The following is a 278,470-nucleotide window of genomic DNA, read 5'->3' as shown; positions in this document are numbered from 1 at the left end:
CGATTAATCCTGAATACTTTACACAGGTAATGTCCAAACAGGAATAACTGAAATCCTCTAGTCAGTAGAGGGGAACAATAGGAGATGCGACCACAGACTGCAGGTCGCTTCGGGTAGGCGCAGGCCGTAGCTGATAGAGACACCTGCTCACACGCAGCATCTGAAGAAGGCAAAAACACGACAGGACGGAACAAGGACACAGTACAGCAAACAAGGATCCGACAAGGACAGAAGCGGAAACAGAGGGAAGAAATAGGGACTCTAATCAGAGGGCAAAATAGGGGACAGGTGTGAAAGAGTAAACGAGGTAGTTAGGAGAATGAGGAACAGCTGGGAGCAGGAATGGAACGATAGAGAGAGAGAGAGAGAGAGAGAGAGGGAGAGAGATAGAGAGAGGGAAAGAACCTAATAAGACCAGCAGGGGGAAACGAATAGAAGAGAAAGCACAGGGACAAGACATGACAATCTATGACAAAACATGACAGTACCCCCCCACTCACCGAGCGCCTCCTGGCGCACTCGAGGAGGAACCCTGGCGGCAACGGAGGAAATCATCGATCAACGAACGGTCCAGCACGTCCCGAGATGGAACCCAACTCCTCTCCTCAGGACCGTACCCCTCCCAATCCACTAAGTACTGGTGACCACGTCCCTGAGAACGCATGTCCATGATCTTCCGTACCCTGTAAATAGGTGCGCCCTCGACAAGGACGGGGGGGGAGGCGAACGGGGCGCGAAGAAAAGGCTTGACACAGGAGACATGGAAGACTGGGTGGACGCGAATAAAATGTCGCGGAAGAAGAAAGTCGCACTGCGACAGGATTAACGACCTGAGAAATACGGAACGGACCAATGAACCGCGGAGTCAACTTGCGAGAAGCTGTCGTAAGGGGAAGGTTACGAGTGGAAAGCCACACTCTCTGACCGCGACAATACCTAGGACTCTTAATCCTACGTTTATTGGCGGCTCTCACAGTCTGCGCCCTATAACGGCAAAGTGCAGACCTGACCCTCCTCCAGGTGCGCTCACAACGTTGGACAAAAGCCTGAGCGGAGGGAACGCTGGACTCGGCGAGCTGGGACGAGAACAGAGGAGGCTGGTACCCAAGACTACTCTGAAAAAGATAGCCCGGTAGCAGACGAAGGAAGCGAGTTGTGAGCGTATTCTGCCCAGGGGAGCTGTTCTGCCCAAGACGCAGGGTTTCGAAAAGAAAGACTGCGTAGTATGCGACCAATCGTCTGATTGGCCCGTTCTGCTTGACCGTTAGACTGGGGATGAAAACCGGAAGAGAGACTGACGGAAGCACCAATCAAACGACAGAACTCCCTCCAAAACTGAGACGTGAATTGCGGACCTCTGTCCGAAACGGCGTCTAACGGGAGGCCATGAATTCTGAACACATTCTCAATGATGATTTGTGCCGTCTCCTTAGCGGAAGGAAGCTTAGCGAGGGGAATAAAATGAGCCGCCTTAGAGAACCTATCGACAACCGTTAGAATCACAGTCTTCCCCGCTGACGAAGGCAGACCAGTAATAAAGTCTAAGGCGATGTGAGACCATGGTCGAGAAGGAATGGGAAGCGGTCTGAGACGACCGGCAGAGGAGAGTTACCTGACTTAGTCTGCGCGCAGTCCGAACAAGCAGCCACGAAACGGCGCGTTTCACGCTCCTGAGTAGGCCACCAAAACCGCTGGCGAATAGAAGCAAGCGTACCCCGAACGCCGGGGTGGCCAGCTAACTTGGCAGAGTGAGCCCACTGAAGAACAGCCAGACGAGTAGAGACAGGAACGAAAAGAAGTTTACTAGGACAAGCGCGCGGCGACGGAGTGTGAGTGAGTGCTTGCTTTACCTGTCTCTCAATTCCCAGACAGTCAACCCGACAACACGCCCTTCAGGGAGAATCCCCTCGGGGTCGGTAGAAGCTACAGAAGAACTGAAGAGACGGGATAAAGCATCAGGCTTGGTGTTTTTAGTACCCGGGCGATAAGAAATCACGAACTTAAACGAGCGAAAAACAACGCCCAACGAGCTTGGACGCGCATTGAGTCGTTTGGCAGAACGGATGTACTCAAGGTTCTTATGGTCAGTCCAAACGACAAAGGAACGGTCGCCCCCTCCAACCACTGTCGCCATTCGCCTAGGGCTAAGCGGATGGTGAGCAGTTCGCGGTTACCCACATCATAGTTGCGTTCCGACGGCGACAGGCGATGAGAAAATACGCGCAAGGATGGACCTTATCGTCAGAATGGGAGCGCTGGGACAGAATGGCTCCCACGCCCACCTCTGAAGTGTCAACCTCGACAATGAATTGTTTAGTGACGTCAGGAGTAACAAGGATAGGAGCGGATGTAAAACGCTCTTGAGGAGATCAAAAGCTCCCTGGGCGGAACCGGACCACTTAAAGCACGTCTTGACAGAAGTAAGGGCTGTGAGAGGGGCTGCCACTTGACCGAAATTACGAATGAAACGCCGATAGAAATTCGCGAAACCGAGAAAGCGCTGCAACTCGACACGTGACTTAGGGACGGGCCAATCGCTGACAGCATGGACCTTAGCGGGATCCATCTGAATGCCTTCAGCGGAAATAACAGAACCGAGAAATGTGACGGAGGAGACATGAAAGGCGCACTTCTCAGCCTTCACATAGAGACAATTCTTTAAAAGGCGCTGGAGTACACGTCGAACATGCTGAACATGAATCTGGAGTGACGGTGAAAAAATCAGGATATCGTCAAGGTAAACGAAAACAAAGATGTTCAGCATGTCTCTCAGTACATCATCCACTAATGCCTGAAAGACAGCTGGAGCATTAGCGAGACCGAACGGCAGAACCCGGTATTCAAAATGCCCTAACGGAGTGTTAAACGCCGTTTTCCACTCGTCCCCCTCCCTGATGCGCACGAGATGGTAAGCGTTACGAAGGTCCAACTTAGTAAAGAACCTGGCTCCCTGCAGAATCTCGAAGGCTGACGACATAAGGGGAAGCGGATAACGATTCTTAACCGTTATGTCATTCAGCCCTCGATAATCCACGCAGGGGCGCAGGGTACCGTCCTTCTTCTTAACAAAAAAAAACCCCGCTCCGGCGGGAGAGGAAGAAGGCACAACGGTACCGGCGTCGAGAGAAACAGACAGATAATCTTCGAGAGCCTTACGTTCGGGAGCCGACAGAGAGTATAGTCTACCCCGGGGGGGAGTGGTCCCCGGAAGGAGATCAATACAACAATCATACGACCGGTGAGGAGGAAGGGAGTTGGCTCTGGACCGTGCGCAGATCATGATATTCATCCTGCAATCCTGTCAAATCACCAGGTTCCTCCTGAGAAGAGGGGACAGAAGAAACAGGAGGGATAGCAGACATTAAACACTTCACATGACAAGAAACGTTCCAGGATAGGATAGAATTACTAGACCAATTAATAGAAGGATTATGACATACTAGCCAGGATGACCCAAAACAACAGGTGTAAAAGGTGAACGAAAAAAAAAAGGAAATGGTCTCACTGTGGTTACCAGATACTGTGAGGGTTAAAGGTAGTGTCTCACATATGATACTGGGGAGAAGACTACCATCCAAGGCGAACATGGGCGTGGGCTCCCCTAACTGTCTGAGAGGAATGTCATGTTCCCGAGCCCATGCTTCGTCCATAAAACAACCCTCAGCCCCAGAGTCTATCAAGGCACTGCAGGAAGCTGCCGAACCGGTCCAGCGTAGATGGACCGACAAGGTAGTACAGGATCTTGATGGAGAGACCTGAGTAGTAGCGCTCACCAGTAGCCCTCCGCTTACTGATGAGCTCTGGCTTTTACTGGACATGAAATGACAAAATGTCCAGCAGAACCGCAATAGAAGCAGAGGCGGTTGGTGATTCTCCGTTCCCTCTCCTTAGTCGAGATGCGAATACCTCCCAGCTGCATGGGCTCAATACCTGAGCCAGTGGGAGGAGATGGTTGAGATGCGGAGAGGGGAACACCGTTAACGCGAGCTCTCTTCCACGAGCTCGGTGACGAAGATCTACCCATCGTTCTATGCGGATGGCGAGTGCAATCAAAGAATCCACGCTGGAAGGAACCTCCCGGGAGAGAATCTCATCCTTAACCTCAGCGTGGAGTCCCTCCAGAAAACGAGCGAGCAACGCCGGCTCGTTCCAGTCACTGGAGGCAGCAAGAGTGCGAAACTCTATAGAGTAATCCGTTATGGATCGATCACCTTGACATAGGGAAGCCAGGGCCCTGGAAGCCTCCTTCCCAAAACTGAACGATCAAAAACCCGTATCATCTCCTCTTTAAAGTTCTGATACTCGTTAGTACACTCAGCCCTTGCCTCCCAGATAGCTGTGCCCCACTCCCGAGCCCGTCCAGTAAGGAGTGATATGACGTAGGCGATCCGAGCTCTCTCTCTTGAGTATGTGTTGGGCTGGAGAGAGAACACAATATCACACTGGGTGAGAAAGGAGCGGCACTCAGTGGGCTGCCCAGAGTAACACGGTGGGTTATTAACTCTTGGTTCCGGAGACTCGGAAGACCAGGAAGTAGCTGGTGGCTCGAGACGGAGATTCTGAAACTGTCTTGAGAGGTCGGAGACCTGAGCGGCCAGGGTCTCAACGGCATGACGAGCAGCAGACAATTCCTGCTCGTGTCTGCCGAGCACGCTCCCTGGATCTCGACGGCTGAGTTGCGAGGATCCGTAGTCGCTGGGTCCATTCTTGGTCGGATCCTTCTGTTATGCAGGTGAATGAGGACCCAAAAGCGACTTAACAGAAACAGAGTTTATTCCAGTCTTAACAAAAAACGATTAATCCTGAATACTTTACACAGGTAATGTCCAAACAGGAATAACTGAAATCCTCTAGTCAGTAGAGGGGAACAACAGGAGATGCGACCACAGACTGCAGGTCGCTTCGGGTAGGCGCAGGCCGTAGCTGATAGAGACACCTGCTCACACGCAGCATCTGAAGAAGGCAAAAACACGACAGGACGGAACAAGGACACAGTACAGCAAACAAGGATCCGACAAGGACAGAAGCGGAAACAGAGGGAGAAATAGGGACTCTAATCAGAGGGCAAAATAGGGGACAGGTGTGAAAGAGTAAACGAGGTAGTTAGGAGAATGAGGAACAGCTGGGAGCTGGGAGCAGGAGAGAGAGAGAGAGAGAGAGAGAGAGAGAGAGAGAGAGAGAGAGAGAGAGAGAGAGAGAGAGAGAGAGAGAGAGGGAAAGAACCTAATAAGACCAGCAGGGGGAAACGAATAAAAGAGAAAGCACAGGGACAAGACATGACAATCTATGACAAAACATGACAGTTAGACTGTAAACTCTCCTTCCAGACTCACATTAAGCATCTCCAATCCAAAATTAAATCTAGAATTGGCTTCCTATATCGCAACAAAGCATACTTCACTCATACTGCCAAACATACCCTCGTAAAACTGACCATCCTACCGATCCTCGACTTCGGTGATGTCATCTAACAAATAGTCTCCAACACTCTACTCAACAAACTGGATGCAGTCTATCACAGTGCCATCCGTTTTGTCACCAAAGCCCCAAACACTACCCACCATTGCGACCTGTACGTTCTCGTTGGTTGGCCCTCGCTTCATACTCGTCGCCAAACCCACTGGCTACAGGTTATCTACAAGTCTCTGCTAGGGAAAGCCTCAACTTATCTCAGCTCACTGGTCACCATAGCACCACCCACTTGTAAGCACCCCCCATAAGCCAATTCCTCTTTTGGTCGTCTTTCCTTCCAGTTCTCTGCTGCCAATGACTGGAACGAACTGCAAAAATCTCTGAAGCTGGAGACTCATATCTCCCTCACTAGCTTTAAGCACCAGCTGTCAGAGCAGCTCACAGATCACTGCACCTGTACATAGCCCATGTGTAAACAGCCCATCTATCTACCTACCTCATCCCCATACAGTATTTATTTATTTATCTTGCCCCTTTGCACCCCAGTATCTCTACTTGCACATTCATCTTCTGCACATCTACCATTCCAGTGTTTAATTGCTATATTGTAATTACTCCCCCACCATGGCCTATTTATTGCCTTAACTCCCTTATCTTACCTCATTTGCACTCACTGTACATATGCTTATTGGTTTTCTTTTGTTCTGCTGTATTATGTACTGCTGTATGTTTTGTTTATTCCACGTGTAACTCTGTGTTGTTGTATGTGCCAAATTGCTATGCTTTATCTTGGCCAGGTCGCAGTTGCAAATGAGAACATGTTGTCAACTAGCCTACCTGATTAAATAAAGGTGAAAGAAAATGTAAAAGAATAATGGCCTCTCCTCGCCGCCAAAGCTTGGCTTCTCCTCTTTGCATTTCGGCCCAAAATTCCCCACAGGATGGAGCCAACCTTCTCCGCGCACTTGGCACAGAATGCCTTGACAAAATGATCAAGAACTTCCGGACATTTGACCCCATTCCAGGGGGGACAACGACACAGAGACGTTCTTAGCAGACATCGAGGACACCTTGGATGGCTACCTGAACGCTACGGGTACTGACAGGCTTTACCTGTTGAACCGAACGTCGAATAGACATGTGACAAGGTTCATCCATCTACAACAGCAACACATGCAAAACGACTACGCAAAACTCGCCACGGCTTTGAAAATGGAATTCAGTGGTTCTACAACTCGCAAACACAACAGTTCGCTGGCTAACACTGTCAAGGCTTCGTTTAGCTTACTTTGGCCTACTCACTGAAACAGGAATGGAATTACCATTCAAACAAACATTTCTGGCGAACATGTATCACAACTTCATGATCTACTTGGGTCCTACAGCCCACATTGGTTTGCCAATCTCAGAACTAAGAGAGCTTGCGTGCACAGCTTCTGAGGCATCAAGAGTGAGCCATGCAAAGAGCCCTGACATATCGGTTTTCAATACTTAACAGGAGCACCCACTCCAGTTAGAGGGAGCATAATCAGGGATAGTAGCGGTGAGAGATGATGCTCAACAGCGGCATCTAACACAAAACCACGATACGAATAACCACCGCGGTCAAAATAACTACAAAGAACGTTGCCGGCAAAAACGACTACCGCTACAATCAATCTGATCGCTACGTTCCTGCACCCAAACCACACAAAGGGTCAGGGCACAAGAGAGACAAAGGGTTCAATGACGACCAAAGCATAGACCGATGTTCTCTAGAAGTTCTGCTAGAGAGAAGAGAGAGAGGGAGGAAGAGAGAAAGAGGGGAACGAACCTAAAAAGACCAGCAGGGGGAAAACGAAAGAGGAAAAGCAAAATGACAAGACAAAATAAGACAAAACATGACACAATAAATTTGACAAAGAGGAAAAATATGATTTTCCATGACTAGGCGTTTTCCATGACAGACTTGATGGATCGTTTGGTCCCACTGATGGATTGGATAAACAACCCATTTTTGTCACAAGTAACCGTGCTGTTTCCACCGACCACACTGTCTTCTCCTAACGCTGGCTGCAACAAAGTCATCCACAAGGCGTATCTGTCGACAGGACCCCTTGGGATAAATACTTTTCGATACCTCTTCGTGCAGAACATGACTCAAGCAGATATTACGATATCTCGGCACATACAATCAACAAACATGGTAGATTATTATTGTCATGATTTTGAGTCTGTGAGTGAGCAACTTCCTCCTCCTTGGAGTCATGCAATACTGTAGCTAAGATTAAGTTGTCTTGTCCTTCAGACACTTCCACTAGCACCGCGGCCGTATCAGGAAACAAAGCATCACAGTTCAGAGTGGACTCTGCCTCTGATGATACATTTTCCGCTTTGAGGGGGACTGAAACACCTTGAAATGGAACTAATGGAGTCAGTCCCGCCACTGACCCGGTGACTCCAACTGGTGAAACACTGTGCGATATCGCCGAAACATATCCTCGTCTCAGTTTGCATGTACAGAAATGGTTGCCACACGCGCACGCTGTGGTTATGGCAGGCCACAACAGCCACTGAGCGTTTTGAAGCACGTACAGCTTTAGATTTGTTTGAAAGGTTACAACCAATCTACTAACAACACGGCTGCTGATAACTCGTACAAAGGGCACAATCTTTTAGTTTGTGTCTTGGACACAAACATCAACCGCGCTGGGAAAGGGGGGGAATCCTAGCCGAGACCCATGACAGCCTTGTCGAGGTCAGTGCGGGGGTCAAGGCTACGTGCAACACTGTATGAGGCTGCCCGATCAGGAAACAAATACATTTGTAAACCTCCCTACGAGAACAGAGAGGACAAGCTCCTCGATGGGGATAACCTTAGAATAAATCTTGAGGTGTCCCACACTGGTCGTAAAAGACGTCCAGTGGACCTTCCACCTACCCCCCCAAAAATAGTAACAATAATTATTTATTGCCATGTGTAGTCTCAACTACACTGCAACTAGTAAAATGCTCAGTCATGTGTTCCAGTAGGATAACATTTCGGCATAAATTGGTAGGGTAGCTGGTCTCCTTGGGTAACAGTACCAATGCCAGCAACTGTCAGTCCAGCGACAGTCAGCAAGAAGGTTAGAGACCTATAACAAGTCAAATTGTCCTTGATAACAGCGACAGAGAAGATGGTAGTCACTCAGATTGCAACAAGTGGAAGGGAATCTCCAAAACACTCTTCTGATGGTTAACACATGCCGCTAATAAATAGAACCCTCCATTCAGGAGTAAAGTTTTTAGAAGTCATGAACCATGATCTCACCGCATATGACTGGTTCAGTCCTTATTGAGTACTTCTGTGTAAGACACATTGACTTGTAGTAAAACCACTACAGGTCCCCTTGGCATATGGCTTGAGGTCAGCACCCATTCTTACTGACACACGGTCATTGACATGGAAATTATCTGATGATGTCAGACTCATTCTGCCCAGGTTGCAGCCTACCAGGATACTTGATTTTCTTGCCCTTGGCATGTACACTTGTGCAAGCATAAACACACGTGCACAATGGAACCTTTAATGAGGATTTATACTAGGATCAGAGCAAAATACAAAGGGTCAAAGCAAAATACCAGTATTGGTAAAGTTGAAAATAGACCCAGAAGCCCCTTTGACTCTACAGCTACGTTAATCACCCTTTTCTACCAAGAGGTCCATAGGTCATCCCTTTAGACTGTTTGAAGCTAGTGCCTTACAGCTGTAGACTCATCATATATTTATCAACTTAGGCCCTAAGCAACACACCGCTACAACCACCAGTTAGTACCAAAATGCCGCTAATTTGGGGAAGAAATGTAATGATGTATTGCATGAGTGTTGTCCGTTATTAACGTCTGTCTAAGTTACTGCGTAGATTGACCAGCCTGGACAACGGGTCTGGATTGACGATCCACAACCATGTCCATTCTTGTGGGGGTCTGCAGCTTGCAGAAATCCTGCCAGGTTTAACCATCAGAGGGGGGACTGTCATGATGATTCACAAACCAGGACACCCTGTGGTCATTGATGTGGTGGGTTGCAACTTGCAGACTCCTTCCAAGATTGAACCCACCAGAGGGGGACTGTCGTGAGTGTCCTGTGAGGATCCAAATAGGTCAGATCAGATTTGCAATGAATGACTTCAACCAGACCCCCTCTCACCTGCAGAGGGGGAAGGAGGGAACTGGTGGGGGTTAATAACTCACACCCTGTTGTAAATGAAGGACAGAACATTCAGCTCTCCCTCTCCAAATTCACTCAACAAATGTTCTTTGTTTCAAGAATACTTTTTCCCACCGAAACTCTAATTCGTTAAAAAGTAACTCCTGGAACAATATTTCTAACATAGAACGTGGGGAATGGTCAGAGGTGATCTATAGAACACTAATCTCATATTGTGTGTTATTTTGTTATGTCATGAAAGAGTTAATTGTCACATGATCAATTTAATCGGGTAACAATTTAACATATTTAGGTAATTAGATAAATAACAGTCTTCAGATTAATGTTAAAGTCAAGTCACAACAATGATCTAAATTGATATTGTTTCATGATGAAACCATCTATCTTTCCATATTTCTATCTCTCTCAGAATGACCTTCTTGATCCAAATCAGTCAGGTTTCAAGACTAGTCATTCAACTGAGACTGCTCTTCTCTGTATCACGGAGGCGCTCCGCACTGCTAAAGCTAACTCTCTCTCCTCTGCTCTCATCCTTCTAGACCTATCGGCTGCCTTCGATACTGTGAACCATCAGATCCTCCTCTCCACCCTCTCCGAGTTGGGCATCTCTGGCGCGGCCCACGCTTGGATTGCGTCCTACCTGACAGGTCGCTCCTACCAAGTGGCGTGGCGAGAATCTGTCTCCTCACCACGCGCTCTCACCACTGGTGTCCCCCAGGGCTCTGTTCTAGGCCCTCTCCTATTCTCGCTATACACCAAGTCACTTGGCTCTGTCATAACCTCACATGGTCTCTCCTATCATTGCTATGCAGACGACACACAATTAATCTTCTCCTTTCCCCCTTCTGATGACCAGGTGGCGAATCGCATCTCTGCATGTCTGGCAGACATATCAGTGTGGATGACGGATCACCATCTCAAGCTGAACTTCGGCAAGACGGAGCTGCTCTTCCTCCCGGGGAAGGACTGCCCGTTCCATGATCTCGCCATCATGGTTGACAACTCCATTGTGTCCTCCTCTCAGAGCGCTAAGAACCTTGGCGTGATCCTGGACAACACCCTGTCGTTCTCAACTAACATCAAGGCGGTGGCCCGTTCCTGTAGGTTCATGCTCTACAACATCCGCAGAGTACGACCCTGCCTCACACAGGAAGCGGCGCAGGTCCTAATCCAGGCACTTGTCATCTCCCGTCTGGATTACTGCAACTCGCTGTTGGCTGGGCTCCCTGCCTGTGCCATTAAACCCCTACAACTCATCCAGAACGCCGCAGCCCGTCTAGTGTTCAACCTTCCCAAGTTCTCTCACGTCACCCCGCTCCTCCGCTCTCTCCACTGGCTTCCAGTTGAAGCTCGCATCCGCTACAAGACCATGGTGCTTGCCTACGGAGCTGTGAGGGAACGGCACCTCAGTACCTCCAGGCTCTGATCAGGCCCTACACCCAAATAAGGGCACTGCGTTCATCCACCTCTGGCCTGCTCGTCTCCCTACCACTGAGGAAGTACAGTTCCCGCTCAGCCCAGTCAAAACTGTTCGCTGCTCTGGCTCCCCAATGGTGGAACAAACTCCCTCACGACGCCAGGACAGCGGAGTCAATCACCACCTTCTGGAGACACCTGAAACCCCACCTCTTTAAGGAATACTTAGGATAGGATAAAGTAATCCTTCTCACCCCCCCCCCCCTTAAAATATTTAGATGCACTATTGTAAAGTGGCAGTTCCACTGGATGTCATAAGGTGAATGCACCGCACCAATTTGTAAGTCGCTCTGGATAAGAGCGTCTGCTAAATGACTTAAATGTAAATGTAAATATTTGTGCAAATCTTTTTAAAACAGAAAATAGATACAATTCAATGGATATAAATCAACAAAGAGGTAAGAATATGTAGGCTAAGAATGTGTTGAAAGCTTGGGTGCAGAAGACTGAGCTGCTCACGTGTGTGTCTGTGTCTGCCGATATACAGACAAGGAGGCATTCAAAGATAAGTCAATTGGTATTGGTGTGCAGATTACATTTACCTCTTTCCTCATCAATGAATATGCCATAGGCCTCTACATTATGGACAAGATATGTGTATGAAAACCATTATCAGCAGTTTTTTATATATATCGACCGGCTGGGATGTTCTTGTCCCATTTTGCTCTAGTGACTGTTTTCCCTCCTTAGTTTCACTCCAGTGATTTGCAAACAGTGCTCATATTAAATTCACAGTGACACTCCAAGGGTCGTCTCCAGGCATAAGAACCATAAGCGGTCACTTAGGGCCCCCGGCTGCTTAATAATAATAATAATAATATATTTTTAGGAACTGAGTCAGAGTCTCAACTTACTGTTGAGTGTTAGAATAGTGCTACCCGAGTGGCGCAGCGGTCTAAGACACTGCATTGCAGTGGGGAGCAAAAGGGGAGAATAAAAAAATTGTGGGGAGAAAAAAATGAAGAATAGTAGAATAAGTTAGAAATTTGGTTGTGCATCAGCTGTTGTTCTCTTGTTTTGTCAGTCACTGACAGTGACTCAATTAGCCATGTCAGCTAACAAGTTTTAGATTGGTACTGTTAGTTAGCCCAGGCAGTTATCTAAACTTGTAGTAATCATGGCCGAATACCGACCGGGCACGGACCCACATGCCCAGGGGCCCTGACTTCCAGGGGGCCACCATTGATTTTGTTAGTCACTCTCAATCAGACACAGTATCATAAAAATGGCATAAGTCATAGCCAAATGTGTAGAATTGCAGAAAATGGGCTTTAAAATGTCAAAAAATGTATCTCTGTCCAATGGCAGAATGAGTAGAATCGCATGTAATTTGTTATAAAATTGCAAATGTTTCTCTCTACCCCATTGCAAAATGTGTAGAACTGCAGAAAACATATTTTAAAACGGCATGCTGAAAATACACTGTATGCAAAAGGAATGAGTAAGCCTTTTCCTGATTGTGCTGTTACTTTATATCCTCTAGTGTGCATGCATGTGTGCAATTCAATGTTGCTCAGATCATGGCACGTCTATGGTCCTGTCAGACACTGATGGTTGTTTGTGAATATTTTAGATGTTTTCCTAGGGAACCACTGGCTCAACAACAGGAAAGAGGAAAGTAATAGCGCTGCTGCTCTCCTCTACAATCTGAACACTGCATGAGGAGCTCTCAGGAATAATAAAAATACCGGTAAAAGCGTCTGCAAAAGGAACTAAATATAAATGCAAATGTAAAACTTAACAATTGCAAAGTATGCTGAGTATTATTCTAATGAGCTCCACCCCGAAACAATACCCAGTGTGCAATTCATTTTGGCATGTTAATTTTCAAATATTCATTTACATTTTGGTAATTTAGCAGACACTTATCCAGGGTGACTTGCGCAACTAAGGAAGTTAAATAACATATCACACTCATTTAAATACATGACAAAATACACCTTTGTCATTTATTTTGATACATTGATCTTTATGGTATCTTGTATCTGTATTTTGTCATTGTGGTTTGTCATTTTTGCCCATCCCTGCCTGATGTGCGGTTTTCAATCAATATAAGAACAGATTGATTTACATTGACAGCTTGGAGATTAACAGTATTCCAAATGTTCACACATAACAAGCCAAGCAGAGAGAGTCTTTATGTAGCACGAACCTCAAAGAGAGAATACACACAGATCTGAAAACGTATCTTGCTCCTGTTAGCATGTATTTTCATGCTTGAATAGAATGTGGTGTAATTTTTTTTGACAATATCTCTGTTTTCTTCCATTAGTTAACACACATAATACATACAGTACATAAACATAATACCATATTTTCACATTGTGGACATGTTTCTTATTTCTCTCCAGTATTGTCACGGTCGTCGTAGTGAGGACACCAAAGTGCAGCGTGATGTGAATAAATCTTTTAATGAAAGATTAAAAACATGAAGTACACTAAACAAACAAGCAAAATAACAAGACGAACGTGACCGCTATCAAAACTGAGTACAAACATGCAACATCACATAGACAATAACCCACCAAATACCCAAAGAAGATGGCTGCCTAAATATGGTTCCCAATCAGAGACAACGATAAACAGCTGCCTCTAATTGAGAACCAATCTAGGCAACCATAGATATACATAAACACCTAGATGGTAACCAAACCCATAAACTTACAAAACCCCTAGACAGTACAAAAACACATTATTCACCCATGTCACACCCTGACCTAACCAGAATATATAAAGAAAACAAAGAATACTCAGGTCAGGACGTGACAGTACCCCCCCACAAATGTGCGGACTCCGGCCGCAAAAACCTAATCTAAAGGGGAGGGTCTGGGTGGGCCTCTTTCACGGCGGCGGCTCGGTTGCGGGACATGGACCCAGCTCGACCTCAGTCTTGGCCCACTTAGGTGGCGCCTCAGGAGCGGGGACCCTCGCAGCGGGCCCCGGACTGTAGATCATCGTAGAGAGCTCCACTGGACGAAAAGGCACCTCTGGACTGAGGAGTGACTCTGCAGCTCCGGACAGGAGGGAGACTCTCGCGGCTCCGGACAGGAGGGCGACTCCAGCATTGCCGGCGTGACAGGCGGCTCTGGCAGCTCCTGGCTGACGACTCTGGCAGCTCCTGGCTGGCTGGCTGGCGGCTCTGGCAGCTCCTGGCTGACTGGTGGCTCTGGCGGTTCCTGGCTAACTGGCGGCTCCTGGCTGACTGCCGGCTCTGGTGGCTCCTGGCTGACTGGCGCCTCTGGAGGCTCCTGGCTGACTGACGGCTCAGGACAGACTGGCGGCTCTGACGGCTCAGGACAGACTGGCGGCTCTGACGGCTCAGGACAGACTGGCGGCTCTGACGGCTCAGGACAGACGGGAGACTCTGAAAGGTCAGGACAGACGGGAGACTCTGACAGCTCAGGACAGACGGGAGACTCAAGCAGTGCTGGGCAGGAGGAAGGCTCTGGCAGCGCTGGACAGGCTTGAGCACCTGTAGGGATGAGAAGGAGAGACAGCCTGGTGCGGGGGGCTGCCACCGGAGGGCTGGTGCGTGGAGGTGGTACTGGATATCAAATCAAATTTATTTATATAGCCCTTCGTACATCAGCTGATATCTCAAAGTGCTGTACAGAAACCTAGCCTAAAACCCCAAACAGCAAGCAATGCAGGTGTAGAAGCACGGTGGCTAGGAAAACCTCCCTAGAAAGGCCAAAACCTAGGAAGAAACCTAGAGAGGAACCAGGCTATGTGGGATGGCCAGTCCTCTTCTGGCTGTGCTGGGTGGAGATTATAACAGAACATGGCCAAGATGTTCAAATGTTCATAAATGACCAGCATGGTCGAATAAGAATGAGGCAGAACAGTTGAAACTGGAGCAGCAGCACAGTCAGGTGGACTGGGGACAGCAAGGAGTCATCATGTCAGGTAGTCCTGGAGCATGGTCCTAGGGCTCAGGTCCTCCGAGAGAGAGAAAGGAAGGAGAGAATTAGAGAACGCACACTTAGATTCACACAGGACACCGAATAGTACAGGAGAAGTACTCCAGATATAACAAACTGACCCTAGCCCCCCAACACATAAACTACTGCAGCATAAATACTGGAGGCTGAGACAGGAGGGGTCAGGAGACAGGATAGACCGGACCGTGCAGGCGCAGTGGAGCTCTTGAGCACCGAGCCTGCACAACCTTACCTGGTTGAATGCTCCCCGTAGCCAGGCCAGTGCGGAAAGGTGGAATAGCCCGCACTGGGCTGTCCTGGCGAACCGGGGCTGGAATGTACCGCACCGGGCTCCACCGCATAACACTGTGCCTGCCCGGTCCCTCTCTCTCTCCGGTAAGCACAGGAAGATGGCGCAGGTCTCCTACCTGGCTTAGCCACATACAGTGCCTTGCGAAAGTATTCGGCCCCCTTGAACTTTGCGACCTTTTGCCACATTTCAGGCTTCAAACATAAAGATATAAAACTGTATTTTTTTGTGAAGAATCAACAACAAGTGGGACACAATCATGAAGTGGAACGACATTTATTGGATATTTCAAACTTTTTTAACAAATCAAAAACTGAAAAATTGGGCGTGCAAACAATTGTTTACAGACAGATTATTTCACTTATAATTCACTGTATCACAATTCCACTGTTCCATAAGTTGACTGTGCCTTTAAACAACTTGGAAAATTAGAAGCTTTATAAGATTCTGATAGCCAAATTGACATCATTTGAGTCAATTGGAGGTGTACCTGTAGATGTATTTCAAGGCCTAACTTCAAATGCAGTGCCTCTTCGTTTGACATCATGGAAAAATCAAAAGAAATCAGCCAAGAACTATAAAATTGTAGACCTCCACAAGTCTGGTTCATCCTTGGGAGCAATTTCTAAACGCCTGAAGGTACCACGTTCATCTGTACAAACAATAGTACGCAAGTATATATACCATGGGACCATGCAGCCATCATACCGCTCAGGAAGGAGATGCGTTCTGTCTCCTAGATATGAACGTACTTTGGTGCGAAAATTGCAAATCAATCCCAGAAAAACAGCAAAAGACCTTGTGAAGATGCTGGAGGAAAGAGGTACAAAAGTATCTATATCCACAGTAAAACGAGTCCTATATTGACATAATCTAAAAAGTTGCTCAGCAAGGAAGAAGCCACTGCTCCAAAACCACCATAGAACAGCCAGACTACGGTTTGCAACTGCACATGGGGACATGGGGACATACCTTTTGGAGAAATGTCCTCTGGTCTGATGAAACAAAAATAGAACTGCTTGGCCATGATGACCATTATTATGTTTGGAGGAAAAAGGGGGAGGCTTGTAACCGGAATAACACCATCCCAACCATGAAGCACAGGGGTGGCAACATCATGTTGTGGGGGTGCATTGCTGCAGGAGGGACTGGTGCGCTTCACAAAATAGATGGCATCATGACGATGGAAAATTACGTGGATATATTGAAACAACATCTCAAGACATCCGTCAGGAAGTTAAAGCTTGGTCACAAATGGGTCTTCCAAATGGACAATGACCCCAAGCATACTTCCAAAGTTGTGTTAAAATGACTTAAGGACAACAAGATCAAGGTATTGGACTGGCCATCACAAAGCCCTGATCTTAATCCAATAGAAATTTGTGGGCAGAACTGAAAAGCGTGTGCGAGAAATACAAACCTGACTCACTTACACGAGCTCTGTCAGGAGGAATTGGCCAAAATTCACCCAACTTATTGTGGGAAGCTTGTGGAATGCTACCAGAAACGTTTGACCCAAGTTAAACAATTTAAAGGCAATGCTGCCAAATACTAATTGAGTGTATGTAAACTTCTGACCCACTGGGAATGTGATGAAAGAAATAAAAGCTGAAATAAATCACTCTCTACTATTATTCTGACATTTCACATTCTTAAAATAAAGTGGTGATCCTAACTGATCTAAGTCAGGGAATTTTTACTCTGATTAAATGTCAGGAATTGTGAAAAAACTGAGTTTAAATGTAGTTGACTAAAGTGTATGTAAACGTCCGACTACAACTGTATGTAGCATCACCCTTTTGCAGGAGAACTTTCCTGGAGTGTTTGACATTTTAAACGTGTGTATTTGAGGTTTAAAAAGGCTTCTGAAATGTGCAATTTCCACTTAGAAATTTCAGACTTAATTTTCCCTAATGAAAAATGTTTCAAGCCCTAAAAAAATGTCCATTCATTATAATCTACATAGTAATTTACATTTCCTGTTGCTGCAGGATTATTTTCCTGCGTAGGAAACTGTCTTAAATTAAGAGCCTACATCTGTATATTTAATCAGATATTCTCTGCTGCCACTGTCAACCTGGCAGGTTATATCTGCCAGACTGTCACCCACTCTGATAGAGCAGATCGGAAAGGTGTTGATGATGATTCTGTATCATAGCCTTATAGAGATATGGTCTTCCTACACACACCTCACAGGAGAAAAGCAGACACCCTGTCAAACAAGCTCTCTTCCTCTGTCTCCCCACCTTTCTCTCTTCTCTCACAAACACACATAAAGGTCTGTAGCTCAGTTGGTAGAGCATGGCGCTTGTAATGTCAGGGTAGTGGGTTCGATCCCCGGGACCACCCATACGTAGAATGTATGCACACATGACTGTAAGTCACTTTGGATAAAAGTGTCTTCTAAATGGCATATATATTATTATTATATATTACATACACACTCTCACTTTTGCTCTCTCTATCTTTCTTTCTTAATTTCTCAATGGAATAAAAACATACAAACAGGCATGCTTGTTTAACATTTCTGTCCCTGAGTGTTAGGTGAGTGGTGCAGGTACTGTTTAAATAATGATGAAGGGGAATGAGATAACTTCTGCCCATCTGTCCTGCTCCTCTACCCCAGGTCCCTCACCTCATACTGGGTAGAGAGAGGACCCCCTCCCCTTATGGGGAATACAAATGTAGGTTCCTTTGTGTGTGTGTGTGTGTGTGTGTGTGTGTGTGTGTGTGTGTGTGTGTGTGTGTGTGTGTGTGTGTGTGTGTGTGTGTGTGTGTGTGTGTGTGTGTGTGTGTGTGTGTGTGTTCGTGTGTGTGTGTTCGTATTCGTGTGTGTGTGTGTGTGTGTGTGTGTGTGTGTGTGTGTGTGTGTGTGTGTGTGTGTGTGTGTGTGTGTGTGTGTGTGTGTGTGTTCGTATTCGTGTGTGTGTGTTCGTATTCGTGTGTGTGTGTTCGTGTTCGTGTTGTGTGTGTGTGTGTGTGTGTGTGTGTGTGTGTGTGTGTGTGTGTGTGTGTGTGTGTGTGTGTGTGTGTGTGTGTGTGTGTGTGTGTGTGTGTGTGTGTGTGTGTGTGTGTGTGTGTGTGTACGGCCGGCTCAATGCCCCCTACCGTGCGGCAATACATTCTAATGCACAAATTTTCAGTGTTGCATTTCCAGTGCGGATTCAGGAGTTAAATTCACCCTGTAAGAATAAAATGAACACTCAGTGGTGTAAAATAACCAGTCCCATCAAACAGTCCCATCAAAACCACGCCCATCATTATCATGTTTCCCAGCTCTACTGAAGGTGAAATTTTTTAATTGTTTTTAAAATCTGTTTTTGCATGTACATTTGCCATGGTGCTGGAATGTTTCATGATAACTTTGACCTTTTCTAACGTTTGCTGTGGACTGTTTGCTGATCACTTATAATTTTTGCATGAAGACATTATGATTTGCAGTGGAATTGAAAGACTGACCTTTTAAAGGGTATTTATTCCTTACATTTGTTTTAGACAATTTGAGTATTCTATGAAGTTTGTATTTTTGCATGCTTCTGTTGTTGGGATACTCCCATGCAGATGACGACCTCTGAATTTACTTCCTGGGCTTCCCACTGGATTATCGACTCTGATGACCTAGACCCTGCCTGAATCTGAACTTTGGGTGCTGCCTGCATGTTTCCCACAGGATACATTGCATTCGGGAAGTATTGCAGGTTACAGTCTTATTCTAATGTATTAAACATGTTTTTTACCCACATCAATCTAAACACAATAACCCATCATGATAAAGCAAAAACATGTTTTAAACATTTTTGTAAATTTATTCAGGCCCTTTACTCAGGCCTTTACTCACTTATTATCCTTATAATTTATTATGGCGTAGCAGTCGGACGTATGTTTTGTCTTGTCCCGTGTAAATATAGTTTTCCACATTTTTTCCCGTATATATTTACGTGTTTTTTAATCTCACTTTCCATCTATGGACTGAATATACTCTCCTGCATCCCGCCTCACCCAATGTGGTACGGATCTGCATTTTTCTACTTTACAACCGGATCCCCCATCAGAAGCTAGCCAGCTAACTAGCTACTAGCTAGTAGTCAGTTAGCCACTGCTAGCGGCCTTCACCGTTAACTCGGACACCAGCCAGCCTCAGCTCTGTGAATACCTGCCAGTCTACACAGCGCGATATCAACCCAGAGCATATCGGGCTGCTTTTTCTCTATCACATCTCCGGATTTCTACAGCAAGCGTTGAACCTTCACACCGTAGCATTACAGCTAGCTGCATTCCTAGTGGCTACTCCTGGCTAACATCTCTGGCCTGAAGCAAGCGCCAGTTAACCTTGAGCAAGCATCGAGCTAGGTCATCTCCTGGCTAGACGAAGAGGTCCACCAGCTAATTTCTTGGGCTACTATACCTCTTTTGCCAATTGGCCTGAACCCTTTATTGCCGATTCGGAGCCCCGCCGGTCCTTCACGACTGGTCTGCCGACGTAATTGTCCGAGGTGGTTTCAACAGGCTTTTCCATTGCGAAGTCCCTGAAGGCCTATCTGCTAGCCCCGGCCCGCTAGCTGTCTGAATCGCTGTGTCTCCAGCTTGCCTAGCGTAGTAGCGACTACTGAATCGTCTCCCTGACTCACCTATTGCTACTCATTGGACCCTATGATCACTCGGCTACACGTGCATCTCCCTAATGTCAATATGCTTTGTCTATGGCTGTTTTGGTGATTATTGTTTTATTTCACTGTAGAGCCCCCAGCCCTGCCCATATGCCTTAGATAGCCCTTTTGCCCCCCCCCCACATGTGGTGACCTAGCTTAACTGGTGCCTCTAGAGACAAAACCTCTCTCATCGTCACTCAATGCCTAGGTTTGCCTCCACTGTACTCACATCCTACCATTCCCTTGTCTGTACATTATACCCTGAATCTATTCTTCCACGCCCAGAAATCTGCTCCTTTTACTCTCTGTTCCGAACGCACTAGACGACCAGTTCTTATAGCCTTTACCCGTACCCTTATTCTTCTCCTCCTCTGTTCCTTTGGTGATGTAGAGATTAACCCAGGCCCTGCAGCTCCCAGCACCACTCCTATTCCCCAGGAGCTCTCATTTGTTGACTTCTGTAACTGTAAAAGCCTTGGTTTTATGCATTTTAACATCAGAAGCCTCCTTCCTAAGTTTGTTTTATTCACTGCTTTAGCACACTCTGCCAACCCTGATGTAATAATAATAATATATGCCATTTAGCAGACGCTTTTATCCAAAGCGACTTACAGTCATGTGTGCATACATTCTACGTATGGGTGGTCCCGGGAATCGAACCCACTACCCTGTCGTTACAAGCGCCATGCTCTACCAACTGAGCTACAGATGTCCTAGGCGTGTCTGAATCCTGGCTTAGGAAGGCCACCAAAAATCATGACATTTCCATCCCCAACTACAATATTTTCCGACAATATAGAACTGCCAAAGGGGTCGGAGTTGCAATCTACTGCAGCGATAGCCTGCAGAGTTATGTCATACTATCCAGGTCTGTGCCCAAACAATTCAAGGTTCTAATTTTAAAAATCCAACTTTCCATAAACAAGTCTCTCACCATTGCTGCTTTCTATAGATCCCCCTCAGCTCCCAGCTGTGCCCTGGACACCATATGTTAATTGATTGCCCCCGATCTATCGTCACAGTTTGTACTGTTAGGTGACCTAAACTGGAATATGCTTAACACCCCGGCCGTCCTACAATCTTAGCTGGATGCCCTCAATCTCACACAAATTATCAAGGAACCTACCAGGTACAACACTAAATCCATAACCATGGGCACCCTCTTAGATATCATCCTGAACAACTAGCCCTCTAAATACACCTCTGCTGTCTTCAACCAGGATCTAAGTGATCACTGCCTCATTGCCTGCGTCTGTAATGGGTCCGCGGTCAAATGACCACCCCTCATCACTGTCAAACGCTCCCTAAAACACTTCAGCGAGGAGGCCTTTCTAATCAATCTGGCCCGCGTATCCTGGAAGGATATTGACCTCATCCTGTCAGTAGAGGATGCCTGGTTGCTCTTTAAAAGTGCTTTCCTCACCATCTTAAATAAGCATATAGAACTAAGAACAGGTATAGCCCTTGGTTCACCCCAGACTTGACTGCCCTTGACCAGCACAAAAACATACTGTGGCGTTCTGCATAAGCATCCACGATATGTAACTTTTCAGGGAAGTTAGGAACCAATATACACAGTCAGTTAGGAAAGCTAAGACTAGCTTTTTCAAACAGAAATTTGCATCCTGTAGTACTAATTCCAAAAAGTTTTGGGACAGTGTAAAGTCCATGGAGAATAAGAGCACCTCCTCCCAGTTGCCCACTGCACTGAGGCTAGGAAACACTGTCACCACCGATAAATCTACGATAATCGATCATTTCAATAAGCATTTTTCTATGGCTGGCCATGCTTTCCACCAGGTTACCTCTACCCCGGCCAACAGCTCTGCACCCCCTGCAGCAACTTGCACAAGCCCCCTGCCGCTTCTCCTTCACCCAAATCCTGAATGCTGATTTTCTGAAAAAGCTGCAAAATCTGGATCCCTGCAAATCAGCTGGGCTAGACAATCTGTACCCTCTCTTTCTAAAATTATCAGCTAAAATTGTTGCAACCCCTACTACTAGCCTGTTCAACCTCTCTTTCATATCGTCTGAGATCCCCAAAGATTGGAAGGCTGCTTCGGTCATCCCCCTCTTCAAAGGGGGAGACACTCTAGACCCAAACTGTTATAGACATATCCATCCTGCCCTGCCTTTCTAAAATCTTTCAACGCCAAGTTAACAAACAGATCACCAACCATTTTGAATCCCACCGTACCTTCTCCACTGTGCAATCTGGTTTCTGAGCTGGTCAAGGGTGAACCTCAGCCACACTCAAGGTCCTAAATGATATCACAACCGCCATCGATAAAAGACAGTACTGTGTAGCCATCTTCATCGACCTGACCAAGGCTTTCGACTCTGTCATCCACCGCATTCTTATCAGCAGACTCAATAGCCTTGGTTTCTCAAATGACTGCCTCGCCTGGTTCACCAACTACTTTTCAGATAGAGTTCAGTGTGTCAAATCGGAGGGTCTGTTGTCTGGACCTCTGGCAGTCTCAATGGGGGTGTCACAGGGTTCAATTCTTGTCCGACTCTTTTCTCTGTATATATCAATGATGTCGCTCTTGCTGCTGGTGATTCTCTGATCCGCCTCTACGCAGACGACACCATTATACATACATCTGGCCCTTCTTTGGACAACAAACCTCCAAATGAGCTTCAATGCCATACAACACTTCTTCCGTGGCCTCCAACTGCTTTTAAATGCTAGTAAAACTAAATGCATGCTCTTCAACCGATTGCTGCCCGCACCTGCCCGCCCGTCTAGCATCACTACGCTGGACGGTTCTGTTTTGGAATACGTGGACAACTACAAATACCTAAGTGTCTGGTTAGACTGTAAACTCTCCTTCCAGACTCACATTAAGCATCTATTTCGCAACAAAGCCTCATTCACTCATGCTGCCAAACATACCCTCGTAAAACTGACTATCCTACCGATCCTTGACTTCGACGATGTCATTTACAAAATAGCCTCCAACAGTCTACTCAGCAAATTGGATGCAGTCTATCACAGTGCAATTTGTTTGTCACCAATATACTACCCATATACTACCCACCACTGTGAACTGTATGCTCTCGTTGGCTGGCCCTCGCTACCTGTTCGGCACCAAACCCACTGGCTCCAGGTCATCTATAAGTCTTTGCTAGGTAAAGCCATGCCTTATCTCAGCTCACTGGTCACCATTGCAATACCCCCCTGTAGCAGGTATGTTTCACTGGTCATCTCCAAAGCCAACACCTCCTTTGGCCGCTGAAACTGCTGGAACGAGCCAGATTTCGGAGAGCCTGAAGCGGAACAGCATTGTATATCTAAAGGTGACTCACATCACACACTGGTCCAGTAGGCTGTAGACTGCGACCTGGGAAAATCGTATGTAACCTGGTCTGATTTAGAGTTAGAGACGCACAAAGAGTCATGTGGAGTGTTTTGTTTAGCATTGTTTGCACAGTTAACCTTTCAAACATTTGTGATTATTTTTAGTCCAGTTGTAGTTTTCAAACGCGGCCAAGCTATAGAGAGAACGTTTTCTGAGTATACGTTTGGAGTGCTGTGCGGAACGAGGCACTGACACTATATTCTCTTGTGTTTAGATCGCTAATCCGGCTCTGTGAATTTGGACTCGACTGTGGCACCATCTGGTGGAGTAAAACTGTCTTTTTAAAGTTACAATTTTTCTTGTGGAATTGTTTTTCTAAATTTTCTATATATTTTTTTGTAGACAGTGTTTTTAAGGGCACATACATTTTTTTAAATAAAAGTTATAATTGTGTACTCTACTTCAGCTTCTGCCTCCTTCTAGGTAATTGTTACACTGCCCCATCCCAAACCAATAACCTGTTATTTTATAGTTATTCCATTGAGAATAACTATATAAAAAAGATACATCTCTCAGATATAACACAAACTTCCTTTTGATAAAACATTTTAGTATCTGTTTTCCATGTATGAATCTAAGCTAATAGCTGTCACTTATACTACCTCTCTGTCGCTCAAGTTCGTCAGGCTGCTCATTATTACGCACACCCCTCATCGTTACGCGCATCAGCGCCTCATCAGACTCACCTGGACTCAATCACCTGCCTGATTACCTTCCCTATATATGTCACTCCCTTTGGTTCTTTCGCTAGGTGTTATTGACTCTGTTTGTGTTCCATGTCTGTACGCTACTCTTGTTTTGTTCTATGTTCATTTATTTATTCTACACATTTTGCCATGATTTATGCGATCTTCATATAATATCTGAGTGAGAATGACTAACAAACTCAATGTGGGCCCCTTAGAGATCAGGGCCCCTGGGCACGTGCCATGTGTGCCCGGTCGGTATTCGGCCATGATTAATTTAAGTTTAGATAGCTGGCTAGACTAACTACTACTCTAAAAATGTACATGGCTAATTGTCAGCTAATTAAGTGACTGACATAACAAGGGAAAAACTGATGATGCACAACAAAATTTCTAAATTGCATCTGGTATGTTCTACTATTCTTAATCTCAATAGTAAGTTAAAAAAATGTTACCCGACCGCTTATGTTGCTTATGCCGGGAGACGGCCATGTGTGTATGTGTGTGCATATTTACTGTTCTCTTCCCCACTGTAGCTGGAGGGAGGTCCTCACCTTGTGGCAGGCTCAATGGAGTGGAGCATTATTTAATTGCTGAACTGCATGCTGTATCTGTTCCGCTTGCCTACATTTTACAGTTGTTCCTTTTCAAGCTTCTCATTAAAATTATATCTCACCACCAGCCCCTGGTGAGTAAAAGGCATAAAGTAAGGGAAAATCAATGTTTGTGACGAAAAGCCAGCCATCTCTCAGTCATTAGACCTATCCAACAAAACAAGCCTTGTTGTGTACTAGCTAGCAGGGTACATTGTTGATTCATTTCACAGTTGCATTTTCCAATGGTTTGTCACTGTTTGTGTATCCCTCTTGGATACCAAGACATTCTAAGCCTTTATGTGCTGTAAGTCTACATCTGATTTTAATCTCACATCCATTTGGAGGGAAAAGCTCTCCCTTGTTTTGGTTTCATATCCCTGCATGCCAGTGAAAGGTCACTCTCTGAGTACAGGAGATGGGGGGGAATGAAAAACAAATACACACATCTCGTTGGGGGAAGTGTGATTTAGTAACGGTGAAAAATGGAAATGGTACTATGAAAAGGTGAAAATGCTTGGATTTTGTCTGATAATACGGTGCTTGTCGTCATGAAGATGTGCAAGAGGGTCTTCTTTGCACTTCAATGAGCAAGCCACCCTTCAAGAATGAAAATCACTCGAAATACATGTGTAGATCCATGGGGGTTGGCACTGTATGGTCTTTGCATCTATTTAAACAGGTATAGCTATCCGTAGAGCGATAGGATCATCTATAATGTCAAACATACACTGGAAAGATTAATCTTTAATTTTAAGGGTGTGCAATCTTTTGTTGCTAAGCCAGGCAGAGAAGACCATCCTTATCACCATTTAACCCAATGAGTACCATTAGTAGCAGGTGCGATTTGGACCTCTAACCCCCTTTAAGCACCCCTTTCAAACATTGACTTCTGGGTTGTACCATTGGATTTGTCTATTTCTTCTGCAGCCGTAGATACCATACATTAGTCTGTGTGATTAACGTGGGGGTAAGCTAGAGTGGTCTTTGTGAGACAAAGACGGATCCCAAAAGGTATTTTTACAAAAATGTGACAGACCACCTAGATTCGGGTCTTATGTAGCAAAATTTGAAATTGTTTATTTTTTTTTTACATTGGATAAAAGCAGAGACACAGAGCTACAAAATGGTATATCACTCTTGAGAAAATGGCCTTTGAATGTTTTGGTACCTACTTGATAGGTGAGAATTGTCTCTTATTTGAATTATTAGAATATTCCGCCCTGAAACATTTAATTGTATGGAATGTATTAGAATGTATAAAATCATAATCAATAAATGTGTAGTCCTAGTCAGAATTAGGTTAAAACAATATGTCTTTATGGTATTTTAAAGACAGACTGTCTGAGCTTGGTGCCAACCTGACTAGAGTTTTGGGAGAGAACAGGGAGTACGTCTCAAGAACAAGGTCACTATCTCTGTCGGCTGGGTAGTGAGACAGACAGTGTGTGCGTAGCAGGACATGTGTGTGCTTCTGTTTGTGTGCATGTGTGTGTGGGTATGTGTGTGTGTTTGTGTATGGCTGTGTGAATGTGTGGGCGTGAGAAGTCTGTATAAAATTAATTGTTTTGTATTCTTGATTTTAGAATGTTCCGTGAATAAACCTTTTTGTCCAGGATCTTACAAATTCTGGTTGGCAGACAGAGTAATATAAATTCAATTGGGTGATGTACCTGGAGAACATAATTCTCTTATCACTATTGAAGAGATCTTCTTTGTCTACACCCATTCAGCATCGTTCACACACTCTTAAGCTTTAGCCCCACCCATCTCTTTTTGTTGTTCCAAACGTTCTGCCCTAACAACTGCAGTCAAGCACCAAAGCTAACTGGCTAACGTTGGCTACCTTGCTAGCTACTTCCAGCCACAAATGAGAGAACAGCTCACTGACCATCTTACTCGTCCTAGCAGAGCTGGTTAGGCTGTTTTATGTTATCCAGAGTGTTGGTGACTGCAACTGTGCTGCTGGCAACAATTTCCACTTTTTTGGCAAAGTTTACTGACACTTGACATATTCAATAGGAGTTGAGTGTTCATTAATTCGTCAGTTATTCTGTGCTCTGGCACACACAGATGAAAGTGTTCTGAAATTGGAGTAGATAGCCAGAGCGAATTTACCAGCTACGTCTATCAACAGTTGTCGCAGTGACATTCTATTGAAATGGATACTACCATAGTGGAGTCTTTTGTTAAGACATGTAGCTAGCTAGCTAGCTAAACAATTAACCATAATCCCAACTCATGACATTACTACCCTGCATGAATCTGCAGGTAGCTAACCAACCTGGTTCAATGTTAGCTAGCTAACATTAGGCTATAACTAGCAAAGCAAATGGCTCTGTGATACGAATAATAAGATTGTTATTAAGGCACGTGAAAGTTCACATGTTCCAGAAGGTATTTCTGCCCAAAAACGAATTTTGATTAAAATTGCTCTCCTGTGAAGTAGTGACCCGCGACATATGCCTAGTTTCCTTAAACGAGTCACAAATGTCTGTAGAGTCTGAATAGTTTGAGCTATTTATGAAAAGCTGAGACTCTCACGAACATGTACATATTTTGCTCTATGATGCCCACAAGCGTCGTTAAAACGTAAGGAGTTCTTCTACATAGATCATAGGAAATCCTATGATACTGTAATAAGCTCACATAGTTTCTGTCACAAACTCCATACAGTTGTCACTGACTAGTTTGATATTAATTTCCCAGTGAGCAAACAATTTCTGTACTTCCAGCATTCATATAAATTCATTTTTAACATTTGTCAATAAAACTCATGAATGCAACTATTTATGTCAAGTTGTGTGTTCTACTTTTAGCCCTGGTTGTCAGGAAAAGAAAATGGGGAAACACTTCATTGGGAACCTAAATATAAGGGCTTGACATGCAGATTAATGAAAGTCAGATAAATGAATAGCCAATTATTGCTGGGGTATCAGGACTGATAGGGTTAATTAGTTTAAGGGTGTAGGACACATTGATGCTTAGTTATCTTGGAATATTTGAAAAACATGTGGGCTAACTAGCTAGCTCACAACCCTAACTCACAACTCTAACTAGCTAATGTTAGCTAGCTAACTTGAATAGCTAATTCTGTGAGACACAATAATAGCTAGCTACATCCAAATCAAATAACATTTTGTCACGTGATTGATACAACAGACTTTACTGTGAAATGCTTTACTTATGAGCACTTACCCAACAATGCAGAGTTAAAAACTAAGAAAACTTTGCTAAAAATAAAAAAGGAAAGTGTAACACAAAATAACAATAACGAGACTATATATACTGAACAAAAATATAAATGCAACAATTTAAACTATTTTACTGAGTTACGGTTCATATATGGAAATCAGTCCATTGAAATACATTCATTAGGCCCTAATTTTTGGATTTCACATGACTGGGCTGACTGGCCCACCCACTGGTGAGCAAAGCCCAGCCAAACATAATTCATTTTCCCCCACAAAAGGGCTTTATTACACACATAAATACTCCTCAGCTTAAAACTTCTTATGGATAGGTGGGACGGTAGCGTCCCACCTGGCCAACATCCGGTGAAATTGCAACGCTTCAAATTAAATTACTATAAATATTAAACTTTCATGAAATCACAAGTGCAATACCTCAAAATAAAGCTTAACTTGTTGTAAATCCAGCCAAGGTGTCAGATTTCAAAAAGGCTTTACGGCGAAAGCAAACCATGCGATTATCTGAGGACAGCGTCCAGCACACAAATGCATAACAAATCATTTTCAACCAGGGAGTTGCAACACGAAAGTCAGAGATTAGCAATGTATTATATGCCTTACCTTTGAAGATCTTGTTCTGTTGGCACTCCAAAATGTCCCAGTTACATTACAAATGGCCCTTTTGTTCGATAATGTTCTTCTTATTCTTCTTATTCTTATTCTTATTTTTTAAATGTTATATCCATAAAAACTCAGTTTAGCTGGCGCACTTCTGTCAATAATCCACTCGTTTTCCCTCCGTCAAAATGCATACAAAATGAATCCCAAACGTTACCAATAAACTTATCCAAACAAGTCAATCAACGTTTATAATCAAACATTAGGTACCCTAATAGGTAAATAAAAAATAACATTTAAGATGGCGAATCGTTATTGTCTTTACCAGAGATAAACAAAAAGAATGCACTCTCGGCCATGCGCTTGGAAACACTACAGCCAAAATGGGAGCCCTTAGAAAAACGACATCTTCTCCCTCATTTATCCAAAAACCAGCCTGAAACTCTTTCTAAAGACTGTTCACATCTAGTGGAAGCCCTAGGAACTGCAATTGAGGACAATTTCGCCCTATTATAAAAGTGCCAGCCATTGAAATCAGTGGTATGCTGAATTATCTTTTTTTATGGTTTGTCCTCAGGGTTTCGCGTGCCATTTCACTTCTGTAATACTCACAGACATTATTGGAACAGTTTTATAAACTTTAGAGTGTTTTCTACCAATTATATGCATATCCTAGCTTCTGGGCCTGAGTAGCAGGCAGTTTTCTATGCGTCAATATATGTGTGTGTGTGTGTGTGTTTTGTGTGTGTGTGTGTGAGCATATGTATTGTGTGTGTTGGAGTGTCAGTGTAGTATGTGTGAGTGTGTGTGTTTTGCGTGTGTGAGCATATGTATTGTGTGTGTTGGAGTGTCGGTGTAGTATGTGTGAGTGTGTGGGTAGTATCCAGTGAGTGTGTGGGTAGTATGTGTGAGTGTCAGTGTAGTATGTGTGAGTGTGTGGGTAGTATCCAGTGAGTGTGTGGGTAGTATGTGTGAGTGTCAGTGTTGTATGTGTGACTGTGTGGGTAGTATCCAGTGAGTGTGTGGGTAGTATGTGTGAGTGTCAGTGTAGTATGTGTGAGTGTGTGGGTAGTATCCAGTGAGTGTGTGGGTAGTATGTGTGAGTGTCAGTGTAGTATGTGTGAGTGTGTGGGTAGTATCCAGTGAGTGTGTGGGTAGTGTGTGTGAGTGACAGTGTAGTATGTGTGAGTGTGTGGGTAGTATCCAGTGAGTGTGTGGGTAGTATGTGTGAGTGTGTGGGTAGTATCCAGTGAGTGTGTGGGTAGTATCCAGTGAGTGTGTGGGTAGTATGTGTGAGTGTGTGGGTAGTATCCAGTGAGTGTGTGGGTAGTATCCAGTGAGTGTGTGGGTAGTATGTGTGAGTGTGTGGGTAGTATCCAGTGAGTGTGTGGGTAGTATCCAGTGAGTGTGCATTGAAACGGTGCAAGAGAGTCAGAGCAAATAAAAAAGGGGTCAATGCAAATAACCAGGGTAGACATTTGATTAACTTTTCAGCAGTCTTATTGTTTGTGGGTAGAAGCTGTTCAAGTGCCTTTTGGTTCCAGAGTTGGCGCCTTGTCGTGCAATAGCAGAGAGAACAGTCTATGACGTGGGTGGCTGGAGTCTTTTAACATTTTTAGGGCCTTCCTCTGACCCTATTTGGTATAGAGGCCCTAGGTGGCAGGGTGCTTTGCCCCAGTGATGTACTGGACCATGCACACTACTTTCTGTCGCGTCTTACGGTCGTATGCCACGCAATTGCCATACCAAGCAATTGCCATACCAAGCAGTAATGCAGCCAGTCAAGATGCTCTCAATGGTGTAGCTGTATAACTTTTTGAGGATCTGAGGGCCAATGCAAAATGTTTTCAGGCTCCTGAAACACCAATGCCAGCTTTCTCTTTCATGTTGTCTAAACGGTCTATGATTTTGTCATGATACAATACGTGCTTTTAGTTTTTGTTGTCCTAGGCTGATGGCTAAAATTAACATTAGACTACTACATCTAGCCTACATCTAGTCCAACAACAACATTGACGAATACGCTGATTCGGTGAGCGAGTTCATTAGAAAGTGCATCAGCGATATACCCACAGCAATGATTTAAACATTCCCAAACCAGAAACCGTGGATTGATGGCAGCATTCATGTGAAACTGAAAGCTGCAAACTGCTGCTTCTAACCAGGGCAAGGTGACCGGAAACATGACTGAATACAAACAGTGTAGCTATTCCCTCCGCAAGGCAATCAAACAAGCTAAGCGTCAGTATAGAGACAAAGTAGTCGCAATTCAACGGCTCAGACACAAGAGGTATGTGGCAGGGTCTACAGTCAATAACGGATTACAAAAAAAAACAGCCCCGTCGCGGACCAGGATGTCTTGCTCCCAGACAGACTAAATAACTTTTTTGCTCGCTTTGAGGACAATACAGTGCCACTGACACAGCCCACAACCAAAACCTGCAGACTCTCCTTCACTGCAGCCGATGTCAGGAAAACATTTAAACGTGTTAACCCTCGCAAGGCTGCAGGCCCAGACGGCATCCCCAGCCGCGTCCTCAGAGCAAGCGCAGAACAGCTGGCTGGTGTGTTTAGGGACATATTCTTTTAAAAATTATATTTAAATTTTACCCCTTTTTCTCCCCAATTTCATGGCATCCAATTGTTAGTAGCATGCGCAGACCATGCATATCTTGTCTCATCGCTGCAACTCTCAAACGGGCTCTGGAGAGACGAAGGTTGAAAGTCATGCGTCCTCCGATACACAACCCAACCAAGCTGCACTGCTTCTTAACACAGCGCGTATACAACCCGGAAGCCAGCCACACCAATGTGTCGGTTGGCGCGCACTGCGCCTGGCCTGCCACGGGAGTCGCTGGTGCGCGATGAGCAAGGATATCCCTACCGGCCAAGCCCTCCCTAACCCGGACGACGCTAGGCCAATTGCGTGTCGCCCCACGGACCTCCCGGTCGCGGCCGGTTACGATAGCGCTGCAGTACAGCGCCCTTAACCTCTGTGCCACCCGGGAGGCCATTTACGGACATATTCAATCAATCTTTATCCCAGTCTGCTGTTCCCACATGCTTCAAGAGGGCCACCATTGTTCCTGTTCCCAAGAAAGCTAAGGTAACTGAGATAAACTACTCACTTCCGTCATCATGAAGTGCTTTGAGAGACAAGTCAAAGACCATATCACCTCCACCCTACCTGACACCCTAGACCCACTCCAATTTGCTTACCGCCTCAATAGGTCCACAGACGATGCAATCGCAACCACACTGCACACTGCCCTAACCCATCTGGACAAGAGGAATACCTATGTGAGAATGCTGTTCATCGACTACAGCTCAGCATTTAACACCATTGTACCCTCCAAACTCGTCATCAATCTCGAAACTCTGGGTCTCGACCCCGCCCTGTGCAACTGGGTACTGGACTTCCTGACAGGCCGTCCCCAGGTGGTGAGGGTAGGTAACAACATCTCCTCCCCGCTGATCCTCAACACTGGGGCCCCACAAGGGTGCGTTCTGAGCCCTCTCCTGTACTCCCTGTTCACCCACGACTGCGTGGCCATGCACGCCTCCAACTCAATCATCAAGTTTGCAGACGACACTACAGTGGTAGGCTTGATTACCAACAACGACGAGACGGCCTACAGGGAGGAGGTGAGGGCCCTCGGAGTGTGGTGTCAGGAAAATAACCTCACACTCAACGTCAACAAAACAAATGATTGTGGACTTCAGGAAACAGCAGAGGGAGCACCCCCCTATCCACATCAACGAGACAGTAGTGGAGAGGGTAGTAAGTTTTAAGTTCCTCGGCATACACATCACGGTCAAGTATTTCGCTACACTCCCATTAACATCTGCTAACCATGTGTATGTGACAAATTAAATTTGATTTGATTCGATCTTGAACATCCATACTTTCAGGCCAGGGGCACAATGTATGAATTTATGGTTGGATCCGAATCACTGTTCTAATCATTGGACGGAACGGAGAATTACTTAAAACCACAAGTCCAAATCCCTATCTCCATCCATGGCTAATAAAGGAAAGGGACAAATAATCAAAGAGAAATGTGTCCCATAAACATTGTGCTGATATATTTCAACAAATGCCTGTGCAGGGAAGTCTAATGTATTATCCTTTTTTTTCCAGAGAATAAAGCTCGATGGCAGACATATTTTTCCTGAAGTACTATCTTGTGTTGTAAGGGCTGTCTATCCCTCTCTCAATGATCAATATGCTGTATAAAGACGTTGACTCCAAAGAGGAATTTCACATTTACTGAAATATAATATTTACCTTACCAGTCAAAGGTTTGGACGGACACACCTACTCAGTCAAGCGTTTTTCTTTATTTTTACTATTTTCTACATTGTAGAATAATAGTGAAGGCATGAAAATGATGAAATAACACATATGGAATCATGTAGTAACCAAAAAAGTGTTAAACAAGTCAAACTATATTTTATAGTTTAGATTCTTCAAAGTATTCACTCATTGCCTTGATATGTCCTTTATATACCTTAGTTTAGTGAACTGACTGTAAGTCACTCTGGATAAGATTGTCTGCTAAATAACCATGTCATATCAGGTAAAATGTTTCTGTAACTGTTCCTGAGCATGTTGTTGTAGTTAAAGATACACTGGTTTTCAAGGTATATTGTATTTGTTAGGAGATACCTTTTGCTGTATCTTTGCCCATCTCTGGTTAGTGCCAAGTACGTTACTGTAATATTCAGTAAATTGCTACCAGTTTCCTGTGACTGTAATATCAGAGCAATGATACAGCACAATACTGTAAAATGTACCTACTATACTGTGAGAAAGTAAATGCTACGGTCATTTAAATATTGGCATTTCACTGTACGTACATGTGATTGGTGCAAACAGGTTGGCTGCTAGTTATTTGTATGTTGCAGTACTACAACTACTGTATTTGGTGTTTATTTAATGTAGTAAATATAGTCACAATAAAGGCACTCCTCTAAATATATTAATGAGCCAGCGATTATTTCCCAGCCCACAACAAATGACCATAATTTATAGAACACTGCAGTAAATAAACAGAAAAACAGTAATACAGTACTTTATTGTTAAATTGTATGGTAATAAAATTACAGCAATTGCTAACAGTGAATATGTAATTATATATTACATTATACCAATTAATATTTGGGGTTTTATATCACTTGCAGTTGTAGAGGTCTTAACAAAGGCTTCTCAACTGGCAGTGGCAAAACAGTTCAAAAGGTTCAAAACATGGCTGAACACTCAACCATTAAAAGTTTGAGGCTAGCTGCCACTCTGATCAGTCCCCCAAACACATTCAATTGTTTGGGACCTACTTCCACATTTCAGTTACCGATGCAACAAATATAACCTCTTACAAGGCATGCCTCAAAATATATAAATGAGACAGAAAAAACACTACCATGGACCCATTAGTGTTCAAACGTTTTTTAGCACTCCAAAAAACTATATGTTACTGTATTCTGTGGGGTTGGTATGGAATTACAGTGAAGTACTGGCAGCACAGTAGCTAGTAAATTACTGTAGATTTACAGGAAAATTATTTTAGATTCCAAAAATACAGTATGTTATTGCATTACAGTAAATTACTGGCTGCACAGTAGTCAGTAAGTTACTTTAGTTTTACAGGACAAAGTTTTTAGATTCCAAACTTACGGTATGGTACTATTTTCTTTGGGGTGCAGCATTCTCACTAACGGATGCAACATGCCTCTTACACTGCATGCCTCAAAATGTGTTAATGAGCTACAGATATGTACCTCGCCCACAACATTTCCCACAATGCAACCTAATTCATAGTATGCTGCCATAAATATACAGCAAAACAGGTAATACAATGTTTTATTGTAAATTTACATTGTAAAATTACAGAAATTGCAATTTTATAGCATTGTAGAAGAATTTTAGTGGAATACCATTTAGCACTGATAATGCACTCCTCTTCACAGTACTGTACTGTAATATAGAATTATAATAGCAAAGGTAAGTGTTTTGCTGTAAATGTACAGCAATTTGTTTCAGTGTGGGTACAGTAAGCCATGAGATCATAACCTGCTTTGGTGCGCTCTGCCAGCTGTTGTTTGTCAAGTGTGCTAAGCTGTATCATGCAAACCCTGCTAATAAATAACATTACTCCAATTTGTATCATGATTATATAGCTTTACGTCTATTAATTGAGTAGCATTTAGATAACTGCTCAGTAACAACTAGATATCAGCCGAAATAAGACAGGGGAAATAAAAATCATGAAAAATACATCTTAATATGCTTGTGATCTGGTTATAAGAAGTCCCGACCATATTTCAACCAATAAAATACGTCTTCATCACGTAGTATGTCCACTGGGTACAACCATTTAGCAAGTAGGACATTTCTGAGTTTCGTAGTTCCGACTAGCACGTGAACGCTCCATAACGTTCCTGCGCTCCGGGATTTTCATTGGTCACGCCATATCGGGGGCAAGACTCGAGATCAGGAATTCCTCAGCGCTCCTCAAATTTCCTGAAATCACAGACCTCTCGCTCGCCTCGGTTACCGATACATTCTGCGCCCACCTCCTCCTCGCAACAGACGTCTGAACAGAGCCGCTTTTCAAAATGGTAATTTTCTAATATTGCTCTTTATTTATTTGACTATTTTACTTGACATTAACCAATAAGATGCGTTTTTTAACTTTCGTATATTTTCATATTTTTCTGTTCCTTGCCTCTGTCTTCCCAGATGTTGCAAAGTGTCCCCTTCCTCTTATTGCTGGCCATAGCGCTCTGTCAAACCGAGGTAAGTTGGACTTCAGATTGTTTCGTTAAATGGTAATCAATGCAAAGCCAAACAACATATTATGATTGACATAGGTTACTTCTATATTAAAAGTGAAAGGCTCTGCTCCCTTTACTGGCTTTATGTTTTTTTGGTGCTTTTAGGCAGGACCTGATATTGCAGGGGCTTACAGGGGCTGAAGCCCCAGGGCCTAAACCAGTAAGGGGGCCCTTGAAGCAGAGAAAACATTTTCACAGTTAAATTACGTGTTTAATATTAGGCTCATCAAAAAATATCTAAGCCCCTATATAATATCTAAGCCCCGGGGCCTATGATTTTTTAATGCAGCCCTGCTTTTCGTGGCACAGCTGGAGCGCTTAGAATGTAGACTAGTCTAGTTATATTTGTGACAAACATTGGGCCTAATAATTAAAAGCCTGGATTTATTCTAGATTTTTATTTTTCATGATGGAAGGAAGGTTTTCTTTTCAAGGGAGAAACGATTAACATGGCATTATCCAAGGGACATTGAGCACTAGACTTCATTATGGAGACAATTCGAAAATTGCATTTTAATTGGAAGATCTTCTTCCAAATCTGTTTGTAGATTATGATGGCCACACAGAATATTATTTTATCATCATGGTTTGTAGGACTATCCTAAAACAGCACAAATGTGAATGTGTCCTCTATATCTCTAGTGGGGGTGGCAGGGTAGCCTAGTGGTGAGAGCGTTGGACTAATAACTGGAAGGTTGCGAGTTCAAACCCCCGAGCTGACAAGGTACAAATCTGTTGTTCTGCCCCTGAGGCTGTCATTGAAAATAAGAATGTGTTCTTAACTGACTTGCCTGGTTAAATAAAGGTTAAAAAAAAAGTACAAAAATAGGGCAAAAATTGGTATTTTTGACAGTGTTTTGGACCACACAGATGGAACAGAAAAACACTCACACACACACAAACACACGCACACGCACACTCAAACACACACACACACACACACACACACAAACACACACTATCCTGTGAATTTCCTCTTTCAGTGTTTGTTAAGTTGATGAAGTGATATTGTTGCAAGCAAACGAGGATACTCTTTATTATCTTTGGCTCCATGGGTATCAAACAGAGTTAACTCTTTACACTCGTGGCAATTGGCCTAAATGGATAGGGATACATTTAAATGTATTTTGCAGAAGAGATATGGAAATGCATAACAATGGTAGCAATTACACTGAACAAAAATATAAACGCAACATGCAACAATTTCAAATATTTTACTGAGTTACAGTTCATATAAGGGAATCATGGAACATTTTCTCCATAATACAGGACAACCGAGGGTATGACGCCATGTCGTCTTGTAACTGGACATCCAGCATAGTGATCATAAACGTTGACATGGTATATTACATGAGTTTGATGATATGGAAATGTGCGGTGCACTTTTGGACTCTCGGGTGTTTGATTTGTTTGTATGACATCAAAGCGGTATTTATTATAATCCTCAATGTCTCATCTTTCAAAATATATCTAGTCCTCGTAATTTACAGCAATTCCCTAACTCAGAAAACAAAAAAGTTGCACAATTATCGGGAGGGATGGTGCAACTTCTTGTCGCGTGAGGGGCTCAAGTTCAGAATGACTATCAGTCAAAACTCATACAGACCTGTGGAGCAGACACCCTTATTATGTTACTATACAGCCACCTCATTCCAATTTAGGCACTTATCAGTGTCCAGATCTGCAACTTTCAACCGTATATGGGTATGAGTGTAGAGGGTTAATAGACAGCTGAGCTAACTATACAGGGATCAGGAAGACTTTTTGCTGTGCTGGGGTTGTGTTTGGGTGATCTGTGTGTGTGTGTGTGTGTGTGTGTGTGTGTGTGTGTGTGTGTGTGTGTGTGTGTGTGTGTGTGTGTGTGTGTGTGTGTGTGTGTGTGTGTGTGTGTGTGTGTGTGTGTGTGTGTGTGTGTGTGTGTGTGTGTGTGTGTGTGTGTGTGTGTGTGTGGGTCTCACACACTGTGGTGCTAAGTAATGCCTGAGTAAACACTGAACCTAAAGTGGTTGGAGGTGAGGTCTCTTGAAACCCCACAGTTAGAACTGTCACACACATACATACAGGTTGTCTATTTTCAATGAATTCTCAATAAATTCAAAATATATTTATTTATGTAAAAAATAACAAAAATATCTTCCTGAGTTGACACCAATTAGAATTGTCACCAACCCTGACACACACTTGTGGGCTTCGGGGCTAGATTGTGGAAAACACTTTGGAATTTCCAAATATGTTCAGGAATTACTGTGGACTTCCAATGATTTTCAGGAATTACTGTGGAATTCCAATGATTTTCAGGAATTAGGCTACTTTGGAATTACTTTGCTTTTCAGGATTACCCTCATTTCTGGATTAAGATTATAGGTCAAGGTTTGGGAGAGGTTAGCTTTTGGGTTGAGGTTTAGCATGGTTGTAGTTCTGTCTCTAGACTTGCGGGAGATTGCATGGTGAACTAAGTCAGCCTCTACTCATTGGCATTACATGTCCAGACAGTCATCACTATCAGTACCAGCGCTACTACCTCCAGGCCCTCTGCTGACCTCCGAGTGCAGCCCCTGTCATTGCCTGCTGAAAAAAGGCCCTTTGTGTGGGTCTTTATTGGATCTGTGACCTCTCTCATTGGTGACATCTGGCACTGAGAAGACTGAGTACAGGCCAGAGTTTGTGGAATGTGGCTGTGGAATATGTGGGAGAGGCATTATAAAGACATATATAATTTAAGGGTAATTACCCTGCTAATATACAGCCTATTGACAAACCCAGTAGGAATGTTAAAGTGGCCTGCTAGTACACCGTCTTAAGGCGGTCTTCGGGATTGTTTAGTTATACAATGTGTTGGTATTGTATATAGTTTAAAGTTCACTATAGACCAATTTATGCTTGATCCGAAAATGTGATCGGAGGCTCTGTATAGAGGGTGTGACACAATTGAAGCGTCTCCGGGGGCATGCAGAGGCCAAATTGAGCTCTGTACCGCATTGCCTTGCGCCTCCCAAATGTTTTAACAATGCAGAGGGCTCCGCATTGCTCCACATTGACATGATTAGTTGTTGGTAGGTGGGGGCGGTTTGTATAAACACACTCATTTCCTTGACAACTTCCTTGACAACAGCTCTCCTCAACAGCTATACGCTGCTTCGTGAAGCGCAATTAGTATGAATGCAGATGTCAGATTGACCATGCAGTGCCTTGAAGGCAGAATAAAATGTTGCACTGCATGGCGGTCTTCAGTGATTATTTCAAGTCTCAATCCCTATTGTTTAGTTAGTTTAGCTGCGGATACTGTACCTCAGGTGTATGTGTTTTGTGTGTGAGAGTGCGTGTGTGTTGCTGTTTGATGGCTCTTTATATTGCTGACATATGAATGCTAAGATATTAAAATGTGAAAGCTGGCTCCAGATTTATTATGAAGGAGAGAATGCCTCTGGGTACTTCCTAAGGCAAGAAATGGCTGTGTTTGCATATAGTATGGCTGGGCTCACGGCTATTCTCTCTGGCTGTGTGAAGACTGAGGAGAGAGATGCATCTGGTGAATATGATGTGGACGTTTCCACACACACACACACACACACACACTGTGAGAGTGAGATGCGAAGGCTGTGTGTGGGGGCACACACACGCTCACACTTTTCTGTTCTCCAGGCATCCTGTGTTATTGCATTACCCATGGTGGCCGGTGTAATAACACAGTAGATCATTCAGTTATTAGAAACACGGCTGGATCTGGCTTTGAAAATACAGGAAAGAAACCAAACAATGGCGCTCAACGCCACACACAGTATACAACCTCTCTACTCACACACAGTGGATAGACAACCTCTCTACTCACACACCGTAGATATACTACCTCCCTATACACACACAGTGGATAGACAACCTCCCTATACACATACATTGTGGATAGACAACCTCTCTACTCACACACCGTGGATATACTACCTCCCTATACACACACCGTGGATATACTACCACCCTATACACACACAGTGGATATACTACCTCTCTACCCACACACAGTGGATATACTACCTCCCTATACCCACACAGTGGATATACTACCTCCCTATACACATTCATTGTGGATATACTACCTCCCTATACCCACACCGTGGATAGACAACCTCTCTACTCACACACAGTGGATAGACAACCTCTCTACTCACACACAGTGGATAGACAACCTCCCTATACACACGCAGTGGATAGACAACCTCTCTACTCACACACAGTGGATAGACAACCTCTGTACTCACACAATGGATATACAACCTCTGTACTCACACACAGTGGATAGACAACCTCTCTATTCACACACAGTGGATATACTACCTCCCTATACACACAGTGGATAGACAACCTCCCTATACCCACACAGTGGATATACTACCTCCCTATACACACACAATGGATATACAACCTCTGTACTCACACACAGTGGATAGACAACCTCTCTACTCACACACAGTGGATAGACAACCTCTCTACTCACACACAGTGGATAGACAATCTCTCTATACACACACAGTGGATAGACAACCTCTCTACTCACACACAGTGGATAGACAACCTCTCTACTCACACACAGTTGATAGACAACCTCCCCATATACACACAGTGGATAGACAACCTCCCCATATACACACAGTGGATAGACAACCTCTCTACTCACACACAGTGGATATACTACCTCCCTATACACAGACAGTGGATTGACAACCTCTCTATACACACACAGTGGACAGACAACCTCTCTACTCACACACAGTGGATAGACAACCTCCCTATACACACACAGTGGATAGACAACCTCTCTAGTCACACACAGTGGATAGACAACCTCCCTATACCCACACAGTGGATATACTACCTCCCTATACACACAGTGGATAGACAACCTCCCTAAACCCACACAGTGGATATACTACCTCCCTATACCCACACAGTGGATCTACTACCTCCCTATACCCACACAGTGGATATACTACCTCCCTATACACACAGTGGATATACTACCTCCCTATACACACAGTGGATAGACAACTTCCCTATACCCACACGGTGGTAGACAACCTCCCTATACCCACACAGTGGATAGACAACCTCCCTATACACACACAGTGGATAGACAACCTCTCTACTCACACACAGTGGATAGACAACCTCCCTATACACACACAGTGGATAGACAACCTCTCTTCTCACACACAGTGGATAGACAACCTCTGTACTCACACAATGGATATACAACCTCTGTACTCACACACAGTGGATAGACAACCTCTCTACTCACACACAGTGGATAGACAACCTCCCTATACACACACAGTGGATAGACAACCTCTCTACTCACACACAGTGGATAGATAACCTCCCTATACACACACAGTGGATAGACAACCTCTCTATACACACACAGTGGATAGACAACCTCTCTTCTCACACACAGTGGATAGACAACCTCTGTACTCACACAATGGATATACAACCTCTGTACTCACACACAGTGGATAGACAACCTCTCTACTCACACACAGTGGATAGACAACCTCCCCATATACACACAGTGGATATACAACCTCTGTACTCACACACAGTGGATAGACAACCTCTCTACTCACACACAGTGGATAGACAATCTCTCTACTCACACACAGTGGATATACTACCTCCCTATACACACACAGTGGATAGACAACCTCTCCATACACACACAGTGGATAGACAACCTCTCTATACACACACAGTGGATAGACAACCTCTGTACTCACACAATGGATAGACAACCTCTGTGCTCACACACAGTGGATAGACAACCTCTGTACTCACACACAATGGATAGACAACCTATACACACACAGTGGATAGACAACCTCTCTATACACACACAGTGGATAGACAACCTCTCTTCTCACACACAGTGGATAGACAACCTCTGTACTCACACAATGGATATACAACCTCTGTACTCACACACAGTGGATAGACAACCTCTCTACTCACACACAGTGGATAGACAACCTCCCCATATACACACAGTGGATATACAACCTCTGTACTCACACACAGTGGATAGACAACCTCTCTACTCACACACAGTGGATAGACAATCTCTCTACTCACACACAGTGGATATACTACCTCCCTATACACACACAGTGGATATACAACCTCCCTATACACACACAGTGGATAGACAACCTCTCCATACACACACAGTGGATAGACAACCTCTCTATACACACACAGTGGATAGACAACCTCTGTACTCACACAATGGATAGACAACCTCTGTGCTCACACACAGTGGATAGACAACCTCTGTACTCACACACAATGGATAGACAACCTCTCTACTCACACACAATGGATAGACAACCTCTGTACTCACACACAATGGATAGACAACCTCTGTACTCACACAATGGATAGACAACCTCTGTACTCACACACAGTGGATAGACAACCTCTCTATACACACACAGTGGATTGACAACCTCTCTATACACACACAGTGGATAGACAACCTCTGTACTCACACACAGTGGATAGACAACCTCTCTACTCACACACAGTGGATAGACAACCTCTGTACTCACACACAATGGATAGACAACCTCTGTACTCACACACAGTCGATAGACAACCTCTGTACTCACACACAGTCGATATACAGTGCATTCGGAAAGTATTCAGACCCCTTGACTTTTTCCACATTACAGGCTTTATCTAAAATGTATGAAATAAAAGTTTTCCTCATCAATCTACACACAATAACCCATAATGACAAAGCGAAAACAAGTGTTTAGAAATGTTTGCAAATGTATTTCTAAAAATAACAAACAGATATAACTTATTTACATACGTATTCAGACCCTTTGCTATAAGACTCGAAATTGAGCTCAAGTGTATCCTGTTTCCATTGATCATCCTTGAGATGTTTCTACAGCTTGATTGGAGTCCACCTGTGGTAAATTCAATTGATTGGACATGATTTGGAAAGGCACACACCTGTCTATATAAGTTGACAGTGCTGTCAGAGCAAAAACCAAGCCATGAGGTCAAAGGAATTGTCCGTAGAGCTCAGAGACCGGATTGTGTTGAGGCACAGATCTGGGGAAGGATACTATCATTTGAATGTCCCCAAGAACATAGTGGCCTCCATCATTCTTAAATGGAAAGAAGTTTAGAACCACCAAGACTCTTCCTAGAGCTGGCCGACCGGCCAAACTGAGCAATCGGGGGAGAATGGTCTTGGTCAGGGAGGTGACCAAGATGTACACTGACAGAGTTCCAGATTTACTCTGTGGAGAAGGACACCCATCTTTGCAGCACTCCACCAATCAGACCTTTATGGCAGAGTGGCCAGACGGAAGCCACTCCTCAGTAAAAGGCACATGACAGCCCGCTTGGAGTTTGCCAAAAGGCACCTAAGGACTCTCAGAGCATGAGAAAAAAGATTCTCTGGTCTGATGAAACCAAGATTGAAATGAGGGAAAGATGAACGGAGCAAAGTGTAGAGAGATCCTTGATGAAAACCTGCTCCAGAGTGCTCAGGACCTCAGACTGGGGGCGAAGATTCACCTTCCAACAGGCCAACGACCCTAAGCACACAGACAAGACAACGCAGGAGTGGCTTTGGGACAAGTTTCTGGATGTCCTTGAGTGGCCCAGCCAGAGCCCGGACTTGAACCTGTAGAGACCTGAAAACAGTTGTGCAACAATGCTTCCCATCCAACCTGACAGAGCTTGAAAGGATATGCAGAGAAGAATGGAAGAAACTCCCCAAATACTGGTGTGCCGAGCTTGTAGCGTTATACCCCAAAATACTCGAGGCTGCCAAAGGTGCTCCAACAACTGAGGAAAGGGTCTGAATACTTATGTAAATGTGATATTTCAGTTTTTTCTTTTTTACATTTGCAACCATTTCAAAACAGTTTTTGCTTTGTCATTATGGGGTATTGTGTGTAGATTGATGAGGGGAAAAACAATTTAATCCATTTTTAGAATAAGGCTGTAACCCAACAAAGTGGAAAAAATAAATGGTTCTGTATAATGCCAAATAAGGGCTATTTGACTGGTAACCACAGTGAATCCCTTTTTGGTGCTATATATATAACATGTTTTTGAAGGTTATATAAATAACCAAGCTCATAAGGTTCTAAATGGAACAGGTATGGTGCTATAAAGAACCATTAAAAAAGGTCCTAAAAAATGAAACGTCCTCTCACTGTCAACTGCGTTTATTTTCAGCAAACGTAGAATGTGTTAATATTTGTATGAACATAACAAGATTCAACAACTGAGACATAAACTGAACAAGTTCCACAGACATGTGACTAACAGAAATTGAATAATGTGTCCCTGAACAAATGGGGGGACAAAATCAAAAGTAACAGTCAGTATCTGGTGTGGCCACCAGCTGCATTAAGTACTGCAGTGCATCTCCTCCTCATGGACTGCACCATATTTTCCATTTCTTTCTGTGAGATGTTACCCCACTCTTCCACCAAGGCACCTGCAAGTTCCCGGACATTTCTGAATGGCCCTAGCTCTCACCCTCCAATTCAGCAGGTCCCAGGCGTGCTCAATGGGATTGAGATCCGGGCTCTTTGCTGGCCATGGCAGAACACTGACATTCCTGTCTTGTAGGAAATCACACACAGAACGAGCAGTATGGCTGGTGGCATTGTCATGCTGGAGGGTCATGTCAGGATGTGCCTGCAGGAAGGGTACTACATGAGGGAGGAGGATATTTTCCCTGTAACGCACAGCATTGAGATTGCCTGCTATGACAACAAGCTCAGACCGATGATGCTGTGACACACCTCCCCAGACCATGATGGGCCCTCCAGCTCCAAATCGATCCCGCTCCAGAGTACAGGTCTCGGTGTAACGCTCATTCCTTCGACGATAAATGCAAATCCGACCATCACCCCAGGTGAGACAAGGCCGCGACTCATCAGCGAAGAGCACTTTTTGCCAATCCTGTCTGGTCCAGCGACAGTGGGTTTGTTTTTGCCAGTGATGACTGGTGAGGACCTGCCTTACAACAGTCTACAAGCCCTCAGTCCAGCCTCTCTCAGCCTATTGTGGACAGTCTGAGCACTGATGGAGGGATTGTGCGTTTCTGGTGTAGCTCGGGCAGATGTTCGGATGTACCAATCCTGTGGAGGTGTTGTCACACGTGGTCTGCCACTGCGAGGATGATCAGCTGTCCATCCTGTCTCCCTTTAGCGCCTAAGGCACATTCACTCAGATGATCAAGGATCCTGGGCATTTTTATTTTGGTGTTTTTCAGTCCGTAGAAAGGCCTCTTTAGTGTCCTAAGTTTTCATAACTGTGACCTTAATTGCCTACCATTTGTAAGCTGTTAGTGTCTTAATGACCGTTCCACAGGTGCATGTTCATTAATCGTTTATGGTTCATTGAACAAGCATGGGAAACAGTGTTTAAACCCTTTACAATGAAGAGCTGTGAAGTTATTTTGATTTTGACCAATTATCTTTGAAAGACAGGGTCCTGAAAAAGGGACATTTCTTTATTTGCTGAGTTTAAATATCACCAATAAGGGTTCCGCTATGGTTACAACCCCTTTAGGGTTCTTTAGCAAGAAAAGTTCTTTGTAGAACCATTCTCAATATCAAAGGTTCTTTATAGAACCATTCTCAATATCAAAGGTTCTTTATAGATCCTTTTGAAGATCCCACATTTTTTTGGACTGGTTATCCATATTATGTTGTTAAAATTCCATAGGTATTGTTATGGCAATGTACAAGTTCAATCAGGTGTGCTAAATCTTGAACTGCTGGAGATTCCCGAGGAGAGAATTGAGAACCATTGATATTGTCAACCATTCTCAATTAACACAAGGCCATTCATGAGTATTACCCAAGACACCATCTCTATATATTGTCATATATAGCATGCAATCATAACATAACAGATTAGATAAACTGGAATGACACTCGCAATCACGGTTGCACAAAAAGCTTTTTTAGCTTTGTGCTAAACACGACCCAAATTATTCCAATGAGCAGCCGTCCCTATATTTTAATTATCACTAAAAGAGCAAAGAACCCTTTTGTGAACTGCAAAGAACCATTGAAGGGCTCAAATTCCCAAAGAACCCTTGAGGAATCCTCTTTTTTTAGTGTGTACTCTCAAAGTTGAAGGACATGATGTAGGACATAGGATCAAAATGTTAGAATACTGATGGTTTGCAATTAGTTTTTCATTTGATCTACTGTATAAGCAAATACATGTTCTTGTGTTTATTGGTCATAGAATCACTTAACTAATGTTAGCGACTAGCAATGTGCAAAACTACATTTAGCAGGCCACTTTATAGTCGAAGTAGAGGAACTGCCTCCCAAGCTGTAATATCCTTACAAGAGCTGACGGTGACAGTCGCTTCCTCCATGTCACCATGCTGTGTAGCTGTTGATGACTGTTCTCTCATTGGAAGGTGCTGCCTGGGCTATAAATACCATGCCAAGGAGGAGTGAACAGAGCTGGAACATGGGGTACAGTACAGCCTGTCCTCTGTCATTTTTACTCAGGAATGCTCTAATTGTTCGAGTTCTACATTCACACACACACACCCACACACACACACACACACACACACACAAACACACGTAGGAAGGCATGCACGCAAAGACACACACATGGAGAGAGAGAGAGAGAGAGCTGCACTTCCTAACCTCCTGCCAAATCAAATGTATTGGTCACATACACATGTTTCGCAGATGTTATTGCGGGTGTAGGGAAATGCTTGTGCTTCAAGCTCTGACAGTGCAGTAAAATCTAACAAGTAATATCTAACAGTTTCACAACATATACCCAAAATACACGTAAATCTAAGTAAGGAATGGATTAAGAATATACAGTGGGGCAAAAAAGTATTTAGTCAGCCACCAATTGTGCAAGTTCTCCCACTTAAAAAGATGAGAGAGGCCTGTAATTTTCATCATAGGTACACTTCAACTATGACAGACAAAATGAGAAAAAAAATCTAGAAAATCACATTGTAGGATTTTTAATGAATTTATTTGCAAATTATGGTGGAAAATAAGTATTTGGTCACCTACAAACAAGCAAGATTTCTGTCTCTCACAGACCTGTAACTTCTTCTTTAAGAGGCTCCTCTGTCCTTCGCTCGTTATCTGTATTAATGGCACCTGTTTGAACTTGTTATCAGTATAAAAGACACCTGTCCATAACCTCAAACAGTCACACTCCAAACTCTACTATGGCCAAGACTAAAGAGCTGTCAAAGGACACCAGAAACAAAATTGTAGACCTGCACCAGGCTGGGAAGACTGAATCTGCAATAGGTAAGCAGCTTGGTTTGAAGAAATCAACTGTGGGAGCAATTATTAGGAAATGGAAGACATACAAGACCACTGATAATCTCCCTCGATCTGGGGCTCCACACAAGATCTCACCCCGTGGGGTCAAAATGATCACAAGAACGGTGAGCAAAAATCCCAGAACCACACGGGGGGCCTAGTGAATGACCTGCAGAGAGCTGGGACCAAAGTAACAAAGCCTACCATCAGTAACACACTACGCCGCCAGGGACTCAAATCCTGCAGTGCCAGACGTGTCCCCCTGCTTAAGCCAGTACATGTCCAGGCCATTCTGAAGTTTGCTAGAGAGCATTTGGATGATCCAGAAGAAGATTGGGAGAATGTCATATGGTCAGATGAAACCAAAATACAACTTTTTGGTAAAAACTCAACTCTTGTGTTTGGAGGACAAAGAATTCTGAGTTGCATCCAAAGAACACCATACCTACTGTGAAGCATGGGGCTGTTTTTCTGCAAAGGGACCAGGACGACTGATCCGTGTAAAGGAAAGAATGAATGGGGCCATGTATCGTGAGATGTTGAGTGAAAACCTCCTTCCATCAGCAAGGGCATTGAAGATGAAACGTGGCTGGGTCTTTCAGCATGACAATGATCCCAAACACACCGCCCGGGCAACGAAGGAGTGGCTTCGTAAGAAGTATTTCAAGGTCCTGGAGTGGCCTAGCCAGTCTCCAGATCTCAACCCCATAGAAAATCTTTGGAGGGAGTTGAAAGTCCGTGTTGCCCAGCAACAGCCCCAAAACATCACTGCTCTAGAGGAGATCTGCATGGAGGAATGGGCCAAAATACCAGCAACAGTGTGTGAAAACCTTGTGAAGACTTACAGAAAACATTTGACCTCTGTCATTGCCAACAAAGGGTATATAACAAAGTATTGAGATAAACTTTTGTTATTGACCAAATACTTATTTTCCACCATAATTTGCAAATAAATTCATAAAATCCTACAATGTGATTTTCTTGATTTTTTTTCTCATTTTGTCTGTCATAGTTGAAGTGTACCTATGATGAAAATGACAGGCCTCTCTCATCTTTTTAAGTGGAAGAACTTGCACAATTGGTGGTTGACTAAATACTTTTTTGCCCCACTGTGTGCATATGTCAGAGCGGCATTGGGCTAAGATACAGTGGCATAGTATAGAGTACAGTATATTCAGTTGAAGTCGAAAGTTTACATACACCTTAGCCAAATTCATTTAAACTCAGTTTTTCACAATTCCTGAAATTTAATCCTAAAATTCCCTGTTTTAGGTCAGTTAGGATCACCACTTTATTTTAAGCATGTGAAATGTCAGAATAATTGTAGAGAATGATTTATTTCAGCTTTTGTTTCTTTCATCACATTCCCAGTGGTTCAGAAGTTTACATACACTCAATTAGTATTTGGTATCATGTGGAAGTATGCTTGGGGTCATTGTCCATTTGGAAGACCCATTTGCGACCAAGCTTTAACTTCCTGACTGATGTCTTGAGATGTTTCTTCAATATATCCATGTAATTTTCCTGCCTCATTTTACCATCTATTTAAGTGCACCAGTCCCTCCTGCAGCAATGCACCCCCACAACATGATGCTGCCACCCCCATGCTTCACAGTTGGGATGTTGTTCTTCAGCTTGCAAGCCTCCCCCTTTTTCCTCCAAACAAAACAATGGTCATTATGGCCAAACAGTTCTAATTATGTTTCATCAGACCAGAGGACATTTCTCCAAAAAGTACGATCTTTGTCCCCATGTGCAGTTACAAACCGTAGTCTGGCTTTTATATGGTGGTTTTGGAGCAGGGGCTTCTTTCTTGCTTAGTGGTCGATGTAGGACTCGTTTTACTCTGGATAGGGATACTTTTGTACCTGTTTCCTCCAGCATCTTCACACGGTCCTTTGCTGTTGTTCTGGGATTAATTTGCACTTCTCCTACCAAAGTACATTCATCTCTAGGAGACAGAAAACATCTTCTTCCTGAGCAGTATGACAGCTGCGTGGTCTCATGGTGTTTATACTTGCATACTACTGTTTGTACAGATGATCGTGGTACCTTCAGGCATTTTGAAATTGCTCCCAAAGATGAACCAGACTTGTGGAGGCCTACAATTTTTGTTGATAGAATTTCAGGAGCCTTTTCCTCCTATTTGCTTTGTTTAAATCCCCAGGTACAATAAATGCAGCCTCAGGATATGTGATTTCCAATTTGCAAAAAGTCCAGTGAAGATCTTTGAGGGCCATTGTGGTATTGGCTTGAGGGGGGATATAGACCACTGTGGCTATTATTAACAAATTTAGGCTGTATGTTATCCAGAGCATAGTTACCTGCAACTGTGCTGTCAGATTGTCCATTTGTAAATTCAGAGCTTTTCACGTTCAGAGCCCACGCTGGACACTCTGGCCAATAAGTAGGGTTGTTTCCCGAAAGCTCTGACCTCACAACCACAGTCAATGAACAAAGCTAACTGGCTAACATTGGCTAGATACATCCAGACACATAATGAGTGAACACCCCACTCTGACCATTTTAGTTACCCTAGCAGAGCTGGTTAAACAGTTTTCATGTTATCCAGAGCATTGGTGACTGTAACAGTGCTGCTGGAAACAATTTAATTATACTTTGTTGCCGATGTTTACTGACACAGGAAATATTCGATTATGATGTTTCTAGAGACAATATTTCTCTCATCATCACTCAATGCATAGGTTTACCTCCACTGTATTCACATCTTACCATACCTTTGTCTGTACATTATACCTTGAAGCATTTTAATGTCCCCATAAAGCTCCTTTTACTCTCTGTTCCAGACGTTCTAGATGACCAATTCTCATAGCTTTTAGCTGTACCCTTATCCTACTCCTCCTCTGTTCCTCTGGTGATATAGAGGTGAATCTAGGCCCTGCAGTACCTAGTTCCACTCCGATTCCCCAGGCGCTCTCTTTTGATGACTTCTGTAACCATAATAGCCTTGGTTTCATGCATGTTAACATTAGAAGCCTCCTCCCTACCTGTGTTTTATTCACTGCTTTAGCACACTCTGCCAACCCAGATGATCTATCCGTGTCTGAATCCTGGCTCTGAAATGTTCATCCCTAACTACAACATTTTCAGACAAGATAGAACGGCCAAAGGGGGTGGTGTTGCAATCTACTGCAAAGATAGCCTGCAGAGTTCTGTCCTACTATCCAGGTCTGTACCCAAACAATTTGAACTTCTGCTTTTAAAAATCCACCTCTCTAAAAACAAGTCTCTCACCGTTGCCGCCTGCTATAGACCACCCTCTGCCCCCAGCTGTGCTCTGGACACCATATGTGAACTGATTGCCCCCCATCTATCTTCAGAGCTCATGCTGCTAGGCGACCTAAACTGGAACATGCTTAAAACCTCTTAGAACTACCCATCCCGGATCCGGGAGAATTGTCATCAACTACACTAATTAGCATAGCGCAACGGTCAAAAAATATTACTAGAAAATATTGATATTCATGAAATCACAAGTGAAATATAGTGAAACACAGTTTAGCCTTTTGTTAAATAAGCATGCCCCATTCAAGAAATTTAGAACCAGGAACAGATATAGCCCTTGATTCTCTCTTTTGTGTCGTCTGAGATTTTCAAAGATTGGAAAGCAGCTGCGGTCATCCACCTCTTCAAGGTTGGGGACACTCTTGACCCAAACTGCTACAGACCTATATCTATCCTACCCTGCCTTTCTAAGTTCCTCGAAAGCCAAGTCAACAAACAGATTACCAACCATTTCGAATCCCACCATACCTTCTCCACTATGCAATCTGGTTTCAGAGCTGGTCATGGGTGCACCTCAGCCACGCTCAAGGTTCTAAACGATATCTTAACCGCCATCGATAAGAAACAGTACTGTGCAGCCGTATTCATTGACCTGGCCAAGGCTTTCGACTCTGTCAATCACCACATCTTCATCGGCAGACTCAACAGCCTTGGTTTCTCAAATGATTGCCTCGCCTGGTTCACCAACTACTTATAATAATAATAATAATATATGCCATTTAGCAGACGCTTTTATCCAAAGCGACTTACAGTCATGTGTGCATACATTCTACGTATGGGTGGTCCCGGGGATCGAACCCACTACCCTGGCGTTACAAGCACCATGCTCTACCAACTGAGCTACAGAAGGACCACTTCTCTGATAGAGTTCAGTGTGTCAAATCGGAGGGTCTGTTGTACCCCATTATTTCTATCTCTACTTTGCACATTCTTCCACTGCAAATCTACCATTCCAGTGTTTTACTTGCTATATTGTATTTACTTCGCCACCATGGCCTTTTTTGCCTTTACCTCCCTTATCTCACCTCACTTGCTCACATTATATATAGACTTATTTTTCTAATGTATTATTGACTGTATGTTTGTTTTACTCCATGTGTAACTCTGTGTTGTTGTATGTGTCTTGGCCAGGTTGCAATTGTAAATGAGAACTTGTTCTCAACTTGCCTACCTGGTTAAATAAAGGTGAAATAAATAAGTAAAAATAAGTTTTCAACTGGTGTTGAGCGTTCATGTCTTTTGTTAAGACATGTAGCTAGCTAGCTAAACAATGGACCATAATCACAACTCTTGACGTTACTACCCTTTGATGTTACTACTCTACCTGAATCTGCAGGTAGGTTCTATGGCTATAACTAGTCAAGCAAATGTGTCTGAGATACGAAGAATAAGATCATACACAACATTACCAAGCGACCCAGCCAGCTAACGTTAGCTAGCTAACAGTACACTTGAAATTAGAAATGTGTCAAAATGTGTACACAGTCAAAATAGAAATGTGTAATATCTGAAACTAAACAAACTAGGCTCGTAATTTAACAATTGTATTTGTATTTACAGATGGAATACAAGTTTGATATTAAGGCACATGAACTTCGCATGTTCGAGAAGGCATTTCTGCCCAGAAACACATTTTGATCAAAATACATGTTTTATGTTTAAACAGCTCTCCTGTGAAGTCATGTATGCCTAGTTTCCTGAATCGGGTCACGTTAGCACATCGTTACAACACTGTACATAGACATAATATGACATTTGAAATGTCTCTATTCCTTTGAAACTTTTGTAAGTGTAATGTTTACAGTTATTTTTTTTAATTGTTTTTCTCTTTCGTTTGATATCTATTTCACTTGCTTTGGCAATGTAAACATATGTTTCCCATGCCAATAAAGCCCTAGAATTGAATTGAGAGAGACAGAGTGTGTGCCATTGTTTTATGGCCATGTTGTGTGATCTCTTCACTCTTGTCTAGTCATGAAAGGAATCCTCATTAACCAGCTGTACTGCTCTCTTATCCTCATCAGAGACACAGAACCACAGAAACACACGCTCACGCGGTACAAAGACGTCATGCCTCACTGCCTCCTATGGTTGCTTTATAACACCATCCTCTCTCTCTCTCTCTCTCTAGCCTCTCTTTTCTGTAGCTAGCTCCATCTCGTGTGTGTGTGTGTCGTGGGATAGGACCAGGCACAAAGATAGCACTTGGCAGCATGCCCAAACATCGGGCCCAAATTGGCGGGCAATTAATACCAAGCAGAACCCTGGGAGACACACACAGCCTAATTTCAGTGCAGTTTCAATATGAAATGGTTTATGACACAATACTTCAATGTAGAAAATGAACACGGACCTATCCGACTCGGCGGAACACTTGAATTGACACAGTGTATTGAACTTTGATGATAACCGTGGTCTCCAACATGCACCTGAACATTCCAGTCCCCAAAATGGCTGTCCATTCTACATATTCCAACCTATACTGTAGAGGTCTGCAAACAGGCCCACTTCCTTTGCCAAACACACTTTCAGCCATTAGCCCTGACTGTGGCCCCATGGAGGGAGTAGTGTCTGGGGCAGGGAAACTACCAATTCCTCCGGTCTGGGCCTGGGTCTGAGCCCTCCCACCCAGACAGACTGGAGGGCTGCCAAGAACAGGCAGGGAGAGAAGTGGGGTGGAGAGAGGGATTGAGAAGGGAGGATAAGGGAGAGAGGGGCAAGGTGGGGTGCTGGGAAGGAGAGAAAGGATAATTTACAACAAAAAGAAGAGATTTTCACATAAAGAGGGAGACAGGAAAGAAGGAAAGGTGAGGGTATGGATAATGAAAGTTCGACACAAAATCAGCACAAGAGAGATGGACAGAGAAAGAAAGAGAAGCCTCCTCCTTGGATTTAGCAATGGAAAGAGTGGTGGCACTCTGATTTTGTTTTTCTGCTCAATTTCGTGGTATCCAATTGGTAATTACAGTCTTGTCTCATCGCTGCAACTCCCGTACGGACTCGGGAGTCCGACCAAGCCACACTGCTTCTTGACACAATGCCCACTTAACCCGGAAGCCAGCCGCACCAATGTGTCGGAGGAAACACCATACAGCTGGCAACCGTGTCAGCATGCACTGCGCCTGGTCTGCCACAGGAGTCGCTGGTGCGAGATGGGACAAGGACATCCCTGCAGGCCAAACCCTCCCCTAACCCGGACGACGATGGGCCAATTGGTGGCACTCTGTTTTAGGGACTTTATTTTCTTGGTGACATTGTAACAGCCAGCAGATGTGCCTATAAGCTCAGGCCATGACAACTTCCTGACTAACAGCTTTCATTATTTTTTTTCTTTCACTCTTTCTTCTCAGTATTTCGTTTGCTATTTCTTTTTCTCTATTCCTTTCTACAGCTCTCTCTCCCTGCTTTTATCTCTCTCGCATTCTCTCTCCCTCCCTCTTTCTCTCTCTCCCTCCCTCTTTCTCTCTCTCGCTCTCTCACCCTACCTCTCACCCTTTCTCTCTCTCCCTCCCTCTTTCTCTCTCTCGCTCTCTCACCCTACCTCTCACCCTTTCTCTCTCTCCCTCCCTCTTTCTCTCTCTCGCTCTCTCACCCTACCTCTCACCCTTTCTCTCTTTCACCCTTGCTCTGTTTCTCTCTCTCAACCTATTTCTTTCCCTCTTTCCCCCTTCTCACCCTCTCTCTCCATGTGTCTTTGTTTTCTGTTCCTTTTTGACACGATCTTGAATCTCATGGACTTAAGGGATATGGAATGTGCAGCTTTATAATGACATCACACAGGATTCCATTCCAGATACGTGCATAAGAAAACAACATCTCCAAGAAACAAATAAAGATCAATACATGATGGTATTTTCTCTGGCTCCATTTGGCCAGAGAACCAGACACAAACACCGGTCTGTGGCCATGTCCGAAGTCTGTCTCGCCTACTACTTCCTAAAATTACATACTATGTACTAATCGTACTGCATACTATTTAGAATGTATTGTTTAGTAAAAATGAATGCAGTAAGCAAAAAAATGTCAACATACATACTGAGATGTGTAGTCAATTGTGCAATTGCGTTGATTCCTGGCATTCTGTTTTTTTAAAGATAATCAGATAATCAGCTGTCGTAAAACATGTGGGTCTGGAAAGACAATTCCCCTCCACAAAAATGTCCAGTGAATTCTACTAGCTGAAAAGCCTAAATGAGCATGACATCCTGGTATTTAAAGCGTATTGTAAAGAAGACGCTAAGAGTCGAAAAGCAGGTGGCACGTTTAATAAACCAACAAACATGGACCAAAACAACATCGTAGTGGCGTCTTAACCTAGACACAGACACAATACTGAATGGGGAGAGAACCTAAGGGTGTGCCAGATATAGGGAAGTTAATAAGTGAGGTAATGGAGTCCAGGTGTGCCTCATGATGACGTGCAGGTGCGCGTAATGATGGATGCCAGTACCGATGACCAGAGGGGAGGAGCGGGAGTAGACTTGACACATACTGAAAATATATGCATTTAATTTCAAATGTTTTATTTCAGATACCCAAAATGCCTGCTATTTAGAACGCAAGTACAAGTATTCAGACACGGCCAATGTGTATGGAACAAAGGCGACCAGAGAGCCTGTGTGTATGGATGTCATTTCTCTGTCATTTCTCTCTGTAACTGTTCCTTATATTACCCTGTTTCCTCATCACAGCTACATACTGGTCACTCCTCTCTCACTCCAATATAAATACATGGAATAGGAACTAGGCGTTTCATCTCAGAGGAGGATGAGAAATCCCTGTCATGCTGTAGTGTGGTGTCTAATGCACTGCAAGTCATTTCAGTTCACTACTGGTCGCTCAGCAGGGGTTCCCTCCATAACTCCTTTCAATTGAACTCAGTGGAGTAAAGGTATGATGAAAGCCTGATTAGTTGGAACTTAAGGTGTGAAGATCCATATGCAGTCTTTGTAGGATACAGGTCTGTTTCAGGATAATTAAAAGTAGACATTTAGAAATTAAGGAGCTGTCATTGAAAAAAAAATATTCCTCCAAATGATTCTAAAACGTTCTAATTAAAACTGCTGTAAAGTATTTTTTCCTCTGGGCTATCCTCCAATGTGTCCCTTAGCCGGGGAGAGAGGTCCTCTCCTCTCTTCTCTCTCTCTCTCTCTCTCTGGCCTGGTTTGGACTGGGTCTGAGTTGTGTGCATAGGCTAGGACAACCCTGGGGAGGCTGGGAGTTGTGTAGAGAAGCAGGGAGGGGAGGGATATAGGAAACGGGGACGGAGGAGGGAGTTTGGGGGAACGTCCCTCTTACCCAGATATTTATGAGATTTTGGCTCCGGAGAAACCCCAATAGACATTGACAGAGGCACAGTTGAGCACCCAACCAATCTCTACTTGTTCTCTCTTCCCCTCTTGGTCTGACTCTTTTCCTCCCTCCCTTCCTCTTTCTCCCTCTCTCTTCAGATGATTTTGCCACGCTCCCTTTTATTCATATTCTTACCCTCTCCTGTTCCCTACAGTATGTACAGTACCTTTCCCTTCATGCTCTGTTTTCCCTCGCTCTCCTTTCCACCCCCTCCCCCCTGTTTAATAAGAAACATGTGTCTGAGAGCTATGAATGTTTCATTGGGAGGGGTGTATAGGCATGATGTCATCCATGGTGAGCTGCAGAGAGTCTGTGAGCCATTATGTTTAAACTCCTCTTACACATTTCTGTAAAGGGGTGTATGTGTATGGGCATTGTTTTGTTAATTCAAATTATAAACTGGGTGGTTCGAGCACTGAATGCTTATTGCCTGACAGCCGTGGTATATCAGACCGTATACCATGGGTATGACAAAACATTTATTTTTACTGCTCTAATTACGATGGTAACCAGTTTATAATAGCAATAAGGCACCTTTGGGGGTTTGTGGTATATGGCCAATGTACAGTACCACGACTAACTGCTGTATCCAGGCACTCCGCGTTGCATTGTTCGTAAGAACGGCCTTTAGCCGTGGTATATTGGCCATATATACCACACCCCATCATGCCTTATTGCTTAAGTATAGCATTGATTAACACTAATCTCACTGGCCTTTTACTGTGGTTGCGGTTAGCAATACTGTTGTTTTAAAGGTAGTTACAGATTCTGTTGCAGGTGAAAAGAGAGAGAGCAGAGAAGGAGTCGGGGGATGGGTTTTATCCTTGCTTTAAACTGGCTAGCAATGTTCTGTATGCTAATGAGTGCAGTGGTGCATCCTGGGAAGGGACTAATGGAGGTGGGAAAGTGACCACACAACAGGAAGCATCAATCCAACTGCTGACTCAGTGGATCATTACACACAAATGTGCACACGTGGACGCACGTGTCCAACGAGAAAGTAAACCAGTCGCAGAAGTAATCCCATTTTATGAAATTAAACCCCCACTGTGAAGTGTGGGTGTACACTGGTTTCTTCTAACTATGTCACCTCCCATTCCATATGCGGTGCTATTATGGTGCTATGTTATATCATACTTCCTGCTCTAATGATCTGTGTTTGCAGGCTCGCAGGCCGCCAGGGTTTCCGTTAGCCGGCAATTGCTGGCTTTTAGAGAAAAACCTTTTTAAGCCGATAAATAAAACTGTTGCCGGCCAAAAAATGACCTGGTGAAAAATAAATCCCAATGCTAAACAATGCTTTTTATTCGTTGATGTAAATACCAGTCAATGTAAATACATTTGACCATTATGCTTATCGATCTATAGGTCAATTTGCATAATATATTGGAATAAAATTGGCCTGTGTGTATTTTCGTTAGTCATCATGTATCATTTATCCAACACAACTATCACATGTGCACAGCATACAGAGCCTATTTAAAGCTGGATTTCTCCTGCAGCTCCTCAGCTTGTTGCTGCTGGAATAAAACATGTGCATTTATAAGCCCATTCATTGGCAACAATTCTGAATGCAATTGTGTTAGAAAACTGTTTTGGTGCACGGTTAAAAAAAGCTAGGCCTACTATTGTTATTTCTCAACTGGTAATTGAAGCCTGGCTCGTTCACCATTCAAGTGCATGCAACAGACTATTAGCGCATTACCCACCACTTTACAATGTGAGCTTGAAGCCAAATGCATTTTGAAAACATACTTAATTGTTTGAAAACTGAATGGTTGTTTTTTTCATATTATTTTTAAATAGCTTACTGTGAGGAACTCTAATTATAATATATTATAATTAGCTATGGATGTTAAAAAACAAACATTTTCCGAGCAGTTGGCCAGGTACTGCTATGCGTGCTCAGGAGCGCGCTCCCTCAACTTCATCAGGACAGAGAAATCAGACACATGCTCAGGAGCGCGCTCCCTCAACTTCATCAGGACAGAGAAATCAGACACATGCTCAGGAGCGCGCTCCCTCAACTTCATCAGGACAGAGAAATCAGACACATGCTCAGGAGCGTGCTCCCTCAACTTCATCAGGACAGAGAAATCAGACACATGCTCAGGAGCGCGCTCCCTCAACTTCATCAGGACAGAGAAATCAGACACATGCTCAGGAGCGCGCTCCCTCAACTTCATCAGAACAGAGAAATCAGACACATGCTCAGGAGTGCGCTCCCTCAACATTATCAGTACAGAGAAATCAGACACATGCTCAGGAGCGCGCTCCCTCAACATTATCAGGACAGAGAAATCAGACACATGCTCAGGAGCGCGCTCCCTCAACTTCATCAGGACAGAGAAATCAGACACATGCTCAGGAGCGCGCTCCCTCAACTTCATCAGGACATAGAAATCAGACACATGCTCAGGAGCGCGCTCCCTCAACTTCATCAGGACAGAGAAATCAGACACATGCTCAGGAGCGCGCTCCCTCAACTTTATCAGGACAGAGACATCAGACACATGCTCAGGAGCGCGCTCCCTCAACTTCATCAGGACAGAGAAATCAGACACATGCTCAGGAGCATGCTCCCTCAACATTATCAGAGCAACCAGACAGAGTCTCATTGCTGACACTGAGCACTCCAAATATAAGACAATGAACATTTATTTATTTATTTATTCAATAAACCAAAACTTGTTTCTCACAAGTGTAGTAGGTTGTGAACTCTGCAAAAAAAGAAGAAAATCCACAACTGGAATGAGAACAGTAAATGTTAATATTCATTATTAATTCATACATGCATTAACATTACTACAGAGATGACCTCTTCACACATCAACACTTGCTATTCATGTGTTGCACGTTTCATCAATTAACATTATTATGAAGACTGATGCCCCACAAAGGGTGGGGCATCAGAAGAAGAATCTCAAATATAAAATATATTTAGATTTGTTTAACATTTTTTGGGTTGCTGCATGATTCCATATGTGTTATTTCATAGTTTTGATGTCTTCACTATTATTCTACAATGTAGAAAATAGTAAGACTAAAGAAAAACTCTGGAATGAGTAGGTGTTTCGAAACTTTGACTGGTACTGTATGTATATTACTTCTATGTTTTATATGGGCATACGGTGCCTTCAGAAAGTATTCATACCCCTCAACGTATTCCACATTTTATTACATGACCACCTGAATTCAAAATGTATTCGATATTTTTTATCTCACACATCTACACACAATAACCCATAATGACAAAGTGAAAACATGTTTTTAGACATTTCTGCAAATGTATTGAAAATGAAATAAAGCAAAATTAATTTACATAAGTTTTCACACCCCTGAGTACTTACATGTTAGAATTGGCTTTGGCAGTAAATACAGCTGGATAAGTCTCTAAGAGCTTTCCACACCTGGATTGTACAATATTAGCATATTATTCTTTTAAAAAATTCTTCAAGATCTGTCAAGTTGGTTGTTGATCATTGCTAGGCAGCCATTTTCAAGTCTTGCCATAGAGTTTCAGTATAAGTCAAAACTGTAACTAGGCCACTCAGGAACATTCAATGTTGTCTTGGTAAGTAACTCCAGTGTATATTCAGCCTTGTGTTTTAGGTTATTGCCCTGCTGAAAGGTGAATTTGTCTCTCAATGTCTGTTGAAAAGCCGACTGTACCAGGTTTTCCTCTAGGATTTTACCTGTGCTTAGCTCTATTCTGTTTCTTTTTATCCTAAAAAAAACTCCCTAGTCCTTGCCGATGACAAGCATGGGGTGGCAGGTAGCCTAGTGGTTAGAGTGTTGGACTAGTAAGCGAAAGGTTGCAAGATGAAATCCCTGAGTTGACAAGGTAAAAATCTGTCATTCTGCCCCTGAACAAGACAGTTAACCCACTGTCTCCCTCTCTGGCTGTCATTGAAAATAATAATTCTTAACTGACTTGCCTAGTTAAATTTAAAAAATACCCAATACATGATGCAGCCACCAAGAAGAGTGGTACTCTGTGACATATTGGATTTGCCCCAAACGTAACTCTTTGTGTTCAGGACATAAAGTAAAGTTCAGACCTCTCACCCATCCCCACTTTTTCTTCCAGTTTCTGACTCTTTTCTACGGCTCAATTCCTATCATTTCTCCCTCTCTGTCCTCTCCTTCTCCCATCAGTATTTTTCTTCCTATGAAGAGTGGCACTCAGTGATGTGTTGTGTTGGATTTGTCCTAAACATAACACTTTGTATTCTGTATTCAAGACATAAAGTACATTTCTTTGCTACATTTTTTTATAGTTTTACTTTGGTGTTAATTGTAAACAGGATGCATGTTTTGTAATATTCTTATTCTGTACAGTCGTCGTTTTTTTCACTCTGTCAATTAGATTAGTATTGTGAAGTAACTACAATGTTGTTGATCCATCCTCAGTTTTTGCCTATCACAAGCATTATATTTCTAAGTCACCATTGGCCTCATGGTGAAATCCCTGAGAGGTTTTCTTCCTCTCCGGCAACTTAGTTAGGAAGGATGCCTGTATCTTTGTAGTGACTGGGTGTATTGGTACACCATGCAAGGTGTAATTAATAACTTCACCATGTTCAAAGGAATATTCAATGTCTGATATTGTTTTATTTTTACCCATCCACCAATAGGTGCCCTTCTTTGTGAGGCATTGGAAAACCTCCATGGTCTTCGTGGTTGAAACTTTGTCCGATCTCGGGCAGTGTCACAATCAGTCATGACCGAGAGTCCCATAGGGCGGCACACAATTGGCCCAGCACCGTCCGGGTTAGGGTTTGGCTGTGGGGGCTTTACTTGGCTCATCGCGCTCTAGCAACTCCTTGTGGCGGGCCGGACGCCTGCAGCCTGATACCGGTCGTCAGTTGAACAGTGTTTCCTCTGACACATTGGTGCGGCTGGCTTCCGGGTTAAGCGGGCGGGTGTTCAAAAGAGCGGTTTGGTGTTTCGAGGAATGCTTGACTCAACCTTCGCCTCTCCTGAGCCCGTTGGGGAGTTGCAGCAATGAGAAAAGATCGTAATTGGATATCACGAAATTGGGGAGAAAGATATATTTAAAAATCCACTGCTCGACTGAGGGACCGTGTCAATATTTATGTGTAAATAAATGTACATGTTGGGTACAAAGATGAGGTAGTCAAAATAAAAAAATCAGGATAAATAGGTGTGAGTTATTATTTGACTTGTTAAGCAAATATTTAGTCCTGATTTGTTTTAGGCTTGCCATAACAAATGGGTTGAATACTTAATATACAGACATTTCAGCTTTTCATTTGTAATACAAATGTATTACATGGCTTATAGAGTGACAGAGAATGGTAGAGAAGAGCTGTGATGTCTGAATACACTTCCCTCACCTGGAGATAGAGAGAGATATGAAGGAAGGGACTAGTGAGATTGTAGTGCCTCAAAATGTTTAAAGGCTGATCAATATACATTCATAAGCAAATCATTAATCACACTCAGACAGCTCTGATTTCCGATTGGCTCAGTTGGGGTTTATTATTGGCCAATCATTAATCACCCAGACAGCTCTTGGCTGCTATTGGCTCAGATTGGACAGATTGTGTTTTACGTTATCAGTTCAAATAAACAAAGGCCATTACTTAACTCAATATTTTAAGAGCCTCAGTGTGTGTGTGCATGCATGCATGTGTACGCTAGTGTATATGAATGTATATCTTTCTGGTATGACTGTAATCCTAGGTGATGCTTGACCTTCTCCCTGTCAATAGGACAGTAAGACATGCGTCTCTCTGAGCCTCACATCCCCTGTCACCATAGAAACTCCACATTCAGAGCTGGTGGAACAAAAACTGCTCTCTCTTAGCTAAAATGAAAGGTGGTCCTGCAGGCGATATTTGGAGAGGTGTAGCTGGAGCTAGACTAAACTAAGCAACATCAGCACATCCATCACTCTGCTAGGGTCAGAGAGAGAGAGACTGCAGGTTTCAACAGGCTCCTCTCTCTGGTCTCTGGCCATCTATAGCTAACTGTCTGAATGGACCACTACTCCACCAACCCTCAGGGAGGCATTTGAAGAAGTATTATAGTATGACCTCAGCTGTGGTTTGTGTGGAAGGGGATGTGTGAGTGTGTTTGAACTTTTACACCAAACATGGTTGTGTGTGTGTGTGTGTGTGTGTATATACGCCTTTCCACCAAATGGTTCTCTCTCAGGTAAGGGTCAGTAGTTGGTACATTACAATAGGCTGTTTAGCCCCCTCCTCTCTCTCTCTCAGGTAAGGGTCAGTAGTTGGTACTTTACAATAGGCTGTTTAGCCCCCTTCTCTCTCTCTCAGGTAAGGGTCAGTAGTTGGTACTTTACAATAGGCTGTTTAGCCCCCTCCTCTCTCTCTCTCAGGTAAGGGTCAGTAGTTGGTACTTTACAATAGGCTGTTTAGCCCCCTCCTCTCTCTCTCTCAGGTAAGGGTCAGTAGTTGGTACATTACAATAGGCTGTTTAGCCCCCTCCTCTCTCTCTCTCAGGTAAGGGTCAGTAGTTGGTACATTACAATAGGCTGTTTAGCCCTCTCCTCTCTCTCTCAGGTAAGGCCTCAGTAGTTGGTACTTTACAATAGGCTGTTTAGCCCCCTCCTCTCTCTCTCAGGTAAGGGTCAGTAGTTGGTACATTACAATAGGCTGTTTAGCCCTCTCCTCTCTCTCTCAGGTAAGGCCTCAGTAGTTGGTACACTACAACAGGCTGTATTGCCCCCATATGACCTCCATGTTAGCCATTAGCTTCCTAAAGGCTGATTGGAGAGATGGCAGGTCACAGGAGCCTTCAGGGATTTCTCCCACATTCCATGACTCACCCACACGCACGCGCTAACACAACACACAGGGGAGGGAGGAGAGCGAAGAACAGGGGACCCGAGGAGGGGGTGGGGTAAGAATTACATAGACCATGGGAACGGGCCCAAAGGAAAACACAGCTCAGACTCCAGATGTGGATACACCCTGTTTTAAACACACACACACTCACACACACACAGTGAAAATGGGGAGGGAGGGGATAGTTGGGAGGGCTGTAAGGCTACTCCCAGAGCTGTGCTTGGCAGCTGGTGATTGGCTGGCCTGTTGCTCATAATGAACTGGACTTGGCAAGTATACTGCCCTTGTTTCAGGAGAGACAAAGGCACAGAAATAGCGAAACAACGGAAATAAAGAGCAATAGAAACATTTACAAGTATAAAGAGAATGAACAAAACCAAAGACTGTTAGTGTGTGTTCTGTATGAGGTCATATCTTCTCCACAGAACACATATATAGTTAGTATGTTCCTACTATTCACACACACACACAGCTCTTCTATCCTTGTGGTGACCTAGAATGTATTTACATTAAAGATCATATTGTCCCTAACCCCAAACCCCTAACCGTAACCCAAACCTAACCACTAACCCCTTACCCTTATGTTATTTCTAACCCTAATTGTAAACCTAAGCCTAACCCATCAGCTTCAAATTGCCTTTGTCCTCATGGGAATGTGGGAAATGTCCCCACAAGGGAGACATTTTCCTTGTTTAACTATCCTTGTGGGGACTTTTGGAGAATTTCGGTCCCCACAGCGATGCCATTACGAATCAGTACACTACACTCAAGTTGCGCAGCGGTCTTAGGCACTGCATCTCAGTGCTAGAGGCGTCACTACAGACACCCTGGTTCAAATCCAGGCTGTATCACAACCAGCTGTGATTGGGAGTCCCATAGGTTGGCAAACAATTGGTCCAGGTTTGGCTCTTGTAGGCTGTCATTGTAAATAAGAATTTGTTCTTAACTGACTTATTACTAATATAAGAATTGTCCCTATCGCCACATTGTGTTGGCTAAGGCTTTTACTACAGGCCACTTCCTGTTTACACTATGTCGTTTCTTGAGGTGAGCATGACGTAGTTGACATGGTAACTAACAGCTGCCATAAACAGGAATCAATGTGAGAGACCGTCACTCAGGTAGAGATAGAGAGAACTTGTCTGTGCTCTGTTGGAAGGGAACTGCTTTGGCCCCATTTAAGGACAATTACCCGTTGTCATGGCAATGAGATAGCCACCGTGTCTTCTGGGAGTTTGTAACAAAAATTGTGCCCCTCTAGTAAGGCAGTTATCAGCATGCATGTTTGTATATTTGTTTGCCCCTATTTGGCCAGTAATACCACATATCAGTTCAATTAGTACAGTATTCTCACTAACAGGTGCAACAAATATAGCCCCTTACAAGGCATGGCTCTAAATATGTTAAGGAGCCAGCGATTCTTTCCCTTCCAACAACATTTTACCATAATGCACCATAATTCACAGTATGTTGCTGTGAATATACAGCAGTGTGTGCTTTACTGTAAAATTGTATAGCAGTGTAGTGGAATGCCGTTGAGCCCCCATAATGTGTTGCTCTTTACAGTACTGTACGTTAATATATAATTACAGTAGATAGCTGTACATTTTTTGCTGTAAATTCACAAGCAATTTGTTACAGTTGTGTGCGTGTGTGTGCGTGTTTGTGTGCATGTTTTTGTGCGTGTTTGTGTGCGAGTGTGTGTGTGTTTGCTGAATGTTTTGTTGTGGTTCCTGAGGGGTTTTGAGTTATGCTGTTTCTTTCATGTGATTGCGTCAGCGAAACTGATAGTATTCTGATAGGGAGTGTGATAGGAGCCCACTGAAACTCACCCTACATGTGAAATCACTCATTCTATTCTGAAGAACTCTGGCTCTTCTGAGAATGGGGCAACAGTGACGCCTTGTGTCTGAGACATGTAAATGCTGTATTTTTCCTGTGTGTGTGTTTGTGGGTGTGTGTGCATGCATATACATTTACATTACATTTAAGTCATTTAGCAGACGCTCTTATCCAGAGCGACTTACAAATACAACAAAATACAACTGCAAATGCCCAAAAAGACCAATGTATCGAAATGAAATATAATATACTTTTGCAAAGTATTGTACTTAATTACTATACATGTATTTTGTAGAACAGCAACAACATTCTCATTAACGGTTTCAGAAACGTCTTACTTTCTATGACTGTGATATGTTGTTATTTATATACCTTAGTTGAATGAGTTTTCACTCTGGATAAGAGCATATGTTAAATTACCAAAATGTATATGTGAACATTAACAACTACAAAGCACACTGGGTATTGTCATTGGCCTTGTTTTGGGGTGGAGATCATTCGAGTAATACACAGCATTCTTTGAAATTATACATTTTTACAAATATATTTATATTTAGTTAGCTATAATGAAATAGGATACAAATTACAGCTTTCCAATGTATCTTCTTACAAAATACATTGGAATGTAAGTTCAGCCCAGTGCAATACAACATACAGAATACTCAGAAGTAATTATAATACCTATTTAAAATACATGTAACAGAAGTACTACCCATCTGTGTGTGTTTGTGCTGACAGTGTGCTCATGTGCCAAAGCTGTGTGTTTGTTTTCAGCACTAACAATGTGTGTTTTCTCTTTCCTCAGGAAGTGCAGAGTAAGAGTAAAGTGTGTGCCAATGTGTTTTGTGGAGCAGGAAGAGAGTGTGTCGTCACTGAGAAGGGAGAGCCCAGCTGCTTGTGTATAGAGGTGAGGCGTGTGTGTGTGAGTGTGTGTGTGTTCATTATCAGGACCACAAGTCACCAGAATGTCCCAACAAGGTAGGAAACCAAGAAAATGTTTGAAAAGTCAGGACCTTTTTCATGTTACTCACATCAACAGTGGCACTCAGCTCAACATTTTTTTAAAGGGTTAGATCAGCTTTAATATTGCAGATAGATTGTGGCTTCTATCAGTGTAATTGTCTGCATATTTTCCAATCCCCCATATATTATTTTAAATATAAACAGTAGCAGTCAAAAGTTTGGACACACCTACTCATTCAAGGGTTTTTCTTTATTTGACTATTTTCTACATTGTATAATAATAGTGAAGACATCACAACTATGAAATAACACATATGGAATCATGTAGTAACCAAAAAAGTGTTAAACAAATCCAAATATATTTTATATTTGAGATTCTTCAAAGTAGCCACCTTTTGCCTTGACAGCGTTGCACACTCTTGGCATTCTCTCAACCAGTTTCATGTGGTATTCAACTGGAATGCATTTCAATTAACAGGTGTGCCTGCCTTCTTGTTTGTGGAATTATTTTCTTTCTTAATGTGTTTGAGCCAATCAGTTGTGTTGTGACAAGGTAGGAATGGTATACAGAAGATAGCCCTATTATGGCAAGAACAACTCAAATAAGAGAAATGACAGTCCATCATTCAAATGAAGGTCAGTCAATCCAGAAAATTTCAAGAACTTTTAAAGTTTCTACAAGTGCAGTGGCAAATACCATAAAGCGCTATGATGAAACTGGCTCTCATGAGGACCGCCACAGAAAAGGAAGACCCAGAGTTACCTCTGCTACAGAGGATAAGTTCATGCCTTATTACTGAAAATAAACAAAAGGCAAGATGGCGGCGACAGAGAGGGCCTCCTCACTTCTAATCCTTAGGAAACTTTGCAGTATTGAGTTTTTTATGTATTATTTCTTACATTGTTAGCCTATAAAATCTTAAGTGTTATTACATACAGCCGGGAAGAACTATTGGATATCAAAGCGATGGCAACTTACCAACACTACGACCAGGAATACGACTTTCCCGAAGCGGATCCTTTGACCGAACCACCCAGGGCATTTGAACTGATTCCAGAGGCTGACCCAAAAAAACGTCGCCGCAGAAGAGCAGGATGGAGTGGCCTTCTTTATTTATTTATTTTTTATTTCACCTTTATTTAACCAGGTAGGCTAGTTGAGAATAAGTTCTCATTTGCAACTGCGACCTGGCCAAGATAAAGCAAAGCAGTTCGACACATACAACAACACAGAGTTACACATGGAATAAACAAACATACAATCAATAATACAGTAGAAAAATCTATATACAGCATGTGCAAATGAGGTAAGAGAGGTAAGGCAACAAATAGGCCATGGTGGCAAAGTAATTACTATATAGCAATTAAACACTGGAATGGTAGGATGTGCAGAAGATGAATGTGCAAGTTGAGGTACTGGGGTGCAAAGGAGCAAGATAAATGAATAAATACAGTATGGGGATGAGGTAGATTGGTTGGGCTGTTTACAGATGAGCTATGTACAGGTGCAGTGATCTTCTGGTCAGACTTCGGAGGCGCGAACACCACCCTCTGCTTAGGAGTATATTACTCGCTAATGTCCAGTCTCTAGATAACAAGGTAGATGAAATTAGGGCAAGGGTTGCTTTCCAGAGAGACATCAGGGATTATAACATACTCTGTTTCACGTAAACATGGCTCTCTCGGGATATGCTGTCGGAGTCAGTACAGACCCTGTGATTTTTTGTGCGTCTCGCCGACAGAAATAAACATCTCTCCAGGAAGAAGAAGGGCGGAGGTGTATGTTTCATGATTAACAACTCATGGTGTAATTGTAACAACAAAAAAGGAATTATACGTTTTTTGTTCACCTTACCTAGAATTCCTCACAATCAAATGCCGACTGTATTATCTCCCAAGAGAATTCTCGTTGGTTATTGTCACAGCCGTGTATATCCCACCTCAAGCCAATACCACGATAGCCCTCAAGGTATTTCACTGGACTTTATGCAAAATGGAAACCATATATCCTGAGGCTGCATGTATTGTAGCTGGGGATTTTAACAAAGCAAATGTGAGAACAAGGCTACCTAAATTCTATCAGCATATTGATTGGAGTACTCGAGCTGGCAAAACACTGGATCACTGCTACTCTGCTACTTTCACGATGCATACAAGGCCCTCCCTTGCTCTCCTTTCAGCAAATCTGACTAAGACTCCATTTTGCTTCCCCCTTCCTATTGGCAGAAACTCAAACAGGATGTACCCGTGATGAGGACTATTCAACGCTGGTCTGACCAATCGCTTCAAGATTGTTTTGATCACGCGGACTGGGACATGTTCCGGGTAGCCTCAGAGAATAATATTGATTTATATGCTGATTCAGTGAGTGAGTTTATAAGGAAGTGCACAGGAGATGTACCCACTGTGACTATTAAAACCTACCCTAACCAGAAACTGTGGATAGATGGCGGCATTCGAGCAAAACTGAAAATGCGAACCACCGCATTTAACCATGGAAAGGTGGCTGGGAATATGACCGAATACAAACAGTGTAGTTATTCCCTCCGCAAGGCAATCAAACAAGCAAAATGTCAGTATAGAGACAAAGTGGAGTCGCAATTCAATGGCTCAGACACAAGGCGTATGTGTTAGAGTCTACAGATCATCACGGACTACAAAAAAACAGCTATGTGACGGATACCGACGTCTTGCTTCCAGACAAACTAAACACCTTCTTTGCCCTCTTTGAGGATAATACAGTGCCACCGACTGTGGGCTCTCCTTTTCCGTGGCCGGCGTGAGTAAGACGCTTAAACGTGTTAACCCTCGCAGGGCAGCCGGCCCAGACGGCATCCCTAGCCACATCCTCAGAGCATGCGCAGACCAGCTGTCTGGTGTGTTTACATACATATTCAATCTCTCCCTATCTCAGTCTGCTGTCCCCACATGCTTCATGATGGCCACCATTGTTGCTGTACCCAAGAAGGCAAAGGTAACTGAACTTAATGACTATCGTCCCGTAGCACTCACTTCTGTCATCATAAAGTACTTTGAGAGACTAGTCAAGCATCATATCACCTCCACCTTACCTGTCACCCTAAACCCACTTCAATTTTCATACCACCCCAATGGGTCCACAGATCATGCAATCGCCTTCACAATGCACACTGCCCTATCCCATCTGGACAAGAGAAATACTTATGTAAGAATGCTGTTCATTGACGACAGCTCAGCATTCAACACCATAGTACCCTCCAAGCTCATCATTAAGCTTGAGGCCCTGGGTCTCAACCTCGCCCTGTGCAATTGGGTCCTGGACTTCCTGACGGGCCGCCCCCAGGTGGTGAAGGTAGGAAACAACATCTCCACTTTGCTGAACCTCAACACAGGGGGCCAAAAGTGCGTGCGCCCAGCCCCCTCCTGTACTCCCTGTTCACCCATGACTGCGTGGCCATGCTCGCCTCCAACTCGATCATCAAGTTTGCAGACAACACAACAGTAGTATGCTTCATTACCAACAACGATGAGACAGCCTACAGGTAGGAGGTGAGGGCTCTGGGAGTGTGGTGCAGGAAAATAACTTCTCACTCAAAGTCAACAAAACTAAGGCAATGATCGTAGACTTCAGGAAACAGCAGAGGGAGCACCCCCCTATCCACATTGATGGGACCGCAGTGGAGAAGGTGGAAAGTTTTAAGTTCCTTGGCGTACACATCACGGACAAACTGAAATGGTCCAACCACAGACAGCGTGGTGAAGAAAACTCAACAGCGCTCTTCAACCTCAGAATGCAGACGAAATGTGGCTTGTCACCTAAAACCCTCACAAACTTTTACAGATGCACAATTGGGAGCATCCTGTCAGGATGTATCACTGCCTGGTATGGCAACTGCACCACCCACAACCGCAGGGCTTTTCAGAGGGTGGTGCGGTCTGCACAACGCATCACCGGGGGCAAACTACCTGCCACTTCTTTGTTGTCTCCACAGAGGAACTCTAGAGCCCTGGCTGAGTCTTGGTGGTTCCAAACTGTTTTTGGGGAGCATCAACGCTGCAGAAATGTTTTGGTACGCTTCCCCAGATCTGTGCCTCGACACAATCCTGTATCAGAGCTCCACGGACAATTTCTTCGATCTCATGGCTTGGTTTTTGCGCTGACATTCACTGTCAACTGTGGAACCTTATATACAGTTGAAGTGGGAAGTTTACATACGCTTAGGTGGGAGTCATTAAAACTTGTTTTTCAACCACTCCACAAATTTCTTGTTAACAAACTATAGTTTTGGCAATTTTGTTAGGACATCTACTTTGTTCATGACACAAGTAATTTTCCAACAATTGTCTACAGACAGATTACTTAACTTACAATTCAATGTATCACAATTCCAGTTAGTCAGAAGTATACATACACTAAGTTGGCTGTGCCTTTAAACAGCTTGGAAAATTCCAGAAAATTATGTCATGGCTTTAGAAGCTTCTGTTAGGCTAATTGACATCATTTGAGTCAATTGGAGGTGTACCTGTGGATGTATTTCAAGGCCTACCTTCAAACTCGGTGCCTCTTTGCTTGACATCATGGGAAAATCAAAAGAAATCAGCCAAGACCTCAGAAAATAAATTGTAGACCTCCAAGAATCTGGTTAGTCCTTGGGAGCAATTTCCAAATGCCTGAAGGTACCATGTTCATCTGTACAAACAATAGTATACAAGTATAAACACCATGTGACCACGCAGCCGTCATACTACTCCAGTAGGAGATACATTCTGTCTTCTAGAGATGAACGTACTTTGGTGCAAAAAGCAAATCAATCCCAGAACAACAGCAAAGAATATTGTGAAGATGCTGGAGGAAACAGGTAAAAAAAGTCTCTATATCCACAGTAAAAATTAGTCCTATATCGACAAAACCTGAAAGGCCGCTCAGCAAGGAAGAAGCCACTGCTCTAAAATCGCCATAAAAAAAGCAAGACTACAGTTTGCAACTGCACATGGGGAAAATATTGTACTTTTTGGAGAAATGTCCTCTGGTCTGATGAAACAAAAATAGAACTGATTGGCCATAATGACCATCATTATGTTTGGAGGAAAAAGGGTGAGGGAGGCTTGCAAGCCGAAGAACACCGTCCCAACCGTTAAGCACAGGGGTGGCAGCATCATGTTGTGGGGGTGCTTTGCTGCAGGAGGGACTGGTGCACTTCACAAAATAGATGGCATCATGAGTCTGGAAAATTATGTGGATATATTGAAGCAACATCTCAAGACATCAGTCAGGAAGTTACAAAATGGGTCTTCCAAATGGACAATGACCCCAAGCATATTTCCAAAGTTGTGGCAGAATGGCTTTCTGTTGGAAAGTTCCTCGGCTCGTCTCTCCATCTGCTTCCAAGAAGTCTCTCGTGGTTAGAATGGATACGTCAGTCCCATTCAGAAATGTTCTTATAGAATAGTTGTTTCCGCAGTTGTTGGTCTTCGCATTCCAGGTCGACATAATTCCTAGCTGCAGACTAGTAATTAGTATAGAAGATTTGCTCTTATTCTGTCGGTATCGATAGTCTCAGAGTTTAACCATTTCCCGTCGTGTAGCCAATACTCCACGTGGTATGGTTAGGAATTCAACAACCATTACAACCTTAGCTTATACTGAGGTTTTGTGGTCTCTACTCAAACCTTCTCCCCCTCGATGGCCGAGGTACGCATGGTCTCAAGAGGATTTCTCCAGGTGGGGTTTTTATTCGGAACAGTAGAAAAGGGCTGTCCCATTAGCCAGATCATGTCTGTGCTCACGGGGCGGGCCAGTGACTAAGTTAAACTTTGAAGGGAATGCAATTCTGTCACATTAACCTCTTGCTCCTACCTGGCACGCAGGCGTCCCATCTAGAGCTCTGGAAATGCAAATGCGCTACGCTAAATGCTAATAGTATTAGTTAAAACTCAAACGTTCATTAAAATACACATGCAGGGTATTGAATTAAAGCTACACTCATTGTGAATCCAGGCAACAAGTCAGATTTTTAAAATGCTTTTCGGCGAAAGCATGAGAAGCTATTATCTGATAGCATGTAACACCCCAAAAGACCCGCATGGGACGTAAACAAAAATAATTAGCATAGTCGGCGCTACACAGACCGCACAAATAAAATATAAAACATTCATTACCTTTGACCATCTTCTTTGTTGGCACTCCTAGATGTCCCATAATCACTATTGGGTCTTTTCGATTAAATCGGTCCATATATAGCCTAGATATCGATCTATGAAGACTGTGTGATAAACGGAAAAAAATAGCTTTCCATAACGTAACGTCATTTTTTAAAATTCAAAAAGTCGACGATAAACTTTCACAAAACACTTCGAAATACCTTTGTAATGCAACTTTAGGTATTAGTAAACGTTAATAAGCGATCAAATTAATCACGAGACGAAGTGTTTTCTATAGGGGTCCGTCTTGAAATACTGTCCGTGTATTTCTCAACCAAAATATCCGGTCGGAGACCTGAAGAAAAAGCCTGTCTCTTGTTCGTTTGACCAAGAAACAAACAATTAGCAAATGACAAGACTGTTGACATCGTGTGGAAGCTGTAGGTACTGCAACCTCAGCCCTATTTAATGTCTTTCGCCCATAACAATTGGTTGAAGCGGCGGATGGATATATTTTTCCACTTTCAGTGATCATATTTTCCTGCACTTTTCAATGAAACGCACGTTCTGTTAAAGTCACAGCCGTGATTTAACCAGTTTTATAAACGTCTGAGTGTTTTCTATCCTCACATACTAATCATATGATATACTATATTCCTGGCATGAGTAGCAGGGCGCTGAAATGTTGCGCGATTTTTAACAGAATGTTCGAAAAAGTAGAGGGTCGACTGAAGAGGTTAATGGTTCAACATCACCTTACATAATTTCACAAATAGTTTCATCTTTACTCATTCATTTTATACAATAATTAGAAATTAGACTCAAACCTCATAATGGAGGCTCCTGCATAAACAGAGTTATGGTTATGTGGCTGTATTGTCTTTCATGAGGTCACAAAATGAAACAAAATGGACCGGGTCGTAGCTGGCTACTCCACCGACTGTTTACACATTCTCCAAAACATGGATATTTCTCAGTTCTCAAATTCTGTGATGTAGAAGAAGTTTGTTTGTTCTACTGTGAAACCCTCTCTCTATACTGCATGTATTCTGCTAGCGCCACCCCAGCGCAGCGCGGGATATTCAAAAATATACGTTTTAAATATTTAACTCTCACACATTGACAAGTCCAAAACAGCAAATGAAAGATAAACATCTAGTTAATCTAACCACTGTGTCCGATTTTTAAAAATATTTTACAGTGAAAACACAACATATATTTGTTAGATCACCATCAAATTCAAAAAAACACACAGCCATTTTTCCCAGCCAGTAGTAGATAGTCACAAAAGCAGAATTAGAGATAAAATGAATCACTAACCTTTGATAATCTTCATCCGATGACACTCATATGACATCATGTTACACAATACATTTATGTTTTGTTCGATAATATGCATATTTATATCCACAAATCTCGGTTTACATTGATGCCATGTTCAGAAATGCATCCAACATATCCGGAGTAATTACAGAGAGCTACACCAGATAACAGAAATACTCATCATAAACTTTGACGAAAGATACATGTTTTACATATAATTAAAGATACACTGGTTCTTAATGCAATCGCTGTGTCAGATTTATTTTAAATGTTACGAAAAAAGCATACCATGCAATAATATAAAACGGCGCTAAGACGTAACAATATTTCTCCTCCATTTTGTAGTCAACAGAAATACGATATTACATCATAAATATTCCCTTACCTTTGATTATCTTTCATCAGAATGCAGTGCAAGGAGTCCTAGTTCCACAATAATTCATTGTTTTGTTCCATAATGTCCATTACTAGTGTCCAATTAGCTGCTTTTGCTAGCAGGTTTAGCTCACATGTCCAAAAGCTGGCACTGGTCCAGGCGAACTCGGATGTAAACTTCAAAAAGTTATATTCCAGGTCAAATAAACTGGTCAAACCAAGTAGAGAATCAATCTTCGGGATGTTATTTTCATATATATCCAATAACGTTCCAACCGGAGCATTCGTTTTTGTCGACAGAGTCATGGAATGCAGGCGATATCAACAGGAATTTGCGCAACCAGGAAATGGCATTCTGACAGCACTGACTCATTCCCCTCCCGTCCGGTCATACATCACACTAGAGGCTTCATTCCACGTTCTACTGATTGTTGACATCTAGTGGAAGGTGTAGGAAGTGCGAAGAGATCCATATATTTTGGGATATGGATAGGCGATGACTTGAAATTTGACCAGCCCTAGAATTTCCACTTCCTGTCTGGAAGTTTGCCTGCCCTATGAGTTCTGTTATACTCACAGACATAATTCAAACAGTTTTAGAAACTTCAGAGTGTTTTCTATCCAATAGTAATAATAATATGCATATATTAGCATCTGGGACAGAGTAGGAGGCAGTTCACTATGGGCACGCAATTCATCCAAAGTGAAAATGCTGCCCCCTATCCCTAACAGGTTAAATGTATTGTAATGGCCTAGTCAAAGCCCGGACCTAAATCCAATTTAGAATCTGTGGTATGACTTAAATCAAATCAAAATCAAATCAAATGTATTTATATAGCCCTTCTTACATCAGCTGATATCTCAAAGTGCTGTACAGAAACCGGGCCTAAAAACCCAAACAGCAAGCAATGCAGGTGTAGAAGCACGTGGCTAGGAAAAACTCCCTAGAAAGGCCAAAACCTAGGAAGAAACCTAGAGAGGAACTAGGCTATGAGGGGTGGCCAGTCCTCTTCTGGCTGTGCCAGGTGGAGATTATAACAGAACATGGCCAAGATGTTCAAATGTTCATAAATGACCAGCATGGCCAAATAATAATAATCACAGTAGTTGTCGAAGGTGCAGCAAGTCAGCACCTCAGGAGTAAATGTCAGTTGGCTTTTCATAGCCGATCATTAAGAGTATATCTCTACCACCCCTGCTGTCTCTAGAGAGTTGAAAACAGCAGGTCTGGGGACAGGTAGCACATCCGGTGAACAGGTCATGATTCCACAGCCGCAGGCAGAACAGTTGAAACTGGAGCAGGAGCATGGCCAGGTGGACTGGGGACAGTAAGGAGTCATCATGCCAGGTAGTCCTGAGGCATGGTCCTAGGGCTCGGGTCCTCCAAGAGAGAGAAAGAGAGAATTAGAGAGAGCATACTTAAATTCACACAGGACACCGGATAAGACAGGAGAAGTACTCCAGATATAACAGACTGACCCTAGCCCCCCAACACAAACTACTGCAGCACAAATACTGGAGGCTGAGACAGGAGCGGTCAGAAGACACTGTGTCCCCATCCGATAATACCCCGGACAGGGCCAAACAGGCAGGATGTAACCCCACCCACTTTGCCAAAGCACAGCCCCCACACCACTAGAGGGATATCTTCAACCACCAACTTACCATCCTGAGACAAGGCCAAGTATAGCCCACAAAGATCTCCGCCACGGCACAACCTAAGGGGTGGCGCCAACCCAGACAGGAAGATCAACCCACTCAAGTGACACACCCCTCTTAGGGACGGCATGGAAGAGCACCAGTAAGCCGGTGACTCAGCCCCTGTAATAGGGTTAGAGGCAGAGAATCCCAGTGGAGAGAGGGGAACCAGCCATGCAGAGACAGCAAGGGCGGTTCGTTGCTCCAGAGCCTTTCCGTTCACCTTCACGCTCCTGGGCCAGACTACACTCAATCATATGACCCAGTGGAGAGATGAGTCTTCAGGAAAGACTTAAAGGTTGAGACCGAGTCTGCGTCTCGCACATGGGTAGGCAGACCATTCCATAAAAATGGAGCTCTATAGGAGAAAGCCCTGCCTCCAGCTGTTTGCTTAGAAATTCTAGGGACAATTAGGAGGCCTGCGTCTTGTGACCGTAGCGTACGTGTAGTTATGTACGGCAGGACCAAATCGGAAAGATAGGTAGGAGCAAGCCCATGTAATGCTTTGTAGGTTAGCAGTAAAACCTTGAAATCAGCCCTTGCCTTAACAGGAAGCCAGTGTAGGGAGGCTAGCACTGGAGCAATATCATCACATTTTGAGGTTCTAGTTAGGATTCTAGCAGCCGTATTTAGCACTAACTGAAGTTTATTTAGTGCTTTATCCGGGTAGCCGGAAAGTAGAGCATTGCAGTAGTCTAACCTAGAAGTAACAAAAGCATGGATTAATTTTTCTGCATAATTTTTGGCCAGAGAGTTTCTGATTTTTGCAATGTTATGTAGATGGAAAAAAGCTGTCCTTGAAACAGTCTTGATATGTTCATCAAAAGAGAGATCAATGTCCAGAATAACGCCGAGGTCCTTCACAGTTTTATTTGAGTCGACTGTACAAACATTAAGATTAATTGTCAGATTCAACAGAAGATCTCTTTGTTTCTTGGGACCTAGAACAAGCATCTCTGTTTTGTCCGAGTTTAAAAGTAGAAAGTTTGCAGCCATCCACTTCCTTATGTCTGAAAGACAGAGCAAATTGAAATGTCTAAAACCAGACTGAAGCATTTCATATACATTGTTTGTCTTCAGAAAGGCAGTGAGTTTCTGCGCAACAGCTTTTTCTAACATTTTTGAGAGGAATGGAAGATTCGATATAGGCCGATAGTTTTTATATTTTCTGGGTCAAGGTTTGGCTTTTTCAAGAGAGGCTTTTTTACTGCCACTTTTAGGGAGTTTGGTACACATCCGGTGGATAGAGAGCCGTGTATTAAGTTCAACATAGGAGGGCCAAGCACAGGAAGCAGCTCTTTCAGTAGTTTAGTTGGAATAGGGTCCAGTATGCAGCTTGAAGGTTTAGAGGCCATGATTATTTTCATCATTGTGTCAAGAGATATAGTACTAAAACACTTGAGCGTCTCTCTTGATCCTAGGTCCTGGCAGAGTTGTGCAGACTCAGGACAACTGAGCTTTGGAGGAAAACGCAGATTTAAAGAGGAGTCCGTAATTTGCTTTCTAATAATCATAATCTTTTCCTCAAAGAAGTTCATGAATTTATTACTGCTGAAGTGAAAGCCATCCTCTCTTGGGGAATGCTGCTGTTTAGTTAGCTTTGCGACAGTATCAAAAATACATTTCGGATTGTTCTAATTTTCCTCAATTAAGTTGTAAAAATAGCATGATCGAGCATCAGTGAGGGCTCTTCGATACTGTACGATACTGTCTTTCCAAGCTAGTCGGAAGACTTCCAGTTTGGTGTGGCGCCATTTCCGTTCCAATTTTCTGGAACCTTGCTTCAGAGCTCGGGTATTTTCTGTATACCAGGGAGCTAGTTTCTTATGAGAAATGTTTTTCGTTTTTAGGGGTGCAACTGCATCTAGTGTATTACGCAAGGTTAAATTGAGTTCCTCAGTTAGGTGGTTAACTGATTTTTGAATTTATTTCATGACTTTTGATGCTCCTTGGTTGGGGTCTGAGCAGATTATTTTTTGTGATTGCAAACGTAATAAAATGGTGGTCCGATAGTCCAGGATTATAAGGGAAAATACTAAGATCCACAAAATGTATTCCATGGGACAAAACTAGGTCCAGAGTATGACTGTGACAGATTGCTGTACACTGTCTACTTTAAGAAGCGGAACCCATCCAACTTGAAGTAGCTGGGGCAGTTTTGCCTTGAAGAATGGGCAAAAATCCAAGTGGCTAGATGTGCCAAGTTTATTCAAGTGTATTGTTTGTTTCACAATAAAAAATATTTTGCATCTTCAAAGTGGTAGGCATGTTGTGTAAATCACATTATACAGACTTCTGATATCAATGTAGGGTGAAAGTGGAGCCACAAAACTTGAACCAATGTAAACAATGGTATAGGTATTTTGATAATGCAAATTACAGTATTTTGAAAATACATTGGAGTCTAGATCAGCCCATTGTATTTCAAATGACAGCTTTTCATGCAAATATTCAAAAATCTGCATAAAGAAAATATGCGCATTTTCCCAATCAGTGGACTTGATGCAGATAAAAATCATTGAGTGATAGTGCACACAAAATCCACTTTTTTGCTTACATTTTTATATACGGAATACAAATCTAGTGTTCAATCTATTGCCATCTAATGTTCAACTCTACTGATAGTTTTGTCACAAAAACTGTTGCGTTAAATAGCAAATGTGCCTCCTCTTGTTTTGGCATCTGCGCTCCAGCCAATTGCAGACAGTGCGGGTAGGCTAGTCTACATGATGAGATTATGGATAAGAGTGAGAAAGTTTTATTTGTCAAAACTGCAGTCAAGCATCGATCATCATGTCACCAGATTAAGACCCTCAACATTTATTGGAAAAGGAGCATCAAGATCATCACCTTGCACTTTCACCACCCTGTGAAGTTCATCGTAACTTTGTTATCTTGTAGCCTAATTTAAACTGCATTGTTTCCTGAGTCGGGATTGGGATTCCAAGTTTACTTTGATATAATGGTTATTATATAAATATTTACACATAAAGACATTTCCATTGCCATTTCTCACATAATACATTTTACAGACACAAAAAGATCCCACCATGTCGAACAAACAAATGATCTGTATGCATTGATAAAATTGTTCCTTAACTTCCTGTTTTCATCACAGCTGTCATGATTTTTTTATATGGTATAATTTTACTCGCATAAAAACTGTGGATAGAAACATGGTTAGTGTGACCGTTAAAGGGTTAATCGGCAGTTGCTTTATAATTTTTGGGATTTATAAATGAATGAAATGTACCCATTGATTCTTGAAGAATACAACTTATGCCTCATAAGCTTTTTTCAATTGCCATACCTAATCGAAACCCAAAATATATGTTTGTTTTACTCCAATGTTTGTAACCAAAGTAAATGTAAACAAACACTATATAGCCTCAAACATGGTTAAAACGATAATTTTTATATCATGGATGCTCAGTCCTTGCATCCATAGCTCTGTCTATGAATTTTTATAGTAGTACATCTCCAGACCCAACACTCAGCTTTTTACGGAACAAGGGCGGGGAAAGTACTTTGTTATTCTTTCTATTGCTGATTGCTGCTTTAAGAGAGTCAAGATGATATATTTATGTAGCTATAACATCTCTCCCTCTCCTTTTCCAGAGCTGTAAGCCCCACAAGCGTTCAGTGTGTGGCAGTAACAGTAAGACGTACCGCAACCACTGTGAGCTCCACCGAGATGCCTGTCTCACCGGCCTCAAGATCCAGGTGGCTCATGATGGACACTGCCAGGGTGTGGAAAACACACACACACACACACACACACACACACACACACACACACACACACACACACACACACACACACACACACACACACACACACACACACACACACACACACACACACACACACACACACACACACACACACACACACACACACACTTTCTTGTTTACTTTGTGTGTGTCTAGCAGACCTGGGCATAAAATAGTTGTCTTTTGTTGTTTATTTGAAAATACCAACTTTTCAAATACTCAAGGTAGTCGAATATAGAGAATACAGTAAAGGAAACTATTGGCGACTACACTGAACAAAAATATAAAAGCAACATGTAAAGTGTTGGCCCCATGTTTCATGAGCTGAAATAAAAGATCCCAGGAATTTTCCATACACACAAAAAAGCTTGTTTCTCAAATGTTGTGAACGAATCTGTTCACTGTAAGTGAGCATTTCACCTTTGCCAAGATAATCCATCCACCTGACAGATGTGGCATATGAAGAAGTTGATTAAACAGCATGATCATTACACAGGTTCACATTGTGCTGAGGACAATAAAACGCCACTCTAATATATAATAATAATATAATATATGCCATTTAGCAGACACTTTTATCCAAAGCGACTTACAGTCATGTGTGCATACATTCTACGTATTCACTCTAAAATGTGAAGTTTTGTCATACAATGCCACAGATGTCTCAAGTTTTTAGGGAGCGTGCAATAGGCGTACTGACTGCAGGAATGTTCACCAGTGCTGTTGCCAGATAATTTAATGTTCATTTCTCTGCCATAAGCCGCCTCAACGTCGTTTTAGAGAATTTGGCAGTACGTCCAACCAGCCTCACAACTGCAGACCACATGTAACCACGCCAGCCCAGGACCTCCACATCCGGCTTCTTCACCTCGTCTGATACCATACACCCAGACAGCTGACAACCGAATAATTTCTGCACAAACTGCTAGAAACTGTCTCAGGGAAGCTCATCTGCGTGCTCGTTGTCCTCACCATGGTCTAGACCTGACTGCAGTTCGGCATTGTAACCCACTTCAGCGGGCAAATGATCACCTTGCTTATATCAAAGTTGTGAACAAAGTGCCCCATGATGGCAGTGGGGTTATGATATGGGAAGGCATAAGCTACAGACAATTTGAATGCACAGAGATACCATGATGAGATCCTGAGGCCGATTGTCGTGCCATTCATCTGCCACCATCAACTCATGTTTCAGCATGATAATGCACGGCTCCATGTCGCAAGGATCTGTACACAATTCCTGGAGGCTGAAAATGTCCCAGTTCTTCCATGGCCTGGATACTCACCAGACATGTCACCCATTGAGCATGTTTGGGATGCTCTGGATCAACGTGTACAACGGCATGTTCCAGTTCCCGCCAATATCCAGCAACTTCGCACAGCCATTGAAGAGGAGTGGGACAACATTCCACAGGCCAAAAATCAACAGTCTGATCAACTCTATGCAAAGGAGATATGTCAGGCTGCATGAGGCAAATGGTGGTCACACCGACTGGTTTTCTGATCCATTCCCCTAACTTTTTTAAAGGTGTCTGCTACTAACAGATTCATATCTGTATTTTTTACCTTTATTTATGTATTTATTTAACTAGGCAAGTCAGTCAAATTCTTATTTTCAATGATGGCCTAGGTACAGTGGGTTAACTGCCTGTTCAGGGGCAGAAGGACAGATTTGTACCTTGTCAGCCTGGGGGTTTGAACTTGCAACCTTCCAGTTACTAGTCCAACTAGGCTACCCTGCCGCCCCATCATGATATTCCCAATCATGTGAAATCCATAGATTAGGGCCTAATTCATTCATTTTAATTGACTGATTTCCTTATATGAACAGTAACTAAGGAAAACTTTGAAATTCTTGCATACTGTGTTTATATTTTTGTTCAGTGTATTTCCTTTCAAATTCAAATACAGGTCTCAGAGAAACTAATACTATTTGAATTTATTTTGAATACCTCTCAGAAAAACAAATAATATTTGAAGCTATTTGAATATATGCAAGTTATTTGAAACCAAAAAATATATTTTTTTGATGGCTGCCAAATATTTCATGGGCCTTATAAAATACTGCATGTATGGTATTTTGTTAATCATTTAAAAAAAATAATGATAAAATATTTGCTTCGGATCTCACTTGGTGAAGTCCATAGGACCAAAAATGGATGAATGCAACAGCCTCTGTCCTTAACAAATACAGTCATGGGTGGTAACTCTACAATTTACTAGAAAAGCACTCTCTAAAATAATGAAATAAGGCTTTACACTAAGCAGTGTGTTAATGTAACACTATTCCAGTGTTTATATGGGTCCACAGACTCAACACTGTCAGTGTTAATAATTGTTTTTAAATTACACTGGAGAATTTGCTGTGTAGTATATTGTCACAACGTATTTATACTTATCTGTACACAATATCATTGGTTGATCGGTTTGACTTTATTATCTACACCTGGGACCTGTTCAGGAGAATGGACATTTACAGAATGTTCAGATAGAAGTGTATTGTGTAGATCAAATGTTACTGTCAGATAGATTGGAATAGTATAGGACATAATGTGTGCTTTATTCATCACATTTCTATCTGCAACATGCTGTTCCAGATACAGGCCTGCCATTGGTTGAAGGCAGCAAATCCAATAGTTTCTGAATTGTAGTCACTTCTTAAGATCTGTATTCAAATATGTTTTTAATGTAGTCGCTTTCTGAAATCTGTATTCAAATATATGTATTTTTTTTAAGTAGTTGCTTTTCAGATCTGTATTCAAATAGTTGTAGTCACTTCCAACGTAGCTATTTGTTACTTTCCAACAAGCATATTTAAAACTATAGTTATCCCAGGTCTGGTGTATAGCACATGACTGACCTCTATTTCTATCTGATGCCTATATACTCTGGTTGGCATGACAGTCAGTCTATGTGCGAACTGACAGGCGACACATATGGTCCCATACTCATCTTTAATTTACCTGACTGATTATCTCCTAGTGTTGAACTTTGAACCTGTACACCCAATGACCTCTTCGTGTCTGTCTGTTGGCCTGGACATTGATCAGGTTGATGATAAATAGGTTACTCCTCTGTTGTTGTATGAGTGTCACAAAGAGGCCATCATGTCACAGTGTCCTTGGGCACTGTTATTGTGGCAATGTGACACTGACATGGCGAAAAACACTAGATAGGGAGAAACGCTAGATACTGTAAAGCACAATGAATTACAATAGCTCTCTCTCTCTTTGTCATCTGCAGAGAAGAAAGCAGAGCAAGCAGCTGCCAGCCCAGGTGAGTGATTGTGACACAGTGAATCTGTGGGCTTTGGGCCAATCGGAGCTCTGTATCTCTCTGCTCTTATCTCCTCTAGTCCTAATGGGGCTTTATCAGACAGAGTACACCTCTCGTAGTGCCCTTTCAGTGCTCTACTGATCTCTCAGTGCTCTAGTAACAAGCACACTTCTTTAATGGTGTTCTAACCTTATCCACTCCCTATCACTAGACTTAACTGAAAGGGAGTGCCAGGTGTTAGGGGTTAGGACAGTACATTTGACCTCATACTGAGCGGGGAGGTACTGGTGTGCTCTGGGCAGAACAGGGATTATGTGGATTCTCTTGATCATCCTAGAGAGTGTCAGAAAGGCTAGAGTACCTGCTAGATTGTGGGTTTTGACTGTCACATTCTCTCTCTCGCTCTCCCTCTCTGTCTCACTCAATCCCACCCACTGTCCCTTCTCTGTCATTCCTCTCTCCAGTGGTGTGTTACGTAGCAGACCGTAATGAGTTGAGGCATCGTGTGATCCAGTGGCTGCAGACTGAGGTGGTCCCAGACGGCTGGTTTGTCAAGGGCTCCAACTTTACCGACATCCTGCTCAAATACTTCAAGGTGTGTGTGTGTCTGTGTGTGTGTCTTTGTGTGTGTTCCAGTTGTGATATTGGTTCTATGAAGTCCAAAACTATGGACCACATGTAAAAAATAAAATGTAAGCAGTTTTTACCTCTCACATACAGTGCATTCAGAAAGTACCCCTTGACTTTTCTCACATTTTGTTACGTTACATTCAGAAATTGATTATATATAAATGTAAAAAAAAATAAAACGCATTTACATAAGTATTCAGACCCTTTGCTATGAGACTCGAATATGAGCTCAGTTGAGTCCTGTTTCCATTGATCATCCTTGAGATGTTTCTACAACTTGATTGGAGTCCACCTGTGGTAAATGAAATTGATTGAACATGATTTGGAAAGGCACGCCTGTCTATATAAGGTTCCACAGTTTGACAGTGCATGTCAGAGCAAAGACCAAGCCATAAGGTCGAAGGAATTGTCCATAGAGCGCTGAGACAGGATTGTGTTAAGGCACAGATCTGGGGAAGAGTACCAAAACATTTCTGCTGCATTGAATGTCCCCAAGAACACAGTTGACTCCATCATTCTTAAATGGAAGAAGTTTGGAACAACCGAGACTCTTCCTAGAGCTGGCCGCCCGGCCAAACTGAGCAATCGGGGGAGTAGGGCCTTAGTCAGGGAGGTAACCAAGAACTCGATGGTCACTCTGACAGAGCTCCAGAGTTCCTCTGTGGAGATGGGAGAACCCTCCAGAAGGACAACCATCGCTGCAGCACTCCACCAATCAGGCCTTTATGGTAGAGTAACCAGACGGAAGCCACTCCTCAGTAAAAGGCACATGACAGCCCACTTGGAGTTTGCCAAAAGGCACCTAAAGGACTCCCAGACTATGAGAAACAAGATTCTCTGGTCTGATGAAACCAAGGTTGAATCCTTTGGCCTGAATGCCAAGCTTCACGTCAGGAGGAAACCTGGCACCATCCCTACAGTGAAGCATGGTGGTGGCAGCATCATGCTGTGGGGATATTTTTCAGCGACAGGGACTGAGAGTTGTTTGGAGGACTTTAGGGCCCAGAAGTCTGTTTTAGCATGGACAACGCCATTGAAGACTTTTTTAAAGTAGTCAACTTGATGGGAGTTCCTATGGGTTAAGGAAGGATCACATAGGAGGAATTAGCCAATTAATTATACTCATGAGTAAACATTCCATAACTCTACGTGGCAGTAAATCACCAACCTTGGCTTTATACCTGTTCAAACAACACACTCCAGGTGGCAGTATGCACCCTTACAGTTTGTTTACCAACCAGAAGTAGTAGAACAAGAATATGGAGATGGCCTCAATGGCGCTGTCCGTGCTCTCACAGACGCCATAATAGGACAGATTCAACATTGTGATCTCTATATAACTCTGTGATTTATTCCCCCACTGGTTACAGTTTCTTCCACACACATGAAAACATGAGAGAGATTCATTTGAAATCAAAAGACCATTATTCTCGTGTCTCTTCCAATCTCCTCTATGTGCCTTGTGTCTGAGAGTTTCATTAACTAGAAGCACGGTGGCTAGGAAAAACTCCCTAGAAGGCCAAAACCTAGGAAGAAACCTAGAGAGGAACCAGGCTATGACAAGTTAAGAGTATCTCTACCATTCCTGCTGTCTCTAGAGAGTTGAAATCAGCACGTCTGGGACAGGTAGCACGTCCGGTGAACAGGTGATGATTCCATAGCCGCAGGCAGAACAGTTGAAACTGGAACATAAGCACGGTCAGGTGGACTGGGGACAGCAAGGAGTCCTCATGCCAGGTAGTCCTGAGGCATGGTCCTAGGGCTCAGGTCCTCCGAGAGAGAGAAAGAAAGAAAGAGAGAATTAGAGAGAGCATACTTAAATTCATACAGGACACCGGATAAGACAGGAGAAGTACTCCAGATATAACAAACTGACTCTAGCCCCCCAACACAAACTACTGAAGCATAAATTCTAGAGGCTGAGACAGGAGGGGTCAGGAGACACTGTGGCCCCATCCGATGATACCCCGGACAGGGCCAAACAGGCAGGATATAACCCCACCCACTTTGCCAAAGCACAGCCCCCACACCACTAGAGGGATATCTTCAACCACTAACTTACCATCCTGAGACAAGTCCGAGTATAGCCCACAAAGATCTCCGCCACGGCACAACCTAAGGTGGGGTGCCAACCCGGACAAGAAGATCACATCAGTGACTCAACCCACTCAAGTGACACACCCCTCCCAGGGACGGCATGGAAGAAGACCAGTAAGCCAGTGACTCAGCCCCTGTAATAGGGTTAGAGGCAGAGAATCCCAGTGGAGAGAGGGGAACCAGCCATGCAGAGACAGCAAGGGCGGTTCGTTGCGCCAGAGCCTTTCCGTTCACCTTCAAGCTCCTGGGCCAGACTACACTCAATCATATGACCCACTGAAGAGATGAGTCTTCAGTAAAGACTTAAAGGTTGAGACCGAGTCTGCGTCTCTCACATGGGTAGGCAGACCATTCCATAAAAATGGAGCTCTAAAGGAGAAAGCCCTGCCTCCAGCTGTTTGCTTAGAAATTCTAGGGACAATTAGGAGGCCTGCGCCTTATGGCCGTAGCGTATGAGTAGGTATGTATGGCAGGACCAAATCAGAGAGATAGGTAGGAGCAAGCCCATGTAATGCTTTGTAGGTTAGCAGTAAAACCTTGAAATCAGCCCTTGCCTTAACAGGAAGCCAGTGTAGGGAGGCTAGCACTGGAGAAATATCATCACATTTTGAGGTTCTAGTTAGGATTCTAGCAGCCGTATTTAGCACTAACTGAAGTTTATTTAGTGCTTTATCCGGGTAGCCGGAAAGTAGAGCATTGCAGTAGTCTAACCTAGAAGTAACAAAAGCATGGATTAATTTTTCTGCATAATTTTTGGACAGAGAGTTTCTGATATTTGCAATGTTATGTCCTTGAAACAGTCTTGATTTGTTTGTCAAAAGAGAGATCAGGGTCCAGAGTAACGCCAAGGCCCTTCACAGTTTTATTTGAGTCGACTGTACAAACATGGAGACTGGAGACTGTCTCACTTCCTCTCCCTATTCACCATGTCTGTCTGTCAATCTTTATAGAATAGAACTCTATAGCTGTTATAGAGTTCCATTTCCATTTGTCCCCCCTCTCTCTGGATTAGCAGACTAGAAGCAGGTGTTTTATCAGTTAAAGGGAGATATTGTTAGAGAGTGATTGATAGAGAAACTCTTTTCTCCTCCTACTAACTCTGTGTGTGTGTGTGTGTGTGTGTGTGTGTGTGTGTGTGTGTGTGTGTGTGTGTGTGTGTGTGTGTGTGTGTGTGTGTGTGTGTGTGTGTGTGTGTGTGTGTGTGTGTGTGTGTGTGTGTGTGTGTGTGTGTGTGTGTGTGTGTGTGTGTGTGTGTGTGTGTGTGTGTGTGTGCGTGCGTGCGTGTGTACACAGAACTACGACAATGGTGACTCCACGCTGGACTCCTCAGAGCTCCTCAAGTTCATCCAACATAATGACTCCAACGTGGACATGCAGTCCTACGCAGACCAGGAGAGCAACAGGCTGCTCAGGTCAGTGTGCGTGTGTGAGTGAGTGTGTGCTTGTGTGCTATTTCATCTTTAAAAAGCTTATCTATTTCTGGTGTAGTGTTTATGAAAACCTCTACAGTATCTATATCTTATCCTCAGCTGTACAGTAGAGGGCTTCTGAGGAGCTGGTGCTATATTAAGCCCTACTTTCCCTCTCTCTGAGCCTTAAACCCTGTGTGACCCAGTCTAAACTGCACCTGGGGCCTCCTGTGGCTATTACCCTCACAGACATCTGGTCTGTGCATTATCAGAGCCTGGGTTTCCACTGCGCTGCTCACTGGAGCAGTGCTGCAATGCTTCTTCAGGTTTGGAGAAAATAAACTGATTAAATAAGCCGCTTATATTGCCCACACATGAGTAGGCCCCTGAGTAATTCCTGGCCATGTGAATTGACTAGGGAAAACTCCTGGCCTTGCAAATGAAGGATGGATGCACTGTAAAAACAAATGTATTTGTTTCAACTAATTATTGTTATGTAAGTGGTGTCACTGGTGTCACATCCTTTTAGTTTACTCAACTTTTTTGGTCCAAATGCTACCTGGAAGAAAAAAGTATTGTTGGCCCAAACTTAGCTCCAACTTGAGAAAACGTAGGCAAAATCCAGTCAATTTAGAATTATGTTTTTTCAAGTTGTCTCATATGTTCATTCAACTATAAATTATTATTTTTCTAACTAAAAAAGTTTGTGCAACAGGTTACACACACAAACAATGCTTTTAACTTACATATTTGACATTCGTGATTACATTGTGCATTGATACAGTCATTATTATTCAACATGTCTTCACCTGGGATTTGAATTCGCAACCTCTTGGTTCATGGCATTCTGATCTTCCTGCTATGTCTCCACGTCTGGGTCATTTATAAGTTCATCTGATTATTCTCTCATCATTGATTTGATTGACTTATTTCAGCAATTGTAGTTTTTTTCTGTGTGGTTGTCTGTTGTTGGCGCATATTATTCTGTTTTAATTCTGTTTTAATGTTAGTCCTGAATCACTATGATAAATAAAACAGCCTTTTTTAGTTAGTTTTTAGTTAAGATGCCCAAATAATAATTTATAGTTGAATGAACATAAATTATGAGACCATTTCTGAGCAAACACATCATGTTGTAACGGCTGTTTGAAGAAGAGGGCCGAGGTGCAGCGTGGTATGTGTTCATGATTTTTAATAAAACTGAACACTAGAACAAAAAAGATCAAAGTGGCACAAACTAAACAGTTCTGTCTGGTGCAGACACACAAAACAGAAAATAACTACCCACAAAACCCATGTGGGCAAGAGCTACCTAAGTATGGTTCCCAATCAGAGCAACGATAGACAGATGTCCCTGATTGAGAACCATCCCCGGCCAAAAACAAAGAAATACAAAAACAAAGAAATACAAAAACATAGAAAAAAGAACATAGAATGCCCACCCTAGTCACAGGGTGTGACACATCTTAAGTAGATTGCTTTTTTCTTAAGTTGGAGCTAAATTTGAGGCAACTTTTTGAGATGGTTCAGGTAAGACTTGGACTGAACATTTGAGTAAACAAAAAAAATAGTTGTGGAACCAGTTACTTAATAATAAGTTGAAACAACAGATTTGTTTACAGTGTAGGAAGATTCTCCATGCAAAATCAACCACTAAGTTTTTTTATCAGTCAGAAGCTATGCCCAATAACCATCTCAACAGCTATACATAACTATGAGTACAGGCAGTGGATATGAACTTGTGTGTGTGTTTCTTTGTCCTGTTCCCAGAAGCCTGTGTGTGGACGCCCTGATCGAGCTGTCAGATGAGAACGCTGACTGGAAGCTTAGCTTCGATGAGTTCCTCAACTGCCTGAAGCCCGGCTTCAACCCACCCGAGAAGAGTGAGCTCACAGACACGTGACCTTTGACCCCATTACTCTATGATGACAACATTGCACACTACTGCTGACATCACACATTTTTTTCTCAGTTCATTACACAAATACCTCTATATCAACCTCTCCAATACATGCAGTAAATTGCAGTATGCATTTAAAGTGCATGGGATTTACATTATGTTAATCAAAATAGCAAACTTATTCACCACAACCACAAGCATATCTACTGTAACTCACCCTAACATACTTGAAATTAATTGAAGCAAAAACAGCTACATATGATTTATTTACAGACAAGATCATTTTTCCTCAGTCTGTTGTACTGTACTGAGTTGAGCAGAGGCTGTGCAACCTGTTATAACACCCTGTCCCGCAGGGACAATCAAATATTATTTTTCATAATTTTCATAAATATTTTAGCTAGCTAGCTATAGCTACTATAAAGGAAGCTAGCATAATAAGGAGGCTAGCATAACCCATAACAGCGACCTGCACACTGTTCACCAAAAGTAATATAAATGTTTTTATTATTCATCCAATGAACCAATGAACATATTTGGTGGTGTTGGGCCTCCCTGACACTTTGTCGGTCTATTGAGGAACGAGAAAGAATAGCTCGGTTTGAAATTAATTTGGATGTCTATGAAGGAAACATTAATTTTGGCTTACAATTACTGTATATATTTCCTTTTTTCTACGTATAAATTGTAAATGATTTTGTGTGTAGGATGGACCTAAGAAAGTTTGAAAGACGTATATTTAATTTAACATGTACAGTGCATTTGGAAAGTATTCAGACCCCTTGACTTATTCCACATGTTGTTACATAACAGCCTTAAAAAATATATTTTAAAAAATTTCATCAATCTACACACAATATCCTTTAATGACATTTTGGCAAATTGATAAAAATTATATAACAGGAATACCTTATTTACGTAAGTATTCAGAGCCTTTGCTATAAGACTTGAAATTGAGCTCAGGTGCATCCTGTTTCCATTGATCATCCTTGAGATGTTTCTAGAACTTGATTGGACTCCACCTGTGGTAAATTAAATTGATTGGACATGATTTGGAAAGGCACACACCTGTCTATGTAAGGTTCCACAGTTGACAGTGCAAAAACCAAGCGGTTTAAGGGGTTTAAGGAATTGTCCGTAGAGCTCCGGGACAGGCGGCGGTCAAGGCACAGATCTGGGGAAGGGTACCAAAACATTTCTGCAGCATTGAAGGTCCTCAACAACACAGTGGCCTCCATCATTCTTAAATGGAAGAAGTTTGGAACCACCAAGACTCTTCCTAGAGCTGGCCGCCTGGCCAAAATGAGCAATCAGGGGAATGAGCATTCAGAAGGGCCTTGGTCAGGGGAGGTGACCAAGAACTCGATGGTCACTCTGACAGAGCTCCAGAGTTCCTCTGTGGAGATGTTAGAACATTCCAGAAGGACAACCATCTCTGCAGCTCTCCACCAATCAGGCCTTTATGGTACAGTGGCCAGACGTATGGCATTCTTCAGTAAAAGGCACACAACAGTCCGCTTGGAAAAAGGCGCCTAAAGACTCTCAGACCATGAGAAACAATATTCTCTGGTCTGATGAAACCAAGATTGAACTCTTTGGCCTGAATGCCAAGTGTTATGTCTGGAGGAAATCTGGCAGCATCCCTACGGTGAAGCATGGTGGTGGCAGCATCATACCTTGGGGATGTTTTTCAGCGGCAGGGACTGGGAGACTAGTCAGGATCGAGGGAAAGAAGAACGGAGCAAAGTACAGAGATCCTTGATGAAACCTGCTCCAGAGCACTCAGGACCTCAGACTGGGGCGAAGGTTCACCTTCCAACAGGACAACGACCCTGAGCACACAAGACAACGCAGGAGTGGCTTCGGGACAAGTCTCTGAATGTTCTTGAGTGGCCTAGCCAGAGCCCGGACTTGAACCCGATTGAATCTCTCTGGAGAGACCTGAAAATAGCTGTGCAGCGACTCTCTCTATCCAACCTGACCGCTTGAGAGGATATGCAGAGAAGAATGGAAGAAACTCCCCAAATACAGCTGTGCCAAGCTTGTAGCGTCATACCCAAAAAGACTTGAGGCTGTAATCGCTGCCAAATGTGCTTCAACACTGAGTAAAAGGTGTCTGAATACTTATGTAAATCTGATATTTCCGTTTTTATCTTTAATACATTTTCAAACATTTCTAAACTGTTTTTGCTTTATCATTATGGGGTATTGTGAGTAGATTGATGAGGGGGGAAAACTATTTGATCCATTTTAGAATAAGGCTGTAACGTAACATAATGTGGATATAGTTAAGGGGTCTGAATACTTTCCAAATCCACTGTATGTGTCATGCCCTGACCTTAGTTATCTTTGTTTTCTTTATTTTTGGTTAGGTCAGGGTATGACGAGGGTGGTTTGTTAGTTTTTGTATTGTCTAGGGTTTTTTGTATGTCTAGGGTTTTTTGTCTATGGTTGCCTAGATTGCTTCTCATACAGAGGCAGCTGTTTATCATTGTCTCTGATTGGGGACCATATTTAGGTAGCCATATTCCTTGGGTATTTTGTGGGTTCTTGGTCTATGTTTAGTTACCAGTCTGCACTACGCATATTAGCTTCACGGTTCGTTTTGATAGTTTGTTCAGTGTTCTTTCTGGATGTATACTTACCACACTGCGCCTTGGTCTCCTCCATACCACGACCGTGACAGTATGCTATTTCAAATGGCCCAGTACAGTGTTTTAACAGAGGGCATCAGGGCTCTGTTGCTCTCTTTCTGCTGTGGACTATGTATAAACTCATCACTACTCAACTGCATTGCCATGGTCCTATTTAGACAGAATAAATTGATTTAATTTAAAAACACAGAATTGTATATCTCTTTGTTAGATGTTTGGTGGTGTATTAGAGGCACCATATCTGCTGTACTCTATCTCTTTTTAATCTGAATTCTATGTGCCCCCCTGCAGAGTGTGCCCTGGAGGATGAGACCTATGAAGATGGGGCCGAGACACAGGTGGAGTGTAACCGCTGTGTGTGTGCCTGTGGCAACTGGGTCTGCACTGCCATGACCTGCACTGGTGAGGAAAGACACACCAGCACACCTGTATAGACACACTGACTCATCTACAAGTCATCTGAACCACATATAGCACAACAGATAAGGACTCAACACCTGTTCTTCTCTCTCTCCAATTGTTCCTGTAATTCTTTCATCCTTTGCATCTCTTTCTCAGACAAGACAGCGGTTGTCAAGGAGACCGGGGAGGCGGGGCAGGAGATGACCGAGGAGGAATGGAGTCTCCGTGTGACCGAGCTTAACAAGCACCAGGTCAGCCTGTCACCAAAGGAAACAGTTGGTCACAGTTCAACGGACAGACCAGGCCGCTCTCCAATCTCCCCAGACAGATGGGTAGCTCTGGAATTTGTCTAGACAGAGTTATCAACTAGCTGCAATATTATTGAAAGTTTAGAACAAATGAGTTTATCACACCTGTTTCACCCCTTGAAAGATGTGTACTACAGCCCATGAGTAACTATTCTGCATATCTCACAACATTAAGGGTGGTTTGAACAGTCATGACTATGCAAATAGTGTACCTAGACCAGGGCTCTCCAAACCTGTTCTTGGAGAGCTACCCTCCAGTAGGTTTTTGCTCCATTTCCAGTTGTAACGCATCTAATATAGCTTATCAACCAGTTAATTATTAGAATCAGGTGCACTAGATTAGGGTTGAAACCCTGACCTAGACCATCAGGAGTGGGAGATATGCTTTGTCATACCAATACAGCATGTTTAGTTGTCCTGAGAAAGAAACAGTGGCAGAGTTGTTCTTTATTGATGACTAACATTGTACAGATCATGCGACCCATTATCGGCTGCCAAGGCAGCAACTACTTTTCCTGGGGTCCAGCAACATTAAGGCAGTTACATAATTTAAAAAACATTACAGTACATTTAACAATAGATTTCACAGCACATTAAGTGTGTGCCCTCAGGCCACTACTCTACTACCAAATATCTACAACACTGGGTAGAGGAATTTTGGGTATTGAATCTGTTATTATCTAATCAGAGCTACATGGCATACAGCATATTGCTCTTCTCATGACAATGTATAATATTCTCCTCTCACACCATCTCTCTCTCCCTCTACCCCCCCCCTCTTTTAAACACAGGAAACAGTGGAGAAGATGAAGGTCAGCACAAAGGAGGCCTAAGAGGCCCAAAGAAGAAGGGCTTGAGAGAGAGTGCGAGAGAGTCACTCTTCCTCTATACTTGATGTACCTTGAGGCCCTGTGCTATTGCTGAATTTACTCATATGTTAAATATTATAGCTTTTTTTACTGTCTTTTTGTTGATGTTTGTTAGATGCAAGGGCAGTCTAGAGTATTATTTTAGGAGTTCCTTGTGTTAAGTACTGTCTTTATTTGTGATTAAATTACTGCACCCTGCACTAGGAATGGGGCCATGTTTTACTGTTCCATTTTTCTTCTTCTTCCTATGTATACAATATAGATACAGTATGGCTCTTGTTAGTAAAATAGCAAGCAGTAATTGTTTGGAATGAGAAGGATGAGAGATGTTAGGAGTGAGCTGTTGTTTCTTCATCAAAGAAACAAAATCATCTTGAAAGTACTTCAAGATGTGTTAGAAGTGTAGAGCAAGACGATGACAGTGTCCTATTGTAGGGGAAGGTAGTGGGATGTCATACACTTGACTTTAAGCTTATTTGCTTACAGAACTGCCATGATACTACTTGACCAATGCACTTCCCCCTCTGTGACTAGCAGCATAGTTTCAGGCCTTGGTGAATCATCCCGTTTAGTTAGTATGCCCTGCTTTTTGACAAATACACTTGCTCCTATGTACAATTTGTTATATGCTTGAGTTGGAGATCATGTGGTCACAATGGCTCCTGTGCTGTATTCAATCAGCGCTCTCTGGTGCTTGTTTCAGAAACATCGAAGCAATAGTCATCTAGATGTGAAACCCCAAGTAGAATATAGAATGAAAGCACCAAGCACAGAGCTGAACTGAGTACAGCAGGGAGAGAACTGAAACCAAAGCCTGATGATGACTATGATGATGAAATGATGTACGAACCCCTCCAGGTAAAGCATTACTCTGGACCCAGCAACAACACTATACCTGTGCTTATCAAAGATCAGTTATAAGGATTAGCCTTCTGTCAGCTAACATAACTTAGATGCATCTCTAACTCAGAGGGAACGCATCTGTCAGATAATGTGTGTGTGTGATGAGGGAGTGTTTTTTTGAGAGAGTGTGAGCTACTAGTGTGTGGCGGTGAGTATCATATTTGTTTTATGTTTTATTTGTCAAAATCCCACTCATCCTGAGAATTATTTGTGGTTAAATCAGTGCCTTTAACACCCAAACATAGGCCTGCAGACACATTGTCGAGGTCTTGTGTCCAGCAAGCTTTAAACCACAATTGGAATGGGCAAGACTATAATTGGCAGAATTTTTATAGTAACCTTAGAGCTATGTGGTTTAGTCCTTGTTAAATGTTTGTGTAAAAGTTCCATAACTAGTTTGGTTAATAACTTTTTATTCTAAAAGGAATGCAGAGTGTATAAGGAGTATATATGCCAATAAAAGACAACCCATACAGTACTACAAATGTCTCAACCTGTGTGTTTATCTTTTATGGTCAAACTGTAATAAATACAAATCTTAAGACACAAAATAAAGAAAATAATCACATTTTTGCATCAGAGCTGTCTATCTGAGAAATGTTGCTGGTGTGGTTTTCTACAGAAAATCTAGCCTACATTCCATTTGTATTGGTCCAAGAGGCAGTGTTCCAATGCCATCTGGTCCATATTGTGGCTGTAATGTGATAATCCTTTTTAAAAGTCACTTAACATTGCAAACAGTGTGCATTTTTTAAATTCTGCTAGGAGGAATTGTGGTTTAAGTAGGATATAGGTGAATTGATGTTGCTTTTTAAACCTACATCAGGTTATACACGTGTTGTATATAATTCTATACTCTCACATGTTTTATATACTCTATATACTCTATAATTCTATACTCTCACATGATGTTTTACATAATGTAGGCTACTAGTGGATGAATGGATAATATCCAGGGGTTCATCACCACCTTCAACTTTCTCACAGTTTTAGTTTATTATTGACCCATTATAAATTGAAGCACGACAAACCTGTTTTAACAGCAAACGGATCCAACTGATATAAATGCATGTAGGCCAATGAACGGCTTCAACAGTTAGGGCGGAGCTACTGGAACAAGCCAACCCCGAAACATGTACTACAAATACTCACTGCTGAATAGTTGCTTTGTCTGTACCAGCCAGGTTCTGGCAATTTACAGTGATCTCTCTCTCTCTCTATTCCACACAATAATCTTGCCAAATGTAAATGACCGACCCATATTATTTTCCTTAAAATACAGTGTGTCGTGTTGCAACCTGGTCTCAGAGCATTTCGTCAACTGCAACGTTGCATGAACAACATGAGCATGAGTGAGTGAGCAACAATAGTGGACTCGACGTTTCCCCTTCAAAATAAAGGTCTCAATTGAAACTGATACGAACAGACATAAGCTCTAATATTTGTGTGAACTCTACAGTGGTGTTCTATGGGTCTCTCCGAGTAGACTGATACGCCAGTTGAAGGGTGTACAATCCATAGGTTTGGCTGTATAGTGTAATATAATATCCCCAATGCAATTATAAGGTCTAATACATCCACAGTTTGTATATTTGTAAAATTAACTAACACTTGTCTTTATATAACATTACAACCTTGTTTGACATGATCTAGTGCAATTGTGGCGTGATTCCACTTTTTTCCTCCGCTTGCATCAGTTTCAACGGGGACTTTTACTTTGAAGGCAATTCCACTACTGTCGCTCACTGTAATGTTGTTCATGACACCCACATGCAACTCGGCCCATTGGCATTGGACTCCTCTCTTTATTTGGAGAACCACTAAGAGTGCAATCACCAGTGTGTCCACAATATTGAAGAGTAGCCTACGCTGCGAAATGGATTTGCATGAAGGAGCCGCACACGGACATGGTGAGGGTGTTTTAGACTTGTCGCGTCTGAATTTGAACACTTTGAGCTTGGTCGAGATCAGCGAGGAGCGAAAGATGGGCACCAAGCAGTTGTATCTAAGCTTCAACCGACTGCCCTCGCTTCCCGGATCGGTTTGCATGTTCTCCAACCTCGAATTTCTTGACATTAGCAACAACGGACTATCGGTAATCTGTGAAGGCATTACTTGGTTAACGAAGCTCAGAACACTAATAGCCAAGAACAACCGTCTGGACGAATTCTCGCTTCCCAAGGAGTTCGGGTCTTTGCCGTTGGAGGTGTTGAATCTAAGTGGCAATAGGTTTGAGGAGATGCCAGCGCAGTTCCTAAAGTTGCAGCGGCTACAATCACTTTCCCTGGGGGGAAACAGGCTCCAAAGTATTCCTGCAGAAATTGAGAATTTAACCAGGTATGTAGAGTACATAACGATGCCCGCGGCCTCACCAGCTGCTACCACAGTAACTAGCTTGTTGCAGTCACCAGTAATTACATCAAACTTTCATATAATTTGCAACAAACGGCCTGTCACAATGACCAGTTTAGGCGAACTGTAGTCAGTTTCCTGGGCAAACAGCGAGTTCAACCAATAGCGATTAACTGCAGCCTGAAATTCTGGGTGTTCCAGCATGTGGGCATTCCAATTGGAACGCCCCCTCCATCCCATCTCATTGGTTCCTTTATAATCCCCCCCCCCCCTGCATTACATTGGTTCCTGCATGAGCGCCGCATCCCCCCCGAACATGACATCTTAATGCGTGTGACACTTTTCAATGTTGGTCAAAGGGAAATCAATATTATGAGGATTTTTTTTTTATAACCCCGCCTCATGGAGTCGTTCTTGCTAACTAGCGGGAGCAACACCGGTAGACGGTGTCCCTCACTCCCGCTTGCCGAACACCTGCCTTCACCGTCATTGCGGAAAAACAGTGCGGGTGGGGCGAAGGACGCTGTCTACCGGTCGTCCTCGTCTCCCGCTAGCACAGCAGGCGGGAGGTTGGGACGACACCATGTACTAGCTAACTATCTACAGTAGCTTGTTAGTGACACTGCATGCAAGCTTGCTAGTTAGCTAGCTTGCTCCCCTGTACCGGAGAAAACCGTGCCGGACAGGCAGGGGCTAGGGACACTCCCCAGCTAGCAATGAGGAATCGGCCCGGAAGTGGCCCTTTTCCGGGGGTCCGGAACTGATTGAATCGGCCCGGAATCAAAATGAATGATTGCCCAGAATCGGCCCAAGTATATCAGGCCCCAAACATATGGTGCCCTATATTTATATCATGACAGTAAAATAAGCAAGGAGATACTGTTCCACTGGATGTCATAAGGTGAATGCACCAATTTGTAAGTCGCTCTGGATAAGAGCGTCTGCTAAATGACTTAAATGTAAATGTAAATGTAGATAGACCAGATGCTTTTCAACTTTCTTTGGAGAAACCGTACCTATTACATTAGGAAAACTGTTGTAATGAACACTTATGAGAATGTTGGACTGAATTATCTGGACTTTACTACTTTAAATAATACTTTTAAGATCAATTGGATAAAACAATTCCTAAGAAGACCCATTTCTATCTGGAATTGTATTCCTCATCATGTCTTCTCTACTTTTGGTGGCCTTAACTTCATGTTGTTTTGCAATTATAATATTGACAAAGTTCCAGTGACACTTTCTGCTTTTCATCGGCAGGTTTTCTTGTCATGGTCCTTAATTTATAAGCACAATTTTTCTCCACACAGATATTATATATGGAATAATCGGGATATATTGTATAAACATACCTCTTTGTTTTTAGAATATTGGTTCCAAAATAATATCCTATTGGTGAGCCAACTGGTAAATGCAGAGGGTCTTTAACTCAGTTATAAACAATTCTTATCACTTTACAAGGTCCCTGTAACACCTAAAGATTTTGCAATTGTTTTAGATGCCATTCCCTCAGGTGTTGCTATGTTATTCAGGAACGTGTCAAGACCTGACCCTCAGAGCCTACCTTCTATTGATTCTGTTGACTCATCGGTAGGAAAGACCTGACCCTCAGAGCCCACCTTCTATTGATTCTGTTGACTCATCGGTAGGAAAGACCTGACCCTCAGAGCCCACCTTCTATTGATTCTGTTGACTCATCGGTAGGAAAGACCTGACCCTCAGAGCCTACCTTCTATTGATTCTGTTGACTCATCGGTAGGAAAGACCTGACCCTCAGAGCCCACCTTCTATTGATTCTGTTGACTCATCGGTAGGAAAGACCTGACACTCAGAGCCCACCTTCTATTGATTCTGTTGACTCATCGGTAGGAAAGACCTGACCCTCAGAGCCCACCTTCTATTGATTCTGTTGACTCATCGGTAGGAAAGACCTGACCCTCAGAGCCCACCTTCTATTGATTCTGTTGACTCATCGGTAGGAAAGACCTGACCCTCAGAGCCCACCTTCTATTGATTCTGTTGACTCATCGGTAGGAAAGACCTGACCCTCAGAGCCTACCTTCTATTGATTCTGTTGACTCATCGGTAGGAAAGACCTGACCCTCAGAGCCTACCTTCTATTGATTCTGTTGACTCATCGGTAGGAAAGACCTGACCCTCAGAGCCCACCTTCTATTGATTCTGTTGACTCATCGGTAGGAAAGACCTGACCCTCAGAGCCCACCTTCTATTGATTCTGTTGACTCATCGGTAGGAAAGACCTGACACTCAGAGCCTACCTTCTATTGATTCTGTTGACTCATCGGTAGGAAAGACCTGACCCTCAGAGCCCACCTTTATTGATTCTGTTGACTCATCGGTAGGAAAGACCTGACCCTCAGAGCCCACCTTCTATTGATTCTGTTGACTCATCGGTAGGAAAGACCTGACACTCAGAGCCTACCTTCTATTGATTCTGTTGACTCATCGGTAGGAAAGACCTGACCCTCAGAGCCCACCTTCTATTGATTCTGTTGACTCATCGGTAGGAAAGACCTGACCCTCAGAGCCCACCTTCTATTGATTCTGTTGACTCATCGGTAGGAAAGACCTGACCCTCAGAGCCCACCTTCTATTGATTCTGTTGACTCATCGGTAGGAAAGACCTGACACTCAGAGCCTACCTTCTATTGATTCTGTTGACTCATCGGTAGGAAAGACCTGACCCTCAGAGCCCACCTTCTATTGATTCTGTTGACTCATCGGTAGGAAAGACCTGACCCTCAGAGCCCACCTTCTATTGATTCTGTTGACTCATCGGTAGGAAAGACCTGACCCTCAGAGCCCACCTTCTATTGATTCTGTTGACTCATCGGTAGGAAAGACCTGACACTCAGAGCCCACCTTCTATTGATTCTGTTGACTCATCGGTAGGAAAGACCTGACACTCAGAGCCTACCTTCTATTGATTCTGTTGACTCATCGGTAGGAAAGACCTGACCCTCAGAGCCCACCTTCTATTGATTCTGTTGACTCATCGGTAGGAAAGACCTGACCCTCAGAGCCCACCTTCTATTGATTCTGTTGACTCATCGGTAGGAAAGACCTGACACTCAGAGCCTACCTTCTATTGATTCTGTTGACTCATCGGTAGGAAAGACCTGACCCTCAGAGCCCACCTTCTATTGATTCTGTTGACTCATCGGTAGGAAAGACCTGACCCTCAGAGCCCACCTTCTATTGATTCTGTTGACTCATCGGTAGGAAAGACCTGACACTCAGAGCCCACCTTCTATTGATTCTGTTGACTCATCGGTAGGAAAGACCTGACACTCAGAGCCTACCTTCTATTGATTCTGTTGACTCATCGGTAGGAAAGACCTGACCCTCAGAGCCCACCTTCTATTGATTCTGTTGACTCATCGGTAGGAAAGACCTGACCCTCAGAGCCCACCTTCTATTGATTCTGTTGACTCATCGGTAGGAAAGACCTGACCCTCAGAGCCCACCTTCTATTGATTCTGTTGACTCATCGGTAGGAAAGACCTGACCCTCAGAGCCTACCTTCTATTGATTCTGTTGACTCATCGGTAGGAAAGACCTGACCCTCAGAGCCCACCTTCTATTGATTCTGTTGACTCATCGGTAGGAAAGACCTGACCCTCAGAGCCCACCTTCTATTGATTCTGTTGACTCATCGGTAGGAAAGACCTGACCCTCAGAGCCTACCTTCTATTGATTCTGTTGACTCATCGGTAGGAAAGATTTGTTTCTCTTTTGGTCCATTCAGCAACAGAGCGATACAATCCTTGTTTCAGCAGGATGTCATGCCTTATTGGAATGGATTTATTGATAATATCTGTTGGAAAAAAGTTTGGATGTTGCCACACACATACCTACTTGTTAACAAAATTAAGGAAGTTTCCTTTAAAATTATTCATAAATATTATCCTGCCAACCACTATATGAAGAAGTTTAAGGTAAACATCAACTCAAATTGCTCCTTTTGTAATGACCGCCCAGAAATAGTGTTTCATCTTTTTTGGCATTGTATTCATGTAAGAAAACTGGCAAGACATCAGTAGGTTTATAATTGAACACATTTATTTCGATTTTACACTATTGTGGAGAGATGTACTGTTTGGATTCTTTACATACAATGGAAATAAGCTGAAACATTTTTATGTCATTCATTTCATTATTCTTTTGGCCAAATTTCATATACACAAATGTAAATTTGCAAACAGAAAACCACAATTTCGTACCCTACAAAAATAAATTTAACTGTATTTTAAGACTGTTAAATGCTCTACTAACAAAAAAGCTGTTAGAATTGTAAATATGTGCATGTCCCTTAAGGTCCTTGTGTAATTGTAATGTGATACTGTACCCCCGAGCTCAATTGTCCATTGTTTGTAATCTATGTATGCTTGTGTTCCCTCATGTGCTTTATGTATTGATTTGTTGTTAATAAAAAATTATATATATAAAATAATAAAACATCAGGCCGTTTCAGTCTACCGGAATTCAGCCTACTCTGCCGGCATCTTACCAGAACAGGCCCCAGTAGTGGCCCGATGCAAATCGAAATAAATGTATACAAAATTACCCAATTTAGTCATTTTAAATATTACTATTATACATTGTATACATACAAATTATACTCATCCGACACAAAATGTTTTTGACCGTGTCAGCGTGCATGCCCCTGGCTACAACTAGATGGGACAAGGACATCCCGGCACGGGTCTTGAATCAGCATCTGTAGCAATGCAGTTTGCACTGCGATACAGGTCTTAGACCGCTGCGCCACTTGGGAGGCTCCATCCATAGTGCTTTTAAATCGTATCAAAATACTACACAGGACTCTTTAAAGAATTTCAAAGAATGAGAAAATATGTACAAATAAATAATTAAATGTTAATTCCATAAAGCAGCCAGTGTAATCTTCTGCCAGAGAGTAGCCCCAATCGGCCCGTGCCCAAAGTAATGCATTTGGGCCAGATAACTCGAGCTCAATCTCTGCATCCTAGCCATAAGTAATACTGCTAAAGGCGGCCACATGACGTTGGCCGAGCCTGGCTTTCAGTCGAGTGTCCCGACTCTCAGCCGGAATCAGCCCAGATCCACTGTGCTAGCTGGGTCTACCGGTCACCCCCTCTACCCGCTAGAACAGCAGGCGGGATGCTGGGGAAACGCCATATGTTTGCTAGCTTGCGAGTTAGGATGCTAGCTAGCAAACATTTCTTCACCCGTCTTCAACCTGCTGTGTACCGGACTAGCTGGCTGAACTAGCACACTGTGTCCTTAGCTCCCGCCTGCCGAACACCTGCTCTCGCCATCGTTAACAGAACTGCAGGAAAACCGTGTCTGACAGGCAGGGAAGAAGGACACCGTCTACCGGTGTGAGACTAGCTAGCTACCATTGTCACACCTGCCCCTTCTTCTGTGGGTTTTATCGGTGGCTGGCATCCAACATTATTGTGCGTTAATGCCTTCTATTGTACTGGAGTACACCTATTGTACTGGAATCCCGCCTGTCCTAGCTTAAATTGACCAATAGAAGCATAAAGAGATGCAGGAATGTTCCGACTTGCAGGCCGCAATTGCACCCTTCTCAGTTCAGCGGGTACAGGATAGTTCAACTGCCAATGCTGCTGGGGGTTAGACTTGTAAAGGCTGAACTGATGCCCTTACATCAGTGACTTGTCAGATGCAGAGATGAGGGAGCAAGCTATACAACTACAACCACTGTGATTATTATTATTTGACCCTGTTGGTAGTCTATGAATGTTTGTACATCTTGGCCATGTTCTGTTTTAATCTCCAGCCGGCACAGCCTGAAGAGGACCAGCCACCGCTCAGAGCCTGGTTCCTCTCTAGGTTTCTTCCTAGGTTCCTGCCTTTCTAGGGAGTGTTTCCTAGCCACCGTGCTTCTACTTCTGCATTGTTTGGGGTTTTAGGCTGGGTTTCTGGATGGCACTTTGTGACATCGGCTGATTGTAAAATGGGCTTTATACAGTGCCTTGCGAAAGTATTCGGCCCCCTTGAACTTTGTGACCTTTTGCCACATTTCAGGCTTAAACATAAAGATATAAAACTGTATTTTTTTGTGAAGAATCAACAACAAGTGGGACACAATCATGAAGTGGAACGACATTTATTGGATAATTCAAACTTTTTTAACAAATCAAAAACTGAAAAATTGGGCGTGCAAAATTATTCAGCCCCTTTACTTTCAGTGCAGCAAACTCTCTCCAGAAGTTCAGTGAGGATCTCTGAATGATCCAATGTTGACCTAAATGACTAATGATGATAAATACAATCCACCTGTGTGTAATCAAGTCTCCGTATAAATGCACCTGCACTGTGATAATTTCAGAGGTCTGTTAAAAGCGCAGAGAGCATCATGAAGAACAAGGAACAAACCAGGCAGGTCCTAGATACTGTTGTGAAGAAGTTTAAAGCCGGATTTGGATACAAAAAGATTTCCCAAGCTTTAAACATCCCAAGGAGCACTGTGCAAGCAATAATATTGAAATGGAAGGAGTATCAGACCACTGCAAATCTACCAAGACCTGGCCGTCCCTCTAAACTTTCAGCTCATACAAGGAGAAGACTGATCAGAGATGCAGCCAAGAGGCCCATGATCACTCTGGATGAACTGCAGAGATCTACAGCTGAGGTGGGAGACTCTATCCATAGGACAACAATCAGTCGTATATTGCACACATCTGGCCTTTATGGAAGAGTGGCAAGAAGAAAGCCATTTCTTAAAGATATCCATAAAAAGTGTTGTTTAAAGTTTGCCACAAGCCACCTGGGAGACACACCAAACATGTGGAAGAAGGTGCTCTGGTCAGATGAATCCAAAATGGAACTTTTTGGCAACAATGCAAAACGTTATGTTTGGCGTAAAAGCAACACAGCTCATCACCCTGAACACACCATCCCCACTGTCAAACATGGTGGTGGCAGCATCATGGTTTGGGCCTGCTTTTCTTCAGCAGGGACAGGGAAGATGGTTAAAATTGATGGGAAGATGGATGGAGCCAAATGCAGGACCATTCTGGAAGAGAACCTGATGGAGTCTGCAAAAGACCTGAGACTGGGACAGAGATTTGTCTTCCAACAAGACAATGATGCAAAATCTACAATGGAATGGTTCAAAAATAAACATATCCAGGTGTTAGAATGGCCAAGTCAAAGTCCAGACCTGAATCCAATCGAGAATCTGTGGAAAGAACTGAAAACTGCTGTTCACAAATGCTCTCCATCCAACCTCGCTGAGCTCGAGCTGTTTTGCAAGGAGGAATGGGAAAACATTTCAGTCTCTCGACGTGCAAAACTGATAAGAGACATACCCTAAGCGACTTACAGCTGTAATCGCAGCAAAAGGTGGCGCTACAAAGTGTTAACTTAAGGGGGCTGAATAATTTTGCACGCCCAATTTTTCAGTTTTTGATTTGTTAAAAAAGTTTGAAATATCCAATAAATGTCGTTCCACTTCATGATTGTGTCCCACTTGTTGTTGTTTCTTCAAAAAAATACAGTTTTATGTCTTTATGTTTGAAGCCTGAAATGTGGCAAAAGGTCACAAAGTTCATGGGGGCCGAATACTTTCGCAAGGCACTGTAAATACATTTGATTGATACTATGCTGTCTTGTAACCCACTACCATGGTAGCTTGCCTTTACAAACAATGCACTTATTTGATTGCCAGGACAATAGTTAAATGGATTTCAACAGATCCTCACTCCCTGAGCCTAAACTAAAGTGGACTTTATATCAACCTAACCTGTATGTTTTTCAGGAAATGTATACCATCACAACATCCAGCGAATCAGGCCTTTAGCAACCCTGACTGGTGTGTGAGATATCCAAGAATCTTATTTGTTCTTGGGCAGGGGCATGACAGACTGCCATTGCCCCACTCACAAAGTTATTCAGAGCAGGAAATGTGTGGTTCATATGGTGGGGTACACACTGCGCAGTATAAATGTAAACAACCTTTAGGATGACTAACTACTATTCATATATGACACACACAAACACTCACTTGCACATGGTCAAGACACACACGTACGCATACACACTTGTACATAGTCATCACACACACACGAGCACGTATCGAAATTCAAGCCTCGTGGTCAATATGTGAAGGATGCCAAGTTTGTATAAAGTGCAGGGGCAGTGTGTTCCAATGGTACTATAAAAAAAAGGTTGTCTGGAATAATTGTTTATTACTCTCCTTATATCATGTTTACACTGTCAGTGGTAAGTTAATATCAGCGAGAACAGTTTAGAATCCTCCTTAGGGGAGGTTCCTCAGTGAATTTCAAAAATAGTGAAACAAAAGTTATTATTTTTAGATAAAACTGTACTAAATATATTCCTCCTTTGGGTACATTGACTTCAAGACTATCTAGGAGGCTCATAGTTCTCACCCCCTTGAATAGACTTACACAGTAATTATGACTATAGGTCGACCGATTAATTGGAATGGCCGGTTAATTAGGGCCAATTTCAAGTTTTCATAACAATCGGAAATCGCTATTTTTTGGGGGCGCCGATTTATAATTTTTCATTTATTTTTTCCTTTTATTGAATCTTTATTTAACTTCTTGGCAAGTCAGTTAAGAACACATTCTTATTTTCAATGACTGCCTAGAAACGGTGGGTTAACTGCCTCGTTCAGGGGCAGAAGGACAGATTTTCACCATGTCAGCTCGGGGGATACAATCTTGCAACCTTACAGTTAACTAGTCCAACGCAATAACAACCTGCCTCTCTCTCGTTGCACTCCACAAGGAGACTGCCTGTTACGCAGTAAGCCAAGGTAAGTTGCTAGCTAGCATTAAACTTATCTTATAAAAAACAATCAATCATAATCACTAGTTAACTACACATGGTTGATATTACTAGATATTCTCTAGCGTGTCCTGCGTTGCATATAATCTGACTAAGCATACAAGTATCTAAGTATCTGACTGAGCGGTGGTAGGCAGAAGCAGGCGCGTAAACATTAATTCAAACAGCACTCTCTTGCGTTTTGCCAGCAGCTCTTTGTTGTGCGTCAAGCATTGCGTTGTTTATGACTTCAAGCCTATCAACTCCCGAGATGAGGCTGGTGTAACCGAAGTGAAATGGCTGGCTAGTTAGCGCACGCTACTCGCTCTGAGCCTTGGGGTGGTTGTTTCCCTTGCTCTGCATGGTAACGCTGCTTCGATGTGGTGGCTGTTGTGTTGCTGGTTCGAGCCCAGGGAGGAGCGAGGAGGGGGACGGAAGCTATACTGTTACACTGGCATTACTAAAGTGACTATAAGAACATCCAATAGTCAACGGTTAAATAAATACAAATGGTATAGAGGGAAATAGTCCTATAATTTCTATAACTACAACCTAAAACTTCTTACCTGGGAATGTTGAAAACTCATGTTAAAAGGAACCACCAGCTTTCATATGTTATCATGTTCTGAGCAAGGAACTGAAACGCTAGCTTTCTTGCATGGCACATATTTTACATGGAACATATTGCACTTCTACTTTCTTCTCCAACACTTTTTGCATTATTTAAACCAAATTGAACATGTTTCATTATTTACTTGAGGCTAAATGTATTATATTAAGTTAAAATAAGTGTTCATTCAGTATTGTTGTAATTGTCATTATTACAAATACATTAAAAAAACACACACAAAAATGTCTGATTAATCTGTATCGGCTTTTTTGGTCCTCCAATAATCGGTATCGGTATCAGCGTTGAAAAATCATAATCGGTCGAACTCTAATTATGACAACTTCCGGAGGATGTCCACCAACCTATCAGAGTTCTTTCAGCATGAACTGACATGTTGTCCACTCAATCCAAGGATCAGATAATGAATCTAGTACTGAAAGCATAAGCTACAGCTAGCTGGCAATGTATTGCATAACATGTGGTGAGTAGTTGACTCAAAGGGAGAGAAAGACAATAGTTTAACAAAAATGTTTTTTGGGGGGGGGGATTTTTACTTTCACTTAGCTAGTTTAGCCTACTCAAACAACCGGCTCAAACAGAAAAAAATGCCATTTTAGCTACCTGGCTATGGCTATCCAACACTGGAACTCTTCCAAGTCAAGGTAAGACTTTGGTTTTATTGACACAATAGTTCTAATCGCTATATTGACTATGGGGTGACAACGATGTAGGCTATGTGTAGCGGTTAGTGTTCATGAAATGAAGGTTTGCCTGGTCACAGAAAACTGATGTGTTGTGCACCGAAGTCCACAATAGAAGGGAAAAGGTGTGAGACTGAGAGCGTGTAGATTCAGTTGAAGTCTGACGCTTACACACACCTTAGCCAAACACATTTAAACGTAGTTTTTCACAATTCCTGATATTTAATCATAGTAAAAAATCCCTGTCTTGGGTCAGTTTAGGACCACCACTTTATTTTAGGGATGTGAAATGTCAGAATAATAGTAGAGAGAATAATTTATTTCAGCTTTTATTTCTTTCATCACATTCCCAGTGGGTCAGAAGTTTACATCCACTCAATTAGTATTTGGTAGCATTGCCTTTAAATTGTTCAACTAGGGTCAAAAGTTGGGTGAATTTTGGCCCATTCCTCGTGACAGAGGTGGTGTAACTGAGTCAGGTTTGAGTCAGGCTCGCACATGCTTTTTCAGTTCTGTCCAAAAGAAATCTATAGGATTGAGGTCAGGGCTTTGTGATGGCCACTCCAATACCTTGACCTTGCTGTCCTTAAGCCATTTTGACTCACCACTTTGGAAGTATGCTTGGGGTCATTGTCCATTTGGAAGACCCATTTGTGATCAAGCTTTAACTTACTGATGTCTTGATGTTGCTTCAATATATCCACATAATTTTGCATCCTCATGATGCCATCTATTTTGTGAAGTGCACCAGTCCCTCCTGCAGCAAAGCACCCCCACAACATGATGCTGCCACCCCCTTTCTTCACGGTTGGGATGGTGTTCTTTGGCTTGCAAGCCTCCCCCTTTTTTCTCCAAACATAACAATGGTCACTGGCCAAACAGTTGTATTTTTGTTTCATTAGACCAGAGGACATTTCTCCAAAAAGGGCGATCATTGTCCCCATGTGCAGTTGCAAACCGTAGTCTGGCTTTTTTATGGAGGTTTTGGAGCAGTGGCTTCTTCCTTGCTGAGCGGCCTTTCAGGTTATGTCGATATAGGACTTGTTTTACTGTGGATATAGATACTTTTGTACCCGTTTCCTCCAGCATCTTCACAAGGTCCTTTGCTTCTTCTGGGATTGATTTGCACTTTTCGCACCAAAGTACGTTCATCTCTAGGAGACAGAACGCCTCCTTCCTGAGCGGTATGACGGCTGCGTGGTCCCGTGGTGTTTACTTGCGTACTATTGTTTGTACAGATGAACGTTGTACCTTCAGGCATCTGGAAATTGCTCCCAAGGATGAACCAGACTTGTGGAGATCTACAATTTTTTCTGGGGTCTTGGCTAATTTCTTGTGATTTTCCCATGATGTCAAGCAAAGAGGCACTGAGTTTGAAGGTAGGCCTTGAAATACATCCACAGGTACAGCTCTAATTGACTCAAATTATGTCAATTGGCCTATCAGAAGCTTCTAAAGCCATGACATAATTTTCCAAGCTGTTTAAAGGCACAGTCAAATTAGTGTATATAAACTTCTGACCCACTGGAATTGTGATACTGTAAACAAACAATTGTTGGAAAAATTACTTGTCATGCACAAAGTAGATGTCCTAACCCACTTGCCAAATTATAGTTTGTTAACAAGAAATTTGTGGAGTGGTTGAAAAACTAGTTTTAATGACTCCAACCTAAGTGTATGTAAACTTCCAACTTCAACTGTATTTGCAAGAAGGAATTAACGTGATCATGCTGGGGTGTATTCATTCCTCTGTGTTCAAAAACGTTCCTTAAACGGAAACAAATGGGACGAAACGGGGATTAACATACCTGAATTGGTATGTAGAATCTCTTAATTTGCAACTGCACTAATGATTAAACCCTAGAGGCAGGCTCCCGAAGGGCGCAGTGGTCTAAGGCACTGGTCTCAGTGCTATAGGCATCACTACCATCACTGGTTCAAATCCTAACTTTATCACAACAGGCCGTGTTTGGGAGTCCCATTGGGCTGCGCACATGCGGCCCATCATTGGCCGGTGTAGGCTGTCATTTTTAAATAAGAATTTGTTCAACTGACTGGCCGAGTTAAATAAGGGTAATATTTTTATATATATTTTTTTTTTGGTCAGCTAGATGCAGGCAAGTGTGTGCAAGGCAGTATTGAATGTATCAGTGTCTGTCACCTTGATTACAAAAAAATTGCTTGACTTGTGCACCTACATTATAAACTTTCATTCATAGGCTAAATTGTAGCAACCTCATGATGGGTACAGGGAAAATTTGAGTGTTGTCGTAACCTAAACTATTCAATGTTACATTGAGCTGGGTGAAATGGAATATGAATGACAGTCAGCCAACATGCTGTAATAGAAATACCTTAATGTCATGCTCCATCATCTTAAACGGCACCGACCGCCACTGATCTGACTATATAGTTACCATCATAAAAGAGAGAACTCATAAAGTCACAGAGATCAGTGAGTGCAACCGAGATGTGGGTCATGTCAACAGTAGCCCATTTATATACCAAAGATAAGTGTGTAAATACTTTTGACTTCATCTGGAACAGACCCACATTGGCTCTAATAGTTGTTGTTCCACCCATTCTGTGCCATTTGAGGTGAGTAACTTGAGGGGGGGACGGGGGGGAGGGTTGATTTCACCTAATTTTAACTTTCTCTCATATGCAAAATTTAAGTAACCGGGTTGATGATTTAATCTTCAATCAGCTATAAAACCCCTTGTGACAGGGAAGCTTGTTGTGTGCAGGGGACATTTTTAATGCAAGCTTCATTTGATTTTTTTTTTTTTAGTAATTGTTAACATTTCTATGGGTAACGGTTGATGTTATGCTCGTTTTCCACCACAAAACAGCAAAAACAAAGTAGAACCAGCTCACCTGATTTTGACAATTAATGTTCAGTGTTTCTTTAAAAAATGTTTTATAAATCATAGTTGAACCATATTAAAGTGAGATTTTTTGTTTTTCTCACATGAAATAAATGTTCTTCAAATTACTTTTGGGAAATTCCACGTTAAGTTACACCGAATGTATTTCAAACAAAAACCAACGATTACAAAGGTGAACAGACCATATAACTATGTACAATGACTACTTTTAACAATTTCCACAAACCTTTTATAGAAAAGCATGGTAACAGAATTATGGTTTGTGTTTGTTCTGACATTCTGTTACCAAAATTTGCATCTGCACTGTTCTTCAACAAAATGACTAGGGATTATTATTATTATTATAACTAGGGATCCTCTAGGTTTTTGCCTGTGTTTAGCTCCCAATTCTATTTCTTTTTTTTAATCGTAAATTTAACTCCCCAGTCCTTAACTATTACAAGCATACCCATAACATGATGCCCCTATTCTTGAAAATATGGAGAGTGGTACTCAGTAATGTTTGGGGCAAATCCAATGCAACACTTTGTATTCAGGACAAAAGGGTAATTGCTTTGCTACATTCTTTGCAGTATTACTTTAGTACCCTGTTGCAAACATGATGCATGATTTGGAATATTTGTATTCTGTACGGGCTTCTTTTTCCTCTCTCAATTAGGTTAGTATTGTGGAGTAACTACAATGTTGTTAAAAACCTCTTAAGGATCGGACCCTTTTTTTTCTCTCCAATTTTCGTTTAAAATGAAAAGTAAATCTAACTGCCTGTAGCTCAGGACTTGAAGCAAGGATATGTATATTCTTGATACCATTTGAAAGGAAACACTTTGAAGTGTGTGGAAATGTGAAATTAATGTATGTGTATATATCTATAGTTGAAAAAAATATATATATCTTTATAAGGAAGCACGATATATATATCGGAATCGGCTAATTAGCTAAAATCCCAACATCGGTATTGGCCCTATGTTTGTTTGTCTAGTTTAACGCCAATGTGAAAAAACGATGTCAAAGCTGACATGGATTCCTATATGACACTAAACATGCAACATGGCATTCCTAACCCACAATGTTTTTTGATTTTATTTGTATATTTGACCTTTTATTTAACTAGGCAAGTCGGTTAAGAACAAATTCTTATTTTCAATGACTGCCTCGGAACAGTGATTTATCTGCCTTTTTCAGGGGCAGTACAACACATTTTTACCTCGTCAGCTTGGGGATTCGATCTTGCAACCTTTCGGTTACTAGTCCAACACTCTAACCACTAGGCTACCTACGGTCTGCTATGTAGATCAAGCAGTCATATGAAAGAGTAAGAACATTTCAGCGAGACAACTCGAAGGTGAAATCCATTAACGCCAAGATAATGGAAATCATTGCCTTTGACCATCAACCGTTCTCTGTCGTGGGTGATGTTGGCTTTCGCAACTGGTCGAGCACCGGTACACACTAACGTTACCAAGTGCGCTATTCTTCAGATGTTGCCCGGCCGGAGTTACAGTAATAGCATCACTGCTATTAGCGTCACAACATACTGTGGAACGCCGTTTGAGTATTTGCGTGTCATAAAAGATGCACATCAAATAACACTATTTGACCGTCGAAGTACACAGTCCTATTATAGAATATTTTGTGTTCTGAATTTGCACGTGCAGGCCAAGCGCCACCACTACTATCAGTAGCACTGTCAAAGCTGTACAAAAAGTCAGCAAACACCAGCCACTAACGATGTGTTTACAATATCGCGTTGGTAATTGGTAACATGGTACCTCTTTGAAAGTGATGCAGAAGGTTACAATTGGTGGAATCATGCCATATTTAGACTACATAATGTTAAATGAGTGGAATGTGAAGCAATGAAGTTGGCTATCAGTCTAATCGGTGACACCCACAGAACACAACTGAAGAGTTTACACAAATATTAGCGTTGTAGATCTTATCGCAGACTGTGACTGTGTGAAATCAACTCCCCAGTCAGCCTATTGTGTTTATTGACATTCATATTGCACTGTGCAGCTTTACCTAAAGGATTGGGGATCAATGAAATAGGTTAATAGTCTACTCAATACCCAATATATTTTTTTCCTAATGTTCTCCTCAGTTATCAGACTCAAACATTCACACAGTATTGTTTTTCCTTGGGAATAGTGTTCAATACATATAGGCTGTCGATAAATGTGTCTCAATTCAGTTGTTTCAGAGTCTCACAATAAGAGCTACGATGCTAATGTTCTCTGAGTGTCACTGAGTAGACTGATACCCCATGTCATTGAGCCACAATCCGTAGGTAAGGCTGTACAGTAAAATAATTATGCCCCCAATGCAATTCTAAGGTATAATACATCCAGTGTGATTTCAACAGATTTTTTTTTGTCAAATTAACAAATTGTCTTTATATAACATTCCAACCTCGTTTACATTTACATTACATTTAAGTCATTTAGCAGACGCTCTTATCCAGAGCGACTTACAAATTGGTGCATTCACCTTATGACATCCAGTGGAACAGCCACTTTACAATAGTGCATCTAAATCTTTAAGGGGGGGGGGTGAGAAGGATTACTTTATCCTATCCTAGGTATTCCTTAGAGAGGTGGGGTTTCAGGTGTCTCCGGAAGGTGGTGATTGACCCCGCTGTCCTGGCGTCGTGAGGAAGTTTGTTCCACCATTGGGGGGCCAGAGCAGCGAACAGTTTTGACTGGGCTGAGCGGGAACTGTACTTCCTCAGTGGTAGGGAGGCGAGCAGGCCAGAGGTGGATGAACGCAGTGCCCTTGTTTGCGTGTAGGGCCTGATCAGAGCCTGGAGGTACTGAGGTGCCGTTCCCCTCACAGCTCCGTAGGCAAGCACCATGGTCTTGTAGCGGATGCGAGCTTCAACTGGAAGCCAGTGGAGAGAGCGGAGGAGCGGGGTGACGTGAGAGAACTTGGGAAGGTTGAACACCAGACGGGCTGCGGCGTTCTGGATGAGTTGTAGGGGTTTAATGGCACAGGCAGGGAGCCCAGCCAACAGCGAGTTGCAGTAATCCAAACGGGAGATGACAAGTGCCTGGAATAGGACCTGCGTCGCTTCCTGTGTGAGGCAGGGTCGTACTCTGCGGATGTTGTAGAGCATGAACCTACAGGAACGGTCCACCGCCTTGATGTTAGTTGAGAACGACAGGGTGCTGTCCAGGATCACGCCAAGGTTCTTAGCGCTCTGGGAGGAGGACACAATGGAGTTGTCAACCGTGATGGCGAGATCATGGAATGGGCAGTCCTTCCCCGGGAGGAAGAGCAGCTCCGTCTTGCCGAGGTTCAGCTTGAGGTGGTGATCCGTCATCCACACTGATATGTCTGCCAGACATGCAGAGATGTGATTCGCCACCTGGTCATCAAAAGGGGGAAAGGAGAAGATTAATTGTGTGTCGTCTGCATAGCAATGATAGGAGAGACCATGTGAGGTTATGACAGAGCCAAGTGACTTGGTGTATAGCGAGAATAGGAGAGGGCCTAGAACAGAGCCCTGGGGGACACCAGTGGTGAGAGCGCGTGGTGAGGAGACAGATTCTCGCCACGCCACCTGCTAGGAGCGACCTGTCAGGTAGGACGCAATCCAAGATCTGATGGTTCACAGTATCGAAGGCAGCCGATAGGTCTAGAAGGATGAGAGCAGAGGAGAGAGAGTTAGCTTTAGCAGTGCGGAGCGCCTCCGTGATACAGAGAAGAGCAGTCTCAGTTGAATGACTAGTCTTGAAACCTGACTGATTTGGATCAAGAAGGTCATTCTGAGAGAGATAGCGGGAGAGCTGGCCAAGGACGGCACGTTCAAGAGTTTTGGAGAGAAAATAAAGAAGGGATACTGGTCTGTAGTTGTTGACATCGGAGGGATCGAGTGTAGGTTTTTTCAGAAGGGGTGCAACTCTCGCTCTCTTGAAGACGGAAGGGATGAGTTGATGAGCGAGGTGAGGTAAGGGAGAAGGTCTCCGGAAATGGTCTGGAGAAGAGAGGAGGGGATAGGGTCAAGCGGGCAGGTTGTTGGGCGGCCGGCCGTCACAAGACGCGAGATTTCATCTGGAGAGAGAGGGAGAAAGAGGTCAGAGCACAGGGTAGAGCAGTGTGAGCAGAACCAGCGGTGTCGTTTGACTTAGCAAACGAGGATCGGATGTCGTTGACCTTCTTTTCAAAATGGTTGACGAAGTCATCTGCAGAGAGGGAGGGGGGATTCAGGAGGGAGGAGAAGGTGGCAAAGAGCTTCCTAGGGTTAGAGGCAGATGCTTGGAATTTAGAGTGGTAGAAAGTGGCTTTAGCAGCGGAGACAGAGGAGGAAAATGTAGAGAGGAGGGAGTGAAATGATGCCAGGTCCGCAGGGAGGCGAGTTTTCCTCCATTTCCGCTCGGCTGCCCGGAGCCCTGTTCTAGCAGGATCGATTCAATTATGGCATAATTATATTATTTGTATTCATTTGTATCACTGTCAATGACATCATTTTAGTTTCGAAGGCTAACTGCAAAGTCCACTAACAGAAATTGAATAATGTGTCCCTGAACAAAGGGGAGGTCAAAATCTAAAATAACTGGTGTGGCCACCAGCTGCATTAAGTACTGCAGTGCATCTCCTCCTCATGGACTGCATCAGATTTGCCAGTTCTTGCTCTGAGCTGTTTAAAAAAAAATTCATTGTAACATTTATTTAACTAGGCAAGTCAGTTAAGAACAAATTCTTAATTTCAATGAACAGTGGGTTTAACTGCCTTGTTCAGGGGCAGAACAACATTTTAACCTGTTACCCCACTTTTCCACCAAGGCACCTGCAAGTTCCCGGACATTCCTGGGGGGGAAGAGCCCTAGCCCTCGTCCTCCGATCCAAAATGTCCCAGACATGCTCAATGGTATTGAGATCCGGGCTCTTCGCTGGCCATGGCAGAACACTGACATTCCTGTCTTGCAGGAAATCGCGCACAGAATGAGCAGTATTGTAATGCTGGAGGGTCATGTCAGGATGAGCCTGCAGGAAGGGTACCACATGAGGGAGGAGGATGTCTTCCCTCTACGCACAGTGTTGAGATTTCCTGCAATGACAACAAGCTCAGTCCGAAGATTGTGACACACCTCCCCAGACCATGACGGACCCTCCACCTCCAAATTGATCCCGCTCCAGAGTACAGGCCTCGGTGTAACGCTCATTCCTTCGATGATAAACGCAAATCCGACTATCACCCCTGGTGAGACAAAACCACGACTCGTCAGTGAAGAGCACTTTTTGCAAGTCCTGTCTGGTCCAGCGACGGTGGGTTTGTGGCCATAGGCGACGTTGTTGCCGGTGATGTCTGGTGAAGACCTGCCTTACAACAGTCCTACAAGCCCTCTCTCAGCCTGTTGCGGACAGTTTGAGCACTGGTGGAGGGATTGGGCATTCCTGGTATGACTCGGGCAGTTGTTGTTGCCATCTTGTACCTGTCCCACAGGTGTGATGTTTGGATGTACCGATCCTGTACAGGTGTTACACGTGGTCTGCCACTGCGAGGCTGTCTTAGGCGTCTCACAGTACGGACATTGCAATTTATTGGCCACATCTGCAGTCCTCATTCTTCCTTGCAGCATGCCTAAGGCATGTTTACGCAGGGACCCTGGGCATATTTTTGTTGTGTGTTTTTCAGAGTCAGTAGAAAGGCCTCTTTCGTGTCCTAAGTTTTCATAACTGTGACCTTAGTTGCCTACCGTCTGTAATCTGTTAGTGTCTTAAGGACTGTTCCACAGGTGCATGTTCATTCATTGTTTATGGTTCATTGAACCATAAAGCATGGGAAACAGTGTTTAAACCCTTTACAATGAAGATCTGTGAAGTTATTTGGATTTTTACGAATTATGTTTTAAAGACAGGGTCTTGAAAAGGGGACTAGCTAGCTAACGACCACTACTGAGACAGATTATTGTTTTGCTATGTTTTTGGGGAAGAACATTTGTTTGCATCCATGAGCTAGTTAGCTTTTTTTATGTCCAGAACTCTTGGTGCACGAGACAACTTAGCCGGCATCATAGCATACGTATCAATGAATCGTTGTGCATATGAAATTCGAGTGATAGTTATTACACTATGTAAAAAATAAATAATGAGGGAGTTAAATTATGTGACGTGCAGTCATATTCAGGTCCTGATTGGTCAACAAGCTTATTTGACACGTCAAATAGTGTTATTTGACTTATATCTTTGTTGACACGCGAAGACCTAAACGGCGTTCCATAGAAATCCCGGTTGAGAATGAAACGACTGAACAAATAAACAACTTAACAGCAAGTAAGTGAAAGAAATAGGCGTGTGTGTGATTTTTCTTTAACTAGGCAATTCCGTTAAGAACAAATTCTAATTTAAAATGGTGGACCAACCCCGGCCAAACACGGACGATGCTGGGCCAATTGTGCACTGCCCTATGGGACTCCCAATCACGGCCGGATGTGATACAGCCTGGATTCAAACCAGAAACTGTAGTGACGCCTCTTGCACTGAGATGTAGTGCCTTAGACTGCTGTGTGTGTGTGTGTGTGTGTTAACTATTTAACTGTACTAGAATGCTTAAGAACGCAAAAATGTTCAATATCGGTATCGGGTTTTTTTGGCAAGGAAAATATTGAATATCGGTATCGGCCAAAAATGGCATATCGGCGGATCACTATATATAACACATTTAGATCTGGTCAAATAAAAATGTGTTTATACATTTTTTTGTTCCATCATCTTTGAAATGCAAGTGAAAGACCGTAAAATAATTTTGCCGTTTAGACGCAATTTATATTTTGGCCACTAGATGATCCAGTGAAGCATTGCAGTACTGGACAATATTTTGTATCAAATCTGCCCAAATGTTCCAAATTGATACATTTTCAAGTACATAACTAGAGAACATACAAGAAGTATATGGTAATACAAAATGTAAGTTTACACACTCCCAGGAATGTAATACATGATGGATCGTTAGCTTATACACTAACTTTCACACATCTACATGGCCGGGCGAGGTGGGTGTGGAGCCAGAGATTGCAGGGGTTGTAGAACCCAGTTCCCACATTTTAATATAAACGTTTATTTTATCAAACACAACTATGTTACATTTTATCTCTGGGACCCTCAGGATGACAAATCAGAGCAAGTTTACTGAATGTAAGTCCATTATTTACTTTCAGAAGTGAATGTATCAAACCAGTTGCTGTGATTTTAAATGTTTTTGTTGTGTATTCTCCTCAAACAATAGCATGTTATTTTTTTCATTGTAATAGCTACTGTAAATTAGACAGTTAACAATGAGCTAGCTAGTTTATATGGGATTAGCAACAATAGTGCAGTAATATTAACATTAATTTATCATTTCTGCCCATATAAGACATGTTTATGTCCTGGAAAGTTTGCTGTTACTTACGTCATGCTAATCACATTAGCACAAGTTAGCTCAACCGTCCCAAAAACGCAAAGCCAGAGTAAAATTCAAAGATAGGGTTACAGTCAGTCACTCACTGTGTCTTGTAAACATACTAACCAACACAAACTACATGTAAAGAGAGCCTCTCACCGACAACTTCAGAGCAGCTGAACATATACACTGTCTCAGATCTACAGTCATGAATGATGGAGGTTGTATGGGACTAGGCCTCTGTGTGTTAGTGGTGTAACTGTAGAGTGAGTTGTTGAGATGGCCCTGAATGGCTTCTTTGGACCCTCTGGGACAGAGGGGCTGGCTCAGGGCTCAGGCCCCAAGGACACATAATGGCCTCTCCCAGTCTCTGCTGTGTCATCAGTTCCACAGGCAGACCAGACCATGGGGCAGATGGGCTGACTGCTCACTTTTAGTGTCAGGCCATTACATCTCCCTTTCACTCCCTGTCTCTCTGTCCCTGATGCTCACTCTGTTCTTCTCTCTATTTCCCCAGTGTTCCTCTGTCTTTTCACTTTTTCATCTGTTTCAGAGGGATTGGGATAAAGCAGAATGCTTGTGTATGTGTACATTTCCATTGGCGATTTGTGGGCATTGGACAATAGTAATCTTTTTCTCTCTGCCTCAGCCATCGGTTTTGTAAAGTGAACAAAAATGTAAACGCAACGTGTAAAGTGTTGGTCTAATGTTTCATGATCTGAAATAAAAGATCACGAGTAACCACGCCAGCCGAGGACCTCCACATCCGGCTTCTTCACCTGCGAGATCGTCCGAGACCAGCCACCCGGACAGCTGATGTTACTGGGTTTGCACAACCTGTCAGAAACCATTTCCCAGAAGCTCATCTGCATGCTCTTCGTCCTCGCCAGGATCTTGACCTAACTGTAGTTTGAGGTCGTAACCAACTTCAGTGGAAAAATGCTCACCTTCGATGGCCTCTAGCACGCTGGAGAAGTGTGCTCTTCAGAGATGAATCCCGGTTTTAACTGTCCCGGGTAGATGGCAAACGGGTGCTGTGTGGGCGAACGGGTGCCGTCAATGTTTTGTACAGAGTGCCCCATGGTGGGGTTATGGTATGGGCAGGCATAAGCTACAGACAATGAACACAATTGCAATTTATCGATGGCAATTTGAATGCACAGAGATACCGTGACGATCGTGAGGCCCATTTTCATACCCTTGATCTGCCGCCATCACCTCATGCTTCAGCATGATCATGCACGGCCCGGTGTTGCAAGGTTCTGTACACAATTCCTGGAACCCGAAAAATTCCCAGTTCTCCCATGGCTTCTATACTCCCCAGACATGTCACACATTGAGCATGTTTGGGATGCTCTGGATCGACATGTACAACAGTGAGTTCCAGTTCCTGACAATATATATATCAACTTTGCACAGCCATTGAAGAGGAGTGGGACAACATTCCACGGGCCACAATCAACAGCCTGGTCAAGGATATGTGTCGTGCTTCATGTGGAAAATGGTGGTCACACCAGATTCTGACTGGTCTTCTGATCCACGCCCCAACCGTGTATATGACTACCCCACATTGTCTGCTGCTTAGAACTGTGTATTTAGCCTACACTGCATTTGATTTCTCCAAACCTAAACGCCAGTCTTCACTAGATCTAAACTTCTGTCTGAATAAAAATAATTGGGACTCTCTAGCAATGCCTCTCTACCTCTGCTGTCCCTTGAACAAAGTCAGAGTAAACACACACACACACGCAGGCAGGTAGGCTAAAAAGCTATCGAAATTCCAGCACCTCTTTGTGCATAGTGTGTCTCCTCTTTGAAACAGTTTGTTTAGCAGTTCCACTGCTCCAGCCCATTCCTCATAGTCACATCTACACACACCTGTTATACTCCTTTTTACTATGGACCCGGCTGCTCAATCTTTAATGCCTTGCGCTCACTCTGGTAAAGCATTGCTGTCACATACAGCATCAATATCAACATGTGCGAACCCCATTGTGGTACTGATGTGTCGACATGGCTAGTCATGTGTCCACTTGGAACTGTCAAGTATATAGTATGGTGTTTTTAAAGTCCTAAACCCCTTCAGGCATGCTTTACTTGTTACCGTAATGTTAATTACACCTCGATATGATGCTAAACATATTAAACCTCTCTCTGTCAGTCTTGAGATGCTGTATTTGGGTGGTAACCTGATCACCTCTATTCCTCCTGAGCTGGCCAACCTGCCCTACCTCAGCTATCTGGTCCTGTGTGACAACCGCATACAAGGTGTACCCCCGCAGCTCACCAGGTAACCACAACACAATAATAACACAGCCTCAACCCCATCTAGAGCATACTGCCACAGCTCACGAGGTATCCACAACACAACCATAATATAACCACATGAAACTGCAAGTAAGCATTTCATTAGGCAATGTTTAATACAACTCAATAATAATAATACTGCTAAGACGGTCATAACCCACCAGCACCACAGCTCAACTGGTTACTACAATACATCCATAGTGGACTACTACAACTTAACCTAACCACGGTCTAGATTTCTGTTCATAATACTCAAAACGATAACCATGACCTTGTCAATCTCTCTCTCCCCCCTCAGGCTCCACTCCCTGCGCTCCCTGAGTCTCCATAACAACCTGCTGACCTACCTGCCCCGGGAGATCCTCAGCCTGGTGCGCCTGCAGGAGCTCAGTCTCCGTGGCAACCCCCTAGTGGTGCGCTTTGTCAAGGAGATGACCTACGACCCCCCATCACTGCTGGAGCTGGCGGGTCGTACCATCAAGAGCCGGAACGTTCCATACTCGTCCTGCGACATGCCCTCTCACCTGTTGCACTACCTAGACCTGGCCAGCAAGTGTCCCAATCCTAAGTGTGCCGGTATGTCTACTACACATTAATTTCTCATTGGACTGTGTGTCTGTATTTCTGTCCCTGCCTTTTTTTGCTTGTCTGTATACAGTTGATTATGTATACATATGTGTCAATTTATTTAAGTGTGCTTATTCTGTCTGTTTCTCCGCTCTCTCACCAGGCGTGTACTTTGACTCGTGCGTGCGCCACATCAAGTTTGTGGACTTCTGTGGGAAGTACCGGCTGCCCCTCATGCACTACCTGTGCTCCCCAGAGTGCACTTCACCCTGCAGCTCCAACCCCCAGAGCGACGCCGAGTCAGAGGATGAAATCAGCGTGCCCGCCTACCGCCTGCAGAGGGTGCTGCTGGGATAGCAGGAAGTGGAAGGGCCTCCAGTCCTAACCATATCAATAGCCTCAGAACCCGTCTTTCTCTCTGTGACTGGACGGTACTGTAGGGAAGAAATCTAACCCCTCTGGTCTCGTGTGTGTTTGATGCAAGACACTAGATGCACACGCACAAAGACATACCCTCACACACAAACACACTCACTTGTGAGAGATATCCGGTTGTCAATGTGGACCTAAACCAGGACAAATGTCTTTAGGTGGGTATGTCCCCTGGAACCCATTGACTCAGTCACTTTAGCCATCTAAAACGACAAATGATGGGAGGGATCTTACCTCTATTTCTCAGTAACACTACAGATCACTGATGCCTTCAGACTTTGAGCAGTGCCTTTAACAGATGAAGCATTTCACTCCATTCCTGATGGTTTCATGGGTAAACATAGGAGGGCAGTAGAAACCAGAATTTTGCCAACTCGCTATGTGAGCTATTGAAAGGTTTTTAATGATTTTAGAACACTATCACACCATTCCTTAGAGTCAGGTTATGAACAATTCATGATTTCTAATTGCCTGAAAACAGGAAGTGTGTGCCCCGGTTCTTTGTAAAAGCTTTGTTTTTCTCTCACACACAGGAAGTCTATCTAGGACAGGCAGAGGAGTGTGAATAGTCTCCTGAAAGGAGAAAATCAAACGTATCTGACAAGATGCAATGAATGTTTGTATTTCCAGCTCTTGGTTTTCTCTAAATTTATTTAGACAACTTCTCCAGAAGGTATATGTTTAAGGTTTACCGGAAGAATAATACAGTAGCTGGCCTTTCAATAATGCTGGTCTATTGTTACAGTATCATGGAGAAGTGCTTTTGAATGTATGTGTATATACCTTATTGAAGAGAGAAGGAATTCTAGAAAGAAAACAAAGTGAGAAAAGAACAAAACAAACATTTTTCTTGTACCCTGAATTATGTAACAATTCACTTTTTTTTATTTTCTATTTATGATCCAATAAAACTTTACTTGACACCTAGTGTCATAACATGTTATGAAACATTCATAACAGCTGACATAACCTGTGGTAACACTGTCATGACACATATTTAGACCTCTTGTGACATGGCCTTATTTTATTGCTGGTTATCACCCCTATATAAAACCTACCGCAAAAGGCAAAACATCCATTACACCATAACCTACATCAACTGTATTTTTATGTTTATATAACATTTTCTGAAATGTACCCTATTAAATTATCATTGTACACATTGATGTCAGACATGCAGCTACCACAATGTTCTGTTGCTGGTGACTGGGATCAGATTTCAGAAGTAGGACTGATGACTAACATAGGCTTATCATGTACATGCCTTTATCTGGCATATATGGTACTGATGGTCATAATGCTTCTTGACAGTGTCGAAGTGTATTTTCTTAGTCCAAGTAGAGTGACATAGGATGGTCATAGTGCTTCTTGACAGTCATAAAGTGTATTTTCTACATGTTTTTTTTATGATAGGGGGGAAACATGAATCTTTTAGAATCAATTTCAACAAAGAATTTAAAAAACTAACTTTCCAACGAAATCAAACTTGGCAGGAAAAATAAACATTTGAATAAAGTAGGGTTTTGAGCTTATGTAGGTGTCATAACCAGGCATAAAATAACACAATATATGTCACAATAGGTGTAAATATATGGGTCATGACAGTTATGTCAGCTATTATGACATAGTTATGACGTTAGGCGTCGTAGTGTTACCCATGATCTTAACCACAATGTTGTGAAATTTTTGTAACGTACTGCTTTTATACAAATCCAACGTTCTACTGTCAATGACACTCAATGGTTCACACACTAATACAGTGCTTTCATTGAATATGACTTACTGAATATAATATAGTACTCATACAGGTCGACGATCTGTACTAAAGTATGTGCACTTTTCCCCTATAATATAGACTGTACACAGTATATATTAACATCCCTAATAAAGTTTAATTTGAGTGTCTAAAAAAATGTGTGTGGGATATCTGTGAAATTTGTTATCCACGATCGTGCAACATTAGCTGACTGCACTACCATTTCCTATCTGTCGAGTTAGCTCGGAGTTCATAGTCCACATCTCATATCTGCTGAAGCTATGATGACATCTTAGTGTCTGTCATCATTGTTTGCAATGTAGACTGTTCTATGAGGAAGAATCAGTGGGCCTGTCAACAAACAGTGTCCATTTGTTTGTTTGCCTGCCTGTTGTGAAAATGACTACACTGCATTTCCACTGTATCTTTCTCCAGGACTTAACTGCCAAACAGTTGACAGTTGGAACTATGCTAGATTGCTAGGCCGTCTGTGAGTGTGCTTGTGCATGAGCGTGACTGACTGTTTTGTTTTGAGTCATTGGTAGCTTGAATGAGTTGCGTTCAGGACCGGTCGGTTTCATTTGCATATGAACGTGATTGCATTACTGAAGCAAATGCAGAGGGACCTCTTCTTTAACCCAGCACTAAGAGATCCCAGGGGAATGCCATTCTGCCTCCTCTCAATCAACAGATCCCTTTATTTACCCTGCCAAGACCTAGTGATGTAAACATCTCCTACTCTCTCAGCCTCTCCTTTTTCATTGTCTTTCTCTCCTCTGAGCAGGCTGACTGGTTCTTTGATGGCTTTGAGGGACAGATGTTTTGTGTCATCTGTTTGCCCACGTTTTAAACAGTCTCTTAAGAGAGCTCAAAGTTATGTCTCTGTCTGTCTGGCTCACTAACAGACAGGCTCTGTCCAGCCTTCCTCTTTCATGCCTGGGGTGGCTTACGTCAGACACCTCACTGGCCTCCCCCCTCTTCCATCTTTCTCTTTGACACACACACACAGACTCATCACTGTGAGAAGCTGAAATGCTTACAGGGTTGTGCTCTCACTATCTTCTGTATAGTAGTATGATATGTATTTGAGTTGAAAGTTTATTGATATTTTCCACTGCCATGATGATTCCTTCTCCCAACAGCAGGTGTCTTGAGCCCCCTACTCTGTTACATAAGCCAGGTGTGTGTGTGTGTGCGTGCGTGCTGCAACCCGAGACCGAGACGCACACTGAAGCGGCCATGATGAAACTGAGCCAGAGTGAATTAAACAGACAGTTGAGAGGAGCCCTCTGTCAACACAGCTCAGGAGTTCACACTCACAGATCACAACTCAGACATTTGGAATATAGAACAGGAAGTCAAAATCTTGTACTCAAGAATTCGGAACATAACTAAGAACTAACTTCTTGACTGTCAGCAGTGAATGGAAGATAAAGACCCAAGGATACTGACCCAAGGCCAACAGAACTGCCTGCTATTGGTAAAGACGTGTGTGTGTGTGTGTGTGTGTGTGTGTGTGTGTGTGTGTGTGTGTGTGTGTGTGTGTGTGTGTGTGTGTGTGTGTGTGTGTGTGTGTGTGTGTGTGTGTGTGCAGGCTAATTCCATCTGATTAATGTCTGGCATTCGGTTTTTGCGCTGCCCTATAGATCATAGTATAGAGTACAATGCACAGTATAGGGGATCAGTTGCTAAAAGAACAGAGTTGTTTGAAATGGGGGATTTTGATACTATAAGCCTCTTATCACCTTCACTGGACCATTTTTTCAAATCAGCTCCCCTCAACACATTTACTTGGCTGCGTGTGCCTCCACTGATGTACATTCCAGACCTCACACATGATGAACTCCGCACATACACACACGCATCGTTCAACACACGAGAGTCACACACTTCGGACCCTGACAATCGGACCTTGTCCTGGGATTAGGGGAGGGGGGACTGCTAATCGGCCTCCTTACTGCCGCTTATATGGTTTCTCTGGGGGAAGGGGGGTGGTGATGGAGGCACGGAGGGAACAAGAGGGGGGGGGGCATGATTGTCCACTGTTATGTAACCATGTTAGATCACCATGGTGAAGAACAAATCATAGAACAAAAACTCTGATTTACACCCCTCTCTCTCCTCAACCCCTTTCATCTTACTTCTCTCTGCTACATTATCCTCAGCTCTTTCTCTCGTGTTGCTTCTGCCTGCAAACGTCTTGTTCTACTCCTCTCACCCATCTTTTATTTCTTCCAACATCTATTCCATTATTCTCAAACTTGCTGTCCTCATTTCTCATAACTCATAACTTTTCTGCCAACTTTTCTGCCATCACCTGTGATTACTAGATCTCTCTCAGAATCTGTTTGACTGTTAAACCCCTTTCCTCATGTGGCCAGCAGCACACGGCGAGGGAGACCTCAATTGCCCCTTTAGTAGAAACAATCTGGTTGCAGCATCAAATAAAAATATAGTACCGGTAATCCAGGACCCTGGGAAATCATGGAAGGGTTTCAGTGTTCCAGAGCTGGATTTGCAGCACAGGAAATGGTTTCTGCTATGGCAGGAAATGGGCCTCAGGCATTCAAATCACAAAAACAAAAGATTTAGCCAAGAGGCAATTTATTTTTAACTTTTTTGGTCTTTGTTCCAGTCATATACAGAACTTCACTGCTGGTTTACATTCACTGTAAGAAGTTATTGTGCCTTTGTTAGTTACAGAGACAAGCCCAAGCACAGGGTGAACAAAGTGTCTTGAACAATGATGGTGCCCGTTAGACATAACAGTTAGCTGTTTTTTTCATTATGTATTTCGTAAAGTTTCATTTCTCCAACCTTATCCTGAGGAATATGCGTCCCTCTCATCCTCCCCCTCCCCCTACCCACTCCCATCTCCCCTCTCCTCTCCTCCCCTCCCTCATACCCACTCCCTTCCAACCTCTCCTCCTTAACTCAAGCTGTTTCAAATGCTCCGCTGTTATTTCTCTATCAAATATTTAAGCTCCTGGTAACCCAAGTTTGCGCCATCCACCTGTTTTTATGGCCAACCCACTTTGAACCTGATCTTGGGGGAATCCGTAAGTGATCTCCACACAGTGACTGAAACCGAGACTGCAATTCCATGTCTTTAGAGCTTCAGTAGGGACTAACGTTGTGACAGTTGATCTGAGCGTTGAGGTCAAGACGTTCTGTTTGTGCTAGGATTTGTCTACCGCATGTCCACATTTCATCATTTTGTGTCCAAATGAGGAATTGTCCACCCTTAGAAATATGTTGGATAACTTGGCAATGCATTACTGTAATGCAGTGAGTTGTTGAGATCATGTTGCAGATTGTGTGTTAAGTGCATCATAACCTGCAACCATATGACCGTCCATCATTAGCGGTGTTACTCTGAGATAGTACGGGTCCACTGGCATTAAAGGGGTCTAAACTGTCTCTGGAAACGGAGCCGATGGAGGAACGTCGCTCTCTCTACTTAGTTATACGTACTTTTGTGCGGCTGAAATTTTGAAACGTGACGCATAGGGACCTTAGTCAGCTCCGTTTGTGTAGACTGTGTAGACCCCTTAAGAGTGCCATGTCATATGATCGATGGCTAGGTCAGCATGTACAGTATAAAGACATTTCCCTGAAAACAGAGGTGGCAGTAAGTAGTCATTGATGTCAGGGAACAGCGCCACCTGCTGTCCCTTCAGTGGAGAGACACAGGATGATAGGAACACAGGATGTTCTGACCAGATGTCACCAGTACCTCCTCCTCTTAGAGCTGGCAGGGGCAGACTTTGTGATTTGTAGGCCCCATGCAGAGGCTTTTATAGTAAAGATGCAATTTAACTGTAAAAATGTATTACCTTCTAATGTGCCATGACAACAACCAGTCATTATGTTTTCAAACAAATCACTTGAAAAAGTATGTTACCTTCACACGCACGTTCATCCAAAATAATTCCAGAATATTAAAAGTACACTGTGCACCCGTCAACTTTCCTTCAATTCTCAAGTGGCTGAAACTGTCTCACCAGAGAAAGCATTCAAGCTAGCAATATAGCTCCCCTCTATCTTACTATACGTAGCCCATGTATCTGATGCTGTCTGGCCAAAATCTTTCTTGCCAGACTCTGGCCTTTGGTCTGATGAGGCCAAATGTGAGATTTTTGGTTCCAACCGCCGTGTCTTTGTGAGACACAGAGTAGGTGAACTGATGATCTCCGCATGTGTGGTTCCCACCGTGAAGCATGGAGGAGGAGGTGTGATGGTGTGGAGATGCTTTGCTGGTGACACTGTCAGTGATATATTTAGAATTCAAGGCACCATTAACCAGCATGGCTACCACAGTATTCTACAGCAAAACGCCATCCCACCTGGTTAGTGGGACTATCATTTGTTTTTCAACAGGACAATGACCCAGAACACACCTCCAGGAATGAGGCTGATGGTGCTGCTTCAGATGACCTGGCTTCCACAATCACCTGACCTCAACCCAATTGAGATGGTTTGAGATGATTTGGTCTGCAGAGTGAAGGAAAAGCAGCCAACAAGTGCTCAGCATATGTGGCAACTCCTTCAAGACTGTTGGAAAAGCATTCCTCATGAAGCTGGTTGAGAGAATGCCAAGAGTGTGCAAAGCTGTCATCAAGGCAAAGGGTGCCTACTTTCAAGAATCAAAAATATAAAATATAGTTAGATTTGTTTAACACTTTTTTGGTTACTACATGATACCATATGTGTTATTTCATAGTTTTGATAGTTCTACAATGTAGAAAATAGTACAAAAATCATAAAGAAAACCCTGGAAGGAGTAGGTGTGTCAACTTTTGACTGGTAATGTATCTTAAAAAAGAAAAACATTTAATTTTGCCTTACTTCTATTACCCCATAAAAACTGATTTAATAACAGATTCATACATGGAAAAACTCAAATGTAATCAAATGGAAGTCTGTTTTGAAGTGTCTGTCCTATATCTGAGAGATATAAGAAAGCTCTGGAAAAAAGTATCATGTTTTTTTCAGTGGAATTAATTACCTGTATACCTTTTTTCGGACTGGTACCTTCAGACAAGTCCAAGTCCCGTGACACTCGTAGAGCAATTTCCTCTTCTGCCTAATGGTAAGTCCACCAGTGAGAGCCGGGTTCACACACACACGCACACACATACTATCAGTTTGAATAGGCCCGATGCTCCCTCTGATAGCTGGGATCAGCCCTAGTCTAGCAATAGTTTCCAGACCTCCTGATAACAACCACAACAGCCACTGGGAAAACAATCTATGCAATGACTCAATGTGGAAAATGGATTGGATTTACAAAAACTCCTCAATTTAAGGGCATTTAGTATTTTTTTCACCCAACTTTAGAGAGAGAGAGAGAGAGTTCCTCTGTCCAGTGTCTGTGTTATTTTGCCCAGCTTAATATTTTATTTTTATTGGCCAATCTGAGATATGTTTTTTCTTTGCAACTGCCTAGAAGGACAGCATTCCAGTTGCCTCTTCACTGTTGACGTTGAGACTGGTGTTTTGTGCGTACTATATAATGAAGCTGCCAGTTGAGGACTTGTGAGGCGTCTGTTTCTCAAACTAGACACTGACCTCTTGCTCAGTTGTGCACCCGGGCCTCCCACTCTTCTTTCTATTCTGGTTAAAGCCCGTTTGTGCTGTTCTGTGAAGGGAGTAGTACACAGCGTTGTATGAGATCTTCAGTTTCTTGGCAATTTTTTTGCATAGAATAGCCTTCATTTCTCAGAACAAGAAGAGACTGACGAGTTTCAGAAGAAAGTTCTTTGTTTCTGGGCATTTTGAGCCTGTAATCGAACCCACAAACATTAACAATGTCTACACTGTATTCCTAATCCATTTGATGTTATTTTAATGGACAAAAAAAAGTTGTTTAAATGTCAACCCTGTGACACTCATCTTTTCACATTGCACCCAATGCATTTGTGACGCTAATCTTTTCCCATTGAATGCAATGTATTGGCATAAACATAAACCTTGTGACACTCATCTTTCCCATTGTATGCAATGTATTGAAAACAATGTAAACCATGTGACACTCGTTTTTTTCCAATTGACTGCAATGTACTGAGAAACAACTTCAACTCTGAAAATCTCATATTTTCCCATTGATTGCAATGTATTGAGAAAAACGTAAACTCTGTGACACTCATATTTTCCATTGACTGCAATATACTGAAGGAAAGGTCATTATTCTGACACTCATTTTTTTCACATTGACTGCAATGTGTTGAGAAAAACATCAAGCCTGTGACACTCATCTTTTCCCATTGACTGCAATGTATCGGCTACTGTGACATTTGACCTTTTTTTGCAAAAATGTGCCTGAATGATGTTTTCAGGCTGATAATGGGCTGGCCACAAGTGTTGAATTGGGTGGAAATCTGGTGACTGAGAGGCCATGGTGTATGGTTTACATGGTTTTCATGCTCATCAAACCATTCTGTGACCACTTGTGCCCTGTGGGTGGGGGCATTGTCATTTTATGGGGGCATAGACATGGTAGCCAAAATAGTGCTAATAGGGTTATGTGATAAATTAACTCAGGAACCACACCTGTGTGGAAGTACATGCTTTCAATATACTTTGTATCCCTCTTTTACTCAAGTTTTTCCATTATTTAGGCAGTTACATGTACTTGTACACCTTATATGAATATATCTTCTCTCAACTCTGACTCTCCCCCTAAACATAGCTGTCACTAACTTACCTGTGACACTCCCTTGTCAGGAATGAACTCGCGTGCAGGCTCACACCGTAAATCCCCGTGACGTTATAATAACACCTTTACGCCTCGCGAGGCTGATGGAACAAGCGCTGAAATATTTACATGGGGTCCGGCTGCAGAGCGAGCTGGAGAGGAAAGAAACGTTTTACAGGAGCTTTGTTCTCTATTTTTTTTAAATACTTTACAGTCATTTGCAAATGTGTCATCCCTTTACAGTAGGTCTAGGCCTACAAGCAAAATCGCCATCCCCCTCTTCATATATTTCAAGCTCCCGCGTAATGAGGTGATATTGTTGAAAACACTTCTGTTTCTTTCCACTGTACTATGTAGTATACCAATATTATTTATTTTCACAGTAAGAGGACGCGCCCGAGCCTCTCTCCTGTGCAACCCTGTCCCACGCGCCACCCAGTCCCCTGTGACTGTTCAATGTCACCTGCAGCCCAAAGCGCAACAATGGTGAGCTCATATGTTTAGGACAAATAGCGTGAGGCGCAGTGAATATACCATGGAACTCCCAACCAGATGGCAGAGAAAATCATGTATTGTCATTTGAGACATGAAAGCAAACTGTAAAGGCAACACAGCAATAATCATACATTTTCTTAAATAACCATTCATAACCACCCACTTTGATCATGTCAATAGGAGACTTTGGCAATTTCTATATCCGTTAATTGGTGTATTGACTGGCAATTTGTCTTCAAATGTTGATATTTGGTTGTGTTGACAACCAAACACAATTCAATATCACTAAATATCATTACTTTTGAAATCAACCAGAGCTTGAAAACCTAGGCCTATTTTATGATTGTTTAATTTTGTGTTGAATGATGACTTTGCAAATGCTATATTTACATTTAAGTAATTTAGCAGACACTCTTATCCAGAACAACTGGGGTTAAGAGCCTTACTGAAGGGCACATTGTACATATTCAACATATGTTATACAAGGTTTGTCTATTTAGACATTTGGTTACCATGATGACATAATCCTGTGGTTGAAATTTCAAATCAAAATACCTTGACAAATTACGCTGAAACAACATTGATTCAACCAGTTGTGCCCATTGGGATGTTCTCTCTCTGCAAAACAATATGCGCCCGGAAGCACAGGAAGGCCAGGAAAATGGTTAAAGACTCCAGCCACCCAAAGACATAGACTGTTTTCTCTGCTTCCGCAAGGCAAGCGGTACTAGAGCAAGTCTGACATCAGCAGGCTCCTGAACAGCTTCTATCCCCAATCCTGAACAGCTTCTATCCCCAATCCTGAACAGCTTCTATCCCCTAGCCATAAGATTGCTAAATAGCTAATAAAATGGCTACACGGACTACCTGCATTGACCCTTCTATTTGAATTTTTACACTGTCTCTATGCACACTTACACACACACTCTATTCACACTCCCCTTACTGAAAAAACACAATTTCACATGTGTAGTTTCATGTTATCACATGTTGCTTTACATGTTGTCACATGTTAACATGTCACATGTTATCACATTAACTTCAAATAAGATCACATGACAACATGTGTTTTTGGAACACTACATGTGATCACGTTAAATTCATGTGGTTTTTTCACAAGGGTCTACACACTCACTCAAACTTACACACACACACACACACACACACACACACACACACACACACACACACACACACACACACACACACACACACACACACACACACACACACACACACACACACACACACTCACACACTCAAACACACACACACACACACACACACACACACACACACACACACACACACACACACACACACACACACACACACACACACACACACACACACACACACACACACACACACACACACACACATAATCATTTTATAAGCTGCTGCTGCTCCTTTTAATTTATCCTTATGCTAAGTCTCTTTAGCCCTATACATATTTAATCCTATCATTCCAGTATCCCAGCATATTGTAAATATGGTATTGGCACTGACCCTGTATATACTGTACTGTACTTTAACTTACTGTACTTTTTCTTGTTCTTATTTCTATTTCTCGTGTATTTTTGTTCTTCTTTACTTTTTACATTTTTTTATAGTAGTAGTGATATTGATTACTGCATTGTCAGGAAAGAGCAAGCAAGAAAGGCATTTCACTGTATTTGTGCACGTGAAAACAAAAGCCTGAAACTTCCGTAGCTCGCTACCCGCTAATTAATTACAGCGAAAACACACACACACACACACACACACATACACATTTCCCTCAATCTCCCACTCTATCTACCCTGCTCATGAAAACTTGTTGCAGACTATACTTTTTCTCCCTGACACCAGGCAACATTTTGGGATAGGCATACTTTGGAGAGTTCTCAGTTGTCATAAAAAGGATTATTTTTCTTTTGGTTGGATTTTTGGAATGGTTTTTCTATAGGTCCCAGTCGTGGAGTTAACTTTCCGCGACAGTTTGTTTCACTTCGTGAGACTCCAGCGATGGTGCGAGGACAGCGGCTAGGCGGAGGGACTCTCCACGCACCCCTCTGACATCCCTCACTGGTTATTTAGGGACTCCATCAGGTTGGTCTGCTGCTGTGTTTCGTCGCTTCTCAGATACCTCTGTTCATATGATTGATGCGGTATTATCGTGAGGAGGAATCATAGCCATTTAACGCCGAAATTAGCTGCTATTCTGAGGATGCTATTTATGAGGATCGTGCTATTGCTATTTCAAAATACCGACACAGATGTGTTAATACAATAACGATTGATTAAGATGTGCGTTAAAATGACATATTTTGAAAATTAAAAGTGCTTTTAAATGTTTTTCATGATAACCTATGATAAACCAGTGCATGTGAAATAAAGTAGACACGACCATTCATTGAGTTAGCAGGCCTTTGAGAGTGAAAGTTAGGACTTGAACCCTGTAGGTTATAGTCAAGTTCAATTTGATCTTTTGATTCATTGTTTTTAGTTGAGCTTTAGATATGTTTTGGCATGAAAGACAAAGCAGTCAGTTTGAAAACATGCTGATGTTCAAGCATTTAGGCTTTTATTTCAAGTTTAACAGGGGAGACAAGGGATGCATGTAACACAAGACAGCTGTAACACTTTCAATATCTCCAAGCAGAAACAAGCTAGAGTGAGGTAACTCACTCTGCACATGCATGTCAAGAAGGAAAGTTATAAACCAATGTAGGAAAATAATAATTGGCAAAAATCTCATAGAAGAGAAATTTATAGGGATAGTTCTTAAGAGCCTCATATGGAGTGTGAACCATGTGGCTAGTATACTATGTCTAGCCACTGGCTTGAGGCAAGGGCCAGCTATGCCAATAACTGCATTCTTACACTTGATTTGAGCATCTTAGAATACATTGCTAAACGGATTACAGTGTGAGGTGGAATGTTTCAATATTGCTCCTGCAGAACACTGGTCGTGCTTTGTCCAGCCTTGCTGACCGCTTGCAGTTCACCCGCTGCTCCCCACGCCACCCCTCTAATCTTAAAAGGGAAGCTGTCGTAAGAGAAGGTTCTCTCTCCTCTGGCCGCAACCCTTCCCAATCCACTCAGGTACCCTGTGCAAAGTGACCCCCTCCCCAGGTGTCGTTGGACAAACGCTGAGCGGGGAGGGAACGCTGTCCATGGGCGAGAACAGAGGAGGCTGGTTTGGAAACGGAGATAACCCGGTAGCAGACGAAGGAAGCGACCAGAGCGAGGTGCTGCTTGACCTCGACGGAAGAGAGGACGGGCACCAATCAAACGGGATTGGGCCAGGCAAACTGACCGGGACAATGAATGGATTAAAAACAATTGAATGTGGTACTGGGTGGACAACAGGAGGGTCAAAGCCACAGGGTTACACCTATCCATGGCAATCCTACTGGTAATTGGTCCCTGACTGATCTTGATACCACATAATCTCTCAGGTGAACGGAGTAGATAGTGAGGCCTCGTGAGGCCACAAGTGAAAGTTGTCAGAAAATAGGCTAACTATAAGCTTTTACAGTAAAGTTGTCAGAAAATAGGCTAACTATAAGCTTTTACAGTAAAGTTGTCAGAAAATAGGCTAACTATAAGCTTTTACAGTAAAGTTGTCAGAAAATAGGCTAACTATAAGCTTTTACAGTAAAGTTGTCAGAAAATAGGCTAACTATAAGCTTTTACAGTAAAGTTGTCTTCTCCGCCTAAGGGCACAGGTAGCTCAGGAATTACTTGTGGTTAAGGCCACATGAGTTTAGAGGACACATGTAGAGACAAACATCAAGATAGACAAACCGTCCTTCTTCTTAACAAAAATACCGGCCGGAGAGGAAGAAGGTTACCCCAAGGCAGACATTATAACCATCATGCACTGTCAAAATATGTCCGTCAACATGCTGCCGGGGACGGGAACACGCCTCATGCTCGGTGCTCACGCTGACCCCTGTGGCTAAGTGTTGACTGGCCTTTGTTGGCACATGTTTCAATGTGGTTGAAACTGGTGGAGAGGATTTTGAAAAAACTGTGTAAAAGCCTTTCTAGTCCGGTTGTGCCTGCAGGAATCCATGAAGCTGTGATCTAAACTGGGACAATTACGAAAGGATACGAGGAAGGAAACTACAGACATTTCCCAGACCCCCAGAAAAGAAACGGAAGAAGTCATTGTTCATTTTGACAAGACAATTACAACTTGTGTCATCCTAACAGGCCTACGTACGACTTAATTAAATAGCTATTACTGAAGATTTTCTCCTGAAAAGATACATATGCTCTTTGATACAAGGTATGGGTGTTTGTAGGCCTGCAGGCTTCAGTAGCATTATAATAACTTGTGTCTTAAACTGGTAGCTTCTCAGAGTTGTTGACTAGCGAGGAAGCATCTAAATGCTGATCATCCTTGTTCTACACAATAACTTATTTAACCACTGAGATTGAAAAACAAAGACCTAGGATTAAGACCAATCAAAGGCACACCGTAGTGAAAGTGCTCTGTCATCAGCCTGCGACTACTGATACTGTGAGAAGGTTACAGCCCTGGGCATATCTTAGTCAACCCACAGACAGTGACATGGTGTGACACACACACACACACACACACACACACACACACACACACACACACACACACACACACACACACACACACACACACACACACACACACACACACACACACACACACACACACACACACACACACACACACAAACACACACACACACACACACACACACACACACACACACACACACACACACACACACACACACACACACACACACACACACACACACACACACACACATACAGTACTACTGAGCACACATAAACACATTCATTTATACCCAGGTAAAGAAGGGCAGACAGACAGACAAGCGAACGGACAAACAGACTGAAACACACACACACACACACACACACACACACACACACACACACACACACACACACACACACACACACACACACACACACACACACACACACACACACACACACACACACACACACACACACACACACACACGTAAATTCTCTATACACAAAATATGACAGACAGATAGACGTACATATACATGTAGCTCATGAGTCAGTGTGGTTATTAAAATGGTAACGTAGAAGACAGATCGAAACATTGTATGATGTCATGGTCGATGGTACATAATTATATCAGCGACATGTCAGTGCAACTCATTGCCTAACGACTCAAACAGAACTTTCTCACTGCTCTATCGTACGCTACATACTTCAGTCTGAGACTGCCATCATTGAAGTCATTTGTGGTGATGTCAAAATGAGGGGTGTTGTACAAAACAAAGTCATCAGCGATTGGATCATCTCTAACCAATCAGAGTATCAAAGCCAATGACACATTTTCAAAAAACACCGCTTTACCCACATGTGTTCTGGCTCGGCCCAACCCACAGGTTTATGGGACCAATCAGACGGTCTAAAATGTTCATTCTAGTACTCAGATCCAGACTTATTGTGGAGAAGAAACTAACGGACGTGTGTCTGTTGCGTAGCGTTTGGCCGGAGCGAGGAGTTTGGGTAGCCAGGCAATGCAACCCAGATGCAACCTCTTAAAAATGCATGATATAAACCTATAGTGCTTCTAGGTGCTGTACATTGTGATTTATGAATGTATTTTTTTGTTTATTTGTCAGGGACTAGACAGCTAATTTATATGCAGAACCACTGACTTACCCTGTAATTACCTGTCAAGGTCATTAACATTTGTGGTTTCCAGGCAGGTCACAAAAGCTCTGATCAACTCAACATTCTATGCAATACCTATAATCTCACTCAGATTGTCAACAGTGTAACTATGTTGAATATAAAATATCCTCTGAAATCCTCTTTGATTTATTTGATCTTAACCAATACTCCTCATCATTTTAATGCTTCTGGTATTTTTGCAAATGACATAAGTGATCACTGTGCTATTGCCTGTGTGAGAGATGGTAAAAATCCTAAAAAATCTCACCGTGTCATTACGAAAAGAAACTGGAAGCGGTTTGATATTCAAGGTTTTTTACATGATGTATCTAGCATTGAATGGAATATGATGGAATTAATCCCTGATGTTGAACTAGCCTTTTCTTACTTGCACAACGCATTCCAGGATGTATGCAATAGGCCCCTTTACAAAAATTCAGGATTAAGGGCAGAGAGAACCCTTGGTTTACTAAGGAACTTACAAAAATCATAAGGGAACAAAATGCTATGTGGGCTAAAGCAAGAGGGACTGGTTTGGCAGATGATTGGATGGCTGTTAAAACATCTTCCAAATATGGGTGTGGCTATGATCCGTAAATTGAAAGCAGACCACTGCTTGAAATCTACTTCACCTAATTTAACTAATCCACCCAAAATCTGGCAAGTAGTGAAAGGTTTGGAGTGCAAAAAAGATACACAGCTTCCCAAACAATTGTTGGTAGACTCACAGATTGTAACTGAGAGAACCTTCATTCTGAAAGCCTTGAATCAGCATTTTTTTTTTAGATGCAGGCAGTTTATTTGAAAAGGTCAAAGGTATAATTGAGCCCCCTATGAGTTTACCTGACACCCATGTGCAGTCCTTTACCAGGTTCTCCTTTTCATCCTTCTCTGTTTCAGAAGTGTGTAAAGCCCTTAAAGAAATTGATGGGAAAAAAATCCTCTGGCCCTGATGAACTAGACCTCTCTTCCTACACCTAGCTGCAGACATTATTGCTCCCCCTTAACATGTATTTTTAACCTCACGTTTGATGTTAAGGAAATTCCCAAGTTATGGAAATCTGCTTTTGTACTGCCTCTCCTGAAAGGTGGAGACGCTTCGCTACTTGACAACTATCGGCCCATAGCAAAATGATCTGTACTGTCTAAGGTACTGGAGTCCTTAGTTAGTAGGTAGCTAAAGGCCTACTTCCAAAAAACAACATCTTAAATGGAATGCAATCAGGTTTTAGGTCTGGCCACAGCACTGTTTCAGCAACATTGAAGGTTTTAAATGACATCCACTGTGCTCTTGATAAGAAGTTACATTGTGTGTCTGTCTTTATTGATTTGTCGAAGGCTTTTGACACTGTGGACCATGCTGTGTTAGTGCAAAGGTTAAAATGTTGTGGAATTACTGGTCATGCTCTAGATTGGTTTATAAATTACCTATCAAATCGTTCACAATGTGTAATGGCGGATGGTTGTAAATCTGAGTCTGTAGAGGTGTGCTCAGATGTTCCGCAAGGTTCTATTTTGGGCCCACTCTTGTTAATGTTGTATATCAACAACATTTGGGATCTTATTGAAACAGTAGATGATCATTTTTATGATGATACTGTTCTTTATTCGAGTGGTAGTAGTTTATCTTTAGCTTTTTCAAATGCCAGGCACGTTACTAATCATGTCATTGCTACATTGACTGGACATAATATAGAGCAAGTTAAAGTGTCCAAATAGTTGGGTGTGTGGGTTGATGGTAAAGCTGAGCTTCACTGTGCATGTAGAGAACTTGATAAGGAAGCTCAAGCTGAGAATAGGTTTTAATTACCGGCATAAGGCTTGGTTTTTTTTGGAGGCCGGGAAGGAGCCGGTACGATGTACATTACTGGCGCTTTTAGATTGTAGTGATGTTATATATATGCAGGCCTCAACCACTTTCCTGAGAGCACTTGATTCAGTGTATCATGCAGTCAGGTTCATTACAAATCAAAATCATCTAACACATCATTGTGATCTCTACAGCGCTGTTGGCTGGTCGTCATTGACCTTGCGTGGGCTTAAACACTGGTATACACTGATTTATCTCTGTTATTTTTTAGTCAGGTCGGTAAATAAATATCAGTTACGGTCCCATTCTCATTTTCTTCTAACAGTACCAAAAATTAGAACAGGTCATGGTAGAACTAGTTTTAGTTACTTAGCTCCTTGGTCCTGGAATTCTCTCTTGAACATTTTAAAATTTGATGATCTTGATCGATGTATATATCATAGAAGATTGTAATTGTCTTTAGGACAGCTGTTTTTAGTCAAGACTTTAGTGTTTTTTACGTAAAATGTTTTTGTTGTACTGTATGTGTGTTTCAAGTTTTGTTTAATGTTGTGTTAGTGTATGTAAGTTGTTTTGTCTGAAACGTTGTTCCCCCAGCTGCTATTGGACCAGGTCTCTCTTGGAAAAGAGATGTTATCTCAATGAGAAAAACCTGTATGAAAAAATACAAATAAAAACAAAGAACATTATGATATTACCGTGAAATTAGTATACAATAAATACACTCAATATACTCCCTAACTTTAATTATAACCCTAACTGTAAACCTAACCTCTTACCCTAACCCTAATTATAACCCTAACTGTAAACCTAACCTCTTACCCTAGCCCTAATTATAACCCCAAACTTAAAATAGTCTTTGTCCTCAAGGAGATGCCGGAAATGTCCCCATGAGGGAGACTTTTTCTTGTTTTACTACCTTTGTGGGGACTTGGTGGATTTTAGGTTCCCACAAGCACAGAAGAACCAACCAACCAACCCACACACACACACACACACACACACACACACACACACACACACACACACACACACACACACACACACACACACACACACACACACACACACACACACACACACACACACACACACACACACACACACACACACACACACACACACTAAATCTTGGTCATGTATTGTGTTGTTCAGCTCTGTGCTGTCTTGTGGAGACTGAGGACAAGCAGAAGCTTGCAAGCTTCCTCTCAAATTGGCCAGATCCTGCGCTCTTTTGGGTTTGGTCAGACCTCGCTGTAGCCTTCTAAGCATTGTCTTTCCCTGTAGCTTTCTTGCAGTTTCTGTGGGAATTGTTTGTCCAGTCTGCCCTTATTAACCTTAGTCATGAGACTGGAATAGTTGTGTCATTTTTCTGTCACACTGATATATGAATCTTATGTTTTTATATTTTCCCCACTCCAAGTTCACTATCTGTTTTTCATGAGCAGTGTCACAGGCCCCTGCTAAAACCACTTCTGTTCACTGGGAATATTCATAATGGCGCCACCCTGTGGTGAGTGCTGAGCAGTGATCCTGTGCTCTGTGGAGTGAATAGGAGAGACTTGGGTATAGTTGTTCTATCTAGACTTCTGCGTTCCTGTATATTGAAACAATGTGGTGTTGGTGGGAGAATGGGAATGGAGAAAGAGAGTTTGTGTGTAATAATACACATGTAAGCGTGGTATTAAAGATATGTCTGTATTTCTCCCCTCAGTGTATGTGTAAGTATCTGTAGGTAGTATTGTAGTGTGCTGAGAGTTCATGACAACTGTATCTTATTCTTCAGGATGTGTGTGTGAGGGCTGACGGTGTGGGTCCTGCCATGGAGCCAGAGTTGAACTGCAGCTCTCACTGTGACTACGGACTCTGTCTCATCCACCCTGGAGTCAATACACAGGAGGACCTGGAGATACTGCAGAGACTATGTACCCTCAGCACGGTAAAGTAAACATGCACACATGCACACACATGCACACACATGCGCACACATGCACACAGGTTCAGGGTCAGGTTTTGCATCGTCCCGCAACGAGCCATTGTTTACAGACAGATGGCTCGTTGCAGAAGCTTCCGTAGCCTGGCGTCCTTTATCAACTTGGGGGGACCGAGTGGCACAACGGTCTAAAGCCGTGACCGGGAGTCTCATAGGGCGGCGCACAATTGGCCCAGCGTCGTCCCGGTTACGAGAGGGTTTGGCCGGGGTAGGCCGTCATTAGGCCAATCAGTAACTTTCCACACACCTAGTTCCTCTTCACCCTTCCTTGACCCCAAACATACATATTCCTTGTACATGTAAAGTAATCCATATCAGTCCCTCCTTTTTGAATAGTAGCTCCATACGGTTCAAAATGATATAACAAGTATTAGTAATGTGTTAAGATATGCATAATAATTTATGGCACTAACCAAAGTTTGATAACATGACGATTTCCACTCTCCCTTAGCCTGACTCTAGACCTTTGGGATACTATTCTGCTGGGGTCCACAAAAATGAAGGCTCTATACACCTCCTCATGCTTATAGGCAGACTTCCACCGTCAGGCTGCAGGTTTACAGGAGGTGTTCCCACGCGATGTCATCCTCCCTTCGCCCTCTATTTGCGTGCTCTGTGCAGTCGACTAATATAATACTAATACAAACTCTTCCCCCTCCTGAGTCTAGTATGTACAATGAATCTCTGTGGCTAGGCAGGTGGTGTTATCGTCCCATCCCGAGTCCTGAACTCCTCACACATCTCCCGGTCTTCTTATCAGTAGGGAGTATACATTCTTGCACCTAGCATCAGTCCACTGTAAATTGTCCGGACTCATACACAAAGAGTTATTTGAGAATAAGCAACCCATTCATACTCAAGTGAATATCATGATGCAAAACATAGAGAGAATACAATCATTTAAAACAGGGGAGCTATAAGACCTGTTAAAAGGCAATAGTTCACAATCTATAGTGTTAGCTCTACCATATGACTCCTATCTCACCCTTATGGAAACATTCAGTCTCAGAGACAGGCCCCCTTTGTACTTTGCCTCTGGCCACAAATACATTTACACATAGATCAATCCATCTAACCCATAACACGTTGATCACTACTGCTAGGCCACTTATATAGTTATAAACATACTAAAACGTGCTCAAGTCAATTAGTCAGTTTCCAACAGTCCCTCATCTGGAACAGTGATCACTCCCCTCCATCCCGGCTCTCATTCGTCTGGCGTCTCTTCATTTTTCTTCTTTGGATAGCTTTACAGTTCATCCTCCCAATGGCACACATGTAACTCATGCCTGTCAAAGTGGATGGCCCTTGATAATGTCCCCGATTTCAATATATGGGGAATATTCTGATTTTCCCAAGCAGACAAAGCACACAAATTTCTCATCACCAACCTTTACGGTCCATTCTGTATTGTCCATTTCTGTCTTGTCCATTTTCCAACTAGTACACCAGCAACATGAGATAAGTTTGGACATGATCTCTCTCCATGCTCACTCCACGTGGACGGTGTCAGGACTCATGCTGCGCTCCTGAGAGAAAAGGCATTGATAGCTTCGACTGGATGCTGTACACCGTTTGCTGACTCGGACTCATGTCTCAGGTAGAAGTGGTGGAGGACAGGGTCATAGTGAACACCATTGTCGCAATTTCTTCTGCTGGTTAGAGGGGGTAAGGCTCACACTGTTCTCGGTCGAATAATCCCTTCCATGCATCTAGATACGGTCTGGGGTCGCTATTGCCATAACCTTGAGAGAGGACAGACCAAAACAACATTTTAGGGCATTTCTCATTCAGGAAACCTAGACAAACTATTCACTGCATGACTAATTATTACATTCCAAATATCCTTAATACAAAATGTCTAAGACAAATGTCAATGAGAATAACAACACACTGTTGATTAACAACACACTGGCTTATCCTCCCCTATCATCTTGGCGATCTCACCGCAGAGTTACAGGGTCAGGGTGTTAGAGGGGTAACCTTTAGAGAGAATTCCTGACCGTACAGCAGACTCAATCTGGTGAGATTTGTGTTGAAGCAAAGACAAAAACAAAACAAACGAAACAACAGCAAATACACTTCTTCATATTCCTTCATATTCTTCAGCATTTACATATTATACTGTACTTAAATCTCAGGGTGATCACGCCTCACCAGAAAGTCAGAACAGAGGTCATTAAGTGAGTCTGTTCTTTCCCTGTATTTTAGACAAATTATATAATATATATAAAGTTCAAACATTCTGTGTACCAGGTTTGCACTGGGTTTTTCAGTGCGTTTCTAATGTACTCGCCGCCGAGTCTAACAATTTACTTCAGTACATGACTGGTCTCTCTTTTACCCCATGATTTTGCGTAACCATCTCACTGCAATGCCCTTCTTGCTCATGAACTAACATTTAAAAGGTCATTTTAGATTTGGTAACCCCAATGCTGGCGCTTGACACAATTGCTTTTTTAAAACTCTACAATTACAATTGTTTCCAATATTAACGACACTCTAATTTCTCGTGAGGACCCCTCCTCCCTTTTGTCAATTCTGTAAAGCTATTTCAGAATAAGATGGAATGAAGTGTCTCACGAAATTAAAACCCCAATGTTTTTCTGAGCTTGCGAGGACTGTTTGGCCGTGCCAATTGTAATTTGTTATCTTTTATAGTCCATTGCCCTTGCATTTTTCAAAGATTATCCAAACCCAAAATCGGTTCTACCCCAGCTACCATAAAGACTGAGCCCGGTATTGTGACTGGACCCATTGTACACAACATGGGTAGTAAATCCACTGAACATAATGGTTTTCCGCCATACATTTAGCCAATTTGATGACCTCACAGAGGCCAAATAAACCTATGCGTTACTCCCAACTCCGGCCGCTTTCAGGAGTGCTTGCTGTTGCTCACTAGTCAGTGAATAAAATGTCTGCGCAGTCGCACTTACCCTGCAATAGCCGTTTTGATGGTGGGTTTCAACCCTGCCAGCAAAGCGGAGGTACATATTCCCGCATCTTGATTCAAATGATCTGCTAGTGCCAAATTACTGCCCAATACATCTTCCATCCTATCAAGGTACTCATGTACCCAGTCCTTTTGATGCTGAGTATATCTGCTAGTTTTGTTTCTATCGATTTTGCTTTTCTGTTGATAGAACGCTAATATCAAAACGCCAGTATATTGAGATTTTTATTTTGTATTTTATGTCATTGTGCCAACTCACAATAGCATCTCAGAATTCTTTATTAGATTTACATTTTCCGTCAACGGGGAAGCTGACCAATTTGATACATTTTGCAAAAAATGCCCCATATTCAAGCCAAATTGGTAGATTGCTCATGCGTCTCTTTCAGCTCCTCTATGGCTTTGTTAAACTTTTTTTCCTCTAGCCCCCCCTTTAAAAGGAGGATCGGGGCCGTCGGTCGCCATTTCAATAGTTATTATTCTGACGCTGTTATGCGGAGTGGAACAGGGAAACCCAAGAGCAGACTCAGATGAGGAGACTAGGATCAAGTAACCAAGATATTTATTGAAACACGGGGGGAAGATGGAGTAAAGGCCAGGGGAAGCTCGGGCAGGTTGCAGGAAACCAGGTGCAGAGGCTGACGCTGGAGCGAGAGGTGTTGGGACAGGGTAAGCAGGTCCTGAGGGGAATCCAAGGGAGCAGTAGAGTGGGTAATCCAGGACAGAGTAGCAGGATGAGGAGACATGAAGATTGGAGACAGGAACCAGAGTCAGAGCGGGCAGAACTGTAGCAGAGCGGAAAACCGTGTCAGGCAAGGAAAACAGGCACAACAGGATAACAGGATCTATATAGTGACAAACGGCTACAAACGTAGACTGGCTGAGCAGAAATTACGATCTGGCAGTGGAAGTGGCAGGACTGAGTATTTGTAGAGGTCTTGATTATGGAACAGGTTGCAGCTGGTGGGGATCTGCTCTGACTCCAGCACACCTGTCTCCGCCCACACAATCACACACACAGAGGGAGAGGGAGAGGGAGAGGGAGAGGGAGAGGGAGAGGGAGAGGGAGAGAGCACTGGGGGAGTGGCGGCAGGTCAAGGAGACACAGGATGAGCAGTAGAGGGCATGGCAGGAGCATATGTAACAGACGCTTCTCCCGACGGTGTCTAGGGTGTTTAGATTTCCTCACCCACGGCTCTAATACACAACAATTTAAACTATTTTTCCAAGTAGTGATACCCACTTCCCGGAGAATACTTACAGTATAGGTGCTTAATAATTTGGACACCGAACCTGATACCTTGTTTTAAAAAACGATACTGAAGCATCTGACAATTTACTACTGGAGAATACAGGAGACCTAATGCCTTATACCAGTGTCACGCCTCAAATATCACTGTTGTTGACAACACACGTTACCAAATTTACTCAGTTGTCCTCCTATTTCAACATAATCTGTCACGGTTCCCCGCCCCAGTAAGACCAACACCTCCAAACCAACACCTCTCCTTATTGTTACTGCTAATACACACAAATCACTTTAAAACAACGTTCTAATATCCTTTTGCTTTTCCAACCATGGATGAGGCTACAGGCAACCTTCTATCACCATCCACATTCCCACTCACTGACAATGTTTCATCTTGAAGCACAGATATCCTCGGATACCTCCTATTCTCCACCGAATGCACTTCCTGCCTTTGTTCTTCTACATGGACTACTTTTCTACAATCTATCGTAATAGTTCACAAGCATGCCAATTTCTCCATACACTATGCAGGTGATAACGAATGATTAAACAGACATGTCATAGGTATGGCCACTTCCCCCGACCCTCCTAAGGGACTTCCACCCCCTAGTCTAATCTTCTGGTGGACAGAGTGCCTAGTCGAACCTTCTGGTGGCTAAACCCCCCATAGGGGCCCCAACCCCTAGGTCTATCAGTAGTATATACAGTAGGTCTACTGAATAAACTTAGGCTTTCCAGATCTGTATCCTTTCATTTCTATTCAAATCTCGTCTCCTCAAGATGTCAGAATGAGTAGTATCAGTAGTATCAGTAGTATCAGTAGTATCAGTAGTATCAGTAGTATTTGTAGTATTTGCCTACCTTGTTTTTATGTGCTGGCTCCTGTTCTACTGATTTGAACTCTCCAGTTCAACTATAAATATTGGTTAATCCTGTCAATATTGGCAACAAAACAAAACAAATCCTGTCAACATTGGCAACAAAACTCACGGGTGACTAGAAAAAGCTCAAACCAAGTTTAAAAAAAAGCTCAACCACTGAGTCATAAAGCTGCAAAGACAACATACAAGTCCCACAAGCACATCTTCATTCCTTCCAAATAGGCGGAGTCATCCCCTATCATCTCCTATCTAAGATAGACACTCCTTCTCTGTATTTAGGCAGAAACAGAGGAGCTTCCTCCTACTGGTATTGTCATGGCCATGCCTAAGACTAGGGCCCTCGTGGGCGTGAAAATGTGCATGTGTGTGAGATAGGACTCTAATCAGATAGTCTTTGGGGTGGACACCTGTGGCCCCCCTCCCAGCAGTGTCTTCTCTCTTCATCTGTTGACCTCAACTTGAGTTGAGTTCCATATCCTTCATGGTCCTGTTTCCTCAGAAACTAGTCTGCCTGATCAATAACTGAAAATAGACTGTTGCTCTTTGCCCCCCTCCTTAGGAACATTCATATTCAACAGTAACATATATGAACAGAATACAAACTTTATGCACTTCCTCTTTTCTCACTCAGTAACTTTCCACATACCTAGTTCCTGTTTACCCTTCCTTGACCCCTAACATACACATTCCTTACACGTGGAAAGTAATCAATAAGTTCTAGTATGGTAACATGAATAAGTATATTTCAAGCTAGAATCCAACAGAATGTTCTTAATGTCTTGTACACTCAGTGTAGGAAGATCTGCCCCTTTAAGAGATGGAGAAGAAAGCTCAAAGTCTTTCAATATGGTGTTGGGAGGAGCCTGTTGATGAAACGAAACTAAACAGCAGAGCTGAATGTTGAGGACCTGAAGACACTTTCTCCTTATACATTTTTCGGAACACTTGCCAGTCCCCTGAACTCAGTCTCACTTTGGGATTCAAGAGGGAAAAAAAGATCATTCAACAGCACACATCATCTCAGGTAAGAAGAGATAGAGAAAATATTTGAATTGTTGTATTTTATTGTAGCTTCTCTTCTATGTAGTGTGTTTGACGTTTATTTTGGTTAAAGAGTATGTTTAGAAACGATAGCATTCAAGAATTGAAAAGAAAAGACATAAGCATAATTCTGGTGTGAATGCCAAGATAACACAGATTGTTGATTCATTCAGGAAGTTGATTTCACTTTCTGTTTGTTCCCAGGCATGGCATCCGCTAACAATCCACAGTCTGAAGTGCAGTTAATATGCAGTATCTGTGAGGAGGTTCTCAAGAAACCAGTCACAACCCCATGTGGGCACAACTTCTGCATGGATTGTATCAGAGAATACTGGAGAAACAATGTCCTGTGCCAGTGTCCACAGTGCAAGGAGAAATTCCCTAACATATCTGAGCTACAAGTCAATACTCAATTATCTAAAATGGTTGATGAGTTCTGGAATCCATTTGTGGTAAATAACACAAGCCCCCAGGACCAATGCCTGGACCATCCTAGAGAGGTGTCCCATGATATCTGTGTTGGGAGGGAGGTCAAGGCTGTGGATTCTTCTTTTGAGGCCTCTTACTGTGAGACTCCCCTGGAGCTCAATCAGAGAGTCACAACCTTGAGGAGACAACAGCATGTAGAGAATCCTGAAGAACATACCTGTGAGAGGCATGGGAGATGTCTGGAGTTCAAGACCGACTACAATACCCACAACACTCTCCCTCTTAAAGTGGAAACCAGAAAGAATAATGTACAGTTAGGAAAGGCTGAAGTGCAACAGATGATTCAGGGCAGACAGCAGAAGGTTATTGAGATCAGAAATAGTCTACAATCTAGCGGAATAAATGCAGAGCAAGAGTTAGAGAACAGTTGTCAGATCTTTAGAGCTTTAATGCGCTCCATTGAAAGAAGCCAGGCTGAACTCATTGAGGTGATTTCGGAAAAGCAAAAGGAAACTAAAAGGCTGGCTGAAGGGCTCATTACAGAGCTGGAGCAGGAAATCACTGACCTAAAACTCCTCCAGAGCTCACCATCCCTGTGCACCTCTCCACCCACCAAGGACTGGTCTGCGATCAGGGTTCAGAGTATTGAGAATGTCGGCATGGTGAGGAAAGCTGTGAAGAGAGCTGGCTCTCAGTTTGAAGACGCACTGAAGAGTGAATTGAAGAGGTTGTGTGAGGCTGAGCTCAAGGTTATTCAGCAGTGGTCAGTGGATGTAACTCTGGACCCTGATACAGCTCATCCCAATCTCACTCTCTCTGAAGATGTGAAACAACTTAGACATCCCGGTAGACGACAAAACTACCCTGGCAATCCAGAGAGGTTCTTCTATGTTGCCAGCATCCTGGGAAAGGAAGGCTACTCCTCAGGAAGATTCTACTACGAGGTGCAGGTGAAGGGAAATACTCTCTGGAGTGTAGGAGTGGCCAGAGAGTCCATTAAAAGAAAGATTTATGCAGCAAAGCCTGAGAATGGACTCTGGACTATCCAGCAGGGGAAAGGGAACGTCTACAGGGCCTGCACCACTGACCCTACCCCCCTCTCCCTGAGTGAGAAGCCCCAGAAGGTGGGGGTCTATGTGGACTATGAAGATGGTGAGGTCTCCTTTTACAATGCCCAGGCCAAGTCTCATATCTACTCATTTACCGATTGTTCCTTCACTGAGAAACTTTACCCGTACTTCAACCTTGGGGTTTGTGGCATTGACAAAATGTCAGCACCGTTGATCATCTCTCATGTGAGCCAATCAGATTGAGATTGAACTCATATCGATTAAATTCTAAAGTAAACTGAACATTCCATGCATTGATTTATATTGAATATTTAGAGAGGTACAGTATATATTGTATCTTACCAGGAAATCTAGAATCACATTTGCTGGACTGTATTGTGATGTCATTCACGATTGTATGATGACATACTGAAAATGCAGCTCATTACTAATCCTGCCCCAATATGTCTCTGTATCTAATTTATGTGGATACTTGTGGATACTTAAAAAAAGAAATTATGTGGATACTCTGAAATGTGCATACTTTTTTCAATGGCTTTTGTTATTTGGGCAGGGCCTCAAATAATCTTCTGGGCTACAGCACAATAAAAGCTTTGTGAACTCTTACATAATATGAACAAGAAGTGTGAATGTATTAGATACATGGCAACCATAATACATGGTTCAGCTGAGAGAGTCCTGTCATGTGAAGGGTTAATTCAGCCATGTACTGTACCTTTAAGAGCAGCTGCATTTCAGTTTAGCAGTAAGGGACCAGGACAAGCCATGGTAATGTCACCTTCTAAAATGAGACTTGACTAGAGAACCTCAGAAATCTCTCTACATAGCCTAATAGAGTACAAAATAAATCGTCTTTGACTTGCTGTTCTTCTGAAGACAGAGGTGAGTGGAGGTTCTTTCATTTGTCTGTTGTGTTAGGTTGTTTATTCAAGTTTCAATACGTGTCCCTCACAGCCCAGTTATAAATATAATCAAGGGGAAGAATACAGTTATATATTTTTATTGTATTGTATTGTATTGTATTTACTGTGTTATACAGTAGGCTTGATTTAGAGACAGATTGAATTTGAAAGGTGAGGATGTCATCACTGTCCCATTTAATTTCTTTATCTGTTGGGCTGTATTAGACTACTCATCATATGTTTATAAATGCATATTTCTGAATGAAATATAAAATGATGTGATTGGTACCATTGGCTACATGTATTGAGAAAGCTATTTGGGTGTGCTGTAACTGCATAGAGCTCGGTGGTCTACTGTAAGCTAGAACAAAACATTCCAGTAAAGAAATTCCAAGGTCGAGAGCCAACTGATTCCATGAAGTCCCATGTGGTTTATTTTTGGATGTCTTCCCAGACCCAGACATGGCTTCCGCCAGCAGCCTGCTGTCCGAGGATCAGTTCCTGTGCCCCATCTGTCTAGACGTGTTCACCAGCCCAATCACCACCCCGTGTGGACACAACTTCTGCAAGGACTGCATACATGGCTACTGGCATATCACCAGCCCGTGCCAGTGTCCCATGTGTAAGCAGAAATTCAGCAGAAGACCTGAGCTCAAAGTCAATACTTTCATAGCTGAGATGGCCGATCAGTTCAGAAGGTCAGTTGAAATTAGGGCTACTGCTACTAGTACACAGTACCAACCCCAAGCAGCCCAACCTGGAGAGGTGCCCTGTGACGTCTGCACTGGGAGGAAAATCAAGGCCTTGAAGTCCTGCCTGGAGTGTCTGGCCTCTTACTGTGAGACTCACCTAGATCCTCACCATATACTGGCCACCTTCAAGAAACACAATCTGATTGAGCCTGTGATTAACATAGAGCACAGAGTGTGTAAGCGGCACCACAGAATTGTGGAGCTGTTCTGTAGAAGTGACCAGACGTACATGTGTCAGGTTTGCACTGAGAAAAGACATAAGAAACACAATGTTGTCCCTTTGGAGGAAGAAAGCAGAGAGAGGAGGGCTCAGCTGGGGAATATGGAAGATGTAATGCAGCAGATGATTCAGGGTCGACTGCAGAAAGTGAAGGAGATCAAACACACAGTACAATCAGGCAAAATAAATGCAGAGAGAGAGATAAGGGAGAGCTTGCAGGTCTTCACTGCTCTGGTGCGCTCCATTCAGAGAAGCCAGGCTGAGCTCATTGAGGTGATTGAAGAGAAGCAGAAGGCAGCAGGGAGTCGGGCTGAAGGGCTCATTAAAGAGCTGGAGCAGGAAATCACAGAGCTAAAGAGGAGAAGCACTGGGGTGAAGCAGCTCTCACTCACTGAGGACCACCTCCACCTCATCCATAGCTTCCCATTCCTGTGCACCCCTCCACCTGCCAAGGACTGGTCCGACATCAGAGTTCAAAGTGTTGTGTACGTAGGAACAGTGAGGAGAGCTGTGAGGAGAGCTGGATCCCAGTTTGAGGAGACACTGAAGAATGAAGTGAAAAGATTATGTGAAACAGAACTTACAAGAACTCAGCAATGTGCCGTGGATGTGACGCTTGACCCTGATACAGCTCACCCTAAACTTATCCTCTCTGACAACGGTAAACAAGTGGCCCACGGCAATACAGCGCTGAACCTCCCTGACAACCCCGAGAGGTTTTACCCTGGTATCAGTGTCCTGGGGAGGGAGGGCTTCTCCTCAGGGAGGTTCTACTACGAGGTGCAGGTGAAGGGGAAGACAGAGTGGGACATAGGAGTGGGGAAAGAATCTGTCAACAAGAAAGGAGGGAATACCCTAAACCCTGAACATGGCTACTGGACAGTAGGCCTGAGGAACAGGACTGAATACTGGGCTCTGACGAGCCCTCCTGTCCCCCTGCCACTGGTCGATAAGCCCCAGAGGGTGGGGGTGTACGTGGACTGGGACGGGGGGCAGGTGTCCTTTTACGATGTGGATTCCAGATCTCATATCTACTCGTTCACCGGTTACATCTTCGCAGAGAGACTCTATGCATACTTCAACCCCCCGAAAGAATAACGGTGGGGTCAACTCAGCGCCGTTGGTGATCTCTCCTGTCAGTGACGTTACCTCCTCACCTTAACCGTTCACCTATCACCTCTTCTTAGAATAGGACACCGAGTGTTGTGTCAGATTTATTTGTTAAAGAAGCTTGTGCCACAATATATTTTCTCTATCTCTTGTATTGTGTGGTTGATTTAATAAAGATATAATTCATATTAATAAAGGTTCATAAAAGTTGTCTGTTTCTGTGCCTTTGGGCTTGCAAATTAGTATGCAATATACTTATGAGGCGATACAAAAAAAAAGGTTTTGGGCATACTCCAATCATTCCAGAATGCAAATGATAGCAACTAAACCACATAAAATACTCTTAACATAATCAACACATACACACAAACACAAAGTTACTGTATTTACCCAAGTGTTTCCCATTAGTGTAGATATTCTAATTGAAATGTGATTGACATCTACTGTAGATGGGAGTGGAGCTGCAGAGGCAGTCTCTCTCCCCGGTGCTCTGTGCAGTGGTCTGGACTATTCTCTCCTGTGGCATCCTGCTGGCATTCTGCTTCCTGCTCTTTACCCTGCGCTTCAAGAACAACAGGTATACACATAAACACACTAAAGTGCCTTCAGAAAGTATTCAACTCCCTTGACTTTTTCCACATTTTGTTGCGTTACAAAGTGTGATTATAATAGATTTAATTGGATTTAACAACTAAAACTATATTTTAAAAAGCATATGTACATGTTCAAATCGATACACAGACGTGAACATTCTAACTTTTGTGTATGTTCCTCTCTCTGTCTCAGGATAGTGAAGATGTCTAGTCCTAACCTCAATGTGCTGACTCTGTGTGGGAGTGTCCTCACCTACAGCAGTGGATTCCTATTCGCTTTTGAGGAACGCACCCACCTACAAGGGGGAGGAGTGAGAGCTATACTACAGGTAAGAACACACACACACATTAGTCTAATGGTGCCGTGCCGTGTGATATTATGGGATGTCCTGATGTTATTGTGGTGTATCCTAGGCCAGGATCTGGATGTTTTGTATCGGCAGCACTCTGGTATTTGGGCCCATCCTGGGGAAAACATGGCGGCTGTACAGAGTATTCACCCAACGCGTGCCTGACAAGAGAGTGGTAAGCAGGCTGCTGCTCTCACTGTCTCTCTGGTTGAAGTGAGTAGTAGAGTGGGTGTGTTGCATGGTGTATTACTGAACTCTGTGTGCATGTTTCAGATCATCAGAGACATCCAGTTGATGGGCTTGGTAGCTCTGTTGATTCTGCTGGACCTGCTGATTCTGACCGCCTGGAGTCTAACCGACCCGGTTAAATGTGCTCGGTCCATTGGGGCTATGGTCAAGGTGGTGGAGAGAGAATTGTCCTACTCTCTGTCTCAGCTGGACTCCTGCTCCTCTCTCTATTCAGACCTGTGGGTTATCCTCCTCGCTATGATGAAGGTAGAGAATACAACTGGGAGAAAGGCTCAGATAAGCATGAGAGCACATTATAGCTGTTTCCTCTGAGTTTGTGTTGGTTTGTCATGGTAAACATGTCATGAACGTTATGTGGTTGTGTTGCGCTCTCTCCAGGGTAGCCTGCTCCTATATGGGACCTACCTGGCTGGTCTGACCAGCAACGTCAGCCTCCCTCCGGTCAACCAGTCCCCCACCATCATGACCGCTGTCAGCCTGGTCACCCTTTCCACGGTGGTTGCAGTCCCAGTGTCGCAGTTCCTGCAGGCCTGGCCTAACGTGGTCTATAGCGTGGTAGCTGGAGCCATCTTCATCTGTACCCTCGCCACCAACTGTATGCTGTTTGTACCTCAGGTGAGAGAGACAGTTGGCACACATCACAAAAAGACAGACAGAGCAGAAACCCCTGTCATTTATGACAGGCCCATTTCGAGTGGCTACATGAGTGTTTCCCATACCTCACCGTAGTGTGTGCGTGTTAACAAGGCTGTGTGACTCATACAAACACACACATTGATCCATGAGTCAACACGCTACAGCCTCCGCCAACAAGTTAATGACTCCCCGTAAGTACCTGGTGGTGAGCTGATGCTATGATACAGGAATGCATCCTGGACGGAAAGTAAGGAAGTACTTGAACAATGAGCAACACACACACCTGGAGATTCAAGGGTATGCTCAAAGACTGGCACATTTGTCTGACAGTTATCTGACTATCCATCACAATCCCCTTCTTCCTCTCCCCTCTCCCCTCTTTCCCCTTTCCACCCCTCTTGGTCCCCTCTTCCCAGTTAACCCAGTGGCGCCGGTTTGAGGAGGAGCAAAACAGCCTTAGCCAGATGGCGAAGTACTTCAGCAGCCCCAGTAAGAGTGTCCACTCTGTCTACAGCCAGGATGAAGTCTACTATCTCCTAGGAGAGAACAACTCTATGAAGAGGCTCCTCAATGAGGTAGTCAGTGTGTAGGCTAGAGAACAACTCTATGAAGAGGCTCCTCAATGAGGTAGTCAGTGTGTAGGCTAGAGAACAACTCTATGAAGAGGCTCCTCAATGAGGTAGTCAGTGTGTAGGCTATGTATTACTTTAACCCTCACTCGCCCCCTAACGGTTATAAAAGGTAGTGAAATACTCTCCTTACTGACTAAAATGGTCCCTACATGGTCCTGTACCCCTCAACACTACAGTATATACCTAAACGTGTTTACTTTGTATTCTGAATACCCTTCTACTCATCACCAACTTCACCTATTACCTTTAACCCGACACCAATCTTTAGGTTAGCCTTTAACCTGACTCTTGTTGTTGATGTTTTTTGTTCTGAAGGGGATTTAAAAGTTTGTTGTTGTCATTTGGCAGAAGAATGCTGTAATTGACGGTCTGCAGGAGCAGGTGAACAACGCCAAAGACAAGCTATTGCGCCTCATGTCCAATACCCACTCTCGCGAGGATCAGGAAATGGACTCTTCCACCACCAACCTCCACTCCTCCTCCACCCAGACCACAGTGGTGCCGTCCGACTGCTTTCCAACTCCCCTGCCACAGAGAGACGTAGCAGAACCTACCCTCTCTTCTCCTCCTTTCTCTCTACCTCCTCTCTCTTCTCCTCCCCTCCTGCCCTCTCTTTTCCCCCAGGGGATTGTGTGAGTGTTAAACCGTGCAGTGTAGAGTTTGGCCCATACATCCAGGGTTCAGAGATGGAGACAGAGGCAGGGGGTTGTAAGGTTGAGGGGACTGTGTCCCAGCAGCAGTGTGGAGCGGAAAGGTCTCACCTCCCAGTCTCCCCTCAGCCCTCTATTTCTTCCAAGACAGGAGTCAGAACACCAGGGGAGATGGGAGGGACACAAACCACACCCTCCTGTCAGTCAAACTATGTCACTTCCTCATCCACTCTCCCCCTGGTGAGTTTGGCCCCTGCTCAGTCGGAACTGTCAGGTTGCCATGGCGATACCACATCTCCGTGGATGGCAGGTGTCAGGCAGGCAGGGTTTGTGAGCAGCGTGCAGCTGCAGGAGATACTCCAGGAACTGAGCGTGGACACTGTTATGGAAACGGCCCTCCGCTCACCAAATCACAGCAGGGGGTTCAGGAGACCCTCTCAGCCCTCCTCGACCAATCCCTCTGTCCTCTCTCCTCTCTCCTTCTGCACTCCTCATTCCCCCAATCACCCTCTCCTCTTCCACTACCCCAGTATCTCCCCCTACGTAATGAGGAAACGCAGACCTCCGTTCCATTCCCCCAGAGGGGGGCCTCCGCCCTGTTACTACCCAGGCTCCAAGCCTCCTGGTTGGGGAAGGAGGAGGGGCACGGGGCTCTCTCAACCAGACAAGCACCCCTCAAAAACACAACTTCTGCTCAATCCTGTCGCCACAGAGACTAATCTTCTCCGCCCCGACGACAGTGATGGAGAAGAAGGCGTAGAGGCGTGGCATAGGATAAGAAACAGCTGCGGGAGGCGCGGCTCAAGGCGGGAGCACCGGCCACCACCCCTTCGAAAATGCCCTCCAGATGGTGATGGTGATGGGGGAGGTGAGGGAGGGCCAGACAGAGACCATGGCAGGGACTCGTATGGTTACTGGGACTCAGACTCCAGCAGCTTGGCTGACCACTCCTACTACCATCGTCCCTACTGCGACGCCTGCCTGCAACACGGCTCATACCCCTCCAGCGACAGCTCCTCCTCAGACTCCTCGGACAGTGAGTATGGCGGCTTCACCAGCCTCTGCCGCTCCACACATCCGGTAGTCAACTTCAAGGAGGACCTCAAACCGACCTTCGTATGAGCCTGCCTGGAACCTAGACTGAACCGGTGCTGCGGAAGAATCATTCAAGTCAAACTGTGTTGTAATTTACTTTCAATGCCAAGTTCACGGCAGAACAATTGAGTTTACACACTGTTGTAACACTATTTAGAAGTGGTAAATTGAGCAGGAACTAATGCTAGAAAAGCTTGCCTGATTTTGAATTCAACAATTTATCTTCCTTATGTATGTGTGGAGTACGAGTACCCTAGCAACACATTACCTCACAGCAATCACATTAAAGGCTTTTTATTGGTTGCAAGTGCTTTAGAAATGGGACCAAGATGGAGAAAGTCAATCAATGGGTTGAGTTTGCTGTATGATGATTGGGATCTGATTTTAATTTATTGACTTTGTCTTTAACTTATTGCACTGACTGCCATTGTCTCTAGGTCATGCTAAAGAAAATGTATGTTTGTAGCTAAACAAGATACAATATTTAGATCATATAGATTGTTGCATGTTACAAAAAAAAACCACTGGATTTTATTGATCTGTTACCACCTCATTAATCCCCCCTACCTTGAATACAGCCCACCAGGGATGTATGCAGTCACCATTGTAAAGAATACTATTATAACCATTTTGTCTGAGTTTTTATGATCTTTATGCTTTGGTTTACCTTTTTATACATCAAAACCCCTCAATGCACTACGTTGGTAATGTTATTGATTTGAGTGTTATGTGTGTGTGAGTGCGTGCGTGCGTGCGTACATGTGTGTGGCGTGCATGTGTGTGTGCACAATGTACTGTATTCATTGCATTTTATTTGGAGGCTCTGCCTCCAATTCTATCAATTGTAATTCTCTGCGAGCTGATTGATTATTAAATTACCTATTGGCCTTTGCTTTCCGGTCTCCTCTGGTCCCAATTCACCCAGTCTGCCTGTAGATTACTTCTGTCTCCCTCTTCTGGCTCTCAATGCTTCTCATAAGAGGATGCAACTCTATTCATTTTCAGAATGAATGAGTTTACATAATTCAATTTTTTTCTCTGGTGTTAATGATACAGTATGTACCGAAGACGCCGGGAGTCAGGAAGCAGGTGCAGTCGGTGAGTTTAATAGGAACGCACATAGAGTAAATACAAAAACAAGAGTAGCGTCTAAACATGAAAACAAACAATACTGCCTGATGGGTGATACAACGGGGGAGCGAGAGGAGACGTGACACAGTAACTGCATAGTATAAAAGCTGATTTGCTACTGTGTGCTGTACCTTATAGACTTTTCTAAGTGCTCTAAACTCATAAATCCAATGCTAAACAGTGAAAATGCCACCATAAGACTGTTTGTTCCCTGTTGGATTATTTGGCACTGAACTAGCTCATTAGACCATTAAGAATTCATAAATAACATTATTTATGTTGCATAATTCCCTTATAACACCAACCTGAGATAGACAAAAGAGCAAAACATTTTGAGAAGTAGTGCCTTTGCTCTCCCATTCAATCATCTCTCCGTTCTTTCCTTAAGGCTCTTTCATCCCAGTTTGTCTTTAATACACTGATTTGTGTGTGTGTGTGTGTGTGTGTGTGTGTGTGTGTGTGTGTGTGTGTGTGTGTGTGTGTGTGTGTGTGTGTGTGTGTGTGTGTGTGTGTGTGTGTGTGTGTGTGTGTGTGTGTGTGTGTGTGTGTGTGTGTGTGCTCCCGCGCCCCGAGAAGTGTTTGCTTAAAGAGAAAGCAGCATCTCCCATTATTTCTGCACCACTGCCTCTGTTTCTGATGCTGGTCTTCTTTATCCTGCGTCATCACTGCTGAAAGACCAGGACCCCGGGAAAAAATCTCCCTTTGATACAGCATCCTCAGACATAAAATACATAAAAGAGTACAAATAAACAGCACATAAGCCCCTTTAACTTCTTAGACAGTAGATGACTTGGGTAGGGTTCTCCTGCGGAGCAACCATCAAGGATGACTCATTTCTATCCTTCAAGACGGTTTTATGTTCAAGATCACATACTGTGTATAACATGTGTGTGTGTGGCTTCACATACTGTAGGCCTACTAATGTAATGACATTGTAATGACATAATAATAGCCAATGATTCCTTACCCTCCAACTACACACACACACAAACAATGACAAACATTATGTGTGGAAATCAATACCCACAGCTGGAAAATCTGCACACCCAGTCAGAGAGAGATGCAGAGAGGGAGGGAGATACAGTTTGTGTGTGTGTGTGTTTCTGCAGGTGGCCCAGTCAGACACAGAGCAGGTCTAATTGCTGTGTGTGAGTGTTGTCTTTAATTGGCATAATTACTGCTGTTTAATCTTTACTCTGGCTGGCATGCACACGCGCTCGCACACACACACACACATATTAGATTGCAATTTTCGCCTACCTCATGCTATTGGGTAGATTACAAGAGTTGACATAGCAACAGTGAGGGAGATATTTTACGTTGGCTCAACCCGGCACGTCATCGTGCAAAAACGGGGAGGGAGGAGTGCCCTTCTGAAATCCAACAGTAATCTGCACCTGCTCCGTCATTTTGTCAACAATGCAGCATGGTGCATCCTCCAGAAACATAAAACATGTGTTTTCCATCAAATAAATGCTAGCATTTTCTATCTAGATTTCATTGGGAAGGAAGATAACGCGCTTTTATCAAAAGCATGGGAAAACACAAAATCCTACTCATTACTTTGCTTGTGCTTCAGCACTTTTGTTTTGACCCGAATTCGCTGTTCGCTCACGCCCGGTTACAAATCAAATTCAATCAATTTTTAACGGTGCACATCTTCTCGGGCGTCTGAGTGAGATTAATCGAATCCCCGCATTGCAACATTGCTACCGGTGCACTGTCGGTAGCAGCTGTTCAGCCATTGGTGCAACTAGTGTGTCCCTGAGTTGGATTGGCTAAGACTGCTATCAATCCCTCTGATTACCCTGCCCATTTCCCCAGTGCCCATAACGCACGGACACGAGCCTCTGAGCACCAGGGGCGGTGTCAGGGACATTATGCCATGTGTTTTACAAGAACAGCGTCCTTATTGGTCTACAGTACGGGCTATCTGCCCATCGCCAAGGGATACGCTTCGGATTGGCTGAATCGGCTACCCCAGATTCACCCTTGCGCGTGCACAATTCTCAGATTCTCTACAGTGGTTTATTTGCGTAACCCTGTCGCCACGCGCATCTACACATAAAACCAAGGCTCACAATTTACGCAAATAGCGTTACAAAGGTCCGTAGTGACAAAGACAGCGAGCTGAGGAGGAAGGAATAAAGAAGAATTTCAGGCTTGGACTGCCACTTCCCGAAGAACGAAACGCACAGAGTTTCATCAAGACCCGTATTTGGACGTCGCGGTGTATGGAGTTGGGACAAATTTGAAGGGCCGTAGAAATCGTTCACGTTTTGATTGGGCAACTGGCAGATTTTTCCGTTTGAATCGTCCGTAGGGTAGGAGAGCGAGCAGCCATGGCGGTCGGGTCATTGAGTCTTCACATCGGAATATAAAGAGGAACTGCATGGCCCTGCATCTATAGGAATATACAGCAACCATTCCCCATGTCTGACCGCCTCACTTTTGTCATTTTGTGTTCAACTGTGACCACGTTAGAGAAATCAAACCAGCAGTTCAGTGGGTTTATTCGGAGGCCAGCTTCATGATTATTTTATTTGGAAGACGTGTCTCCAAGGCCTAGCAACTGAAGGAAAACGAGGGCTCAAAGGGAAATAGGATGCTTTGAATTACTGTTAGTGGACGAAAAAGGGTGATTGATAGACTAAATAACGGCTGTCAAAGCTCGTGGACAGAGGAGTTGATTTAAAAAAATCATATTGTGAATAATCAAACATTCATATTAAGGAACTGTTATTTTTTGGATGCAAAGGTTTAGAAAGATAAACCTACCAAGACATCTACACTCACGTAGTCTACAGTATTTGATTCGGGGATTGGATCATGTCTGGTCGGCCCAGAACCACCTCCTTCGCAGAGAGCTGCAAACCAGTGCCGCAGCCCTCGGCTTTTGGCTCTATGAAAGTCAGCAGTAAGTCTACCATTTTTAATCATCCAACTAACTTCCCAGCCTTTTGAATAAGACCAATTTAAACTAACCTAGCAGTCTCATTGTTAAGCACATTGACTCGATGCTAGGTCTGAAAGGACAGGTAGGCTTTTCCTTCTGTGTGTCCTTGCTGAGATTCTCAGGCATAGTGACACCCTGGTTTCTGTGGGGAGGGATCACTGTGATGTGGGGGAGAGGGGCAGGGCTGGCAGTCACCCACACCAGCATTGTGGCAAGTGGGTCAATCTGATTTGCCTCATCATTTGCAGATTTTTCAAAGTGTCTAGTCCATCAGATCACCAGATTTATGCTAACCGATTACTGATCTCTCCAGATCGACCCAGCGCCAGGATAAAGTGACTGAGGGTGCAGTTGAAATTGCAAGGGCGTTTCTAGGATTTGAAGATATTTGGGGCTTAGCCCAAAGCCAGTAGGGGGGGTCCGGGGGCAATCTCCCCCGTCAAAAAAAATGAAAGGGAATTTCATCAGTAAAATGCATGAATGTGGTGCACTTTGAGATTAACATTGGGAAGAGAAATTACAACAATGAGAGAAGATATTTTTCAGGTAACTTGCACCTTCCCACCTGCCACAGCAGACACTGCCAGTACTCATTTATAATAGCTACTGTGGATCTCTCTTCTCTGGAACACATACATATACAGTGTATTACCAAAACCCACTCAACAACTTCAAACAGACTCTGACCTGTCCCTCTGAGCCAAACTGATTAAATAATCCCACCATACCCAAACACCCTCTCTCACACACACTGTGCAGTAATTAGAATCCATAGGGCAGATTTAAGTAATGGTCTACTGTGTGCTCACCCCATCCTCTGTCTCTCTCATCACTTTCTCTGTGTTGTCTGTTGCTGTCTCTTGTCTACCCTCCTCTCTCGTCTTGACCTTGTAAAAGTAAATCATTGTTTTAATAGTAATTTCACAGGCCTTTTCACCTCAAATTCTTTGTAATCCATGTTTTATATTTTTACAGTCTGTATTTCACCTGTTATAAATTGTACAAATAAATACAACTAATTTTGAATATATAGAGCAGCTTGAAGTGATAGTCTGTGTCCCGTTCACTCTTCATCTGACCCCCCCACTTTTTCTGTGTCTTGGCTGTTGTTGTTTCAGGTTCTTGTTTGCTACTGTCTCCTCTGTCTATCCTCTTGTTTGTTATGGCCTGTTCTGTTCTTTTGGAGTTCCTCCATCATCCTATTCATGTGTTGCGGTCTCTGTCATGTCTGGTGTCTCTCTATCTACTCTTCTGTTGCTGTGTCTGTGTCTTGTATCTCTTTAGTTTTGCAATCCTATATGTTCAAGGGGATACTGGGGTAGCTTAACTTGTTTTGGGCCTGTGTCTGGGTCACCTAAATCATCCTCTTCCCTACCAGTTGCACCTGGCTGATTTTTATTTATTTATTTCACCTTTCTTTAACTTCTTATGGCTGCCATCCCGTTAACGGGATAATTGTCATCAACAACCGCTGAATTGCATAGCACCACATTCAAATAATATTACTAAAAATGTTTATATTCATGAAATCACAAGTGCAATATAGCAAAACACAGCTTAGCCTTTTGTTAATCCACCTGTCGTGTCAAATTTTGAAAATATGTTTTACAGCGAAATCAATCCAAGCGTTTGTATGTTTATCGATCGCTCGACAAAACATTATGTACACCTAACATCAAGTAGCTTGGTCATGAAAATCAGAAAAGCAATCAAATTAGTCGTTTACCTTTGATCTTCGGATGTTGCCACTCACGGGACTCCCAGTTACACAATAAATGTTCCTTTTGTTCCATAAAGATTATTTTTATATCCAAAATACCTCCGTTTGTTTGGCGTGTTATGTTCAGAAATCCACAGGAGAGAGCGGTCACGACAACGCAGACAAATTCCAAATAGTATCCGTAATGTCCACAGAAACATGTCAAATGTTTTTTTATAATCAATCCTCAGGTTGTTTTAAAAATATATAATCGATAATATATCAACCGCAACTGTCTTTTTCAGTAGGAGAGGGAAAGGCAATGGCTGCCCAAACTCTGTTATGCATACAAAACGCTGCTGGCACCCGCCCATACAATGACGCGATGTTCTCTTTCTCGCTCATTTTTCAAAATAAAAGCCTGAAACTATGTCTAAAGACTGACACCTTGAGGAAGCGAATCTGGTTGATATCCCTTTAAATGGAGTAAAGGCAGGCTATGGAACATGGAGTTTTCAAAATAGAAGCTACTTCTAGGTTTGATTTTCCTCAGGGTTTTGCCTGGAATATCAGTTCTGTTATACTCACAGACAATATTTTGACAGTTTTGGAAACTTTATATATTTATATATATTTTCCTTTATTTAATCTTTATTTAACTTGGCAAGTCAGTTAAGAACACATTCTTATTTTCAATGACGGCATAGAAACGGTGGGTTAACTGCCTCGTCCATGGGCAGAACGACAGATTTTCACCTTGTCAGCTTACAGTTAACTAGTCCAACGCAATAAAGACCTGCCTCTCTCTCGTTGCACTCCACAAGGAGACTGCCTGTTACGCAAATGCAGTAAGCCAAGGTAAGTTGCTAGCATTAAACTTCTCTTATAAAAAACAATCAATCATAATCACTAGTTAACTACACATGGTTGATGATATTACTACATATTATCTAGCGTGTCCTGCGTTGCATATAATCTGACTGAGCATCCAAGTATTTAAGTATCTGACTGAGCGGTGGTAGGCAGAAGCAGGCGCGTAAACATTAATTCAAACAGCACTCTCGTGCGTTTTGCCAGCAGCTCTTCGTTGTGCGTCAAGCATTGCGCTGTTTATGACTTCAAGCCTATCAACTCCCGAGATGAGGCTGGTGTAACCGAAGTGAAATGGCTGGCTAGTTAGCGCGCGCTAATAGCGTTTCAAACTTCACTCGCTCTGAGCCTTGGGGTGGTGTTTCCCTTGCTCTGCATGGGTAATGCTGCTTCGATGTGGTGACTGTTGTCGTTGTGTTGCTGGTTCGAGCCCAGGGAGGAGTGAGGAGAGGGACGGAAGCTATACAGTTACACTAGTGACCATAAGAATATCCAATAGTCAACGGTTAATTATATACAAATGGTATAGAGGGAAATAGTCCTATAATTCTTATAATAACTACAACCTAAAACTTCTTACCTGGGAATATTGAAAACTCATGTTAAAAGGAACCACCAGCTTTCTTATGTTCTCATGTTCTGAGCAAGGAACTGAAACGTTAGCTTTCTTACATAGCACATATTGCACTTTTACTTTCTTCTCCAACTCTTTGTTTTTGCATTATTTAAACCAAATTGAACATATTTCGTTATTTACTTGAGGCTAAATTGATTTTTTAAATGTATTATATTAAGTTAGAATAAGTGTTCATTCATTATTGTTGTAATTGTCATTATTACAAATACATAAAAATTTAAAAAATAATCTGCCAATTAATCGTTATTGGCTTTTTTGGTCCTCCAATAATCGGTATCAGCGTTGAAAAATCATAATAGGTCGACCTCTAATCCAGACACCTAGGTATTTGTAGTTGTCCACATATTCTATGTCAGAACCGTCCAGAGTTGTGATGCTAGTCGGGCTGGCGGGTGCGATCGGTTGAAAAGCATGCATTTAGTTTTACTAGCGTTCAAAAGCAGTTGTAGACCACGTAAGGAGTGTTGTATGGCATTGAAGCACATTTGGAGGTTTAACACAGTGTCCAAAGAAGGGCCAGATGTATACAGAATGGTGTCGTCTACGTAGAGGCGGCTCAGGGAATCACCTGCAGCAAGAGCGACATTGTTGATATATACAGAGAAAAGAGTCGGCCTGAGGATTTAACCCTGTGGCACCCCCATAGAGACTGCCAAAGGTCCGATGCAGCTTTCCAATCTTTAAAAGATCTCAGACGATACTAAAGAGAGGTTGAACAGACTAGTAATAGGTGTTGCAACAATGGCGGCGGATACTTTTAGAAAGAGGGGGTTCAGATTGTCAAGCCCAGCTGATTTGTATGGGCCCTGGTTTTGCAGCTCTTTCAGAACATCTGCTATTTGGGTGAAGGAGAAGCTGGGGAGGCTTGGGCAAGTAGCTGCGGGGGGTAAGGAGCTGTTGGATGGGGTAGCCAGGAGGAAAGTATGGCCAGCCGTAGAGAAATGCTTCTTGAAATTCTAGATTATCTTGGATTAATTGGTGGTGACAGTGTTTCCTAGCCTCAGTGCAGTGGGCAGCTGGGAGGAGGTGCTCTTATTCTCAATGGACTTTAGTGTCCAAAACCTTTTTGAAGTTAGAGCTACAGGATGCAAATTTCTGTTTGAAAAAGTTAGCCTTTGCTTTCCTAACTGACTGCGTGTATTGGTTCCTGACTTCCCTGAAAAGTTTAATATCGCGGGGACTATTCGATGCTAGTGCATTCCGCCACATGATGTTTTTGTGCTGTTCAAGGGCAGTCAGGTCTGGAGTGAAGCAAGGGCTATATCTGTTCTTAGTGCTACATTTTTTGAAAGAGGCATGCTTATTTAAGATGGTGAGGAAATTACTTTTAAAGAACGACAAGGCATCCTTTACTGACGGGATGAGGTCTATATCCTTCCAGGATACCCGGGTAAGGTCGATTAGAAAGGCCTGCTCGCAGAAGTGTTTTAGGGAGCGTTAGACAATGATGAGGAGTGTTTGTTTGACCGCGGACCCATAGCGGATGCAGGCAATGAGGCAGTGATCGCTGAGATTCAGATTGAAAACAGCAGAGGTATATTTGGAGGGCAAGTTGGTTAGGATAATATCTATGAGGGTGCCCATGTTTAAGGATTTAGGGTTGTACCTGGTGGGTTCCTTGATCATTTGTGTGAGATTGAGGGCATCTAGTTTAGATTGTTGGACTGCCAGGGTGTTAACCATACCCCAGTTTAGGTCACCTAACAGAATGAATAGATGGGGGGAAATCAATTCACATATGGTGTCCAGGGCACAGCTGGGAGCTGAGGGGGGTCTATAACAGGCGCTAACAGTGAGACTTATTTCTGGAGAGATTCATTTTTTAAATTAGAAGCTCGAACTGTTTGGGCATAGAACTTTGCAGGCTATCTCTGCAGTATATTGCAACTCCTCCCCCTTTGGCAGTTCTCTTGACGGAAAATGTATTTGGGGATGGAAATCTCAGAATTTTTGGTGACCTTTCTAAACCAGGATTCAGACACGGCAAGGACTTCAGGGTTGGCGGAGTGTGGTAAAGCAGTGAGTAAAATAAACTTAGGGAGGAGGCTTCTGATGTTACATGCATGAAACCAAGGCTTTTACGGTTACAGAAGTCAACAAATGAGAGCGCCTGGGTACACGCAGGGCTTGGGTTAACCTCCACTTCACCCGAGGAACAGAGGAGGAGTAGGATGAGGGTACGGCTAAAGACTATCAAAACTGGTGATATAAGGCATTGGGGACAGAGAATAAAAGGAGCAGATTTCTGGGCGTGGTAGGATAGATTCAGGGCATAATGTACAGACGGTAGGGTGCGGGTACAGTGGAGGTAAACGTAGGCATTGAGTGACGATAAGAGAGGTTGCATCTCTGAACGCAGTAGTTATGCTGGGTGAGGTCACCGCATGTGTGGAAGATGGGACAAAAGAGGTATCTGAGGCATGTTGAGTGGGACTAGGGGCTCCGCAGTGAACAAAAACAATGATAACTATCCTTAACAACAGTATACAAGGCATATTGACATTAGAGACATAAAGCAATCACAGGTGTTGATTGGGAGAGCTAGATAAGACAACGGGTAAGACAACAACAGCTAATCAGCTAAGACAACAACAACAGGTAAAATGGCGATGAATGGGCAGAGAAGGTCAGTTAACTACACCTGCGTTCGAGGCAGGGGCCGACAGATAAACAAAATGGAGTACCGTGATTGATGAACAGTCCAGCGAACAGCAAGAGATGAAACAGGGAAGCCGCTAGGTAGTCGTTACTACGCTAGCAAGCGGGAGACACGGCGTTCAGAATTTGCTGTTCTAAGTGCTCTATTGGCCTGCTGTTCACATACGGCCTCCTCCTGGCTCGTTTTAAAGGTAGCACGTTGGAGGTGCAACATGTCATTAGTTTGTCTTTAATGGGCAACTGCACTTCCTGATATGGCCTCGTTTTAGGTTTGGTTCATTACGAAATGCTAGCGGCCATGACTGACATGAGTTGGTTTTGGAGTGTGGTTTGATGTGCGTGTCTCGCGTGTGTTCGCAGGTGGGAAGTGTTAGCCAAATGATTTTGCCAATTTCCTTCAGTCTGTTGGCGTGCGACCTGACATTGACTTTGGATAGCCTATCTCTGGGGCTAGTTAGGGACCGTCAATAAATTACACAATGTAAATGAGACAATATTTTCATGTTGCACGCTTTCAATATTTGTATATGAATTTCTACAGTTTATATGTGGTTTGGAGCTATAGTATTTTAACATATTGTCCCATATACATTGTGTAATTTACAGATGGTCCCTATCCACAGGGATATCCAAAGTCAACACAAATTTACGACACGCATTGCGATCAGGTCGTATGTAGCTGCGCTCCGAATTGATGGTTACTTGTGTTTTGTGGGCAGGATTAAAACAAACCCAGCCTTCATTTACGTTGTGATGCAGTCACCACCACCAGTCTTGGATGAGACTGACCTTATGACCAAAATGATTCTATTTACACTTTGTAGTCAATTTTGACAGTAGAATAAATGTTTCTGACTCATATCAATGCCATGTAGTCTGTTTTTCTAAAGGAGAAGTAGGTTTTTAGGGGCATTTGATCTTTAAAGATACTCTATACCGACAAGACCAGGGCAACCCAACTGTAAAGAAAACAACTCCAAACATGAGAGATAACCCCTAGGCTATATGAATATAAAGAGATATGAGGAATACAATGTACCTGTATAATGGAATAAGTTATTAAACCTCTTCATTTAATCAGTTCTACCAGCTGTGAGATTTTTGGATTACGGAACATTTGAGGACAAAATTTCATTTTCAATTTTTAATTTTTAATGAAACGCATACTTGCAGGTTAAACTCTCGACAATTCAACAACAATAGAAAAAGTAAGTAGCTAAGTGAATAAAATTATAAAATAAGAGTGTGCAAACCTGTCATCAAGGACAAGGGTGGCTACTTGAAAAAATCTCAAATATAAAATATATTTTGATTTGTTTAACACTTTTTTTGTTGGTTACTACATGTTTCCATATGTGTTATTTCATAGTTTTGATATCTTCTATTATTCTACAATGTAGAAAATAGTTAAAATAAAGAAAAACCCCTTGAATGAGTAGGTGTGTCCAAACTTTTGACTGGTACTATACACACACACACACACACACACACACACACACACACACACACACACACACACACACACACACACACACACACACACACACACACACACACACACACACACACACACACACACACACACACACACACACACACACACACACACACAGTTCTGATTTCAAAATGTCAGCATTCAAAAGAAAAAGCCTCTCATCAAGCAAGACCTGTCTCAACCAATAAAGCACAGGTGGGCTCTACCATGCTCAGTTTTCTAACCACCCCCCTTACACGCACACACTACCCAAATGAATGGACATGACAGCAAAGCAGAATGGCACATTCCAGACGAGCACTGGGTCATGATACATACAGATGAAGTCGGAAGTTTACATACACTTAGGTTGAAGTCATTCAAACAAATTTTTCTACCACTCTACAAATTTCTTGTTAACAAATTATAGTTTTGGCAAGTCGGTTAGGACATCTACTTTGTGCATGACACAAGTGCATGACGCGTTCTGTCTCCTAGAGATGAATGTACTTTGGTGCGAAAAGTGCAAATCAATCTCAGAACTACAGCAAAGGACTTTGTGAAGATGCTGGAGGAAATAGGTACAAAAGTATCTATATCCAGTAAATCCAGTAAAACGAGTCCTATATCGACATAACCTGAAAGGCCTCTCAGCAATGAAGAAGCCACTTCCAAAACCTCCATAAAAAAGCCAGACTACAGTTTGCAACTGCATATGGGGACAAAGATCATACTTTTTGGAGAAATGTCCTCTGGTCTGATGAAACAAAAATAGAACTGTTTAGCCATAATAACCATTGTTATGTTTGGAGGAAAAAGGGGGAGGCTTGCAAGCCGAAGATCACCATCCCAACCGTGAAGCACGGGGGTGGCAGCATCATGTTGTGGGGGTGCTGCAGGAGGGACTGGTGCACTTCACAAAATAGATGGCATTATGAGGATGGAAAATGATGTGGATATTTTGAAGCAACATCCCAAGACATCAGTCAGGAAGTTAAAGCTTGGTCGCAAATGGGTCTTCCAAATGGACAGTGACCCCAAGCATACTTCCAAAGTTGTGGCAAAATGTCTTAAGGACACATAGTCAAGGTATTGGAGTGGCCATCACAAAGCCTTGACGTCAATCCTATAGAAAATTTGTGGGCAGAACTGAAAAAGCGTGTGCGGGCAAGGAGGCCTACAAACCTGACTCAGTTACACAAGCTCTGTCAGGAGGAATGGGCCAGAATTCACCCAACTTATTGTGGGAAGCTTGTGGAAGGCTACCCGAAACATTTGACAGAAGTTTAACAATTTAAAGGCAATGCTACCAAATACTAATTGAGTGTATGTAAATTTCTGACCCACTTGGAATGTGATGAAAGAAATAAAAACTGAAATAAATTATTCTCTCTACTATTATTCTGGCATTTCACATTCTTATAATAAAGTGGTGATCCTAACTGACCTAAGACTGGGAATTTGTACAAGGATTAAATCAGGAGTTGTGAAAAACTGAGTTTAAATGTATTTGGCTAAGGTGTATGTAAACATCCGACTTCAACTGTATTGACCAACATGGTATGTCCATTTTGGTGAATATATAGATTGGCGGAGAAAATAAAGAAACATCATAGCAGTTGCCCCGAGGCAGATTAACACTTTGCCTCTAAACACTGTCCACTAACCTTTTGGCGATGCAGAGGCACAAACTTCCCCGCGTGGGCCTTTGTTGAAGCAGGTAAGGGAGCATTCTCTCCCCCGAACAATGCAGTGGACACTGGGGTTGTATCCAGAACCCCAGCAGTGACACAACTTCTGTGCTACATCCAGGAACATTTAGCTGTGCAGTCATTTTTCTCTCCAAGTCCGGGGAAAGTGTCAGAGCACATCCTCCACAGGCTCCGGAGAGAGCTCGGTCTTAATCAATTCAGTGTCAGTCAATGTAACTGTAGGAGGTTTGCACAGATGCGTACAGCCTTGAGCCTCCAGCCAACGAGCTACACTTCCACTACACTTCCTCCCCAGTTACACTAACACACAGGTGTTGGAGCATGCTAGATAGAGACGACCACCTGTGATAATTAGTTGTCTTCCATCGCAAACAATGTGTGTTACGAGCCTTGGGGCACTAAACAAAACTCCCACAGCCGACGATACCTTCATGAATAGACACTAAAGGTAGTTTGCCTCTATGAATGGGCTCATTTGAGTAGGCCTATGTGTCACAATGTATAAGACTGAAGATGCTTCGATACATAGTTCAACCCCAGCCTTGCTCTACATACAGTACCATTAGGCCTGTCACCTTCTGCACTTCTGTAAGTCTGTGTGTGGGCAACTCAGAGAGAGGTGGGGGGCTCGTGCTGTTGCAGTGGTGACGGATCTCAGATACTGTTTCACGATGCAAGTTTCCCTTTCACTGGATGATTGACCCTATTAGTGTATGGTTGAGTGTATGGTTGAGAGTGTGTGTGTGCATGCAGATGGGAGTTAGGATTAGAAAGCATTATTTAGCACTTACAGGGTTGCAGAATAATGCCTTTCCCTCTCCCCCCATCTCTCCCCCATCTCTCTCCCCTTCCCCTATCTCTCTCCCCATCTCACGCTCCCTCTGTCCACCCACACCTGTGTTATAAATAGTGATGCGTGTTGTTGGGGCGAGGCTGCAGGCTGAGACTCCTTTTAAGTCTCATCACAGAAAATCACCCACCAGACCATCAGGATTACACACAGCCAGACACCAGGCCTCTCTCGCCCCCCCCCAGGCACATGTGCCAGTGTGTGTGACTAACTTGGCCAATGTTCTGAAGCAGCTGTAGCCAGAGTGTATGGTCCTTGAGTGAACGTTGCCCCCCCGCCCAGCAGCTGGCCAAGAAAAATGAGCAGCTTGTTTAGCATTTCAAAGCTCTTTCTTTTTCTCTTTCTCATTCTCTCTTACTCTATTTCCTTCGGTCTCAATGAAGACCTGAACAAATTGAACATGATGTTCAATTTAAATTGCCGGTTAACATGCAAAAAAGGACAGAGGGTGTTAAACCAACTGAAGAACAAACAGAAAGAAACCGACAGACTGAGCATCAGAGAGAACTGAGAAGAAAGAGTGAAAGGGAGAGAGGGATGTTAAATATTGGGTCTGAGTTATTACTCTAATGTAATAGTTATTGCCTACACACTGACAACCCTTCTCCTCCTCCCATTAAGGCCTGTGGTAGGTGATGACTGATTAACATGGTGATATCTAGGGTTGGGCTGATTAATTAAAATGATTAAATCGAATATTGTGATATTTGACATTGATGAAATTTTGTGACGTTCAATATGATATATTGTGAAGACTATTTGAACTTTTACAAATCAAAACGACTCAGTTTTATCAGTTAGGCTGTATCAATATGTTGAAAATGAAGTCAAAATGTATTAACTAAACCTTGTTTTTTTCTCCATACTAAGATTATTTAATGAGAATGTGACTATAATATTGTAAATAAGCACAAAAGTTGCACAGGCTGGATTTATCTAGTCAATAACAGCACAAAATGATTATTTGGGATATCGCGATATTTGGAGTAGCATATCGTAGAAGAGACCCAAGTATTGCCCAACCCTAGTGATACCCAGATGTCAGATGTCTCTGCCTTAGGCCGCACCCATTAGATAGTACTGCTCCACGGGTCTTCTTTAGGAGAGAGAAAGATTTGGATCTCTGTCTCTAAGTACCAAGTCTTAGTGTGAAAGACCAAAATATCATGATCTGATGATCCCATATATCCAGTGGAAACATCATAAAATAACTAAACATTTTTCCTTTGTGCAAAAACAGCTGTCTGTCCCGAGCTCACTGATGCAGGAAACTCTGAGGGCCCAGAATAGGCTAGATACAATGTTACAAGTACACTAGTGACAGCTTCGGGCCAGACCCACACTGAAAATATATATATTGGATTTAATATTGTGTGTTTTAATGAACTACATTTTAATAATATTTATTGTGGGTAATTCAACACTTTCAGACTTTCTACTACTTGTACACAACGTTTTCTGCAAGTATATTTATATATTAGTATTAAGTAGTTTGTTGTGCTATGAGGTATAATGGATCATAATGAACACATATCAAAATTGTCATTCAACGATGAGACCACCCATTCCCACCATCAACAAGGTCACGTGCACAACTGCTCGCAACCCTTAATGCTAGAGGCACATGCAGCATCATACAATGCTTGCAGTTCTACCTCCACTGACTGCTCGTGGAAGGAGCACTGTGTTCAGCAATGCCTGCTAAAGTGGGTTAAAATGGCAAAGAATAGAAGACATCATTTTTTGGGGAACATTAAGATATGATCACACAAAGTAACTGATCAAGGATATTATAATAACAGTTTTGGAATTGATACAATTCAGTTGGATTTAAGCCGTCTTTTAGATTTTGGACTTAATATGTTAGTGCAGTGCTCCAACCCTGTTCCTGGAGACCTTCCATCCTGTAGGTTTTGGCTCCAACCCGAATCTAGCTCACCTGTTTGAAATAATTAGCTGAATCAGGTTAGTTACAATTGGGGTTGGAGTGAAAACCTTCAGGAGGGTAGTTCTCCAGGATCAGGGGTGTAGAGCCCAGTATTACTGTATGTGAAACACAAGTTCCTCTTAAGGAGCCACCCTTTTTTTTTCAATTTTCACCTTAATGACATACCCAAATCTAACTGCTTGTAGCTCAGGACCTGACGCAAGGATATGCACATTCCTGGTACCATTTGAAAGGAAACACTTTGAAGTTGGTGGAAATGTGAATGGAATGTAGGAGAATATAACACACCGCCTATGAAGTCTTTATGAAAGAATTGCCTCCACGTTTCTATATTGCCTAGGCTACTTTGAAGCAAGGTAAGGCATGCTTCATAATATCTTTTCAAACAATTAGGCCTAAGTATGTTTTCAAAATGCATAGCTCACATTGTAAAGTGGTGGGTGATGTGCTGATAGACTGCCTATCGTTGCCTTCACTTGAATGGGAGGCGTGCTTCAATTACCAAATAAAAATAGCTATTTTTAATTGTGGCCATAAAAACCGTTTTTCACACTTGATTGCATTTAGAATTGTTGCGCGATGACTGGGCTTATAACAGCACATGTTTCACCCAGCAGCAACCGGCTGAGGAGCTGCAGCAGAAACCCCCCCTCAAAATAGTCTCTGTAGGCCTATGCTGTGTGCGTGGGATAGTTGTATTGGATAAATGATTCATGACGACTAACAAAAATACACATGCCAATTTAATTCCATAGAATTATGCAAAATACCCAGTAGACCGATAAGCATGATGGTCAAACGTATGTGTGATTTGTCTCGTCTGTGTGAAAGCCTTCTCTGTGTAGTCTGTCATTTCCTGCTCTTGAATATGTGTGTGTGTGTGTGTGTGTGTGTGTGTGTGTGTGTGTGTGTGTGTGTGTGTGTGTGTGTGTGTGTGTGTGTGTGTGTGTGTGTGTGTGTGTGTGTGTGTGTGTGTGTGTGTGTGTGTGTGTGTGCTGCACTGTGATCATATTCCTACTTGCCACTAACACTATCTGCATTGATGGAGGTAGTGTGCTGAGTCGTACATTGTCCAAGTGAACGTTGGGTCAACATGGCATCCCTCTTTAGTAGAAATAGGACATGTGGGGAAAAGGGAGGATACCTAGTCAGTTGAACAATTGAATGCATTCAACTCAGATGTGTCTTCCGCATTTAACCCAACCCCTCTGAATCAGATAGGTGTGGGGGCTGCCTTAATCAACATCCATGTCATCGGTTACCGGCCCAACGCTCCTACCTGCCAGGCTACCTACCCGCCCCTAAGGGCTAAGGTCATGTGTTTGTGTGGCTGATGTGTACGTTTTTCACGGTTTCAGGAAGTGAAGAGGCATGAAACGATCCTGCTGGATTGTGTAGACAGTTCTATTCTCTCGCTCTCTGAGGGAGGGAGATGCAGCGTGCATTAGTGTGTGTTTCTGCAGGTCTAGTTGCTGAGTGTGTGAGACTGCATCAAGGCTGCTGGAATAATTACTGCTGTTTAACCTTTTCTCTGACACACAAACAATTGACCAAGTGAGTGTACTCCTTTTTCAGCATAGCATTCATCCACTGTCTCATTTTGACAGGTTCATAACCAGCAGGCGTTTGGTATCGAGAGTCTGTCTGTTAGTGTTGGCTCAGCAGCATTAACACACCACAGACTCATCCAGCTGATCTTTTCATTGCCCGCCTTCCTTTCAGCACTGCAGCTACACTTACCACAGAAGCAGCTGACAGTAGTCAGCAGTAGAGTGAATTCTGCTGTGATAGTACATGACAGAGTTGTTCTAACTGTCTCCCAAGCAGGTTGGACAATGATCCAGACTAATATGGAAGAGTTCTTTTTATTTTTTATTTTATTTAATCTTTATTTAACTAGGCAAGTCCCATTAATAACAAATTCTTATTGACAATGACGTCCTATCCCAGCCAAATCCTAACCCGGACGACGCTGGGCCAATTGTGCACCGCCCTATGGGACTCCCAATCATGGCCATTTGTGATACAGCCTGGAATCAAACCAGGTTACACATTTAGCAAATGTATAACCTAGTTTCGCTGGGTCTTGTGTAAGGGATGGGTCATGTTAATGACATGTGACTGTCTGTGAGGGAACTATAGGCTATAGGAACCAAGGGTTTAGGTGGCTAGGGGGTCAATCGGTTTATGGATGTGAGTGGGATCGAGATTCAGTATCTGTGTCATTGTAAGTGTGAGTCAGGAAATATTGACTGATTTTGGATTTTTTACTTAAATGTATTATCTTGGCTTTGACACCCATGGATGATAATAATATGAACAGGTTTCACTCCTAGCTAAATGTGTGCTTGGTAGCAGGGGCTGAGGGTGGTGGTATGGCTACGACACCCACCACGGCACGCTAGGCAGGTCTGGTTATCCTTTAACAAGGAGTTAACACAGACTTTAACCCTGACACACACACACACACACTCCAGCGCACTTCAGTTTAAACCCACTTAAACAGGAATAGGCCTCCCAATAATCCCAAGGCAATGGGCTGCTGTGCAATGTACTGTAGAGGAAGGAAAGGGAGGAGAGTTATATGTGAACCTGTCTATTCCAGTTTATGGACCCTGACTGTACCAATCGTCTTGAATAATGTAATTCATGGAAGTCACTGGCAGAGATTCAAACCCAGTCCCACGGATGTTTAGTCATGGATGACTGTTAAAATGTGTGTATCATATCTTAGTAATATGATCATGTAATAACGTGTGTGTCAGGCTTAGTAAAATGACCCTAACAGTGTGATCATCTGAGTGTGTCGTAGCTAGTCTCATTTACTGATTTCCCCTACAGTCACTGCACTATCTTTTTTTTGTACCTTTTATTTAACTAGGCAAGTCAGTTAAGAACAAATTCTTATTTTCAATGACTGCCTAGGAACAGTGGATTAACTGCCTGTTCAGGGGCAGAATGACAGATTTGTACCTTGTCAGCTCAGGGATCTGAACTTGATACTTTTCGGTTACTAGTCCAACGCACTAACCACTAGGCTACCCTGCCGCCCCAATCTCACCCCTTCTCTCCCCTCCTCCTCTCTCTGTCCTCCCTCCAGGGGACAAGGATGGCAGTAAGGTGACGACGGTGGTGGCCACCCCAGGCCAAGGGCCCGACAGGCCCCAAGAGGTCAGCTATACAGACACCAAGGTGATTGGGAATGGCTCCTTCGGAGTGGTCTACCAGGCCAAGCTGTGTGACTCTGGAGAACTGCTGGCAATCAAGAAGGTTCTGCAGGACAAGCGGTTTAAGGTGAGCGAAACTGCAGTCACAGACACACACACACAGTTTCTCTGATCTCTCATGAAACTGTAACATCCTTCAATCATCTTTCAATCTTTTTATTCTACTTTTCTTTGTAACGGATGACTTTCATTCAGAGAGTGTGTGAGTGTGTTCATCTGTGAAGCATGACTCCATCTGTTCACACTACTGTTGTCTTTCCTTTTGTGAATGGATCACAGGCACCACGTTAGTAGAGCAGAGCGAGACAAACACACACACTAAGTGTCAGTCAGTTCACCACCACTCTCACTGACTACTACAGAAACAAACTCCTAAATCCAAAGCTGTTCATATCTGCTCAGTTGTATCAGTGAATGCAACGATGGCTGCTCTGTGTGTATGTGTGTGTGAAGTTCAGGATTGTCGCCATAGTAACCAAATTTCTCCTGGGCCTCAGGATACCATCACTATCCCCATGTAGGTCTGTGAATAGGATTGACTGATGTGTTGTTGTTGTCCCTTAGAGGAGGGAACATGTCCCAGCTCCTTGTTGTGTTGACAGCCAGTCCTGTTGGTGATGTCACCATTAGAATGGTGGCACTGGCCAGTGTCCTGCTGCTAGCTGAGAGCCTGAGGACAAAGACACAGACAGACAGTCCTAGAGAGAGAGAGTCTTCTTTTCTCTATTTACATTAGCATTAGTTACTAGCTTGGGATTTTCATTAATGTTACTAGCTTTGGAGTGTCATTTGTCAGGTCATTAGCTTTGGCTTTGGAGCAGTAGATGTACTGAACAGTTGGACAGAAGTTATATGTTGGTTTGAGGTATTGTCTTTTTCAGAGTTCAACAGGCTAAGATTAGCAGCCTAGCTAGCAGTCTCTGCCAGACAGGCTCGTAAGGCAGTAGCAGACTTAGCTTCTAACACATTGTTTCTTACTCTTTAGGTGTTGTTTTCCCTTTATAGCAGCCAACCCCCATCTTTTTCTCTCTCCCTATGTAGGGGCTGTTAGGAAGAGTGAACTCGATGACTGTTGAGCGCTAAGTCTCCTCACATGACTGTTACACACACACATACACACACAGACGCCTTAATTTTTTCCACATTTTGTTACGTTACAGCCTTAATTCGAAAATGGATTAAGAACATTTTTATTTAATCAATCTACACATAATACCCCATAATGAAAAAGCAAAAACTGTTTTTTTTTAATGTTTGCTAACTTATTAAAAATAAAAAAACGGAATACCTTAATTACATAAGTATTCAGACCCTTTGCTATGAGACTCGAAATTGAGCCCAGGTGCATCCTGTTTCCATTGATCATCCTTGATGTTTCTACAACTTGATATGAGTCCTCCTGTGGTAAATTCAATTGATTGGACATGATTTGGAAAGGCGCACACTTGTCTATATATGTTCCCACAGTTGAGACAGTGCATGTCAGAGCAAAACCCAAGCCATGAGGTCGAAGGAATTGTCCTTAGAGCTCCGAGACAGGATTGTGTTGAGGCACAGATCTGGGGAAAGATACAAAAAAATGTCTGCAGCATTGAAGGTCTCCAATAACAGTGTCCTTCATCATTCTTAAATGGAAGAAGTTTAAAACCACCAAGACTCTTCCTAGCGCTGGCCGCCCGGCCAAACTGAGCAATCGGCGGGGAAGGGCCTTGGTCAGGGAGGTGACTAAGATCCCACTCTGACAGAGCCCCGGGAATTCCTTTGTGGAGATGGGTGAACCTTCCAGAAGAACAACCATCTCTGCAGCGCTACCAATTGGGCTTTTATGGTAGAGTGGCCACTCCTCAATAAAATGCACATGACAGCCCGCTTGAAGTTTGCAAAAAGGCTCCTAAAGGACTATCAGACCATGAGAAACACGATTCTTTGGTCTGATGAAACCAAGATTGAACTCTTTGGCCTGAATGCCAAGTGTCACGTCTGGAGGAAACCAGACACCGCTCATCACCTGGCCAATACCATCCCTACGGTGAAGCATGGTGATGGCAGCATCATGCTTTGGGGATGTTTTTCAGCAGCAGGGACTGGGAGACTAGTAAGGATCAAGGGAAAGATAAACGGAGCAAAGTACAAAGGGGTCCTTGATGAAAACCTGCTCCAGAGCCCTCAGGACCTCAGACTGGGGCGACGGTTCACCTTCCAACAGGACAACGACCCAAAGCACACAGCCAAGACAACGTAGGAGTGGCTTTCGGACCATCATTTTCACTTGTCTGACCACTTGCATGATGACGAGTTTCTCACACGACTGGCCTATCTGGGTGATGTTTTTTCTTGCCTGAATGATCTGAATCTAGGATTACAGGGACTCTCCGCAACCATATTCAATGTGCGGGACAAAATTGAGGCTATGATTAAGAAGTTGGAGCTCTTCTCTGTCTACATTAACAGGGACGACCAACACACAGGTCTTTCCATCATTGTATGATTTTTTTGTGTGCAAATGAACTCAAGAATATGGACAATGTCAAATGTGATATAGCGAAGCACCTGAGTGAGCTGGGTGTGCAATTACGCAGGTACTTTCCCAAAACGAACGAAACAAACAACTGGATTCGTTATCCCTTTCATGCCCTGTTTCCAGTCCACTTACCAATATCTGAACAAGAGAGCCTCATTGAAATTGCAACAAGCGGTTCTGTGAAAATTGAATTATTATTATTTGTGCCCTGGTTCTTTGTCATTTCCCACGAGCAGGGTTGTGACAACTTAAGAATGAGTATCGAATAGTGTGTGTATGGCAGGCTTACAATGATGGCAAAAAACAACATTTGAGAGTACGCTGATCCTGGTGCTGGAGGGGGTACGCAGCTGGACGTTGAATGTTTGTGGTTGTGCGGAACTATAAAACGTTTGGGAACCACTGATCTACACTGATTGAAGTGGATTTAACAAGTGACATCAATAAGAGGTCATAGCTTTCAACTGTGTTCACCTGGTCAGTCTGTCATGGAAAGAGATTCATTTTTTGTTCACTCAGTGTATTCTGTCAATAAAAAAACAAGTGCCATTTAAGATACATTTTTTTTAAACCGCAATATGAACTGGTTATATTACACCTTGGAATACAATCTTCAAAAAGGCAGTAACCTCAGCAGTGATGCTTGTTTGTAGAAGCCTTAGGTGGTGCAATGGCATAGCCTTGTTATGTTAATTTAGCAGACAAGACACTCTAATTTTCTGAGCCCTTATCACAGTCAAGACACAGCTATTTTATCTTTTAATATATAAAAAAAACATTACCTATTATAACAGAATAAAATGGAACAAAATATTTTTCAAAATGAAAAAAGTTATTACTGCGAAGTGATGCGCATCTAGCTTCTGGAACAGTTTAATTTAAAACAGGGCTCTGTTAGGCGAGTTGAAAGACAATTTCTTCAGGGTTACAAACCAAAATTTGTTTTCTTTTTGACATACAGTCGTGCAATTTAGTTTATTCTGCCTGTTCTTTGGGATTTTAAACAGATTAACATGAAAACTGTATGTTGATGAATTATTGCGACGACATCTGTCTGGTGAGTAGGCTAATGATTCTGATGAAAATATGCTCTTTGTCTTTATCAAACTAATGTTGTTGCATTTTTTTCAGTGTGGCACCTGTCTACTGTATGTTTAGGGGGGTTATAGCCTAGGCCAGGGGTCACCAAACTTTTCCCAAATTATGTCTGGGTTTAGATTATATATTGGTTACAATGGTTCATGGAGGTTATTTGGTCTGGGAGAACTGTATGTGTAATTCCCCTTTAATTGTGCTACTGGCCCTTTTAATTGTGCAGGAATATGCCATCTAATGTGCTGGTCTAGCAATGGTTCTGTACTGTTGCTGCTCATTTCATGGCAAAGTTAGCAAATAAAATATACAAATATACTTACTCAAGATATACTTCTGCCAGGTAAGCCTACTTTGCAGTTAACATTTGATTGAGAAGGTTTTGGGGAAAGTATTTCTGTCAACCCACAAGACGGTTATCACATCAACTGGCTACACATGGAGCGATAGAGAAATGTGCGCACCACACAGACAGGGGCAATGTTACTAGAAATGAATTGACAGATATTGTTAGGTTTGGCTTAAGCCAATAGTGGCTAACCAGGGGTGGGATAATGTCAATGTTGCTTACATTAGATCATAGCCGGGAGCTTGCGGTGTCTGATACTGTGAGATGTGTTGATGACAGTTTGCGGTGGAACACGTGAAAAGTTTGGTGAGCCACTCATAGGTGGGCTGCGAGCTACGGGTAGATCACGATCGACCTGTTGGAGACCCCTGGCACTAGCAGTTGGCAAAGTAGCTTAAAGGGATACTTTGGGATTTTGGCAGTGGGGCCCTTTATCTACTTCCCCAGAATCAGGGTAACTTGTGGATAGCATTTTTATGTCTGCATCCAGTATGAAGGAAGTTAGCGGTAGTTTCGCGAGCCAATGATAACTAGCTTGCAGATACCCATAGACTTCCAGTCATTGCGCCAGTGCTAGTTAGCAATTGTGTTAGCGCTAGTTAGCAACTTCCTTAAAAATGCACGCAAAGACATAAAAATGTTATCCACAAGTTCATCTGACTCTGGGGAAGTAGATAAAGGGCGACATTGCCAAAATCTCTAAGTATCCCTTTAAGCAGAAAATAGACAGGATGCAATTATTCCAAAACTGCAGCTCATTGTTGGAACACATGCTTTCCTACTTCAATCAACCAGTCCATTTTGAATGTGTGATAAAACTGTTTTATTTTATTTAACATCAGTTAGGTTTTTTGAATAGGCATTTATTTCTGTAGGCCTATGGGAGCTTGCGTGCACACTCAGCAGCATACGTGTATAAAGGGAGTGGTCGGAACACAAATAAGTGAGACATGAAAGGGAATTTAGGTCGAAGAACTGTGATGCTTGGCTTGGTTGATTTTTTTTGTTGTGCCCTGCCAATGTACATGTACAAATGGAACACTCGTGTCAAAACAAATTAGTGTTGTCTTCAAGACATTTCAGTTGCCCGTTCGGGCAGGCACAAAGCACATTCCACCAAATAGTTTTACAGTATTTGAAAATGTTTTTATCTCTGGATAAAGATAAAGTTTCGACGTCCGTTCAAGTACTTGATTACTCATGCCCATCCCTAGTGCGTGTGTTTGTAGGTTGTTCTGATGTGTGTGTACTCTGCTTTACCATCCTGTTAGTGTCACTGTCTGTATGACAACTTCCATGTTGATTGTGTGTCATGATGTCACTGTGGTTTACCAGTCTCTGTCTCTATCCTCACCATGTCTCTGTCCCAGTGCAGTATATGACAGGTCAGCAGTAATGACTGCAGTGCCATCTTCTGCTCTGCTCTGCTCCATATGGCCCTACCGTCCTTTCCTCTCCCTAGCGCTGGGAAAGAGGGCGTTGCCTGTTTGCAATGCATGCTTGTCTGCTGGCCTGTCTCTGTGATAAACAGGAAACCACATTGGAGGATGGTGATGTCACTGGCTAGTTGAGGGGGTGTCTCAATGGTAGATGAGATTAAAGTAGTAGGCTAACATTGCTCATACGTGTCTATCCATACAGTACCATATGCACCGTATGTACAATATGTACCATATGTATCATATGCACCCTATGCACCCAGTGTACCATATGCACCCTATGCGTCCTATGTACCCTATGCACTCTATGCAGGTAGTTTGTGTTTGTCAGAATATAAGATGGTTTTGTGTCTGTCAGTGTACTGCCCTCTCAGTGGTCCTGTTCTTCCTTAGTTACAGGATCCAAGTCATTCCCAACCTCCACTCCCAGTCACCCTCAAATGTCTGCGTATCCCAGGGACATTTCTGTAGTTCTGTTGAACACTTCTGTCTTTTCCGCTTTCTCCCTCTCTGCATTCCACTGTGGATCAGAGCTGTGGCTACTCATCCTCTGTGGGTGGCTACTCATCCTCTGTGGGTGGCTACTCCTTCTTTTGGCCTGTTTGACCTGGAGTTCTCCAGATTGAGGGCCAGTAATTATCGTATATTGATGGGAGTCAAATCTCTGCTGTGTTTCTGTAGTCTAACCTGACTCTCTATCTGCTGTAGACCTCGGTGTTGTACTTCTCATGCTGTATCCTGTTGAAACAGTAAGGTAGTATTGACTGACATCTGTCTGTCTCTCTCCCCGACAGAACCGCGAGCTGCAGATCATGAGGAAGCTGGACCACTGCAACATCGTTCGCCTGCGCTACTTCTTCTACTCCAGCGGAGACAAGGTCCCTCTGCCTGTCTGTGTCCCTCTGCCTGTCTGTGTCCCTCTGCCTGTCTGTGTCCCTCTGCCTGCCTGTCTGTGTCCCTCTGCCTGTCGGTCTGTGTCCCTCTGCCTGTCTGTCTGTGTCCCTCTGCCTGTCTGTCTGTGTCCCTCTGCCTGTCTGTCTGTGTCCCTCTGCCTGCCTGTCTGTGTCCCTCTGCCTGTCTGTCTGTGTCCCTCTGCCTGTCTGTCTGTGTGTCTCTGCCTGTCTGTCTGTGTGTCTCTGCCTGTCTGTCTGTGTGTCTCTGCCTGTCTGTCTGTGTGTCTCTGCCTGTCTGTCTGCGTGTCTCTGCCTGTCTGTCTGTGTGTCTCTGCCTGTCTGTCTGCGTGTCTCTGCCTGTCTGTCTGCGTGTCTCTGCCTGTCTGTCTGCGTGTCTCTGCCTGTCTGTCTGCGTGTCTCTGCCTGTCTGTCTGCGTGTCTCTGCCTGTCTGTCTGCGTGTCTCTGCCTGTCCGTCTATATCACTGTCTGTTTATCCGTATGGCTGAATGTCCTGTTCCTTCTGAGTATTCCTTCTCTGAGTATTCATAACCCATGAATGGTTGAGTTCGTATAAACTGTCATTCGCATGGTGATAGGGAGAGCACTGACAAATATAGACCGCACTTGTGTGTCCAATTTGTCAGGGTGCACATATGCAGCACTCACAGAATCAGGTCCATGACAATGGGGTAATGGATCCTCCCACCTAGGAAACCTAGTCTGGACTGGAGTTGGGGTGCCCATGCGTGAGGATTAGGGAGAGATGCTGGGGGAGAGGGGAGAATGCACGGAGCAGGGGGGTTGCCTGACTAAAGGCCACCTGCTAATTTTAGGAAACACCAGCTGCTAGGGGCCCGCTTGTGAGCCTCACTCTTCTCGTCTCTCTTCTCCATCTCCTCTCATTTCCTCCTACCCCCTTATTCCTCTCTGTTCTAATTGTGGATATCTGGCATAGGGTGATTCGGTTGGGGATACCCGATACAAATCTTACTTACTGTTAGGTTTACAGTTAAAATCCTCCCTCACATTTATGCTTTATAGGAATTTAATCCAGTCCATTCTAAGTCAATTTTTAATAAGTTCAGAATTCAACCCCAAACTAATGAATAAAGATTACTGACCTTATCTTGCAGCTGAGATTTCAATGTAGGTTGGATCTTGTCACCGCCTCTGTCGTGTACCATTTCGCCACCGGCCTGAAATGGACCCTCAATTTCAGAGATCAGGTCTTTATCTTACGGATCTCTGATCCGCCCGTGCACTGTTTTCAGCAGTTCCTTGGGATGACAGAGGCAGGTATTGAAATCTGGCTCAAAGGACCAAGTTGTCATGAGAATTGTTATCCCAATGTTCTAACAACTATTTTATAGCTTTGACCAATTCCCCAGAGGTTGTAAGGCCCTGGTTAATAGAAGAATTTGACAAAGTCTCAGAATTCTGCAAAAGGTTAGTTCTTTATTCAGAGAGTACTCTGAAGTCAAAAATGCAAACAGTAATTGTATAACTCCCACCTACACACACACAGTTTATCACTTTTCTACCAGCCTGGCAGTTTCTAGCCATTCCTCTCCTCCCTAGATTAGAGGGGCCTTGGAAGGGCCCTCTTTCCTGTTGTCACAAGTCGACAGTTCAGTTGGCCTTGAATGTCTCAACTCTACCCAGCTCATATTGCAAAATAGTAACACAATGGTCTAGTCACACACATTATTAAATTATGACTCTAACACATTTCATATAATTCTATGATTTCAGGGTGGAATTCTTTAATCATTACTTTAAACATATACATTCCTTTATCAGTTAGCAGTAGCATAGTGCAAGCAGTAGATATAGTGTTAGTAACAGCAGTAGCGTTAGCTGTTAGCAATAGTATTAGTATCAGCAGTAGCACTAGCTGTAGCAAAAGTATTAGTAGTAGCAGTAACTTTAGCTGTTAGCAGTAGTATTAGTAGCAGCAGTATAGTTTTATTTAACATTTATCTAGGAAAGTCAGTTAAAAACAAATTCTTATTTACAATGACGGCCTACTGGGGAATAGTGGGTTAACTTCCTTGTTCAGGTTGCAAAACGACATATTTTTAGCTCAGGGATTCAATCCAGCAACCTTTCGGTTACTTGCCCAACACTCTAACCACTAGGCTACCTGCCTCCCCAGTAGTGCTAGCTGTAGCAATAGTATTAGTAGCAGCGGTAGTGTTAGTAGCAGCAATTGTATTAATAGCAGCAGTACAATTAATAGTATTAGTAGCAGCAGTAGTATTAATAGCAGCAGTAGCACTAGATGTAGTGTTAGTAGTAGCAGCAGTAGTATTAATAGCAGCAGTAGTATTAGTAGCAGCAGTAGCACTAGATGTAGCAGTAGTGTTAGTAGTAGCAGCAGTAGTATTAATAGCAGCAGTAGTATTAATAGCAGCAGTAGTATTAGTAGCAGCAGTAGCACTAGATGTAGCAGTAGTGTTAGTAGCAGTAGTATTAGTAGCAGCAGTAGTATTAGTAGCAGCAGTAGCACTAGATGTAGCAGTAGTGTTAGTAGCAGCAGTAGTATTAATAGCAGCAGTAGTGCTAGCTGTAGCACTAGTATTAGTAGCTGAACTAGTGTTAGGAGCAGTTGTATTAATAGCAGCAGTAAAATTAATAGTATTAGTAGTATTAATAGCAGCAGTAGTATTAGTAGCAGCAGTAGCACTAGATGTCGCAGTAGTATTAGTAGCAGCGGTAGTGTTAGTAGAAGCAGTAGTGTTAGTAGAAGCAGTAGTAGGAACAGTAGAGTTAGCTGTTAGCAGTAGTTTTAGTAGTAGCAGTAGCGCTAGCTTTGGCAATAGTAATTAGTAGCAGCAGTAGTGTTAGTAGTAGCAGCAGTAGTGTTAGTAGTAGCAGCAGTAGTAGTGTTAGTAGTAGCAGCAGTAGTGTTAGTAGTAGCAGCAGTAGTAGTGTTAGTAGTAGCAGCAGTAGTGTTAGTAGTAGCAGCAGTAGTAGTGTTAGTAGTAGCAGCAGTAGTGTTAGTAGTAGCAGCAGTAGTAGTGTTAGTAGTAGCAGCAGTAGTGTTAGTAGTAGCAGCAGTAGTGTTAGTAGTAGCAGCAGTAGTGTTAGTAGTAGCAGTAGCGCTAGCTTTGGCAATAGTAATTAGTAGCAGCAGTAGTGTTAGTAGTAGCAGCAGTAGTGTTAGTAGCAGCAGTAGTAGTGTTAGTAGTAGCAGCAGTAGTGTTAGTAGTAGCAGTAGCGCTAGCTTTGGCAATAGTAATTAGTAGCAGCAGTAGTGTTAGTAGCAGCAGTAGTGTTAGTAGTAGCAGCAGTAGTGTTAGTAGTAGCAGCAGTAGTGTTAGTAGTAGCAGCAGTAGTAGTGTTAGTAGTAGCAGCAGTAGTAGTGTTAGTAGTAGCAGCAGTAGTAGTGTTAGTAGTAGCAGCAGTAGTAGTGTTAGTAGTAGCAGCAGTAGTAGTGTTAGTAGCAGCAGCAGTAGTGTTAGTTGTAGCAGTAGCGCTAGCTTTGGCAATAGTACTTAGTAGCAGCAGTAGTGTTAGTAGTAGCAGCAGTAGTGTTAGTAGTAGCAGCAGTAGTGTTAGTAGTAGCAGCAGTAGTGTTAGTAGTAGCAGCAGCAGTAGTGTTAGTAGTAGCAGCAGTAGTGTTAGTAGTAGCAGCAGTAGTAGTGTTAGTAGCAGCAGTAGTAGTGTTAGTAGTAGCAGCAGTAGTGTTAGCAGCAGCAGTAGTGTTAGTAGTAGCAGCAGTATTGTTAGTAGTAGCAGCAGTAGTGTTAGTAGTAGCAGCAGTAGTGTTAGTAGCAGCAGTAGTAGTGTTAGTAGTAGCAGCAGCAGTAGTGTTAGTAGTAGCAGCAGTAGTGTTAGTAGTAGCAGCAGTAGTGTTAGTAGTAGCAGCAGTAGTGTTAGTAGCAGCAGCAGTAGTGTTAGTAGTAGCAGCAGCAGTAGTGTTAGTAGTAGCAGCAGTAGTAGTGTTAGTAGTAGCAGCAGTAGTAGTGTTAGTAGTAGCAGCAGTAGTAGTGTTAGTAGTAGCAGCAGTAGTAGTGTTAGTAGTAGCAGCAGTAGTAGTGTTAGTAGTAGCAGCAGCAGTAGTGTTAGTAGTAGCAGCAGTAGTAGTGTTAGTAGTAGCAGCAGTAGTAGTGTTAGTAGTAGCAGCAGTAGTAGTGTTAGTAGTAGCAGCAGTAGTAGTGTTAGTAGTAGCAGCAGTAGTATTAATAGCAACAGTAGTGCTAGCTGTAGCACTAGTATTAGTAGCTGAACTAGTGTTAGGAGCAGTTGTATTAATAGCAGCAGTACAATTAATAGTATTAGTAGTATTAATAGCAGCAGTAGTATTAGTAGCAGCAGTAGCACTAGATATAGTATTAGTAGCAGCAGTAGCACTAGATGTAACAGTAGTGTTAGTAGTAGCAGCAGTAGTGTTTTAAAGCAGCAGTAGCATTTGCTGTTAGCAGTAGCGCTGTTAGCAGTAGCACTGTTAGGTTTATGTGGGGTTATGCAAGGTCTGGAATCTGGACTGATTGAACACTTCTCTGGTTCACTCACGTACACAACACACCTCAAACACAGTTCAAGGGCTCTATTTTTGGCTGGCGTTAAGGTGGCGCTAGTGTCAAACGCACGTTAGTTTGCAATTTCGTCATGTAAAAACTTCCGCACTGGCATTTTCCAGCCATAACGCCAGGTTCCTCAATTTCACTGTTTAATATCAGCAAGCTTGTGCTCAGATGGGAGGGGTGGATATATTTGAAGTGTGTCCTTAAAAACATGAGCCAAAGTGCTAATTTCAGGCAGCGCTGGCAGGGGTATTTAAACCAACCAAAGCGGATTTTAGCAGTAACGCAGTTGGTAATGGCATGAATTTTGACAGCGGAAATGTGTGACGCACACTGCCCATATGCACATGGAACAAGATGTGGTTTCGGTGCCTGTATACTTCATGAAACATTTAATGTTTTTTCCCCATTTTGCTTTATTTGATTAAAAAACAAGCATAGCCTTGTCTGCTTGGGGATTTGATCCAGAAACCTTTCGGTCACTGGCCCAACGCTCTAATCACTAGCGTGTTTGGCTTGTGATACCGCTTGGAAATAATTGTTAATCACCAAAGTTGTATTAAAAGATCAAGTTTGAGAGGAGCAAAACAGTGAGCTGACGTTCCCCTTTTTATGTATTGTAGGCGGGCCTGCATTATTTTAGCCATGCCTTGTACGTACATAACTCCTCCATTATGTAGGTTACATCTCTCCATGAGAACCTTGGTGAACCTGGCTTTTAGAAGTTATTTTCCTATAATAAATGTTTGTTTTCCGTTTCATATTTTTAAAACGCAAACAGGTTCATGTTAACATATTTAGCAAAGTTGGGATAGGTCTACCTTTAGTTATTTTGTGTCTGTATGCTGTTTAACAAACTATAATGGACTAACATTGGAGTTGATTCCAAGGCAGTACATAAAACACTGTAAATACACAACTTGAAGCAACCATATATTTAGCCATGGCGCACGTTCTGATTGGCCAATGAGGGGCCAAGCCTTGACACACCCACAATTTATTTGTTCATCTACACTACCGGTCAAAAGTTTTAGAACGCCTACTCATTCAAGGGCTTTATTTATTTTACTATTTTATTTGTACTATTTTACTTGTAGATAATAGTGAAGACATCAACACGATGAAATAACACATTGAATCATGTAGTAACCAAAAAAGTGTTACACACATCAAAATATACTTTATATTGGTCACGTCTGCTCCTCCCCTCCGGCGTACGATTATGCACACCTGGCATTCATCATTACGCGCACCTGTTAGTCATTATGATTCACACCGGGACCCCATTACCATAATCATTTCCTCCCCTTTATATGTCACTCTCCCAGGTTCACTCAGCAGTTGGTATTGTTCTTGTGTACCGCCGTACTGCCTTATGTTAGTGTCTTGGTTTTGTTGTTTTATTAAAATGTTTCCTCTGCACCTGCTTCCTACTCACTGCCCCAACATTACAATATTTGAGATTCTTCATAGTAGCCACCTTTGCCTTGATGACAGCTTTGCACAACCTTGGCATTCTCTCAACCAGTATTCTCTCAACCAGGAGTTCCCACATATGCTGAGCACTTGTTGGCTGCTTTTCCCTCGCTCTGCAAACCCGATTCATCCCAAACCATCTCAATTTGGTTGAGATCAGGGGATTGTGGAGGCCAGGTCATCTGATGCAGCACTCCATCACTCTTGGTCAAATAGCCCTTACACAGCCTGGAGGTGTGTTGGTTCATTGTCCTGTTGAAAACAAATTATAGTCCCACTAAGCCCAAACCAGATGGCAATGCTAATATCTTTATATGTCTTTGACAGGATTCCAGGCTCATGCTTTTTAACAGTGCTCTAATCTTCCTAGTTGAATATGTACAGACTTGTAGTGTGAATTATTCTGAAATGAGTGCTAGTGCTCCCTCTCTCTCTCTGGGCTCTCTCTGTGCTATGCCTCTCTTTCTTTCTCTCTGTAAATCCTTTTCTCTCTGTAAATTATGTTGAGGTGTGAGCACCATCACCTTAGCCTGTAAAAAACATTTATTGTCAGACTGGATGCCATGTCTTGGGGGGGTGTGCGTGCGTGCGACTGTATGTGTGAGAAAGAGAAAAGGGTCAGTCCAGACAGATCCATTCTAGTAGACATAATTGTGTCAGATTGGCAGTCTCTTCAGACTCCATGATAACACTAGCTCACATGAACAGCCAGCTAGCTTCTCACGCTACAATCTGTCTCCTCTGGTTAGTTTGCTGACTGGCTCTGCTAACAGATGGAACAGGGAGAGGAGTCTAGTAGGTGAGAGAGCGAGGAAGCGGGAGAAAGTAGTGGAGGAGTGGAAGATGAGTGAAGTGGAAAGTTGAGTTGGGTTACATGGTACTCATAGACCTGCCGCTTCGCTCTGCCGTCATTCTGGACACCTTCAGGGGCAGTATGGGATGAAGTCTGAGATCAGAGATGAGGAACGGCTGGCATGGGATCTCATGGCAGACTGACCTCCACCAATCAGATCAGAGGAAGAGGGATTGAGTGGTAGGCTTGCTATAGGGGTGGGGTGCAGCGTCCATCCCCCTGGTGCCCTCGGCAGGAAATGACATCACTGTCTGCAGCAGTGAACGAGAGAGAGCGTCACTGATAGTCAAACAATAGTTACATTGTGCGTGTGTGTTGCCTAACCCCCCTCTCTGCTTCTGTGTTACAGAAGGATGAGGTGTATCTGAACCTGGTACTGGACTATGTTCCTGAGACGGTCTACAGAGTGGCCAGACACTACAGCCGAGCCAAACAGACCCTACCCATGGTCTATGTTAAGGTACCTGTGTGCGCGAGTGCACACTGTTTCCATCAAATGTGTCCTTGTCCTCTGCTCTCCATTTCTAATGTGTGCATGTTCTCCTGTGTGTCTGTTGTAGTTATATATGTACCAGTTGTTCAGGAGTCTGGCCTACATCCACTCATTTGGGATCTGCCATCGGGACATCAAACCCCAGAACCTGCTTCTGGACCCCGAGACGGCCGTGCTCAAACTCTGTGACTTCGGCAGGTCAGTTTAAACTATGTGAAAGAATCTGCAGTTCTCATTAGCTTTGATGATGATTATGACAGTGATGGTCATAACATGGTGACGATATTGATGAGTATGATGATGAAGAGTGTGTGACTGACAGTATGTTGTGCTGATGTTGTCTCCAGCGCTAAGCAGCTGGTACGCGGAGAGCCCAACGTGTCCTACATCTGCTCTCGCTACTACAGAGCCCCCGAGCTCATCTTTGGTGCCACCGACTACACCTCTAGCATAGGTAGGCTAACTGCTAAACCCTCATTTAAATTAATATAATTACACCTCTAGCATAGGTAGGCTAACTGCTAAACCCCCATTTAAATTAATATAATTACACCTCTAGCATAGGTAGGCTAACTGCTAAACCCCCATTTAAATTAATATAATTACACCTCTAGCATAGGTAGGCTAACTGCTAAACCCCCATTTAAATTAATATAATTACACCTCTAGCATAGGTAGGCTAACTGCTAAACCCCCATTTAAATTAATATAATTACACCTCTAGCATAGGTAGGCTAACTGCTAAACCCCCATTTAAATTAATATAATTACACCTCTAGCATAGGTAGGCTAACTGCTAAACCCCCATTTAAATTAATATAATTACACCTCTAGCATAGGTAGGCTAACTGCTAAACCCCCATTTAAATTAATATAATTACACCTCTAGCATAGGTAGGCTAACTGCTAAACCCCCTTATTTTATTTTGTTTAACCTTTATTTAACCAGGCAAGTCAGTTAAGAACAAATTCTTATTTTCAATGACGGCCTAGGAACTGTGGGTTAACTGCCTGTTCAGGGGCAGAACGACAGATTTGTACCTTGTCAGCTCGGGGGTTTGAACTTGCAACCTTCCTAGTACAACGCTCTAACCACTAGGCTACCCTGTCGCCCCTGCTAAACCCCCATTTAAATTAATATAATTACACCTCTAGAGCCTCTAGAGCAAGTATGCAAATCACAACATCTTCCTGTTTATGCTCCGCCCCCTATACAGATGTGTGGTCAGCTGGTTGTGTGCTAGCAGAGCTGTTGCTAGGGCAACCAATCTTCCCCGGCGACAGTGGAGTGGATCAGCTGGTGGAGATCATCAAGGTACTGAAACCTGCCTGTCAGTTCTGGTGTTTGCCACCAAATTCTCTCTCTTTCATCGAATGAAAGTTGTCTCTCTCGCTCTCTCCCTATTGTTCGCAATTGACCCTCTACACGGCTCACGCTCTCTGTCATCTTCTCTCCCTCCCTTGTCTCTTCCTCCCCCTGTCTCCACCTCTTCTCCTCTGCTGTCTCTGTGCTATAGGTTCTGGGGACCCCTACACGGGAGCAGATCCGAGAGATGAACCCCAACTACACTGAGTTCAAGTTCCCCCAGATTAAGGCACACGCATGGACTAAGGTGAGTCAACAGGTACAGGAACTATTTTACTACTCTACAATCCACTCCCTCCCCTAGCATCATTTATCTGTGCTCGCCTCGTCAGCCTGCCAGGCATTCATCTCTGCCATCCCATTAAATCTGTATCCCCCAATTATGAAAATCAATCCACCTAGGAACTTCATGATGGGCCCCACCTAGATCTGTAAGGATTGGATAGGTGTAAGCAATATGGTAACAACTCCATCTATCCAGTAGGCTAGCTGGGGTTTCTACCTAATTGCTTACAACCATCAGGTTCTTTCTAATTTGCAAGGGCACATGAAGAAGTCATCGGGGCCCGGTTTCCCAAAAGCATCTTAAGGCTAAGTTCATCGTTAGAACCTTCGTAGGAGCATCGTTAAATCTCAGAGCTGTTTACCAAAACCACTGTTATTAACGTTGCACTTGAAAACGCTCGTAATCTAACGCATGCCTCAGACCACTCGTAGAACAGCCAAGTGTGTTGTTAGAGGCTTTTTGCCCTCCCGCATCACTTTACACACAGAAGATCTCTGCTAAACATAGAATCACATGGTTTATCGTCTCTCCGTGGCCACCGATAACTGCAGAACAAAGTTGATTACGAATACAAAGTTACCAATGTCTTTGCAATTGATACAAACAAGCAACGTATAAAAAGATGCTTCAAATGAATGACTGCATTCAAATATAAACAGTAGGCTATAGGCCTATTTCAATCATATTGAAATAATGTACATTTCATGCTCAATTCATTGCTATGTGTAGGTTACTGTCTGTAATTTATCTTAATATATTTCATGATGTGTAGCCTAAGGTGGGCAATGATGTGCCGATTTGGTGCATTTTTATTGGGTAAGCATTAGAATAAGCTGTCTTCGATTTGCAGCCGTAGGTTTTAATATCTCTCTATGAGCTGATTCGTCGTCAGTATTGTGAAATATTTATAATGTTAAAGAATGATTTACATGTAAAAACTGATCCTACAGTATCGACATATGCTCCAACAACGTACTTAGCGATCGTTCTCTATGCGTGGTGTTTTGGGAAACGCATGTTACATCATCTGTTGTAGGAAAGATGCATCGTTAAAACACTTGTGAGCCAAGTTCCATCACTATTGGGAAAACGGGCCCTGGTCAGGTCAGTGATAAATTCAACAAAGGGAGTAAGGAAAGAGGACATTGCACATTATTTGAACAGGGCCCGGCCCTGCCCACTGCTCCAGCATTGGATAACCCCTTAGCCAATAAGCAGGCAGTGTTTTAGAGCAGGTCCTCATGGTGGCGTTCCAGACTCCACCTTGTGGTTGTTCTTTAGTACTGCAGCCCCCTAGCCACCCAGTCTCAAATCAAATTGTATTAGTCACGTGCCGAATACAACAGACCTTACAGTGAAATGCTTACTTACAAGCCCTTAACCAACAATGCAGTTTTAAGAAAATACCTAAAAAAAAGTCAGAGATAAAAAATAACAAATAATTTAAGAGCAGCAGTAAAATAACAGTAGCGGGGCTATATACATGGGGTACAGAGTCAATGTGCGGGGGGCACTGATGTCGAGGTAATTGAGGTAATATGTACATGTAGGCAGAGTTATTAAAGTGACTATGCATAGATACTAACAGAGAGTAGCAGCAGCGTAGAAGAGGGGGCAACGGAATTAGTCTGGGTAGTCATTTGATTAGACGTTCAGGACTCTTATGGCTTCAGGGGGAAAAGCTGTCTCTGTGCTGAACTAGAGTCTCCTACCCTGCCGCTGTAGGGCTGGGCCATTTACACTTGAACTGGAAAAATATAAAGGACAATTTATGGACAAACTATTTCAATATAATTTATCCAAGCGTACTAACCCCAATAGTTAAGTTTATACTATATTTATGTACACCACCCTCACCTTTGTGATGACCTCAGTCAGTTAAGATAATATCTGTAAGATAGGAAGTAATAATGACATTCTCCATTTCATATCAATAAGCAGAAACGTATAAATTGATAACTGAAATCCATAGTCTTCACACCTCTCTCACATCTGCTATCAACATACATCTGTGGATCATCTGCTATCAACATACATCTGTGGATCATCTGCTATCAACATACATCTGTGGATCATCTGCTATCAACATACATCTTTGTGTGCATGATACTATCTTTCAATTGAGTGGTTAACTGATTTTCTTGTATTTGTGATTGGCTCCTTGACTCTTGTCCTTGCGTGTGATTGGTTGCTAGGTGTTCCGGCCCCGGACGCCACCGGAGGCCATCGCCCTGTGTTCTCGGCTGCTGGAGTACACGCCCACCTCGCGCTTCACCCCCCTGGAGGCGTGTGCACACTCCTTCTTCGACGAGCTGAGGGACCCCAACGTCAAGCTGCCCAACGGGCGAGAAAAACCCTCCCTCTTCAACTTCACCACGCATGGTACTGCACTCTCTGTTTTTTACCTTTCTTTTCTCCCAGTTTCATTGGTACAGAGAGACTTGTTTTAGTGTTTGAGTTGACTGAAAGACACTTCTCCTTTATGTATAATGATGAGGTCTCTGTACTAATGCTACCTGCTGTCATCTGTGTGTTTTGATGTATTAACCTGTGGTGGGTGTAATCTGCTGTGATCTGGTGTATCCTGTTTCTCTCACAGAGCTGTCCAGTAATCCCTCGCTGGCCAACATCCTAATCCCCGCCCACGCCCGCACTCAGGCCGCCGCCACCACCCCATCCAACGCCAACGCCACCACAGGTCAGACCCACACTTCTTCATTCCTCCATCCCTCTCCATCTTCCCTTTATTTTCTCTCTCAGGAACATTTCTTATTAAAACACCTGTTTTATCATTGATAAACATATAAATGGATGTGTAAATTAGTGAACAATCTTTGTCTCTCCTGTCCTCATCCCTAGATGGTAACAGCACAGATCGCAGCCCTAACACTATTACTGCCTCCGCCTCCGCCTCCAACTCCACCTCCTGAACCCCCCACCCCAGCCAGGGGTGATGCCAGTGGAGGGATGATGACATGGCAGGGTTTAAAGCAGATGACAACTACAACAACAACTCCAAGTCACCCATACTACTCCACTGTGGACATCTTTATTGTCTGTTAGAAGGAAGGAGTGGTGGGGGACAGGGGAGGCTGATGAAATATAAGAGTATTCATATATAAACATACCCTATATACACAATACTAGCCTGCTAATGTTTCCAAGAGGACAATCCTACGTATCAAAGTAGTTAGCTGACCCCACACCCTCCTCTTCCCTGTCCACAATGAAGCTCACCCCACACACACACACACACACACGCTCATTCACACGAGGGATCAGTCCCTTCCTCATGCCCTCTCCATAACCCACCCCTTCATGTTCTCATCACTTACGTCTGACCCCCTGCTTGGGATGTCTACCCTGGCTCCTCCTCCTGTAGTGCATGGCCTGAGTAAGGTTAGGAGTGCCTAGAGTGACCTTTCACCTTTTACCGCTGCATTGACCTCCATACTTCTGCTAATTAGGCATAAGACACACACACTTAACATTCTTACAAACACACCCCATGCATGAAGGTCCTGATATATGTGGACACGGATGTCAGAGGTTTGCTCTGGGTTATTTTGAAACGGTTAGCGAACAGTTCTATTCTGTTTTTATTTTTGTTTTATATTCTCTGGGCTCGGGTTGGGTGGGATCATTTAGATTGATATGCGTGACATGTCTGGTTCTGTGTGCTTGTGTTATATATATATATACACACAGTTTATATATTATGTTGCATTATGTACAAAAATATATATAGATATATGAAACTTCAATGGCTCAGAATCCATAACAGTAAGTTGTTGGCTCACAGAGCAGGGGCAATATTTGCTGCTGCCTAAAGACATGAAGAGGCAAGGTGGTGGGATTTCTATTGCTGGAAAAAGAGGCTTTTTTTCAGCAGTCCCTTTACTATTTCCCTGTGTGTCATCATTGGTATGTTAAGGCTGTAGACCAGACTACGTGTTTCTCTATTCCTTAACTTTCTATCTCCATTGATCATGTCACTGTGTAGTAGTGCTGTCAGTTTCTAGGGGATGCCTCCCCCACACCTGCTCTGTCTTTACATGAAGACATTTTAAAGTCATGTATACTTTTCCTTCAACTCATGTGCCAAACTCCAGATCAACAGCTAGCGTCTACCCTCTAGGCACTTGATTTGGAATTTCAGACATGGTTTCTGGTGTTCTTATCTAGGCCTCTGTCACTCCTGGCTCTCTCTTATTGTGACCACTGACTCAGTGTTTGTCTAATATTAATCTGTTGGTCCAACGTTAATTTAACGTTAGTCTAGCGTTCATCTCTTTCTCTGCATCTCTCCACCAGGACCACACAACCACCTCACTGGTACAGGCTCTGAGTCGAGCGTCTTACTTACCCAAACATATTCACACAGGTTCAATATGACAACACAACTACACAATGTGTATATGTACAGTTCATATGCTCCTCACCAAATCCTGACTTATGTATGTTGTATTTTATGTTGTGATCGTGGTATGTGTATATATGCAGACCCATGTACTGTTTATGAGCAAAAAAAGATATGGGGGAGAAAAGAAATGAAAATAAGAAAAAATCAGGGCAATATGTTGGAGATTGTAGATGATAATGATGCTATATCTAGCCGTATAGTTCAACCTTTACCTGTACAGTACAGTAGATAACAAGTGTATTATTGTAACAATAACTAGTCATGTATAGTGTATCTATAGTTTGGAGTGCCTTTGCTTTCATACACCTTCGCCTTGCCCCCTCACTTCCTACCCCCTTCCACAACATGACCTTGCATCCCTCTTAGGTGCCGTTTAATGACTTGCTGCCCCCCTCTGAGCTCAGTTTCAGTCTAGCGTTGTACCAATGTTAGATCAACTTTAGCATTTTCTCTTTCTCTGTATGTACACATTCTCCTTGGTGTCAACATGTCTTATTCATCCTCTGTTTTCCCTATGTTAAGGTTATGACAAATCTATAAAAACATACATATATTGTTTGAGATTATTGACCTGATTTGAAGCAAAGTTTGCTTGAGTTCAATGTTTTTTTATGATTTCACTAGGATGCACAAATATTTTACACACACGCACACTATATCCAGGGTTTAAGTATGGGTATGATGATTGCCTTTTTAGGTCAACAGTGTCATATACATTAGAGTACAGTATGTATTCAGTCAAAATGTTGCTTCTGGTATCAAAGCCATTAAGCCAATTGATGATATTGATTTTGTGACAAGCCATTCTCAGATGAAATGCAGTACATTCTCTTTTCCTTACCTCCTTTCCTCCCTCCCACCGTCTGAGAGATATTCAGTATCACCCAAGGGGTTTGTCATGCCTCACACCCGTCCCGCTTGCTGTAATATTTGCTTTCATTGACGCGTTGCTATCTATCCCATCACCAGGTCTGTGACCACTCCCCCAACTCCAGTTCAACCAGAGTGAACCATGTCAAATCACACCAAAACATTTTCAAACAGTTACCAAAAAAGAACAAGGATAGTGGACTATAAAATATACAGACTATGGCTTCGCACACACTCTTGTGGCAGAAGAATATGCTATCTGGATTTAAAGAAAAAAATTAAAGATAAAAGCCCTGTATAACAATACTACTAGTACTACTTGAATGCCTCTGTTTGTGACTGACATTTTTATTTCATTTTGAAATGTTTGTTTTTATTCTGTGAAGGTATGCTAAATGTTCACCCCTGTAAATACTTTCCCTTGCGTGCCCTGAGGAATAGTTCCCTGGTACTGTCATTTGCATTAAATAAAGAGTAGGATAGCCTGGAAATGAACTAGTCTTTGCCTCTGTCCGTTTGTTCTCTCACTGTGTGTGTGTGTGTGTGTGTGTGTGTGTGTGTGTGTGTGTGTGTGTGTGTGTGTGTGTGTGTGTGTGTGTGTGTGTGTGTGTGTGTGTGTGTGTGTGTGTGTGTGTGTGTGTGTGTGTGTGTGTGTGTGTGTGTGTGTGTGTGTTTGATCCAGTGGCAATGCCCTGTTGTGATGTATGCTATAGAAACAAGTATGTTCAGTAGAACAGCAGGCTATAATGACCAATAGCCCAGTACATCACTTCCCATCCACTTGATCCAGCCACACATTCTACACTTCTGAGATAGTCAAACTTGCTCTTTATTTGAGGGTTAGATACAATAGAGCATTTCAGGTTGATATGACAATTTAAATATAAAATTCATTTTTGGTCACATTTGTTTTACATATAACAGCTTTCCAACAAAAGAGCGTAAGGCTAAGGCCACACAGACATTCAAACGCAAATGCATTTTTGTCGGTCAAAAGTTCTACTCGTCTCAACTGTCTTCCAGACATCTTGTGTGTTTTTTGACAGATACTCATCTGGGTTGTCCATCATCTACTAACGGATGACTTTCATTGAAAAATTGTCACAATCAGTACATTTCAGTTACTATACCCGAATAGAAGGACAGCCTGAGGAACTGTAGACCAGAGGTTATTTGGGGCGGCAGCGTAGCCTAGTGGTTAGAGCGTTGGACTAGTAACCGGAAGGTTGCGAGTTCAAACCCCCGAGCTGACAAGGTACAAATCTGTCGTTCTGCCCCTGAACAGGCAGTTAACCCACTGTTCCCAGGCCGTCATTGAAAATAAGAATGTGTTCTTAACTGACTTGCCTGGTTAAATAAAGGTAAAAAATAAAAATAAAAAATTAGTAGGCAGTGCTGGTCACAAGGCGGAGGTCCAAGGTGGCGAGTGCTGGCCATGAGTGTGACTGCAGCCCTGTGAAAGCTAGTATTACACCACACAGGAAGATAAACATTTATGACGGAAAACAACATTGACCCAACACTCACAAAGCCAAACACATGTCCATGTACTGTTCTTGTCAAGAAAACACAACCCAACCTTCACAGAATACCTGTACTGTTCTTGTCAAGAAAACAACCCAACCTTCACAGAATACATGTACCTACATTTGTAACATTCTTCATCACATAAGATTTTCTATCACTCTTTGATTCTAATTATTTTCACACACAGTTCTGCAATGAGGGTCAATTGATATGGAATAGATCAGGGGTAGACAACCCTGTTCCTGGGATGCCGCAGGTACTGCAGGACTTTGTCTACGTACCACACCAGACCAACTGAGCTCATTGATCAGTTCAATGATTGACTAAATTCAACACACCTGGTGTTCCACGTTGGTTAAATGAAAAACATAAAGTGTATGCAGCACTCCGGGACCAGCGTTGCCTACCCCTGGTGATTTTATCTCACATTTAACACTGGAATCCATAGTGGTGAAACTGCCACGTCCATTTCGCAATATTACAACAACAAATACGTTACTTCAATAAAAAAAATTTACTATGATACTGGATGCTCATTTCTTCAAAACAAAAACACTAGTGCCGCTGGGGCGATGTTTCGCCTATCGCGGATCTCATCTTTCTGGAGGCACTTGACCAGATTTAAGGAACGAGATTACAGCAGCCAATAAATGTTTTTCATAGTAAACAAAATCACCCCTTAAATTCTGTAGGAACAGGGCACAGATAAATCCCTTTGAATACACATCATGTACTGAACAATGTCCTTTGTGCATTCCTGTATAAGAGGATTTTGGATTAGTGCTTTAAAACCAAGTATGAGTCTTTGACAATTGTTTTGAATTGGCAAAATGCATACCAGTAATTGAATTATGGCTAATAGAAAAATTGAAAAAACATACAAGCATGCACACAATGAATATGAAACGCATAGCTCTTTTTTTCGGGCATTTTCACAAACAGTCATATATTTGAATTAAATAAAAGCTTAATTCTTGCCACATAGGCAGTTTTACAGATCTTTGGATCCTTGGTTAGATGTGTCTGTTGATCCCTGTTACATTTATTTGGGCATCCATCCTATATCAGTCTGAGGATGGAGGATTTAGCTAGCTGTCAAAGTGATTTAGGCATCCCTGCTGATGCCTGTCTGTGTGTGGCTGACTCAGGGGTCCTTGCTGACCACCTGCAGGATGATTGGGTCAAATGAGTTGTCTGGCTGGATGTCCAGAATCTGCAGGACCTGGTTGGTATACTCCTCATTCACAGTCCTCATATCCGTCAGACACACCAGAATGTTAGGGTACAGCAGGCTAGGGGAACAGGAGGTCACTATGAAGACATAGCATCACTACCCACTGGTCACAGACGTCAATTCAATGCCTATACCATGTGGGTTCAACATCATTTTATTGAAATGAAGTGGAAAAAACGTTGATTCAACCAGTGTGTGCCCAGTGGGTAGGCGCGTTATCCATGGAATACTTTATGACACATGACTCTGTCTGGGGAGGAGAGGAAGAGGGAGATTTGGGAAGGGGTGAGAGTGAGGAGGGTGAGAGAGCGGGAGACAGAGGGTGGGGGTGGAGAAAAGGGGGAGAAAGAAAGTGAAAAAGGGTTCCGAGGGAAGCGGTACAGAGAATTGAGAGGATGGGGTGTGTAAGGTGATAGAGAAAATTGAAATAATAGACAAGAAAGAGAAAGTGTGGGAATGGGGTAAAAAAAAGAGAGACTAGCTTGGAAGGATGGTACCGTGCAGTACCGAAGAGCCCTTACTGCTGCTCGATCGTCCTATTTTTCTAACTTAATTGAGGAAAATAAGAACAATCCGAAATTCCTTTTTGATACTGTGGCAAAGCTAACTAAAAAGCAGCATTCCCCAAGAGAGGATGACTTGCACTTTAGCAGTGATAAATTCATGAACTTCTTTGAGGAAAAGATTATGATTATTAGAAAGCAAATTACGGACTCCTCTTTAAACCTGCGTATTCCTCCAAACCTCAGTTGTCCTGAGTCTGCACAACTCTGCCAGGACCTAGGATCAAGAGAGACGCTCAAGTGTTTTAGTACTATATCTCTTGACACAATGATGAAAATAATCATGGCCTCTAAACCTTCAAGCTGTATACTGGACCCTATTCCAACTAAACTACTGAAAGAGCTGCTTCCTGTGCTTGGCCCTCCTATGTTGAACATAATAAACGGCTCTCTATCCACTGGATGTGTACCAAACTCACTAAAAGTGGCAGTAATAAAGCCTCTCTTGAAAAAGCCAAACCTTGACCCAGAAAATATAAAAAAATATCGGCCTATATCGAATCTTCCATTCCTCTCAAAGATTTTAGAGAAGGCTGTTGCGCAGCAACTCACTGCCTTCCTGAAGACAAACAATGTATACGAAATGCTTCAGTCTGGTTTTAGACCCCATCATAGCACTGAGACGGCACTTGTGAAGGTGGTAAATGACATTTTGATGGCATCGGACCGAGGATCTGCATCTGTCCTCGTGCTCCTAGACCTTAGTGCTGCTTTTGATACCATCGATCACCACATTCTTTTGGAGAGATTGGAAACCCAAATTGGTCTACACGGACATGTTCTGGCCTGGTTTAGGTCTTATCTGTCGGAAAGATATCAGTTTGTCTCTGTGAATGGTTTGTCCTCTGACAAATCAACTGTACATTTCGGTGTTCCTCAAGGTTCTGTTTTAGGACCACTATTGTTTTCACTATATATTTTACCTCTTGGGGATGTTATTTGAAAACATAATGTAAACTTTCACTGCTATGCGGATGACACACAGCTGTACATTTCAATGAAACATGGTGAAGCACCAAAATTGCCCTCGCTAGAAGCATGTGTTTCAGACATAAGGAAGTGGATGGCTGCAAACTTTCTACTATTAAACTCGGACAAAACAGAGATGCTTGTTCTAGGTCCCAAGAAACAAAGAGATCTTCTGTTGAATCTGACAATTAATCTTAATGGTTGTACAGTCGTCTCAAATAAAACTGTGAAGGACCTCGGCGTTACTCTGGACCCTGATCTCTCTTTTGAAGAACATATCAAGACCATTTCGAGGACAGCTTTTTTCCATCTACGTAACATTGCAAAAATCAGAAACTTTCTGTCCAAAAATGATGCAGAAAAATTAATCCATGCTTTTGTCACTTCTAGGTTAGACTACTGCAATGCTCTATTTTCCGGCTACCCGGATAAAGCACTAAATAAACTTCAGTTAGTGCTAAATACGGCTGCTAGAATCCTGACTAGAACCAAAAAATTTGATCATATTACTCCAGTGCTAGCCTCTCTACACTGGCTTCCTGTCAAAGCAAGGGCTGATTTCAAGGTTTTACTGCTAACCTACAAAGCATTACATGGGCTTGCTCCTACCTACCTCTCTGATTTGGTCCTGCCGTACATACCTATACATACGCTACGGTCACAAGACGCAGGCCTCCTAATTGTCCCTAGAATTTCTAAGCAAACAGCTGGAGGCAGGGCTTTCTCCTATAGAGCTCCATTTTTATGGAACGGTCTGCCTACCCATGTCAGAGACGCAAACTCGGTCTCAACCTTTAAGTCTTTACTGAAGACTCATCTCTTCAGTGGGTCATATGATTGAGTGTAGTCTGGCCCAGGAGTGGGAAGGTGAACGGAAAGGCTCTGGAGCAACGAACCACCCTTGCTGTCTCTGCCTGGCCGGTTCCCCTTTTCCACTGGGATTCTCTGCCTCTAACCCTGTTACGGGGCTGAGTCACTGGCTTGCTGGGGCTCTCTCGTGCCGTCCCTGGGGGGGATGCGTCACCTGGGTGGGTTGATTCACTGTTGTGGTCGGCCTGTCTGGGTCCCCCCCCCTTGGGTTGTACCGTGTCGGAGATCTTTGTGGGCTATACTCGGCCTTGTCTCAGGATGGTAAGTTGGTGGTTGAAGATTTCCCTCTAGTGGTGTGGGGGCTGTGCTTTGGCAAAGTGGGTGGGGTTATATCCTTCCTGTTTGGCCCTGTCCGGGGTGTCCTCGGATGGGGCCACAGTGTCTCCTGACCCCTCCTGTCTCAGCCTCCAGTATTTATGCTGCAGTAGTTTATGTGTCGGGGGGCTAGGGTCAGTTTGTTTATCTGGAGTACTTCTCCTGTCCTATTCGGTGTCCTGTGTAAATCTAAGTGTGCGTTCTCTAATTCTCTCCTTCTCTCTTTCTTTCTCTCTCTCGGAGGACCTGAGCCCTAGAACCATGCCCCAGGACTACCTGACATGATGACTCCTTGCTGTCCCCAGTCCACCTGGCCATGCTGCTGCTCCAGTTTCAACTGGCCTGGGCCCTAGGACCATGTCCCAGGACTACCTGACATGAGGACTCCTTGCTGTCCCCAGTCCACCTGGCCATGCTCCTGCTCCAGTTTCAACTGTTCTGCCTTACTATTATTCAACCATGCTGGTCATTTATGAACATTTGAACATCTTGGCCACGTTCTGTTATAATCTCCACCCGGCACAGCCAGAAGAGGACTGGCCACCCCACATATGCTCTCTCTAATTCTCTCTTTCTTTCTCTCTCTCGGAGGACCTGAGCCCTAGGACCGTGCCCCAGGACTACCTGACATGATGGCTCCTTGCTGTCCCCAGTCCACCTGACTGTGCTGCTGCTCCAGTTTCAACTGTTCTGCCTTATTATTATTTGACCATGCTGGTCATTTATGAACATTTGAACATCTTGGTCATGTTCTGTTATAATCTCTACCCGGCACAGCCAGAAGAGGACTGGCCACCCCACATAGCCCGGTTCCTCTCTAGGTTTCTTCCTAGGTTTTGGCCTTTCTAGGGAGTTTTTCCTAGCCACCGTGCTTTTACACCTGCATTGTTTGCTGTTTGGGGTTTTAGGCTGGGTTTCTGTACAGCACTTTGAGATATCAGCTGATGTACGAAGGGCTATATAAATAAATTTGATTTGATTTGATTTGAAGAGACAGGGTATTATTGACCTACAGTCTTGTGATGTGATAAAGAAGCTACGTCAATCTAATAACCCTCACTATGGGCTAGATTCAATCTGCGCAATAGCGTGATTGACATTTAAAGTCAATGCTTCTACGTTCGCGTAGACTGCAATCACATGAAAGGCTGCATGTTGGTTTAATCTGAAATGACTTTTACATTTCAACCACGTTACAATAGAGATCTTCCAGGCTTTGGATTGAAAAACAAAAAGGAACACATCCATGAAATCCTGAGTCAAGCACTTGGCTACATGGTACACCAGAAACATCCGTGAATCATCCATGCCTTCATCTTCTCTCAGATCGACCATGGCAATGCACTGTTTGATGGCCTCCCAGCCACATCACTATATAGGCTCCAACTTATCCAGAACAGTGCTGCCAGGTTCCTGGCCAGGACCAAGAAGTCAGACCACATCACCCCGATCCTGGCCCAACTCCACTGGCTACAAGATCGGCTACAAAATCCTCCTGCTTGTATTTAAAGCCTTGAATGGATTTAGCTCCACCTACATCAGCGACCTCATCTCAATCAGCAAGCAACCTAGCACTCTCTGCTCAAGCCACTCTTTACTGCTTCAAGACCCCAAAATAAGCCTTCTGAATATGGAGGACCGAGCCTTGTGCTCCTTGCCAATCACCTATTGAATGCTCTCCCTGACCATCTGAGAGCTCACTCTTTTAAAACGGGCCTTAAAACCAACTTCTACAGAATGTATTTTTATAGTGCTAGTCCCAATATAAAATGTATTTAGCACCTAGCCCAGTATTGCTATTTTATCTGCCTTGATTCTAAATGTGTTTTTTTTTTGCCAACGGCAACGGTAATCAGGAGGCTGTTGTCCTCATTAGAGCCATCTATAACCTCATGATGAGCAGCCCAATTCTGATTGTTTGCCACTAATTGGTCTTTTGACCGATCAGATCAAATCTTATGCCAATAATTGGGCAAAATATCAGAATTGGGCTGTCTGTGTAAACGCAGACAAATAAAAACAAAGCAATCTACACACAATACCCCATAATGACAAAGCAAAAACAGGTTTTTAGAAATTCTTTCTAATTTATTACAATAAAAAGTCATCAGGCACTTTGCTATGAGACTCGAAATTGAGCTCAGGTGCCTCCTGTTTCCATGCATCATCCTTGAGATGTTTCTACAACCTGATTAGAGTCTGTAGTAAACCCATCTGTGATAACTGAAATTGATTGGACATGATTTGGAAAGGCACACGCCTGTCTATATTAGGTCTCACAGTTGACAATGCATGTCAGAGCAAAAACCAAGCCATGAGGACGAAGGAATTGTCCATAGAGCTCAGAGACAGGATTGTGTTGAGTCACAGATCTGGTGAAGGGTATCAAAAAATGTCTGCCGCACTTGTCGCTTCGGGACAAGTTTCTGAATGTTCTTGAGTGGCCCAGCCAGAGCCTGGACTTGAACCCGATCAAACATCTCTGGAGACCTGAAAATAGTTGTGCATCGATGCTCCCCATCCAACCTAGTAGAGCTTGAGAGGATCTGCAGAGAAGATTGGGAAAATCTCCACAAATACAGGTGTGCCAAGCTTGTAGCGTCATACCCAAGAAGACTCAATGCTGTAATCGCTGCCAAATGTGCTTCAACAAAGTATTGAGTAAAGTGTCTGAATACTTATGTAAATTTGATATTTCAGTTTTTTATTTTTTATAACTTAGCAAAAATCTTCATAAACCTGTTTTTGCTTCATCATTATGGGGTATTGTTTGAAGATTGATGAGGGAAAGGGGGCAGATTTCTGTAAACTATATTCTTCCCTCCATCAGTCCTCCTCCTCTTCATCCTCCTGCTCCTCCTCCGCCCCTTCAAAAGAACAGGAGGAAGAGGAGGTAGTGGTAGAAATGGAGTGAGAGGACAACAAGTTATTTATTCTTCTAGTCAGAACTCTTATTCCTCAAAGACATGGGGTTGAGGCCTCTGTCGATGGGCTGAAAACTGACACAAAATATCAAATACACTACATGACCAATGTATGTGGACACCTGCTCGTCAAACATCTCATTCCAAAATCATGGACAATAATATGGATTTGGTTCCCCTTTAGCTGCTGTTAACAGACACCACTCTTCTGGGAAGTCTTTCCACTAGATGTTGGAACATTGCTGCGTGGACTTGCGGTCACGGATGTTGGACGACTAGGCCTGGCTCACAGTCGGTGTTCCAATTGATCCCAAAGGTGTACGATGGGATTGAGGTCAGGGCTCTGTGCAGGCCAGTCAAGTTCTTCCACACCGATCTTGACAAACCATTTCTGTATGAACAGGGGTATTGTCATGCTGAAACAGGAAAGGGCCTTCCCTGAACTGTTGCTTCAAAGTTGGAAGCAGAGAATTGTCTAGAATGTCATTGTATGCTGTAGTGTTAAGATTTCCCTTCACTGTAGCCCGAACCATGAAAAATAGCCCGCAACCATTATTCCTCCTCCACCAAACTTTGCAGTTGGCACTATGCATTGGAGCAGGTAGCATTCTCCTGGCATCTGCCAAATCCAGACTGCCAGATGGTGAAAAGTGATACATTACTTCAGAGAACCCGTTTCCACTGCTCCGGAGTCCGACGGCGGCAAGCTTTACACCACTCTAGCCAACTCTTGGCATTACGCATGGTGACCTTAGGCTTGTGCGCGGCTGCTCGGCTGTGGAAACCCATTTCATGAAGCTCCCGACTAACAGTTCTTGTGCTGACATTTTGTGTGGCCTACCACTTCGCAATAAATATACTGTTGTGGAAATTCTTACACAGGGACACTCAAAGTCAATCTTAAATTAATCATTGTTTATCGTAAGCGTGCTGGAGAGGTTCCAACCAACTCAATGCACCATAGTACACATGTCAATCAGGAGCTCTGCCTGGGCAGTCCCAGCAGTTTTTGTATATATATGGCTATACACAGACAAGTTATATTTGCATGATTTAGCATAATTCATGAATAATTATCATTTTGTTTCATTCATGTGACAGACCAATACTGGTTTTTAACATGTGACAGACCAATACCTCACGAGGCTTCTTCTCCCTAAGCTGAGACCTTGAAACTGACACATCTATTGTTCTCTCTAAAAACAAGGTCTGAGCGTACTGCCAAATTGTAGCTAGTGATAGTGAGGATTTGCACAGTTAGCCACTTGCATGAACACAGAAATTGGTTTATAGAACAGCACATGAATAGAACACAGAAATTAGTTACTGCTCTCACCTGTGAGCACCTACTGGCCACAAAGTATTAACTGCTTCATATGTAAAACACAATCCGTCTCATACACTCAGTTCCTAGATCATGCTAACACTGTACTGAATGCTTCTGTGTGTGGGTTTATCTCACCTGAAGAAGCCCTTGCAGCCTTCCCGTCATGGCATGTAGCCCGATCTCCACACCTGATAAACTTTGGGCTCCCCATCATCTTCCTCCTCTTCCTCCTCCTCCTCCTCCCCTGCAGAGGTCTGGGAGGGCGGGCAGTCGCTGAGGTCCTTTTTACTCATTCTGACCTGATGGAGGTGCTATAACGGAGCCTGTAGCACTGTTACTAATGAGAATGGAATAGATTTGATACACTACTGCTAACAAATCCTATACAATCTATTCCAAATCAGACCAACAACTAACTGATCAATTTGACATAACATTTTTATTTATTTAGATAAATATTTGTCAAATATTCAATTTAAGATAAACATCACAGTGTGATCAGATCAAAACAGGTCAAATATTTATATCAGACTGTCACGTTCTGACCATCGTTCGTATGTGTTTTCCTTGTTTTAGTGTTGGTCAGGACGTGAGCTGGGTGGGCATTCTATGTTGTGTGTCTGGTTTGTCTATTTCTATGTTTGGCCTGATATGGTTCTCAATCAGAGGCAGGTGTTAGTCATGGTCTCTGATTGGGAACCATATTTAGGTAGCCTGTTTATGTTAGGTTTTGTGGGTGATTGTTCCTGTCTCTGTGTTTTGTACCAGATAGGACTGTTTTAGGTTTTCGCACGTTTGTTGTTTTGTTAGTTTATTCGTGTACAGTTTCTTTATTAAAGTACAATGAATAACAAACACGCTGCATTTTGGTCCGCCTCTACTTCACCTAAAGAAAACTGTTACACAGACATGTACAAAATGAGTATTTTGTTTGACCTCCCCCACCCCATCACCTGGAATACAGCTAAAAATGAGTTTCCTTCAGGAAATCTGTTCCAAAGTACGGCCATGAATAAAAAAGAGACCCACAGTGCCAACAGAAAGAATGATTTTAGTAAAAATGTCAAATGCTGAAATAAAAAATGATATATTATGCAAATTAGTCATACATAATTACAGTAATTTAAGCACAATCATTTAAGGAAGGGGGGTCATATCATTAACAAATCATGCTTTATGCAAAGCAGGGTTTGTAACAGTTCATGAAATTAGAATACAACTTTTGTATACTTTATGCAAATGTATTACTTAATCCACACACAACACAAAGCAACCCCACCAAAACAATCAGACACAGCACCCCCACCAAAACACTCACACACAGCACCCCCACCAACATACACAGCACCCCTACCAACACACACACTCACACACAGCACCCCCAGCAACATACATACTCACACAAAGCACTTCCACCAACATACACAGCACCCCCCACCAACACAATCACACACAGCACCCCCACCACAATCACACAGAGCACCCCCACCAACACAATCACACACATCACCCCCCACCAACACAATCACAAAGAGCACCCCCACCAACATACACAGCACCCCCACCAACACAATCACACACAGCACCCCCACCAACACAATCACACAGAGCACCCCCACCAACATACACAGCACCCCCACCAACACAATCACACAGAGCACCTCCACCAACACACACAGCACCCCCCACAAACACAGTCACACACAGCACCCCCACCAACATACACAGCACCCCACACCAACACACACACAGCAGCCTCACCAACACACACAGCCCCACCAACACATACACCACATCACAAATAGCCTAACACAGACACACACAGCCAAACACAAATACACACTTCTCACTAAGTCTGAACTGTAACACAGAAGGCTGCTAGTCTAATACAGCTTACTTCTAAGATAGGCCTACACCGGAGTTGGATGACATTGGAATGTTCTTTTTGGTGTTGTTAAGTTACTCTGGTGATCGGAGGATAAATTGCAGCAAATAATTAGCCTAGGCCCAAAAGAGACAGAGTGAGCTGCCTGCTAGTGTTGTGGAAAATGTTTAATCAAATACTTCTCAGATACCGGAGTTTGTAAATTCAATTAGACTTTTATTACAAAAGTAACAGAAGCCGAGCAGTTCCATGGAAGAACTGCCTCCTAATTCTTAGTGCTTGGCTTTTATACAGTTTTACCCTTACACCCCGTTTTACGAATCTTGTTTTGTTACATAGCTTCCATTCTCTTATTGGCTCAGATATTGGGGCATAGATTATATTGGTGGCATGACATGCATACCCCTTAGGTAATGTTCCTGTCCAAAGGTCTTTACAAGTTCAGGCTGAGGTTATATATGTATGACTATTCATGTGTGTGTCCAGTAGCCTTCACCAGATCAGATATGGCCCAGACCAGTCACGTCTTATTAGTTTACCTTGCCTCATCTACACAGATTCTGCTTACATTCTGTTTTTTACATGTCCAATGGTCAATTCGATGTTAATCTAGCTTTGTACAATCACATGGGCTTCAGACTTCATTCTGCTTACACATGTCTAATATTATAAACTTATATTGATTATTCTTTCTACTTCAAAGAGAACAGTATAGTACATGCTACCACACTAGCCAGTTGCACAGAATTCTTTAGGTTTTTACTTGATAGAATAATACCATCAATCCCAAATTAAATTTGCCACTGGTACAATACAGCCAATGCCGTGCAGCGCTGCCTCTTGCCCGGCTCGTTGCCTCAGCTAACGGAGTCAGGCACCCCGACACAGCTAGCAAGCCAGCACTCATCATGGAAATGAGAATTTGTACCAATCCCTGACAACCCATACATCAAAACGTAGCTATAGAGTACCACAGTATGAATCATAATACCCATAAAACCTAGCAGTCAAAATGGTTCCAATCAATAAAAGTCACCTTGTCCTACACGGTTATCAAAATGTCACGCCAGGGTAAGCCTACACGAAACACAGCCCTTATTTTAAGAGTTTCTAAAATCCCCTATGGGAAAAATGAATGGTGGAAAAACAATTGGAACCATTTCGTTGCCAGCAGCAACACAAATGAGGAAAAAGTCAGTATTTGGTAAAAGTCTTTATTTCAACACCCTGCGGAAGGACCGCAGTTGTACAGGACAAACATACAGGTAAGCGTTTTCAGAATTTACATTTTTACAAGTAGGCTATGGACTAATTGTGGTGACTCACTAGGCAGCTTTAATCGTGGTGACTCACTAGGCAGCTTTAATTGTGGTGACTCACTAGGCAGCTTTCCTTTGACCTAGGTTTAGTCTGAAAAAAAATGTAGTAAAAAATATCATTGCCATGTGTAATGGAAACGACAGATACAGGAGAAACGTTCTAAAGATCGACAATATTTGTATGTTGTTGACGGGGTGGATTTTTCTTCAGTAAAACATTCTTTATTATGTCCAATGTTTTTATCGACACAAGATAGTTAAATGTGACACGTTTCAGAAAACTAGGCGCATGTCACACATCACTACTTCACAGGAGAGGCATTTGAGCATTTTTGGCATAAAATGCCTTCTGGAACATGTGAACATTCATGTGACTTAATAACAAACTTAAATACGGATAAAATTGTTAAATTACGAGTCTAGTTGGTTTAGCCACAGAAAGACAGGAACCTTCACACTTGCCATGATTAGCTGAGATAATGAATGGGCTGGACATGCCAGTAAATGAGTTTGGATTGGTCTCCCATATAGTATGCTTCTGTCTATAACGTGTGCTGTTCAGTATGTGTTGATAGTCCTTTCTACCTAACTTTAGCCATCAAGAACTACAACATTTTTGCTACTTTTCTCAACAACATTGATGCCCTGAATTTAGCAGGTGCTATCGACAGATCAGTTGGAAAAAGTGATGGGCTACTTTCTGCACACGCCATGGTCAGTGTGAACCAGTGACTTTACACAATGCTGTCCAAACAAGACGTGGCTACAAACAAAACTGAGTTAAACAGTTCGTTTTTTGGTCTTGATTTACGGTTAGGCATAAGCTTAAGGGTAAGGTTAAGTTTAGGTTTCACATTTTATGAAGATAAATTGTAGAAATAGGTGGGGTTTATGACTTTGTGGCTGTGGTAACTAGTGACAACCACAGCCTCCACCACACTATACTCATGGGACGACATGTTTTGTAGACAGTAGCCTGTAGTAAGAGCCTTTAGTAACATGACCCATACAATACATATATTTGATCTAGTCAACTTCTGACCCAATGACCCATGAAAAAATATCTTAGACTCAGCTTTTTCAAAATTCTTAGCAACACACTTTATCAAGCACAGCATGTAAGAACAAGACAAACACAATGATAATTCAATAAAATCTCAGTTTTATTTGAGCAAAAGCATGACACTGAACTCTTTGGAGATGCATTGCTTGAAGGAACACCAAGTGTTTTCTCTACTGTTGAGAAATTAATCTATTCTCAACTGGTTCTTTTCTGCTCTGCCTCTCCCACCTCCCTGCGCTCCTCCTCTCCCCTGCCTGCTCCCTCCAGCTTCTGCTCGACATGGGTTAGCATCTCCTCCAGGAGCTGGCTGGAGGCCCTGTCCGAGGGCGAGGGGGGGCGCTGGGCCCCAGGGGAGCCAGGAGGAGGGGCCACTGAGCTATCTTCACTCCCGTGGATGATCTGGTGAGCCGCCTGGAGGTGCCTGCGCTGGCTCTGACGCACTGGAGGAAGGAAGGGGAGGGAGAAAGAGAGAAAGGTGGAAAATGAGAGAGAGAGAAAGGTGGATGAAGAGATAGAGAGAAAGACAGAAGAGACTAAAGTATTATTATGTAATTATTATTGTGTTACTACACTATCATGTATTATCAGCATGTGATGGTACTGGGTGCTTTGGGAATAAACGGCCTACCTCTGTCTCTGACGTTGATCTTCTGTACCTCAGGGATCAGGAAGCTGTACACCAGCTCTGCTACGATCTCCTCTGACTGCAGGCTGCTCCGACTACACACACACACACACACACACACACACACACACACACACACACACACACACACACACACACACACACACACACACACACACACACACACACACACACACACACACACACACACACACACACACACAGCTTTTACAATGTGCAATACAAAGATACAGAGATACAGTGTGTATGGGTGCTAGATGGCGTGTGTGTCAGGGTTTCAGATAGGATAATGTGGCTCCGGACAATTGAGAAATCCGCCAGACCCATATGCAGTGGGTTCATAACCTGATTAGGGTGTCCACCCACAGCGCTCAGAATGACAGAAATCACATTTAGATTATAGTAATTCATATTAACAGAACATGCAAGTCGAGGATGCAACGATATGCAGTCCTTCTTACTGAATTCAGATGTGCACTTTGAAGATGTTAGAATAACTGTCCACATTTACTTTTTCTCAGACAACAAGACCAGTAACCAACAGCAACATCACCAGCCTGTTAATCTACTATCCCCAGAGGAGAAAGGTTTACATATTCTATTGGTCAGCTTGTCGAGAAAGAAATAGCCTAGTCAAACAGACTATGGGACAATAAAAAGCAATGAGCCTGTGCAATAGATCAGAATGTTTTCCTTAAAATGTTGATAAAGTATTATTTCTTCACATCATAAGCGATGCGCACAAGGCAGTACTCTACGTGCGAATGTTCATTTCATAATGCAATTAGCTGGAAAACACTTATCTAAAGAGCACCGCACATGCGAGTTGTTTCATGTGACAGAGATGAAAATATCCGTTAGAAATGTAGAATGAGAGGAGATCTAACAGGCAACTTAGAAGCAACGTAAGACATGCCTCATAATATGTATTAAAATGTTCAGGTTTCAAACAATTAAGTACGTTTCCAAAATGCATAGCTGACTGCACACGAACTGATGTCACGAACTGATGAAGCTTGCCTTCCGTTGCTATTTGAGATGCTGACACCTCAGCTCTCGCGCTGTCTGACAGATTTTCCGCTCAAAGGCTCTGTATCTGTACGCTGTATTCGTGTGATAAATAAGATACACAACAAATATACTGTAGCCTACACACACCAATTTAATTCCACTAAATTATGCAAATTGACCTATAGACCGATAAGTATGACCAGTCAAATGTATTTACATTGACTGGTATTTCCATCAATGAATAGGCTAAAAAGCTAGCGCCAATTTTAGTTATCAGCTTTTCTATGTTTTTATAGGCCAAAAGCCAGCTATTACCGGCTAACGGAAACCCTGGTGTGTGTGTGTGTGTGTGTGTGTGTGTGTGTGTGTGTGTGTGTGTGTGTGTGTGTGTGTGTGTGTGTGTGTGTGTGTGTCGTACGTCTCCTCCATGGCGTAGGCAATGTTGTTGACTTCCTCTGCCACTCTGCGTATCTCCTGTCTGGCCTGTTGGTCTGCTGTCTGGTCCAGAGTCCCCAGGATGATGTCCTCCAGGTACAGATCTACTGTCTCCTGATGAACCCTCATCACCTACAGGACAGTACAGGCGTTACACACACGACACACACACAGGCATGCGCATGCAGGCAGACGCACGCACGCACACACACACACAAACACCTGTTTGAAGATCTCATCCTCCTCTCTACGTCTCCTCTCTTCCATCTGTCTCCGTCCACTCTCCTCGGCCTCTCGAAGGCGCCTGTCTCTCTCGGCCAATAAGGTGAACGCATGGATCCTGCGTTCCTCCTGTAGGCGAATCAGCTCCTTCGATAGGAAGTCCAGCATGTCCACAAGCTCCGCCCCTGCCACAGCTGCCTGGTACCCCTCCACCAAGGATGCCTGGAACAGGAAGATGGGAGAGTGAGGGATGGGGGAGGAAAGAGGTGTCTGTACCTGTCTGTGTGTGTGTGTGTTTTCTCTCTCACCTTGTGTGTGTGTTGCTCTCTCTGTCTCTGCAGAGCCAGCGTGAGCTGTGTGTCTGCTCTCTGGAGCTCCTGCTCCTCTCTCTGCAGGGCATGAGTGGTTCTCAGCTCCTGGATCAGCTCTAGACGCTTCTCCTTCCCCTCAAACATCTGACACACACACGTACAGATAGACAGCAGCGCACAGAGATGGCATCCCATAACATCAGACACACACAGAGAAAGGTTGGTTTATCATAGAGCTTATCATTCTCTTCATAAAAACACACCTGGTTCTGAATGCTTCTTCCCCTCAGCAGCTTCTGCAAGTAGATGACAGCCAACTCTCTCTCCTCATCCCCCTGGAAAAACACCGGAATGACAGGGTGAAGAGAGAATGAAGAGATGTGCTACAGACCACATAGTGAGTGAGGGGGGATAGTGTACATCTCCAGACAGTGTGTTGAGACGGACTGTACTGTACCTCAGGGGGCTCGTCCACCACAGGGGTCTGTGGTCGAGGAACAGATTTCTCTGTCTTAAAGAGGAAACGGAGGGTCTTCTTCTCCTCCACACGACTCTTCTCCTCCTTCAGAGCCTGCAGATGGCAGGACAAAAATAGTGTTATACATCTTTTGAAGTGTGTGTGTATGTGTGTGTGTGTGTGTGTGTGTGTGTGTGTGTGTGTGTGTGTGTGTGTGTGTGTGTGTGTGTGTGTGTGTGTGTGTGTGTGTGACCTGGTGTGTCTTCATGAGCTCCATCTCTCTGCGTGCAGAGCGTTTGACGAAGCCCTTGCTGACTTTGGGTACAGGGGCTTTGATACATGGCTCTGTCACTGAGACCGGAAGTCCCGCCTCCAGCTCCAGCAGACCTGTGATTGACAGATAGGAAGAGAGCTCACTAACCTCTACCTTAGCAATTTTGATGATCTGGCATTATTAAAACACCATCACTTTGAGATTCAGGGCCTGTATTCATTTTTCTCAGAGTAGGAGTGCTGACCTAAGATCAGGTCCCCCATGTCCATGTAATCTTATTCATAATGATATTGAAATATCAAACTGATCCTAGATCAGCACACTCAAACCTTCATAGGTATCAAGGTAGCGGCTCTTGACCATGTTGCGTTGGGAGTGGCGGTCAGGGAACAGGCCGATGCGGGACAGAGGGGCGTACGTCTGAGATGAGTAGTTGGAGTAGTCCTTGATGATATCACGCCGTTTTAGCTTTCCCTCCACATTTTTTCTTTTCGCTGTCAGCTTCCTCATTGCTGGGAGAGGAGAGAGAGGGAGGGAAAAGAGAGAAAGGGGGAAGGAGAGAGGGAGAAAGAGTGGAATAGAAGGAGAACGATAGAGAGACAGTTAATCTTTAAGCCCTACTGTTCTCATCGTATTCAATCAAAGTTAAAGGGAAGGTTAGAGGCGTTTGAACACTTAACACTTATCACAGTGATTTATGAAATGCAAAATGTAAATATGCAGAATTTCTATGCATCATTGCCTTAGACAAAAGTCAAGACATTGGGTGTTCCTCAAAATGCATTCTACCGTCATCCGGGCACACAAATTGGACCAAGGGAGGGTTGGAGTATGAGTCCAAATCAAAGTATGCTAAACGGAGCAGGGAGGGCACTTGTCGAATGCGTACTCCGTTTGTACATATTTTTAAGCATGCAACGATGCAGGATTTAAAGGAAAGTATACAAAGAAATATACACAACCACGTAAAAAATTACGCAAAATTTATTGAAATCACTGGTAGTCATTATTTGAGCTGAAGCGAGAGAAAATACACTTCAACATCAGAATGAAATGTTGCCTATTCACATCTCATATGTTGCCTGACTACAATATTTTATCTTGATATGTTAATAAATATTTATAAATATTTACCTGCCTACGTACTATAGATCGCAAGTAAGTAAATAAGGCTAACTGGCTAGCTACTACTCTTTGAGTATATCTTGTTTTGTCTCCATTGCCATTGTCCTAGCTGGAAGACGGTTAAGTGAATGAGTAAGTCCCAAGTCCATATTAAGTCAATAGGGTTAACTGGATAGCTATCTAGCCACAAAGAATTAGTAATATTAGTTTTAGGTTATTTTTGCCTGTTTAACTAGCTGGCTAGCTAGATTATTACGATGTACATATCTAGCTGATAATTATGAAGTAAAATGTTTGCTTTGTGTATATCTTGTTTTGTCTATTGTTGCCATTGTCGTGGCTGGAAGAAGGTTCATTGAATGAGGAGGTGCAGCGTGAGTTAATACAGTAGGGGGAGTGCGTGTGCTCCTCAAATGTAATATTTTATACATTCTCCACACTCATCCTCACAAGAACGTACTCAAAAGAAAGTCGTCGGAGAATGCACTAGGAGCACGAGAGTGTGGAGCACGGTAGAATGCATATTGAGAAACACCCATTGACTTACAGATGATGTAGTCATTGCGTATCTTGCTCAGCTTGCTCTTCTCGTCTCTCTGGTGCTGGGAGTACTTGAGGTCCAGCCTGTCCACCGTGGCCTCTTGCTGAACCTCCTCCCTCTGCCTCAGTATACCCATCAGCAAAGCCAGGCGGGCCTCCTGCAGCCTGGGGTAGAGGGGGGGAGAATAACAGTGGGGCAAGGGGAGGGAGAGCAGGGATGGGTGGACAAGGGCAGGAGGGAAAGAATTTTAAAAACATGGTGAAGCTGCTTGTGTGGTGCATTCCTTCCTTTATTCTCTCGTTCCCTCACTTCTGGATCTCGTCCTCCCTGAAGGCCCACTCCTTCCTCTCCATCTCATCCATCATCCTCTTCCTCTTGTCCAGTTGACTCAGGTCGTCCATGGGGGGCAGGGTGGCCTCCCATGCCCGCTTCACCCTGGTTCGCTCAATCATCTCCACCTCCGCCAGACCCGCCGGAAGACCACGGCCTGGGGGGGGGGGGGGGGGGGTAGAGGGAGAGAGATAGGGTCAGAGGAGTCAAGGTGATGAGGCTGGGGTGAAGGGAGTTGTGTAGTGTTGGAACATGTGTGAGGATGGGTCAGAATGGCCTGTCCTGCAGTATAAGTATTGTAGAGGTGCAACAGGAGGTGAAGCGGTAGGGTCTCTGAAGCTCGTATGTACCCCATGTAAGTGTGGCCAGTGTCAACAGCTCTGGGCGGGCCGTCCCGGGCCGTACCACATATTCGGGGGTGTAGGGGTCCGTCTGGGCCTCACTGTCCCTGTAGTCAGTCTGCACTCCCATGGTGCGCTGGAATGGAGTGGGCAGCTGCTCACTACCCCCCTCCAATGTAGAGTATGGGTTAGCTCTGAGTGGAGGGAGGAAGGGAGAGAGTGATAGAGAAGAGAGGGGTTCCCAATATGTTTACAGCATTTTTCAGGGGACTTTGGCAGCATGACTTACTTGGGCAATGCAAAGACCACATCGGGGGGAACCTGCTGTGCAAAGGGGATCAGGGGGCTGAGGGAGGGAAACGAATACAAAAAACATAATCAGAAACAATCAATGTTTTACTTTAATATGGGATAAGGCTTCAACACTACACACTCAAATAGAGTCAAATCCATCTGAACTGATACAAAAATCATAATTCTGGATTTAATTAGTTCTATTTTTTACAGAGAAAGATCTGCTGGTCTGCTGACATTCTATCCAGTGACCATGCCGCTGGTGCTACAGTGAGGATAATGACGGTTGTGTGATTTGACTCTCATGATACAAATGACCTCTGATGCGGTCATGACTTGATGCCCGAGTCTTCCTTCAGGCCCTGATGTCCTCTCTGACACCATTCATTATTTAACCCTTGATCCCACAAAGTCCTGCTGCCGCATTATGGGTATGTGCTCTCTCTCACCACTTGAAAAACTTCCAACGATCAATGCCTGAAACACTGCTGTCTTTGCACCCTCTGACCTGAAACAGAGCACCAGGAACGACCCTAACAAAGAGAAAAACAACAAGACAAACACGGGCCTTAATAAGCAAATAAATCAAGTATATGAAATACAGTACATTACCAAAAGTATGTGGACACCTGCTCTTAAAATCTCATTCAAAAATCATGGGCATTAATATGGAGTTGATCTCTTCTTTGCTGCTATAACAGTTGTTGGAACATTGCTGCAGTGACTTGCTTTCATTCAGCCACAAGAGCATTAGTGAGATTGGGTACTGATGTTGGGCGATTAGGCCTGGCTCGCAGTCGGCATTCCAATTCATCCCAAAGGTGTTCGATGGGGTTGAGGTCAGAGCTCTGTGCAGGCCAGTCAAGTTCTTCCACACCGATCTCAACAAACCTTTTCTGTATGGACCACGCTTTTTGCATGGGGGCATTGTCATGCTGAAACTGGAAAGGGCCTTTCCCAAACTGTTGCCACAAGGTTGGAAGCACAGAATTGTCTAGAATGTCATTGTATGCTGCAGTGTTAATGTTTCCCTTCACTGTAACTAAGGGGCCTAGCCCAAATCATAAAAACAGCCCACAATCATTATTAGTCATCCACCAAACTTTACAGTTGTCACTATGCATTGGGGCAGGTAGCATTCTCCTGGCATCCGCCAAACCCAGATTCGTCTGTTGGACTGCCAGATGAGGAAGCGTGATTCATCACTCCAGAGAATGAGTTTCTACTGCTCCATAGTCCAATGGCAGCAAGATTTAAACCACTCCAGCTGATGCTTGGCAATGAGTATGGTGAGCTTAGGCTTGTTTGCGGCTGCTCGGCCATGGAAACCTATTTCATGAAGCTCCCGATTAAAAGTTATTGTGCTGACGTTTGGAACTTGGTAGTGAGTATTGCAGCAGAGGCGATTTTTACGCACTACGCACTTCAACACTTGGCAGTCCCGTCCTTTGAGTTTGTGTGACCTACCACTTCGCGGCTGAGCTGTTGTTGTTCCTACAAGTTTACAATTCACAATAACAACACTTACAGTTGGCCGGGGCAGCTCTAGCAGGGCAGAAATTTCACGAAGAGTCTTTTTGGAAAGGTGACATCCTATGACGGTGCCACGTTAAAAGTCATTGAGCTCTTCAGTAAGGCTATTCTACTGCCAGTGTTTGTCTATGGAGATTGTATGGCTGTGTGCTCAATTTTATACACCTGTCAGCAACAGGTGTGGCTGAAATAGCCAAATCCACTAATATGAAGGGGTGTCCACATAAATTCATATACTATATATACACAAATGTAACTTGATTCTATCTACTTCAGTATCCAAATATTTCTCCTCTGTAGGGATCGCATGTGTGTGTCTGTGTGTGTGTTACCTTGCCAGCTGCTGAACTGCCTCTCTGCGCTGCTCTGTGTACCCTCGCCAGCGGCGGTCAATAAAAGTGGGCACAGGGTCAGTGGTGTCCAGACGCAAGACGTAACGTGGGTGGTGAGGTAGGTGACTGAACATGGACCCATACTCTGGAACCTTCCTCTGAGCAGGGGGACATGGAGAGAGGTCTTTCATAGGGTTAGGGCTTTTACGGTGACCGTATTTGGGTTACAGGGTTACTGTCAAACTATTGGGTTAATAATATTAACATTATTTCACCAAGTGTGAATTGAATTTCTTCTCAAAATAAATCCTTGCAGTTATGCATGATATGAAAAACTGTCATGGGTAAGGGAGGTCTGGAAAAGTCCTAGGTATTGCATTAAGAGTAATGGACACATGTGACATTACTGACGAATGAAGACAGCGATAAGCATTGATTGTGAATCTGTAATCACATGAAAGGTCATTTGAAAGTAAGTGTTTAGTTCGAGGTTGCTATGCTAGCTAGCTAACGTTGATTAACTTACCACCCGGTCCACGGATGCATGTGCCTTGAAGCTGGCCCTTGCATGGTCCATTTCCCCGGACACAGTATATACGGGGTCTGTAATGCAACATCCACAACAAAAACAGTTCATGTTCGCTTGCAAACTGTCTGGATAATTATTGCAAACAAGCTAACTTACCTAGCAAACATTAACGTTAGCTAACTCACCATATAGATAGTCGTGTACCCGCTGTTGTGTAAAACCTTTGTTGGTTTCATTTTGCTTATTAAATGTTCGAGTTACTGATATACTCATTTTTGCACCGGTTTAAAACCACTTCATCTAAAAAATAAACAGTAAGAGGATAGATAGAAAGCTATCGTGCAAGGTAGATAGCTATTGTAGCCAGCTGTCAAACTTCAAGAGCTGGGCCACATCGTAACCATGGAGATTGTAAACTGCCCTTCCTCGAGACGCTAATCATTTTTGCCAGCCTGGGGGCAGTATTACACATAATTGCCGGCTTGTGTTTTAGCCACCATTTCATCACTATTTGTTAATCATCATTAATTTAAAATCAGATGCGGCTGAATTGTATATATTTAAAAATATATATATTATTGAATAGGCTTCTCTTCAAACGTTTATTCCTTTACATCTGATGTCATAAGAAGCCTACATGATAGAAGAAAACCATACTTGAAGACATTTATATCATTACCAAAAGAAACAAATGAAAACAACCTATCTTGATATTTTCCTTTCCATAAAGAAACAGTTCTGGACTGTTGTATTTGGGTCATGGTGCCTTTGTCTTTCCCACAGTTTTGTTAAAGTAATCAGGAAAGAAAAGCTGTCAGTGCAAAGAAAAAGGAGGCGGAGTGGCAACCAAATGGAAAACATGACTAATTAGGGTTTATGCATCTATGCAACACCACATATGGCCTTTGTGGCTCATGTGTTTGAAAAGAACAACACACACAACTCACCCGCACAAAGACACAGACACACCATATGTTCTACTATCCTTCTAGGGACCTAACATTGATTTCTACTTACAACTCTTCCCCTAATTCTAACCCCAGGCCTAAACCTAACCCCTAAGCTTAAAACAGTTTGTGGGGGAGTGGGAAATGTCCCCACGATGGAACATTTTCAATGTTTTACTGTCCTTGTGGGGACTTTTGGGAATTTCTGGTACGGGGATAGTAATACAAGCCGACACACATTTTTAAACTAACACTTTACCAACAAACGCTATGCAATACAGGCACTGTAAATGACAACACATAGTGGTGATCGCAATCAGGGACATCAGGGTAAAATTTGCATAGCCTGTCCACAAGGCCGCGGTCGGAGGTCATCGTTTTGACAGTTTATTTATTTTTCAGACATTATATGTGCTTGTGATAGCTGATTTCAGTCCACCGTATATGTTGGCTCCTTGGGGACTCTAACCATGTCCATGCAGTTGTATTGTCACTATTGCTTTTGTGATTGTCATGGCAGACTCCACTCAAGGCACTGTGTCAGTTCTGGGAATGGACTGCGACTCTGCCTAACTGACAGGAAACTGCCAAGCTCTATCAGAGAAGAGCAGAGAGCATCCACACACACACACGCATGCACACATGTACCCAAATTAATGCGAGCAGTGGTCATCGTGAATGAGAATGTGTTTACAGCACTGTTAGGTCCAGACTGATCTATAAAGGACCAGTGTCAACACAGACTTGAAACCCTAAAAGAGAACCTGCTGATTCTAAGACATTGGTTTGAAAGGTGGTCAGCAAGAACAAAAATGAAAGCCAAGTTTACTCTAATGAAATGATTATCTTCATCTGGTTCTGTTGGTCATTGCCTGTATGCATAGAGGATCAAACGATACCAAAAGTACAGCCAAGGAAAGGGCTTAGGACTTTATAGTAATGGACTGACGTGTTGGTGGGTATGTGTGCGGTCTACTACAGAAACATTTCCACAGGCCAAATTACATTGATCAGTTCAGCCACAACAACATTAACCCCACAAAATCAAACCACAAGGTCAGGAGAGTCATCTCTGTAATCACATGGACACACACCAACCGGACAAACATTTTATGTGAGTGAATGACGTGTGTGTGTGTTGGTGTGTGTGTGCCATGAGTCAATCAGAGGAAGCTGGGGGAGGAGCTATAGGGGGACGGGCTCATTGTAATGGCTGGAATGGAATCCAACATGTGGTTTCCATATGTTTGATCTGTTTGATACCGTTCCATTAATTCCATTCCAGCCATTACAATGAGCCTGTCCTCCTATAGCTCCTCCCACCAGTCTCCTCTGGAGTCAATATAACACAATACATTACATGGAATTGAAGTGATATCAGTGTGAGGATAGTGCCTGTATTGTTTTGATTTGATATGCCTATCTAATTTATTTTCAAGCTACTGTACTGCAGATAATAGCCTTTAACATCACTGAGACTATGCACAGCAAATTCTTGTGTAAAAAAAAAAGTGTGTTCGACAGAGTGTTAAATCAACACTGAAAGTGTTGAGTCTGGGGACCCACACCGGAACAGTGTTAAACTAACATACTGCTTAGTCGCAGAGCTCCCAACCCTGTTCCTGGAGAGCTAACATCCTGTACATTTTCACTCCAACCCTAATCTAGCAAACCTTATTCTAATACTTAGCTGGTTTGTCAGCTAATGGGTTAGTGTAAAGCCTTAAAGTTGCCTATAAGACAGACTATAGAACAGCCGTCTTTGAAGATGTCAGAGGATTCACCAGCAATTTTAGTGGACACAGACTGTCTGGTTACACAACCAAACCTGTCTGGTTACACAACCAAACCTGATGGGTCATTTTGCGGGATGTATTGACTAAAAGAAACCGATTTGAAGACAACAAGTAATGACATCATTGTGCACCAATGATATGACCGCTGTTTCATTGATTGACTCTATTTTAACCCAATGACCACTGATCGTCTTGAAATCTAGCTGGGTAGATAGCCAAGGAGCTGAGGTAAATGGCAATATGTAATGTTTATGTGTTGGAAGACCAACCCATGTAGTAATCTCCGGTGTAAAGAGGTTCATTCGCCATTAGCGATTCATACCGGAAGGAGCCACGCATGTTGCGCACAGCATTGTTTTGGTAAAGCGCATATTCAGCTGTTTATATATCAATCAGTATGGCGACTAAGTCAGGGAAAGCTAAATCAAAGTCTAGATATACAGATGTACACACAATTTTAGAAGAAATTGATCGAGGACGGTTCATTTAGCGATTCCCAAATGGAGGAATATTTTTTGAACGGAGAGGACATCGTTTTGGACTGGTAAGTTCTTCTCATGCTAATGCCGTTGTATGAAATTAATAATATAAAATATTATTTGTGAAATGAAATAGCCTATTTGAGGCTGTTGAGGGGAGGGCAGGCCCACAACAATGGTCAAAGTGAAATGGAGACTGTAGATACAGCTGGTCTGTTGTAATATAATAAAGACAGTAGATCCAGCTGGTCTGTCATAATATAATAGAGACAGTAGATCTAGCTGAAATGTCATAATATAAATGAGACAGTAGATCTAGCAGGTCTATAATAATATATTCAACCGTTTGTTCCCTGTACTCTATATACAGTATATCTGTTTATTATACCTGTTGATACAGGGCTCATACGTGAAACTATTCTAACTGAACATTTTCTTTCACAGTGACACTGACTCCGAATGGGAGCCCCCAGTGCCAAGGTGTCCATCCCCCACTGAAGCTGGTTCATCCAGCTCCTGCCACAAGTGGTGTTCATCTGCCCAAATGTATTTCTGCAGGCATTGGATGTGCCTCAGGGCCAAAAGGGCACAGCATGGAGGCGTCGCTGTGTTCTTTGCAAAATGAAGTCCCCCATCACCTGCACCACATGCTTGGTGACCCTCTGCTTTACAGCAGACAGAGACCGCTTTGGCACCTGGCATCAGCAGCACAATATTGTGTAGAGGACTGAGGGTCTTCCATATATTGAAAGTGTTATTTTGTAAATGTATATATATTTTTTCATGACCAAACAGGATCAGGCTAGGGATGCGAAGTTCGGCTCTTTTAACTGACTCTGATGTTAGTTATCGACTCGTTCAGTCAAAATAATGAATCTTCACTCATTTTTGTTAATTTGAGTCAGTAATGCACAAAGCAGGCAGGACCCCCTAACGGGGAAAAATAAACTGAAAACTCAATATATATATATATATATATATATATATATATATATATATATATATACGATTCTACAAGCCTTTCATTCACGTTGTTCACCATAGGAGGCTTATTGGAGCTGTCATTTGAGATTGAGACTTGTAAATGTGTGCTTTAAACAGCGTAAGCCTATATGTATTGATTGCTATGCATACAAATAAGATTATTTCTTGATACATTTGAAACTAGGCCTAGTTGTGGCCGCAACCTGACTAGATTGTGAACTACTTTTGGTAGAATGCATTGCTTGACTGCCGTGAGGGTGATAAACACAATGTCGTTTGTGAACTGCAGCCCCCCCAAACGCTGCGTTTTCGAGTTTGAGTTTGTTGAGCAGAAGCAGTATATGTTTTGGTTCTACCAAGCTGTGTCCACCATAACATTAAATAATCAATTAATTTAATTTACTATTGCACCATGCAATCAATTATCAGTTCTAAACATATTTTCTTCTCTATGCTCATGATCTATTTCCCTGCCCGCATATGACCGCATATAACAGATGGTGGTCAGAGGTTGGGCGCATGTCTCTGGAGCCGCTGAGCCAGTAGTGGCATGTATTCGTGGATGCCAAGGGAAGCCAGGCTAACCTCAAAAAATGACCAAGAAAAAAAATATACTAAATAATTGTGTTTCTGAATGTAGCTCACCAGAGCAAGCATCCAAGCGAACGAAACAGCGCCCCTCTGTCTCTGTATGTCTATGCAGTCTGGTCTGAAACAGTATAACATTGTTGCCGCCAAAATGAACTGAGCTCAGCTGTGAATGGTTCTGGCACACCATAAAAAGGTTAAAGGGAAGCCAGTTTGGATTTGGCTTCACACCAATCCCGTCACATTAGAAACCAAATGTCACTGACAGAAAACATTCATTTTGCGTCTCATTGTGTGTCCTCCGGTGGCTAGCTAGCTATCTAAAAGTGTCCCTTTCCTAAATTAGCCATGGATGGAGATAGGGATTTGGACTTGTGGTTTTACTTAAATCTCTGTACTGCCAATGATTATAATGGCAATTGTGATCCAGCCATAAATTGGTGGTCCTTCTGTAGCTCAGTTGGTAGAGCATGGCGCTTGTAACGCCAGGGTAGTGGGTTCGATCCCCGGGACCACCCATATGTAGAATGTATGCACGCATGACTGTAAGTCGCTTTGGATAAAAGCGTCTGCTAAATGGCATATATTATTATATCATATATTAAATTCATACATTTTGCCCCTGGCCTGAGAGGATGGAAGTTCAACATGTAGCTAGATGTAGTTGGCTGGCTAATGTTAACTAGCTGCCCTGGCACATCGTTGTCCATGTAAGCAAGTTAGGCTAGTGAACTAGTATTTTAGCCATGTAGCCTAGGACAACAAAAATGTCAAGCGTATGACAGAGTCAGTATGACAGAGTCAGTAATTAAGCTAGTAAGTCCTATTGAAATCTTGCCAGTGTGGGGATATCCAACTTTGGAATTTGAATAAACTACAACCTGTATTCAGAATGACTGCCAGGGTTGGGAAGACTATTACTGCGTTTACACAGGCAGCCCAATTCTGATATTTTTCCCAATAATAGTTTTTTTGCCTAATCACTTCAGATATTTTTCAGATGTGATTTGAATTGGGCTGCCTGTGTAAATGCAGCCTTAGCTATGTGACTTTAAACAGTGTAAGCCTATATGGCGAAAAGCATCTAAACTGGAAACAAAAAAACATTTCAGTAACCGGTGCAATAAGTCCAAGTAACATATTGGATCAGTTTAGAAAATGTTTGTAATTTATATTTGAGTAGCATAAGATTAATTAATGAATCAATCAATGTACATGCACAAACATACAGTTGAAGTCGTAAGTTTACATAACACCTTAGCCAAATACATTTAAACTACATTTTTCACAATTCCTGACATTTAATCCTAGTTAACATTCCCCGTCTTAGGTCAGTTAGGATCACCACTTTATTTTAAGAATGTGAAATGTCAGAATAATAGTAGGGAGAAAGATTTATTTCAGGTTTTATTTCTTTCATCACATTCCCAGTGGGTCAGAAGTTTACATATACTCAATTAGTATTTGGTAGCATCGCCTTTAAATTGTTTAACTTGGGTCAAGCATTTCGTGTAGCCTTCCACACACTTCCCACAATAAGTCGGGTGAATTTTGCACTTTCCTTCTGACAGAGCTGGTGTAACTCAGTCAGGTTTGTAGGCCTCCTTGCTCACACACACTTTTTCAGTTCTGCCCACAACCTTTCTATGGGATTGAGGTCAGGGCTTTGTGATGGCCACTCCAATACCTTGACTTTGTTGTCCTTAAGCTATTTTGCCACAACTTTGGAAGTATGCATTTGGAAGACCCATTTGCGACCAAGCTTTAACTTCCTGACTGATGTCCTGAGATGTTGCTTCAATATTTCCACATCATTTTCCAACCTCATGATGCCAGCTATTTTGGGAATAGGCCCTAAACATATATATTTTGATAACATGTTTGTTTAGGATCTCACTTGGTGAAGTCCATAGGACCAACAATTGATAAATGCAACAACCATGTCCCTGTCACTTACAATTACAGTCTTAGGTGGTAACTACAATTTAGTCAAAAGGCATTCTGGGAAATATTTGAATAAGGCTTTACACTAAGCAGTGTGTTAATGTTCCTTCCAGTGTCTATATGGGTCCATAGACTGAACACTCTCAGTGTTCTGTTTATTTTTAATACTGGAGGATTTGCTGTGTGGGCAAAAAATGACTTCCTGTAGGTTGCCAACTCACCCTCGTCTGATCTACAGCTATGACCAAATCTTGTCATAGCAAGACTCATTTTAATCCACTGAAAAAAATCAGGAAGATAAAAACAGACAATAGTTGGATTATTAGTTGCAGTAGCTCTTCACAATGTGGCTGTCATGTAGTAAAAAAAGCAGGCAGGTGACATTTTGTGAAGTGCTTAAAACAAAATTCAGGGCTGCCAACTTTTCAAGAAAGCTTGGAGTGAGATTTGCTATGTAATATTCATTGCTACCTGGCAAAACCCCTAGAGGGCATTCTGGGGGTCCTCCCCCAGGAAAATGTGACTGTTTTAGAGCTATTTTCCTGGAATTCGACATATTGTGACATGGCTTAGACCTATGACCAAAGTGGAATGTAAATGTAAACCACAGGTCAGGGCCCGGTTTCCCAAAAGCATCTTAATGCTACGTTTATCATTAAAACCATATAATTAAAATCTCAGAGCTGTTCCCAAAACCATCTTTACTATAGTTGCTCTTTAAATGTTAGTTGTTAAAAAACAGTCTCAGACCACTCATAGAACAGCTAAGTACGTCATTAGATGCTTTTTTGCCCTTCCTTATCACTTTATACACAGAAGCTCTCCGCTAAAAATGAAATAAAGATGTTTATCTGTCTGTGACTGGTGATAACTTCAGAACAAATGTGACAGTGACTACAAATACAAAGTTTTCCATTTATTTGCATAACAAGCAAAGGGTATAAAGACTCTTCAAATGGAAACCAAGATTACTGTATTAAAAAATAAATAGTTTAGGCTACATAGACCTATATATGAATGATATTGAAATATATTTAATGTTAATTCAATTGAGTTTTATTTAGCTATTTGTACGCCACTGTATGTACATTCTTCTTCTATATATTTCAAGAGGTGTAACGTGTGAAATTATGTGCCAAATCTTGATTTAGTGCATTATTATAATGTTAAGGTAAGATGGAAAGGGATTAACGCTGATCCGAGAGAATTGTTTCCTTTCTTTCCATCCTATCAGTTTCGACACATGCCTGAATGACGCACTTAACAAATATTTTCTCTGCATGGTGTTTTGGGAAACACATGTTGTATCTTCGGCCGTTGTAAGACAGATGCATCGTTAACACTCAAAAGCCCTAAGTTCTATCGCTGTCGGGAAGCTAGGCCCAACTCTATTCAGGATGATTTGAACGTTAAATGAACACTCAAAATTCAATGACTTTGTTACTTTTAGATTATTTTTTTTTTGGGGGGGGGGATTACATTTGAAGTATGCTAATATTTTGTAGGTGGTTTGACACTTTATTCAGACAACAATGAAATGGGGAGACAGGCAAATGGGAGAAACAGTGGGAAGGTTGGAAGCAGAGATTGATCCCTGTTCTCAGGTAGAAGGTTGTATGTGAAACATGTTACCACTACACCAAGGCTCCGCACAGGAAATACTAATATTATTGGTGTATGGCAGTGGGTAGCCAAATCAAAGATTGCCGTCCATAGACTGCTTCCAAGGTAAGGACACAAACATTTTGTATTTTGTAATTTGGGTAAACTATCTCTTTAAAATATGACTGGAAGAAAATCCTGTTTCTTCTCCAGGAGTGTTGTGCCCCTGATCTATGTTTCCCAAGTGCTGGGTGTTTGAAAATGTTTTTGTTTCAACAATTAATTTCTCAACCATCAAGAAACATCTAATGAATATCAACATTCAGGTGGTTTATACCTACAAGTCCTTACCATCAACGTACTCTACATAGACAAAATAGGATGCATTTATGTGAACTTGTATTTGAGGGCCGGAGCATTTCCTATCCAATGCATTACTGTCAATGAATGGCTGCAAAAATACATAACCTCATATAATTCATTTTCAAAGACCCAAGAAGGCATATCAGACTTCAAATATGTGATTACACTGGAAAAATAATCAAGAAGTGGAATACTAAAATAAGTGTGGGGAATAACAGTGTTCTTGCTGACAAGCATAGTAATTACCCTGTATTTTAATACTCATTGTTAATCATGAGAATTGTTCCACTGATCAGACTAATTAAAGTAAATAGATAATAAAAAATCTCCTGAAGACAAGATAACATAAATCTGCCCCTACACACGACGCAAATTAATTTTCGATTTATTGTCCCCCCTTGAGAATCAAGTTTGCACTTTTTGGTTTGCTGCTGTTTTTTTAACGGTTTAATAAAATCAAATAGGTCCTTTTTTGCTAGCTTGCACATAATTAAGTTTCCAAAGAACATACAGATGCGAAAACCAATGCCCCCTCCCCCCCACATCCTACTCATCTCTCCCCTCTGTGGTTCAGAAAAAAAGTAACTGATGTCAACAGGATTACAAGGGATAAAGGGTAATGGGTTGTTGTTCTGCTAGACTACATCTGTTTGGGGGTATTTGTTCCACCCTGAATGTGCTAAATGTTTGTCCATGTCAGTTGATCTCCCATTTGAAAAGCTCAATGTGATGAAGGAGTCATCAACAACTCCCCCACTCTTATGTTGAGTGTGATGGCATCTCTGCAGAGCGAGATCATTACAGTCATATGGAGGGTGTTTGTTCAACACAAACACGTATAGCACATAATACAGACCATCTAAACATCTATTAGCTGGTAACGAGTGCTCACTCTGAGACGATTAGTAATTATAAAGCCGTACCAATAATTACGTTTCAACATGAAACTAGGAACATTTTGACTTAAAGTAATGTAAGGACCTCAAAGACCTGTTGGCTGTTCTGCCACCCGCACAGCACATTATCCAGTGTTAAATCAACACCGAACGGCTAGTCCAGTGTCCATACTGATCCACACATTTCAATGTTACATTAACACACTGCTTATTTCCCACAGTGCCTTATCTTTTGAGTAAATTGTAGAGTTACCACCCATGACTGTATTTCTTAGTGGCAGAGACATGGTTGTTACATTCACCCATTTTTAGTCCTGTGGCCTTCATCAAGTGAGTTCCTCAGCAAATAGGCTATCATTCAAATTCAATTCTTAAACACAATACAGGTTTTAAAAAGGTATTACTTTGAGGGCCTAGTTTTATCCTAATACAGTAGCATGAAACGGATGGTTTTCAGGCCCAGGCCGGCAAATCACATTATGATGGCTTACAAAGTGATGTGTAATTACTATTGGAATCCAACCAGCGTAGGAATGTGCAACATTTGGAATTTTTACTCACCTGCATTCAGAATGACTGCAGGGTTTGGAAGAATAAGAAATGAGACTAAACTGGAACAACCATTTTAGTAATTGGTGCAATAAGTCCAAGAAACATATTGGATTAGTTTAGAAAAATCTATGTTATTTATATTTGAGTAGCATAAGATGAATTAGTCAATGAATATACTGTACATGCAAAAACATAGTTCATTTAACACATGAATGTTACACTGAAAAATCAACCATAGGTAACCCTAGACAATTTGCTGTATGTGTTTTTTGAGTTTACAATCTGATATGTTCTATTACATAATATTAATATTTAATTACAAATATAATTATTGTGGGGGTGATAGCACTTCAAAAAAAAACTTAAAAGAAAGAAGAGCTACCTGTTAGGGTCCATTGGACAAATTAAAATCAGTGACTTGGAACAGAATAACAGTAAGAAGTATGATAACCAGTGCTTTTTAGAGTTTTGGCAGGGCACCTGCAGTTATTGCTGTTTCAGAGACTTTAAAGGCTGTGTGGAACTCTGTGGTCATGTGACAGGCGGGAGAGGAAACAGGCGTCTGAGTCAACAACCGTCACCGTGTGTGGGAGAATGAGAGCGAGAGATGTACAGAGGAAGTAGGGGAAGAGAGAGGTAGGGATTATTTAGTTTATTTCGGGGCTTGTTACAGTAACATCAGCAGTCAAATGTGTAGATCAGGACGGAGACAGAGAGCAGATATCAACTCAGATTTAGAGATTGTAGGAAAGAGAAGAGAGCATTGAGACAGTTTAAACAGTACAGTTATAACACATTGAGACAAGAAGGGACAGAATGGAACAATAATACAGCCAGTTTTAGGGTTCAGGGATAACGGTATTGTGTCCAAGGGGGAGTTTAGGATTTTGTTTTTGGGGGGGGACAGGTGGAACGAGCAGCAGTGTCTTGAGGAGTACAGGAGTATTGTCAGGAGCCATATAGAACAACCAGAGAGATGGGGAAGACATGGATTATAGGAGTCATCTCTCTCCTGGCTGTTTCTGCAACCTGGAGCTTAGAAACAGGTTTGAGAATCTCATCACTTCATTTTATTTATCTGGCTGGTTTTGGTTCATTTTGAGTACCGTGTAAAGCAGTGGTCACCAACCTTTTCTGAGTCAAGATCACTTTCTGAATCAAAATGCAAACCGCTCTGTTAAAAAAAAAATCATGACTTAATAAACGTAAGCCTATTCAACATTAACCGAATAAATACAGTTCTGTAGCAACAAGGTTTGTGCAGTAGGCTATAGGTGTCACGCCTTGGTCATTGTATCTTGTGTTTTTGTTATATGTTTGGGTAGGCCAGGGTGTGACATGGGTTTATATGTTGTATTTTGTATTAGGGTTTGTATTAATTGGGAGTGTGTATTATTAGGGGTGTGTCTAGTTAGGCTTGGCTGCCTGAGGCGATTCCTAATTGGAGTCAGCTGATTCTAGTTGTCTCGGATTGGGAACCGTATTTAGGTAGCCTGAGTGCGCGTTGTATTTCGTGGGTGATTGTACCTGTCTTAGTGTTAGTCACCAGATAGGCTGTATTAGTTTCATTCGTTTGTTGTTTTCTTCTTCCGTTATTTCATTTACCGTATTAGCTTCATTAAAAGTCATGAGTAACCTACACGCTGCATTTCGGTCTGACTTTCTACAAACAACAGAGGAAGATCATTACAGAATCACCCACCACGATTCACAGACCGAGCAGCATGTGAACTGGCAGGAGCTAAAGGAGGACGATATGGACGGCAGAAGCAGGGATTATATGACGTGGGAAGAAATCGACAGGTGGGCAGCCGACCCAGAGCGAGTGCAAGAGCCCGCCTGGGATTCCCTACAGCAATGCGAAGAGGGCTATACACGGATGGAATCGAGAAGGAAAGCATTGCTATACAGAGCGAAAACTGAAGGTAACAGGGGAAAGCGCAGAGAGAGAGTGGCTGAGTCAGGAAACAGACCTGAGCCTACTCTCCCTGTTAATCGTGAAGAGCAGTTGCAATGGGAGAGAATGCATCATTTGGAGATTTGGACATGGGAGGAGGAATTAGACGGTCAAGGACCCTGGGAGCAGCCGGGAGAATATCGCAGTCCCAAGGAGGAAATAGAGGCAGCTAAAGCGGAGAGGCGTATGTATGAGGAGGCAGCACGGGCGACGCGGTTGGAAACCGGAAAGTCACCCCCAAAAAAATATTGGGGGGGAGCTAAAAGGGAGAATAGTTATGCCAGGTAGGAAACCTGTGCATACTCCCTGTGCTCACCGTTGGGCTAGAGAGACCGGGCAGGCACCGTGTTATGCTATGGAGCGCACGGTGTTTCCAGTGCGGGTGCAGAGCCAGCTGCGACTTATACCAGCCCTTCCTATTGGCCGGGCTAGAGTGGGCATCGAGCCAGGTAAGCTTGGGCAGGCTCGGTGCTCAAGAGCTCCAGTGCGCCTGCACGGTCCGGTCTATCCAGAGCCACCTATACACACCAGTCCTCCGGTAGCAGCTCCCCGCACCAGGCTTCCTGTGCGTGTCCTCGCGCCAGTACCACCAGTTCCAGCACCATGCACCAGGCCTCCAGTGCGCCTCGCCTGTTCAGCGCAGCCAGTGCTTTTCTCCCCTCCTGCGCTGCCGGAGTCTCCCGCTTGTTTAGCGCAACCAGAGCTGTTCTCTTCTCCTGCGCTATCGGAGTCTCCCGCCTGTTTAGCGCAGCCAGAGCCTTTCTCCTCTCCTGCGCTGCCGGAGTCTCCTGTCTGTCCAGCGCCACCAGTGCTCCCAGTCGGCCCAGCGCGTCCAGTGCGCCTCTCCTGTTCAGCGCAGCCAGAGCCTTTCTCCTCTCCTGCGCTGCCGGAGTCTCCTGTCTGTCCAGCGCCACCAGTGCTCCCAGTCGGCCCAGCGCGTCCAGTGCGCCTCGCCTGTTCAGCGCAGCCAGAGCCTTTCTCCTTTCCTGCGCTGCCGGAGTCTCCTGTCTGCCCAGCGCCGCCAGTCGGCCCAGCGTCACCAGTCTGCCAGGATCCGCCAGAAGTGCCAGTCTACCAAGATCTTCTAGATCGGCCAGACAACCTTAATCATCCAGGTCCACCAGCCAGCCAGGATTTACCGGAGCCTACTACCTGCCTGAGCTTCCTCTCAGTACTGAGCTTCCTCTCAGTACTGGGCTCCCTCTCTGTACTGGGCTCCCTCTCAGTACCGAGCTTCCTCTCAGTACCGAGCTTCCTCTCAGTACCGGGCTTCCTCTCAGTACCGGGCTTCCCCTCAGTACCGGGCTTCCCCTCAGTACCGGGCTTCCCCTCAGTACCGGGCTGCCCCTCTGTCCCGGGCTGCCCCGCTGTCCTGAGTTGCCCCTCTATCCTGAGTTGCCCCTCTATCCTGAGTTGCCCCTCTATCCCGAGCTGCCCCTCTTTCCCGAGCTGCCCCTCTGTCCCGAGCTGCCCCTCTGTCCCGAGCTGCCCCTCTGTCCCGAGCTGCCCCTCGGTCCCGAGCTGCCCCTCGGTCCCGAGCTGCCCCTCGGTCCCGAGCTGCCCCTCGGTCCCGAGCTGCCCCTCAGTTATGTGGGGATCAGGGTGAGGACTATTAGGCCATGGTCGGCGGAGAAGGTGGATTATCCTAGGACGCGTAGGGGAAGAACTAGGACATTTATGGAGTGGGGTCCACGTCCCGAGCCAGAACCGCCACCATGGACAGACGCCCACCCGGACCCTCCCTATGCTCTTGAGGTGCGTCCCGGAGTCCGCACCTTAAGGGGGGGTTCTGTCACGCCTTGGTCATTGTATCTTGTGTTTTTGTTATATGTTTGGGTAGGCCAGGGTGTGACATGGGTTTATATGTTGTATTTTGTATTAGGGTTTGTATTAATTGGGAGTGTGTATTATTAGGGGTGTGTCTAGTTAGGCTTGGCTGCCTGAGGCGATTCCTAATTGGAGTCAGCTGATTCTAGTTGTCTCGGATTGGGAACCGTATTTAGGTAGCCTGAGTGCGCGTTGTATTTCGTGGGTGATTGTACCTGTCTTAGTGTTAGTCAACAGATAGGCTGTATTAGTTTCATTTGTTTGTTGTTTTCTTCTTCCGTTATTTCATGTACCGTATTAGCTTCATTAAAAGTCATGAGTAACCTACACGCTGCATTTCGGTCTGACTTTCTACAAACAACAGACGAAGATCATTACAATAGGCCCAATATATTACCACTGCATATTGGTTATGCTTGAATTGCCCTGCCAATGTTATTCTTCTCAGACCGTTTTGAAATTATATAAAAAAATGTAAGGCATATGATCATTCTGGTAATATATAATTTGTTGTATTATTATAATTCTATATATATATAATTGTTTTTACTGAACTAATGACCTTGCTCTAATGGTCAGTCTGAGGGGAGGGAGCAGCAGTGTGGCTGCCTGTCACCTGACCCACCGTCCCTCTGCTCTCCCTCCGCTGAGAAAAAGGGACACAGTCTTCAAACTGATGGCAAAACTGAAGTCACAGTGCATTATGTCTGCGTCACGCACCAATTCATGTTGTTACTCCTATGACCAGAGAAAGTGAAATATTCCTCGATATTAAACAGACACAAGCTGCTAATAATAACAATGCAAGCTTATTAGAACTCTTTTTCATACTCCTTCATTGTAGCTGCAGTGGTGGTTGTAGCGTGTGTGGAAATAGGGAGAACATGCATGTTATGGCTTAAATTGTTGACAATGCTGAATAACAACTTAAACATGAACTTACTCATAAAACCAGCAGTCTCTCTAGTCATGGTTTTAGTATTAAAAAAAAAATCTCACAGTATCAACTTTGCTGTGCATCCAATGCTTCTTTTTACAGTCTATGGCTCAAGGAAACTGTGCTATCTAATTGGCCAGTGGTAGTGTAACGGCGTTCGTCTGTTGAAGAAAGAGAGTCGGACCGAAATGCAGCGTGTTGGTTACTCATGACTTTAATGAACTGAATCGCGGTACATGAAATAACTGAAAATACTAAATACAAAAACAACAGAACGGAACGTGAAACTTATTACAGCCTATCTGGTGAATACTACACAAAGACAGGAACAAACACCCACGAAATACAAAGCGAAACTCAGGCTGCCTAAATACGGATCCCAATCAGAGACAACGATAAGCACCTGACTCTAATTGAGAATCGCCTCAGGCAGCCAAGCCTATACCACACCCCTAAACAGTCGCGATCCCAAATAATACAAACCCCAATACGAAACACAACATATAAACCCATGTCACACCCTGGCCTACCCAAACATATAACAAAAACACAAAATACAATGACCAAGGCGTGACAGGTAGGCCTGTAGGTGCACTTAATATACTCTCCACCTACCGCCAACAGTGCAATTTGCTCTGGGTTTTTTACAAAAATGTTTGGTGATCGACTAGGAATGCTTTGGAGATCAGTTAGTGACCACTGTGGTAAAGGGTTATATTATTCATAAAACATTCAAAGCATTTATCTATAGATACCCTAAATAGATATGTTTATATCATACAGTCAAAATGTTTATTTTATGACCAAAAAATACAGATCAAAAATAGATGTTTTATATTTTCCTACTGCTCTGACTAAGGAGTCCCCCGTTCTAAATTGTATACTCCGTTGGCTGCTGGTAGAATCCCCAAGGGCTCTAGATTTCTATGACATGTGTATTGAGAGTTCTGTTCTGACTACTCTGTTGTGGTTAAACTGAAGACAAAGTCAGTGGAACAGATTTGGGTGATTATATAAAGATGTTTTAAACAAAAGGTTCCATTGTTTTCTACCACGGGAAGGAACATGCAGCGTATCACACGCTCGAGACTAGTGTGTGTTGGTGTGGCATGGTTTACTGATTAACTAACATATTTTCCCCTGTATTTGAGAGGAAATTGATTTGAGGCACATTAGGGGGTAAGTGGCATTACTAATCAGGGCTTCTGGAACCACCACAGAAGTTACATACTTGTCTAAAGTAAACATCAACAAGCATGAAAGAGCAGTGTGGGACCCAGAAAATATCCCACTTCAGAAACTTCAGTAACCTAGCAGTCATCCTCCCATGATATCACATCTTATGTATAACACCGGGAACTGTTTTAAGAGCGGAACGGTTTATGTGCTGCAATTGTTTTTAAAGTAAAAGACTTAACTAACAAACTGAACTTTATAATAATGACTATACACCTCCAATTTTTCAACTATCACTCGTTTGTAAGACAGACACATTTTATAAGACATCTGCTTTCATGTTACTGACAACCCACTTTTCTTCCTCAAGACTGTTTTGCTGATCAACTAAGACAGGCTTTTCTATCGATTGAACTTACACTTGATAAAATCCTGTTTAACTGATGATGTTTGAATGCTTAACATTTTGCTAACATGATCTGCCACTAACATGCACTTTGATCATTCTCTCAGGATATAACCACAACATTTCTGTGATCTCTCACACTTCCCCTTTCCTCACCTCCACTGTGCCTCTGGGCCTACAACACGGAGTCATTGGTAAAACATATATATTTAAAAAAAAAAAAACAAACCTGTTTAATCGCCACTATGAGCCTGCATTAGCATGTTGCCACATTTTTGGTCAGAGAGAGAGATGGGGCTTTATGTTTTAGGAGAGGAGAAAGAGGAAATGAGTCATAAAAGTTTCCTGTTCCTTGGAATGAGGCCTGATAGTCTGCATGACTCTGAGAGATAGGTCTGAATATCCGACATAGCCACATCAAGCTCTTCTAGATATTGTATGTGTTGTAAAAAGATAATGATACATATACGCAGGCCTATAATAATACTCATACAACTGTATCACACATGCATTTGATATGAAACCATTTATTCATTTACCGTCCATTTATCCAAAAGTCATTTTTATTTAAATAAGTACAGCTCTTTGAAGTAGTTATTTTAATACTATTTCTTTAGCTGCCAGGAGTGAACATTTCCACCTGGGGAATAATGCCATCTTAAAGTGCAGCAATAAGACTTGGAGTGAGATGATCTACACCATCTGGAAAATACAACTGGGTGGAATAAAGTGTCAAATATCATCTAGTAATGATAACCAAAATCTGAACACATGCAATGATGGAAAAGCAATGCTCAACACATCCAGGGGTGAATCCTACCTGCAGATTCCAGGGTTCTCAAAGAGAGATGAAGGAATCTACCACTGTGAGTCGGTGTACAAAGCAGGAAGCTACGCCTCAAACATTGATGTATCACTAATAGGTAAGAAACCTTCATAGATCTGTACAGTTTAGCATGACTTCTGTGTGCTTTCATTTCTCTATATTGCGAAATACAAAATACATGCGTTGTTCTCAATTTGCCTATTTCCCCCCTCTTCCCCCTGTGTGCAGCCCCTCCCAATGTGTTTGCCTGGCTAGAGTGGGAGGGCAGTAGGCAGGTGGCTGTGTGTTTGGCTGAAGGGGGGAAACCAGCTGCCTCCATCTCCTGGAGTGAAAACTGGAACTCTACTTCAACCACCACATTGAACCTAGATGGCTTCAACAAAGTAGAGAGTCGATTGGTCCTGCCTGAGGGGATCGCTACGGGCAACCTGACTTGTGCTGTCATACATCCCTCCTGGGAAGAGGTGCATATGGTGACACCAGGTACAGAATGACTATTCAGAATTTAGAAGGACACTGTATTTAGAAGGACACTATGACTAATATATCACTCTTTTAGAATAGGAGTGAACATCTTAGCTTTTTTAGTGAATAAAATCCTTCAGGGTCTATTGACAAAGTTTACTAGATTGAATGTAAATTAAATAGGATGGGATGATGGTAACACACTGGGCACAAGCTGGTTTAATCAACGTTGTTTCAGAGTAATTTGTCAACGTATTGTGACGTGGAATCTACATGGAAAATACATTGGATTTGAAAAAAGTAATTAACTTGTTTTGAGGGTGAAATTTCAACCAAAGAATCCCCAAGGGCTCTCGTCATCATTGTAACCAATTTTCAACATAAACAAACATTGTATAAAATATGTTGAATATGTACCTTTGAAAAAATGTCAGATCTTCAATGTTATGTCCACTATCAGAAAAAAAACTAAAGGCTGGGCAGCACCTGCTGCAGAGTTGATCTATCTAACATCTATTCATTTTGTCTCCCATCCAGGGTTTTAACCAAACCCAGGCCTTCTTAAGCTTTGATATTTGCCATTGACTACTACCAATGTGCTTCTGTGAGAATGATTATAAGGAGATCTCTTAATAACAAAATATTTTCATTGTTGATATCAGTCATTCCAAAGGACAGGTGTGACAAAGCAAATGAAATGTAACCATACTTTATCAGTCATACAAGTCATAAAAAATTAGATTTAGGCCTTATATATATTGTATAGCATTTGCAAAGTCATCAACAGCTATTGTTTCAATGCAACCCAGTGTTCAACGAAAGAGAGACAGGACTAGGGTTTCAATCTCGGTTTGACTTCAAGTTGAATCATTAATGTGTTGGATTCACATCTCCATCTAAACCAAAAATCAAAGTTAAAGAATATGACTATATCAAATTAAACTTTAAGTGCACTTTCAATAAAGTTTGATTAGATTTAGTCCTATTCTTTAACTTCGATTCCTGTTTGAGTTGAGATGGAAGACATGAACCCAACATATCAATTATACATTTGTAGACCTACTTGAATTAAAGCCAGACTAAGGGCACTATTCAATTTGTAAAGCTGAAGCGTTATCCACTCTGCACTAGATTTTTTAAATGTAATTTCCCGATTAAGCCAACATATGCAGTGTTTACTGTGAGTGCAATCTCAGCTAAAGTGGGGACATTGCCTCTAAATTTCAATTGCGCTGTAAAGCTGAACTTCCACAATGCGGATTGAATAGAGCCCTAAGTCAGTGGCACAAAATATACACTGCCTTTGGTAAATATTCTGACCACTTGACTTTTTCCACATTTTGTTACGTTATAGCCTTTTTCTAAAATAGATTAAATAACAGAAAATCCTCTACAATACCCCATAATGATGTAGCTGAAACAGAAATGTATTAAAATAAAAAGTATTCAGACCTTTTGCTATGAGTCTCAAAATTGGCGATTCCTGTGTCCATTGATCATCCTTGAAATGTTTCTACAACTTGATTGGAGTCCACCTGTGGTAAATTCAATTGTTCGTACATAATTTGGAAAGGCACATACCTGTCTATATGAGGTCCCACAGTTGACAGTGAATGTCAGACAGAAACCAAGCCATGAGGTCAAATGAATTGCCCGTAGAGCTCAAAGAAAGAATTGTGTCGAGACACAGATCTGGGGAAGGGTACCAAAACATTTCTAAAGCATTGAAAGTCCCCAAGAAGACAGTGGCCTCCATCATTCTTAAATGGAAGAAGTTTGGAACCACGAAGACTTCCTAGAGCTGGCCGCCAGGCCAAACTGAGCAATCGGGGGAGGGAGGGCCTTGGTCAGGGAGGGGAGGGGACCAAGATCCCAATGGTCACTCTGACAGAGCTCTAGCGTTCCTTTGTGGAGATGAGAGAACTTTCCAGAAGGACAACCATCTCTGCAGCACTCAACCAATCAGGCCTTTATGGTAGAGTGGCCAGACAGAAGCCACTTCTCAGTAAAAGGCATATGACAGCCCGCTTGGAGTTTGCCAAAAGGCACCTAAGGACTCTCAGACCATGAGAAACAAGATTATCTGGTCTGATGAAAGCAAGATTGAACTATTTGGCCTGAATGCCAAGCATCACATCTGGATGAACCCTGGCACCATCCCTACTGTGAAGCATGGTGGTGGCAGCTTCATGCTGTGGGGATGTTTGTCAGTGGCAGAGACTGGGAGACTAGTCAAGATCGAGGCAAAGATGAACGGAGTAAAGTACAGAGAGATCCTTAATGAAAATCTGCTCCAGAGCGCTCAGGACCTCAGACTGGGGCGAAGTTTCACCTTCCAACAGGACAAAGACCCTAAGCACACAGCCAAGAAAAAGCAGGAGTGGCTATGGGACAAGTCTCTGAATGTCCTTGAGTGGCCCAGCCAGAGCCCGGACTTGAACCCGATCTAATATCTATGGAAAGATCTGAAAATAGCTGTGCAGCAACACTTCCCATCCAACTTGACAGAGCTTGAGAGGATATGCAGAGAAGAATGGGAAAAACTCCCCAAATACAGGTGTGCCGATTTTGTAGCGTCATACCCAAGATGAATTGAGGGCTGTAATTGCTGCCAAAGGAGCTTCAACAAGGTACTGAATATTTCAATTCAAAAAATGACATTTTTGCTTTGTCTTTATGGTGTATTGGGTGTACAGTAGATTTATGAGAGGGAAAAAAAACAATTTAATCAATTGTAGAATAAGGCTGTAACCTAACAAAATGTGTAAAAAAGTCAAGGGGTCTGAATACCCCTCAAATGATGCGTTGACAACCAAACACGATTCACTTTTGCGATACAGTAAATAGCCTATTAAATTGTTGACAAGTTAATTAACAAATTATATGTTGGATTTACGTCCCCAACTAAACCAAAAATAATAGTTAAAGAATAGGATTACGCGAGTTGCTCAGATGAAACTATTTATTCTTGAGATTTTCTTTAAATCAAATCAAATGTTATTTGTTACATGCGCCGAATACAACAGGTAGACATTATAGTGAAATGCTTATTTACATTCCCTTAACCAACAATGCAGTTTTAAGAAAAATCCCCCCCACCCACCCACACAAAAAATAAACAATAAAAAGTTACAAATAATTAAAGAGCAGTAAAATAACAATTGCGAGGCTATATACTGTATAGGGCGTACCGGTACAGAGTCGGGGGGGCACCGGTAAGTCGAGGTAATTCGAGGTAATTGAGGTAGTATGTACATGTAGGTGAAGTTATTAAAATGACTATGCATAGATAATACCAGAGAGTTGCATTGTAAAAGAGGGGGGGGGGGAAACAATACAAATAGCAGAGAGAACAGTCTATGACTACGGTGGCTGGAGTCTTCCTCTGACACCGCCTGGTATAGAGGTCTTGGATGGCAGGAAGCTTGGTCCCAAATCAAATCAAATCAAATGTTATTTGTCACATACACATGGTTAGCAGACTAGCAACTACCTTATACACAACTACCTTATACACACAAGTGTAAAGGACTGAATAAGAATATGTACATTAAAATATATGAATGAGCAATGGCTGAACGGCATAGGCAAGATGCAGTAGATGGTATAGAGTACAGTATATACATATGAGATGAGTAATGTAGGGTATGTAAACATTATATAAAGTGGCATTGTTTAAAGTGGCTAGTGATACATTTATTACATACATTCTTTCATTATTAAAGTGGCTAGAGATGAATCAGTCTGTTGGCAGCAGCCACTCAATGTTAGTGATGGCTGTTTAACAGTCTGAAGGCCTTGAGATAGAAGCTGTTTTTCAGGCTCTCGGTCCCCGCTTTGATGCACCTGTATTGACCTCGCCTTCTGGATGATAGCGGGGTGAACAGGCAGTGGCTCGGGGGGTTGTTGTCCTTGATGATCTTTTTGGCCTTCCTGTGACATCGGATGGTGTAGATGTCCTGAAGGGCCGTTAGTTTGTCCACGGTGATGCGTTGTGCAGACCTCACTACCCTCTGGAGAACCTTACAGTTGTGGGCGGTGCAGTTACCGTACCAGGCGATGATACAGCTGACAGGATGCTCTCAATTGTGCATCTGTAGAAGTTTGTGAGTGCTTTTAGCGACAAGCCTTCTTCGCGATGCTGTCTGTGTGGGTGGACCAATTCAGTTTGTCTGTGTTGTGTATGCCGAGGAACTTAAAACTTACTACCCTCTCCACTACTGTCCCATCGATGTGGATAGGGGGGTGATCCCTCTGCTGTTTCCTGAAGTTTGTGAGTGTTTTTGGTGACAAGCCTAATTTCTTCAGCCTCCTGAAGTTGAAGAGGCGCTGCTGCGCCTTCTTCACCACGCTGTCTGTGTGGGTGGACCATTTCAGTTTGTCCAGGAATTAAAACTCTCCACCCTCTCCACTACTGTCCTGTCGATGAATATAGGTGGCTGCTCCCTCTGCTGTTTCCTGAAGTCCACGATCATCTCCTTTGTTTTGTTGACATTGAGTGTGAGTTTATTTTCCTGACACCAGACTCCGAGGGCCCTCACCTCCTCCCTGTAGGCCGTCTCATCGTTTTTGGTAATCAAGAGGGCCACCATTGTTCCTGTTCCCAAGAAAGTGAAGGTAATTGAGCGAAATGACTATGTACTGGGCCATACTCACTACCCTCTGTAGTGCCTTGCGTTCAGAGGCTGAGCAGGTGCCATGCCAGGCAGTGATGAAACCAGTCAGGATGCTCTTGATGGTGCAGCTGTAGAACATTTTGAGGATCTGAGGACCCATGCCAAAACTCTTCAGTCTCCTGAGGGGAAATGTGTTTTGTCATGCCCTCTTCACAACTGTCTTGGTGTGCTTGGACCATGTTTGTTTGTTGGTGATGTGGACGTCGAGGAACTTGAAGCTTTCAACCTGCTCCACTACAGCCCCGTGGATGAGAATTGGGGCGTGCTCGGTCCTCCTTTTCCTGTAGTCCACAATCATCTCCCTTGTCTTGATCACGTTGAGGGAGAGGTTGTTGTCCTTGCACCACATGGTCAGGTCTCTGACCTCCTCCCTATATGCTGTCTCGTCGTTGCCGGTGATCATGCCTACCACTGTTGTGTCATCGGCAAACTGAATGATAGTGTTGGAGGCGTGCCTGGCCGTACAGTCATAAGTGAACAGGGAATACAGGAGGGGACTGAGCATACACCCCTGAGGGGCCCCCGTGTTGAGGATCAGCGTGGCATGGATTTGTTGTTACCTACCCTTACCACCTGGCCTGTCAGGAAGTCCAGAATCCACTTTGAATTTGGCACTCTTCAATTTCACCGGATGTTGGCCAGGTGGGACGCTAGCGTGGTTGCATTGTCAATCAAACACTATTCAATATACAGTGCCTTGCGAAAGTATTCAGCCCCCTTGAACTTTGCGACCTTTTGCCACATTTCAGGCTTCAAACATAAAGATATAAAACTGTATTTTTGTGAAGAATCAACAACAAGTGGGACACAATCATGAAGTGGAACGACATTTATTGGATAATTCAAACTTTTTTAACAAATCAAAAACTGAAAAATTGGGCGTGCAAAATTATTCAGCCCCTTTACTTTCAGTGCAGCAAACTCTCTCCAGAAGTTCAGTGAGGATCTCTGAATGATCCAATGTTGACCTAAATGACTAATTATGATAAATACAATCCACCTGTGTGTAATCAAGTGTCCGTATAAATGCACCTGCACTGTGATAGTCTCAGAGGTCTGTTAAAAGCGCAGAGAGCATCATGAAGAACAAGGAACACACCAGGCAGGTCCGAGATACTGTTGTGAAGAAGTTTAAAGCCGGATTTGGATACAAAAAGATTTCCCAAGCTTTAAACATCCCAAGGAGCACTGTGCAATCGATAATATTGAAATGGAAGGAGTATCAGACCACTGCAAATCTACTAAGACCTGGCCGTCCCTCTAAACTTTCAGCTCATACAAGGAGAAGACTGATCAGAGATGCAGCCAAGAGGCCCATGATCACTCTGGATGAACTGCAGAGATCTACAGCTGAGGTGGGAGACTCTGTCCATAGGACAACAATCAGTCATATATTGCACAAATCTGGCCTTTATGGAAGAGTGGCAAGAAGAAAGCCATTTCTTAAAGATATCCATAAAAAGTGTCATTTAAAGTTTGCCACAAGCCACCTGGGAGACACACCAAACATGTGGAAGAAGGTGCTCTGGTCAGATGAAACCAAAATTGAACTTTTTGGCAACAATGCAAAACGTTATGTTTGGCGTAAAAGCAACACAGCTCATCACCCTGAACACACCATCCCCACTGTCAAACATGGTGGTGGCAGCTCATGGTTTGAGCCTGCTTTTCTTCAGCAGGGACAGGGAAGATGGTTAAAATTGATGGGAAGATGGATGGAGCCAAGTGCAGGACCATTCTGGAAGAAAACCTGATGGAGTCTGCAAAAGACCTGAGACTGGGCCGGAGATGTGTCTTCCAACAAGACAATGATCCAAAACATAAAGCAAAATCTACAATGGAATGGTTCAAAAATAAACATATCCAGGTGTTAGAATGGCCAAGTCAAAGTCCAGACCTGAATCCAATCGAGAATCTGTGGAAAGAACTGAAAACTGCTGTTCACAAATGCTCACTGCTGTTCACAAAACCTCACTGAGCTCGAGCTGTTTTGCAAGGAGGAATGGGAAAAAATGTCAGTCTCTCGATGTGCAAAACTGATAGAGACATACCCCAAGCGACTTACAGCTGTAATCGCAGCAAAAGGTGGCGCTACAAAGTATTAACTTAAGGGGGCTGAATAATTTTGCACGGTCAATTTTTCAGTTTTTGATTTGTTAAAAAAGGTTGTTATATCCAATAAATGTCGTTCCACTTCATGATTGTGTCCCACTTGTTGTTGATTCTTCACAAAAAAATACAGTTTTATATCTTTATGTTTGAAGCCTGAAATGTGGCAAAAGGTCGCAAAGTTCAAGGGGGCCGAATAATTTCGCAAGGCACTGTAACTATACAGTAAATACATAGCATACAGTTAAGGCTGTCTTACAAACTAATGTAGTTCTAACAGTATTTATTTATTCAACCTTAAAATGAGTAGTACATCCATTGCCTACTGTAGCCTAACTATAAATATATTCTTACGTAATCATAGAACTCATGCATGATCGAGATAGCATGCAAATATTACAGGTCTGTGGAGATCTTCCCAATTGCTATAATAATCTGGGCAGAATCTCAAACAGCAATAATCACTTGCACTGTGTACTTTTGTATAAATACAAAATATCTGACATTGTATTCCCATTTAAATGGTTGAAAGTGATAACACATTTAGATTACAACTAAACCAAAAATTAGACATTGTTTTTCCATTGGAATTTAGTTGTGCTTTTAGATGGTTAAAAGCATAGTGATAACACATTGGGTATTCATCAAATTTATGGCTGTCTTTTTGAGTAGGTGAATAATCGTTGAAATCTCATTGATCAACATCTCAACCAAATATTACCCAAATGTCCATGTTGAAATTACGTGGTGTGCCCAGTGGGAAATGTATTCTGATTCTGATTATTTATAATTTTCTCTCCCTGTCAGGAATCGTCATACCCTGGAGATTAGTCATAATCTCCGTGGGAACTATAAGCTTCATCATGGCTATTCTGGGGTGTTTATACTTCACACGAAAACACCCCTGCAGAATTAGGTATGAATATTCATTATTCTAATGATTTTGATCTTTTATGATAAAAATGATTTGGTTCAATGTTATTGCTTGTATAATAAAGAGCTTTATCTGTGTATTCACAGCCCCAAGGCTCCTCAGGTATGTATGAGCTATATCCTACGTTGTGTTACGTTACATTACCTTAATACCTGTATGTTTTGCGTAGATAGCAGTTTACTGTAAATAGTGATGAGTCTCTGTTTCTCTCCCAGTCACAGGACTATGTGGAGGAAGTAGAACCCTACGCCAGCTATATACAAAGTGCCAATTTAATCTACAACTCCTCTGCAGGACTGTTCACATAACACACACACCTCTGCACGCCACGCTGCGAACTATGAGGTTGAAGAAAATGATCCAGTAAACAGGGGAATGATGGAGGACATGACACAGGGCTTCTGTTACAAAAGGAAAACCTCACAGATCTGATCACTCCTGACTGACGTGAGAATATGGCAAAAAACAGACATTTCTACAACCGAAGAGATGTGGGCAGATGAGAGATGATCTTTCCAGTTTAGCATTTTCACAATTTGCACAATGAGAACTATGACTTGCTGTGTAGTCAGCACAACTGTATACCACTGCTCTCATAACACACGTTTGACTGTTCCCACACTCCTGCCATCTGCAAATCATGGGGAAGAGTGCAATTTTGATTTGAATCAAAATCTCAATTTATATAATACTGATGTGTAATTACAGTGTTTTTGTTGAGTTTATATTTATGATTGAATTTAAATATCAAGTTTGTTATATAATAAAAACAGATTTGTTACATTTGAAACCTACATCCAGAGTTAATGGGGAAAGGATTTGAAGCACACACAACATTCTCTGTGGTTACATTCATGAGACAAGAGTTTGACTCTGAGAACTAAGATAACAACTAAACTTTTGAATTTAATCAATTGCTTTTGAGTCGGAAAACGTGTGTTTGCAGTGGTGGAAGTACTCAAATGTATTAAAACTAAATAGTAAAACTAAAGAAACCTTAATAGAAAACGACTCAAGTAAAAGTGAAAGCCACCCAGTAAAATACCACTTGAGTAAAAGTCTAAAAGAATTTGGTTTTAAATAGACTTATGTATCAAAAGTAAATGTAAAAGTATGAATAATTTCAAATTGCTTATATTATGCAAACCACAGACACACGCCAACAATCAGACATTCATTTACAAACAAAACATTTTTGTTTAGCGAGTCTACTAGATCAGAGGCAGTAGGGTGTCAGGGAAAATGTACGGAGTAAAAAGTGCATCATTTTCTTTAGGGATGTAGTGAAGTAAAGGTTGTCAAAAATATAAATAGTAAAGTAAAGTACAGATACCCCCCAAAACTACTAAAGAGGTACTTTAAAGTATTTTTACTTAAGTACTTTACACTACTGTATGTTTGTTTGTATTGGTCAATTTCATAGGATGTTACATGATACAGTACAGACAGAATACATTCTGTCCATTGTATTCACAGACAGAATGGGGTACCCCAGACACAACATAGGGGCTATAAATCTGAAACATCTGTCTAGAAAGTTTTCTCATCACCAAATATGTGAGTGAGAGGAAGTCCAGTCACGGATTGTGAGGGAGGTTGGAACTAACTGAAACTGGGCCGACATTCTGCAAATGTTCTCATTGATGAAACATCTTTCTGTTCCTAAAACTAGAATATGTTATGAAAACAGTGCACTAAGTTTAATAGACTTGACGTTTTGTCAAAGTTTTAAAAAAATTGCGTTGTTTTAAAGGAGTGCTGGGTCGAATTGGGTTTGCACCCACGCACACTTCACAATGGAGGCATTCCCTAATGGAAATATGCAAATACATGCTACAATGCACCAGTAGGATCTCGCTAGCTCATGCATGACTTTGTCCACCTCATTGCTTGTTCTGCCCACTATGTATCATTTGCTCCCACTGTAAACAACACAGATGAACTATCTTGGGTTAGTTATCAATATCGTTGGCATACTGTTGAGTGCTTTCCATAAAGCAGGGGATGTGCACCCTCTGCTGGAGAATATAGGTGAACTCATTTTATGAGAAAGAGGGTATGTTAAGGGCTGCATTCCAAATTCAAAGTAGACAGCCCTCAGCCCTTGAATTAAAGTTTTACATCTTCACATCCGAGTGTACCTTAAATGTCCCTTGCCCAAGTGACGACGAGTGATGATCAGAGAAACAACGTCCATGGTGGAAATCTTGAAATTGAGCATAAAAACAACCAACCTAAAGCTATTAATGTACCTAGCAAGCTAACTTAGCTAGCTAGCACTCCTGTCAGCTAGTTGGCTAGCTAGTTTTACAGTGATTTATTCTAATAGTTTTCAGAATTCCCCAAAATCCGTTTATGAAGGTAGCTACGTTTTACAGGGTCCTCACTAGGAGACAAAGCCAATTTGCGAACACAAAAATCAATGTAATCTATACATTTCTTTTGCAAGCTATCTAAATTTGACACTTCACAGCTACTGCAGTATGACACGTTTTTATACTTTTTATAAATGTTATTTAATTTATTTTATTATATTATTTATTTAACCTTTATTTAACTAGGCAAGTCAGTTAAGAACAAATTCTTATTTACAACGACGGCCTACCAAAAGGCCTCCTGCTGGGACGGGGGCCAGGGATAAAAAATAAAAAATAAATACAATATAAATATAGGAAAAAACACACATCACAACAAGAGAGACAACACTACATAAAGAGAGATCTAAGACATAGCAAGGCAGCAACACATGACAACACAGCATGGTATCAACACAAAATAACAACATGTGACTACAGTTATCATTAAAATGTAGGTCATGGCAACCCCACAAGCAATCAAAGTTCTTCACTCGCTACCTCAAGCTAAATCGAGGGTTCGAGGGGGCAACGTTAGTGAATTGGACCTCCACTTAAGATGGCAATCAAACTGCATCCAGATTCCCCAAAGCGAAAGTATCTAGCGCAAGGGCTGAGGGGTTAAAAATTACGTGCTTGGACTGCAGCTCGGATTTCCTTTCCACAAAGACGTTTTCTATGAGTTCACCTCTTTCCTAACCACAAATATCAAAGAAGAAGGACAGGGGAATACAATAATGTGAAAACTCATCGTGGACTTTCCTCCATCTTGCTTTCACAAATTTTGTGATGTTAGAAACCCAGTTATGACAGATCAAGGGAGTAGTGTAGGAGACTAGTAAAGGAATTCCAGTATAAGTAGGCTTAGTGATACAGAGTGCATTAATCAAAGCAACATATAGGTTGAATCTATAGCGTGGCTCACCTAGGATTTGAAACAATCACCTGCTGATTATCAGTCCATATGATCCATTTTGATGAGCATGGACCTTGAATTGAAGCATGTTTTGGTTAACATACTTAAGCTGTAGGCTATTATGTGATTTGTGATTAATGCTGACTAAAGAGGGAGCTAAATTGATCTATTTGGACAGAGGTTCTATTTTTTACCTGCTAAGGATCCACATTATTGGCTATTTACATCTTTGACAGTTACTCTTTGTCTTCCACTCTTTAGTATTAAAGAAGCTCCAAAATATTAATTGATTCAATCTTGAAGTTGCAAAAAATTGTCTGCCGTTGATGTTATACACGTAAGGATGCAAAAGTTCTAACGAAGTTGATTTAATCCAACTTTGCATCCATCATTGATAGGATACGACAGTTCCTGGTGATTTTGAGAAACAGCTAAGACCGGTACACAAAACAACAGTATCTCCAATCCCGCTCTCACCTTACTGTATCTCATTCAAATAGATTTGTGCAAAGAAAATATTTTGCATAAAATTCAAACACGTAATTCTATCGCAAACCATAAACATCTCATCTCTCCCAGGGTGTGTGTGTGGTGTGGTTGGTAGTTGTATCTCAGCGGTCAGTATGATAGCTATAGCCTTTGAATCTCTGGCCTGTATGTTCCCTCTGTCAAGAGGCCAAATAAACCACATTGAAAGTTTGAACTAAAGCATCCGTTTCTCTTAGGGAAGAAAATGTAAACATTAACATAAGCATAATGTGACTGTAAAACATAATTAAACACAACTATAGAAGCATATAATTCCTGCAACCACACTGCATCAAGAAAAGTTCCATTTGTGGGCGCTATCATAGTCACATCTAGGGTCTTTTGGTCCAGGAAGGTGCTGTCCAGCTTGCCCCAGGCCTATGTCCACCTTGCATCTCCATTGTCCCCCTTCAAAATGCCCCCCCCCCCCCCCACACACACACACACACACATTGTACATGAGGTCAGCCCATGAAGACATAGTCTTCTGCACAGTCTTCTTTAATTAACGACTGGTGGTCGAGGCAAGTTGGAGGTTTAACAATGGCGTAGTCACAGCCGTTAGGGTGAGAATCTATTATGATACCTGTCGTCTTGGTGTTACTATGGTCAATGGTGGCGTATGTCACATCCTCTTCCTGTTACAAAATGGAAACAATGAGGTGAAACAAAAGTTATGTTGTAATTGTCTTAAATAAGCTTCCTTTCCTTGTATCTTTTCCTTTAAGATAAGGGCCAGGAATTATCCCTGACCACGTGACCTGATCAGGAAAAACTTGTTGGCTAAAATAGAATATACATTTTAAAAATAACTCCTCTCCCCCATGACCACTGATCTAGTGAGAATGTATCACAGGTCAATTTGAGAATTTTAGACTGATAAGGAAGCTTCTGTACTTGTTGAATATGTAGCACACAGACACACATTATCTGTGTATATCAGACAGCGGTTTTGACTATGATCTACTTCTTTGCACACTTTTTGAACCATGAATACAGCCTTTTATACTACAGAATCCACATCTCACCTGACAAGCAAAACAAACATGCCGTGACCTTTATCTAACATACTTATTATAAATCATCCATATCTTTTACAACTGTCGCTACTTGTTTGAAGAGACCAAAAAAGTCATTTTCTAACTGTGATCCAGCGAGAGACAGAATTATACACACACGCAAACATGCATGTATTATTGAAAAGCATTAAAAATAATTGGAATTTCAGTGTACTTCTTGAATTTAAATGAAATTGTCCCTAACCCAGTACAACTCAGTGTTATATCATCCATGTGTTTGGACATGCCAAATATTGTTTGTACTTCATACCTTCTTTCGTGTGTCTGGGCTGCTATGATCATCACTGTCATCTCCTGAAGAGAATCATACACGTAGCCATGTTTTTATTTCATTTGAACAAATACTTTAAAGCATAACAAGAAAATGTACATACTTTTATAAAAGAAGTAGAAGTATTACCATCTTTATTTTTCTTCTGCCTGAAAAAAGGAAACAAAGGACAAAGTTTATACATGTCATTTACTACTCACTCGAACAACAGAGAAGAGTGTAAATTGAATTGGTCACCCAACAGAAATGGGAGAGAGAGCTGTCACAATGTGTGCACTTCAAATGAAAACATATTGCTATTAAAGAGTTTTAATGAGTATTCACTTCAAAGTTATTGTTAAAAATAACTTCCTGGAAGATGCTGCTAGACAGGCCCTACTCAACACTATTGCTGCAACAGGAAGCTCTGTACAAATGCTTGTATACGTACTCAGGCAGAGGCCATATGCCCTGTCAGCTACAGGCCATCATCTCTCTGAGACCAACAAGAAAGTCATGTACACTTACAGCCACTTTTTTCAAAATAGATCAACTACAGCAAGACAGTTTTGAAAGAAGCAGAACACACTAACAAGAACAAACCAAATGTGTGCGTGTTTGGTGTGTGAGTGCATGTTCCCCAGGGAGTGCTCACCTCAGTGTACCACATATATAGTTTCCCATGGTAAGTCAGCTGATCCGGGGTGCCCGGGTTGGATGGCGCTCAGAACGTGCCAGGTGTCGGGGTCGTGGTGCCACGACAACTCTGCTCTGTCGCCGTTAACTATTAACTGACACAAGATAGAGTGTGGAAGAACACACATCAGTCAGAGAGAGAGAAGGAGAGAGAGCGACAACGGTATGTTTGATATACTCATTTCCTGTGCTCTGTGGTTTACAGCAGCACTCCCACACACACACACACACACACACACACACACACACACACACACACACACACACACACACACACACACACACACACACACACACACACACACACACACTAATGCAAGCTTTGCAGGTCCATCAAGCAATTTAAATACCTCTCACACACTACAGTAACCTGTGGATCATGAGACAACCGTCATAAATAAGCAGGACGTTAATAACCTATTTATTGACACATTATGTAGTGTCCTGTAATACTTTAATTGAAGTGAGACACCTTAGGTCATGTAAAGACGTTAGTCTGTTGTATGAAGAGAGTCAGACCGAAATGCAGCGTGTAGGTTACTCATGACTTTAATGAAATATATTGCGGTACATGAAATAACTGATATAAGAAAACAACAAACGGAACGTGAACTAATTACACCCTATCTGGTGACTAACACAGAGACAGGTACAAACACCCACAAAATACAACTCAGGCTGCCTAAATACGGTTCCCAATCAGAGACAACGATAAGCAGCTGACTCCAATTGAGAATCGCCTCAGGCAGCCAAGCCTAACTAGACACACCCCTAATCATACACAACCCCAATTACAACAAACCCCAATACGAAAACACAACATATAAACCCATGTCACACCCTGGCTTACCCAAACATATACCAAAAACACAAAATATAATGACCAGGGCGTGACAGAACCTCCCCCCTAAGGTGCGGACTCCGGGACGCACCTCAAGAGCATAGGGAGGGTCCGGGTGGGCGTCTGTCCATGGTGGCGGTTCTGGCTCGGGACGTGGACCCCACTCCATTAATGTCCTATTTCCTCTCCTTCGCGTCCTGGGATAATCCACTTTCTCCGCCGACCATGGCCTAATAGTTCTCACCCTGATCCCCACATAACTGACGGGCAGCTCGGGACCGAGGGGCAGCTCGGGACCGAGGGGCAGCTCGGGACAGAGGGGCAGCTCGGGACAGAGGGGCAGCTCGGGACAGAGGGGCATCTCAGGACAGAGGGGCATCTCAGGACAGAGGGGCATCTCAGGACAGAGGGGCAGGTCAGGACAGAGGGGCATCTCAGGACAGAGGGGCAGCCCGGGACTGAGGGGCAGCTCGGGACAGAAGCAGCCTGGTACTGAGAGGAAGCCTAATACTGAGAGGAAGCTCAGTACTGAGAGGAAGCTCAGGCAGGTAGTAGGCTCCGGTAAATCCTGGCTGGCTGGTGGAACTGGAAGATTCAGGTTGTCTGGCCGATCTAAAAGATCTTGGCAGACTGGCACTTCTGGCGGATCCTGGCAGACTGGCACTTCTGGTGGATCCTGGCAGACTGGCGACGCTGGGCCGACTGGCGGCGCTGGGCAGACTGGGAGCACTGGGCAGACTGGGAGCACTGGGCAGACTGGGAGCACTGGCGGCGCTGGACAGACAGGAGACTCCGGCAGCGCAGGAGAGGAGAAAGGCTCTGGCTGCGCTAAACAGGCGGGAGACTCCGATAGCGCAGGAGGGGAGAAAAGCACTGGCTGCGCTGAACAGGCGAGGCGCACTGGAGGCCTGGTGCGTGGTGCTGGAACTGGTGGTACTGGCGCGAGGACACGCACAGGAAGCCTGGTGCGGGGAGCTGCTACCGGAGGACTGGTGTGTAGAGGTGGCTCTGGATAGACCGGACCGTGCAGGCGCACTGGAGCTCTTGAGCACCGAGCCTGCCCAAGCTTACCTGGCTCGATGCCCACTCTAGCCCGGCCAATAGGAAGGGCTGGTATGTGTCGCAGCTGGCTCTACACCCGCACTGGAAACACTGTGCGCTCCATAGCATAACACGGTGCCTGCCCGGTCTCTCGAGCCCAACGGTGAGCACAGGGAGTATGCGCATGACTCCTACCTGGCATAACTATTCTCCCCTCTAGCCTCCCCCCAATAATTTTTTTGGGGCTTTTCCGGTTTCCAACCGCGTCGCCGTGCTGCCTCCTCATACCTTCACCTCTCCGCTTTAGCTGCTTCTATTTCCTCCTTGGGACAGCGATATTCTCCCGGCTGCGCCCAGGGTCCTTTTCCGTCTAATTCCTCCTACCATGTCCAAATCTCCAAATGGTGCAGTCTCTCCCACTGCAACTGCTGAAGCGAATCCCAGGCGGGCTCCTGCACTCGCTCTGGGTCGGCCGCCCACCTGTCGATTTCTTCCCACGTCTTATAATCCATGCTTCTGCTGTCCATAACGTCCTCCTTCAGATCCTGCCAGTTCACGCGCTGCTCGGTCTGTGAGTGGTGGGTGTTTCTGTAATGAAGTTAGTCTGTTGTATGAAGAGAGTCAGACCGAAATGCAGCATGTAGGTTACTCATGACTTTAATGAAATATATCGCGGTACATGAAATAACTGATATAAGAAAACAACAAACGGACCGTGAACTAATTACAGCCTATCTGGTGACTAACACAGAGACAGGTACAAACACCCACAAAATACAACGCGAACTCAGGCTGCCTAAATACGGTTCCCAATCAGAGACAACGATAAGCAGCTGACTCCAATTGAGAATCGCCTCAGGCAGCCAAGCCTAACTAGACACACCCCTAATCATACACATTTCCAATTACTACAAACCCCAATACGAAAACACAACATATAAACCCATGTCACACCCTGGCTTACCCAAACATATACCAAAAACACAAAATATAATGACCAGGGCGTGACAGGTCATTAATAACACATCCATAGACTCTATACCGCATGACCCTGTACTTAAATTAAAGTCAGAACCCTTTGGTCATTTATAACACATACATAAATGCCTTGTATCATATGATGCTGTACTTACTATAAGGTCAGTCATCTTTGGTCTCCACCCGGCACAGCCAGAAGAGGACTGGCCACCCCTCATAGCCTGGTTCCTCTCTAGGTTTCTTCCTAGGTCTGGCCTTTCTAGGGAGTTTTTCCTAGCAACCGTGCTTCTACACCTGCATTGCTGTTTGGGGTTTTAGGCTGGGTTTCTGTACAGCTCTTTGTGACATCAGCTGATGTAAGAAGGGCTTTATAAATACATTTGATTGATTGATTGATGAATAATGTAGAAATTGAGCACGTTGAGATGACTAAACTGCTTGGTGTAACCCTGGATGGTATACTGTCATGGTCAAAACATGTTAATGCAACAGTAACTAAGATGGGAAGAAGTCTGCCCATAATAAAGTGCTGCTATGCCTTCTTAACAACACTATCAACAAAGCAGGTCCTAGAGGCCCTAGTTTTGTCACACCTGGACTACAGTCCAATTGTGTGGTCAGGTGCCACAAAGAGGAAAATTTAAATTGGCTCAGAACAGTCAGCACAGCTGGCCCCTAAATGTACACAGAGAGCTAACATTAATAATATGCATGTCAATCTCTCATGGCTCAAAATAGCGGAGGTTGACTTCATCACTGCTTGTTTTTGTTAGAAGTATTGACATGCTGAATGCACCGAGCTGTCTGTTTAAACTACTAGCACACAGCTCAGACAGCCATGCATACCCACAAAGACATGCCACCAGAGGTCTCTTCACAATCCCCAAGTCCAGAACAGACAATGGGAGGTGCATAGCACTACATAGAGTCATGGCTACATGGAACTCTATTCACAATCAGGTAACTGATACAAGCAGTAGAATCAGAATTAAGAAACAGATAAAAATCAACTTTATGGAACAGTTGGGACTGTAAAGAGACACACACATACACTCTACACACACATACACATGAACTCTACACACATGTACACATATATTTTGAATAGTTGATATGGTAGAGTAGTGTCCTGAGGGCACACACGTAATGTGTTGTGAAAAGTGTTTTTATTGACCCCACGAAGAAAGGTAGCAGCTAATGGCGATCCTTAACAAATACAAATACAAGGTGAGTTACAGTAATAACACACACACACACACACACACACACACACACACGCACGCACGCACGCACGCACGCACGCACGCACGCACGCACGCACGCACGCACGCACGCACGCACGCACGCACACGCACACACACACACACACACACACACACACACACACACACACACACACACACACACACACACACACTGTCACGCCTTGGTCATTGTATTTTGTGTTCTCGTTATATATTTTGGTCAGGGCAGGGTGTGACATGGGTTTATGTGTTGGGTTCGTATTGGGATGTTATTAGCATTGGGATTGTGTATGATTAGGGGTGTGTCTAGTTAGGCTTGGCTGCCTGAGGCGGTTCTCAATTGGAGTCAGGTGATTCTCGTTGTCTCGGATTGGGAACCGTATTTAGGTAGCCTGAGTTCGCTTTGTATTTTGTGGGTGTTTGTTCCTATCTCTGTGTAGTAGTCACCAGATAGGCTGTAATTAGTTTCACGTTCCGTTCTGTTGTTTTTGTATTTCAGTTATTTCATGTTCCGCTATTCTGTTCATTAAAGTCATGAGTAACCTACACGCTGCATTTCGGTCCGACTTTCTTCATTCAACAGACGAACGCCGTCACACACACACACACACACACACACACACACACACACACACACACACACACACACACACACACACACACACACACACACACACACACACACACACACACACACACACACACACACACACACACACACACACACACACACACACACACACACACACACACACACTCACACTCACACTCATACTTATGACTGCTTCTGTTTGCAGAAACATCTCGGGATACAGAAGTGGAACTGAGTGAGCTGAGAATACAGGAAGCTGATGTAGATCAACAAAGCAGTATTTGTGACTCTATGACCTGATGATGTGATCAAATTGACAAAATCATATCAGCTGTGTAACATCTCTTTGTCTGCCCTTGAATAATATCTGTTGAGGCAGAACGTTTAATGTGAAATGCATTTCAATTGTGTTAATAAATATAGTCAAGGATGGAGAACTGCCTCAGTAATTTATTCACCAGAAGATGGCGATACTGTAACGCTCTGTAAGTAGCTGAAGACATAAGTTGCAACTGTTAATGAACTCTGATAGTGACTGAATGGAAAGCATTAGTCATCAGGTAAATGTTTCTTACCACAGGTGGTGTAGGTGCTATAGCAAGTTTGCTGTACTAAGTTTTTTTAAAGACATCCTACAAAGTTTTTTTATGAATATTTTTTTAAAATCTTTTGCTGTTGAAAAGCAACATTCCAAGTATAAATATAGTAAAGTACACACACCAAAGGGTAAAGAAGTGTTTTTTAGACACATCTGCAAACTTCAAGAAGTAGGGATTCAAGGAGCTGTTCTGATGGTCAGGTTCCCTCTTGCTTGACGCACAATAGAGGAGCAATAGAGAACCAAAGAGGACCCCCCCCCCCCCCACACACACCTCTAAATGGATTACAATACAATTGTTAAGTGTAGCTCAGTTGGTAGAGCATGTCGCTTGCAACGTCAGGGTTGTGGGTCTAATTTCCACGGGGAGACAAGTTTGAAAATATATGCACGGGATAAGAGTGTCTACTAAAAGTGTGAAAAGCTACATTTTTTAACTGAGCATAAGTTTAAAGATCATTGCCCATTAAATGACATACAATAATATACTGTAACCCACTAAAAACACATATACGTGTTGGCCTACGATGTGTGTGGGAGAGGAAACAGACCTCTAAAGTAGAAGCAATAGACAAGAGAGCTATGGTAGGTAGGCTCATATGTAGGAGGACAGGAAGTGGAAAAACCCTGTAGATGCAGAGGAGAGAGAGAGAGAGAGAGAGAGAGAGAGAGAGAGAGAGAGAGAGAGAGAGAGAGAGAGAGAGAGAGAGAGAGAGAGAGAGAGACATATTCAGAACATATCGTCAGTGTCTCCACTCAACTCACGTTTGTGATCACAGAGGGTTTGCTCGAACTGAGTGACACGAGCATGACCTGTCTTGAGATCTCATAAGACATTGCATCTTTGCCCTGATGGACCCACCGTGGTCTGACCACATCCTGCTGGTCTTCTGTCTCCTCTTCCTGGTCTGCATCTATGGCAATGCTCAAGGTAAGATGTTTCCATCTTGTTACTTCTACTTTTTGTGTTACATTTGAAAGGGATTGAGATTTGCTAATTTTGGCAATTTACTTAAAATTTCCTTCAACAGTATGCTATGTACAGTGCATTCAGAAGTATTCAGCCCATTTGACTTTTTCCACATTATATTACATTGCAGCATTATTATAAAATTGATTTAAAAAATGTTCCTCATCAATTTACACACAAAATCATACAATAAATACAAAAAATACCTTATTTACATAATAATGTGTCGAGGCACAGAGGCACAGATCTGGGGGAAGGGTACCAAAACATGTCTGCAACATTGAATAAAAAATGTTCCTCATCAATCTGCACACAATACCCCATAATAAAAAAACTAAAATAGGTTTTTAGAAATGTTTGCAAATGTCAAAAAAACTCAACAGAAATACCTTATTTACATAAGTACTCAGACCTTTTGCTATCAGACTCAAAAATGTAGCTCAGGTACATCCCATTGATCGTCCTTGAGATATTTCTACAACTTGATTGAAGTCCATCTGTGGTACCTTAAATTAATTGGACATGATTTGGAAAGGCACACACCTGTCTATGTAATGTCCCACAGTTGACAGTGCATGTCAGAACAAAAACCAAGCCATGAGGTCGAAGGAATTGTCCCTAGAGGTCCGAGACAGGATTGTGTCGAGGCACAGATCTGGGGAAGGGTACCAAAACATGTCTGCAACAATGAAGGTCCCCAAGAACACAGTCACCTCCATCATTCTTAAATGGAAGAAGTTTGGAACGAACAAGACTCTTACTAGAGCTGGCTGCCCGACCAAACTGAGCAATTGGGGGGAAAGGGCTATGGTCAGGGAGGTGACCAAGAACCCGAATATGGGTTTGCCAAAAGGCACCTAAAGGACTCTCAGACCATAAGAAACAAGATTCTCTGGTCTGATGAAACCAAGATTGAACTCTTTGGCGCTTAATGCCAAGCGTCACATCTGGGGGAACCTGGCACCATCCCTACGGTTAAGTTTGGTGGCAGCATCATGCTGTGGGAATGTTTTTCAGTGGCAGGAACTGGGAGACCAGTCAGGATTGAGGGAAAGATGAACGTAGCAAAGTACAGAGAGATATTTGATTTAAACCTGCTCCAAAGCACTCAGTACTGAGTAATGGGTCTGAAAACATATGAAAATGTGATATTTCAGTTTTTTATATTTGATAAATTTGCAAACATTTCTAAAAAACATTTTTTGATTTGTAATTATGGGGTATTGTGTGTAGATTGATGAGGGAAAATTTTAATTTAATCCATTTTAGAATAAGGCTGTAATGTAACAGAATGTGGAAAAAGTAAAGGGGTCTGAATACTTTCTGAATGTACTTATTGATCAACCAAAGTCAGTCAGAGATGGGTGATGGACACTGTCAAAGCGTAACTTCTCAACTGCAATTTGAATATGACAGGTCTTCATGTTCATTTGTGTTTTGCCAGTGACCAGTATGATCCCTATCAGTAGTAATTATGTCAATTGTTTCCATCATCTTTTCTCACACCAAGGCCCATGTGAAATTGAGGTGCCAATCAAAAGAAACACTGTTTGGACTGCTGTCCCTCAGAAACGGCTGACAATTAACTGCCCTGTGAAACATTGTGGGGAAACCTTACGTGTCACATGGTGTAAATTTGAGGACGCCAACTGCAAACAAATCAATGAGACAGAGCAAGTCAAAATTGGATGGAAACCATTTGATAGCGGGTCAGAAAATCGTATTGCATTTTTGGATTTTAAGAAGATATCTATGAATGACGATGGTTCGTACAGATGTGGAATGGCTGGGAATAAATCATCAATTGTTAGCCATGCTATCAATGTCTCTGTCTCAGGTAACCAACAAAAGCTTAGTTTTTTCCTCAATCAATTGTTTTAAAATGAATAAGATACATACTCAGTTGAGTCCTTGTTGTTTGATACACTTATTTCTACAGATATCAACCTGAAAATGACTAGCACAGCAGACCACAACACATGTAGGAGAATGTTTTATGAAATTACAGACATTCAATCACATCACATCAGCTAGTAGGCCTATGTGACAACTGTGTCTGGTGTTAAGACCTCTGTTTATACTCTAACAGACAACTCACCAAATGCAAAGCATGATGAGAAATATCTGAGCTGGCTGCCGTATGCTTACATCTGTGTGGGAATAGTACTGCTGGTGGTCGTGGTGACAGCAATCTCCTTCCTCTATCTTTATGGATGTAAAGGTGAGTAATGCTGTTACCCATTTATTACTATAAAAAACAAACAGAGCCGCAGACTCCATATGTATAACCTCCCAGTAATCAGGGTGAAGAAGGCACAGTGATGAAGAAGACTCCATATGTATAACCTCCCAGTAATCAGGGTGAAGAAGGCACAGTGATGAAGAAGACTCCATATGTATAACCTCCCAGTAATCAGGGTGAAGAAGGCACAGTGATGCCGAAACATTGGTGTTTTTTTACCCAATACATTACTGGAAGGTTATACATGTGGAGTGTGTGACTCTCTTTGTTTTATAACTTTATTCACCGTTAGTCAGCACCTCTACACTAAATCATATTCTCTTGGTGTGCTCCAGCTCAGGTTTTCTATTAGACCCATTTAATACTGACTTTTATTGTGTACAAGGTTGAAATACAGCAAACATGTCACTTTAACTTTCTAAAATATACACATTTTTCAGGACCAACAAGGTCATCAAATAACGGCATAAAGGAGCAGGTAAGGAAATCTTATAGCATCTTACTATTAACCACTGGGTCATTTACTATCATGACAAAACTGGTCCTCAATATACTACATTTGTACAAAATGGAAGCCTTGTTGTCCTGACTCCGTCTAATTGTTTTTCTCTGTGTTTAATGGAAATGTCCACACAGGCAGCACCATGTCCAGACCTCTCCTCCTGCTCTAAGGGAACCTTTGCATCATCACCATTCACACCAAACCCTGCCCACTCTGACAATCTCTACAACAATGGTCCCTATGCCAAACACATCAACAGGGCATCGGCACACAGCCTCCTGATGACAAACGGAACTCTGCCTTCCTCTGACATCACAGCTGGAGGTCAAGGGTCAAACCACCTTGTGTACGCTAGCCTGAACCACCAGACCCCTAGAGGGTCCCCGAAACCCCCCCATATTCCAACCCCCCATGATGAATGCTCAGAGTATGCAGCCATCCGAGTCCACGGAGCCCATAGGCTCTGAAAGAGACCTCATCCAGACCTTAACGACTCAGTGCTGCTGACTGTTTTACTGTTTAACTTGTCTTCTTTGTTGGATCTTTTCACTGAAAAAGAGGAAAACTGAACATATTTTGTGGATGAAAATGTCATTCCTTGGGGAGATTCATATTTTTTAAAATATATATATATGTAACTCACACACACTCTTCCTGGTGTCATGGAAATGTTGAGCAGTGTGTTGACCGCAGTGCAGCAGTATTTCAGAGAATAAAATGTGATGTAAAGATGGGGGGTAGGGGGATCGGAGTGAGACAGGTGGGCAAGGGTTAGAGCTCGAGAATATGTGCTTCTGAGTGTGAACCCTCCGTCACGTCACACCTCAGAGTTAGAGGAGCAAAATAACACCCGTTAGTAGTGTGTATCACAAAGGTTATCTCACACATAATGATGATAAACCATCATTTGTTATTGACTATCAAAATATATATTTTAATGAAGAAACCACTGAGACACTTTGGCGATTATTAGTGATGATTTGGGGATATAACAGGGAAAAATAACTCATACCGAACATTTTATGTCTCTGTGTGTGACTAAGTGTGTGTGCCTGTGTCTATATGTCTGCATATGACTCACTCAGTATGAGTGAGTGAGTGAGTGAGTGAGTGAGTGAGTGAGTGAGTGAGTGAGTGATCGAGCAAGTGAGTGTTGGTGTATATTTTTGCACAGATGCGCGTGTTTGTACGCATGTACTGGCTACAGGTTGGGGGCTTTCCATGGTTTATGTAAAATGTTGAGCCCACCACATAGCCGAAACAGTGAGTTGCTGTAAATAGATGTTCTCCCTCTTGAGAGAGTATGGAAATTCCATTCAAATGTAATATGAATGTAATATGAAAGTGCATATGACTTTCTCTGTGGTCATAGGAAGACAGAGGTAATAGTTTGCATAACTGTAAAATGATGTGGGCGTGGCAAGATTGTAATAGTGACACATACAGTAACAAATTCCAATATCAGTTATTGTCAATTAATTTGAAACATGTTAGTTTGAAGGCTACATGTTTACTATGCAACTACTCAATTACAATACAGTATACTTCACCAGAGAATAGTGCCAGAGAAATGTCCCTCATTTTATAAAGAAATTGCGACCACTTGAAGCAAGAGTGGCCAGTTTTTGAGAATACAAAATAAAGCTGGGGTCTAATGTCTTTGGTCCAACACTGCTTCTGCCTGTTGTGTTCTGGTAAAACCCTGAGCGAGAGGTTACTGTAAAGTACTGGGGTGTTTTTTCTGCCCCAGATACAGACCCTAACCTGCACAGGACTGGTTGTTTCTAGTTTAAAACACAGCGCACAGGAAGTGCTGGGAACAGACCACCACCACACCAAGATGTTAATTTGTACTCAAAGTAACTCACTACTCAGAGAAAGGGTGTAGCTTACTTTCATGGAGCTGCCACATCTATTAGCCTAATCTCAGAATAGGTCCAATACAATACTTATCAGTGTAACAGCTAAACAGTTTATTCATCCATAATGTAATCATTTTTTGAGAGTAGAACACTGACTGGTTTTATTGTAAGCCATTGCCTGCACCCATGTGGTTTTACTGTAAGCCATTGCCTTCTCCCATGTGTTTTTACTGTAAGCCATTGCCTTCTCCCATGTGTTTTTACTGTAAGCCATTGCCTGCACCCATGTGTTTTTACTGTAAGCCATTGCCTGCACCCATGTGTTTTTACTCTAAGCCATTGCCTTCTCCCATGTGGTTTTACTGTAAGCCATTGCCTGCACCCATGTGTTTTTACTGTAAGCCATTGCCTTCTCCCATGTGTTTTTACTGTAAGCCATTACCTTCTCCCATGTGGTTTTACTGTAAGCCATTGCCTGCACCCATGACGTTTTACTGTAAGCCATTGCCTTCTCCCATGTGGTTTTACTGTAAGCCATTGCCTGCACCCATGTGTTTTTACTCTAAGCCATTGCCTGCACCCATGACGTTTTACTGTAAGCCATTGCCTTCTCCCATGTGGTTTTACTGTAAGCCATTGCCTGCACCCATGTGTTTTTACTCTAAGCCATTGCCTGCACCCATGTGGTTTTATTGTAAGCCATTGCCTGCACCCATGTGTTTTTACTGTAAGCCATTGCCTGCACCCATGTGGTTTTATTGTAAGCCATTGCCTGCACCCATGTGGTTTTACTGTAAGCCATTGCCTGTTCCCATGTGGTTTTACTGTAAGCCATTGCCTGCTCCCATGTGGTTTTACTGTAAGCCATTGCCTGTTCCCATGTGGTTTTACTGTAAGCCATTGCCTGCTCCCATGTGGTTTTACTGTATGCCATTGCCTGCACCCATGTGGTTTTACTGTAAGCCATTGCCTGTTCCCATGTGGTTTTACTGTAAGCCATTGCCTGCTCCCATGTGGTTTTACTGTAAGCCATTGCCTTCTCCCATGTGGTTTTACTGTAAGCCATTGCCTGCACCCATGTGTTTTTACTGTAAGCCATTGCCTGCACCCATGTGGTTTTACTGTAAGCCATTGCCTGTTCCCATGTGGTTTTCCTGTAAGCCATTGCCTGCACCCATGCATTTTTACTGTAAGCCATTGCCTGCACCCATGTGGTTTTATTGTAAGCCATTGCCTGCTCCCATGTGGTTTTACTGTAAGCCATTGCATGCTCCCATGTGGTTTTACTGTATGCCATTGCCTGCACCCATGTGGTTTTACTGTAAGCCATTGCCTGATCCCATGTGGTTTTACTGTAAGCCATTGCCTGCTCCCATGTGGTTTTACTGTAAGCCATTGCCTGTTCCCATGTGGTTTTACTGTAAGCCATTGCCTGCTCCCATGTGGTTTTACTGTATGCCATTGCCTGCACCCATGTGGTTTTACTGTAAGCCATTGCCTGTTCCCATGTGGTTTTACTGTAAGCCATTGCCTGCTCCCATGTGGTTTTACTGTAAGCCATTGCCTGCTCCCATGTGGTTTTACTGTAAGCCATTGCCTGCTCCCATGTGGTTTTACTGTAAGCCATTGCCTGCTCCCATGTGGTTTTACTGTATGCCATTGCCTGCAACCATGTGGTTTTACTGTAAGCCATTGCCTGTTCCCATGTGGTTTTACTGTAAGCCATTGCCTGCTCCCATGTGGTTTTACTGTATGCCATTGCCTGCACCCATGTGGTTTTACTGTAAGCCATTGCCTGCACCCATGTGGTTTTACTATAAGCCATTGCCTGCTCCCATGTGGTTTTACTGTAAGCCATTGCCTGCTCCCATGTGGTTTTAATGTAAGCTATTGCCTGCTCCCATGTGGTTTTACTGTAAGCCATTGCCTGCACCCATGTGTTTTTATTGTAAGCCATTGTCTGCTCACATGTGGTTTTACTGTATGCCATTGCCTGCACCCATATGGTTTTACTGTAAGCCATTGCCTGCTCCCATGTGGTTTTACTGTAAGCCATTGCCTGCACCCATATGGTTTTACTGTAAGCCATTGCCTGCTCCCATGTGGTTTTACTGTAAGCCATTGCCTGCTCCCATGTGGTTTTACTGTATGCCATTGCCTGCACCCATAACATTAACGAGGCTACAGTTGAAGTCGAAAGTTTACATACAATTAGGTTTGGGTCATTAAAACTTGTTATTAATCACTGCACAATTTTCTTATTAACAAACTATAGCTTTGGCAAGTTGGTTAGGACATCTACTTTGTGCATGGCACAAGTAATGTTTCCAACAATTGTTTACAGACAGATTATTTCACTTATAATTCACTGTATCCCAATTCCAGTGGGTCAGAAGTTTACACACATTAAGTTGACTGTGCCTTCAAACAGCTTGTAAATTCCAGAAAATTATGTCATGGCTTTAGAAGCTTCTGAAATGCATTCCAGATGACTACCTAGATTCTGATAGGCTAATTGACATCATTTGATTCAATTGGAGGTGTACCTGTGGATGTATTTCAAGGCCTACCTTCAAGGCCTACCTTCAGTGTCTCTTTGCTTGACATCATGGGAAAATCAAAATAAATCAACCAAGACCTCAGAAAAAAAACTGTAGAACTCCACAAGTCTCGTTCATCCTTGGGAGCAAATTCCAAATGCCTGAAGATACCACGTTCATCTGTACAAACAATAGTACACAAGTATAAACACCATGGGACCACGCAGCCGTCATACCGCTCAGAAATGAGATGCGTTCTGTCTCCTAGAGATGAACGTACTTTGGTGCGAAAAGTGCAAATCAATCCCAGAACAACATCAAAGGACCTTGTGAAGATGCTGGAGGAAACAAGTAAATCAAATCAAATCAAATCAAATTGATTTATATAGCCCTTCGTACATCAGCTGATATCTCAAAGTGCTGTACAGAAACCCAGCCTAAAACCCCAAACAGCAAGCAATGCAGGTGTAGAAGCACGGTGGCTAGGAAAAACTCCCTAGAAAGGCCAAAACTTAGGAAGAAACCTAGAGAGGAACCAGGCTATGTGGGGTGGCCAGTCCTCTTCTGGCTGTGCCGGGTGGAGATTATAACAGAACATGGCCAAGATGTTCAAATGTTCATAAATGACCAGCATGGTCGAATAATAGTAAGGCAGAACAGTTGAAACTGGAACAGCAGCATGGCCAGGTGGACTGGGGACAGCAAGGAGTCATCATGTCAGGTAGTCCTGGGGCATGGTCCTAGGGCTCAGGTCAGTTGAAACTGGAGCAGCAGCATGGCCAGGTGGACTGGGGACAGCAAGGAGTCATCATGTCAGGTAGTCCTGGGGCATGGTCCTAGGGCTCAGGTCCTCCGAGAGAGAGAAAGAAAGAAGGAGAGAATTAGAGAATGCACACTTAGATTCACACAGGACACCGAATAGGAAAGGACAAGTACTCCAGATATAACAAACTGACCCTAGCCCCCGACAGAAACCACTGCAGCATAAATACTGGAGACTGAGACAGGAGGGGTCAGGAGACACTGTGGCCCCATCCGAGGACACCCCCGGACAGGGCCAAACAGGAAGGATATAACCCCACCCACTTTGCCAAAGCACAGCCCCCACACCACTAGAGGGATATCTTCAACCACCAACCTACCATCTTGAGACAAGGCTGAGTATAGCCCACAAAGATCTCCGCCACGGCACAACCCAAGGGGGGGGGGTTGGGGGCGCCAACCCAGACAGGATGACCACAACAGTAAATCAACCCACTCAGGTGACGCACCCCCTCCAGGGACGGCATGAGAGAGCCCCAGTAAGCCAGTGATTCAGCCCCTATGATAGGGTTAGAGGCAGAGAATCCCAGTGGAAAGAGGGAAATGGGCCAGGCAGAGACAGCAAGGGCGGTTCGTTGCTCCAGAGCCTTTCCGTTCACCTTCCCACTCCTGGGCCAGACTACACTCAATCATATGACCCACTGAAGAGATGAGTCTTCAGTAAAGACTTAAAGGTTGAGACCGAGTTTGCGTCTCTGACATGGGTAGGCAGACCGTTCCATAAAAATTGAGCTCTATAGGAGAAAGCCCTGCCTCCAGCTGTTTGCTGAGAAATTCTAGGGACAATTAGGAGGCCTGTACAAAAGTACAAAAGTATCTATATCCACAGTAAAACGAGTCCTATATCGACATAACCTGAAAGGCCGCTAAGCAAGAAAGAAGCTCCCTCTTCACGACTGTCTTGGTATGTTTGGACCATGATAGTTCGTTGGTGATGTGGACACCAAGGAACTTGAAACTCTCGACCCGCTCCACTACAGCCCCATCAATTTTAATGGGGGCCTGTTCGGCCCGCCTTTTCCTGTAGTCCACGATCAGCTCCTTAGTCTTGCTCAGATTGAGGGAGAGGTTGTTGTCCTGGCACCACACTGCCAGTTCTCTGATCTCCTCCCTATAGGCAGTCTCATCGTTGTCGGTGATCAGGCCTACCACTCTTGTGTCATCAGCAAACTTAATGATAGTGTTGGAGTTGTGTTTGGCCATGCAGTCGTGGGTGAACAGGGAATACAGGAGGGGACTAAGTACACACCCCTGAGGGGCCCCAGTGTTAAGGATCAGCATGGCAGACATGTTGTTGCCCACTCTTACCACCTGGGGACGGCCCGTCAGGAAGTCCAGGATCCAGTTGCAGAGGGAGGTGTTTAGTCCCAGAGTCATTAGGTTAGTGATGAGCTTCGTGGGCACTATGGTGTTGAATGCTGAGTTGTAGTCAAGGAACAGCATTCTCACATAGGTGTTCCTTTTGTCCAGGTGTGAAAGGGCAGTGTAGAGTGCGATTAAGATTGCGTCATCTGTGGGATCTGTGGGGGGTATGCTAATTGGAGTGGGTCTAGGGTGTCCGGGAAGATGCTGTTGATGTGAGCCATGACCAGCCTTTCAAAGCATGTCATGGCTACCGACTTGAGTGCCACAGAGTGGTAATCATTTAGGCAGGTAACTTTCACTTCCTTGGGCACAGGGACTATGGTGGTCTGCTTGAAACATGTTGGTATTACAGACTCGGTCAGGGAGAGGTTGAAAATGTCAGTGAAGACACTTGACAGTTGGTCCACGCATGCTTTGAGTACACGTCCTGGTAATCCGTCTGGACCAGCGGCTTTAACATTTTTGGATGAAAAACGTTCCCGTTTTAAACAAGATATTTTGTCACGGGAAGATGCTCTACTATGCATATAATTGACAGCTTTGGAAAGAAAACACTCTGACGTTTCCAAAACTGCAAAGATATTGTCTGTGAGTGCCACAGAACTGATGTTACAGGCGAAACCCAGATAAAAATCCAACCAGGAAGTGCCGTATTTTTTAAACCGCCTCATGCCAATGACTCCTTATATGGCTGTGAATGAGCTTACGTTTTCCACGTATTCCCCAAGGTGTCTACAGCATTGTGCATTTTTTTAGGCATTTCCATTGAAGAATGGCTGTAAGGGACCATATATAGCATGTTGGTGTTAGCACATGGTGTCTCCCGCAGAAAATCTAGCGTAAAATACTGAGGTAGCCATTTTTCCAATCGCTTCTTATGAGAAACCAATTGCCTCGACGGATATATTATTGAATATATATGTTAAAAACACCTTGAGGATGGATCCTAAACAACGTTTGCCGTGTTTCTGTCGATATTATGGAGCAAATTTTGAAAAAAGTTTGGCGTTATAGTTGTAGCATTTTCCGGTCGATTTCTCAGCCATGCATGATGAAGAAATGGGAGCTATTTCGCCTACAAAAATAATATTTTGGGAAAAAAGGAACATTTGCTATCTAACTGGGAGTCTCCTGAGTGAAAGCATCTGAAGTTCTTCAAAGGTAAATGATTTAATTTGGTTGCTTTTCTTATTTTCGTGAAAATGTTGCCTGCTGCCAGCAGAGCCTAGCATAGCATTATGCCATGATAAACTTACACAAATGCTTGTCTAGAGTTGGCTGTAACGCATATTTTGAAAAACTGAGATGACAGTGTTGTTAACAAAAGGCTAAGCTTGTGTTTGAATATATTTATTTAATTTCATTTGCGATTTTCATGAATAGGAAAAGTTTCTAGGGGTATTTATGTCCGCTGCGTAATGCTAATGCATTTGAGGCTATGATTACGCTCCCGGATACGGGATTGCTCGTTGCAAGAGGTTAAAGTGTCATGTTTTGTCTTATATTGTCTTGTCATTTTGCTTTTCCTTCTGTTCGTTTTCCCCCTGCTGGTCTTTTTAGGTTCGTTCCCTTTTTTCTCTCTCCCTCCCTCTCTCTCTTCTCTCTATCGTTCCGTTCCTGCTCCCAGCTGTTCCTATTCCCCTAATCAATCATTTAGTCTTCCCACACCTGTTCCCTATCTTTTCCCCTGATTAGAGTCCCTATTTCTCCCCTTGTTTTCCGTTTCTGTCCTGTCGGATCCTTGTATATTGTTCACCGTGCTGTGTCTTTGTATCGTCCTGTCGTGTCGTGTTTCCCTCAGATGCTGCGTGGTGAGCAGGTGTCTGAGTATGCTACGGTCAAGTGCCTTCCCGAGGCAACCTACAGTTTATGATCGAGTCTCCAGTCTGTTCTCGTCATTACGAGTGGAATTGTTTTTTATACTTTATTTACCGCTCCGATTTGTCTAGTAGTATTGCATATTTCCTTTACTGGATTAAAGACTCTGTTTTCGCCAAGTCGCTTTTGGGTCCTCATTCACCTGCATAACATAAAGGGTTTATTCACATCAGCTACCGAGAGTGTTATCACACAGTCATCTAGTACAGCCGGTGCTCTTGTGTATGCTTCAGTGTTGCTTGCCTCGAAGCGAATATAAAAGGCATTTATCTCGTCTGGTAGACTCGTGTCACTTGGCAGATCGCTTCTGGGTTTCCCTTTGTAGCCCGTAATAGTTTTCAAGCCCTGCCACGTCCGACGAGCGTCAGAGCTGGTGTAGAAGGATTAAATCTTAATCCTGTATTGACGCTTTGCTTGTTTAATGGGTTCGTCTGAGGGCATAGCGGGATTTCTTATAAACGTCCGGATTAGTCTCCTGCTCATTGAAAGCGGCAGCTCTAGCCTTTAGCTCAATGTGGATGTTGCCTGTTATCCTTGGCTTCTGGTTGGGATATGTACGTACAGTCACTGTGGGGACGACGTCATCGATGCACTTATTGATGAAGCCGATGACTGGTGGTGTTCCTCAATGTCATTGGATGAATCCCGGAACATATTCCAGTCTTTGCTAGCAAAACAGTCTTGTAGTGTAGCATCCGCGTCATCTGACAACTTATGTTTTGAGCGAGTCACTGGTACTTCCTGCTTTAGTTTTTTCTTGTAAGCAGGATAGAATTATGCTCAGATTTGCCAAATGGAAGGCGGGGGAGAGCTTTGTATGCATCTCTATGTGTGGAGTAAAGGTGGTTTAGGATTTTTTCCCCCCCTGGTTGCACATGTGACATGCTGGTAAAAATTTGGTAAAACTGATTTAAGTTTGCTTGCATTAAAGTCCCCGGCCAATAGGAGTGCCGCTTCTGGGAGAGCATTTTCTTCTTTGCTTATGGCCTTATATAGTTGTTTGAGAGCGGTCTTAGTGCCAGCTTTGGAGTGGTACATAGACAGCTACAAATAATACAGATGCCTACTGGATAACTTATTTGTATTGCTTTTAATCTTTTTAAATGAATTTATCTTATTAACACTTTGTTCTAGCTAGCTAACGCAATGATAATAGCAGATAGTGTGGTAGATAGTGTGGTCTGCAGCTTATCATAAGATGCTCTACCTAAGGCAAGCAATACCTCGAAACTTCTTTAATATTAGACATCTCGCACCAGCTGTTATTGACAAAAAGACACACACCCCCACCCCTCGTCTTACCAGAGGTAGTGTCTCTGTTCTGCCGGTGCATGGAAAATCTTGCTAGCTCTATATTGTCCACATCTTTGTTCAGCCACGTCTTGGTGAAACATTAGATGTTACAGTTTTTAATGTCCCGTTGGTAGGATAATCTTAATTGTAGGTCATCAGTTTTATTTTCCAATGATTGCATGTTAGCAAGAAGAATGGAAGGCAATGGGAGTTTACTTGCTCGCCTCCGAGTTCTCAGATCTGCGGCCTCTTTTCCGGCATCTTTTCTTCACGCAAAAGGCGTGGATCTGGGCCTGTTCCAGTGAAAGCAGGATATCCTTCTCTTCGGACTCGTTAACTTCTTATGGCTGGGGGACAGTATTGAGTAGCTTGGATGAATAAGTTGCCCAAACTAAACGGCCTGCTCCTCAGTCTCAGTTGCTAATATATGCATATTATTATTAGTATTGGATTGAAAACACTCTAAAGTTTCCAAAACTGTCAAAATATTGTATATTTTCAAAATCTGACACGACAGGTGGATTAACAAAAGGCTAAGATGTGTTTTCCTATATTGCACTTGTGATTTCATGAATATTAATATTTTTATTTTTAGTAATATTATTTGAATGTGGCGCTATGCAATTCAGCGGTTGTTGATGTCAATTAACCCGTTAACGGGATGGCAGCCATAAGAAGTTAAAGGAAAAAGTTTCTTTCAGTCCACGGTGAGTAATCGCTTTTCTGATGTCTAGAAGTTATTTTTGGTCATAAGAGACGGTAGTAGGAAAATTATGTACACAATAAGTTAAAAAACAAGTTACACAAAACTCCATTTAAAACAAAGAAAATAGCACAATTGGTTGGGAGAATGTAAAATGTTAGCTATGTTCTTTGAAGCCATCACAAAGGTCACTGCCCTCTGACCTTTGTCCTTGTAACACACACATACATAAAATTGGCCCATGCTCTCATTTCTGCTTGTTGGTCTTATCTGCAGGTCTGGACACACTAGTGGCTGTGTGTGTTTTATTTAGTGGACAAAGCCCTCTTTCAGCCACCAGAAGGATGGAGAGAACGCACCGTCGGAGGGAGGGGTGGTAGAAGGGGACAGCTGGAGAGACAAGGCAGACTGGAACCGGACTGAAGTCATTCTTTATGACAGAGCAGAAAAGGTGTGTGGGAGGCATATTACTGTGGGTTTAGTACATAATCAATCCAAGCAGCACATTAGAATAAATCTCTTAGTATAAGGGAAGCTGTTTGCGTCACTGGAGGTCAGTGCAGCATAATGCGAGGAAAACATGAGAATCTTGGCAGATTCCAAACCTTATACTGGTGGAGCAAGTATCCAATCTTCTTATGTCTACAATGAGCCTGTGAAAATTGTAACAGGTGATTATTACTTTTAGCTTGATTTAGGTCTGAAGACACACAATCACATCCCCAGCAACGCTAGAGGCTCTATTAGAAATTGTTAAAAAAAAATTGGGATCTGATCTCTAATAATACATTTTCTGACAATCTGTTCTACCTCCTCCCAAGCCCAGAGAACACACAGAGGGCTCAGAACTAATAAACACTCCAACCCACCTTCTCTGTAGAACTGGCCTCACAGATTGATGCTGGACTATTTGCAGCTGTGAGTGTGTTCTCCAAAACTTTGTGCCCCTCTCAAACCCCATGGCTCAGGATAAAACAGACTTGGAACAAAGTGCATATGGAAGCCAGATCTGTACAAACAACAGCCAAGAGGAGAATACCTCCACCTTTTCCACTTTTTCTAAAGTTAATTCCTGGTGTACAGAGACTGCACCCAGAATTCCATTCCTAAACCACAAACTCGAAATCCTCTCGAAAATGTGTCAACTTGATTTTTTCCGTGAAAATTGCAAATGTATTCAATAAGCAATAACACACTACACTTATTTCTAAGTTCTTTATTTTACATTTCATGACATCATACATTTCCAAGCAACAGCATCTTCCTTCATACGGGGGGGAGCTGTGGTAAAATAAGGTCAGCATTTCATGAAGCTTGAATCTGCAAAGACCTAATAATACTGATGACCTGGCCACTTTAAAATGTGTTGGTGGCTGAGATTCAGAAGGAAAGCCCCCCCCCCCCCCCCCACACACACACACGCACATGCACACGCACACACGCAGACGCAGACGCACACACACAAACATAAAATACACACATACACACATACCCAAGCAGCCAAACTCTCTTCATAATGAATTCCTCTGAAGGTACCCACAGAATCTCACCATGGCGTATTCTACTGGGAATCACATCAAACCATCTGACCATGGAATCTGAAAAAACACACACACGCTGACTTTCTTACTCCTAACCACATTTATTAGTCCTCAAATGGAATCAATGAGACTATTGATCATCATAATGTTTTATAAAATAATTGTATCTGACCATAGAGTCTAAAACTCTCTCCAACCCTGCTACAGTTCTGAGTAAGAGGTCTACAGTATGTCTGAGACCTGGGCCCGGATTCACAAAACCATCTTAAAAAGAAATGTATTCTTAAGTGCAATTATTTTTTATTATTTACTGAAGAAACATACCAAAAGTTGCTATTCCTCAATAAAGTTCTTGAAAATGTTCTTAAGTTTCTTCCTCAGAAAATTGTTAAGAAGAAATGTGATTCTTGAAAATAAGATTCCTGGATTTCCTCTTGGAAAAATTCTTAATTTCAAAAACCCTTGTCTTAAACACATGGAAGTGAGAAAATAAGCTAATGAAAGCAATTGAACATTTTTAACTTTTTATGGCTGCAGCGGCAGTATTGAGTAGCTTGGATGAAAAGTTTCCCCATTGTAAATGGGCAGCTCCTCAGTCTCAGTTGCTAATATATGCATATTATTATTAGTACTGGATAGAAAACACTCTAAAGTTTCCAAAACTGTCAAAATATTGTCTGTGGGTATAACAATTGATATTGCAGGCGAAACCCTGAGGAAAATCACATGTTCCATAGCCTCCCTTTGCTGGATTTAAAGGGATATCGCTTCCTCAAGGTGTCAACAGTCTTCAGACATAGTTTCAGGCTTTTATTTTGAAAAATGAGCCAGAACGATAACATCGCGTCAAGTGGTGACATGAGTTTTGCTCGCGCAACAGAGTTTGGATAGGTATTGCTTTTCCCTCTCCTACTGTGAAATACATTTGCAGTAGATATGTTATCGATTATGTATTTTAAAAACAACCTGACGATTGATTATAAAAAAACGTTTGACATGTTTCTGTGGACATTATGGAATTATGGAATTTTCGTTTGCATTGTCGTGACCGCTCTTTCCTGTGGATTTCTGAACATAACGAGACAAACAAACAGAGGTATTTTGGATAGAAAAATAATCTTTATGGAACAAAAGGAACATTTGTTGTGTAACTGGGAGTCTCATGAGTGAAAACATCCGAAGATCATCAAAGGTAAACGATTAATTTGATTGCTTTTCTGATTTTCATGACCAAACTTCCTGATGCTAAGTGTACTTAATGTTTTGTTGTGCGATCGATAAACTTACTCAAACGCTTGGATTGCCTTCGCTGTGAAGCATAATTTCAAAATCTGACACAACAGGTGGATTAACAAAAGGCTAAACTGTGTTTTCCTATATTGCACTTGTGATTTCATGAATATAAATGTTTGTAGTAATATTTATTGAATGTAGCACTATGCTATTCAGCAGTTGTTGATGACACTTATCCCATTAACGGGATGACAGCCATTACAAGTTGACTCAAACGTCATCTGAAAGTTTCAGTACTGATTTATTTTAAATCCCCCCGCAAAACAATTGACCAGTAATCTCAGTAAGAAATCCCAAACAATAACTACTCATCTGCCTTCAGTGTATCACAATACACTAGGATCACTTGAATACGAAAATGTATTTTCACTTCATTCAGAGTTTTCCTACAACCTAGGTCTATTAGGTCGTGAGAACCACATTCATCTTGGTAACATACTTTAGATTGGCACAAAGAAACCAAAGCAGTTACAAGAACAAAATACTCAGTCAGCATCACACTTCATGATAGATATGGATGCTAATTGGGGTTACCAGAGGACACGGTTAGGTTCAGATATGTTCTGTTAGGATGTGTTGTGATCATACTGACCAGTATTCACAAAAAGTCTGAGTGAGTTTGCAGATCTAGGATCAGGTCTCCTCAGTCAATACTATCTTATTCATATTGATGTAAAAGGGACATCTGAATGCATATCAGCACTTCTACTCTGAAAGCCATTGTGATTAAACAAGAGGTGTTGTGTTGATGGATTCAGTTTCTCAGTGACCCTGTGATGTTGATCATGACAGAAATGTATTCTGTGCCCTCTTGATGTCGGCCTTGCTTCACTTCTGAAAGTGCAGTAGAATGTTCAGGAACAGTCGTTGAGTGGCTGAGTTTCACTTGCTCCTTTTAGACTCCATCTGTGCAGAGTAAAGAGGGTGAAAGAGAGAGGATACACTAAAGCAAGTAGAGCAAAATTACATTCTATATTAACTCTAACTTCTCTTTGATAAGCTTTACATATTGGCCTTGCGGCCTTCGTCAGAGCTTTTGTGAGTTTGTAGACATTGCCCCACCCATATCCTTTAGACACATCGAAGGGGGTTGGAGTCGAGGCGATGCGTGGAAAGGATGTGGGTGGGGCTGTCTACATAAGGATGCTAATTTAAGAAACTCACAAAAGCTCTGACGAAGGCCGCGAGGCCGATACGTAAAATTTAGTATCACTGCTCTTTAATATCAAGAGCGGGTTTTTATTTTTTCTCATTTTATTCAACTGTTACCATGCACCTGCAAAAACTTTTGCTCAGATGTGGAAGTGCCTTTTGAATTTTTATAATAACTGTAACTGAAAGGAACAAGGTCAGATAGAAGTCAATGCTGGGTCATTGGGTTCAGATGGTTAGCGTGTGATCGAGGCTCCAGAATGCAGTGAGACCAACCAGGCATATAATCAAATTTCCACTTCAGGCCTAGAACTGCCTCTGAAAGTGTGTTAACCAGCATCTAGGAAACACACAGACGATCAACACATAACTCAAATTCTCCCCTCCAATTTCGTGTCACTGTGTGAGGACTCCAGGAAGATTTCAGAGTTTTAAATCTGTCTCATTTTAGGATCAGAATATTGTGCTCTATTAAACGTGTTATACTGCGCCTAAACCTGGCTGGCAGTCTGACCATGGTTCTCCACCACAAATGTATGTCTTATACTTGTACCCACTGTTATTTGTTATTGTCCCCATACGATCCTTTGTGTATAATACCTCCATTCTCCATAGAGCCATAAAGTGGCAATGCTAAAACCAGCGATGAAACAGAGGTTAATTTAGTTTACCCCACAGAAAGAGGCCAAAGGTAGGGCAGCAAGTACACTACAGGTATTTTATTAGGATCCCCATTAGCAGTTGCGAAAGCAGCAGCTGCTCCTCCTGGGGTCCACAAAAAACATGACATAATACAGCGGCAGGGACTGGGAGACTAGTTAGGATTGAGGGAAAGATGAATGGAGCAAAGTACAGAGAGATCCTTGATGAAAACCTGCTCCAGAGCGCTCAGGAATTCAGACTGGGGCGAAGGTTCACCTTCCAACAGGACAACGACCCTAAGTACACAGCCAAGATGCAGGAGTGGCTTTGGGACAAGTCTCTAAATGTCCTTGAGTGACCCAGCCAGAGGCCGGATTTGAACCTGATCGAACAACTCTGGAGAGACCTGAATATAGCGGTGCAGCGACGCTCCCCATCCAACCTGACAGAGCTTGAGAGGATCTGCTGAGAAGAATGGGAAAAACTCTGCAAATACAGGTGTCTTGACTAAACATTAATCTGTAACAGATTGTAACAATTATCATGTAACAATTAACTCATTAGGATTTGGGGCACCATGAAAATGTTTTTTTTTAACGAGTTACCATCTCCCAAATTAAACTCTAGATGATATATCAGATATGTCAATAAGTAATTCACTAATCATTACCTCATATCAGTCTCATAATTCTAAACGTCGCATACTCCTTGTTCCTCCACAAACCCAAGCTTTACTGATCATTCCATACCACACAAATGTATTTAATAATTTATTTAGGGGGAGTTCACAACTGAGCAAAAGGACAGTGTCTAGTTTGAGAAACAGACGCCTCACAAGTCCTCAACTGGCAGCTTCATTAAATAGTACCCGCAAAACACCAGTCTCAACGTCAACAGTGAAGAGACTGCTTCTAGGCACAGTTGCAAAAAAAGCAATATCTCAGACTGGTCAATAAAAATAAAAGATGGGCAAAAGAACAGACACTGGACACAGGAAGATTGGAAAAAAGTGTTATGGACAGACAAATCTAAGTTTGAGGTGTTCGGATCACAAAGAAAAACATTCGTGAGATGCATAAAAAGTTAAAAGATGCTGGAGGAGTGCTTGACACCATCTGTAAAGCATGGTGGAGGCAATGTGATGGTCTAGGGGTGCTTTGGTGGTGGTAAAGTGAGAGATTTGTACAGGGTAAAAGGGATCTTAAAGGAAGGCTATCACTCCATTTTGTAACACCATGCCATACCCTGTGGACGGAGCTTAATTGGAGCCAATCAAGCTAATTGGTGCCCATCAAGCCAATCCAATTTGTGGGAGGTGCTTCAGGAAGCATGGGGTAAAATCTCTTCAGATTACCTCAACAAATTGACAACTAGAATGCACAAATGTCTGCAAGGCTGTAATTGTTGCAAATTGATTATTTGACGAAAGCAAAGTTTGAAGGACTCTTGTTTAAATTAAAAATCATTATTTATAATCTTGTCAACGTCTTGACTATATTTCCTATTCATTTTGCAACTAATTTCATGTATGTTTTCATGTTTTCATTTCGAAGTGACCCACAACTTTTGAACGGTAGTGATATGGTTGAGTCATCAGCATACATGAACACACAGGCTTTGTTTAATGCCAGTGGCAGGTCATTGGTGAAAAGAGTGGAGGGCATTGAGTGCTGCCCTGCGGTACACCACACCCTACATGTTTGACAGAGAGGCTTGCATGAACGGAAACCCTCTGAGTTCTATTATATAGATAGCTCTGAATCCATGACATGGTAGCGGTTGAAAAGCCATAAAATGTTCTCAACAGGCTATGGTTAATAATATCAAAGCCTGCTCTGAAATCTAACAGTACAGGTTCCACAATCTTGTTATTATACATTTCTTTCAACCAATCATTAGTTTGTTTGTGTTAGGGCAGTACATATTGAGTGCCGTTCTCTATAAGCATGCCGAATGTCTGTTGTCAATTTGTTTACAGAGAAATGTCATTGTATTTGGTCAAACGCCATTTTTTTCCAATCAACAGTTTGCTAAGAGCAGGCAGCAAGCTGAAAGGTCTGCTGTTAGAATCAGTAAAGGCTGCTTTACCCCTCTGGGTAGTGGAATGACTTTGGCTTCCCTCCAGGCCTGAGGAGAAATACCTTCCTCTAGACTCAGATTAAAGATACAGTATGACAGATACTGTAGGAGTGGCCATAGAGTCAGCTCCCATCCTCAGTAGCTTTCCAAGTCGAGTGCAGGTAATGGGCAAGCAGACTCAATTCCCCCATGTGGAGTTGCGATGGTAGCTTCTTGAATTGGTTCTCTGTACCATTTAGAAGAACTATAGCATCTAAAACAGATGAGTTAAAACAGCTCTATCTGGCCAGCTGCAATGTTTCATGTTAGTAATTCCTCTGTAGTGACTGAAGACAGCTGTCAGCAGAGGGACATGGACAGAGAGTTCAATTCCTTCAATGAACATAAATCCTGGCTGTGAATTTTAAGAGCCAGGAATAGGTCTCTGAGGGTTTCTGGTTATATTTAGGAAACAATGGTTATTTTGTCTTTCGAGCATCATACATCATACAAATGCCAACCACAGGTTCAATATTTCCAAGGATGCATAATTCCATAACCCATTTGTCTCCTGGTATCACACTTCCTTCTGCCTTCTGGCATCACTGAGACCAAGTCGCACACACAAAATTGTGTCACTAGTAAATCCCAGGGTGTTTCCATACCTACTGTACATGCTCAAACACACACAATTAATGAGGGGGATAATGACCTCAGATACACCCACTATTGTACTATGAGGGTGTATCCACACACACACACACACACACACACACACACACACACACACACACACACACACACACACACACACACACACACACACACACACACACACACACACACACACACACACACACACACACACACACACACACACACACACACACAGGCACCATAAACCGCTCATCCAAACAGTACTATTGTACTATGATGGTGGTTCCACACACACACACACACACACACACACACACACACACACACACACACACACACACACACACACACACACACACACACACACACACACACACACACACACACACACACACACACACACACACACACACACACACACACACACACACACACACCATAAACCGCTCATCCAAACAGTACTATTGTACTATGATGGTGGTTACACACACACACACACACACACACACACACACACACACACACACACACACACACACACACACACACACACACACACACACACACACACACACACACACACACACACACACACACACACACACACACACACACACACACACACACACACACAATTAACTTCCATTGAAATTAATTTCAAAGTGGTGAGGCAGTCAGGAAAACTTCAACACATGCCAGAACATTCCAGGAAACTGAAGGAACCGGAACAATATACTGTAGCACTCACACAAGAGACATACACAGGACAAACACACTGTAGTTACACAATTCCCATGGCACACACAGAAACACACCCTGAATGATTCCTGGAGAAAAAACCCATCCCAGCTGCATGGAATCATGGTGGTGACAACTATTAGCCTGAGAGCTCAAAAATACCCAGCAAGGTCAATGAGTTCAGAACATTTCTCATACAGAATCCAAAGAGGAAATTTGCCCTGCTTTCCTCTGGGCCAAAGTTTTAAAAAATATTGTTCTTGGATAAGGACTCGTATGGGGGAAGTGGACACCTCCATTGAGATCGGTCGATGGAGAGGGACATTTTTTTTGTTAGAAATAAATATACCACTTATTAGGGCAATAATTAAGAAGTTGAAAACCACTGGAACAGTGGTAAATGTGTTGGAAAAGGACACACACCACTGTTCAAAAGTTTGGGGTCACTTAGAAATGTCCTTGTTTTTGAAAGAAAAGCCTATTTTTTTGTCCAGTAAAGTAACATCAAATAGATCAAAAATACAGTGTAGACATTGTTAATGTGGTAAATTACTATTGTAACTGGAAATAGCTGATTTTTAATGCAATATCTACATAGGCGTACAGCGCTCCATTATCAGCAATCATCACTCCTTTGTTTGAATGGCACGTTGTGTTAGCTAATCCAAGTTTATAATTTTAAGAGGTTCATTGATCATTAGAAAACACTTTTGCAATTATGTTAGCACAGCTGGAAACTGGTGTTGTGCTGAAAGAAGCAGTAAAACTTGCCTTCTTTAAACTAGTTGAGTATCTGGAGCATCAGCATCTGTGGGTTTGATTGCAGGCTCAAAATGGCCCGAAACAAAGGACTTTCTCCTGAAACTCGTCAGTCTATTCTTGTTCTGAGAAATTAAGGCTATTCCCTGCAAGAAATTGCCAAGAAACAATGTACAATGCTGTGTGCTACTCCCTTCACAGAACAGTGCAAACTGGCTTTAACCAGAATTGAAAGAGGGGTGGGAGGCCCCAGTGCACAAGTAAGCAAGAGGACAAGTACATTGGAGTGTCTAGTTTGAGAAAGAAGCCTCATAAGTCCTCAACTGTCAGCTTCATTAAATAGTACCCTCAAAACACCAGTCTCAACGTCAACAGTGAAGAGGCGACTCCGGGATCCTGGCCTTCTAGGCAGAGGTCCAGTGTCTGTGTTCTTTTGCCCATCAAAATCTTTACTTTTTGTTGGACAGTCAGAGATGGATCTTTATCTTCGCAACTCTGCCTAGAAGGCCAGCATCCCGGAGTCGCCTCTTCACTGTTGACGTTGAGACTGGTGTTTTGTGGGTACAAAAACAAGGACATTTTTATGTGAGCCCAAACGTTTGAGCGGTAGTGTATTTACAGTATCTTGTCCCCACACACTAAGGAAGATGGTTCAGGAGGCAAAGGAAATCCAAAGGCCACAGATTGAGGGGGTCTCCAAATCTACAATTAGACACGACCTCCATACCAATAGGCTTTTTGGAAGTGTTGCCAGAAAAAAAGGCTTAATTGAGAGCAACCAAGAATGTAAACGCCTTGAGTTTGCTGGACGGCACTGGCACTAGGATGGGAACCGGGCGCTATGGTCAGATTAGTCAAAAATATAGTGTACCCCAGCAGTGGGTTTGGCATCGAAAAGGATGCCTACGCATAAAATAACCTCATATCTCCTGTGAAATATGGTGATGATTTTTTCTCTTATTGGGCTGGTTGCCTCTGCCAGGAAGCTGAAACGTGGCTGCAAGTGGATCTTCCAGCAAGACAATAACCCCAAGCACACGTCAAAAAAAATATTATTATTATTTGGCTACAAAATCAACATTTTGACAATAGCCATCTCAGTTTCCAGACTTCAAACCCATTGGAAATCTGGGTTTTGAATTGAGGAGGGCAGTTCATAAGAGCAGACCAAAGGATTTCAAGAGTTTGGAAAGGAGGAATGGTCTAAGATCCCTCCCAATGTGTTAAATCTCATATCTCAAATCTCAATCTCATAAAACATATAAAAAGGCTCAGCACAGTTATAATCACAAGGGAAGTCACACAAACTATTGAAACAGGGGTGCCAATCATTTTGACACTTATCTTTTTCAAAGAAAAAACATTATTTGTTAAAACCTGTTGAGTGTAGGGGGCAGTATTTTGATGTTTGGATGAAAAACGTACCCAAATGAAACTGCCAATTTCTCAGGCCCAGAATCTAGAATATGCAGATAAAAAAATACTCCAAAGTTTTCAAAACTGTCAAAATATTGTCTGTGAGTATAACAGAACTGATATTGCAGGTGAAAACCTGAGGAAAATCCAACCCGGAAGTGCTGTTTTTCCTGAAAGTTCTCTGTTCCATTGCCTGCCTTCGCTCCATTTAAAGGGATATCAACCAGAATCCTTTTCCTATGGCTTCCACATGTTGTGAACAAACAGTCTTTATACATAGTTTCAAGCTTTTATTTTGAAAAATGAGCAAAAAGATCACATCGCGTTATTGTATGGTTGGGTGCCAGCAGCGTTTTTCATGCGCAACAGTTTGGAGCAGACATTTTCTCACTCTCTCCTTTTGAAGAAGGTACAGTCCGGTTGAAATATTATTGATTATATATTGTAAAAACAACCTGAGGATTGATTATAAAAAACGTTTGACATGTTTCTACGAACTTTGCGGATACTATTTGGAATTCTCTTCTGCCCGGCAGTGACCGCTCAAGCCTGTGGATTTCTGAACACATCCAAAATACCTCCATTTGGTTGGCGCGTTATTAAAATAATCTTTATGGAACAAAAGGAACATTTATTGTGTAACTGGGAGTCTCGTGAGTGCAAACATCCGAAGATCATCAAAGGTAAGCGATTCATTTTATTGCTTTTCTGACTTTCGTGACCAATCTACTTGGCTGCTAGCTGTTTGTAATGTTTTGTCTGCTGAGAGAGATGTCCTTACATAAATGCTTGGTATGTTTTCGCCGAAAAGCTTTTTTCAAATCTGACATGCCAGGTGGATTAACAACAAGCAAAACTGTGTTTTGCTATATTGCACTTGTGATTTCATGAAAATGTTACATTTTTAGTCATTTAATTTTAATTTGGCACTCTGCAATTCAGCGGATGTTGATGAAAATTATCCCGCTTACAGGATGGGTGCATCAAGAACTTAAACAAAATAGCAATATAGCTCAGTATTTGTATAATTTACTTCATAGTCTTTTTTGCTCATCTTTATCATGGGAGACAATCAAAGGTGACTGTTTGGGCGTGTAAACTAAACCTGCTTGGCAATGACTTCAACAGAACAGATCTAAACTCTTACACACTGTTTACGATAAGTCATTATTGTTTGGCCGACAACGTTCATCCATCCCTCAAGGATCAATATTCTTAGCTTTGGATTGGTTTGGTCAGGCCGCTTTTCCAAAAGCAGCTAATTTAAAAACAAGTGTAAGCTCTGAGCCAAGAAAATATTTGATATTTGCATCCTCTCAATGTGTGTGTGTGTCTCACTCACTCTTGGTGTTCATAGAAACAGCGATGGGTGACTCCAGACCCTTATGGTGGACCAGTTATTTGACGGACACGTCCTTCAGCAGTCCTGATTGGACAGTGAGGGTGCTGATGACCAGGGTGGTCCCATCCCCCTGCTGTAACTATGATGTCACAGGGGTTCCATAGTCCGGTTGTCCCTCTCCCTGTTCCACACTATCTCCGCCGGGGGCCAGGACACAGCTGTACAGTTGGCGTCGATGACCACTGGAGACGTGTTCTTGTAGCTCACCTGGGGTTTAGGCAGTACTGGGGAAGACACAGATGCAACCAAAAATCAATATTGGGTTTACTGAAACAATGTTTGTCAAGTGGGTGATCTACTGTTTATTATAACTAGGTCCTGGATAGAGACAATGTTTGATTACCTGAGTTGGGTTACACCAAGTTAACCACTGAGATGTGTCTAGTTTTGTGATTCTGACGTCGATAACTCAGTGTAGTTAAAGAAAGATGAACAGAAGGAGTACAAGATATCCAAACTTATTTGGGCACAGAATCAATGTCACAGGTAACATCAATGTGTGAATACACTAAACTTGTGAATACAGTGCATTTGGAAAGTATTCAGACCCCTTGACTTTTTCCACATTCTGTTACGGTACAGCCTCATTCTAAAATGGATTACATTCTTTTCCCCCTTATCCATATACACACAATACCCCATAATGACAAAGCAAAAACAGATTTCAAAATAAAAAACTGAAATATCACATTTATTTAAGTATTCAGACCCTTTACTCAGAACTTTGTTGAAGCACCTTTGGCAGCAATTACAGCCTCAAGTCTTCTTGGCTATGATGTTACAAGCTTGGCACACCTGTATTTGGGGAGTTTCTCCCATTGGCCTCTGCAGACCCTCTCAAGCTCTGTCAGGCTGGATGGGGAGCATCACTGCACATCTCTTTTCAGGTCTCTCTAGAAATGTTTGATCGGGTTCAAGTCCTTGCTCTTGCTGGGCCACTCAATGACATTCAGAGGCTTGTCCCGAAGCCACTCCTGCTTTGTCTTGGCTTTGTGCTTAGGGTTGTTGTCCTGTTGGAAGGTGAACCTTTGCCCCAGTCTGAGGTCCTGAGCAGGTTTTCATCAAGGATCTCTCCGAACTTTACCCCGTTCATCTTTCCCTCGATCCGGACTAGTCAACCAGTCCCTGCCGATGAAAAACATCCCCACAGCATGATGCTGCCAAAAGCATGCTTTACCGTAGGAATGGTGCCAGGTTTCCTCCAGACGTGACGCTTGGCATTCACGTCAAAGAGTTCAATCTTGGTTTCATCAGACCAGAGAATCTTGTTTCTCATGGTATGAGAGTCTTTTAGGTGCCTTTTGGCAAACTGCAAGCGGGCTGTCATGTGCATTTTACTGAGGAGTGGTTTCCATCTGGCCACTCTGTCATAAAGGCCTGATTAGTGGAGTGCTGCAGAGAGGGTTTTCCTACTGGAAGGTTCTCCCATCTCTACAGAGGAACTCTGAAGCTCTGTCAGAGTGACCATCGGGTTCTACGTCACCTTCCTGACCAAGGCCCTTCTCCCCCGATTGCTCAGTTTGGCAGGGCAGCCAGCTCTAGGAAGAGTCTTGGTGGTTCCCAACTTCTTCCATTTAAGAATGATGGAGGCCACTGTGTTCTTGGGGATGCTGCAGAAATGTTTTGGTACCCTTCCCCAGATCTGTGCCTCAACACAATCCTGTCTCGGACGTCTATGGACAATTCCTTCGGGTTGGTTTTTGCTCTAACAAGCTCTGTTAACTGTGGGACATTATGCAACAGGTGTGTGCCTTTCCAAGTCATGTCCAATCAATTGAATTTACCACAGGTGGACTCCAATCAAGCTGTAGAAACCTCTCAAGGATGATCAATGCAAACAGGATGCACCTGAGCTCAATTTTAAGTCTCATAGCAAAGGCTCTGAATACTTATGGAAACAAGGTTATTTCTAATGGAATTTTTGAGGGATTAAAAAAAA

The 278,470-nt window shown here is 42.9% G+C and overlaps 8 protein-coding genes and 1 long non-coding RNA gene across 22 annotated transcripts; 8 read left to right on the top strand and 1 right to left on the bottom strand.

The window, feature by feature from the left end:
* Window positions 1–34,883: 34,883 nt before the first annotated feature.
* Window positions 34,884–93,115, top strand: LOC124045778 (follistatin-related protein 1-like). The gene is made up of 11 exons (XM_046365395.1): window positions 34,884–35,030; window positions 35,152–35,208; window positions 64,739–64,840; window positions 78,031–78,160; window positions 81,430–81,462; window positions 81,927–82,057; window positions 85,483–85,601; window positions 87,369–87,481; window positions 90,444–90,554; window positions 90,711–90,805; window positions 91,654–93,115. Exons 1-11 carry the CDS (start codon window positions 35,028–35,030, stop codon window positions 91,693–91,695), a joined length of 936 nt encoding a protein of 311 aa, XP_046221351.1. The 5' UTR covers window positions 34,884–35,027; the 3' UTR covers window positions 91,696–93,115.
* A 1,280-nt stretch (window positions 93,116–94,395) lies between these two features.
* On the top strand, window positions 94,396–119,627 carry LOC124045772 (leucine-rich repeat-containing protein 58-like). The gene is made up of 4 exons (XM_046365381.1): window positions 94,396–94,971; window positions 117,560–117,688; window positions 118,004–118,281; window positions 118,436–119,627. Exons 1-4 carry the CDS (start codon window positions 94,511–94,513, stop codon window positions 118,627–118,629), a joined length of 1,062 nt encoding a protein of 353 aa, XP_046221337.1. The 5' UTR covers window positions 94,396–94,510; the 3' UTR covers window positions 118,630–119,627.
* A 9,804-nt stretch (window positions 119,628–129,431) lies between these two features.
* On the top strand, window positions 129,432–152,877 carry LOC124045746 (probable G-protein coupled receptor 156). 6 transcript variants are annotated; one of them, XM_046365348.1, is made up of 9 exons: window positions 129,432–129,743; window positions 136,964–137,116; window positions 148,230–148,357; window positions 148,567–148,702; window positions 148,788–148,898; window positions 148,997–149,218; window positions 149,351–149,587; window positions 150,025–150,183; window positions 150,589–152,877. In XM_046365348.1, the coding sequence occupies exons 2-9, from the start codon at window positions 137,000–137,002 to the stop codon at window positions 150,874–150,876; spliced, it is 1,398 nt and encodes a 465-aa protein (XP_046221304.1). In that variant the 5' UTR covers window positions 129,432–129,743; window positions 136,964–136,999; the 3' UTR covers window positions 150,877–152,877. The 6 variants fall into 6 exon arrangements, with proteins under 6 accessions (XP_046221304.1, XP_046221295.1, XP_046221314.1 ...); XM_046365358.1 differs by lacking the exon at window positions 129,432–129,743 and adding an exon at window positions 138,615–138,770 and having other exon boundaries at window positions 136,994–137,116; XM_046365366.1 differs by lacking the exons at window positions 129,432–129,743; window positions 136,964–137,116 and adding an exon at window positions 145,048–145,678.
* LOC124045738 (zinc-binding protein A33-like) lies at window positions 146,134–148,105 on the top strand. Its single transcript, XM_046365313.1, has one exon. It carries the CDS (start codon window positions 146,161–146,163, stop codon window positions 147,766–147,768), a length of 1,608 nt encoding a protein of 535 aa, XP_046221269.1. The 5' UTR covers window positions 146,134–146,160; the 3' UTR covers window positions 147,769–148,105.
* Window positions 152,878–155,187: 2,310 nt separating the features above from the next.
* Window positions 155,188–192,229, top strand: LOC124045724 (glycogen synthase kinase-3 beta-like). Of its 4 annotated transcripts, none has more exons than XR_006840895.1 (11): window positions 155,188–156,033; window positions 171,021–171,214; window positions 177,343–177,426; window positions 184,650–184,760; window positions 184,861–184,991; window positions 185,141–185,247; window positions 186,011–186,108; window positions 186,311–186,406; window positions 188,418–188,542; window positions 188,641–188,827; window positions 189,045–189,143. XR_006840895.1 is itself a non-coding variant. In XM_046365283.1 (11 exons), the coding sequence occupies exons 1-11, from the start codon at window positions 155,946–155,948 to the stop codon at window positions 189,373–189,375; spliced, it is 1,278 nt and encodes a 425-aa protein (XP_046221239.1). In that variant the 5' UTR covers window positions 155,194–155,945; the 3' UTR covers window positions 189,376–192,229. The 4 variants fall into 4 exon arrangements, 2 of the variants coding, with proteins under 2 accessions (XP_046221239.1, XP_046221247.1); XR_006840894.1 differs by having other exon boundaries at window positions 186,311–186,418; XM_046365283.1 differs by lacking the exon at window positions 188,418–188,542 and adding an exon at window positions 189,305–192,229 and having other exon boundaries at window positions 155,194–156,033; window positions 186,311–186,418.
* A 12,212-nt stretch (window positions 192,230–204,441) lies between these two features.
* Window positions 204,442–206,369, top strand: LOC124045720. The gene is made up of 2 exons (XR_006840892.1): window positions 204,442–204,617; window positions 206,002–206,369. It is a non-coding gene; the product is annotated as an uncharacterized LOC124045720 (long non-coding RNA).
* Window positions 205,793–230,820, bottom strand: cfap91 (cilia and flagella associated protein 91). 2 transcript variants are annotated; one of them, XM_046365240.1, is made up of 17 exons: window positions 230,799–230,820; window positions 214,113–214,189; window positions 213,587–213,744; window positions 212,171–212,254; window positions 211,717–211,773; window positions 211,437–211,621; window positions 211,066–211,243; window positions 210,763–210,920; window positions 209,420–209,602; window positions 209,070–209,203; window positions 208,817–208,930; window positions 208,623–208,694; window positions 208,357–208,503; window positions 208,049–208,270; window positions 207,810–207,958; window positions 206,363–206,454; window positions 205,793–206,174 (listed from the first exon to the last, which is right to left on the bottom strand). In XM_046365240.1, exons 2-17 carry the CDS (start codon window positions 214,161–214,163, stop codon window positions 205,930–205,932), a joined length of 2,229 nt encoding a protein of 742 aa, XP_046221196.1. In that variant the 5' UTR covers window positions 214,164–214,189; window positions 230,799–230,820; the 3' UTR covers window positions 205,793–205,929. The 2 variants fall into 2 exon arrangements, with proteins under 2 accessions (XP_046221196.1, XP_046221189.1); XM_046365233.1 differs by lacking the exon at window positions 230,799–230,820 and adding an exon at window positions 214,301–214,694.
* Window positions 224,858–240,785, top strand: LOC124045708 (cell surface glycoprotein CD200 receptor 1-A-like). 2 transcript variants are annotated; one of them, XM_046365254.1, is made up of 7 exons: window positions 224,858–225,312; window positions 230,677–230,763; window positions 231,187–231,492; window positions 231,624–231,878; window positions 239,453–239,561; window positions 239,666–239,681; window positions 239,795–240,785. In XM_046365254.1, exons 1-7 carry the CDS (start codon window positions 225,243–225,245, stop codon window positions 239,885–239,887), a joined length of 936 nt encoding a protein of 311 aa, XP_046221210.1. In that variant the 5' UTR covers window positions 224,858–225,242; the 3' UTR covers window positions 239,888–240,785. The 2 variants fall into 2 exon arrangements, with proteins under 2 accessions (XP_046221210.1, XP_046221218.1); XM_046365262.1 differs by lacking the exon at window positions 230,677–230,763 and having other exon boundaries at window positions 239,795–240,767.
* A 10,626-nt stretch (window positions 240,786–251,411) lies between these two features.
* LOC124023481 (leucine-rich repeat extensin-like protein 3) lies at window positions 251,412–258,532 on the top strand. Of its 4 annotated transcripts, none has more exons than XM_046337926.1 (6): window positions 251,412–251,627; window positions 253,177–253,503; window positions 253,606–253,647; window positions 253,756–253,887; window positions 254,349–254,386; window positions 254,545–258,532. In XM_046337926.1, the coding sequence occupies exon 6, from the start codon at window positions 256,459–256,461 to the stop codon at window positions 258,151–258,153; it is 1,695 nt and encodes a 564-aa protein (XP_046193882.1). In that variant the 5' UTR covers window positions 251,412–251,627; window positions 253,177–253,503; window positions 253,606–253,647; window positions 253,756–253,887; window positions 254,349–254,386; window positions 254,545–256,458; the 3' UTR covers window positions 258,154–258,532. The 4 variants fall into 4 exon arrangements, with proteins under 4 accessions (XP_046193882.1, XP_046193940.1, XP_046193980.1 ...); XM_046338017.1 differs by having other exon boundaries at window positions 251,416–251,627; XM_046337984.1 differs by lacking the exon at window positions 253,606–253,647.
* Window positions 258,533–278,470: the final 19,938 nt, after the last annotated feature.

Source organism: Oncorhynchus gorbuscha, linkage group LG01, assembly GCF_021184085.1.
Source record: "Oncorhynchus gorbuscha isolate QuinsamMale2020 ecotype Even-year linkage group LG01, OgorEven_v1.0, whole genome shotgun sequence".
Taxonomy (NCBI): Eukaryota; Metazoa; Chordata; class Actinopteri; order Salmoniformes; family Salmonidae; genus Oncorhynchus; species Oncorhynchus gorbuscha.
The sequence above is the reverse complement of the archived record's forward strand: the minus strand, read 5'-3'. Positions and strand labels throughout refer to the sequence as shown.

Coding starts and splice junctions, on each gene's coding strand:
- LOC124023481 (XM_046337984.1), top strand. CDS start 256,459: ATGTGGTTTTACTGTAAGCCATTGCCTTCTCCCATGTGTTTTTACTGT.
- LOC124045772 (XM_046365381.1), top strand. CDS start 94,511: ATGGATTTGCATGAAGGAGCCGCACACGGACATGGTGAGGGTGTTTTA. Junction 94,972..117,559: donor GAAATTGAGAATTTAACCAG/GTATGTAGAGTA, acceptor TCTCTCTGTCAG/TCTTGAGATGCTGTATTTGG. Junction 117,689..118,003: donor GTACCCCCGCAGCTCACCAG/GTAACCACAACA, acceptor CTCCCCCCTCAG/GCTCCACTCCCTGCGCTCCC.
- LOC124045778 (XM_046365395.1), top strand. Junction 81,463..81,926: donor GCAAGCAGCTGCCAGCCCAG/GTGAGTGATTGT, acceptor TCCTCTCTCCAG/TGGTGTGTTACGTAGCAGAC. Junction 87,482..90,443: donor CTTCAACCCACCCGAGAAGA/GTGAGCTCACAG, acceptor GCCCCCCTGCAG/AGTGTGCCCTGGAGGATGAG.
- cfap91 (XM_046365233.1), bottom strand. CDS start 214,388: ATGAGTATATCAGTAACTCGAACATTTAATAAGCAAAATGAAACCAAC. Junction 211,622..211,716: donor GTGGTCTTTGCATTGCCCAA/GTAAGTCATGCT, acceptor CCCTCCACTCAG/AGCTAACCCATACTCTACAT. Junction 206,175..206,362: donor GATCAACGTCAGAGACAGAG/GTAGGCCGTTTA, acceptor TCCTTCCTCCAG/TGCGTCAGAGCCAGCGCAGG.
- LOC124045746 (XM_046365339.1), top strand. CDS start 143,504: ATGGCATCCGCTAACAATCCACAGTCTGAAGTGCAGTTAATATGCAGT.
- LOC124045724 (XM_046365283.1), top strand. CDS start 155,946: ATGTCTGGTCGGCCCAGAACCACCTCCTTCGCAGAGAGCTGCAAACCA. Junction 171,215..177,342: donor TGCAGGACAAGCGGTTTAAG/GTGAGCGAAACT, acceptor TCTCCCCGACAG/AACCGCGAGCTGCAGATCAT. Junction 188,828..189,044: donor CTTCAACTTCACCACGCATG/GTACTGCACTCT, acceptor TTTCTCTCACAG/AGCTGTCCAGTAATCCCTCG.
- LOC124045708 (XM_046365254.1), top strand. CDS start 225,243: ATGGGGAAGACATGGATTATAGGAGTCATCTCTCTCCTGGCTGTTTCT. Junction 225,313..230,676: donor AACCTGGAGCTTAGAAACAG/GTTTGAGAATCT, acceptor TCATTCTCTCAG/GATATAACCACAACATTTCT. Junction 230,764..231,186: donor CCTACAACACGGAGTCATTG/GTAAAACATATA, acceptor CTATTTCTTTAG/CTGCCAGGAGTGAACATTTC.
- LOC124045738 (XM_046365313.1), top strand. CDS start 146,161: ATGGCTTCCGCCAGCAGCCTGCTGTCCGAGGATCAGTTCCTGTGCCCC.